The sequence below is a fragment of the Primulina tabacum genome, chromosome 6 (assembly GCF_025594145.1).
Source record: "Primulina tabacum isolate GXHZ01 chromosome 6, ASM2559414v2, whole genome shotgun sequence".
Taxonomy (NCBI): Eukaryota; Viridiplantae; Streptophyta; class Magnoliopsida; order Lamiales; family Gesneriaceae; genus Primulina; species Primulina tabacum.
Genome location: NC_134555.1, coordinates 43,523,479 through 43,798,754, shown reverse-complemented (window position 1 = coordinate 43,798,754; position 275,276 = coordinate 43,523,479). Strand labels below are relative to the sequence as shown.

General features: G+C 35.2%; 41 protein-coding genes, 5 long non-coding RNA genes and 2 pseudogenes across 71 annotated transcripts; 28 read left to right on the top strand and 20 right to left on the bottom strand.

Moving 5' to 3' along the window:
• The first annotated feature begins 346 nt into the window (after positions 1–346).
• LOC142549849 (ABC transporter B family member 26, chloroplastic-like) lies at positions 347–6,353 on the top strand. The gene is made up of 18 exons (XM_075659039.1): positions 347–992; positions 1,286–1,413; positions 1,498–1,540; positions 2,296–2,340; positions 2,457–2,579; positions 2,659–2,762; positions 3,188–3,242; positions 3,326–3,396; positions 3,513–3,615; positions 3,705–3,915; positions 4,355–4,428; positions 4,687–4,743; positions 4,818–4,892; positions 5,026–5,100; positions 5,168–5,449; positions 5,557–5,618; positions 5,679–5,739; positions 6,210–6,353. Exons 1-18 carry the CDS (start codon positions 537–539, stop codon positions 6,321–6,323), a joined length of 2,139 nt encoding a protein of 712 aa, XP_075515154.1. The 5' UTR covers positions 347–536; the 3' UTR covers positions 6,324–6,353.
• LOC142549850 (uncharacterized) lies at positions 3,929–4,827 on the bottom strand. Its single transcript, XR_012821263.1, has 3 exons — positions 4,691–4,827; positions 4,167–4,432; positions 3,929–4,105 (listed from the first exon to the last, which is right to left on the bottom strand). It is a non-coding gene; the product is annotated as an uncharacterized LOC142549850 (long non-coding RNA).
• Positions 6,354–10,618: 4,265 nt separating the features above from the next.
• LOC142549848 (protein kinase PVPK-1) lies at positions 10,619–13,380 on the top strand. Its single transcript, XM_075659038.1, is given in 3 exon segments — positions 10,619–10,855; positions 10,858–11,764; positions 12,385–13,380. Coding segments are annotated over 3 exon segments (1,992 nt in total). The 5' UTR covers positions 10,619–10,632; the 3' UTR covers positions 13,247–13,380.
• Positions 13,381–13,845: 465 nt separating this feature from the next.
• On the top strand, positions 13,846–17,390 carry LOC142549847 (altered inheritance of mitochondria protein 32-like). The gene is made up of 5 exons (XM_075659037.1): positions 13,846–14,196; positions 14,553–14,638; positions 15,023–15,328; positions 15,466–15,549; positions 16,712–17,390. The coding sequence occupies exons 1-5, from the start codon at positions 13,942–13,944 to the stop codon at positions 17,037–17,039; spliced, it is 1,059 nt and encodes a 352-aa protein (XP_075515152.1). The 5' UTR covers positions 13,846–13,941; the 3' UTR covers positions 17,040–17,390.
• Positions 17,391–17,802: 412 nt separating this feature from the next.
• Positions 17,803–19,768, top strand: LOC142549846 (uncharacterized). The gene is made up of 3 exons (XM_075659036.1): positions 17,803–18,667; positions 18,913–19,157; positions 19,278–19,768. The coding sequence occupies exons 1-3, from the start codon at positions 18,219–18,221 to the stop codon at positions 19,508–19,510; spliced, it is 927 nt and encodes a 308-aa protein (XP_075515151.1). The 5' UTR covers positions 17,803–18,218; the 3' UTR covers positions 19,511–19,768.
• A 465-nt stretch (positions 19,769–20,233) lies between these two features.
• Positions 20,234–22,646, top strand: LOC142549845 (phosphoenolpyruvate/phosphate translocator 2, chloroplastic-like; annotated as a pseudogene).
• Positions 22,647–23,040: 394 nt separating this feature from the next.
• On the bottom strand, positions 23,041–27,057 carry LOC142549844 (shaggy-related protein kinase epsilon-like). 3 transcript variants are annotated; one of them, XM_075659033.1, is made up of 13 exons: positions 26,847–27,057; positions 26,413–26,591; positions 26,227–26,319; positions 25,469–25,528; positions 24,981–25,253; positions 24,534–24,605; positions 24,403–24,459; positions 24,149–24,289; positions 23,996–24,046; positions 23,793–23,888; positions 23,626–23,709; positions 23,410–23,512; positions 23,041–23,326 (listed from the first exon to the last, which is right to left on the bottom strand). In XM_075659033.1, exons 2-13 carry the CDS (start codon positions 26,521–26,523, stop codon positions 23,241–23,243), a joined length of 1,227 nt encoding a protein of 408 aa, XP_075515148.1. In that variant the 5' UTR covers positions 26,524–26,591; positions 26,847–27,057; the 3' UTR covers positions 23,041–23,240. The 3 variants fall into 3 exon arrangements, with proteins under 3 accessions (XP_075515148.1, XP_075515147.1, XP_075515150.1); XM_075659032.1 differs by having other exon boundaries at positions 26,413–26,601; positions 26,848–27,057; XM_075659035.1 differs by having other exon boundaries at positions 26,422–26,601; positions 26,848–27,056.
• A 2,224-nt stretch (positions 27,058–29,281) lies between these two features.
• On the top strand, positions 29,282–32,106 carry LOC142548297 (polygalacturonase At1g48100-like). The gene is made up of 5 exons (XM_075656608.1): positions 29,282–29,407; positions 29,526–29,708; positions 30,035–30,242; positions 30,321–30,511; positions 31,258–32,106. Exons 1-5 carry the CDS (start codon positions 29,324–29,326, stop codon positions 31,612–31,614), a joined length of 1,023 nt encoding a protein of 340 aa, XP_075512723.1. The 5' UTR covers positions 29,282–29,323; the 3' UTR covers positions 31,615–32,106.
• Positions 32,107–40,318: 8,212 nt separating this feature from the next.
• LOC142549843 (ADP-ribosylation factor 1-like) lies at positions 40,319–43,706 on the top strand. The gene is made up of 7 exons (XM_075659031.1): positions 40,319–40,434; positions 41,206–41,379; positions 41,858–41,928; positions 42,268–42,387; positions 42,686–42,804; positions 43,081–43,162; positions 43,400–43,706. The coding sequence occupies exons 2-7, from the start codon at positions 41,232–41,234 to the stop codon at positions 43,403–43,405; spliced, it is 546 nt and encodes a 181-aa protein (XP_075515146.1). The 5' UTR covers positions 40,319–40,434; positions 41,206–41,231; the 3' UTR covers positions 43,406–43,706.
• Positions 43,707–48,375: 4,669 nt separating this feature from the next.
• Positions 48,376–52,208, top strand: LOC142549841 (MYB-like transcription factor EOBII). Its single transcript, XM_075659030.1, has 3 exons — positions 48,376–48,594; positions 48,901–49,030; positions 51,622–52,208. Exons 1-3 carry the CDS (start codon positions 48,456–48,458, stop codon positions 51,944–51,946), a joined length of 594 nt encoding a protein of 197 aa, XP_075515145.1. The 5' UTR covers positions 48,376–48,455; the 3' UTR covers positions 51,947–52,208.
• On the bottom strand, positions 48,906–51,417 carry LOC142549842 (uncharacterized). Its single transcript, XR_012821262.1, has 2 exons — positions 50,548–51,417; positions 48,906–50,433 (listed from the first exon to the last, which is right to left on the bottom strand). It is a non-coding gene; the product is annotated as an uncharacterized LOC142549842 (long non-coding RNA).
• A 7,677-nt stretch (positions 52,209–59,885) lies between the features above and the next one.
• On the top strand, positions 59,886–60,650 carry LOC142550311 (uncharacterized). Its single transcript, XM_075659538.1, has one exon. It carries the CDS (start codon positions 59,886–59,888, stop codon positions 60,648–60,650), a length of 765 nt encoding a protein of 254 aa, XP_075515653.1.
• Positions 60,651–67,674: 7,024 nt separating this feature from the next.
• LOC142549840 (phosphoglucan phosphatase LSF1, chloroplastic-like) lies at positions 67,675–73,170 on the top strand. 3 transcript variants are annotated; one of them, XM_075659027.1, is made up of 10 exons: positions 67,679–68,136; positions 68,549–68,655; positions 68,745–69,201; positions 69,548–69,619; positions 70,041–70,162; positions 70,401–70,616; positions 70,836–70,941; positions 71,176–71,288; positions 71,544–71,688; positions 71,870–73,170. In XM_075659027.1, exons 1-10 carry the CDS (start codon positions 67,726–67,728, stop codon positions 71,987–71,989), a joined length of 1,869 nt encoding a protein of 622 aa, XP_075515142.1. In that variant the 5' UTR covers positions 67,679–67,725; the 3' UTR covers positions 71,990–73,170. The 3 variants fall into 3 exon arrangements, with proteins under 3 accessions (XP_075515143.1, XP_075515142.1, XP_075515144.1); XM_075659029.1 differs by lacking the exon at positions 67,679–68,136 and adding an exon at positions 68,170–68,376; XM_075659028.1 differs by lacking the exons at positions 71,544–71,688; positions 71,870–73,170 and adding an exon at positions 71,362–71,537 and having other exon boundaries at positions 67,675–68,136.
• A 959-nt stretch (positions 73,171–74,129) lies between these two features.
• LOC142549838 (carbonic anhydrase 2-like) lies at positions 74,130–76,583 on the top strand. 2 transcript variants are annotated; one of them, XM_075659023.1, is made up of 10 exons: positions 74,130–74,358; positions 74,453–74,514; positions 74,618–74,764; positions 74,857–74,905; positions 74,994–75,110; positions 75,206–75,259; positions 75,336–75,421; positions 75,579–75,684; positions 75,999–76,157; positions 76,392–76,583. In XM_075659023.1, exons 1-10 carry the CDS (start codon positions 74,146–74,148, stop codon positions 76,431–76,433), a joined length of 1,035 nt encoding a protein of 344 aa, XP_075515138.1. In that variant the 5' UTR covers positions 74,130–74,145; the 3' UTR covers positions 76,434–76,583. The 2 variants fall into 2 exon arrangements, with proteins under 2 accessions (XP_075515138.1, XP_075515139.1); XM_075659024.1 differs by having other exon boundaries at positions 75,999–76,187.
• Positions 76,349–79,874, bottom strand: LOC142549839 (protease Do-like 1, chloroplastic). Of its 4 annotated transcripts, XM_075659025.1 has the most exons (7): positions 79,474–79,874; positions 79,105–79,217; positions 78,231–78,518; positions 77,543–77,580; positions 77,303–77,385; positions 77,187–77,245; positions 76,349–77,085 (listed from the first exon to the last, which is right to left on the bottom strand). In XM_075659025.1, the coding sequence occupies exons 3-7, from the start codon at positions 78,468–78,470 to the stop codon at positions 76,816–76,818; spliced, it is 690 nt and encodes a 229-aa protein (XP_075515140.1). In that variant the 5' UTR covers positions 78,471–78,518; positions 79,105–79,217; positions 79,474–79,874; the 3' UTR covers positions 76,349–76,815. The 4 variants fall into 4 exon arrangements, 1 of the variants encoding a protein (XP_075515140.1); XR_012821259.1 differs by lacking the exons at positions 76,349–77,085; positions 77,187–77,245 and adding an exon at positions 77,650–77,875 and having other exon boundaries at positions 77,342–77,471; positions 78,231–78,402; XR_012821260.1 differs by lacking the exons at positions 76,349–77,085; positions 77,187–77,245; positions 77,543–77,580 and having other exon boundaries at positions 77,246–77,471; positions 78,231–78,402.
• Positions 79,875–82,054: 2,180 nt separating this feature from the next.
• LOC142549837 (L-aspartate oxidase 2-a, chloroplastic) lies at positions 82,055–86,959 on the top strand. 2 transcript variants are annotated; one of them, XM_075659021.1, is made up of 8 exons: positions 82,055–82,360; positions 83,700–83,842; positions 84,169–84,523; positions 84,767–85,009; positions 85,125–85,181; positions 85,315–85,395; positions 85,479–85,540; positions 85,699–86,959. In XM_075659021.1, the coding sequence occupies exons 2-8, from the start codon at positions 83,709–83,711 to the stop codon at positions 86,762–86,764; spliced, it is 1,998 nt and encodes a 665-aa protein (XP_075515136.1). In that variant the 5' UTR covers positions 82,055–82,360; positions 83,700–83,708; the 3' UTR covers positions 86,765–86,959. The 2 variants fall into 2 exon arrangements, with proteins under 2 accessions (XP_075515136.1, XP_075515137.1); XM_075659022.1 differs by having other exon boundaries at positions 82,055–82,364.
• Positions 86,960–87,143: 184 nt separating this feature from the next.
• On the bottom strand, positions 87,144–90,375 carry LOC142549836 (protein KINESIN LIGHT CHAIN-RELATED 2-like). Its single transcript, XM_075659020.1, has 3 exons — positions 89,955–90,375; positions 87,645–89,625; positions 87,144–87,552 (listed from the first exon to the last, which is right to left on the bottom strand). Exons 2-3 carry the CDS (start codon positions 89,597–89,599, stop codon positions 87,378–87,380), a joined length of 2,130 nt encoding a protein of 709 aa, XP_075515135.1. The 5' UTR covers positions 89,600–89,625; positions 89,955–90,375; the 3' UTR covers positions 87,144–87,377.
• Positions 90,376–93,672: 3,297 nt separating this feature from the next.
• Positions 93,673–95,477, bottom strand: LOC142549834 (CASP-like protein 4A1). The gene is made up of 3 exons (XM_075659018.1): positions 94,964–95,477; positions 94,680–94,821; positions 93,673–94,051 (listed from the first exon to the last, which is right to left on the bottom strand). Exons 1-3 carry the CDS (start codon positions 95,425–95,427, stop codon positions 93,857–93,859), a joined length of 801 nt encoding a protein of 266 aa, XP_075515133.1. The 5' UTR covers positions 95,428–95,477; the 3' UTR covers positions 93,673–93,856.
• A 1,072-nt stretch (positions 95,478–96,549) lies between these two features.
• Positions 96,550–99,033, top strand: LOC142549833 (uncharacterized protein At4g28440-like). Of its 3 annotated transcripts, XR_012821258.1 has the most exons (4): positions 96,550–96,699; positions 97,673–97,906; positions 98,356–98,664; positions 98,945–99,033. XR_012821258.1 is itself a non-coding variant. In XM_075659016.1 (3 exons), exons 2-3 carry the CDS (start codon positions 97,684–97,686, stop codon positions 98,544–98,546), a joined length of 414 nt encoding a protein of 137 aa, XP_075515131.1. In that variant the 5' UTR covers positions 96,550–96,699; positions 97,673–97,683; the 3' UTR covers positions 98,547–98,861. The 3 variants fall into 3 exon arrangements, 2 of the variants coding, with proteins under 2 accessions (XP_075515131.1, XP_075515132.1); XM_075659016.1 differs by lacking the exon at positions 98,945–99,033 and having other exon boundaries at positions 98,356–98,861; XM_075659017.1 differs by lacking the exon at positions 98,945–99,033 and having other exon boundaries at positions 96,610–96,759; positions 98,356–98,861.
• A 1,994-nt stretch (positions 99,034–101,027) lies between these two features.
• LOC142549831 (uncharacterized) lies at positions 101,028–104,691 on the top strand. 2 transcript variants are annotated; one of them, XM_075659014.1, is made up of 6 exons: positions 101,028–101,300; positions 102,746–103,036; positions 103,188–103,294; positions 103,410–103,542; positions 103,657–103,851; positions 104,063–104,691. In XM_075659014.1, exons 2-6 carry the CDS (start codon positions 102,764–102,766, stop codon positions 104,348–104,350), a joined length of 996 nt encoding a protein of 331 aa, XP_075515129.1. In that variant the 5' UTR covers positions 101,028–101,300; positions 102,746–102,763; the 3' UTR covers positions 104,351–104,691. The 2 variants fall into 2 exon arrangements, with proteins under 2 accessions (XP_075515129.1, XP_075515130.1); XM_075659015.1 differs by lacking the exon at positions 101,028–101,300 and adding an exon at positions 101,350–101,792.
• Positions 104,692–111,227: 6,536 nt separating this feature from the next.
• On the bottom strand, positions 111,228–111,956 carry LOC142550310 (LOB domain-containing protein 23-like). Its single transcript, XM_075659536.1, has 2 exons — positions 111,804–111,956; positions 111,228–111,506 (listed from the first exon to the last, which is right to left on the bottom strand). The coding sequence occupies exons 1-2, from the start codon at positions 111,954–111,956 to the stop codon at positions 111,228–111,230; spliced, it is 432 nt and encodes a 143-aa protein (XP_075515651.1).
• Positions 111,957–113,163: 1,207 nt separating this feature from the next.
• On the bottom strand, positions 113,164–116,280 carry LOC142549830 (cyclic nucleotide-gated ion channel 18). The gene is made up of 6 exons (XM_075659013.1): positions 115,564–116,280; positions 115,262–115,474; positions 114,866–115,179; positions 114,581–114,692; positions 114,233–114,469; positions 113,164–114,146 (listed from the first exon to the last, which is right to left on the bottom strand). Exons 1-6 carry the CDS (start codon positions 116,038–116,040, stop codon positions 113,397–113,399), a joined length of 2,103 nt encoding a protein of 700 aa, XP_075515128.1. The 5' UTR covers positions 116,041–116,280; the 3' UTR covers positions 113,164–113,396.
• Positions 116,281–117,786: 1,506 nt separating this feature from the next.
• On the top strand, positions 117,787–122,957 carry LOC142549829 (potassium transporter 8-like). Of its 2 annotated transcripts, XM_075659011.1 has the most exons (10): positions 117,787–118,045; positions 118,192–118,247; positions 118,355–118,552; positions 118,645–119,131; positions 119,238–119,291; positions 120,611–120,871; positions 120,972–121,024; positions 121,206–121,329; positions 121,442–121,696; positions 121,776–122,957. In XM_075659011.1, exons 3-10 carry the CDS (start codon positions 118,484–118,486, stop codon positions 122,828–122,830), a joined length of 2,358 nt encoding a protein of 785 aa, XP_075515126.1. In that variant the 5' UTR covers positions 117,787–118,045; positions 118,192–118,247; positions 118,355–118,483; the 3' UTR covers positions 122,831–122,957. The 2 variants fall into 2 exon arrangements, with proteins under 2 accessions (XP_075515126.1, XP_075515127.1); XM_075659012.1 differs by lacking the exon at positions 118,192–118,247.
• An 884-nt stretch (positions 122,958–123,841) lies between these two features.
• On the bottom strand, positions 123,842–125,620 carry LOC142549828 (RING-H2 finger protein ATL46-like). 3 transcript variants are annotated; one of them, XM_075659008.1, is made up of 2 exons: positions 125,412–125,620; positions 123,842–125,083 (listed from the first exon to the last, which is right to left on the bottom strand). In XM_075659008.1, exons 1-2 carry the CDS (start codon positions 125,434–125,436, stop codon positions 123,954–123,956), a joined length of 1,155 nt encoding a protein of 384 aa, XP_075515123.1. In that variant the 5' UTR covers positions 125,437–125,620; the 3' UTR covers positions 123,842–123,953. The 3 variants fall into 3 exon arrangements, with proteins under 3 accessions (XP_075515123.1, XP_075515125.1, XP_075515124.1); XM_075659010.1 differs by having other exon boundaries at positions 123,842–125,102; positions 125,169–125,619; XM_075659009.1 differs by having other exon boundaries at positions 123,842–125,102; positions 125,412–125,619.
• A 1,769-nt stretch (positions 125,621–127,389) lies between these two features.
• LOC142548296 (putative inactive receptor kinase At2g26730) lies at positions 127,390–129,021 on the bottom strand. Its single transcript, XM_075656607.1, has 2 exons — positions 128,144–129,021; positions 127,390–128,048 (listed from the first exon to the last, which is right to left on the bottom strand). Exons 1-2 carry the CDS (start codon positions 128,853–128,855, stop codon positions 127,462–127,464), a joined length of 1,299 nt encoding a protein of 432 aa, XP_075512722.1. The 5' UTR covers positions 128,856–129,021; the 3' UTR covers positions 127,390–127,461.
• A 2,047-nt stretch (positions 129,022–131,068) lies between these two features.
• LOC142549827 (uncharacterized) lies at positions 131,069–132,139 on the top strand. Its single transcript, XM_075659007.1, has one exon. It carries the CDS (start codon positions 131,248–131,250, stop codon positions 131,821–131,823), a length of 576 nt encoding a protein of 191 aa, XP_075515122.1. The 5' UTR covers positions 131,069–131,247; the 3' UTR covers positions 131,824–132,139.
• A 481-nt stretch (positions 132,140–132,620) lies between these two features.
• On the bottom strand, positions 132,621–135,088 carry LOC142549826 (xyloglucan O-acetyltransferase 3-like). The gene is made up of 3 exons (XM_075659005.1): positions 134,744–135,088; positions 134,396–134,679; positions 132,621–133,495 (listed from the first exon to the last, which is right to left on the bottom strand). The coding sequence occupies exons 1-3, from the start codon at positions 134,961–134,963 to the stop codon at positions 132,710–132,712; spliced, it is 1,290 nt and encodes a 429-aa protein (XP_075515120.1). The 5' UTR covers positions 134,964–135,088; the 3' UTR covers positions 132,621–132,709.
• An 8,728-nt stretch (positions 135,089–143,816) lies between these two features.
• LOC142549824 (xyloglucan glycosyltransferase 4-like) lies at positions 143,817–146,763 on the top strand. Its single transcript, XM_075659004.1, has 4 exons — positions 143,817–144,895; positions 145,009–145,317; positions 145,407–145,811; positions 145,907–146,763. Exons 1-4 carry the CDS (start codon positions 144,251–144,253, stop codon positions 146,549–146,551), a joined length of 2,004 nt encoding a protein of 667 aa, XP_075515119.1. The 5' UTR covers positions 143,817–144,250; the 3' UTR covers positions 146,552–146,763.
• On the bottom strand, positions 146,441–149,258 carry LOC142549825 (uncharacterized). The gene is made up of 3 exons (XR_012821257.1): positions 148,327–149,258; positions 147,105–147,960; positions 146,441–146,578 (listed from the first exon to the last, which is right to left on the bottom strand). It is a non-coding gene; the product is annotated as an uncharacterized LOC142549825 (long non-coding RNA).
• A 6,400-nt stretch (positions 149,259–155,658) lies between these two features.
• LOC142549823 (uncharacterized) lies at positions 155,659–156,716 on the top strand. The gene is made up of 4 exons (XM_075659003.1): positions 155,659–155,796; positions 155,914–155,949; positions 156,169–156,355; positions 156,441–156,716. Exons 1-4 carry the CDS (start codon positions 155,740–155,742, stop codon positions 156,623–156,625), a joined length of 465 nt encoding a protein of 154 aa, XP_075515118.1. The 5' UTR covers positions 155,659–155,739; the 3' UTR covers positions 156,626–156,716.
• Positions 156,211–173,208, bottom strand: LOC142549822 (uncharacterized). 4 transcript variants are annotated; one of them, XM_075659002.1, is made up of 7 exons: positions 173,074–173,208; positions 172,797–172,990; positions 171,689–172,701; positions 171,090–171,170; positions 170,734–170,796; positions 170,391–170,438; positions 156,211–156,328 (listed from the first exon to the last, which is right to left on the bottom strand). In XM_075659002.1, the coding sequence occupies exons 3-7, from the start codon at positions 172,589–172,591 to the stop codon at positions 156,308–156,310; spliced, it is 1,116 nt and encodes a 371-aa protein (XP_075515117.1). In that variant the 5' UTR covers positions 172,592–172,701; positions 172,797–172,990; positions 173,074–173,208; the 3' UTR covers positions 156,211–156,307. The 4 variants fall into 4 exon arrangements, with proteins under 4 accessions (XP_075515117.1, XP_075515116.1, XP_075515114.1 ...); XM_075659001.1 differs by lacking the exon at positions 156,211–156,328 and adding an exon at positions 168,856–168,927; XM_075658999.1 differs by lacking the exon at positions 156,211–156,328 and having other exon boundaries at positions 169,950–170,438.
• On the top strand, positions 157,807–164,570 carry LOC142549821 (uncharacterized). Of its 2 annotated transcripts, XM_075658996.1 has the most exons (18): positions 157,807–158,223; positions 158,314–158,505; positions 158,617–158,772; positions 158,889–159,182; positions 159,282–159,499; positions 159,603–159,677; positions 159,877–159,943; positions 160,201–160,526; positions 160,603–160,836; positions 160,921–161,108; positions 161,614–161,752; positions 161,839–161,947; positions 162,531–162,633; positions 162,723–162,912; positions 163,475–163,573; positions 163,652–163,710; positions 164,044–164,149; positions 164,236–164,569. In XM_075658996.1, the coding sequence occupies exons 1-18, from the start codon at positions 157,974–157,976 to the stop codon at positions 164,395–164,397; spliced, it is 2,967 nt and encodes a 988-aa protein (XP_075515111.1). In that variant the 5' UTR covers positions 157,807–157,973; the 3' UTR covers positions 164,398–164,569. The 2 variants fall into 2 exon arrangements, with proteins under 2 accessions (XP_075515111.1, XP_075515112.1); XM_075658997.1 differs by lacking the exon at positions 157,807–158,223 and having other exon boundaries at positions 158,319–158,495; positions 158,660–158,772; positions 164,236–164,570.
• LOC142549820 (U-box domain-containing protein 40-like) lies at positions 165,006–166,944 on the bottom strand. Its single transcript, XM_075658995.1, has one exon. It carries the CDS (start codon positions 166,690–166,692, stop codon positions 165,187–165,189), a length of 1,506 nt encoding a protein of 501 aa, XP_075515110.1. The 5' UTR covers positions 166,693–166,944; the 3' UTR covers positions 165,006–165,186.
• Positions 173,209–175,083: 1,875 nt separating the features above from the next.
• LOC142548295 (uncharacterized) lies at positions 175,084–175,924 on the bottom strand. Of its 2 annotated transcripts, none has more exons than XR_012820956.1 (2): positions 175,490–175,924; positions 175,084–175,391 (listed from the first exon to the last, which is right to left on the bottom strand). It is a non-coding gene; the product is annotated as an uncharacterized LOC142548295 (long non-coding RNA). The 2 variants fall into 2 exon arrangements; XR_012820955.1 differs by having other exon boundaries at positions 175,514–175,924.
• Positions 175,925–177,483: 1,559 nt separating this feature from the next.
• Positions 177,484–178,362, top strand: LOC142550308 (uncharacterized; annotated as a pseudogene).
• Positions 178,363–179,063: 701 nt separating this feature from the next.
• On the top strand, positions 179,064–180,208 carry LOC142548294 (metalloendoproteinase 3-MMP-like). The gene has a single exon (XM_075656606.1). The coding sequence runs from the start codon at positions 179,121–179,123 to the stop codon at positions 180,048–180,050; it is 930 nt and encodes a 309-aa protein (XP_075512721.1). The 5' UTR covers positions 179,064–179,120; the 3' UTR covers positions 180,051–180,208.
• A 177-nt stretch (positions 180,209–180,385) lies between these two features.
• Positions 180,386–183,314, top strand: LOC142549819 (uncharacterized). Its single transcript, XM_075658994.1, has one exon. It carries the CDS (start codon positions 180,479–180,481, stop codon positions 183,110–183,112), a length of 2,634 nt encoding a protein of 877 aa, XP_075515109.1. The 5' UTR covers positions 180,386–180,478; the 3' UTR covers positions 183,113–183,314.
• Positions 183,315–183,725: 411 nt separating this feature from the next.
• LOC142549816 (uncharacterized) lies at positions 183,726–188,436 on the top strand. 2 transcript variants are annotated; one of them, XR_012821256.1, is made up of 16 exons: positions 183,726–184,039; positions 184,147–184,244; positions 184,510–184,610; positions 184,713–184,791; positions 184,886–184,946; positions 185,036–185,082; positions 185,255–185,347; positions 185,439–185,529; positions 185,658–185,703; positions 185,787–185,903; positions 185,993–186,140; positions 186,771–186,863; positions 186,939–187,007; positions 187,248–187,290; positions 187,380–187,833; positions 187,922–188,436. XR_012821256.1 is itself a non-coding variant. In XM_075658991.1 (15 exons), the coding sequence occupies exons 1-15, from the start codon at positions 183,982–183,984 to the stop codon at positions 187,478–187,480; spliced, it is 1,245 nt and encodes a 414-aa protein (XP_075515106.1). In that variant the 5' UTR covers positions 183,726–183,981; the 3' UTR covers positions 187,481–188,436. The 2 variants fall into 2 exon arrangements, 1 of the variants encoding a protein (XP_075515106.1); XM_075658991.1 differs by having other exon boundaries at positions 187,380–188,436.
• LOC142549818 (uncharacterized) lies at positions 188,081–189,868 on the bottom strand. Its single transcript, XM_075658993.1, has 3 exons — positions 189,678–189,868; positions 189,454–189,542; positions 188,081–188,434 (listed from the first exon to the last, which is right to left on the bottom strand). The coding sequence occupies exons 1-3, from the start codon at positions 189,717–189,719 to the stop codon at positions 188,284–188,286; spliced, it is 282 nt and encodes a 93-aa protein (XP_075515108.1). The 5' UTR covers positions 189,720–189,868; the 3' UTR covers positions 188,081–188,283.
• A 2,417-nt stretch (positions 189,869–192,285) lies between these two features.
• Positions 192,286–194,775, top strand: LOC142549817 (uncharacterized). The gene is made up of 5 exons (XM_075658992.1): positions 192,286–192,772; positions 193,011–193,290; positions 194,026–194,124; positions 194,225–194,442; positions 194,593–194,775. The coding sequence occupies exons 1-5, from the start codon at positions 192,345–192,347 to the stop codon at positions 194,666–194,668; spliced, it is 1,101 nt and encodes a 366-aa protein (XP_075515107.1). The 5' UTR covers positions 192,286–192,344; the 3' UTR covers positions 194,669–194,775.
• Positions 194,592–204,489, bottom strand: LOC142549815 (paired amphipathic helix protein Sin3-like 2). 3 transcript variants are annotated; one of them, XM_075658988.1, is made up of 25 exons: positions 204,180–204,489; positions 203,989–204,071; positions 203,131–203,355; positions 202,865–203,048; positions 202,672–202,770; positions 202,469–202,588; positions 202,081–202,381; positions 201,614–201,750; positions 201,214–201,289; positions 201,097–201,126; positions 200,794–200,987; positions 200,498–200,652; positions 200,032–200,159; positions 199,662–199,916; positions 198,671–199,216; positions 198,382–198,473; positions 197,813–198,230; positions 197,619–197,689; positions 197,350–197,447; positions 197,127–197,265; positions 196,890–197,042; positions 196,653–196,804; positions 196,451–196,564; positions 195,731–196,201; positions 194,592–195,442 (listed from the first exon to the last, which is right to left on the bottom strand). In XM_075658988.1, the coding sequence occupies exons 2-22, from the start codon at positions 204,063–204,065 to the stop codon at positions 196,676–196,678; spliced, it is 3,627 nt and encodes a 1,208-aa protein (XP_075515103.1). In that variant the 5' UTR covers positions 204,066–204,071; positions 204,180–204,489; the 3' UTR covers positions 194,592–195,442; positions 195,731–196,201; positions 196,451–196,564; positions 196,653–196,675. The 3 variants fall into 3 exon arrangements, with proteins under 3 accessions (XP_075515103.1, XP_075515102.1, XP_075515104.1); XM_075658987.1 differs by having other exon boundaries at positions 195,731–196,564; XM_075658989.1 differs by lacking the exon at positions 196,451–196,564 and having other exon boundaries at positions 195,731–195,877.
• A 779-nt stretch (positions 204,490–205,268) lies between these two features.
• On the bottom strand, positions 205,269–210,645 carry LOC142549813 (ABC transporter B family member 15-like). The gene is made up of 7 exons (XM_075658986.1): positions 210,260–210,645; positions 209,687–209,741; positions 209,399–209,577; positions 208,839–209,296; positions 208,172–208,712; positions 206,863–207,765; positions 205,269–206,777 (listed from the first exon to the last, which is right to left on the bottom strand). Exons 1-7 carry the CDS (start codon positions 210,512–210,514, stop codon positions 205,389–205,391), a joined length of 3,780 nt encoding a protein of 1,259 aa, XP_075515101.1. The 5' UTR covers positions 210,515–210,645; the 3' UTR covers positions 205,269–205,388.
• A 4,925-nt stretch (positions 210,646–215,570) lies between these two features.
• LOC142550307 (agamous-like MADS-box protein AGL62) lies at positions 215,571–216,143 on the bottom strand. Its single transcript, XM_075659535.1, has one exon. The coding sequence runs from the start codon at positions 216,141–216,143 to the stop codon at positions 215,571–215,573; it is 573 nt and encodes a 190-aa protein (XP_075515650.1).
• A 20,711-nt stretch (positions 216,144–236,854) lies between these two features.
• On the top strand, positions 236,855–238,985 carry LOC142549812 (putative inactive receptor kinase At1g27190). Its single transcript, XM_075658985.1, has one exon. It carries the CDS (start codon positions 236,954–236,956, stop codon positions 238,835–238,837), a length of 1,884 nt encoding a protein of 627 aa, XP_075515100.1. The 5' UTR covers positions 236,855–236,953; the 3' UTR covers positions 238,838–238,985.
• A 4,396-nt stretch (positions 238,986–243,381) lies between these two features.
• Positions 243,382–246,903, top strand: LOC142549811 (uncharacterized). Of its 2 annotated transcripts, none has more exons than XM_075658984.1 (9): positions 243,382–244,077; positions 244,464–244,532; positions 244,637–244,996; positions 245,199–245,334; positions 245,613–245,775; positions 245,922–246,050; positions 246,160–246,354; positions 246,449–246,571; positions 246,665–246,903. In XM_075658984.1, the coding sequence occupies exons 1-9, from the start codon at positions 243,891–243,893 to the stop codon at positions 246,755–246,757; spliced, it is 1,455 nt and encodes a 484-aa protein (XP_075515099.1). In that variant the 5' UTR covers positions 243,382–243,890; the 3' UTR covers positions 246,758–246,903. The 2 variants fall into 2 exon arrangements, with proteins under 2 accessions (XP_075515099.1, XP_075515098.1); XM_075658983.1 differs by having other exon boundaries at positions 243,384–244,077; positions 244,455–244,532.
• Positions 246,904–262,139: 15,236 nt separating this feature from the next.
• LOC142549810 (putative prolyl 4-hydroxylase 7) lies at positions 262,140–264,797 on the bottom strand. 2 transcript variants are annotated; one of them, XM_075658981.1, is made up of 8 exons: positions 264,567–264,797; positions 264,332–264,421; positions 264,179–264,236; positions 263,603–263,707; positions 263,281–263,338; positions 263,020–263,195; positions 262,873–262,933; positions 262,140–262,592 (listed from the first exon to the last, which is right to left on the bottom strand). In XM_075658981.1, exons 1-8 carry the CDS (start codon positions 264,629–264,631, stop codon positions 262,285–262,287), a joined length of 921 nt encoding a protein of 306 aa, XP_075515096.1. In that variant the 5' UTR covers positions 264,632–264,797; the 3' UTR covers positions 262,140–262,284. The 2 variants fall into 2 exon arrangements, with proteins under 2 accessions (XP_075515096.1, XP_075515097.1); XM_075658982.1 differs by having other exon boundaries at positions 264,332–264,418; positions 264,567–264,796.
• Positions 264,798–267,567: 2,770 nt separating this feature from the next.
• Positions 267,568–269,670, top strand: LOC142549809 (putative pectate lyase P59). The gene is made up of 4 exons (XM_075658979.1): positions 267,568–267,889; positions 268,009–268,693; positions 268,792–269,037; positions 269,293–269,670. The coding sequence occupies exons 1-4, from the start codon at positions 267,693–267,695 to the stop codon at positions 269,518–269,520; spliced, it is 1,356 nt and encodes a 451-aa protein (XP_075515094.1). The 5' UTR covers positions 267,568–267,692; the 3' UTR covers positions 269,521–269,670.
• A 1,725-nt stretch (positions 269,671–271,395) lies between these two features.
• LOC142548293 (uncharacterized) lies at positions 271,396–272,148 on the top strand. Its single transcript, XR_012820954.1, has 4 exons — positions 271,396–271,476; positions 271,562–271,612; positions 271,745–271,822; positions 271,909–272,148. It is a non-coding gene; the product is annotated as an uncharacterized LOC142548293 (long non-coding RNA).
• The last annotated feature ends 3,128 nt before the right edge of the window (positions 272,149–275,276 follow it).

Genomic DNA, 275,276 nt, shown 5'->3' with positions numbered 1-275,276 from the left:
ATAAAATTTGTAACAATTATTTATCAATAAACTTTATTAGCAAATTTTAATAATATTAATTTTTATATAAAAATTCAGTTAGTTCGATTAACTGAATATTAATATTAAAAACTCAAACAAAACTGGACTGATTGATATTTTTAAAAACTAAAACTCATTTTTCGAATAAACCGAGCCAAAATTTCAAATTAATTCAATTTGGTTGATTAAATTTTGGTTGAAAACCCATGTTTTGTTCATCCATATTTATCAATAAACTTTATTAGCAAATATTTGTTTTTTTTTTTCCATAGAAAGTTCGTAGAGATTTAGTAATCTATCATTGCTTGGGCTACAATGGACGTCGGAATCTACATTTTATTCCAATTACAATTGGGCTGGATTAGCGAGACAGATTACATTATCATCATTTTAACGAAAAGAGTGGATTGGCACGAACTTGACCTGAGCTCAAATCGGAGCCTTAGTCGCCGGCGGACGGCGGCGGACTCTAGGCTGGTTTCTTGACTATCTATGCGACGTTTGTTGCTTCTGCGATGGCCAATCTTTCGTCCACGCTCCATTTTCGAGTCCCCTTCAAATATCACAGAAACAAATCGTTTCCAGCTACTGTTCCCACAACCAAATTCCAACTCCCCGACTCTGTACGTATCCCAGAGCTAAGTCGCACAGTTATCACTCTATTTAATACCGATTCGGTGAAAATTCCTGGGAGATATTCAGTTTCAAATGCATTTAAGGGAGGTCGGGAGTATTGCCACGGAGATAGAGATGAAATTATTCACGTTTTGAAGAGATGGGTGGGGTTTACTCGGGGATTTTTTCCCGGTGGAAGTTGGTGGAGATTGCCTGATAACGAGCGCGAAGTTGGTAGCTCATCGATTGCGGAGAAGCCGATGACTGTCTTGAGTGCTCTGAATCAAATGTGGGCGTTGATAAATGATGAGAAAGGGCTCCTGTACACATCATTTGGCGCCCTAACCATTGCAGCGGTTCGTGTGATCAGTTCCATAGAGTTCTTTGCCTCTGTTTTTGTCATTATTTGACGCGACCGTACATATTTGAGCGGGCAATGATCTTGTGTTTATGTCCTCACAACTTATTAGCTCATTCATTACAGTTTTTTAGTATTTGTTTTGCGAACTCGTCTTCGTATAAACTATTTCACATAGCTAATGCGATCGTTTACATTTATTTATAGAGTATCTTTCTTGTCTGATTTAGAATTGTATAGGTGTATTATAAAAGTCCCTGATGTTATGTGTTGAACTATCATCTTCTGCAGCTTTCAGAGATTACAATTCCCGGGATAATCACCGACAGTGTTTTTTCTGCAGCAAATTGTGAAACCTTGATGTTCTACCGGAAGTCTCAGCTTCTGGTTTTGTTGTGTCTAACGTCAGGGATATGCAGGTCACTTTAGATGATTTTATTTAATAATTTTCATTGTATTCTTTTAACGAACATGATCAGTGTTCAGCTGTTTCTGGACTGCAGTGGCTTGCGAAGTGGATGTTTTGCTATTGCTAATATGATTTTGGTGCGTCTAACCTAGCTTTTGTTTTAAGTATTTACCTTTTGGTATTGCAACAATTAACATTTAGAGTATCGGAGACTTTCAGCTTGAGGATTCTATGCTTTTGAAATCATAGAATTCCATCTTTCTTGGATGAGAATACTTGAAACTAACTTTAACTCACATTTTGTTCGGGTGCTATGTATAAAAGACCTGTCTATCAACTGTATGCCCTCTTGAATAACTGTGATTCAATGCACTTAGAAAGTATATGTCATCAAAAGTAAATGCTTATGTGAACTAAGAGAAGCTTTCAATCCATTGATTTCATTGATCAACTTAGAATGCAACCTTAAGGACCCGCTAACTCATCTAATTTAAGAGGAGGGTTAGAGTATACCGTTCTCGATGTTTACTAAGAGAAAAGGTAAAATTGTTTGAAAATCTAGTTTATGGGCTGCATGCTTTGTGTTCCATCTCAGAACCATAATATAAACAATGCAATAATACCCGAGTATTTAGTTGCATGTGCTAATAATTTTAAGCAAGTAGAATTGCCATATCATATTACTATTCTCAATTCCGAAAGTCATTTTTATCTGTTCTCACAAACGTACTTGATTAAATGCCAGAATTGGGGTTCCGTAACAAACATAGGAGAGATGTTTTCTGATAATTGTTTTGCTGTTTTGGAGTTTTCATAAAGCTTGTATTGTGGCTTGTTCGTTTCATCAGATGTAGAACTGTGATATTAACTGGGGTTCTCTGAAGTCCTGCAGGTTAAGCGCATGAGGGAAACTTTATTTAGCTCTCTTCTTCTTCAGGTTTGTAATTTTATTTAGATTATGTACAATTGAGTTAGAAACTTGATTCGGCATGTGCTCTTTATTAGTTTCTACATATTGTGTAATTCATCAGAATTTCTTTACATTTGATGTAGGATGTGTCCTTTTTTGACTCGGAAGCAGTTGGAGATTTGACTAGCAGGATTAGTGCAGATTGTCAACGATTATCCCGTACACTTGGAAATGATATACATTTGATCCTGAGAAATATTCTTCAGGTCAACATTAATCTAGCTCATTCTAAATTACTGATCACTTCTCTAATTTTGATCTTCTCTATTGACTTATAATTTTCAGGGTTCAGGTGCTTTTGTCAACTTAATGATTTTGTCGTGGCCCCTAGCATTGTCATCACTGATCATATGCTTTACTTTATCTGCAATTTTTGTTATTTATGGCCAGTAAGTGTTGATATACTTCTTTGCGTTCTCAATTTCATACCTCATGATTCCCTGCTATTTCATTTGTATGATTTTGTAGTTAACAATATCTAAGAACATTTCATGTGACCCTTGACTGCCTAGATGATAAAAAGTCTTGGTAAAAACTTCGGTGTATTTCCATAAAAACTGGATCTTCTTAGTGGCTTTTCAGACAAATTTTCCTCATACAGTGCTTTGCTTTGACAATTTGTAAATAACTGACTGTATCTGTAGTAGTCTAAGATATTTTGAGGTTAAAGTTTGTTATTTGATTTTAATTATCGACACTGGACTGTATTATTCTCCTCATTCTAGCACATATTAAGTTGAACTAGCACCTCGTTTGTTTCCCACTTGTAGCATTTCGGAGAACAGAAAAATTCTCTTTTGTTTTTTTTTGACAGGTACCAGAAAAAAGCAGCAAAGCTTGCTCAAGATTTTACCTCTTCTGCCAATGAAGTACATCAGATAATAACTAATATTTCAATACATCTCTTATCTTCATTGTACTTTTTCAAAATTTCTTCTCCCATAAAAATCAGGTTGCGCAAGAATCGCTGTCTTCTATCAGAATAATCCGGGCGTATGGAACAGAATCAGAAGAGTGCCAAAGGTCTTAAATTGTTATTCAAATCGTGTGCTTCATTTGTATGGTTTTCCTGAATATTATAATAGCAATGTGCATGCTGTAAGTTGGCGTAGACTTATTTGCGTAATTTAGCTTTTTAGGTTCGCAGAATGGCTTGACCGGCTGGCGTCTTTGGATATGCGAGAAAGTGTTGCTTATGGACTCTGGAACATGAGCTTCATCATCTTGTGTAGAATGACTCAGGTTTGACTCTATCTGAGAATGACAACAAAAGTCTGCACATTGGAATAGAAAATCTGGTATATACATAACAATCTAAAACTACATTTTAGGTTTTTGCAGTCATTTTAGGAGGAATGTCTATTTTCTCCCGTCGTGTCTCTGCTGAGCAACTGACAAAGTATGTCTTATATTGCGAGTGGTTGATTTATGCGGCCTGGAGGATACAAGACAACATGTCATCATTGCTTCAGTCAGTTGGTGCCTGTGAAAAAGTTTTACAGTTGATGCATTGTTCCCCTGGTAGTCAATTCTTATCAAAAGGTTGGTGACTTTTTTTTGTCATGTAATGTTCTTATGATCGGTGCTTTTTCATGTCTGTGTATTCCTTAGTCTGGCATGCTTTCATAAACTAGGCTGATTATTAAAAGATTCCTTCAGATTGTTCTATTGACCCTCAACTCTTCAATCCTTCAAATTTTAATGATGCACAATCAGTTTCACAATGTCAGATCTTCAATTCTTCAAATTTTAAGGTAACACTATTCCAATATAAAGGAGAGCTATCTGTGTACGTTTGGGGGGGACATGTACACTTTAGGTTCCATCTTTTCTATTCATTGAACAGGTTCACGGGCCTCTGGGTTGAGACAGCAAGAATGATCATTTAGTTATAGCAGTTTGGTTGTGTCTACATTGAATTCCATTTAACTGATTACTTGTTGCTGCTTAATCCCTGATTTTGCTGTTTATTCTTTGGCAGGAGCAAAATTTCAAGAGTTGACAGGCTGCATTGAGTTTGCTAATGTGTCTTTTCACTATCCTTCTAGAAACACGGTACCTTCAATATGCAGAGACTTATATAACTCTCCTGCTTTAATATCCTTTTGCAATGCCAAAAAGTCTTCTTTGGATCGTTGCATCTTAGAGATTGTATATTTTAGAATGTTTCTGAACTGTTTTCTGGTGTTTGTATCTCACTAGTTTTATGCTACATTTACTTTATACTTCAATCTAATTTGTATGGTTTCAGTGTTCTTGATTGGTATCCATATTTAGCAGAACTAATGTCTTACCGGTCTTTGATATGGACAGGTACCTATTTTGAAAAGTGTGAATATCACTATACAATCTAATGAAGTAGTGGCAATTGTAAGAAAATGACATCTTGCTTATTTGGTTTTTCTGAGAATTCAAATACCAATTCAAGCTTTATTTTGGGAAAGGTTGGTGCCAGTGGTAGCGGGAAAAGCACATTGATCAAACTTATGCTTCGTCTCTATGAGCCAATCAGTGGTGAGGTAAGCGGAACGTGACATTTTACCTCTTAATTACCTCGTCCTTCATGCATAGCCCATGACTTGGATGGCATGATCCCTTTTATCAGAGCTGAACGTGAGATTTTTACCGCTACCTGTGTTCCCTGATATCCAGATTCACATAAACTGCATTCCTATTAAAGAGATGGACATCAGGTCGCTGAGAGAAAAGATTGGATTTGTTGGGCAGGTTAGACTTGCAAAATATTTGAATCCTTGCTGCACTAAGTTGATCGCTGAACGTTCTTTATGATCAGGAGCCCCACATTTTCCGTAGTGATGTCAAGTCAAACATAAGCTATGGCTGCTTTAGAAGCATAACAAGAGAAGAGATAGAGTCTGCTGCAAAGAAAGTACATGCACACGATTTCATCTCTGGTCTTCCCAATGGTTATGATACCATAATTGACGATAGTTTACTGAGTGGAGGGCAAAAGCAGCGCATCGCAATAGCACGGGCCATCCTCAGAGATCCGGAGCTATTGGTACTTGATGAAGCCACCAGTTCTCTCGATGCTGAGAGTGAAAGTTACATCAAGGTGTAAGATTTTTGCTTCGAATTTTATCTTAAAGGAACCCATCGTCGTCAAAGTTATAGTATGCTAACATTCTTGTACATCCATAATGTTATATGTGCACTCTACAGGAAGTTCTTTATACTTTGAAAAATGATTCGAAAAAAAGGACCATCCTTATAATCTCACACAGGTTAGTTTTTGTCACTATGTCCCTTTACGTTTATAAGCAATTCTGACCCCGCTTCCACAGGTTGTCTACTATCAAAGCAGCTGATAGAATCCTGGTTATGGAAAACGGACAAATTGTTGAGGTGAGACTAAGATGCTTAATATTCAATCATTTAATAAATATGAATCCTCAGCCAAACAGAAGATCCTTTATTTAGAAATTGTATGATTTTGAAAATTTATTTTTCTTGGCGGATAAATTTTCACTCTATTAATTGTCTTGAATATATAGAATCATGCTTCTTGATATACAGAATTCGTAAAATAAAATTGTGATGTACTTGTCCTCCAAGGCAGGTTTTCCATAATTGCGGAGACAGCCGCCTAGAATTTAAGTTTAAACAATATTTTGATGAACTAAATATGATACTTTTTTAAAAAAAATTTCTTTCAGTACAGAATAAAAGATATTATAGGAAATGTTGTATTTGTTTTTTTTAAAGTAAGATGCATATCCTCAACTATATGACTCCACAAAACGAATTAAAAAAAATCTTTGAGTCCTCTGATTCAAATCTTTAGAGCTGATGATATGAACTATTCATTCACGCAGGTTGGCAATCACAGAGAGCTCATGCATAGGAATGGAGAATATGCAAGATTATTCAAATCACATGCAGATTCCCTATCTTTTCTCCATCATCGAGAAAATGGCCTCGCCGACTGAATACGATCGCTGCTCCAGTGAACTTCTGCAAATTAAGGTAGGTCTAGAATTCTCTATACAATCAATCACTCTCAAGTTCATGCACATATAATGATCCCCAGTAGCTAGGAAATAGAAATCAAGTGAAAAGAACTCCATTAATCTATGTATTACAACTTTCCCGTTTCACTATGTTACTTACCATCCTTCCATTAATTTCACACGAATTTATATATTCATGCTACTATTATATAAATGGCAATAAAATATTTCATAACCGCTTAAAATATACAGGGTGAGACTGGTACCACTTACATCATGGAAAATAAAAGAATTCCCACATATTTAGTGGTTTTAAATTACTGTAGGCGAAAGGGTGAGAATGTTTTTCTTATAGTAACTCGAGCTGGGTGGTGTCGAAATGGCCCGGCTTTGGAACTTGTTGATGTGGAAGCCCTTTAACTTTAACATCATCCTTGGTATCATTCTTGCCATCATTACCCTGTCCACCATTCTTGCTGCTGCGCCTGTGCTCTTCAATTACATCTCTCACTTCTTGGCTGCCACATTTCTTTTGTCTCCACCTCTTTCCCATTCTTTTCTCGTTTTCCACATCCATTCTTTGTTAAGTCACGTTAAATTTGCAATTTTTTTACTTAATCTTGTGACTATGTGTCTTTATTTATAAAACAATCCTAGATTGTTGTCAAAGAACAGTTGCAGCATATTCAGATGTTTTGGTTGATTCCACGTGCCTTGTCCCTCCAGAAGTTTCTGTAATCTGTTCACACATATTTTCAATCTTCTTCGTACATACAACGTTCGGAAAGAAAAGGGTGTCTTTAGAACTTTATAACACGTGCATATTCTAAAGTATCTACTCAGTATATTCGAATCTGAATGCTAACTTTATGATTAAGATCAGACGAGGACGAAGTTTATTTGAAGTATAAAAATAGTTAATTTTGAATTTCCAGACGGACGGCCAGAATTCAGCCCTCGTATTAAATCTACTCTTCTAAGAAGAAGCCATCTCAACCGCAGAAAGTTTGTCGAAATCCAATTGATCTACTGGAAAGTATTTCTAAAGCCTGGTTTAGTTTAGGCTTTTAGCCTCTCTTCTATCATTCCCTATGTATTTTTATACCATGTAGGTCAGTGCCAGTGGTAATGCTTAGGGTCAAAAATTATATATAGAGCTACTTCCCCAGTGGTGATGGACATGGACCCAATTCAATAATGGAGGCTGAAGAGAGAGAATAATTAACTCCCACGGAGACTAGGAAAAGTGGTAGTATACTACAAACTTCGTAGGCATCTCTGTTTGAAATTTCTCTCTCCAGCTTGTCTGGCAATGATGTTACCAACAAATGTATTTTTTTGGATCCTCGCAAAACTTTAGTACCTTACTGGAGTTCTATGGTAAAAGTAGAGTTTTTTTATACAATGAAAGTGAGAGTGTGGACGGCGAGCGGGGTATTTCTTGTTTAAGTATAAACTACTTAAACTATTCATTTGAGCCCATAATCTCGTGGATTTTGGGTTGCCACGCCAATAGATCCTGGTAATAACGATAGATTAGAAAACACGCAATCTATAATTTCAACGTGACAAAAACTTGTGTGAGACGGTCTCACGGGTCGTATTTTGTGAGACAGATCTCTTACTTGGGCCATCCATGAAAAAATATTAATTTTTATACTAAGAATATTAATTTTTATTATGAATATCGATATGGTTGACCCGTCTCACAGATAAAGATTCGTGAGATCGTCTCACAAAAGACCTGCTATTTCTAACATTACCTAATATTTAACAGATTCCCCAAGAAATTAAAGAATTCATTATGGTACCACTAAAGGCCGATATGAAGCTGCAGTCTGTGTATCATAATTATTAAGCATGTTTAGTTGATTGATGACAGAATAGGTCCCATTTTTGGGAAAAAAATATTACAAGTTTTTTCTCCTCATTATTCCACATGGAGGATTTCTTTTGTCCATTTATGATAATCATTCGGGAATTGTTAAAAGTTGGAAAAATGGGTCAGGGTCAGGTTTTTCTGCTGTTCTATGTCTGTACATATTATTGTTTTCTCTTCTCCAGTCAGTTCACCTTTGTAGTTTCTCTGCTACTACTACTAATTTGGGTTAATTTTTAAATAATAATAACTAAAAAACTAGGTTAATTATATTTATCTTCTCTGAAGTTTGTCTTCGTATCAACAAAAAAATCCAAATATATTTAAATACATATATTTTAAAATAATGTATTTAAATATTATATATATCTCTCTTGAAATTTGTAAAAAATAACAAATTCATCTGATTATTTTTAACATTACATACACACCCTTAGGTTTGTATGTATTTATTTTACATTTAATACCTTGATAAATACAATTCTGTAAAATGTAACGTATATACAATTTTACTTAAATTTGTTTGTAAATGCTGAAGAGGTAGATACGATCATCCACTTAAATTTTTTGACAACAAAAGAGTGTTAAGAAGGAACATCGAAATTTTGTTAAACTTCTTTTTCTGTGAATTTTTAAAATTTAGTTTTTCCTGATATTCCTAAATTTAAATATATTCCTAATAAAAAAGTAGCAATTTTATAAATTACTGTACGATGCATAAATACTCGAAAAATAATTACGCATCGTAACGAGTCTCTCCCCGGTCCGGTTAACTGAGAGTAAGACGCATCGTGAATGCGGTTGTTGATGTCATCCAATACAATCGATAATTATATCTCAATTATTATATTGCATATTTGCATGTGTTCTTTTTTATATTTAAATAAATTTATTTGGTTGAAAATAATAATTTGAAATTTATAAAGAAAAAATATAAAACAATCCATAAATTTTACAAGCTTTTTTTTTTTTTTACCGGCACATCAGTTGTCCAAATTCAATATTTAATTAGTTTTGTGAATAAATATTGTTCGGAGTTTGTAAATAGTACCATTTTACTTATTGGCTTACGATTTCACGAATCTTTATATGTGAGATAGGTCAATCTTACCGATATTTACAATAAAAATAATACTCTTAACACAAAAAGTAATACTTTTTCATGGATGATCCAAATAAGATATTCGTCTCACAAAATACGATCCGTGAAACCGTTTCACACAAGTTTTTGTCGTTTTCTTTTACAAAACCATGACATCATATTCATGCTTAAAACTAACTTAAAAATGAAGGAATGAAAAAACTGATAAATATATACAGCAAAAAAATCAATTTTCAAAACAAGAATACTCCCTAAATATTCCGTTTCTTTGGACCGTACCAAAATTTGGGAAATTTTGGAGTAAATAAATTTAGTGTATTAATAATAATAGTTATTATTATTTTTATTTGAAAAAGCAAAACGTCCAGCCCAGGGTCTTCCGCCACCTACGTACAGAGATTCATTCATCACTTCAGCATTTTTACACACCACAACCCGCATACTGCGTGAAACGAAGTACTGAGGGAAATGTATTAACGAATACAAGAAAAAAGACGCGAGAGAGTGGAGATATCATCATTGGGTTTTCTCCGTTAAGCTTTCTCTCACAGTTTGTTGCTTTGCTCGTGGGCTGGGTTTCAACTTTCAGTGTTTCTTTTGTTGATTTCTCCGTAAAAGTTGACTATTTAAGCGACTGCAGAAGAGTATCTTCAAGGATTTTATTCTTGAACTGTTACTTTTTGCGGGACTTCTGTGAGGAATGTTGATCGGATCTCAAAAAGACTGCAAGAAGAACGGAGAAAAAGTAGCCGTTTCCTGATATTAAGTTCATTACATTCTTGGAGTTTTATCAAATTTTCTTTTTTGCTGAAGGATTGTTCAGTCACCTGCATTTTCTTGGAGGCAAGTATGGTATTTCATTTTTGTGTTTTTTTACTATTTTTTTCATGAGATTTGGTGTTTGGTGTCTGTGGTAATGTGAGTACAAAAGAGTGTTATATGGGTAATTCTCATTTTTTCCCTCTTTTTTGTGTCTGTAAATGGGTTGCTTTGAAGGTCATTTTTCTTGATTCTAGTGAAACTCTACGTTCATTCTTGAAAAGAAAGATACTGATCATTGTTTATATGCGTCGTCCCCATCACCCATGGTGGAATGTCAATGCTAAATAGTTGTTGGTGGTTTGAGTTAAGATGAACTAAATTCTAATCGAGCCATTTTAACAGTTTCCTGTTTTTTTTGTGCTTAATTTCGTGATTCGTGCATCTATATTTTCTTAAGAAAAGCTGAAAAAGCAATTTACTTACTTTCTGGGTGCATAATTTGGTTTCATTTTGTTCGTTTGACAACGAAACGTTTCTGTTTGACTATGCCATACAACAATGTAAGATCACTCGTTGAAGGAGTTGGTTCCTTACAGATGAGTTCCAGTTCAATGGGTTGTGTTGAATATGACTCTTCTGTGAACGCGATTAATCATCCACCCAATCCGTCGTCTAAGAAGCAATATAGATGGTCAGGAAGTTTGTCCGGGTCCAGTGCCATACCTACAGACCTTAAGTTGAAGACTACAAATTCTGCACCTGGCTCCGTTATCAGACAGAACTCTCTAGTAAAACGTCCCATTCCATGATTCAAAAGGATGGAGAAAGCAGAGTAATCAACAAAGGAAAAACGCAATTTCTTGGCACTGGTGAAGAAGAAGATGAAATGACAGACGCTGAGATTCAAAAGCAGACATTGGATGATCCTGAGAATCTTATCACCTGTGATCTTCAAGAATCTTCGGTTTTTGCTTCATCATCATCTGAGGGCGACATTGATCTTTTGAATGCAAACTTACCTTCTAAACCTGGAATTGGATATTGCGTGAGCCCTCAAAACAGTATTTTTTACTCTGCCACACAGAACACAGAAGCTAAACAAAACTTTACAAACACCGAAGTCAGTGAATGTGTGAGTGGTATCAAGAAGTCTGGTGAAAGTGGTGAAGTTAGCAACTCATGTGATTTGGTTGAGAGTAGGAAAATTAACATGTACCGAGGCAGTACTTGCAGTGATGTTAGTGACGAGAGCAGCTCTAGTAGTTTGAGCAGTGCTATATACAAGCCTCACAAAGCCAATGATACTAGGTGGGAAGCAATTCAAGCAGTCAGGTCTTGGAACAATGGGGCACTGGAGTTGAAAAATTTCAGGATTTTCAAGAGATTGGGGTGTGGGGATATAGGAAGTGTTCATCTGGCAGAGTTGATCGGAACAAGAACTTGTTTTGCCATGAAAGTGATGGATAAAGATGCTCTAGCAAGTCGGAAGAAACTTCTCAGAGCTCAGACAGAAAGAGAGATTCTGCAATCTCTGGATCATCCCTTCCTCCCCACTTTATACACTCACTTTGAGACAGGAAAATTTTCTTTTTTGCTGATGGAGTTTTGCCCTGGAGGAGATTTGCACTCGCTTCGGCAAAAACAACCTGGAAAATTTTTCCCCGAGGATGCCGCCAGGTAAAAATTTATTAGATGTTGGTTTGGATGTTTGATATTTGATTATGGGATCTTTTAGAACCGCCATTAATTTTCACATCTTTAATGTTGATTGAGTTTTCTCTTATCCTATTTACTCCCTAAATCTCAACTATTCAACAATGACAATTTAATTTTTTTAAACGATGTTTAGTTACTTGCAAAAACAATCTCAACTAAACAAAATGAAAAACAAGTAAACTTTCTTTTGAAATGTCAAGTTCCTCTGTTGCAAGACATTTCTATTTAATCTCAGTATGCGGTGAACGAAATTAAGATTTTGGAACCAGTCTAAGAAGATATTGCTATGTGGTATGAGTTCTGACGCCTTCTTTGCTAGATATTCTTCAATAATCTCTTTTACCTTTTTCATTGCATGGGAATTGATGCTTTCACTATTACTTCCAGTCTATCATCGTTCCTCCGATAATCAGATTGGAGTAATGGTTGCTCATAACAAAGAGTTCCTATTTCATTTTATCACCAACTTTAAAGTATATCGGATTTTTTCTTATGATTGTGGGAAATATAATCCAAAAAGACCTAAAAAGTTTTAGTTAGATATATTAGTCATACTCATTGTTTTGCGGGCCAACCTACAGGTTTTATGTGGCAGAAGTTCTTCTTGCATTAGAGTATTTGCACATGCTTGGCATCATTTACAGAGATCTTAAACCAGAAAACGTTTTAGTAAGGGAAGATGGTCATATAATGCTGTCAGATTTCGACCTCTCCTTAAGATGTGCCATGAGCCCAACCTTAGTCAAAGCCTCGGTTCCCAACGCAGAATCCAAAAATCAAGGCTACTGTGTCCAGCCTTCTTGCATTGAGCCATCGTGTGTGATCCAGCCAGCTTGTATACAACCGACATGTTTTGGACCACGTTTCCTTAAAAATCCAAAAAAAGAAAAGAAATCCAAGCCAAAAACAGAAATATGTAATCACGTCACCCCTCTTCCTGAACTTATAGCCGAACCCACAAATGCTCGATCCATGTCCTTTGTAGGCACACATGAATACTTGGCACCAGAAATAATCAAAGGCGAAGGCCATGGCAGTGCAGTGGATTGGTGGACGTTTGGGATCTTTCTTCACGAGCTATTGTTAGGGAGAACTCCTTTTAAGGGTGCCGGAAATAGAGCTAATTTGTTTAATGTTGTTGGACAGTCGTTGAGGTTTCCCGAAACACCTACCGTTAGATTTGCTGCAAGAGATTTGATCAGAGGCTTACTTGTGAAAGAGCCACAGCATCGCCTTGCGTATAGAAGGGGGGCAACCGGAATTAAACAGCATCCCTTTTTTCAGAGCGTGAATTGGGCTCTTATACGTTGTGCCGCGCCGCCAGACGTGCCACCACCATTCTTGGTGCCCGATGCAGGAACACCTGTACGACCCACAGCTGAGAAAGTCCAAGGTGTAGATGTGAAAGCTTCACGTAATTACTTTGAGATTGATTTCTTCTGATCCGTTTCTTTAATGCCTTGAGAGTAGTGTTCCATTGCATTGGATCAGTTACATGAAGGGAAGTTGTTTCATTACAAGGCAAAAATATGTATCCTCAAATGAATATATATGATGTTGATTGATTTAAAGTATTTTTTTTTGTTCCCTCTTTATTTATATATATATATATATATATATATATATATATTTGATCTCGAGATAAATTTGAGGTTATAATTCTCATGAGATGGTTTGTTGGACATCGTTACGACATAAATATAATAATAAGTAACATTTTCAAGAACATCGTATATTTCGAATTTGAATGAAACAAAAAAATATTATTAAAAGTCAAGTCAAGTAAACATAATATTATTTTATATAATATTAAACTATTATAAAAAAGAACTTATATACAAATAAATAATAAATAAATTTTTAAAAATCTAAAAAATATGACACGTAAAAGGGATATATCAATGAAACTCGTCGAATGAGATAAATCTGTCTGTGGTCATACATTTGGATTTTGTTTGTCAGATTTTATTTATTTTATGATTAACTTAAAAAAATCAAAGATTTAAATTATTATATTTTACACACCCACCTAGAAAATGCGCCTGCGCCCCAATCATCTCCACTCCCCCGATAAATTTCTTTGAGTCGACCAATTCTCGCACGTAACCACCGCATTTTCTTCCTGACTGTCAGCTCTTATGGCAGGAGAATCGGCCAGTTTTTCGACCACCGTCGCCTCCGCCGAGGAGGAGAACACCGATTACGGCTTCGAGCGCGCGGAGATGTACCAGGGTAACCTTGCCGGGACGGTTAACCCATACGAACGTCATTTGTTCCTCTGCTACAAGTCTCACGAGTCGTGGCCTTCTCACATAGAAAATTCTGAATCCGATCCGCTACCAACGCTGCTTGCTTCCGCTCTCAAAGCTAGGAAAAAGGACTTCCAAGTTCAGGTATGTTAAATAATATTGAATACGTCTGAGTATGTGTTTTCTGGTATCAGATGTTGGAAATTACTCAGTAGGTGTGTTAATATGAATATAATCATTTATGCGTCGTTTGATGTTGGATCTCGGATTAGCTTTTCAAGGAATGAGAGTGAAATCGAATGCGGAATCCATTTACACTGGATTCCACAGTTGGATCTCGGTTTTGCTATTCGATGGATGAGGGAAATGAAAAACAAAAGGTGTACTTCAGTTAACTGGCTTTCACAGTATCATCCATTTGGACACGATCGATTATTCTTTGTTCCTGATTTGTGTTTGTGATACGTTTGGATTTTACTGAATGTAACTTGGTTTTGTAGACTCGGTTGACTATATGTGAGGGAGGCGATGATGTGAAGTTATCGGAAGGAGATGTTGTGATTTTTCCTGACATGATCATATACAGGTAATTGTTTCCATGGTTTTCCTCCATTCTGTTATTGAAGTAGGTGAGGTACTGGTTGAAGCTGTTCTGTGGCAGTTAATGCAATGGGCTAGGAACATATTTATACATGCATTTGGTGTTCCATGTGTTTTGATTGCAATTCTTACAGTTATAATATATTTGGATTCTCCAATTTCTATGGTTTAATAAGTAAAGTCGGTGGTTGGAATTACGATTTTCCTTTTGCTTCATGTCATATATTGGGGCAATTTTTTCTTAGTATAATAATTATTTATTCCTTATTAGATCAGGATGTTATAACTTATTATTTTAAAAGTTGGCTTGCTCAACTGTCATAATGTTAATTTGTTATGGGCACTGATATAATCTTTTCGTTTACTGAAGGGGATTGAAAGACTCAGACGTGGATAGCTTTGTCGATGATGTGGTTGTTAATGGCAATCCTTGGGTATCTAGGATCCCGGATGAGTTAACTGGTTCTTATGTGTTCGTCTGTGCTCATAACAACCGAGACCGAAGATGTGGTGTTTGTGGTCCAGTTCTGATTGAGAAGTTCAAAGAGGAGATTGAATTCAGGAATTTGAGGAACCAGGTTTTTGTTACCGCTTGCTCACATGTAGGTGGTCACAAATATGCAGGCAATGTGATAATTTTTAGTGCAGATCCGGAAGGAAAAATTGTTGGTAACTGGTGAGATACATTTTACTCTTTGTTTTTATTGTCCTTGAGTATTTGCGCGGGACATGTTCTGGATGCATATTTGAAAATCTTGTATCTGTTGCACGTATCTTTACATCATATAAATTTTCTCACATTGTTTTATGAAGGTACGGCTATGTCACCCCTAATGATGTTGCTGAATTGCTTGATCGGCAAATTGTGAAGGGAGAAGTTATTGACCGCATATGGAGGTATCTTTATACCACCTAATTATGTCTCTGTCTACCAATTCACACGCACAGAGGCTTTTATATTTCCACTGTTTGTATTGATGCTTGGTCTGTCTAACTATCTGCGTTTACTTTAAATTTGTGTAATGTGTGTCACTTGTGTAGCATGTGGTGAAGTCATTCTTCAGTGACTACTGAAGCTATCTAATAAACTGCCTCTTTGTTCAAAGTAATCTTTTAATACATTGATTGGAAATTTTTGGCCTTTGATACGACATTTTTAATCTTGTTTTGGTAATTAAAACTAGAAAGATACCTTCATGTTTTTTATGTTGTCAGAAGGCTTTAATTTGGTTCACAACCACTCACTTGTACTGGCAAATGAATTTCGACAAACACATTTTGCTAATGCAGTTGCTTAGATCTGTGTTTGCTGACAATGTGTATGATACACACCTTTAAATGTGAATCCCAAACCTTGACGAGCTTTAAAGACTGAACGCGCTTCCTGGGTGCATCTTAAAGTAGAGATAGTAAATTAAATTAAAGGTGAAATTCAACATAATAATCACTCATTTCGGTTTATAGACGAATGAATATTTGTTTTATTGTCAGTCCATATTTTTCTGGAACATATTTGGTGTTATATGACAAAAATTTCTTCGTATACTTAGAATTCAATCATGTTATCCCTTAGGGTGCTTCATTTTAATTAGACTAGTGCGATACTTTGCGCTTAGGCATTAGTAAATGTTGTGCTTCCATTAATTATCACTTTAATCATGGTTAGGACTTAACTGTTATTGAAAAACTGGTAACTGAAGCAGGTCATTATTGATGTCCCCTTTTTGACCAGTTCAACTACACATTGTTTGCTTTCAGTCCATCATACTGATGATGAAACATCTGCTGAATTATGCTCGTGATTCATCTTATTGAAACCCAAATGAAATCCCCAAATAGCCTACAAATTGATAAACGCACTGTTTACATGCATTTAGATTTCTTAACTATCTTGGAAACTTTTACTGTTCCTGGACTGCGAGAGAGTATTTTGCTTTGATTCTTATAATTATATAAACCCATGCACAAGTAGCAGAAATTGTGTTGCAATTGCGAAGGGAACTGATAATTGTCTACACTGAATCATGCAATTAACAAATTTACCGTTGTCAAACTTTAGGGGCCAAATGGGCGGTAAGGTTAAAGAAACAGAAAAGGTTGATGAACCGAAGCTTGCTAATGGGACATCTGTGGCGAACAATGTATTCCAGCCTCAAGAGAATGCCATTGAAGAGAAGGCACAAAGATCTGCAAGTTGTTGCCAAGGTGCTAATGGATTCTCTTGCTGTAGAGATGAGAACACTGAACAGAAACAGGATAAGAACAAGGGAGGATTGTCTTGCTGGACAAGTAAATTGGAGCATCGCCATGTTCTCACAACAGTTGCTATAGCTGGTGCAATTGGTACTATCGCTTTGGCGTATGCTTTTTACAAAAGAGCTAGGTGAAGCATCGTTTCAAATCATAATGTACTGTTTACATCCTCGATTTTGTGGAGTGATGCCAAGTCCATCAATAAAGAATTTTTTGAATAAGCGAGTTAGGTGTTATACGCAGCGTGGTCACAGGTTTGTATCAATATAGTACTTCACCCGTTCATAGGCGGAACAGTTCCGACTACTAGTGTGAAAAACAGTTGAATATGTCGTGCCAATCCGTAAGTGAGTTAGGACATAATAATGTGTTTTAGTGGAAGACATGATTGTTCTGGTCTCCAAGCAATTGGTACTTCGTTAAGGTTTTTTATATGTTGTGTTGTGTTGTGTTCTATGCGGCTAATGTATCTTCTTTTGGATCTACTTTTTGGATCTACTTAAATATAGATGAATATTATAAATAAACATGATTCACATAATTTTTATAAAATATTTTAAACAACGATGCAAAATAGGAAGTGATATTTTAATTTGGATCAATTTTCTCTTTTGAACGAATACATCGGAATGGACCAAAGCCAATCAAACCCCTTTGTTATCGGTTACGTCTTAAAGCCGCCTTCGTCTCTTACTATTAACTAAATTCTCTTTAAAATATATGTACTTGTTCTAAATTGTTTTTAAAAATTTGTGAAGAGCAAATTTGGTATGATATATTTACTTCTTCATATTAGTTAAAACAATTATAGTATTTTTAATCTCTGCAACAATTTTAATAATTTTTATTAATAAATAGTGAAAAAAAATACAATTTTCCACGTAAATTTTGATTTGACAACCCAACCCTTACCTCACTGTGGCTTGTCTCCCCTCAGGAAATGAAAAGCTCTCGCCACCAGCAAGCTTCTGAACCCGAAAAAGAAACACACCCAGAGAAGATAACTATCTCCATGCCATAGAATTCGAGGTAAAACTCGATTTGTTCTTTAAGTTCGATCAGAAACGCGTGGAATTGCTTGGGAATTTGAAAGAGTTTGAACATTTACCGTTTGGATATCGTATTGCTAGTTTATTGTAACTTTTGTGAGGTTTCAACTGAAATTTCAGCTATAGAAATTGGTGGAACCTAGGTGTAATATAAAGGATCTAGTTTTGGTCATTTGTAAATCTTAGGAAAGATGGGATTTTTCGCGTAAGGTAATTTGCCCTACCTTTTGATTCCATATACTTTCCGGTTATCTACCTCGAAGAATGTTGGCACTCGATCCCACTGATAAGTTATCCAAGAATCGTTGCATAAGCTATGGAGATTTGGTTATAGTATACGAGAGACACGATAGCATGAAGGCCGTAAAGGTTTTGGAAAACGGCGTTTTCCAGAACCGATTTGGTATGTTTAAGCATTCAGATTGGATTGGAAAACACTTTGGATCTAAGGTGCTAAGCAACAAGGGTGGATTTGTGCACTTGTTATCTCCAACTCCGGAGTTATGGACCCTAGTTTTAAGCCATAGAACTCAGATTTTGTACATTGCTGATATCAGTTTCGTGGTGATGTACTTGGAGATTGTTCCGGGTTGTGTGTTGCTTGAGTCGGGAACTGGAAGTGGATCATTGACCACGTCGCTGGCTCGTGCAGTTGCGCCGAATGGACGTGTTTATACATTTGATTTTCATGAACAGAGAGCAGCCTCGGCTAGGTAAGGTGTCAAATCCAAGTTTTTTATGTTATGATGGGTAAATGGATCTTGTCTAGGAGGAAGAGTTGGTGAATTTATATATTTTTTCATTTGTTGATGAGTGTTAACTGAACCTAATGGTGATAGAGTTTGTTAATAACAAAGTAACCTTGCATATTGAACACACTTGATGGATAACTCTTGAATATTGGAGTGAAGGTGTGTGTATCTGTATTTTAACAAAATCTTCATGTTCCTCTCTGTAGGGAGGATTTTGAAAGTAACGGGTTGAGTAGTCTGGTAAGCGTAGGTGTGAGAGATATACAGGGTGAGGGTTTCCCCGATGAATATTCTGGGCAAGCAGACTCCATTTTTCTCGACCTGCCTCAACCATGGTTGGCCATACCTTCAGCTGCAAAAATGCTGAAGCAAGATGGGGTTTTGTGCTCCTTCTCTCCTTGCATCGAACAAGTACAAAGATCCTGTGAGACTCTCAGAGTGGACTTCACTGGTAAGCTTTTTGGGAGTTTGATTCTGATGGAGAATCCAGTGATTATTTTCATTTAATAGGTTATTTACCATGCTATGTTTATATGTTATATTAGCACCTATGCTTGGTTTTGTTTTTCAGATATAAGAACATTTGAAGTGCTTCTCCACACGTATGAAGTTCGAGAAGCTTCCTTGAGGAGCTGGGAGGATGACGAAGAAGGTTTATCAGCAATGAATAGTTGCAAGAAGAGGCAGCGCGGAGCGAATGGGGTGGAGAATTCTTTGCCTCGCTCTATCGTGGCAAAACGAAGTGGTGAGACAAGAGGTCATACGGGTTATTTGACATTTGCCAGACTCAAGTGCACGATGTGAAGTTTTCTTATATCCGATTTTTTTGCGTACTTGGGATTCTGTGTATTCTTCTTGTTTTTTTCCAAGTTTAGTTTTGTAGAAGATTATGGAGGGAAATGTGGACTGTCTGTAAGACACGCTTAGTAATTTGCATTTGCTTGAGATTTTAAGCCATTCAGTTTACTAATGGAGAATTTTTATCTTGAATTGCCGAAAAATTGTTAGCCTCCCACACTAATAGGCAAACTAATATATCCAGCCAGTTTCAAATGTATATTACATGCAGCTAGTTTTTTGAACTTCAGTTCTATAATTTCTCAAATTTGAAATGTTGAACAGGGAACCAAGTGAAGTGATCATGGTTTCCTGCCTGGGGCCCTGAATAATGGCTCAGAAATTATACTAACAGGTCACGATCTTGCAAGATTATTTGACCCGTACAATGGGAACATATTGTTTTGAATCCAAGTGAAAGCTGAAAATCGCACAATAGTGTTGTCTAGGTCCACATATTGGATGGGTGGTAACTTGAATTTCAGATGAGCTCTGCTGTGCTTCCTTTTGTGGTTAATATTAATTTTTCTCTGTTAATCCTTTTTCTTTTTCAAATAAATCTGAAACACAATATTTCCGGAGTTGAAGTCCCTTCGACCATACATTTTAAATATATAGTTGAACACTGCCATCAATCTATTATCTCATATTAAACAGTCGCTCTTTCAATTTTTTTAAATCTGTTTTTTTAGTTGAATCACGAGACCGTTTAACAGAAATTTTTTTGTATTTATTTTATATGTGTCATTTTTGCATACTTATGACAACCCTTCATGTCTAGATCATTTGACCAAAAGCTTTGCACGTTACGTAATGACAATGGATCATTGATTCCAAATCACACGTGACTTCACATTTTCTTAACAACAAAAACGATAATTATATTGATCCGCTCACTACACAGACATTTTCTTGGCTTTGGAGACAAGGTGCCAAAACCTTTACAAATTCAGCACCTTTGATTTGTCTAACGCAGAATTCAAGAAATGGGGAGCTATGCTTTGGCCCTCTCCCCTTCTAAACCATCCGTCAAATCTTTCAGCCAACCATTTCAAAGATTCAACTGCAGATTTGGAGCAATTATTCACCCAAGCTTTCTGAAATCAACGCACCATTTATCTCATGCCATTGATCTCTCTTTTTCTCAAGTTTCACTTCCGAACAATTGTAGTAATGCATGTAAATTGGCTAGCCAAAGGTTGTACGAGTTTAAAGTTAGATCAGCAGCAGAAGGCATGAATGAGGGAACAAGTACCGATGTAAAGTTACAAACATTACAGCTTGGATGCATGTTTGCAATCTGGTATCTATTAAACATATATTTCAACATCTACAACAAACAGGTCCCTTTTCTTTCTGTGTTTATTCTCTGTTTCTGGGTTATTAATTTCTCCTTCTGCTGTTTCTTGCAATGGAAGGGTTAGTTTTTGGCCAAATAAACATAAATGATTTTGGGATTTTGATTGTTAATCTACGTATGAAGTTAGGACTTCTACCCAACTATAATAATGATACTAGATTCTTGAATCATAGGTTTTGAAGGTTTATCCATTCCCTGTGACAGTAACAGCATTTCAGTTTGGTTGCGGAACAGTGCTCACATTTCTGATGTGGGCATTAAAACTCCATCCAACACCAAAACTAAGACGGTCTCAGGTACATATTCTGTAACTTGATTTTAAGTTTTAATTGCGTAACAGATGGCTGCTGTTTTTTCTTTTGTTTTCTAAACCTTCATGCTTATTATGAACATCATTTGTCTAGCTTGGACCAATATTTCTACTGGCTCTTGGACACACAGCAGGAAATCTTTTGACAAATTTAAGTATCGGGACAGTCGCTGTCTCCTTCACACACACGATCAAAGCAATGGAACCTTTCTTCACAGTGCTACTTGCTGCCCTGTTTCTTGGAGAGGTAAACGCACCAATTTTATGTCATCCGGACCATCGGATCTCCCTTGTGTGTGGATTGTAATCTGAAACGACGAGGGATACATTTGGCAAGTAACTTTTTGGTAGAAGGGCTTTTAGTGATGTGTCAAGAAGAGCAATTGCTTCCTGAAAATCACATTGTCGTGCCTCATAGATGATTTCTTAAGAACCAGCAGTTTATCATTTTATCATTTAAAGTTATTTGACTTTCATTTTGATCACACAGAGTCCCTCTATATGGGTTATTGCTTCTCTTGTTCCTGTTGTCGGTGGCGTGGCTTTAGCATCGTTCACTGAGGCCTCTTTCAACTGGTATGAATCTCATAAAAACTATGGATCAGGCTATTATTTTTCAACATTCATTTGTAGCCTGATGATGATGATCACATGTTAACAGGATAGGTTTTAACAGCGCAATGGCTTCTAATCTTACGAACCAAACACGGAATGTCTTCATTAAAAAACTAATGGTTAAAATGGAGGTAAGTTCCATTATATTTATCACAACTTTTGCTCCCATATTGGCCCGTAAATCTTAATTATCTTCTGCATGTTATTGGTGACAAAATTTATTTTGTGGCCAGGTTGTCTTACATGATATTACAAATGGTATCATCGGTATCTCATGCAGTCGGAAACTTTTTCCGAACGCCCGTTTCGCCAATAAATGCATTGGGGACTGGCCTAGCTCTGGCTGGAGTTTACTTGTATTCAAGAGCAAAGAGAATCAAACCAAAAGATAAATGACTTACGCTATTACATACATTGGTGTAGAAAGGCAAAATGAAGTGATTATTATTATGATTTGGAGTTCTTAGAGGATGAAGGGACTTCGAGCTTGAATTTTGGGGTCAAATTGAAACTCAACATTTGGATGATTCATGGATACTCCCAACAAGATAGGGAAAACAAGAAAAGAAGTATGCACGTTGTCAGGATCGACTGAGAGAAGCGGAGAATCGGTAGTTTTGGAATTTGCCGTATGTAATAACTATTTTGTTCAAGTTGTATCTCTGGATCGAAAAAAATGTTGTAGATTTCGGCTTTTAGAATCAAATAGGAAATACCCAAAATAATCATCCGGCAACTGATCGATTTTTTCAGATCTTTCAAAATATAAAGCCAAGTGTTGTCAACGATAGATCGATCATTTACACCAATCTTCGAAGTTTTCATCCTTTTTTGGAATCACAAGACTCGATAATTCCACACAAGTTGCAATTATAAGCCGCCGCCTCATGCTAGTGCATCTATATCGTTTTCTTATTACAATAATTTGGGCGTCGTTAGTAAATATACATATTAAATAGACAATATAATGCACATATTATAATAATAACGTTAAATGTAACGAACACAAATTTAAAAATCAGGTGAGAAAATGGTAGAGAAAACCCACTAGATATCGTCTCCACAAACATAAAATTTTCACTATTTTATGCAAAACGACTCCATGACACTCGTGCAATGGATACAAATTTTGCATAAAGCAAATTATGCAATTAATTTAATTCCATACTGGAGGCAAAGCTTTGACACAATAGGAACTATTAGCAAAAAAGATTGAAAAAAACAAGTCATTCATTCGATTGGCCAATCAATTAGCCTATAGAACAAGCGTTACAAGAGGGAAACAAAATGAGTTCAGCATTCAGCTGCAGTTACGCACTACAAGCCAACATAATCAAAGTTTCGGATTAGATTAGAATAACAACACGAAGCACAAATTAGCTCTAAGTATACACCAGCATCTTTAGGGAAGTTCAGGCACCGAGGAAGAACAGATACTGCTTCCGAGCATGCTCAGGTATCAGTTTGGAAAGTTGTTCTGGAGATGCTCCTTTCAACTCTGTCAATAAAGAGAACTAGGGTCAAAATATGAAGTGGGTAGAACGTTAAGAAACAAAGGTGGAAAGGTTTCAAAGAATTAACCTTGGGGTTTGAAGTTGAAGAGAGGAGGTAATGGACGACCATTGGGAAGACGCGTATTGGGTTCACGGAGTTCGTTGAAAAAAGGGTGGATACAAGCTTCCAACTTCAAAAACAAGTAATATATATCCAAGGGTTTAAAAAGCATTTCGTGTATCAAAAAGGAAAGATACGAAAAAGCAAAAAGAAATGATGCATCGGGAAGTCAGAGATACTTACGGCAGTGCACCTCAAGTTTGGAGAGTATTGAAGAAGTCTTGACACGAGATCAACAGCTTCAGGAGGCATCCGTTTGTGGAAAATCTGAAGGCAACAAAAACTAAATAAAAACTATAGACAGAAGTTACGATAAGAAATGGACATATTAGCCTGGGGACAGATTCAACCTTGTGCCATGGATGAGCTTTGATTTGGGGGAATTTGAACTCAGTGTAATTTGGATTCATGCATTTTATTTCCTCACGGGTTGGGGTTCCAAGCACCTTCATAAAAAATAATAAAATCAGCTATCCATTCAATTTACGATCTTCGGAGGATGAAGAGATACAATATCAATTTATTTATACCAAGATAACAGGCACTCTTTTACCTTGATAATTTCCACAAGCTGATCAACTCCACTCTCACCGGGAAAGATGGGCTGCATTATAGAACACTCGGTCAAAATACAGGAGCCTAAGCCAATATCTTCAAAATGGTATATCGTGCCATAGATAACAAAGATCTGAGACTTTATAAGAACCTGTCCAAGAAGTAGTTCAGCAAGAACACAACCCACAGACCAGATATCAATAGCACTAGAGTACTCAGTGGCACCAAATATCAGTTCAGGAGCACGATAGTACCGAGAACATATATAAGAAATATTTGGCTCGCCTTTCACCTGTCATATAAGCCATAAAAAGTTTTAGAGTATGGACTCAGTTTATTGCTGTAGACCAGTATTTGACCAGCCAGTTAGAGCAGCCTATCAAGAAGGAGATTATATAAACGTACCAAAACTTTTGCACTTCCGAAATCACAAAGTTTCAGCTGATGGGTATGGGGATTGACCTGCAGAAAACAGATTTAATAGATCATCACCGCTGCACCACAATGACACGCGATTTTTGTTTACAAGGGCATACCAAAAGGTTTTGAGGTTTGATGTCCCTGTGGCAGACCCCTATCCCATGTATATATGACAAAGCTCTAAAAATCTGTGCACCGAAAAAACAGAGTAGAATTAGTCACCTGCGATGCAGCAGCTAAATCATTCACAAGATCCATCATAATAGATTCAATTTACTAACTGCTCAACATGTGGATTTTTCTTTGAAGAATAAACCTCATTAATCCACATATACCTCTCAGAAGAATCTGAGGTGTTGGATGCAGTATTTGCATGATCAATAGCAACATAAAACAAAGACAATGCTAATATAAATTAAATAAAATATTCCAACATTGGGATCAAATAACAAAATGTGTGAAAAAATGTCCACACACGCCACCAAATTAAAATACCATCACAAAGTAACCACTTGAGAAGTTTGCCAAATTTTAAAAATCAAAGCCTGTCCAAGATTCCTGACCTGATATGTATAGAGTTTGACATAGATCATAGGCATTCGCTGGTTCGCTTTGTTGTAATGTCTAGCAACACGGTACAGTGTCTCAGGCACATATTCAAGAACTAAATTGAGGTAAAGATCATCCTTGTCGGTGGTTGAAAAGAAGCAGTGTTTAAGTGAAATAACATTGGGATGATCCAGAAGGCGCATTGTTTGCAATTCACGATTTTTGTATCTTTTATCCTGCAAAACTTTTTTGATAGCGACCATTTCACCAGTTTCTAAATGCTTTGCCTGCAATGACAAAAGCACATTTACAAAACTTTATTCTGTTTTGCGGATATGACAACTTTAATATGACAACTTTAAAAGAGAGATATTAAGTCTTACACAGCATGTATAATTACTTTCTTTTTTCCCCTACCTCAAAAAATTATAGAAAATTCAATCCCTTCACCACGCCGGTGACTATTATATATAATATGAATCCTGAAATTGATAAAAATCACCTGAAATACAATCCCAAATGATCCTTGTCCCACAACTCGCTCGGCCATGTAACTTACAGTCTGATCAAACAAAATAGATGCAGTGAACCATTTATTCGAAGATAGCTCGAAACAAGATAATAATGACTGGCAGGAAAATTAGATTCATTTTCAAAAGAAAAAAATATAAAAAATGATGAATTATAACTAGGCATTTCAACAATCGATTTTCTTTTTAAAAAAATCAAAGGAATTCTCATGGATAAGTTCGACGAAAGCCGAAAGATACAATGCATGGAACAGCAAAGCAATAGTTTTTCAGTGCCACAACTAGGTTCAACAACAATTTCACATTGAAGAACAATGGAATTAAAGAAATTTAGAAGTTGAACCAATGTAATTTTCAGAATCGTCTCAGTTTTCAATGTGCATGGAACAGCAAAGCAATAGTTTTTCAGTGCCACAACTAGGTTCAACAACAATTTCACGTTGAAGAACAGTGGAATTAAAGAAATTTAGAAGTTGAACCAGTGTAATTTTCAGAATCATCTCAGTTTCAATGTGTTACAAATACACTACATGAATGCATGTTAATAAAAGATAAATTCAGCGGCAATATTCCAAAAAGAAAAGTTGCCACCACACATACAAAATTTGACATAATTTTCTATCTATTTAATTATCTCGAAATTCATGATGGTATATCTAATTATCTCGAAATTTTGGTCCATGCAGAAGCTAATAAATCATGGAAGAAGCCATTGCTCAAAATATTCTACCTGCTTGGGCTGGCCATTTTTACCACCGATAGTTGTCACAATTATGTGTCCTGTTTCGGTCCCATTTCCATCCACCACCGTTGCTTCCATTTCCTGCAACCATAATCAAGAAAAAAATACAAAGTTTTATGCCATCAGATAAAAACATTTCCACAAAAAATTAGCATTAAAGTTCCCCTCAAAAACCTTTTCCACCTTTTCATCCTTGATTTTCATATCACTGATTTCCTCTGGAAGCTTATCCACAAGCATCGCATCACCCTTCGGATTTTCACAAACACCACCACCTGCCTCCATACTCCACAACGTGGTGATGAAAAATCTCAGCTTGAGCTAAACAATAAATAGCCTTCAGCTTCCAAAACCTTAACGACCCGAAAAAAAGGAAAGAAGAAAAGATCAAACAACTCAGAAACAACAATCACATATCAATACTTCAGCGCTGATCTACTAAAATTACCAAAAAAATAGTAAACTATGATGAAGAAAACAAACATAAAATCTCCCGAAGCGGATCCAAGAACGAAACACAGCTCAAATTCCTGTAGAAAAACCTAAAAATACTAGGGGAAACAAAACGACGCAGCATTACAAAACTTTTATACAAACAAATGACCCACCTGCATCAACAAAGCAGCCACATTAATCTCGCCAACTCCCAACCTTGAAAGTTGAATCCAACGCACAGCTGATGCTAAGAACAGACGAAACCCTATAAAATTTCAGAGGAGAAACTGGGTAAAGCGGAGCTTGAAAGAGCTTTCTCCCAAATGCTTTGACCGAGAAAGAATGTCTTTTTCTCTTTCCAAGTAAATCCATCTGTTTGGTAATAAGAAAAGTATTCTGGCGGAACCCAAATGGTTCTACCAAATCCGGTTGACAGGGAGTTTCCGAGTCTGGAAAGTTGAGCTGGGCCGATACGTGTTGGGTCATGCTGGAAGATGGGTGAGATCAAATATATATGGGCCTTTTGTGAGGCCCGTTTACTTGAGCCGTGTAACTAAAAGGCCCAATAAGAATTTGTGTTGCCGCCATTCAATCGAAAAATTTGCTATTGATTTTGGAGTAATGTTTTAATTTATTTGAAGGAGCTTTTATATTAATTGCATCAGCTTATTTTATAAAAATTAAAAGATGCTTAGTTTATAATTTTTAAAATAATATATATCTCAAAATAAATTTATAAGAGTTTCACAATTATTTTTTTTAAGATTTTATTTTAATAGATCAAAATACTCTTATTGAATTTATTATCTCCCAACTATAGTCTCACAAATTCAAAAGTATGTCAAGAAATGTTTACATACATCATTCTCATATAATATGAAAAATTGTAATTTTGATCTTATGAATTTGAATATTTGCCATTTCAGCCTCTAATTTGCACATTTTAGTATTAACCGGTTATTTATGCTTTTTTTTCATTTTCAATTTTTTTCCAACCAGACGCTGATGTGGTGTCGAGCTGACATCAACATTCAACATGATGCTTACGTATGTAGTGACACTACATATGAAAACAAACTAAAATTACCATAAAATTACAAGATACATCACAAAAAATTTGCGTTAATTTTTTTAATAATTTTAAGTTATGATTTATACGATTATTGAAAAATTCAAAGTTTGGATAAATGTACAAAATATATCCTTTGAAATTTCAAATTATGGGAAACGGATAATCTGGGAAAGAAATTTCGGTTTGACCAAGTATTTTTGTCAAAATCTTTATAATATATTATTGATTCAAAATAAGTTATGTGAATTAGCCCTTAATAGTATGCTCATATTTAGACTATAAATTATCGTAAATTTCATTAAAAATTAGTTCCTCGATTTTAATAAATATATATATATATATATTTAAATATATATATATATATATATATATATATAAATATATCAGAAAAAATCTCACTAATAAAATGTAAAGTTAAAAGGGAAAAAAGCCATAATAAACATGTCTCTAATATTTTTATTTTGATTGGTTTTACAAGAATATCTATTACTGATTATAAATTATCTGCATCTCCGACACATTAAATTACAAAATTATAGAAACTTACGAATAATTAATAAACCACGATTCAAATATCTATTACTGATTAGCAATATCCAATGCATAGATTTTATATAATAGTTTTCCTTTATCTTATTTCCCAAATATATATATATATATATATATATATATATAGAGCATAGCATAGGACGAGAAAAATTATAACATGGAGAAATATATCCACATATATCTAAGCCTCTCGCTTTGTGTCGTCTCGTATTTTATTTTAGTAGATCATGCACTTTGTTATGCTGGAGAAACCAATCGTTTTAGCCAAATAACACAATTTTTAACAGCGAACAGACGAAATGATACGTTTCGAAGGTATGACGACAACATTTTTAATGTACTGGACTACGGTGCTCGGGGCGATGGATCTTCGTATGACACTGAGGTACTGTTTTTAAGAAATATATTTCAAAATGAGTAGGTCTCTTGTGAGACGGTCTCACGAATCTTTATCTGTGAGACGAGTTAATCCTACCGATATTCAAAATAAAAGTAATATTTTTCATGAGTGACCCAAATAAGATGCATGTCTCATAAAATACAACTCGTGATACCGTCTAGCACAAATTTTTGCTTTTCAAAATTACATAAGGAATATATATATGTGTGTGTGGAATTTTTTTTAATCATATATGTTTTCACTTTGTGATTTTAGTCGTCTATGTTGTCAAATTTCAGTTTTAGTCAACGATCATTAATTTTTTGGCAATTGTAGTTATTTTCCGACATGGTCCTGATATGACATCATTGTAACCCTTATATGGCGTTGACACGTGCATTTACAAATTAGCATTTTTGATGAAAAAAATAATTAAATTGGTCAAAAATCGAAAAATATATAACTAAAATTAAAATTGAAGTTTATATGTAATCAAAATGCAATCTCCCACGTGTATATGGTCACTTTTACATTTTTTATATGTCATAAATGTTATTATTTTTCACTCTTACGAAATTTATGACAGTGTCATTATTTGATAGGCTTTTCGAGCTGCATGGGCGGCAACATGCAAAGCTAGAGGAGGGGTTATGGTTGCGCCATCGGGGTATACATTTCTACTTCAACCCATAATTTTTAAGGGGGATAAATGTCAACCTAACGTTGTGGTCCAGGTATTTTTTTTCTTATTACTCCAGAATATTATAATATTATTACATATAAATATACGTAACACGTTGGAAAGATGGGATGATAAAAGTTAAGAGAATAAATTGAATTTATGTGGTTTAGGTGGATGGGAAAATCGTCGCTTCTTTAAAAATATCGGATTGGAAGAAAAATGTGACTCAATGGATCTCATTTCGAGATTGTAAAAAAGGGTTAATTATAAGAGGAAACGGCGGCGTATTAGATGGACATGGCGAGATCTGGTGGGATCCCAAAGGAGATTATCGCCGGTTGTTTGCACCTCATGTAAGTATCATCTTTGAATTTATACTCAACAATGACAAGGGTCTGCTAAACGAAAAAAAATTTCATTGAAATGACATTTCATGTGACTGACTGATAACGTATTTATTTTATCCGAACTTTATATCAAATTCTACATATAAAGTTATAAAACGTTGTATAATTTTATCATCAATGTATCATTTCATCTTACGAATCGAACATTGTCTTATACGATGAAATGAACGGAGCCACCATCGTACATGGGAGTTGGGACTCATACCTTATTCTTAGCATATTATATGAATTGAATTCCACAGTATTGTGACAAATGTTTTTTTACATGGCAGGCAGTGAGTATTTCGAATTGTTTTGACGTGACAGTAACAGGAATCACAATACAAAACAGTCCTCGTATGCACATTTATTTTGAGGACTCCCAACAAGTTAAAGTGTTCAATTTCACCGTGTCCTCTCCTGGAAATAGCCCCAACACAGATGGGATTCACCTCTCACGCTGCCAACATGTTGACATTCACGACTCCACTCTCGCTTGTGGTACAATTCATCCTCCTCCTTCTTGGAATAATAATGTTATCAATGCCTAAGTTGACGAGCTGTATTTGATCATTGTAGGAGATGATTGTATTTCGATACAGACAGGGTGTTCCGATATAAAAGTATACCAGGTGAATTGTGGGCCTGGGCATGGATACAGCATCGGGGGTTTAGGACGTGATGAGACAGAAGCTCTGGTTTCAGGCATCACAATTTCTGATTCAAATGTACAGAACTCGATGACGGGAGTAAGGATAAAGACTTGGGAGGTATAAAAAAAAACATGCATTATATTATCATTTCCATGTTTCTCTAAATTTGAAAAGAAAGGCTAACTTTCGAATAACAAAGGCCACAAGCCATTATCGGGTGGGTCGACTCGATCTTTTTATTTTCGAAGTCCCCGCTCGGTTTTGATTTCGCTCCACTGGAAATCATGGTTCGCCGGAACGGTTGCGGTGCTTAGAACGGCAGCCACCGTTCAAGTTCCATTGTTATGTTGCAGAACGGTCACGAATTTATAAAAAAAATTAAAAATTACAAGAAATTAGTAAATACAACACAAATATTACTAGCATTAATAATATTCTATCATAAATACATATGAATAAATTAATTAAATAGTTTACTATTTTTAAGTAGATGCTGTCATAATTTTAATTTTATGTTTTGAACTTAGATGAAGAAATAATGAATAAATTAGGAAAGTTAAAAACGACACAAAAATATAAAAATGTAAATACTTAAAACAAGCCACGTAAAATATCAAAAAATCGGATAAAAACCGTTCCGTTCCACCGACCCGTTCCGTTCCACCGATATATCGCCGATATATCACCAATATACTGCGAAAAACGGCGTTACAAAGCATACAACGTTTTTGCCCGGAACTTTGACTCGGTGAATGCCGTTCCCGTTCCGGAACGGTCGTTCCAGCGAACCATGCTGGAAATGGAACGACTAGAGCCGAAGTAGATATCAAGAATCTATCTCACTGCCTTGTTTTTAAGTGTAGGGTGGCTCAGGGTCGGTGCGTAATGTTACATTCTCGAACATTACAATGTCAGATGTTAAAACTCCGATCGCCATAGACCAACACTACTGTGGAGGACACAAGGTTTGCAAGGATGACACCTCAGCAGTAGCGATAATAGGCATAACATATCAGAATATAACAGGGACATATACCCGCCAATCCGTTTCTCTTCTGTGCAGCGAGCACGAGCCATGCAAAAATTTAACGGTGGCAGGTGTGAACCTAAAGCATTCAGAAAAAAAGGGAAGCCGTGAAGGGCCATATTGTTCGAACGCATATGGAGAAGTACTTACCAAAACATTGCCTTCTTTACGTGATTGTTTGCTGTCTATTTGAAGTTGAGAGGTCCGCGAGGAAATTGATAAGGCCTCCATCTGTTTTAACACACACAAATTATCTGATAAAAAAAATGAGAAGACATAGCAATGTAGAATATTATTCGAATATAAATCAGTATTGATGAGCATGATTAATATGTCTTTGTTCTCCTCTACTTTTTTTACCAGATACAGTCAGAACTGGAACTTAAATTCAAACTGTGAAATTTAGTTTACAGAAACTGAACTTAAATTCACGGCAACATCCATCATTGATCGATCTAACATGGTTGGTATAGCCCTTTCTTCTCTTCTGAATTAATTGGTAGGCCCTTTGTACATAAGATCACATGTACAATATATCAAACATCTCATCTACAACTTTTTTCAAATTCATTTTGGATTGTTAAGATTGAGACTTGATCAAACTCAACCACAAAAAGCTAACTAAAATGAAGATGATTGTCCAAGTTCATATATGTAATTTTCAGTAACTATATCCAAACCGATGTGTATATCTTAACATACCTCATACCCACGAATAAACGATCGACAGTTCAATACATAACATTTGACCTGACATCTAATATCAAGTTAAGATCGAGAATGTTTAACATACTCATCTTGAAGTTCCTCGCATTGCTAGAATGAGACAAAACCAAGACTTTTAGCGAAAATGAGATTTTCGGAAGTATCTTTGGAGGAAAATGATAGAATTATACGGAGGTTATTTTATATAATAGAGTCGCCGGGCTGTGAAGGAAGGCAAAAGTATGCGCGAGAATAGCAGAGGAATGGAGATAAGTTGCACCAGCCATGAACATAGAAGAGCGGCATTTGCTATGACATTATCTATTTTTCGGGGTCTGAAAGGGGCATGTAAACACATAAGAATTTTTGAAACTGATCAATCTGGTATTTCACGATAAAGTGACGACGAAACTACTGAAACATGGAAGAATTGAATCTTAGATTAAAACATTTTGTATAGATGATATGGACTGCTACAAGAGTTAAGAAGTACGTGATAAACTATATAATATTGATATGGACCCCTTGGATGTACGGGAGTGAGAGCCAAGGCTCTGTCTCGGTCACTTCCCATTTTTTTCTTTATTCAAGGCATTTTCTCTACTTCTTCTTACTCTGAAAAGTTGGAGCACCCTACGGTATTATATATTTGTTGATATGGAAAACCGTAGCGTATATTGTGTAAACTTTGGTCTAAGACATTAGGTTATAAGTCGCATTTTTCACTTAAACCTCACCAAAAAGTCACATGCAACAACTTCGCCGAGAAAATGTTAGTATCCACACTTGACAAATAAAATGCACTAGATAAGCCCTCTACAACAAGCACACGCGAGAAAATTTTGGTAGTGAAATCGAACTCATCGCCATTTAACTCAATATTCTATCAACTTGAACATAACGTTTACTAACGGTCATATACACACGTTGCGTATTTATATGATCGATTTTTTTTTAACTTTTATATATTTTTTTTATGGGGTTATCTATTTCCTTTTATTTTTTTCTTACTTTTTTTCAAGTTATTCATATATCTATTTCAAACTATTTATTTGTTTAATTCGAAAAATATTTGGGCATAAAAGCATAGCATTCCTTCCTCCATTCTTTTATATTTCTTATTATTGGAAAATAATATTTAAAATATGTGTATTGAATATTTGAATGTTGAATATTTGAATGTTGAAAATAAGAGTTGTAAATATTGAAAATTAGTGTGTGATGCTGTAGGTAATGATGTATTTTATTTTTGGATTATTTGTAAAGATTTTCTATAAATAGATCTCTCATTTGTGAAGAAAATCACAATTGAGTAGAGAGAAAAATATTATAAAGTGTGTAGTTTGGTAAATTTTGAGAGTTTGAGATTTTTACTTTTTACCACAAATTTTTACTTTTTCACAACACGTTATCAGCACGAAGCTCTAAAAGTCCTCCATCCTTTTCCAAGCTCCAAACAGAAGAAAAAGGTAACAAAAATAATAATATTTATTTTAATGTTATTTATTTATTGTGTATATATTTAATATATAATATAATGTTATTATTAATAATAAAAATAAATTTTTCAAAAACTTCTTATAAATCCTGGGAGGATGTTAAGACGACATCCCACACTCCCGGTAAGGGATACGACAAGTATAAAAGCCTATAAGATTTTTAAATAAAATATCTTATGACACATCATTATAATAATATGATATGATATACATAATTATTTAAATATGTCTAATATTATATACACCATATTATTACCATAAAATTATACAAATACATACCTTTATTTTTTTATACACCAACGGTCATAAACGGTAATAAAACGGCTAGTTTTTGCCCTATAAATATGATCTCATAAACACATTCATCAATCACTCCAAATTTCTCTTCTTCTCTAAAAATTATTCTTCACTAAATTTTCGAAGAAAAAAGAAGATGGCTTTCTCAAGGTTATTTTTAATTATTTTGGTTATCATACGCACGAGTCTTTTATTTATCGGAGAATATCCTCCTCGTGTGTTTTCTTTATTTTTACAAATGCTTGTACTTGTTTTTTATCCATTACTTTGTATTGCAATATTCATTAACTAATAAAATGCATCGTAATTTTTTTTAGTACCACCATGTCAAATTTGACAAAGCTCGAATTTGTTGCGCTCGACATCACGGGAAAAAATTATATGCCATGGACTCTCGATGTAGAAATGCATCTTGAGTCATTGGGTCTAAGCGAGACCATTAAAGAAAATGGCATATGCACGTCACAAGAAAAGGCAAGAGCCATGATATTTTTGCGTCGACATCTCGACGATGGATTGAAATGTGAATATCTTACTGAAAAAAATCCCATGGCTTTGTGGAAGGGATTAAAAGAAAGATTCGAACATATAAGAGAAGTTATACTTCTGACCGCCCGGGATGAATGGAATACATTGAGATTCCAAGACTTTAAAAAAGTCAGTGATTACAATTCGGCGATGTATAGAATAATCTCGCAATTAAAATTTTGTGGACATGAGATCACATAATCTGAGATGCTTGAAAAAACATTTTCCACGTTTCATGCATCAAATATTACTCTACAGCAACAATATAGAGTACGTGGATTCGCGAGATATTCTGAACTCATCGCTTGTCTTCTTGTGGCGGAAAAAAACAACGAGCTATTAATGAGAAATCATCAGTCCCGACCCACTGGATCAACAGCATTTCCAGAAGTAAATGCTGTAAGTAAAAATGAATTTAAACCTGGAAACCAAAATCAAATTCAAAGACAAGGTTTTGGTCGAGATCGAGGTCGAGGTCGTGGACGTGGACGTGGACGTGGAATTGGCCGTGGTCGTGGTCGAGGCCGTGGTTTTGAAAACAATAGAGATAGTTATTTTTATAATTCATCTCAAATGAGCGTCCCAAACCATCCACAGAAAAGGCATCATGAGAATACAAGTGTTAATGAGAATCACTCAAAAAGATATGAAAGTTCTTGTTTCAGATGTGGTACTCCAGGACATTGGTCCAAAATTTGTCGAGCCCCTGAACACCTTTGTAAACTTTATAAAGAATCATTAAAGGGGAAAGAAAAGGAGACCAACTTCACTGAACGCAGTGACCATTTGAGTGATTCAACTCATTTTGATGCTGGTGATTTTATGAATGATTTCTCTGGAAATGATCAATATGTTGGTGAGATAGAAATGAACAATATTGATGCTGCAGATTTTCTCAATGATTTCTCTGAAAATGAACAATATAGTGGTAGAATATAAATGTACAATAATTTATTTTTCATGTATCCATATAATGTTTTATTGTATAATTATGATATGTGTATATTGCCAGTAATTTTATTTCATTGCATATTTTTTTGAAGTTCAAAAAATGGAAAATGCTATGAGCAAAGCTGAAGTTTGCATACCCGATAGTGGTACAACGCACACTATCCTCCGAGATAAAAGATATTTCTTGGAACTAAAACCAACAAAAACAACGGTGAATACAATATCAGGTCCTGTAGACTTGATTAAAGGATGTGGTAAAGCACAATTTTTGTTACCTAATGGTACAAAATTTTTGATCAATGATGCTTTATATTCACCACAATCGAAAAGAAATTTGTTGAGTTTTAATGATATATATTCCCATGGGTATGATACTCAAACAATGAATGAAGGAAATAAAAAATATATGTGTCTTATCACATATAAATCAGGAAAGAAATATGTGATTGAAAAACTAACAATGCTCCCTACTGGATTGCATTATACACATATAAGTCCGATTGAATCAAACATGGTAGTTGATAATTCTTCAATATTAACCAATTGGCATGATCGATTGGGACATCCTGGTTCAACAATGATGCGAAGAATTATAGAAAATACACATGGTCATCCGCTGAAAGACCAGAAGATCTTTCAGAATAATAAGTTTCAATGTAAAGCATGTTCTCTTGAAAAATCTATTATAAGACCATCACCAGCCAAAATCCAAACTGAATCACCAATGTTTCTTGAACGTATTCAGGGTGATATTTGTGGACCAATCCATCCACCATGTGGACCATTCAGATACTTTATGGTATTGATTGATGCCTCCAGCAGATGGTCACATGTATGTTTATTGTCAACTCGAAATGTTGCATTTGCAAGATTACTTGCTCAAATAATAAAATTGAGGAATCAATTTCCCGATTATACAATCAAGAAAATTAGACTTGATAATGCTGGTGAATTTACTTCCCAAACTTTCAATGATTATTGTATGTCTATGGGAATCATTGTTGAGCATCATGTTGCTCATGTACATACACAGAATGGATTGGCTGAATCATTGATTAAACGTCTGCAAATGATTGCTAGACCAATGATTATGAAAACAAAGCTCCCTATTTCTATATGGGGACATGCAATTTTACACGCTGCTTCATTAATTTGCATCAGACCAAGTGCATATCATAAATACTCCCAATTGCAGCTTGCATTTGGTAAAGAACCAGACATTTCTCATCTGAGAATTTTTGTATGTATGGTGTATGTGCCTATTGCACCACCGCAACGAAAGAAAATGGGACCTCAAAGAAAGGTTGGAATTTATATCGGTTATGATAGTCCATCAATCATTCGATATCTTGAACCTCAGACAGGCGACGTGTTCACAGCACGTTTTGCTGATTGTCATTTTAATGAGAAAATCTTCCCAATGTTAGGGGGAGAACAGAAACATACCGAAAAAGAAATTACATGGCATGTATCATCATTGTTACATCTGGATCCAAGAACAAAACAATGTGAAAAAGATGTACAACAAATTGTACACTTGCAAAGAATAGCCAATCAAATACCAGATGCATTTGCTGACACAAAAGGGGTAACTAAATCATATATACATGCTGCAAATGCCCCTGCTCGAATTGAAATTCCAAAGAAACAAATTGAAGATACTCATGATGTCATTAAACTCCTGAAGCGTGGAAGGCCAGTCGGTTCCAATGATAAAAATCCTCGAAAAAGAAAATTTAAAGAGAAACACGATGATCACAAAATAAAGAATGATGTTCCTGAAAAAACACATGATGATCACAAAATAGAGAATGGTGTTCCTGAAGAAACACATGATGATGAAAATATTCTGTCAGAACCACAAACTGACGAGAATCATGAAATCTCTATCAATTACATTAATACTGGAAAAATATGGAATCGAAAAGATATAGAAGAAATTGATGATATATTTTCTTATAATGTGGCAATCGACATCATAAATGATAATGAAGATCATGAACCAAAATCTTTTGGTGAATGTAAAAATCGGCAGGATTGGATAAAATGGAAAGAAGCCATCCAGGTTGAATTGGATTCGCTAAATAAACGTAATGTTTTTGGACCTATAGTCCTTACACCTGAAGGTATAAAACCTGTTGGATACAAATGGGTTTTTATTTGAAAGCGAAATGAGAAAAATGAAATAGTGAGATATAAAGCTCGACTTGTTGCACAAGGTTTTTCTCAAAGGCCTGGAATTGATTATGAAGAAACGTATTCTCCCGTGATGGATGCAATTACGTTTCGGTATTTGATTAGCTTGGCGGTATCTGAAAATTTAGAAATGCGTCTTATGGATGTTGTTACAGCTTACTTATATGGATCACTTGATAGTAATATATATATGAAAATCCCTGAAGGATTTAAGATGCCTGAAACACAAAGTTCAAAACCCAGAGAATGTTATTCTGTGAAATTACAAAGATCATTATATGGGTTAAAGCAATCTGGTCGAATGTGGTATAATCGACTAAGTGATCACTTGATGAAAAAGGGATATGTAAATAATTCAATATGCCCTTGTGTTTTCATTAAGAAAACAACATCCGGATGCGTAATTATTGCTGTATATGTTGATGATTTAAACATAATTGGAACGAATAAGGAAATTCAAGAAGTTGTGTCATACTTGAAGGAAGAATTTGAAATGAAGGATCTTGGAAAAACCAAGTATTGTCTGGGTTTACAAATTGAACAAAAAGAATGTGGAATGTTTGTTCACCAGACAAATTATATAGAAAAGATCCTTAAACGTTTTAATATGGATAAATCAAATCCTTTAAGTACTCCAATGGTTGTTAGATCATTAAACATAGAAAAGGATCCATTCCGACCATGTGAAGAAGATGAAGATATTCTTGGTCCAGAAGTACCATATCTAAGTGCTATCGGTGCCCTTATGTATCTTACAAATTGTACAAGGCCTGATATATCTTTTGCCGTAAATTTGTTGGCAAGATTTAGCACATATCCAACAAAGAGACACTGGAACGGAATTAAACATATATTCCGTTATCTACGAGGAACGACAGACTTGGGACTTTTGTATTCAAAAGATGCTAATCCAAGTATAATTGGTTATGCCGATGCTGGATACTTATCTGATCCACACAAGGCACGTTCCTAAACTGGATATATTTTTACTCGTGGAGGCACTGCAATTTCTTGGCGTTCACAGAAACAAACGCTCGTAACAACTTCATCAAATCATGCCGAGATTATTGCACTACATGAAGCAAGTCGTGAATGTGTGTGGTTAAAATCAATGACCCAACATATCCAAATCTCATGCGGATTATCATTCGACGAGAAGCCTGTGATACTATATGAAGATAATGCTGCATGTGTTGCTCAAATGAAAGAAGGATACATAAAAAGCGACAGAACTAAACATATTCCTCCTAAGTTCTTCGCATTCACCAAGGAGCTTGAGAAGAATAAATGTATTGATGTTCGTCACATTCAATCAAGTGAAAATTCATCAGATCTCTTCACAAAGGCGCTTCCTACGTCAATATTCAGAAAGCATATATATAATATTGGGATGCGCAATCTACGAAATTTGTGAAGAATTGTTCGTGTCAACATGAGGGGGAGTTTACGTGACTGCACTCTTTTTCCCTTGCTATGGTTTTTATCCCACTGGGTTTTTCCTAGTAAGGTTTTTAACGAGGCAGTATAAAAACACGTAATGAAGATAATCATTATGATCATCATCACAAGGGGGAGTATTGGAAAATAATATTTAAAATGTGTGTATTGAATATTTGAATGTTGAAAATAAGAGTTGTAAATATTGAAAATTAGTGTGTGATGATGTAGGTAATGATGTATTTTATTTTTGGATTATTTGTAAAGATTCCCTATAAATAGATCTCTCATTTGTGAAGAAAATCACAATTGAGTAGAGAGAAAAATATTATAAAGTGTGTAGTTTGGTAAATTTTGAGAGTTTGAGATTTTTACTTTTTACCACAAATTTTTACTTTTTCAGAACACTTATATTGTTTTATTTTTGTTGGATAAGTTGTCATATAAATAATTAATAAATTAATTAAAAATAATAATGATAATTGAAATTTAGAGTTATAATTACTTATTGATTAATATAAGATATTTTTACTTTCCTAAATAAAAAAGAAAAAAGTAATAGTCATTTGTTTATCCTTAAATCTTATATAATTCGATTCTATGATACCTTTGTATTTTAATATCATGCATGCTCTATTTAAATGTCATATTATGTTTTTAAAATGTATTTTGAGTTAATTATATTATAAATGTTGAATAAAATTTGTATTTGCCATGACAGCTAATTAACTTAAGAGCAAAACTTGCTTTCTAAAATAATTTTATTTTATAAACTTTGTATTGGAAATTCGAATCGACTTTAATTTATTTGGAAAATTTTAATTTTAATTTTGTATGCTAATTTGTTATGAAATTTTAGTCACATGTTTAGTTCAAATTTGATTTTCATACAATTATAAACCCATCTTATGTTGTTTTTTTGACTCTATGCTTTTTTTTAAGTGGTTCATGAGGTGAGAAAAAATTTATGTGATATTAATTAAAATTTACCCAAACGAATAAAATAATTAATAAAAAATTCACCAACGAATAAAAGAATTAATAAAAAATTCACCCAAATGAAATAAAGGAAAATCATACGAAATATTAAGTGTTATTTCATTTACTTTTCCTCTTAAATTTTAATAGTTGAAAATTTATTGGATAGTTTTTTCTTTATCATATTTATGTCTGAGTATCTTGTGAGACAGTTTTACGAATCTTTATGTATGAGACAAGTCAATTTTATCCGTCTGAAACAGAAATTTTTGTCAAAAAATATAATATTTGAGTGTATATGCCCGTCAATTTGGATTACCAGCCTGCCATTAACTAGCGACCAACTGTCTGCTATTTACGTTCCCTGTGCCTTCTCTTTCGCGTTCTCTCTCGTTTCGAGTCTTCAGCGAAGCTTTCGAGAGGTAAACTCGAGTCTTCTCCCCTCTTTTCTCTGCACAGCATTTTCTATTTTTTTCCTCTTTTGTTCAGTAAATAAACCCTAGATCCATATTAATTTCCATTGTTAAGTACCCTGAAAGGTGAAATTTTTTGCGGTGTGTGTATGAGTTCCTTCATTTGCGATCTATGTGTTGCGTCTCGCTGTGTATGGTCTGACTCGCATTGTTTTTTATGCGATCTGAGTGTCTGTTTGTATTTCAGCTAGATCTGTACAATTTAAGCCATTTATTTGAATTGTGGACGCCATACACGTCATTTTTTGGGTTGAATCATTTATCGGATGACCCATTTTTACTCTTTATTCGGAGTTTCGTGGATCAATTAATCTGTTGAATGATCTCGGAGTTCATGCTTTGATTCCATGTGAATTTGTGTAGACTTGTTTGGATTGCTGGTGTTGTATTTAGTTATTGCTGTTTTGGGACTCTTTTAAGCTTAATTTAGCTCCTCAAGATTTACCGATCAAATCGTCTGATTTGCAATGATAATGGTTCTACTTTAATTCTTATGCAAATTTAACAATTGTTTTATCGGAGACGAGTGTGAATCCCTTGTGTATAATAACTGTGATTGCTAAAAGACTCCATAGTTCTGGTTGTGTTCCAGATTGTCTTTTTTTTTGTTATTATCAAATTGTTTTAGTTTTCTGGTAGGAATAATTACCATGTTCAATGGGATAGGGTCGTTTGATGATCAGGCTTGACTGAATAACGTCTTATTTACCAACCATGCAGAGTGATCAGTTTCCAGCCCAACAAAGATGGGACTTACATTCACCAAGCTGTTCAACAGGCTTTTTGCTAAGAAAGAGATGCGAATTCTGATGGTAGGTCTTGATGCTGCTGGTAAGACCACCATATTGTACAAGCTCAAGCTTGGGGAAATAGTTACTACAATCCCAACCATTGGTGAGTCCTTTTGGCCAGTTTTGGCAGTAGTACTTTGACGTCATCTCTGTTTGCATCTCCATATTTTTATAGCTTTCTAAACTGTATATTTTACCCTTGTGGTTCCTTGTCTGCTGTCATGGGCTTTAATTTACCTTGTGGTGTTCGTAGTATGTATGATGTTAACTGACCTGTTTTGCTTTTCATGTTTCACTGTGGTAGCATAGTTGTCTCTCTGACTATTTCTTTATACAGTTTCAAATGCATCTTCTTTTTATACGGGACTAAATTGTCTTATGAGTAAATCTCTGTTTCATCATCGAAATAAAATTAATGTCGAAGTAAAGGTGGATCAGGGAATTTTATGGACTATAATATGAGTTAGATACATTGGGCACTACATATGAAAGATGGTGCACTGGTTTCCAAATGTTTTTGCTTTAATTCAATCATAATTGACTTCTGGGACTGTTACTGATTCTTAGTTTATTGCTTCAAGGATTTAATGTTGAGACAGTGGAATACAAAAACATTAGCTTCACTGTCTGGGATGTTGGTGGTCAGGACAAGGTTAGCTTCTTTTTCTGTTGTTGCAAATATGAAATTACTGTATCGGCAGTCGAGTAAATAGTGTGATTAAAATACTAGTGGCATGTGATACTTTGGTTGCTCAGTTTGAGGACTATTTTCTCGTTGACCTATATCCAAGTTGTTTTTCATCTAGTTTTTATATCCAAATTGATCAGTGTTCGTCTGTTTGTTCTTATCCTTTATTGTTCTCTTTTAATGTCAGCCTGATGCTATTTGTTGTATACACATTAATAATCTCCAGAAACTTATTTATTTTGATGTTCGCTTCTTGGTGTTTTTGTGTATGTCATAAAATATTAACTCTATCTTTTCTTTCAGATTCGTCCTTTGTGGAGGCACTACTTCCAAAATACTCAGGGGCTTATCTTTGTGGTTGATAGCAATGACCGGGATCGAGTCGTTGAAGCAAGAGATGAATTGCATAGGATGTTGAATGAGGTATGTCACCTCTCTTTATGCTAGTTTTTATTGTTGCTGTCAGTTAGCATGTGGAAGTCTTTCTAGTTTCTATAATTCCTTTCTAACAACGGTTGTTGTTTTCTTCATCATATGGCTAATGCTGCTTTACAAATTATATGATCATTGCTCATGTTCTGAAGATGCTGGTTGACTCTGCTCTTCTATTTAGTCTTCTGAAACTGCATTTATGATTTCTCCACCGATGTTCTATAGCTTTGATGCATTCATGTTCTTGTTTCTAATATATATTATTGGTTGCTTATTTTTGTTGTGTCAGGATGAGTTGAGAGATGCTGTCTTGCTGGTATTTGCAAATAAGCAAGATCTTCCTAATGCAATGAATGCTGCAGAGATCACTGATAAGCTGGGTTTGCATTCTCTCCGTCAACGCCATTGGTAGGCTTGTCTTGCAGTTTGATTTGGTGTCAGGTCTCAGTACTTCCGTTTCATGCATTAAAAATTTGCTCAAGTTCAAGTGAAATTACTAGCAGTGCATTAAATTTTTGCTCAAGTTCAAGTGAAACCACTAGCATGTGCGTAAGCAGCGTAACCAAAATGCAGAGTTTTGTCAACTTTATTTATTTGTACAGACTGAGCATTTTTCTTGTATTCCTTTTATATATTGTCACCAAAGTTGATGTTTTATACTAATTGAAATATATCTCCTGACAGGTATATTCAGAGCACTTGTGCAACCTCTGGGGAGGGTCTCTATGAAGGACTTGATTGGCTTTCTAGCAACATTGCTAGCAAGGTATTTCTCGCACATAAACTTTTGGCTCTAAAAGATTATTATGAGTTAGAGATTCTACCCTATCCGTGTGAAATTTATCTGTAAAAAGAGACGTGACCACGCCATCCGGCATTTTGTTCCAGGGTTATGGTGCTTCTGAACTTATCTACAAAATTAAATGATTTTCAAGTCTCATTGCTTCTATAACTAACCGCCGGCTTGGTTTTATTTTTGTCTACAATTGTCTATTTTTTGCAGGCATAAGGTGAAGGGTTTTATGTTGCTGGTTGATTTTTGATTGGATTCAAAAACTGGCTTCTAGGTGTTTTGTGGACGTGGCGGCATTAGAGTAAACATCTTATAATATCGTCTTCCGGTTTATTGTTGTCATATGATTCTGTTGATTTTCTTTTTTGAGAGATTCTGTTGATTTTCTATTTTTATGCTGTGACTGCTATATATTCCTCCAGTAGACTTTTGGTAAAAGCTTTTGAACCATTTAATGTGTTAAAATACTCTTTCTTGACTGAAGAATTTCAAACCAATTAGTATTTTATCCTTTTTATGATCGTGATTCGTCCATTCGTTCTGCTAAGAAATGGTTATTGGCTTTGTTCTCCATGTTTTTATCAAATTAAGCTTGCTAATTAAAAATTATTTCAAATTTATTTTAAGCTTCATTTATCTACACGTGGGTCAGGAGCTGAAATATTATTTTGGAATAAATTTACTCTTTACTATACCGGTTTTCTAACCGTGCCAGTACGGTGTACACTTTTTTTAAAACATGACATTGTCAATATCTATTTTTTTTCAAATTTCTTGATTTTCTTGCCAAGTGTGTTAATTGTCCCACATCGATAGGATAAATAACCTGAGAGTTGTATATATGGTCTTAGACAATCATCTCCCCTTGAGCTAGCTTTTGGGGTTGAGTTAAGTCCAAGTGCCAATCTTAACATGGTATCAGAGCCCGGGTTCTACAGTTATGTGTTGGACTGCCTATAATTAGGTCACCCGTTCTGCCCATAATTGGGTCATTTGTAAACTCCACGCTCCAGATGTTCATTCCTGGGCGTGAGAGGGGTGTGTTAATTGCCCCACATCGGTAGGATAAATAACCTGAGAGTTGTATATATGGTCTTAGACAATCCTCCCCCTTTGAGCTAGCTTTTGGGGTTGAGTTAGGTCCAAATGTCAATCTTAACAAAGTGAAAATATATATATTCCAACGTAGGCTTATAAATATATTTATATGGTTGCAATAGATCGTTGAATGTGGGACAAATCGATATTTGCATTTGCTTCGTCAAGATCAAGATATTTGTGCACAAATGGTTTACAGCTTTATATTTTATTCAAGATATTTCCCGATCCATTTATGGTAACAATGCTTAGGTTGACAAATTTGAAAAAACTATATTTCACCAGCGGATAATGATACAGCTCTTTCCTACCAAACTACTAAATTGTCTACAAAACCCTTTTGTCAATTTTGTAAAATTAATTATTACATATGAAATATCAGCCAAGTCCTTTGTGACTATACGTATGATCTTATGTCACATAATTTGGTAAAAGGAAATTACACTATAAAAATCGTTTTTCTTCGCGCAAAACTCTAAGGATTGAGCTGGGCTGTTTTTATCCAATTCTTTAGTTAGGTAATTAAATTGACTCTTACATCGATCTATTCAATTTAAATCTTAATTTTTTGGTGTGACTATCGCTCTTTTTTTTGTGTGGAAAAAATAACTTTGCGAATCATTAATTTTTATCAAAATTAAAAGGTTTTATTCTCAGAAGATATAAATTTTATGATTTTCTTGATTCTGTAAGTCTCGGGGCCATGGGTACCAAAGAAGACTGACCATTACAATGATAGAATACAAGTTAGGTTTTTGTTCATAAACAAAAACAAAAAAACGTCAAATGACCGGACACCAAGTACACTAATTAAAACCAAGGAATTAAAATGCTCCAAAAAAAGTGATGGAAAATACGAAAAACACACACTACACTCCCAGCAGATAGGAAATTTAATATCTTACAAAAAGAAACTAATATAAGAAAATAAACGATCGGATTTTTCAAAAAAAATATAGCAATGGAATATTGTGTTGGTGATACCGTTGTAAGAACATATAGGTGGATAAAAATATTTGGAGCTTCGTTACAACCGAGTTTTGAATCTGATATATGATTCCAAACTCGGTGTTATATATATATATATATATATATATATAGTAGGTCTCATCTTTATCTGTGAGACGGGTCAACCTTACCAATATTCACATTAAAAAGTAATACTCTTAACATAAAAAGTAATACTTTCATGAATAACCCAAGTAAGAGATCTGTCTCACAAAATACGACCCGTGAGACCTACATACATATATATATACATATATATATATATATATATATATATATATAATTTTTTTGGTTATATGAAACCCAATTAACTTGATCCATTTTTAAGCCACAAATAGAATTGTGATCAGGAATTTATGAAGAAACATCACAAGACAATGAACCCTCTAACTTTACAACAACACATTAATTAATCATTACTTTTCAAGTCCACAGTCTCATTCAAAGGCATTCCCTTTTTAGAAAGAGTGTGAATCAATTGGTCCGAAAAGTGATTTTCTTAATCGAAATTAAATTACCAAAAATGGTATCATAATTATGCTCATGATTCAGTGTAGTCTTACTTAGCTACATTACATGTGGCGAACATTTATAAAGGATAATATGTGGTTCTAGTTAATTACCCATTTTCAATTTTTAAACAAAAGTTTTCTCATGCAGAAAAGGAGGAAGATTTTCATTAATTTGATGCATGAATAGTCACCATGTTCATTAATATTAAATATTCTTAATTTATTTTTTTAATACATTAACTTATGATCAATTGCTTTGTGTTTTATGTATTAATACCCATATGCTATATATAGTATGATTATAAAATAGCTATATATATCATTTCCAACTTTGAAATTAGAAAATAATCATCAACACCATAAATTTTTAAAATTTTAAAAAAAACTTTCCTGATTATCTAAAATTTAAATTAATTATAAAAAAAATTATCTCTAAAATTCTTAATTTAAGATCTGAATCTTTTACACAAAACTACTTACCATAACTAAAATTTATACCACACTAGTGTTTTATCATGTACGGTGGTATTACATTCCTTGGCTACTAAGAGTAAATACTTATGATTTTATTTAAGATGTTGAAATTATGTCGCTTATTTATTTCGTATTACAACATACACAAAAACTTATGTGAGACGGTCTCACATATCAATTTTGTGAGACATATATTCTATTTAATTGATCCATTAATAAATATTATTTTAATGTCAAAAATATTACTTTTTATTGTAAATATAAGCAAAATTGACATGTTTCACGAATAAAGATCCGCGTGAGACCGTCTTACAAGAGACCTACTCTACAACATAAACAAATTTGCAATGCAAGAAATGTAAATACAAAAAGACCTAGCCAAACTACCTTGATTAAATGGCTCTCTCTCTCTCTCTCTCTATATATATATATATATATATTATAAGAAACATATTAAAATAATGTCCAAGCCGATTTTTTTTTAGATAAAACTTTATACCATAATTGCATAGAATAACTAATGTTTTTCGTCGCAAATTAAATGATTTCGAGGCAATAAACTCGACACGATCAAACCTCCATTTACTCACATTGTTTGGTTGTTACACGAGAGTATTGATCCCCCAGATAATGGCTTAGTCATGAAATTTGTTGAGAAAAGTGTAAATTACATTTTTTTTAAATCATTTAACTTGTATGTTTTTTTTTTATTTTTGATATTATGGGACAATTTACAATTTTAGTTCGCTGATTTGCATTATTTTTTCAGTTTTAGTTATTTGTTCATTGAAGTGCTCAATGTACGGAGCAACATGCATCGACAATTTTTGATGTCATGTCATTATTTTTCGATGTTATTACATTATCATTTTCCGTCTCTGCATCACCGTTCCAATGAAAATGAACTAAAAATGTAAAAAAGTACAAATCAGTAGACTAAAGTCATGAATTGTTTGACAACAAGGGAAAACATGGAAGCTATATGACCAAAAATTTAATAGAAAATATGACATAATGTATTAATATTTAGTTTTTTTTCCAATTCAAATTTAAAAGGACAATATCCTTGTTTTGAGCCACTTGATTTGGGGGACATATCAATAGTCAATAATTAAGTACAGTTAATTTAATATCAATTACTTAACTATAGACAAGTATCTTAATACAATAAAAATGATTTCCATGTAAACCTAATTTGACACGCCCTTTATCATTCATTTGTCTATTTAAATCTTCAAAATTTACTTTTTTTAAGTATACAACATTTTTCCAGTGAAAGAACGTAAAGAAAAAAAAAACACACACACACACACACAATATATATATATATATATAACACTAATTTCTAGCTGCGAAATGTTAAATTAGTGGCAATCGAGTTATATTTAATCGGAAAAAATTTGTATATATTTACAAAAGCGGATTCATTATTAATATTGTATATATGAATTATGAAAGATATATTTAGCTATAAATTGCTATCAAATTTTGGGTAAATCCACATATATGCATGCAATTGAAGCTGTATTACACCCTTCAAAAAGAAAAAAAGAGAAAAAAAAGCGAAGAAGCTATATTTCTAAAATATTTTAATTTTATATTTTGAAGAAATTAGCATAATATTAAAATCATAGATCTTCAATGATTCTTTTAAGTTCTACATGATACATTAAGTTTAAGCTATGCTCACTAATTTATATTTTCTCAATATATAACAATACATGAATTTTTGTACAAAAATCTAAGTTGTCCTTATCAAAATTATGAGTCCGATGTTGAATTTACATAAATATAATCAACAATTTTTTTTAAAAAAATTATACTTACAATTTTAAAGATTCGAGTTTCACCCCGTATAATTTCTTGAAGTTGATTAACTTTTTCTCATTTTTCATTTTTTTCCCCGAAAATCCTGGATCCGCCCCTTATCATGTACGTAATCTTTAACCTAGCAAAATTGATATTCTAATTATAGGTATAAAAACAAAGTTAGGTTAAAAGCTCTATTTTTGTCTTTCAATTAAAAAAGCTCATTCAATTTGCAAATTAAAAATTATCTTTAACTTCCCAATCTCTATAAATTGAGCTACACCATCTTTATTATCTTCGTCGGATATCTTCTCTTTCTTTTCAACTCTCTCTTTAATTTATTTATTTATTTTCTCTCTTCAAAGATGGATAAGAAGCCATGCAATTCTCAAGAAGAGGTGGAAGTGAGGAAAGGGCCATGGACTATGGAAGAAGATTTGATTCTCATAAATTATATCGCTAATCATGGCGAAGGTGTTTGGAATTCCCTCGCTCGATCTGCAGGTAATTAATCGATTTATGTTCATGTAACTGTGCTAGACTAAAAAAATTTAGATTAGTACCGAACGTAAGATATTTCAATGAAAAATAAATATAACCGGTTTATTCGGTAAAAAAAAAGTTATTATATTTGAAAATTTTCTAATGAAGGTGGAGATTGTTCACTAGGGCTGATTTAATAAAAATTGCGCATTTGTTTTATGTAGCATAGAGAAAACCACAATCATCAAGATAGTGGGTTTTTTTTAAAATGATTTTTATCCATTGAAAACCCTAATGGCCATTCTTTTTAACTGTTTTGGTTGAAAGGGCTTAAACGTACCGGAAAAAGCTGCCGCCTCAGGTGGCTTAATTATCTCCGGCCAGACGTTCGAAGGGGGAATATAACGGCGGAGGAGCAACTCTTGATCATGGAGCTACATGCTAAGTGGGGAAACAGGTATGTTCTTCAAGTTTTGTAGGGTTTTGCTAGTCGTCAGTGTATCTTTTTTGCCAAAATATGAATAAACAAACAAATAAAATACCAAAACATCTTATTCATTATTGAAAAAAATGGTTTTTATTTCCCTCCTCCAATAATTTGATCCATGGAATCATTCCCCAAGTTTGTGTGGACAAAGGTTCTCCGCAAGTTGTTCTCACTCAATTTAAGCTCGTGCGCATTTCTTGGTTCTGAAACAAATAGAGAACTAGATTTGGAGAGAGGTGGGAGATAATATTCTTTCTTTTTTATGTACTATGATTTTAATTCAAACGTGGGAAATAGAAATCATGGCTGCAATATATATCGAATCACCAAGAGAAATTTGATTGGATACCAAAAATATTTTCAATATGTTTAAAAAAAATTAAGTTATTACAAGGTACATTTTTTTTTCGGGATATTTTCTTATCTAAGACTGGTCAAATATTATTTTTTTTCAAATTAACCTTATACAGAGTATTTCAAATACACTAAGGAAGTTATTTTTCCAAAAAAATGCTTGACCAGGTCTATTTTCTCAAATATTCCCCCTTTTTTTTCACAAATCAATTATCTGAAAATTTGTTGAACTAGGGTATCTTTACTTAACTATATGTCAATTAAAGATATGCATTTTTTATATGAAAAAACAAGCTAATTTTTTTTTCCAAAATTAATAGATCTCAAATATTTAGTATATAACATATGATTTAGGTTTGCTTACACCATCCTTGAGTTTAAACAAAAATAAAAAATAAAAATAGAAGCCAAAAATTGTATAGTTAATTAAGGTTTCAATATATTTCAGTTCTTTTATGTATATAAAAGAGTTTAATGAAGATTTTGTCAGCATTGAGACACTATTAGTAAAATTAAAGTGGGAAATTAAAATAAAATAATAAAATCCAAAAAAGATGTTGCATTTACACGTAGTGGAGGAGGGGCCGAAATTCAAATACCCGATTTTATAATTTTAAAAAAATAAATTAAAAAAAAAAAAGAAGAAGAAGAAGAAGAAAACCCGATAAAGTAAGTCGCAATCGGAACAACTCCTGTGCTGATTTGAAAGAGTTGCTCCCAAATCCCAATTGCTGATAAAGACTTCTACCAATGTGTTTTGGCTCTTCGGGACCAATGGACCCCTCTCACTTTTGCTTTATTTTTCTAAAAAACTTTGGTGACATCGTAATCTTAAATTTAAAACGAGATCTCGAATTTGAGACCCGATTTAAACTAACCTCCATATAGCTCCATATGGCCATTTTCTTCTTTATTTCACCATATAGAACACATGCCTATGGATAAGACTGCCCTTGATTGGGGTACGTTCTACCTTTCTGCATGCATGCAACATTTGAAATTTTCGATCTTCGATGTCACTGTAAATGAGAAATATACAATATATACAACTATTACTTATTTTTCTTGACAAAAATAAACTTTCTTTGATTTTTTTTTTATTGTGCTTGGACCGTACATTCAAATTTCCAAACCTTGGTTGCAATATCTATCTTCATTGCGCGAAGGCTGCTCTTCGATTGGAGAATCGCGTTCCATCTCTAATAACCGTGTTTCTCTTCCGAAACTCAAAAAAATTAATAAAAACAAATGTTGCGCTATCATATTCAAATAGTTCTGAATGGTAACATATCAAAGCACTAGTTTATCGAGTGAGATTAACTGATTCCAGCTCAATTCTAAAATCGTGTTCCTTTAAATAATTTTGAGCAATATCTGTAACTTGGAATTCGAACCACAGAACATGTAAGTTTAGCTAGAAATTTATTCTTGTCCACAAAACGTGTCGAAATACAATAAAAAACGTGCTTTTTTTTTTGTGAGAGAAGTGAAGCTAAGGACCTTTCTTATATCTATATCTATGTGTGTGTGTGTGTGTGTGTGTGTGTGTAATTTATAGGTGAATTATCAATTTTGTAGGTGAAATTCATTTATAGATAAATTATAATTACTAGTAGATTATGCACACATGACACATGTTGTGTGTGCATTTATAATCATAATTTATATAATATTTTTTAAAATTTTATTAAATGCATTATGTTTAATTTAATAATAATAGATTGAAATTAGTGAGAGGTCATAGTGTAATTCGATAGGCATAATATTGAAAATAAGTTGCAATGACGATTTCGAGAAAAAAATTTGGTGTTAATTTGGGAAACAAAAGACGATTGCTCTAGATGACATATACTATATATAATAGTATGCATAATATAGATATGCAGGTTAATATTTTTCTTTAAAAACATATAATAATTGGCCTTTCTTTATTTCCATTAATTATATAATTTTGTCACACTTATTAAAATTCTTAACTTGAATCTAATACTAATCCATTTCGTATATAGTCTCTCGATGATCATCTCACAGTTCCTCATAGAATATCATATCGATCAAGTAAGTACTCCAACTCGAATTTTATGTACTCGCAAACCGATCCGTCCGCTGCGCAAAATAAGTCTAATGGATTTTGAAAAAAATATAGGGTATTTTTGACAGCGTATAATCGACGAAAATTGTGTTATTTAACATATACCAGCGTGCAGGTGGTCGAAAATTGCGAAGCATCTCCCTGGAAGAACAGATAACGAAATCAAGAACTACTGGAGGACTCGCATCCAGAAGCATATCAAGCAGGCTGAGGCATTCGCAGGGCCGAATCCGGATCACGGCCTTGATCAAGCTAGCACGAGCCAAATGTCCGGTTGCTACCCTACGGGTCATGCGGTCGAGTCGTACTCTCCTCCGATTCATCCAAATATGGACATACTATTCCATCAAGGCCCTTTTCCAACTGCACCTACTGTATCAAACGACAACATGTGGAGTATGGAGGATCTCTGGTCCATGCAGTTACTTAATGGAGAATAATTACCGAATCAATAGTAAAAATTGGTTCATATAATATTTTATTTAAAATTAAACCAACTCCACAAGCCTAGTATATTGTTTTAAATTATGATAAGTTGATATAATATATAGTATTATTCTCCTAAATTTCTAGTGCTTAATTAAGTCATGATGATTGTAATATAATATTGAATGATGATGGATGAATGTAAATTATATATGCTAAGCTATATATACGATTTTCTTGTGATAATTAATTAATTATGACATTTTTGTTGATGAATTTAATTACTACTGAAAACTCTAGTTTGTACATTAATAATTATCATTTTTTGGTATTATTAATATAATAATTAATCTTCTTGATAATTTGTTGATTGGGAAAATACTTTTTTAGTTCATTAACTTGCCCATTTTTTTTGTTTTGATCCACTGAATTTTCAAATTGTGGTTTTGTTACACTAACTTTAAATTTTTGGCTATTTTGCTCCAAATACTAACACGGCGTCAGATACATAATGAATTTCTGATATTTATCAATGTCAAATAAACGTTTTTAGGTGAAAATTATTTTTTTTAATTGTCACGTCAGCATTTAGATCGAAAATAAAAATTAGTATGCCAAAACAAAAAAAAATTAGACAAATTAATTGACAAAAAAAATATTTTCCATTATTGATTACTAGGTAAATGACTATTATAGCTAGGGTTTTGACAGTTGGATATATTCATGTGACATATATAGACAACATTAATTTAATCACAATACATAAGCCGACTTAAGTATCGTCGATATCAACTTTTGTTTCTACCGAATTAAAGAGTCGTTGTCCCATCTCTTACGTATAAAAAATAATCAAGGTTTTCTGTAAATTAAAGAAATTACGTATTTTATTAGAATATACAGGCGCTTGAGAATCTAAGAAGTGACGGATCTTATCTATATGAAAATTAAGCACATGCATCAAATAGGATATTTTAGGGTAAAAAAAAAATACAACAGACATGAAGCTCCACGTGTAACATAGAAATAACGTAAGGATAAAAGGCTGATTAAAAATATTTGTCTGGGTTAAAGGGTCGGGGTGGGGGGACGGACAAATACCGAACCGGACTATAGGAAAATAGGCACGTGTAAAGGTGTATCCAATTATGGTAAAATTCAATCTGGCTTTTTATATAGGACAGCTTGATCTCGTGAATATAAAAATTTGACTTCTGCCTAACTCTATATTTCTTAAACTGGAAATATTCACGTGACGCTTTGAGTTCAATATATAACTTTTTTCAGCTTTATTTAAGGACGAGATATGGAGGAGCATCAACATTACATTTTTTTTTTTTTGGTAAAAAAAATTAAATTAAATTTAGTTCAAAATATTTTATTCTATACAATCAAGATCGATCTATGTTTGAAATATCGTCCGGGAGCTAACACTAACTCGATCGATCGTCGAATTTGAACCAAAAAAGAAAAATTAGAACTAAAAATTGTAGCTTCGTTGCATACAAATTCTCACCCATATAAAACTAAAATTGATTAGTAATATTATATGTGAATGACAAAGCAATAAGAAATTTAGTTGTGGGCTTTCACAGTACAAAAATTACACGAAAGAAACCAGCACAAATTTGGACCATTCATTTCTTTTAACTCACGTTTTTCAAATGTTAAAGGATAGCTGCCACGTGTAAAATAAATACATGTCACATGGGCAACATAGCCATCTAAATTATCTTTTTTCTCATTTTAATATTATTCATACTTTATTTAAAATTCATGTTACATATTATTTCATAAAATATATTTTTTTAAATATATTAAATTATCCAATGGTTCGTAAATAAATAAACCAGATCCTAAAAAAAAAAACCAGTCAATCGGATCTTACTTGGGCCTATTGAGTATATGGGCTTGGTTTGGAGGCCACTGGACCGATAAATTATGAGTCTAGGCCCATTAAAGCTATTTTCACCTATTCAAGGTATCAACTATTTCGATCCGTCTCTCACTCAGTTTCTTTTTTACTTTTTGAAATTATAAAGTTACCCAACCGCACTTTTAAAAGATTTTTTTTCAATTAAAATATATTTTTGATAGTTTTGTAATTTCAAATTTAATGTTTAACTTAACGTGTAACCCTTGTTGTATACATATGATACAGCATAAATTTGAACCCCATGAATTTGAAATTCTTCCCGTTTCATTTTTTGCTAGCTTTTCTTATTAATGATTTTAAATTTATTAAAAAAATAATGATTAAAAATCCATCATTCAAATCCAGAAGTGTGGGTGTAAATAAAATTATTTTATTTTGTAAGGATAGATTAGTTGTTTCCTAGCTAGTTGCTTTGTAACCTACGCATATAAGCTTATTTCTCCATTTGTTGTAAGAGTAGCAGTGTGAGACGATCTCACGAATCTTTATCCGTGAAACGGGTCAATCCTACCGATATTCACAATAAAAAATAATATTCTTAGCATAAAAAGTAATATTTTTTCATGGATGATCCAAGTAAGAGATCCGTCTCACAAAATACGACCCGTGAGATCGGTTCACACAACTTTTTGTCTTGTTTGTAATTGACTTTCTCATCTCTCTTTTGCAATTGACTCAGCTTGTCGTACTTCCCTGCAAAAGGGTTTTTCTTTCATATTTTGATTATGGTTTTTATGTTTGTACCATGAAATCTAACCGGAGGAATACTGATCAATCATCTCCATTAAAGTTTTTAGCAATAGGTTAATGGCAAAAACCTGTGTGAGACGGTTTCACGGATCGTATTTTGTGAGATAGATATCTTATTTGGGTCATCCATGAAAAAATATTACTTTTTATGCTAAAGCACCGTTTGTCTCGAGTACTTCTCAGTACTAATATAAATAGTCTTATCTTACCACTTGTTCTGTGCAAGTATTATTTATCTCGATTAATCATAGTATTAATAATTTATCACACATCAATCAAATTCGTAATTATTTATCTCAAATCAATCAAATCAATAATATAAAAATACGATATTACCCTTAATAAATAATATTATTAATATTCTATTAATATTTTCAACAATGACAAAATGGTAATATCATATTATCTCAAATTTAATCAAACAAATCAATCAAATCAAACTCTATATTAACTATCATTTTCTATTTATTTTATTATTACAAAATATTACTTATCCATGTACTATATATCACATACCATGAACCAAACGGTACCTAAGAGTATTAATTTTTATTTGATTATCAGTATGGTTGAACTATCTCACAGATAAAGATTCGTGAGACCGTCTCACAAAATATCTACTCTAGATTAATTAGTTTTCGATCAGGGGGGAATATATTTACTTGCTAATCCAATTCTACTGCACTCGTTTTAGTGAAGGTTCTAATATTGTATTGAAATACATTACTTAGTTTCGGTAATCCATATTTCAACTTTGTAAAAATGTTTGGATCCTAACTAGGAGTGGTATGTCTCATACAATTTTTTGAGAGAAGCCTTAAATTTTTTTTTATATATTTGTGTTTTTTTTTTTTACGATTTTGATCATATATATTATAAAATTTCAGTTTTAGTAATGTATATTTTGATTTTTTGCAATTTTAGTTTTTTATCGTCACGAGTGTTGATGTGACACTATATGCTTCAATACCACATAAGTGTTGTATAAATTCTACATCAATTTTACATCGAAAAAATGACTCGCATTGTGAAAAAAATAGCGAGATAAGATTCGACAACATAAATGCAATTTTCTAATTAATATTTAACCAAAAATCATATTTTATTCATTGTGCTTCAAATCATTATCAATATCGTGCCAGAAGAAAGAAGTTTTCTCAATTTAAAGTCAAACAAAATTTTCTTCGATCAAATTGTTACTAAAAAAATTGAATGGATTTATATTATATATCTTCAGAAAAAGAATGCTTGAATTTCTTGATTATAAAAACATATAATACTTTTGTCAGTACCTAAAAGTGTAAGATGAATATTATCTAAGCGATCATTTATAACACTTTAGGTAATTATTCAAATATTATATATTATTATATTTTACAAGTTATTTTATTTTTAAAAAAATTGAATCAAACTTAGAACCCAACTTTTGATCAGGGGTGAGAAAAAATATTGAACAATTCGGCATATCGCACTTACTGTATTGCAAAATACCGTACATACCGAATTTAATAATAGATCGTAAATTTTGGTACAATATGATACCATGCCAAAGTTTTTGGTATAGGCATAACCTTCAAATTTCGGTATTTTGATACTGAAAAATTCATATTTTAAAAACTATAATATAATACAAATTTCGGTATCGATATGACATTCAAAAAAATTTGGTATTTCGATATAACATTAAAAAAATTCGGTATTTTGATGTAAATAACACTATTTTTTTTAAAATTTCGACACAGACAATATTTTATTGATATTGTACCGAAATTTCGATATATCGATTTTTTGGTAAAAAAAAGATATGAAATTTATGTCGTACCGAAATTCCATACATATTTTTGGGTATCGAAATTCTTCAAAACGCAATACGATATTATTTTAAAAAAATTCCAATATAACATAACGAATCAGGCCTACTTTTGATCTAAAAAAATCTTTGTGTGTGATCCTCATTTAGGCTATAATACATGAAAGAAGGAGGTGATTGGAATTTTGATAGGAGCCCGGTTAGGTCGATGCTACATGTGGGGGCAGTGCCCTCACATGGTTTAGATGGACAAGATTCACACACATACGTGATTTTAAAAAAATTAGTGGATCTCATGTATGTGTGGCTAAATTTGGAACCTTTATTCTATCATGGGATAGTACCCCTACACGTAGTATGAAATGAACCCAGTTATCCATACTGTTTCTATTTTGTTTTCTATTCCGCATGGGGCCCTCTCTCTCGTGTAATCTCACCCACTTAAATGCCAAAATATTTGTCTCTTATTATTATTATTATTATAAAATTTGAAATTTTAGTGTCAGTATGGATTAGAAGTCATTTAATTAAATTTTTAACAATTAAACGTTAGTTTAATAACAATACAATTTATTATATTTTAATATGCAAAGCATTATTGATACGAATTAGAAAGGGTGGGTTGATAGAATCATAATATAAGAAGAAAGATTAATTGATTATAAAATGAGATTAAGTTTTGAAGATTATATATTTTTTTTTTGCTTTTTTTTTTTAAAAAAAATCGGTGTATTTGGATCTTAGGCCATCTCCAACCCTGCACCAAAATAGCGTTTTCATCTCCAATGAAACTGGGCTATTTTGCAAAATAGTGCAGCTCCATCTGCTCTGCTCAAATTGGTGCCAACCATTTTTAAATAATAGTATAATATTTATTATATTATTTTAATAATTAGATAATATTTATTGTATTATTTTAATAATTAAGTATAAAATCATAAAATTTAAAATATTTAATTATATAAACTTATAAATATATTTTACAATAATTTTATAATTAAACATCTAACACACAAATTTATTGAATAATATTTAAATATTCAAGTACACAGTTAAAATAAAAATACGAATTCGAATTCAGATAATTTAAATACAAATATAATAAAAAATAAACAAACTAAATCATCAATAATATTTCTAGTTTTTTATTTTATTTTTGACATTTTTCTCTCGTAAATATATGATTGATAAAATATCAAAAAAACCAACAACAAATAAATAAATTTAACTATTTTATATCAATTTTAATAAAGAAGCATTTGTATTAATTCGTATTATAAATATTAGAGTTAATATATATAAAAATCAAATAAATAAATTTAAATATTAATAAAAATAAAATTATAATTATAATACTAATATTAACATTAATTATAATTATATTGTTAAATTTATAAATAAATAGTAAACAAAAAGAATATTCTATAAATATACTTTTTAATGTAAAATTTGAAGTAAATGAGTTAGAGATGAATATTATATTTTGATATAAAAACTGTATCAAAATAGATTTATGAGTTAGAAATGATATCAATCAATTTATTTTTGTCAAAAACCTTTGTTTTATTTTATTTTTTGTAAATATGTTTGTTTGATAATCAAAGCAATCATTTCTAACCCCATAAAGACAGGCGTACGGGGAGGAATAAAATAATAAATATCGGAGGTCCACGAAACGAGTGGAGTGGGAGATTTCATTTTATTATATATATATTTTTTTCTTTTGGAAGACCATGGTTCGCTGGAACGGTCTTGGGAACTGCATTCACCGAGTCAAAATTCCGGGCAAAAACGTTGGATGCTTCGTAACGCCATTTTTTCGCAGTATATCGGTGATATATCGGTGGAACAGAACTGGTCGGTGGAACGGAACGGTTTTTATCCGATTTTTTGATATTTTACGTAGCTTGTTTTAAGTATTTACATTTTTACATTTTTGTGTCGTTTTTAACTTTCCTAATTTATTCATTATTTCTTCATCTAAGTTCAAAACATAAAATTAAATTTACGACAGCATCTGCTTAAAAATAGTAAACTATTTAATTAATTTATTCATATGTATTCATGATAGAATATTATTAATGCTAGTAATATTTGTGTTGTTTTTACTAATTTCTTGTATTTTTTTATTTTTTATTTTTAAATAACATTGGAATTGGAACGGTGGTTGCCGTTCCAAGCACCGCAACCGTTCCGGCAAACCATGGAGAAGACATAAGTGAGTTGTATCATTAATTCGAACAAACGAAAAAGAAAACGTAACTTAAATATATGAGATTCATGAACTATATGTTATCAAACTTTTTTTTTAGAAGTAAGCAAATTTATAAACCCACGAGTTTGTCATGTCTTTTGTCACAAATGAAATACATCGTTCAACCAAAATCAGATGACGAAGAAATAGCTTAACGAGCCAATCTATGAATAACAGAATGATTGGTTCTAAGTCATCTTAATGATTAATGAACAATTCTAAGTGTTTTTCTTATGTGTTTTTGATAAATCAACGATAAATATGGATGTAAGATGATTTGTTTGGACAGTAAGAAACTCTTTTTTACGTCTCGTTATCTACAACAAAAATCGAACAAAAAAGAGTTACGATCGAAGAAAAGTTGAAGTCGAATATAAAACAAAAGCTTCCCCAACAAGGTTTTATTCACATGATAATTCACTGGTGAGCTGTAATCAGTATTGGCTGCTTTCTAGAGTGTAAAAAAAAGTGTACGCCTGTTTTTTCTGGTGCAGCAAAAAACAACAGTACTGCAATTCTATTAAGCTCGGTACAAGAACGATCAATCAATCAATGCTGTTAAGTATCTTTGTTTAACTACGATGTAATATGCTCCCGGCTTTTGTTTTACATTGATTGGTTCAGAAAGACCGATGAAATTTATATATATATTAACATTAAAAATTAATAAACATGTAATTGCTTAGATTAACTAATATTGTTCTATCGATCGATAAAACATTTGATAAATAAATTGAAAGATCTTTAATTTGAATCAAATATATAATGATAAAAATATCGAGTTCAATATCGTACATAAACATGATGTGACTTATCATGCTAAATTGCTAATAATAATAATAAAAGCCTATAAAATTTATTTAACTTAATTATAATATTTTTAAATCCTCACGTTTATCTCGAGTAGATATTTGATTTTCGCTCTAAAAAAAATTATTTTCGGATTTTCAACAAAGTTATTAGAATTAGTATATGTATACCTTTAATGTTGATAGGAACAGCCAGGAAATTGTTTGTAATCACTAATTATAATGCTTAAAATAATAATATAGAATAAAATAGTATTTAATTTATTCTTTCGTGATTCCTCTCCCCGAGTATATAATATAGGCTTCCCCTCATCTCCATCGCACTTTCATCCACTAATTTCTCTCCAAAATCTACTTAATTTTCTACTTAATTGATAGCTCATTCAAATCAATGATAATGAAGAACAATCAAGAAGATGCGTACATGTGCCCGAGCTTTAGCTGCTATTCGGCCGACAAATTAGCGGACATCGTTGCGAAAGTCGCCATGGATGATGAAGAAAACGAGCACGATGAAGACTTTGAGTTCAATTTGATACGTGAAGATGAGGAGGTCGTGGTCTACGATGGCCAAATCCTGTCGATGTTTCCCGTTTTCAACGGCGATCTTAAGGAGGGATTTGATTCGGAGAGTCTCGGGATTCCGGTGAACAACATTTTAATCGACGACCGCGAGGAGAAAGAAGAGAGATCAGATCGGAATCAACTTCCTTTGTCTTCTTCGTCTGAAGGGAATGAATTGGAAAGCGTGCCCCCGGGGACGTACTCCATCTGGCGGCCTAAGGCGGCTGCTGTATTGTGTAAAAAGAGCAAGTCGACTGGATCGACGTCGTGGAGCTGGAAGCTCTCCGACATTCTGCGCCGGAGCAACAGCGACGGGAAGGACAATTATGTGTTTCTAACTCCCAAGCACCGTGGTCATGATCATCAAAAGCCTCAGAAGATAATCGAATCTTCAAAAGTTCAAAAGGTAGCAGGAACAAAGCCCGTCTCCGGCGGCGGTGGCGCGCCGGGATCTCCGTCGCCGCACGAGGTGCTTTATACCTGGAACAGAGCGATGAATGCAGAGAAGAGGAAGAAATCGTATCTACCGTACAGGCAAGGCCTTGTAGGGTTCTTCACTAATGTCAACGGCTTTAGCAGGAGTTTCCCGCACTTCTAGAAGCTTTTTATTTTAAAATTTTATTTTCTATTTAAAACAACGTAAAAATCCCTCAGGTTGTAATGAAAAAATAAGAATATTAATTTAAGAAGGATAATATTTTTTTTTTTACATTTCATGGAGTTTTTTAATATTTTGGGTTTTTAAAATTGAAGATGATATAATCATTTTGCTAGCATAATAAGACATCATGAAAGTTTTTTTTTTTTTTTACATCGTTCATCTTTCATATTATATAAATATAGTCAAAATAATGAAAATAAACACATGCAAATATGTATTATTATATTAAATAATCGCACGATTATATTATGTCTCAATCGCATTTGACGTGATGTAGCATGTACCTAAATATTTTTTGATTTGAAAAATCAAAAAATTTCATAAATAGCCAGTGATGGATATATCACTTGTTAATAATTGCGAAATGACTATATTATTTCAATTATCGAATAGGTCAATATTATTAATTAAGCAGTAAATATATACAAAAATGGGAATCATCCATCTTGGTGAGTTGAGCAATAAATTCATTATATATTAAGAGAATCAAAATTATGTGATCTTTAGAATTTCAAATAAAATTCAAATAAATATTACCTTTGAGAGCTGTACATCCTGCTTAGTTTATAAGTTCAACGCTGGAGCCTGGAGTATACTAATAATTAAAGTATTCAATTGGAAAACTGTATTACATTACACAATTAACCAAAAAAACTATCGTATCGCGATGCTTAAATTTGAATTGGTGAAGTAGACAAGGGTATGAATAGTCACGCGTTCGACTCATCCTATTGACACTACTTTCTCGGTCAAGCATGGCGTCCATGAATAAGTCTAGTACGGTTTATCCTGTCAGTCTGATTTACAAGCTACTGCATTAAGTTTGAGGGTAGTTCTACTACTTGAAGCCTGGGAGTTTGTCCGATAAACACCCAAAAAGTACGGGCTACAATCCCCTTAAAAAAAAAAAAAGAACCATCAATATATGAATAAGAAACACTAAGCAACTTGTTCGAGTCTAATGAATAACAACACAACAATTGGAAAATAGTGAAGAATCGTGCTTTAATATAAACGTACTACAGTTGTATATTTATCTTGATTATTATTCAACGATTTGGGATTAAAAGTTATCTGGATTTTGATTGGATACGCTTTGGTGTCCTAGTCATCCTCTTAACATGCATGGCTGATAAAATACCCCAAAAGTTGACTAAAGGAATATTTGACATTTCATTTTTAAATATACTAGCTAATAAATTATAGTGAGTACCTGATGAGAACAAATAAAGACACATATCATTTTTATCAAAATATATGTATGTTATATTGTTATTTTAAAAAAATATTGTATTAATTTTTATAAATAATCAGCTTAATCTTCGAGATATATTCAGATTTTTTTTTCAACTTGATTTAAATTTTGTAAACTTGGTTAAAATTCAATCAAGTATTCAATTTCGAGTTCGAGCTCATGAAATATCAAATTACTTAAGTCTGTGCTAAAAAAACTCGAAAATATTTGTAGCACAATTTTTTTTATAGATTGTTTGTACATAGTTTTAAGGTTTAAAATTTGTATTTATATATTCACGAAATACTCGAATAGAAACAATTAAAACTCGAACTCGATTCTAGCTTATGATAACTTAATGCGCTACATCTCTAATCCTCATATTATATATCTTTGTCAACACATACTACAAGAAATTTCAGAATCAACAGCAGACATACGACAACGGCTTTAACTAAAACCGCTCTTAAAAACTTTTAACAGCGGTTTTAGTTAAAACCGTTGTCGTAGATCATTTTTTAAACAAAAGACAACGGTTTTTATAAAATCGTTGTCTTTTGGGGGTCAAAGACAACGGTTTTTAGGGTCAATGACAACGGTTCTGTAAAATCGTTGTCTTTGAACGTTTATGACAACGATTTCATGAACCGTTGTCTATTAGCGTGTTTTTTTGGACAATCCCGTTAGCAACAGAATCAAGTAAAACCGTCGTTAATTAGAAACTCGCGACGGTTTAGCTATAACTGTCGCTATATTAGCGACAGTTTAATTTCAACCGTCGCTAACGTTAGCAACATAATCAAGTAAAACCGTCGCTAATTTGAAATCAGCGACAATTTAGCTATAACCGTCGCTAATATTAGCGACAATTGTAGCAAAACCGTCATTAATTTCAAAAATTCATTCCCATCTAAAATTACCTCCATTTTCTTCCACCACTCTCTATAAATACCTGCAAATTCGCTCCATTTTCTTCCACTTCACTTCACAACACTTAAAATTTTTCTCACTTACACGATTTTACAACTTCACAACACTTAAAATTTTTATCTCTTACACGATTTTACCACTTCACATCTCTTACACGATTTCACCACTTCAACACAATTAAAATTTTTATCTCTTACACGATTTTATCACTTCACGACACAACACAGATTTATTAAATTAATAATTTTTTTATTTTACCTAAAATATTAGCTACGGAATTCATGTATAAACCGTTGCTAAGTAGCGACGGTTTTGCACGTGAATGTCGTCGCTACATTTAGCGACGGTTATTAATAAACTGTCGCTACGTTTAGCGACGTTGTAATAAACCGTCACTAATTACCGTCGCTAATTAGCGACGGTTAATATATGTATTCTGTCGCAAATTCAAAACCGTCGCCAATTGTAGCTACGACCGTGAAAAACCGTTGTCTTTGAGCGAGCCATTTAACAACAGTGGCTTTAACAACAGTTTTAAAAGAGCTATAACAACGGTTTTTAACCGTTGTCGTATGACATTTTTCTTGTAGTGACATCCCACAAAACAAACATAAATTAGATGTCTAATGTTACATGATTACATATGTATATGTATAAGGTATGGGATGTGGCGGCTTGGGGCATAGACGAGTTGGCAAAACTTTGAGTAACGTTAGTTGATACTCAACGGTGCATATAAACGATTTTCATGTAGAACATATTATTTACTAAAATATTATGAAAAATATGCTCTGAGGTCGGTATTTGTTATCAGCTATCTCATTTTCTTGCCTTCTTATGCACATTATCGATTTACCTAACCATATGCTGACTTTTTTATTCAGAGAATAACCAACAATTGTTTCCATATGGATGAAGGACATCTGACTCGCATAAAAGGATAAACTTCTTAAAATAAGGTACGGGATGTGGCTGATTCGAATGATTGACCCGGAAAGTAAAGCAATGGGATATATATTATAAAAAATGTAAAAAATAGAGAAAATAATATTTTCTTGTCTGTTCGATTCGCTGTCCTAATATCTGGCAACAAACATAAAAAAAAGACACGTTTACTATGAGACTGATGATTGCTTATGGCCGTATCCAAAATTTGGATTTAGGGGTTGAGACGAAAATATATATTTTTAATAAGGAATTCATCAGTGTGGAAATCGCATAATTTTTCGCTTCAGATATTTTGCAATTTTTTCAAATTTGAAATTATATTAAGAATAATAAACACATATTAATATGACACCAAAATCTCAAGTTAATGATAAAATCTCATGTTCGAGACTTAACTGTAACGATGTCCCAACTAAAAAAAATAAAATACACACATAAAAATATTCCATGCTACTGAAATCCAGGAATACCTGCTTGTGTGGCCCTTTAAATTAAAATTCCGAGTATTATATTGGTATTTATGGCTCTCATTTGAAAATGGTTTTAGTCCAATTGTAACAGCTACGCGGCCCATACTAATAGTTTTGGGCTTAAATAGACGTAGAGAATTGATAAAGCTTCACTCGTTTGGGGCCCATTGATTTAGTATTTATGAATTTTTTAAACATAATATATATATATATATATACACACACACTAGGTATGGGCACCTCAATTCTTGAGGTGTCCTACCCATATTTAAAGTATAACATATGAATATATATATATTTTAAGAATAATTAATCATGTGTTTATATTTGTGTAAGTCTTATTTAAGAATATAAATTTAAAAGCTATATTTATCATGAACATAGGTTTTTTTTTATGTTTTTTAATATTCGTACGTTCAAACGATTAGTATTTTAAGTTGATACTGTGTATAAAAAATTGAAAAATACGAAAAAAAGAATTTATAAAAGTGTAAATAGTTAGGAAAAAGATTCAATTGGGTTTAAATAGAAGAAGTTTAATAAGATGTTGTAAATTAAATATAATGTATTGCTTTATTTTAAAATATAATGAAAGATATACTCTATCAATATGTTATTATAAATTTGAAAATAGAAGATAAGATTTTGGTATTGGTTGTAAGAGTGTTACATTTAATGATGATGTTGTTGTTAATGAATATATGAATGTGGTAACTTTAATTTAAATATAAATTGTTATATGAACCATTAAATAATCGATAAGAGCGCAAAAAATTTCAGGGTCATTAAAAAAATTTGAAAAAAATTTAGTGTAGAAAGGATTTCAATATGTTTAGCTTTTTTTTTTTGAGAATTTAGTTGACGGATATATGAATTTTGGAACCTAGGGTTTTTTATGACATATAAACATGTGAGTTAATATTAATTCGTAAGACAAAAGAATTAAAAATAACAATGATGGCTTAATAAAAGAAATTAAATTATATAAATAAAAATTATTTGGAGTTCGTACTAATATAAAGTTTATAATACGTTTACGCACATGTATATGATTGTTTTGATGGAATTCGTTGGTTTTTAGTATTGTTTCTATGTCTATTGCATAGTTTAGTAGGAGTAATTGTTTTGATTCCATGTTAGATATGTTTCATAAGAAGATGCCCTATATTGAGGTGGAGTAAAATCTTTTATTAAGTTGGCTACATATTTCTGAAATATGTGTTAATGTAATAATTTGCAATCCATGTTAGCAAGATAAATCGTACTGTAAAACTTTATACGATATACTCGTCCTATAAACGGTGATAGAGATACCAAACACATTATCATTATAATTAAACATAAAAGACAAAACATGACCATTTAGCTAATTACTAAGAGTAGATTTCTTGTGAGACGAGCTCACGAATCTTTATCTATGAGACAAGTCAACACTACCGATATTCACAATAAAAAATAGTACTCTTAACATATAAAATAATATTTTTCATTGATGACCCAAATAAGAGATCCGTCTCACAAAATACTACATGTAAGACCGTTTCACATAAATTTTTGTCATTAATAATCTGTGGATTAAGTGTGGATTAAATATGTTTCCGGGAGATAAACTTATTTTAAAAAATACTGAAAATTAAATGAGAATAAATAACAATTTAATGTGTTTAGTGGAACTAATTAAAGTACCAACCCTCGAATAAAATATGAAATATTTTCAAAACTTTTTTTCAGTCAAACGCGGTTCATATAGATGACAATTTACATACTTGTGATTTAAAAAATAATAATGGACCCTATATGTGTGTTAAATTCAGATCCTTGATTTTATCATGGGGTAGTGCCCTACATGTAGGATGAAATCCTATATGTGTGTTAAATTTAGATCCTTGATTTTATCATGGGTAGTGCCCTACATGTAGGATGAAATCAACCATATTACATGGACCAATTGCTTCAACCCGCTTGAATGAGTTTTCGCGTTTCTTCTCTCTTAATTCTCCTTTCCAAGAAAGCTAGGCTCAAAGAAAGAACCCTACTACTGCATTTATTAATATATCTCTGTGCAACACACTCTTCTCCTCCTGCTTGTCTGTGGTTTTGGGGTACTCAAATGCGCGAGATGGCCGTCTGCAAAAGCAGCAAGAAGAAGCAGTAGAGTTACATTTCTGTCCCATCTCAAATAATCAGCTCAATCTTACATTCATCTCTCGAATCGTTGTTGGTATCTCCCAAGAAAAAAGCAGCCTCACCCCTCGAAGCTCAGGGCCCTGCTCCACTCCCCAAGGTTTCTCATTTTCTTGATTTTTCTGCTTGGTTTCATCTGGATGTTGAGGACGTATGGTTTTAATCCTTCGATGCTTTCTCGAGGAACCCATGTGCGGTTTCTAAAGAAAAAGGTGAAATCTTCAACTTTCTTGGTTCAATTTTTTTTTTTATGTTTATTCTTGAATTTTTTCCTTCTAACCGAGTTATATTGACGATGAGAAGAAGAAAGCACACTGCAACCGGTATTTCTACGAGGGCGTGGAGTGAAGCGCCAATCTCACGTGATATTGTCCCAAGCTGTACAGTGGCGGAAGAGACACGTGTTATGGGGTTTACTTGCAACCGGACCAAAAGAGGCCCATTGCAAATTATTCATGCTTTCATATAAGTAGATATTATATTAATAATAATAACAACAACAAAACTTCACATCCAATTAAAATCATAAAAAATAGCCCCTACCTTTTGCTATCTCTATTTTATATTTAACGAAAAATTTCATGAAACATTCTCATGAATTATTTTTGTGAGACGAATATTCTATTTGAGTCGTTAATGAAAAATATTATTTTTTATGTCAAAACATTAATTTTTTCTTGTAAATATTGGCATATTTGACATAGAGTAGGTCTCTTGTGAGACGGTCTCACGAATATTTATCTGTGAGACGGGTCAATCCTACAGATATTCACAAAAAAAATAATACTATTAGCATAAAAAATAATATTTTTTCATTGATTACTCAACTAAGAGATCTGTCTCACAAAATATGAAACGTGAGATCGTTTTACACAAGTTTTTGCCTTTGACATATCACACAGATAAAAATTCATGAGATCATCTCACAATAAATTTATTTTATAGATTTAGTGTGAGACCATCTAAGGACATTTTGATTTGTTGGTCGTATGACTTTTCATTAATTTTTATAATTCTAATATTTTTTTAATATATAAAGTTTTTTATTAAGTTCACAATTTTTTTTTAAAAAAATAAAAATTATACAAATATATAACACGAATTGAAATAATTTTTTTTTTAAAAAAAAAAACCGGAAAACTCAACTCGTTGGACTGGATTATTATTATTTAAAAGTAAAGGAATCGCAAAGAAAAGTCTTTTGTGTCACGTGGAAATAAATCCAAAGAAAAGTATACAAAAATCTATGCTGGAAGAAGCGAAGCTCTCTAGCTTCCTCGTGAATCCCATCTCTCGCCGCTCGAATTCATTCACCAGAAACTTCCCAATTCGATCTTACATGTATTCTCTGCAGTTCTTGAATTGCTGGGGTTCCCACCGCTCCGTGTTTTTGTGTTCCAATGGCAACTCCCAGAAGAGTGGCGCCGCCATTCAATCCTCATTCTGGGGCAGAAGTTTCAATTTCAAGAATGGAGTTTCGAAGTTTGCGGCGCGTCGATCGTGTAGAAGGGTTTCTACCGTTGTGGCGGTGTCCTCTAACGCCTCCTCGTTCAAGATGAATTTGAATGAGTATATGGTGACACTGGAGAAGCCGCTCGGAATTCGATTCGGGCTCTCTGTTGAAGGGAAAGTTTTCGTTCTCGCACTTCTAAAAGGGGTATTCTTCTTTTCTATTTATATGGCGGCTTTTGATTTCAGTAAAAATTTTGGTTTGTGCTGCCGCTGATAATATCGTAGGAGCTGCAATTCATTTGCTCAAAAGTAGACGTGCAAACGAATTGAGGTGGTATATTTTCATTAGCTCCATCAATTGACACTGCACCAGAGCTCGAGCTCATCAAACTCAAAATAAAGTAGCTAGCTTTGCTCGTGATCAGATTGTACGTGTCAGAATATTGTCTGTGATCATATCCACGAGTTCATGAGAGCGAGCATTATCCTAATAATAATGATTTTATTGTGACTGGTTTGATGTAATTTAGTAGGCTCTTGGAGCACGGATCGTGCCCAATGACTGGATTTTGCTGATGTTATTTTTGACCAATTAATCCATTAAAGTGATCATGCAGGGGAATGCTGAGAAATCAAGAATAGTTATGGTGGGTGACACTTTGAAGAAAGCGAGTGAATCATCTACTTCAAAGCTTGTTGAAATCAAGGACTACGGCGATATAGAGTGCGAATTGCTTTGTGTTTCCGAAAAAAGTTTAGTAGTGATTAGGCCACTCATTCTTTTTGCTTCATTTTCTACTATGGTATCTGCAGGATTCTTGTCAAGGAGAAAGCCGGTTCTTGTAGCCTTGTGCTCGAGAGACCCTTCTCCCCTTTCCCCATCCATCTCTATCTTCTGAACGATCTTGATACTTTATTTAACCAAGGTCTTGTTCCAATTGCCACTTGGAACGATAGTACACAATCTTCAAACTCGAATGCATCTGGAGAGGATGCTGGAAACTCTGGATCGGTGACATTTTGTCCAAAACTTTTGTCTTCCAAAGGATGGAAGTATATGAATGATCAGAACAAGAATGGTCAACCAAAGATAGCTAAGAACTCTCCTACTCTACCATTTGGTCCTCTTGTTGCCACTTTCACAGAGGAATTGCCCGAAAACGCTGAATGGGGGCATGGTAGTTTTCCACTTGAAGAGTATGTGAAGGCATTGGAACGTTCAAGTGAAGAGCTGTACTATAACCATTCTCTTGGTATGCGCTATAGTAAGGTGTGCATACGAGCTGGTTTATTCATCATATTAGTATTGGCAGATGTTTATAGTCTGAAAAGAAAATACATTTGATCATCAGGTTTCTTAGAGTTTTTAAAGTGGGAATTGGAAAACAGACAGAGAAATAAATAGAGTTTTTGACTAGAGAAAGTGGCATACCATTTTTAAACTGCCCGTGAATAATTTTTTTACACTTTTTTTTCGTACTTCTCAATCTCTCTCTCTCTCTCTCTCTCTCTCTCTGTGTTTATATCTTACTTTGATTCTTTTTCAGAATTAGTGCCACTAGATGACTTCGAGTAATAATTCAACTCCATCTTATGCCTTCGCTTTGTTTTGATAGATTACGGAGCAAATTTATGTCGGATCATGTATTCAAACAGAAAAAGATGTAGGGACACTGTTTGACATGGTGGTGAGAGCTAACATACCCTTATATTCTTTACTATTGTTTGATTTATAAAATTTTCCCCTTAGATTTTCATCTCACCCGTCTCTTACGCACCCAAAATGATATGTAAATTTTCTCCACCACCTATCTTGGCAGTCTTTTTCAGGAGTCACAAAATGATACTGTTCCATTATATTAGTAAAGCATCTGGTGCATTATTAGTATTATCCATTTCCTTAACATAATTGAAACAGATTGTTATTGTCTATGAAATCTTTGGAATAGTTTGGATATGTAGTCCTCTGAACACAATTTTTTTATTTAGTTATTTTAAATGAACCATATTACTAGGTACTTCTGTTCTGGTTTATTACCCTTATCTCGTGCAATGTATTGGTCGTCTCGGGTTCCTTTGCTAAACCGAAACATTTTGCGATGTCTGCAGGGAGTGACAGCAGTACTGAATTTCCAGAGTACAATTGAAGCTGCAAATTGGGGAATTGATTCAAATTCGATCAATGAGTCATGCCAAAAGTTTAATGTCCTTATGATTAACTATCCCATAAGGTTGTTGCATGGTGCTTTCTTGGGAAGAATAATATAATTCAGTGTCGTTATGCTTTCTATTTAAAATAATTTTCACCTACTTATCCTCGTCTAAATCTGTTGATGCGCGAAATACCTCAAAAAGTAAATAACAACACAGTTTCATATTGTTGTATTTTAAAGAGTTTATTATATGAAATCTTTTCTCCTATGTTTTCTGCACTTATGATTTTCTTTTTATTATCATTTTTTATTTTAGGGACTCAGATTCTTTTGACATGAGAAAAAAACTGCCATTCTGCGTGGGTCTTCTGCTACGCTTACTTAAGAAGAACCATTGTGTTTATATTACTTGCACCACTGGGTTTGACCGATCACCTGCTTGTGTGATTGCCTACCTACACTGGATAACAGATACCTCCCTTCATGCTGCTCACAATTTTGTTACTGGTTTGCATACATGCAAGCCTGATAGGTTTGACACTTCATCCGTTCTCAAACTTTGTAAAGAATGTGATGCCATAAACAGCCTTATCCTTGTTCTTAACTTTTGTCCTTGTGTGAATCCTATCAGTAAAATGTAATGTTAATTCTGGTTCTCTAAGAATATTGTACTAAATTAATATTGAATATCTACCAATCATTTGGCACGGCGCACTCTGATTTGAGCTTCTAACCAAGATTTTAAATGCAGGCCAGCAATTGCCTGGGCAACATGGGATCTTATTGCCATGGTTGAAAGTGGCATCCATGATGGACCTTCAACCCATGCTATAACTTTTGTGTGGAACGGTCACGAGGTGAGGAGATAATTCCCAACTCATTAAGTGCCGAGGTCTCTATTGGTTAAGGGCCATGTAGCCGATGAAACTGAAAGCATGTAGCCGGAGCAGACACAGATTCCCAAGCTGATAACAAAGATGAAACTGAAAGCATGTAGCCTTCGCTACATGCTTTCAGTTTCATCTTTGTTATCAGCTTGGGAATCTGTGTCTACTTTAGTTTTTTTAATCTGAGAAATCTTCTTCTTGCAGGGGGAAGATGTATACTTGGTAGGAGATTTTACGGGAAACTGGAAAGAGCCCATCAAGGCAGTGCACAAGGGTGGCCCCAGATATGAAGTTGATATTAGACTTCCACAGGGAAAGTAAGTTTCCTTATCCTCTCATTTAGAAGCCTAATAATCTGAGGGTCTGTCGTCAAGCTATAGTCTTCGGCAGGTATTGCTTTCTTACAAAATTTCGGTGAGTAGAAGGCTTACATTCCAGTCAATTAAACCATGAAAGGACCAGATACTTATGTGCTGTGAGGGAATCCCTCAATTGTTCGTTCCTGTCATGATAAGGACTAAGTTTTAGATTCATAACCACCAAGATGCTGAATCGTAAAATATATGTTACAGATATTACTACAAGTACATTATTAATGAAAACTGGAGGCATTCAACAGCTTCACCAACAGAAAGGGACGAAAGGGGGAATATTAACAATGTAATTGTAATTGGTGACACGGCCAGTGTGAAACCTTCTCTTTTACCGCCACAGAAGGTATGGCTAACCCCAACCTGGAGAGAGATATTTGTAACCACAAAACTCTAAATCACATTGCTATTACTATTTTGGCCAGCCCCTTTAATTGTTACCAAAGGAAATTGAGTTACAGAAAACAATAATGACCCTTGTAGTGTTCATTCAGTGCTGATGGTACTTGGAACCTTCTTTGTGTTAGGACGCAAATATTGTGAAGGTCATTGAGAGGCCATTGACGGAAAATGAGCGCTTTATGTTGGCAAAAGCTGCTCGATGTGTTGCCTTTTCTGTCTGTCCTATAAGGCTGGCTCCAAAGTGATAGACGTGCATCCGCTTTTCTACTACATCTGGAAATTGTAACAGGAAGTTCATTAACAACTCTTTCGTCGTTCTTCTGGTAACCCGTTACACAAATCATTATATACTACAAGGGCCAGCATGAGCACGATGAATAGATATTATTACGCTTCTTGGATAGAATCAGCAGGGCTTCGTATGCTTGCTTGGTGCACAAGTTGTTAAAGGTCATATATGCTTATGATTTCCAAGTTCAAGTTCAAGTTCGGAGGCGAAAGTGCCTACCTCTATTTGGTGAAGTCAAGCTTTATGTTTATTCTACTTAGAGCTCACAAATCACAGTCAATGTATTTGCTATGACATGCAAGGATCATAAATTATATTCCTTTTTTCAGTGGTTCTGGTTGCGCTTTGGACGTATAAATAATACTTGTAACGAATAAAACTTTTTGAAACTTATTTTTTTCCCCAAATTTTTGTGTTGCTCGTCATGATTTAAAAAAAGTTAATGGATTTTTGTGTTTTATCTTTTCATTTATATATAGGAGGATGTCAAGTATTTTTCAGTTAAGTTGTAAAAAGGTTCCTACGTATCATTTCAGATAGACACAGTAACTTTCTTTTCCTTTTTTTAAAAAAAATGTTAGGGATCAGTTTGTCAATTAGGTGTCGAACCCGAAATCTCGTTCCAAACGCCATCCGTAACTTTCTTTTCTTTGGTGAAGTAAAACTGGGAATTGGGGACAGATTGGTAATTTAACTGTTCTCAAGAGTGCTGCAAGGATGACAAAACAATGTTGACATCATGAAACTGGTGGAGACTTTGAAATACAAGGGCTATAGACTACAAGCATGGCCGAAAGGACAACGGGCAAGACCATCCTCACCAATGCATCCCCAACATTGAATCTCTCTCAATCTTCATGTTCTGCAAAACGAAAATGCAGATCAGTCTCCAATTAATATGCAAACCAATTCCAGTAATGTTGGGGAAGTGTGCGGAAACCCAAATGGTGTTGATGTATTCATTTGGTTAAGGACTAGACGCCTCCAAGATGCAATCCGAGGTAACATATGCAGGGTCAATCTATAAAAAAATGTAAAGAATTTTTTGTGTTTAACTATTATTTTTTCACAATTTCGTACATGTACTAGTCATCAGACCAAAAACTCAATGGAATTCACGACTTTGGTTTCATTTTAGATTATCTTTACATATCTATGAGTATTCAACTTGCACAAGCATCTGAATCCATATAATATGAATGCTTTTAGAGCGTTGATATCATACCATAAGTCCGGAAAAAGAGCACAAATCCAATGAAAGATCTCAATCTTGTTATTCATTCTATAATTCATTAAAGTCTTGGTCGAAATATGATTTTAAGGCTCCCTATCACTAACAAAACGCATGTTCCCCCTGCCGCAGAACAATCCACAGGTAGTAGATAAAGTAGTTGTGCACCACCAAGTTTTAGAGATAGGGCCTTATCTTATATTATCCTTCACCCACCATAGGTGTCTACCTTCTTGAAATGAATTATCCACAAAATTTTTATTTTAAATTCACCCCATCATAATACATAATCATACATTCTTGGTAAATATGAGCAGTAGTAAAATCAAAACTTTCATGTTTCTTTTTCCTTTTTTTTTTTGAGTTGGGAAAAAGATTTTTTTTTACAATCGAGGTCTCGAACTCAAATCTCGTCTCAAATTTAAAATTTTGGTGTCAGAAGAGCTATAAATATCTACAAAACTTCCATATTTCTATTATTACAAAAAAGTCAAATAATCTAGTGTTGCTTAAATGAAAACATGCATTTGAGTGCAATTTTCTTAATCTTTCATTTTTCCCCAACCCAAAACTGAATCCATCTCCAACATCCATACCTGATCCGCATGGGGAGAAGCTCAATTTTACATACATTATCCAATTATTTTCACATGCATGCACTCCATGACAATTTATATTAATTAGTCTGTAACATATTTTCCATATACATTCATTAAGGAAATATATAATTGAGTATTTTAATTTTTTCTGAAATTTAATTGAGAAGGAAAGATTTAATTTATTACAATGGGTGGGGTCTCTCTACCTGTTGAGATGATTTTGTTAGTACAAAACCAAAAATATTGACGATAATAATAATTAATTGGTAATATAAAGGGTACATGAGATTCATGGCTCAATGCACAATGTCGACCGTTAGTGGTTGCATAGCTACTCGCTTCACATTATCCACCCCGCAGCAAAACACATCTAGACCAGCAACGTACCGCCCCGTGGCCACCGCGAGCCTTAATTCCTCCCCAGCTTCTCCGCCGAGTCTCATCAGAAACGAACCAATCTTCGCCGCTCCAGCTCCCGTTATCCACCCTCTTCTGGTACTTTCATCTCTCTCTCTCCCCACATGTGCAAGATTAAATCAAATATTTATGCTTTTGTTACACGCTTAACTGTTAATATGGAGGACTGCAGAGAGAAGACATGGGGAAGCATTCATTCGAGGAAGCCATTGCTGAACTCCAAAAGCTTCTAAGGTTCGATTCATCGTCATCATCAAACAACTGGGAGTAATCCACGTTGCATTTGCTCGAAATATTATAAGAATATCAAGCTAGGAAATTGTTTGCATGCATGCAGTGAAAAGGGGGAACTTGGACCCGTCGCCGCCGCCAAAATTGATGAAATAAAAGCGGAGCTGCAAACAGTTGACAGCACCGCTGCCGCTTCAGCCACCGTGGAGACCTTGAAAGCCGGTTTCATCCATTTCAAGAAAGAGAAATATGAGTAAGCTTTCCATATCCAAAAGAAAATTAAAGAAGTTTGATTAAACAAACAAAGAAGTTGAATTCTGGTTTATATTTTATTTATGTTTTCAGGAAAAATCCTGCTTTATATGGTGAACTTGCTAAAGGCCAGAGTCCCAAAGTACATAGCTATATCGAAATATTTTCTGATATTTAATTTTTAGAAAAATAATTTAAGGGCCCTTTATTTATTTTCTATTTATGTACAGTTTATGGTGTTCGCTTGCTCGGACTCGCGGGTGTGTCCCTCACATGTGCTCGACTTCCAACCCGGAGAAGCATTTGTGGTTCGAAACGTTGCGAATATGGTCCCTGCTTACGACAAAGTATGCTATATTGTCAAATTTCTTGTGTACTCTTTTTTTTCAAACTTTCTTACGTTAAATCGTGTGATTTTAAACTGTTTCTTGATCTGTCATAGACTAAATATTCTGGAACCGGGGCTGCGGTTGAGTATGCTGTTCTACACCTTAAGGTATATTTTAGTACTTTGTTTTGGTGCCTGTTACAATGTGTCATCTACACATGTGTCAACTCGAAAAATTCTACAGGTTCAAGAAATTGTAGTGATCGGGCATAGTGCTTGTGGAGGAATCAAAGGGCTCATGTCATTTGCTTGTGATGGATCCGCCGGCACGTAAGTCGCGTACTCCTAGACTAGATGATTTTGGAACAGGAGACTCGTGGGATGTGCATGAAACTTACGTAAAAAAATTGTATAATTCCATGGTAAAAAAGAAATTGGTGAGTAGTGATTCTTTTCAATTTAATGGCTTTATGGCTGATTTGTTCAGTGACTTTATCGAGGACTGGGTGAAAGTCTGTTTACCTGCCAAGTCCAAGGTGATATCCCAAGCTAATGGTTCCCCTTTTGGTAGCCAGTGTGCGCTATGTGAAAAGGTAAAAAAATCAAACTTCTAATTAAACCTCTTCTAATCTTCCCCGATGGTGACCTCTATGTTATCAAACTTCAGTATATTCCGATTTTTGGTATTTATAGAGCCGTGTGATCAAAAATTGTAAAAGTCTAACATACAAGACATAAAAACAATTTTTTTTAAAAAATAACGGTTACTAGGTGTTCGACCCGAATCTCAACTTTGCGAGACAGATAATTATCAAATATATGTACGACGTATATGTAACACAAGATATGATGCTTCGAGATGATGTTGATCGTTTATTTTTCATTTTTATTTCTACGTGCAAAACAGGAGGCAGTGAATGTTTCACTTGGAAACTTGCTGTCATACCCATTTGTTAGAGACGGTCTGGTGAACAAGACTCTTGCATTGAAAGGTGGCTACTATGATTTCGTTAACGGAACGTTTGAGCTGTGGGGGCTCGATTTCGGGCTTTCGCCATCTCTCTCTGTATGAACCTGAAACCATTACCATTTCTCCGTACGTTATCTTTTCCCTTATTAAATATGAAAAACGATTGATGTCCTTTCCCTGATTTCAAATTATGCATGAAAAATGACCAACTATTAGGAATGGGAATAAATGTTAATTCCTTTTGTTGTATGATTTTATGTTTAGATATAAAAGTTTTCATTTCCAAGTTTATTCATATTGGAATTTCTCCAATTTTCTTGGCTTCGACAGCTAAAAGATGTGGCCAGCATACTGCACTGGAAGCTCATGTAGGAAGATCGTCAGAGGCCATTTTCCCATGATAGGGGCTCTTTGGAATTGCAAATTTATATTTATGTATATTTGTATCCCCACATACTTCCTGTGTAACAAAATTCCATCAAATTCAGCTAAAAGATGTTAATTCCAGTAAATTTTTCTTGAGTTAAGCGTTTTATATACTTGGATGAAATCACACACTGCAAACAGATTTAAAAAACTAAAACAAGTCATGAAATGTGGACGGAAACTCGGTTCGGAGAAGAAGATCAATTCTTGTATTTCAATCCTCCATGAATGCATGAATTACAATACATTTCAGATATAAGAAAGCCAACTTATAGAAATATGCACATGGAAAGTTTGTTATTATACAGCATTGCGGCACTATAATTATTTACAATAGTCCAGTATTATCGAACAAGAATAGAGAATGTGATAAGCGTTTTTGGACAAAATCTGAACCAGCTCTGCATGAAAACAAGGGGCAAGAAAGGATTGTATAGTAGGCATACTGCTTTTCCAGCTGTCCGTTTGATGGAGCATCCAAGACAAGAACCCCACTAACTCCCAGTGGCTCCACGGATTGATCAGGTGCAAACTTAATACCTAATATTGGTCTAGTGACTTTCCCAGACTTTACTAATTGATCAACAATGCCACCCACCTAGACATAAAACATAACCAGGCAAAGGAACTCCTTAGCAATTAAATAATTGTTACTCAGAAGAAATTTCACAAAACAAACGTATTCAAGAAGTTAATTACGGTGTCAATTGGAATTGAAAACCCAACTCCAGATGAAGCACCAGAAGGGGAGTATATAGCTTTATTTATCCCAATAAGATTCCCGGAACTATCAAGAAGTGGTCCTCTAATATTACCAGGATTATTCGCACCATCAATATGGATGACGTTCTGAATTGGAAGGCCAGTTGCAGCTGAACTGATTTCCCTCTGAAGCCCACTAATAGAACATTGAAATTGTGATGATAAAGAAGAGTTCATGCAGAAGTTACACAAGTTTGCCCGCTATGTCTAGCTCGTTATATCCTGAGAAATAAATAAGTTAATCAATTCAGGAAAAAGAGAGCATAGAATTAGTAAATATAATGTATTGACACCTTCTGACGCCAGCTATAAGTGTATGGTCCAGTCCAAACTGAGAAGCAATAAAACATCTCATATACATAATCAAAAAGGAAAACTCATGAATTAAATCACATTATACCATCATAATTCCATTTCCAAAGTCACAATAATCAACATCCAGCAAGAGTACGACATGCTTTTAAAATTTAAAACAGGGTGGAGAATTATCTTCCAACGCCTTCTGATATTAATACCTACTCGTACAGTTTCTTTATCACACTAAAAAAAGTAGTCAAGGCCATTGGCGGAAGGACAATGTTTTTAGCCGTGATGTCTTCTCCATGGTTCTAGGATTCAACAACATGCTGAAATTAATATTAAAAACATTCAGATTTGATATTTAAGGCACAATAGGAACTAGGGAAGATTTAATGATTAGGCAGGAGCAATGTACGTGTGGAAAAACTTTTAGAGGAGAAATAGAGCCCAAATATTGAAAAACGTCCATAAATTTCTACAGAACTCCCAAATTATCCAGAGGCCCGCATTTCTCCAGCATGTTGCTTAAAGAGACTTTCTATCAGTTGTCCCCCATGAAAAAGCAATTATTGGTGGCTTTCCAACATCATCATTGATACTAAGCCAAATTTTGAAAAATTAACGGATAAAAATGAAAGCCTGTAGAAAGGAAGAGAAAATTATTGAGAGGTATGTACTTACAGGATTTCCAATTTCGTATACTTTTTGACCAACAAGTAGGTCTGCAGAAACTCCAATTGGCATTGGTCTCAACTTGTCTTTTGGTGCATCAATATGCATGACAACAACATCCTTATCTGGATAAAACCCAAAAACTTTTACGTAATATACACTCTGGTCTGCAAGAGTAACCCTGAAAACAACAACTATAGAATTTACCAGAAAAACTAGAGCTCCAAAAGTTATATTCCAGAAAATCATGCCAATAGAAAAGAAAACCAAGCCAGCTCCAACTAATTTCACTGCATTCTGTAAGAGTAGATGTCAACTACAAACTCTAGAAGGTGTGCAGAAGCTCAAATAAGCATCAGATGTGCCTGCGTTGTCTGATGGTATAATTAGATGATGTCGAAAATTATGTTTGATGCACGAAGGTCTTCATTATAAGACGACACCCAATTCTGAAAATATGTTTATGATTTAATTACAAGGGTTTTTCCAGTCCTCAAACATAGTCTGATGCATCACTCTATATATAGTAGCTGAGAACCACCGGGAGTATAACTATGATACTAAAAGCTATGCTAATGTTATGAGGACCTTTCATGTAGGAAATAAGAAGTCTTGCACTATAACCTCTGTTTGCTCCTATGCACATCACAAATAAAAGGGGGGTATTATCCACCAACACTATCATTTCCATGAATTGAAAAGGTCTATTCTTCTAAGAACTGAAACCTTCTTTCCAATCATCTTGAGGTAACTATGAAAAACAACTCAAGAATCATGATTTTTCTAGCAAGATCATTGGAAAACCAAACCCATGAATACAACATTTTAAAAAATAGGCACACAGATGCACCATAACCAAACAAAGAAATAAGAAGAAGAATACTTGAGGATGCACCCCGAATCTAATGATAATTAGTCACAATGTGGCCCTGTGTATCCCACACAAATCCTGATCCCTGTGGCACCTCCAATATATCCAGTGTAAACGCATCCTGCCTAAAACATGAAGTAGCAAATCAAAGGTGGATTAATAAAACATACTAAGGGAATTTTAGTACGAACTTAAAACTAAAATCTTTAATGCAGCTAACATCAAACCAATACAAATTATTACAAGTACAATAAATACAAACTGGAAGAGTTAATTTAGAACAAAAGCCACAAAGGATTGAGAACTTTGCTCTCATTAAAAACAGAAGAAATAGTACAGTAGCTAAAGTTCATTAAAAATTAAGAAAAACAAAAACAATACCTGGAGGCAAGATTAGTAATGTAAACAAAGGAGGGAGTGCTGTCTTGAAAAAGACAAACCGTGGCAAGTTCATCTGACTGCTATTTCCTAGGCATGCTCGCCACCAAAGTCGACACTGAATCAACATCCGTCACGAGAACAGAAACGGACAAAGCAGCCGATGCACAGAGCACGAAGAATGAATCCACGACCTTTTTCAAGCTCCCCTGGGGAAACCAGCTCCAATTTCGGCGTAACCTTCCCGCGGAGGGCAGAAACAACCACCCGAGAGGCCCAGCTTGAGCGCCTAGGTTTCGAGATCAAGAAATCGTGGATTGAAAAGGCAGTTGAAGAGGAGAAAGCAGAAGCAAGAGCAGCCATTTTCGCGGAGGCAGTTGCTGCTCTCCACGTTATATACGAAAAGGAAACGCTTTGATGTATTTAATTTTATTAATTTATTTTACAATTTTGAGGATGTACATTTTTCTATTTTTTAAATTGGAAAAAATATAGATTTGTGACGTCGACACTTTGGAATGGTTTGGGCTCGGGTCACTTATTAACAGTACTGGTCCTAATATTGTTGGGGCTAATATTGGGCAGATCTGTTATTTTGGAACTTAGTGATGGGATGGGCTTCGAGTACTTTATACTGTGGGCTGGATAGAGAATTACTTGTTAAACTGAATTATTTGGGCTTGGTTGATTACTTCAAAATATTATATCCCAAATTCAACCCATGTAAAATAATATTTTCAATTTTTTACAATTTAAACTGAATAGGGAAAACATATAACTAAAACATAAAATTATAAATAATAGATTATTTGAATAATTTTAAAATTAATCTTTAATAATTTAAAATAAGAGAGGAATCTTAAAATTAATGAAGGTATTTTGAGGCAGACAAAAAACATTTCACCAACCACGCCAATCTCTAATAATCGATTTTTTTTTCTAAACATACCCCCTTACCCTTGATACCCTTTTTTAAAAAAATAAATAAAATAAAATATAACATGCAAAATTCAAATACACAATTTGATGTGGGAATATTAAAATTATTTTGAGATCATTATATTTTCGGAATTTAAAAAAAAAAAACATGCAGGCATGTGTTGTGGCCCCTAAATAGTAAAGCCACATCTCTACTTTTTGAAAAGTGTTCCATTTCATTTTCTAGAATGCCATTTCCAGCGAGCCCCCACTCGGCCACTCCCCGATGTGTGCAATTTGCAATAGGACTAAGACATTCTCACTTCTTTTTCTAATTTCTCTCGAAAGCCATAGAAATTCTAGTAAATTCCTTTGTCTTTCTTCTAGTGTGGCCATCAGTTGTCGTTGTTATGTGTAGGATAGAAGAGCAAATACTCGCATAGAAGAGCAAATACACGCCATTATTGGTGCGACTTAAACATGTAGTTATTGTTAAATGTCTAATATCGATTGTATTGAGTCATTGAGAATTGTATATATGAAGTTGGACAATATCTTTATGAACAAAGCTTTGAGGTTGAGTTAGAACTAAATGTCAATTTTAACATGAGATCAAAACAAAAATCTAGCGTTATGGGTTGAACAATCATATGGGTCACCCAATAAAAACGGGGTAAAAATAGATAAAATTGGATCAACAAGATATATCAGAGTCAATGTCATGAGTTATGTCCTAATTTATTGCGATGAGTATAATTATTAAGAAAGAAATTGTTATTATGCAATAATTAATCAAAAACAATCAAAATGTGATGTTTAGACACATCGATTTAAACTTACAATATCGCGGACAACTATTTTTAAATGCTTGCAATTGGCATTAAGACAATGAACATGAAAATTTAAATAAAAAAAATTATATTCAATCTTGAAATTTATCGCTCAAATTAGGCCGTTGATTTGTTGATCAAATCAATTTCCGCTTCATCATTTTCCAAATTTCAATGAAAATTCAAATCACCAATATTTATTAAATAATAATAAAAAGAAGACGGACAAGTATGTAGATTCTATAGACGGGCTGGGCTGGGCCGTCAAAGGAAAAGTTCGTTAACCATCCGTGTATGTATTTGGGTCCACCATTTACTTTTTGTCTGAAAGACGCCTTTTCATTCTCAAAATTATTTTTTAACAAATTAATTGATTGTTTTATTTTAATTTTTCATTACACCCCTTTACTATATAGTAGATATATTTTTTTAATTAATAATAATTTCGTCATAGAAAGTTGCTTGTTTGGCTAGAGGAAAAAACTTACATGAGACGGTTTTATGGGTCGTATTTTGTGAGACATATATCTTGTTTGGTTTATCAATGAAAAAGTACTACTTTTATGTTAAAAATATTATTTTTTATTGTGAATATCGGTAGGGTTGACTCGTTTCACAGATAAAGATTCGTGAGAATATCACACAAAAGATCTATTTTTGGTTAGAAGTAAGCTAGCCACCCTGTTTGAAAGTGTAAATTTCTAGCTTCGTTGGTTGTGGCAAAGTTCTCTTTCGCCACAAAAATATAACAAATATTCGATTTAATGCTCTTTGCCACAATAAATAAATAAATTAAAATCTATAACTATGTAATTAATAGGGGTGTAAATGAAAAAGAAATAACAATATATATCAAGACAAATACGAGCGGCGAAGGTTGCGGAGGATATGGCGCGAAGTTGAACGATGTCTCTGCAATCTCGACTCTGAATCAGCTCAACTTCCTCCTTTCGCTTCCCTTTTCTTTCGACGCGTATAATTTCTCTGCTTTTTCTGGGTAAATCTTTTAACGGCAGATAGCTTTTGGATCCGCTGGTTCTTGTCTTTCCCATTCTTCACCGATTACCAGGGGGAAGCCGAGTCTACGAACCATTTAGCTTGGTTTATTAAAGGGTTGTTCCAGGAGGCGAAGAAGGCCAATCGTATGTTCTTTCTCTTTACGGCTATGAGTGTTTTCTTGGGATTTCTTTTGTGGGTTGATTCTCATTTATCTTGTCTTTTTTTAGTCTTTGATGGTTTGATTCATTCAATAAGGTATGCGAGCATGCGCGATGCATTTGTTCTTCTTGATGAAAAATCTAATAAAATCGTGGTTTGCTATTTATTAGCTTATGAGATGTTTTGATACTCCTTTACGGTTTACCCCAATTAGCATGCAATAATTAATGAGTTGTTATATGTGGGGGTAAGGTATCCTAACTGTATGTTCGAATCATTCTACGAATCTAGCCTGCGTCGCAATGTATAAGGAAGGTGTGTTATATTCGATTAACCTTCTAGATATTTCCCATTGCTTGTGCTAACAGCCTTTTTGTTTGCTTGGTTATTTCAAATATCGATTATGATTCAGACCCAGAGCTTATGTTCCCGATGCATATTCGTATGAGGCCCAGAGCATCCATAACATTGCATTTCACGGCATTAAGCATTCATAATATTGCATATTAATGCAACATATGGTTCAGACGGAATAGCCTGGAATGCTTTCTTGTGTTGCATAGGGAGGAAGTCAAATCTGGAGTATGGGATGGGAAATCTCCCCGAAAAGAACTCTTTTTTCTGTGGTTTGCGCTAATCAACTGAGTTCTTTTAGATCCAGAGCATCCATAACATTGCATTTCACGGCATTAAGCATTGATAGTATTGCATATTAATGCTTCATATGTTACTAGTCGTTTTACCTTGTGTTTTTGCTCATCCTTCGAAGCTGTGGTATCTTTGCCACTTTGTTTCCGAATTTTGGCGAAAGCCAAATGGAGCGTAGAGCTTATATTTGGAAGAGAAAATTGATGTGGAATCTGTTTTCTTGGTATGGTTCTTGGGTTTGCACTGCATGCCATTTTTTAAAATACGCGTTATGTAAACTAATTAATAAAGGTTGACTGATAGCCCAGGAAGTTTACCCCTTCTGCATTTGGGTATGAATTATTGTTTTCTGTTGATAATTGTTTTATTTCTCTTCTTGTTTGATGGTCAGAATTATACAAATATGTTTATTGTTTTTCATATTGAAAGTGAGACCATTGCTTATATAGTGGTCCTATGTCAGTAGTCTGTGCTTTTATAATTAAAATGAATTAACTTGCATATTAACATTGGAATCGAACCCGGGTACCCATAGAATAATTTGTTGGAATGTGTACAGTTTCCAATGCTTTTTAATGCTTTAGTTATAAAAATGTTGAGAGTGGTTGCATCAGTTGGATTCTATTTTAGAGTGGCTGGTCGAAGATTAAATAAATATACGCTGTAATTAAGCAGAATACTGAAATGGCCACCAGTGTGGCTTTAGGAAGCGGCGGACTGCATTTTAAAGAGACTCTATTCAAGGGGAAAAGCTGCAGACAGGCTTCTTGGATTCACATTGTAGCAGTCTCAAAATGCATGCAGAATGAGCTTTCTTGGTATGTAACTTGAACAAATTCTTAAATTTACGATGTGCATTTGGAAAATGTATGAGAATTTCGAGTTGGTCTTCTCTCTTTTTGATGCTATCTATTGTTAGTTTGGTGACAAGGGTGGAGAATTTGTTTTTGGACATGGAAAATTTAAACTTGCTTGTCGTGTTAAGATTATGAAACAGTAACTGCAGATTTTTTTTTCCTGGAGATCTCTTCGACATATTTTTGTTCCACTCATGTAAAATCAATCAATTTATTTCTATGATCGTGGCACCAACTGTTTTTTGGAGATTACATCTTGCTCTGATGCTTAATTTCGCATCTCTCAGGTCTCTTGGGGTCCCAAAAGTCCTTCAGATCAATAAAAATAACCATGGTCATTCCAAATCCAAGGAGGATTGGAAGCGAAGCAGAGTAACCATCAATTCATGCCTGAGAGATGGATATACCAAGTATTTTGATTTTGCTGTGATTGGAAGTGGACTGGCTGGCCTTAGTTATGCTCTTGAAGTTGCAAAACATGGAACCGTTGCAGTGATAACCAAGGCTGAGCCCCACGAAAGCAACACCAACTATGCACAGGGAGGTGTGAGTGCTGTGCTCTGCCCATCAGATTCAGTAGAAAGTCACATGCAAGATACAATTGTTGCAGGCGCCTATCTATGTGACGAGGAGACCGTTCGAGTAAGTACCTGAAAAGATAATCTGCACTTTTTTCCTCCACTCATCTTGTGAAAGCATTCTTATTATATACATTGATTATATTTATCTGAAGAAAGCCACTTCCCCAATTGCTTTATGTTCCACAAAAAAAAAATTCTGATACTGCCTTCAAGTCCGAGAGGTTCTGGTTTAGTCCATATCGAACCCGCCTAGTCCAGTGTTAAAAACAAAATGAAATTTAGTTTTGTGTGTGAAATTTTCCAGGTGGTGTGTACTGAAGGACCTGAGAGAATCAGGGAGCTGATTGCTATGGGTGCTTCATTCGATCACGGGGAAGATGGAAATTTGCACCTGGCAAGGGAAGGGGGCCATTCTCATCGCAGAATCGTACATGCTGCTGATATGACTGGTCGGGAGATAGAGAGGGCGTTGTTGGAGGCAGTCCGAAAGGATCCTAATATTTATGTTTTCGAACACCATTTTGCAATAGATTTGCTGACTTCTCAGGTTTTGCTTTGGCCCATCTGTAATCTTTCTTTGAAAAGTTATGAAATATCAAATCGAAGTGCTTCTTGACTTTCCAGTGTCATTGTCTAATATAATCATGTCAGTTGGCTTTCAGGATGGCTCTGATGCAGTTTGTCATGGTGTTGATACTTTGAATACTGAGACAAATGAGGTAAGAATGTGGATATGATTCATATGTTATGTGGCCTGTGTTGTATTTTTGGTTGAAAGATACTCTAAAGACCAGCTTACTGAAATGGAAGAGCGTCTATGGTCTTGTTTTTGCGTCCTTTTGAATCTTTTAGGTGGTAAGATTCATTTCAAAGGTAACTCTACTTGCTTCAGGAGGGGCTGGGCATATCTATCCAAGCACTACCAATCCCCCGGTACAGTTGCTGTAAAAGAAAATAAACTGAATATTTCAGGATAGAAATACAATTTATTGAAGATATTGTCAATATCTCTCTAGGTTGCCACTGGCGATGGAATGGCAATGGCTCACCGAGCTGAGGCTGTAATTTCCAATATGGAGTAAGATTCTAAAAATACCCTCCGTATTATTGATGAATTGATTCCACAATTGTATACGCTTTGGGTTACTTGGAGCACTTGTTTTCCCTTAAGCACCATGGAGTCAGTCATTGATTGTTTATGCCATTGATCTTGTTTGATGCATTTTATACTTCCAGGTTTGTGCAATTTCACCCTACTGCTCTGGCTGATGAAGGCCTTCCTCTTAATCCAAAAACTCGAGAAAATGCCTTTTTGATAACTGAAGCCGTGAGGGGAGACGGAGGAATCCTCTGCAACTTAGACATGGAAAGATTCATGCCCTTGTATGACAAGAGGGCGGAACTCGCCCCTAGGGATGTTGTAGCAAGAAGTATAGACGATCAACTCAAGAAACGCAATGAAAAGTATGTGCTTCTCGATATAACTCACAAACCCAAACACCAAATTCTCTCCCATTTCCCGAACATTGCTGCTGAATGTCTCCGACACGGTTTAGACATGACACAACAACCGATTCCCGTGGTTCCAGCTGCTCACTACATGTGCGGTGGAGTTCGTGCCGGACTCGAAGGGGAAACAAATGTCAAAGGTCTATACGTGGCCGGTGAAGTTGCGTGCACTGGTTTGCATGGAGCAAATAGACTGGCTAGCAACTCATTGCTAGAAGCTCTCGTGTTTGCAAGAAGAGCTGTCCAACCGTCCATCAATCACATGAAGAGCTCCCGTATTGATCGTGGGGCTACGATTTCATGGGCTCGTCCCATAATGCCTAAATCACTCGGTAATGTTATTTTGAACAACATTGTACGCAGGACAAGGGAGGTAAGAAAAGAGCTCCAGTCAATCATGTGGAAGTATGTCGGGATAGTTCGTTCAACAACTAGGCTGCAGACTGCTGAAAAGAGTATAGGAGAATTGGAACTAGAATGGGAAACATACTTGTTTCAGAACGGTTGGGAGCCGACTATGGTAGGACTAGAGGCAGGTGAAATGAGAAACTTATTTTGTTGTGCGAAGCTTGTAGTGAGCAGTGCTCTGGCGAGGCATGAAAGCCGGGGGCTTCACTATACGATAGATTTTCCTCATTTGGAAGAGAGCAAGAGGTTGCCTACCATTATCTTCCCTAGTTCACCAGTAAATAGTACATGGAGTTCTAGACAATTACACAGGCAACACAGATATGTTGAAAATGAAGATTTTTTTGTTGACTCTTCTTGCCAAGACTTGTCCGTGGTGGGGTAAGTTTGGTTTCTTATATGAAATCATTTTGCAAGATTGGATCTATGTGCTGGAATCTGCAATTTTTGTAGAAACCTGATTTGTCTTTATTCTCTGTGTCCCTTTTTTGGGGTCTTATTTGTCCTTGAATATTGGATATTTCGATGCATATTCAAATGCATTGTAGTTTAGGTGTGAAGAAAAAAGTTGCTTTCTAAACATAGTTGCAGATAGTTAATCAAAACAAGTACTCTATTAAATCGATCGATGGCGCGAGGGTGTGCAAACTTCATCTTTTATGCCTAACAAGTGATCCATTGTTTCGGTTACTTTTGTTTAGTAATTTAATTTATATGAAGATTGCAATCCGATCCCATTACTTCAGGAATAAGTTCTGATCAAGTTGGTAGGCTAACCTATAATGCTCATCCCAACGTGTATATAAAATGGTGAAAACCGGAGCTGTTGTTTTTGTAAGAATGCAGTTACGTGGGCTTGAATCAATGTCTGTGGCAACTACAACCGAAAATGATGTACCATCCTTGAAACAATAATGAATGACAATGGACCTTTTAACTATATGAACAAGTCCTAACCTATGACAAACTAATTCGAGTTGAGTATATGCATACGAGAATTATTGACTGATCAACGCTTCTACAGATTTCGATCTTCTGCCTGAAACCATTCCCGATTCTTTTAGTAACACGCTTAGCTGACTTTTTTCGTCTTCGACGCTGGAATTTGTAGTTCCAAGCTTCTCCTCTCTCATCTCCACAACATAGTCTAGGATGTGGATTGCATCACTGGTCCTGTATAAAATCAGTTCAGCTAAATTCGGTAAATGATCCATTAATCTGAATATTCAAAAGACATATCGTTTCACGTTTCAAACCATGTTTACCTGCCCATTGCATCGTATATGCCCGCAAGATTGCTGTAGACTCCTAGGGTGTCAGCATGGCATGGTCCGCAGGCCGTCTCCAGAACAATCTTGGCTTCTTCGAACAAATCACAGGCTTCATTTATCAAAGAAAGTTGCATACAGGCAAGCCCAAATTGATTCAGAACAACACCAAAAATGGCAGATTTCTTCTCTCCCGTTTCCCGAAACTTCGTAATGGCACTCTTTAAAGATCTGTAAGACTCAAAATAGCTTCCCAAAATGTAATAAAGAGACCCCATCTGTGCTTCAATTCCTGCTATTGCACTCAGCTGCCCTGGTCCATCACCATACACTTTTATCGCTCTCTGTAGCAACTGCAGTGCCAGGTTTGGTTCGTGCATTGATTCGTAGATAGCGGAAATGTCCACCAGACCACTAGCAATCTCTTCCAGGAGAGATCCAGACGATGGCTTGTCGTAAATCTGAAGAGCATTTTCACAGTACCATTCACATTCAGTGAAGTTCCCTATTTTGTTGTATAAATCTGCCAAACGAATGTATACCATAGCAACTAACGAATGGTTCTCTCCCTTACTTGACTTGAACATATTGAGAGCCTTTTGATATGTGAAAACTGCCTCTTCAATCCGATCCAATGATAGATATGTATCCCCAATATTGCAGTCTATGTCGGCCGCTTCTGCAATCTGTCCATTACCAACCATGGCCATTCTTGCGAGAATATAATGCTCGAGGGAACCTTCATAATCTCCTTTGGAATCGCAAATAAGTCCCATTAATCTCCTATCCGCTATTTCTTGTGCAGAAGCTGATGTTTTATTTTCTTTATGGATATCAAGTGCCACCAAACAAAGCTTCTCAGCTTCATCAAATTGCATGGCTTGAACATGGGCTTCAGCTATGTATCTGCATGTTTCACCGAATTGAGGATGTTTTTCTCCGAGAACGTGACGCTGAACATCCAGACCTGCCGTGTAAAGCAGTATAGAATTCTCAAACTTGTCAAGAATTGCGTATGTATCGCCTAACTGCATACACCCAGCAAATTTGGCCACTGCATGATCATGGCCTAAATCCACCACTGGAATTTCGATTGATCGTTTAAGTAAGGGAATTGCCTCAGTATACTGGCCAAGCCTGCAGTATAATGCCGCTACAGTGTGTAGACACATGACAAGGTCTAAATTAGGCTTTGCGTTAGAGGCAAACTCAAATGATTTCATCGCCCGACGAGCCAGTTCCAAAGCCTTTTGAAAATTATTATCCCCTGAAGCTACCAAGTTTCTTGCCTGTTTGAGTAGATATGGTCCAAGGTATCCAGGTTCACGTTGATTTTCACTTCCATACGGCCATTTCTTCCCTGCAAAAGGAGGGCTTGTCTCATTTTTCGAGAAGACTGAATTCAGCTTTTTCAAACCCTTGGCGCTTTGTTTCCCGGTAGGAGGTCTGCCATGAAGAGTTTTGCTCCTCGAACTACTCTTCCTACATGCTTCCAAGTTAGTTCGTTTTGGCCGAGGTGGCAAATTCAACTTACCTGAATCTTCTTCAAGAACTTCATCATTAGAATCTTTTTCTCCACTAACTTTCTTCATCACAAACTCCTTTTCCTCCACCACAGCATAATCTACCCCAGCAAAAAACCTCAACTCGGAATCAATCCATGATTCGTCACCATATGAATAAAAACTACGCATTGACGGTGAATGATCCGAGCTTTGGATTTCACAGATGTTTCGATAAAGTTGATCGATTGAGGTGTCGACTGCTCCATTCAAGGCCAGATCAATAGAGTCAGTATCACAGCTGCTGATATTGCTCAGCGGCAGACTGTGAGTACTCAATGGGCTTCTTGGAGATTTCCCTGTAAAGATTTCTTTATGATGCACGTTATAACCCTCCAAATCTTTGCCAAAATTTTCGCCATTAGATCCATCCATCACATATCCAGGCATTGAAACTCTTCTTAAAAAGCTTTGTTCTGCACACAATAATCACACTGAATAATTCCATAACGTTTCATCCAAACAAAAACCTTAAATATCAGAAAGCCTAATCGTAATATAAAAAAATTAGTCTACAAAGTCATGAATAAGTGTGCTCAAGGCAAGCAGCGAATCCCCCAGTAGAAACAAGATTCAAATTCAATATATTTTTTGCAATTAAATCCCAAGTCTTGTGAAGAGGAATATCTCCCTCCAAAAGGCACCAAATACTTCGATACTCAACGGGAACTCGCAGATCACAAATATGAATCAAGAAAAGCTCAAAAATATAATAACAGGACACGTTACAGAGACATGGTGATACCTCGATTATTTTTCAAGAAACAATAGCTGAAACGCTCAGATGCAGCTATATATCTTTCCCCGCCCTCTACTTTTCTCGACCATTGACATCTATATATATATATATATACACACACACACAAATATATATTATGTATTTATGTATTGACGGGCAATGAAGATTACGGGGCACGTAGAATTTGTTTGTTGGAAAAAGGGATCGTAGGGTGGAATAGGATAATCAAGAACCAACCAAATTTATATATCAAGAAATATAATTAAATTCCGATGGTTGGGAGCCGAAAAATGATGGAAAAATTTGAGCTTTGGAAAAAGTAAAATGCATACAAGTGTGTGTGAATGTATTTATGTATGTATAGGTGGGCTGCAGCAGAGTTGGAATGGCGAAGCATGAAGACGACTTGTCAGCTTCCAGCAATCCATTGCCCGCCACCGCTACCGCTCCCTCTTACTGTCTTTTCTTCCGTTTTATTTAATATTAATATTAATACTTTACTGTCTTTTCTTCCGTTTTATTTAATATTAATACTTATATATATATATATATATATAAAGAGGATTTTTTTATGGGGGTGGCTACATTTATGGATAAAAATTTGGCAATACAGTTGAATTTTTTAAAGATTAATAAAAGCAATATCTAAACTAATTTTTTATTGGTTTTTTTTAAGTGAAAATGAGAAAAAGGTTGGTTTTTGAAAAAAATTATCCGACACATAATATTTCGAAATTATAAATATAATTGATTCCAAACCCGATACTTCCTCTCAAACTTGATATTGTTGTTATATAACACATCATTTTATTGTTAAATTAAGAAAAATAATCGAATAATTATACAAACATTTACTTTGGAAACAAAAAATAAATAAAAATTCTTCAATACCTTTAAACATTGGAAAAAAGTAAAAAGTTAATTACATCTACCTCTCACGAGGTTTATTATATTAATAAAAAAAACTAAAATATATTTACTTGTTACATGTATTTTCATTGATGTTTGTGGGGGAAAAAAAGAATAAATGCGACAACTTCTAATATTACATACACTCCTTCATATTTTTATTTTTCTTACATTAATGAACCCTGTAAAAATATAAGATAAAATATAAACTTAAAAATATAAAATGTAAAATAAATACAACACATGAAAGAGGTGTTTGTAATTTTAGAAATTGTAAATTAATGAGGTAAATATAACATCTAAATATAGTTATATTTTTTAAATTATGAAAAAACTTGTAAATATAGTTATCCCAAAAAAAATAAAGTACCCTAAAATCTTCCAAAAAAAGATAAAAATAAAATTCAGTAAACTCCAAAAACTTTTGCATAAAATTTAATTAAATACATCCTAAATGGTCGTTACACATGCCGTGTCATTAATAACTTTCCAACCATGGAATTCAACTATATGGATGCATTAACTTTACTCAATTATTACAGAGTAAGTCTATTGCGAGACGGTCTCATAAATCTTTATCTGTGAGACGGATCAACCCTACCGATATTCATAATAAAAGATAATATTTTTAGCATAAAAAATAATATTTTTTCAAAGAATTCTATAATGATTGGGGGAATTTGTTGACAAGCTGTAATGTACAGCTCTGTTTAATATGGGACCAGTTCAACCAAAAAATAGCTTGGGACCAATATATATAAAGTTAGGCCTTATTTCCAAGGGGAAAAAAATTATTTTTTGTCATTGTCAAACTTAAATTAATTGATGTTTCAACAATCGATTTTTATATTAATTCATTAATATATAACTAATAATATAGATGTCAATTTAATTCGAATTCAATTCTGAAAAATCAACCACACCGATGTTGATTTGATCAGTAGTTAGCCGAGTATTATCACCATTGCTATTATATATGTTTGCTTTGTGAACCTCGTTTAATTATTCAAATATTAAAAAATATGTATTAAATCTAAACAAAAAAGGCATTTTGTTCTGTTTTTATATATGTTTTTTTCCCAAAAGAAAAAAGAAAAAAACCATGTGTAAAGTTGATTGTCACATTCTTTAAAGTTTTTCTCTACTCTTTAAAGTTGAAATCATGGATAAAGTTTGGGAAATTATTGTCCCACTCTTCGGCTGATTCGTTTGGATGATATTGCCAACATCTGAGCTGGTACAGTTACATGAACATCTCCTAATTTGATTTCAAGTTAAAACAAAAACTCTTCCGTCCTCTTATATATATATATATATATATATATATAGTTGACGGCAAAAACTTGTATGACACGGTCTCACGGTCGTATTTTGTGATACTGATATATTATTTAGGTCATCCATGAAAAAATATTACTTTTTATGCTAAGAGTATTACTTTTTATTGTGAATATCGGTAGGGTTGATCCGTCTCACAAATAAAGATTCGTGAGACCATATCATAAGAGACCTACTCATAGTTGACATAATATGAACATGTTAAAATAAAATTGAGATTATTAAAAAAAATTTATAAAAAAATGAAACTTCAAATGAAAATTTTCCAAAAAAAAAAAAAACTCGAATAAAAAACTTTATTTGAAGTTAGACCAGCAATTATATTAAAATCCGAGGTTGAGACCTCATGTTGGGTCATGTAAACGAACCAAACCGTTCGTGAGTTATTCGAAGCTCGATTCGATAAAAGCTCGTTTGAGCTCGATTAATGAGGCTCGTTAAGATAAACAATTTGGGTGAATGCTTTAATCTATTATTATATATAGGCAGTCGTCTTTTTTTGTTGAATAATTTCTTGATGTTGCAGTTGGATTCGGAAGTTGAGATTTCGACAATTTTGGAGAAATCTGCTTGACAACGAATTTCAAATATCATATAGTTATTTGATATTATTCCAGTGACAATTACTTTTATACTATAGTACTATACGATCATTTTTCTACATTTAGATATGAGGTGTTTACAATTCAGAGTCTCAAATTCGAGATGTTGTCTTTTTTTAGTGTCACTGAGGCGAAACGCCGATGATACTATACCCAATTTTTTTTTTACCAAGAACCAAAAATTTGATTTAAAATCGGCACTCAGACCAAACACTCTGGGGTATGATATAACCATTTTAGTGCACACACACACACACATAGGAATCATATGCATTAGATAAGCTTAGCAAACTATATCCTACGCAATATTTAAATAAAACCACACGCTTGCATCTTGAAAATTTGCTTTTGGGCTTTGACGTGTTGATGTGTAAGGGCAAGCTCTGAAAATATGGGGCTCGGAGTAAGCCCTGGTTACTAGATACACAATCATTTGGGTCGAAATATTTTTGACATGAACCTAAATCTGGATCAAATTGGACTAATATAAAACTCAGACAAAAAAATAATCGACATCTTAAAATATTATTTTCTTACATAATAAATTAAAAACTTGTGTGAGATGGTCTCACGGATCATATTTTGTGAGACAGATCTCTTATTTAAGTCAACCATGAAAAAATATTACTTTTTATTGTGAATATCGGTAGGGTTGACCCAAGATTCGTGAGATCGTCTCACAAGAGACCTACTCACATAATAATCCACATATTTAAAGCCATATCAGCCTTATCTTATTTATAAATTAAAAATAAAGATTGAAGCAATATCATTCAAAATTAAATTTTTTTTTAATTGTGACTGGGTAAATATGAATACTCAGCGCTGCGCCTACGAAACACAAACACAGGCCAGCGAATATCAGAGGCAGCAACTATATGGTAATCCGTTCAGTATAAATTCTAAGCATCAGTATGTATATCATACAAATATGGACACAATACGTTGAATATGCATATACAGTTGGGAAAACTTGCATCAAAAGCTTATTTACTGCATATAAATTCATCACAATTTTACCTAAGAGGTAGCAACAGGGCTGATGAAGTAAAATTGTTGCTAGATAGATATGGATGTGCAGAGGGTATAACCAGATATGAGAGAACTCGAGGCAAGGGCAAGAAATGCAAGGAAAGACATTGATACGGACGCTGTTGCCATGTCTGGGAACTTGTCCTTTCCCCAATTCAATTGCCAGTCATCAATCCGAAGCGTGGCTGATGAAGATGCCGATATCAGAAGGTAAGCAATCACCTGCCACCACAAAATAATACCCATCACTAATCATGTAATTTAAGTGGAGTGCATTGCTTCAAACCTCAACAAGGCCAACCGATTGTGGCAGTGAGATGTTGTAAGAATTGAGGATTGAGTAGTTATATCGGCCTATCAAGACTTTGTACTAATTGATATAACAAGCATAATTTGAGGCCAATCAAACCAAGAAATTTAGCAGATTGTCCGAAAAAGAGATAAATCCATGATGAGATCAAAAAATGGATAAAAAAAACAGAGCCGATACTACTTTCAATGAGAATAAAGTTTGAAACTTAAATGTGAAAATGGACAAAATGTAGGGCATTGTAGGCATTTAAGTGGAAAAAGGCTAGCTGTGAATGAATTCTCTCCCTCTTTTTCATCCCACCCTCTCATGCAAAAAAATGCCCCTTTTTCCTCTTCGCTTTAAATACTACGCTGATGGAATGCATACCCGCGAAGTATAGTAAAAATAGGACGAAAACAATTTTTTGTCACCGTGATGATCGACAACAATCTGGATCTTAATAACCAGAAAATGAAATACATTTCTCCATCAAGGTGCAAATATTTGGCAAAATTATCATACACCAACACTTTCCAAGTAATAACTTTAACAACTTGCCTGATCAAAGGCGAAATCGAAGTAATATCTGAGTTGCTTTCTATGTTGCACAGCATACTTTCCGGTAGTCAAGTCGAAAGACAAATCCATTGCCTGAGCTCCAGAGTACACACAGCCTATAATATTCACTGATATACAATATCTACAACATCCCATTTCGATTTCCAAAAGAAAATATATCAAACACAGTATTCCACAAGACAACTAGTGAAGACAAGAGAAATCAAGGGTTCAGTTTATTATGCAAAATTGTACGAAGTTAAAAACGAGAGAACAATTCAGACCTGAACTCTTTGTAGAGATCAAATGAATCAAGAGCCCAGCCCTGGTTTCTATCAGCTGCCATCACTGAAAACGAAACCAAGCAAAACAAAAACCCAAAACTCCTGAATCCCAGAGCAGCCCTTTTCACCAACTTCCTCCTCTTCCCGCTTCTCAGTATCGACAGCGACGGTCTCACCCTCCAAACCCCACCTCCATCGCCGCCCTCTGGATCAGTTTTGGTTGCCACACCGGCGCGATTCACCACCACCACCGGCGGCTGATGTTTGTCTCTTTCCGGAGACAGCCCATGATCGATTGTCGTCCGATCAGATGAAATCGACGAACGCGGCAGCGAGGGCGATATGTGCTCCCCACTGTTGCGGCGGGAGAGAGGCGGAGATGATTTGGGAAGTGTGAACTCATGCAGAGAAGACAGTGGCGAGGAGCCTGAGTCGCAATCGGGTTGTCTACTTAGATTTTCCATAGCTTGAGCTGCGTGTATCGACTAATGCGATGAGAATCCATTCTCACGTCTTTTTTATTTTTTATATAATTATGAAATGAATGTCAAAAAAAAAATAATAATAATAAGACTACGTAGGATGTGTACATGTCTTGTAGGATGCGTGTATATAATACTATAGTATAAAAAATAATTTCATGTAATAATGCAAAAATTCAAATAATTAGAGTTGATTGTTTATTTTTTATCGTTCAAGTTAACCTTGGTATTATTAGATTACAAAAATACGATTTTTAATATTATTAATATGATAATATATTTTTTTAGTAAGTCTCTTCAAACACAATTCACGGACATTAAAAATGACCCTATGTGAAATTTTTTGCATGCCGTCTGCTGCGAAAACTAAATCTCCGGAGCAAGCGTTTAACGGAGCGGTGACAGCAGACTTATGGGGCATTTGGGACTCCTGGAATGAGAGCCTTTGGAATAGCATTTTTCTTACTGCAGACTGGACGATTAAGTACGCCAACGACAACCTTAAAAGAATAACTGCTTGTAAGAACGACCGCATCAAAGGCGGCAACATACATCACACCCAAATGTAATTTGGAAGAAACCGATGGAACACTCCGTGAAAGTACAATGTTGATGCGGGCTTTGCTACCGATAAAAGAGCTTTGTTATTGGTATGTTTATTCGAGACTCAAATATTTCTTTTATGATATGCAGAAACATATCGTCGTCAATGAGCAATAGTCGTAAAGAAAGTGGAAGCATTTGCAATCCACGAGGTTCTAAGTTGATAAAAAAATTGGGTTTTGACAAAATAATTGTTGAGACAGACTCAAATATCTCAGTTGAGCTATGTGCGGATGTACTAAATCTCATCGAGTTTGGTCTCACTATCACAGTTTGTCGTACATTTATCCGAAAACATAGCTCGCTCAAAATTGAACATATTATGTGACAAGTAAATAATACTTTATCAATAATACTTTTGGTATTTCAAATATAATTATTAATTTTATCCATAACATTGTAAATCTCCGGTTGAAAATTAATAAATTTCATGGAGTATGGCATTAAAAATAAAAATAAAATTATTGTCACATATAATTTATTCGTTACTAATCCATTTTACCAGTAAGATAATATGAGACAAAATCAACGGTTTATTAGCAAATGAATCGTCATTTAAGCGTATTCGAAGGTCGCCTTCATAGACTCGCGGAGGCTAATAAATTCTGCAAAACGAGAAATTCAATTTGTTGATTCCCATTCCTTCAACTGGTAATCTAATCTATCGATTATCAGAACACCTGTTCAATTTGTTTCTTCAATTTCGACCAAGTCGTAACCTGCTTTCATATCGTGTGTGGATCTTGTTTGTTTTCTTTGTTTTCACTGTAGTTTTTTTGGCGTGGTTTAGATTCGTAGCTTGAAAACACCTAGTTTTGAACTGATTCTCAGTCTGATGTTTTTCCTGGCGAGTGATGTGACTTTGTTTCTTCTTTGACGATTATGATTGTGAACCATCTCTCTGAAAGATGTTCCAGTAGAAATATTGTTGTTATTGCTTCGACTCATATTCCCCAAAAAGTGGATCCCGCTCTAATAGCTCTAATTTGTCGATAATACTCGAAAATGTGGGGACATGGTATTTAAGTTTTTTGATCGAGATGGTATTGGCTTCCTGTTTGAGCTTTAAATTGCTTATTCATGCGTTGTTTCTACGATTCGTTTGCAAAATCGTGGTTTCTCTGCGTTTTCATTGCACACAATTTGTTCATAGCACGAATATGTAGGTTGATCCGCGGGAATCTTCCAAAATTCATCATTTAATTATTTTTGTTCAGTATCGAGGAGGCTAGTGTTTCGTGCTGAATAGAGGTTGCATGTCTTGGGGGATTGTCTTTTTGTTGAGATACTATATGGGGTTGGCCCAAGTTCTCTTGCCCACCATTTCCCGTTCTGGTGCTTGTGGGTTGTAGCTTCCTAAAAGGCATGTGCATTTAATAATATAATATGAGAACTTTGCCCACAATCTCTTGTCTGATATCTAGTTTCAACTATTTCTCCACTGTTAGGCACAGTGAGAGTTTAAAAAATGTGGTGGAAGAGTCTCCTTAACTAACTAGTCACTCTATTTCTCCGCTGTTAGACCTACTGACATTAACATTTTTGAGTAAATGTTTGTACATTTGTTCTATTCAATTCTTCCTAAAAATTGACCTTTTTGTGATATTTTTACATGTTGTGGTAGGTTTGATTCAAATGGCTGAAACAAAATCAGCTTTGAGGAAGCCAGTTTTCTCCAAGGTGGATCAGCTTCGGCCTGGCACAAACGGACACAATCTTGTAGTAAAAGTTGTCAGTTCCAATACTGTCATGCAAAAGGGCAGGCCAGACAAGCCTCAAGTTGGTCCAGTGCGAATAGCTGAATGTCTGGTGGGAGATGAAACTGGAGTGATTATGTTTACGGCTAGAAATGATCAAGGTAGATTGCTATATTTTTGTTTCATTGATGTATTGACCATTTTATAATGAATTCCTTTTCTGGAGATATATCTACAATGATGCTGATTTGATACAAAAAAAATAGCTTGAACACTTGTTTTAGAGTTATTATAAAGTCTTGTCTCTTTTTTTCAATATATATTAATTCTTATACCTGAAAATTATGATTGCTGATGCACACAGACCAAATGAAATGATAAAATGTCAATAATCTGTAGCTTTCTTCACTGTTTATGTGATTGGGGATGGGGGTGAATATCATTACTAATCCCAGAGTAGGATGGGTTAGTTATTTCTAGTGTCGTGCATTTTAAAGCTCATTGTTGGAAAGTCCACTCTCAATAACTCTAGCGCCTCAAAGCCAAATGGTCGTTCCCTTTTATACAAGATTTAGATTTAGATTATCCTTCTGACACTTGTTATGTGCAGTGAAAATAATGAAGCCAGATGCTACGGTAATTCTACGAAATGCCAAAATTGACATGTTTAAAGGATCAATGAGGCTGGCTGTGGATAAATGGGGACGTTTAGAAATGGCTGAACCGGCAAGCTTCACTGTTAAGGAGGATAACAATCTCTCCCTAGTTGAATATGAATTGGTCAATGTTACCGAGGAGTGACTCCCGAGCTCTCACTTCTGCTTTCATGGAAATAAATCTCATGCAAGAGACAGAAAATGGGTTTTATCTTAGAAGATTCTCAATGTGATAATTTTGTTGTTTTGAAGTCCTACGCAATGTTGCGTAGGACAAGAATCGTCGTTTGCATTTTGGGGTACAGTGAGGATCATCACGGCTGGTATAAACAGGCAGGGTGAAGTGGTTCTAAAACATCCCATTGTCTTTGTTCAATACATTAGTTACACCTATCCTGGATATTTATGTTTAATGAAGTTAATATGCGATGCCCTTGCACAGTCTTCTTGAATGGATCAATTTGGAACTTGTCTTTATTTATCATCATCATTGTTAAGAAATTATTGGTCTCATTTTGTGATATTGTTTTCGCTGGAATCGAGTCGGTGATGAGTATAAATGTGGTGGCTTTAATATCTTATCTTAAATTATAAATGCGCACGATATGTTGATAATATTTTATCTCTTTGTTTTCTATAATGGCCAATTGGATTTTAATTTAACTAAAATATCCACACAACTGAGATTTGAACTAAAAACTAAATAGATCTTGATATCTCGTTTTTACCTCTAAGTCAAAAGATTTTTGGGTCTCTCTCTTTTCATTTCATCGAGTGCTGCTAGCTCTTATTAGAAAAAGATGACTGTCTTCCATTACATTTTCCTTGCATATAATGTTAGAAAATGTAAATTTATAGTCGATCTACTTGTTCAATAATCCAAAATTGAGACGTCATAAATAATATTGGAATATGGTATGTGGATAAAAAAATAGAGAATTTAGAAAATAAGTGTGGGTTGGCTTAATTAATAGGTAGATAGGTTGGGCATTGCATCACGAGGATCATGTCTAAGCCAACAAGAAATGATTGTGAAGGAGACATCACACAAGTATTTTTGTAGATTCAATTTACTTGCACCTGCCTGGCCTCGTTTGTGTCTCATCCATGTGGCATGCTCCAATATGCTTCGGTTCTTGGGATATGCGATAATAAACGATATGTAATATTAAAATAATAAATAGAAAAATACATACAATACAAAAACATAACTCTAAATATGGTAGGATTTGAGTCAAATATTAAATGTAAAAATATGTTGAAAAAATCAAACCTCTTAACCTTGACATTAATTGCCTTATTATTTTTATCGTTTGGTTGTGTTTTTTGACACAAATCTTTATCTGAGACATGTCAATCCTACCAATATTCACAATAAAAAGTAATACTTTTAGTATAAAAAGTAATATTTTTTCATAAATGACTCATATAAAATATTCGTCTGACACAAGTTTTTGTCAGAATGAAGTGAAAACGATCAATTTTAAGGTTTTGAAATTTGAAATCAAAAACTTTTTTCTTAGGTTGTAATTATTTGGCAATAGCAATATTAGTGCTCGACGATCTCTCCACTCTACCCGCCCCTATTGATGGAATAATTATTGGATAAATTTCAAATAGGCCCCCGACTTTCAAACTACCATTCAAAATTATCCCTCTTTTTTCTGATTTCTTCATTTTAATCCGATAATGACCTTTCAATTTAATTTAGTTTCATCCTACATGTTCACTAAAGAGCAATATAACCAAAATAACTAAATATAAATACCGATAAATCAAAAGCTAAAAAAATTAGTATTTACCTGAATCTACCAATAAAAACATATAAAATGGAGTGTCGCTAGAAAATTTGTAGTTTATCAAATGTTATAATTTATTTTATGCTTCCCGAATCATTATTATTCTTCATCAATTATTATTATTATTATTATTATTATTATTTAATATAAAATTTAAATATACCAAGCTATAGTAATTATTTAATATAAAATTTAAATATTCACAAATTTTTTTATTACATTTTTACCATGATGAATTTCAAGATTGCCTTCAAATAAACATCGAAAACAATTAGAAATTAGAGGAGTGTAATTGAATTAATCGAAAAGGTTGGGGATTCTTTTGAGTTCCCCCTAATTAATGCAGTCAGTAAACAGTCTAATAAAAAAGAAATAAAATCCAATCAATTTTATGCTTTGTTGAATTGTCTACTTCAAAATTTGAATGTCGAATCGTTATTCTAAGCTTTATATATGTTTAAATTTTAAAAAACTTGATGCTAATATATTATTTTGATTATAAATTGCAAACGTTCTGCTTAAATTTTTTTTAGAAATCTATATAATAAAAATCATGTGTTTAGATAAAAAAAAATTTATTCGACTGAGTTTCTTAAATATAACAAAAGTAAAAAAAACTTATAAATATATTCAATATTTTAAATTTAAGACAATGTTTTAGTTTCGAAATTAAATTAGAATAAATTCTTTCTAACTAAAAAACAATTTTTATAGATAATTTTAATAAAATATATTTTCCCATATACAGCTTGTAATCCCCAATCCAATTTTTTAAATAGCTAACAGATATGTTTGGTGTTTGGAGGAGCAAATGGCAGGGGCAATTTAGGAATTTAATTCCTTCCCGGGGTTCCCATGTAAATACCCGACACGAGGCTGCCGGCCTAGGTTCGGGCAGCAAAACACGCAGTCTATATTTACTGGCCCCCTCGCCGGTTACAGAAATTTCCCCTGATTGCTCCTGCATTCCCCATTTCTTATATATATAAAAAAAACCAATCCAATCCCCAGTCGCGCATTGTTATGTACTCTGTTCATCAATAATTTCATCAGTTTTGCAGGTGCTGCTTTCGCCAGTCATTCCTCCTCGTGTTCGCGTGGTGAGTATTCTTCTATTTTCTACACTTTGTATGAATTTTAGTTGAGTTTTAGGTCATCTTGCTTTGAATCTGATTGTAGGGAAGAATTTTACTTGATTTGAATCTTTGTCTGGTGAATGAGCGAGATCTTATGCATTTACACTCGAACTGAGTTGATATCTATGTTTATTTCTTTCATTATTTGTTTTGCATTCATTCTGCTTTGTTCGATTTTATTTTAGAGCCAGATCTCTCTACCGGTAGGGTGCAGCTGAAATATATTTGTCAATGCAAGCACTTTTTTTATTATCGAAGATGCTGTATTTTTTTTTTGGTTGGATTTTTTCCAGTTTACTCATGTAATGTGATCTCTTGTGATGTGATGGCTAATATTGAACAAGTTGACGAGTTTGGTGGCTTCTGGAGAGTACGGAGTGAGGATTTAGGTTTTGTTGGAGAGTTTCCTGCAAAACATCATTCGGTTATGTGTATGTTCCGCTTCTGCATTCTGAGGTAGTCTTACACGTATGAGATTGCTAATTCCTTATTTTCATTTTAGTGGAATAGAGGTGCACATTAGTTATTTGTTAAACTTGTCCGTTAGAAATTTCATTACTGAAATGTACTTCTCACAGTCAGAATGATAGTCTGAATACATGTTGTGTTATTTGGAAACATGTTTCATATCCCATATGCACTTGGGTCTGATTTGATTGTTACTATCATTTACAAAATGGTGAGTCCAGACATTTTATGCAACACTTTTTTACTGTGAGTACATCTAGGTTAAGGACTGGATGCTATATTTTATAATTGCTTGAAGTTGAGGTTTTTTCCCAGACGACAGATTCGGGTGTTGTGGGTTGTATAGTTACTAGATTAATAAATTAGATTATGCTGGTGCTGACTCGATCACGTAAATGATTAAAGAGATGGTCTTGGATTGTTGGCAATGCAGGTAAAATTTAAATTCCTTTAATTTGGAAAGATTTATTCAATTGTTTCGGCATGGTGTGTCCTACGTGGCCTCATCATCATTGGTTCCTTTGTTAGACTTTCAAAATTTGAAAATTTTGAAATATAGCAAGTGAGTTGTATTGATTTGTTGCCAGAAAATAAGTGCAAGTAGGAAAGTTCTCTACTGGTAAATTGATTGATTGATGTATTCATATCTGGTTTGCATATTGCTGATCAATTGCCTTTAAGTGTACTTCTCTTTTGTCCATTAATCAGTTGATATTTTTTTATGTTATCCATCCACTGGATCTCTAGAACAGTTAAAATATATATAATAAATGGCAGAAACAATTTCCTTTGAATTTTTGTATAATTATTTTTGTTCAACGCTAAATGGGTTTCATTTTGTTTTTAATTGGTTGCTCTTGGCATATCAGCATTGAGTTAATCTTTAGTGTTTTTTTAAGTTAGTTATCACTAATGTGCTATGCTTTAATTTTTGTTCATAGGTGTCAATAATATCCAAAATGTCCGGCATGGCTCTCAAAGATGTCAATAAAATACCTGAATCTGAGAGGATTAATGAAAGCTCCAGCAATGGAAACTTTATCAAACCTCACTTTGAACTTGCAGAAGAAAATGTTGAAAATAGGCAAAACAAGAAGACGGCTTCCTTGGTTGACACTCCCACTAAGAGAGATGGATCTGAAAATTCTGGAGAAGGGGTGGCAAATTCTGAAGTAGAGTACATTGAATCTGAGAATTTGGAGGATGTAGTAGATGTAGAAAACAGTCTAAAGGTATTTTTGATGTAATCCTATACATGTTTATCAACATTTCCCAAGATTCTTGATGTGAATGTGAGTGTGTAATCATGCGTTCATGCTTTTTCCCTTATAAATTGCTTCTAAAAATTTATATATTTATGCATTCTTACATTCTGGCGTTTAGACACTCTTAGCGGGACTAGGTTCCAAAGACTGGGTTTCGGTGTGTGATGCACTCAACAATGTTCGTAGATTGTCTATATTTCACAAGGAGGATATTGCTGGCATACTGTAAGTATCATCAATCAGTAAATACTGTTTTTATCGGAAAATAGAATTGATATTATACTTTTTGGATGCCTTTCCTGAATTTCCTGTCTCATGACTCATTGATTTAATTGATCAGGAATGATGTGATTTCCTTCATAGTGAAATCCCTAAAGAACCCTAGAAGCGCTGTTTGTAAAACTGCAATTATGACTTCAGCTGATATCTTTAAAGCATATAATGACAACATGATTGATTCACTGGATCCACTGGTAAATTGTTTTTATTCAAAACTCTGATGCTGCATACTTCCTTTTTATGGGCTTTTCCATTTTCCAAAGTAACTCACTTTCTTTCTGTAACTGCAATGCTATTACCCTTGTTAGCTAGTACAACTTCTCCTCAAATCTTCACAAGACAAGAGGTTCGTGTGCGAGGCAGCTGAAAGTGCTTTAATAACCATGACAAATTGGGTTTCCCCTCTTGTATTGTTGCCCAAGCTGCAACCTCATATTAAGAACAGGAATCCTCGAATTCGAGCAAAGGCTTCTTTGTGCATTTCTCGAAGTGTTCCACGTCTGGTAAGCACTCTTAGACGAGTTTAATGCTCTCCCACCTCCCATTTGTGCTTTGGTTTCACCTGATATTATGAAGCTGTGTACTTCCTAACACGTCTCTATCTGGAAGTTGAGATTACTTTAATGTCATTTGACAGAACTGGTTTTTCTGTTTATGACTTAAAGTTTCTTTTCCATCTAATAATATTAGTTCAATTTTCATTTTCCATCCCAGGGAGTTGATGGAATTGAAGCATTTGGCATCGACAAACTGATCCAAATAGGTGCATCCCAGCTCAGCGACCAGCTTCCCGAGTCCAGAGATGCTGCTCGTGCATTGCTGTTGGAGTTGCAATCTGCATATGAAAAATCTCATCTCCTGGAACCAACTGCTACTGTATCTGAGGAACCCGCTACAGTTTCTTGGGAACATTTCTGCCAGTCGAAGCTTTCTCCATTGAGTGCGCAGGCTGTCCTTCGTGTGACCAATATCCCTCGGGAGGGATTCATTTCAAGTTCATAGCACAAACATGGCTTTTACATACAACGAGTAATATTCTTCATTTGATATTCATATGTTGGAAATTTTCTTGTATATACGATGAAACTTTTGGATGTTTGGCATGGCGTTTGAAGCAGATTATAGATCCTACCTTAGATTGAGTAATCAATAGGTTCGGTAATCTGAAATTATCGTTCTTATAAACTGAAGAATCTGTTCTAGTATGTTACAAGACTTGGTCGTATACGGGTATGTAAGTCAAATGAAATCAGATCCAAGGATCCAGAATTTTTCCCCATTTGCAGGGCTATAATTTTCTTGAAACACTTGTGATGATTGATGTTGGAAATTTTATGCCACAAGTAGTTGCAACAGATTGTGATACTTGGCCTTATTTCTTATGTATTCAACTAAAAGTAAGTAAACAAGAAATTGGAATGACTGCTATTTTTGGACATCGGAGGTTTATTCCATCTTTAGCATGATTGTAGTATATGTGCATCTTATGTGAGTTGTATTCTTTGATTTATATATAGATATAGATATCATATCATTGGAAGCAATATCTCTATGTAATATAAAGGCACTAACAGAAAAATATCTCGATTACTTTAGAGCCAATGTTAGAATTTTTTTTATTTTTTAATACAACGAAGTACAAGATTTTATATCTGAAGTGTTTGTGAGAATGAGATTTGAACTCTCAAGACCTCATAGGTTTTGGGTCAGAAGGTCTTGGAGCCTCATCATTGTCACTAGAACAAGAAATCTACACAGTAATAGAAGTCCAATACGCGAATTTGGAGTTTACACAGTGTGTTTTCTTAAAATTGCATTTTATTTAATATAAAATCTATTTTTTTCTTTTTACTTGGTCCACCAGTTTGTTTAAACCTACACACCAAATTGATTTGTCACTAATACCATTATATCAATCACATCATTGATATAGTCTTATTCCTTTAAAATTTTCACATTCGGTCTGGAAGAAAAGGATAATATAAAAAGTTCGTATATAATTTATAATCTATAGTACCTTTTCTTTATTCTTTCCATTCCCACCCACTCCACGTACAATTGGCCTCAGCGTTTTAGCAGCTTCTACTAGCTTACTTTCTCTTCAAAATTTTCCTAAAAGATACCTTTTCCTACATCACCCCAAATTCCACCAAATGAAACCAACTCTTCTTTCACTCCCTCTAAATAGTATCCATCTCCCTCTTCTTGACCACGAAAAAATGACCAAATGCTAAGCTGGCAATGCCAAACCATGTCTTAGGCATCGCAACTCAAGTGATCGTGATGGCGATAATCATTTCGGTGATTTTTCTATTCGTGGGAATCGGGCTTTTGATTTTGATTCGTGTTTGTATAGTCGGGAGGATGCTTAGAAGAGGTGAGCCTAACATGGTGGAGAGGGGGGGATTCGGAAGCACGAGTATGTCACAAGAAGACATCGAAAAGTTGCCATGTTTCGATTTCAAGGAGAAGGAAAAGGGGAGCAGCCCTTTGGGAGATTGCGTAGTTTGCTTGGAGAACTTTCGGGTGGGAGAAAAGTGCAGGCTTTTGCCTTCGTGTAATCATAGTTTTCATGCAGAGTGTGTGGATTTGTGGCTTTTGAGAACTCCCATCTGTCCAATTTGCAGGGTTTGTGCTGATGTTGTTAATAGTACTGAATCGTTGTTTGGTGAAGAGACTAATAGTGAAGTTGACTCAAGAGATGTTCAAACAGCAGAAAATGGTCATGGAACTGAGGTTTCCATTCAGATTTCAGATCAAAGATTGGAGATTGTTGATTTTAGGGCAAATAGAGGAATTGGTAATGTAAGTGAGACAGTGATTGAGACAGTGGTTGAGACCATAGAGATTCAAGAAAATGTATAAAGATTGTATTTGGTTTGGATCAAAGCATGTCATTTGAAAAATGATCTTGAAATGACTTCAATATTAACAAGAATTAGAAATCTGTTCTTTCAAATAACTTAAATTTGAAGTACTATGAATTCAAGATGTTAACTTACATTCAGCGAAGGAGGTTTTTAACGAGTGTTCTAAAAAGCGTCGCTTAGGACCGTCTGGGCGACATCTAGCCCCGATTTTTAGATCCGTTCATATTTTCTAAAAAATAAAAAAATTATATATGCTACATTAGACGGCGGTTTTTAACGAGTGTTCTAAAAAGCGTCGCTTAGGACCGTCTGGGCGACATCTAGCCCCGATTTTTAGATCCGTTCATATATTTTAGAAAATATTATTTGACATATTTTTCCACTCATTTGTATAAGATAAAGATGATGATATGTCATTAATTTTTAGTTAGAATTTAATACAGATAAATTATTGGAGAAATATGGAGCTAATTAAGAAAAAGTAGATATTTAGGTGCTTTAATGTAAAATAATTTAAACTTTAAATTGCATTTTTCTTGTTCTGTTGTGGCACCACTGTAATGCCCGAGATTTGAGGTGTTGTTAATCTAAAATGATTCGTTAATTAATTGACGAGAGTATAGACGAAACGGATCAGATTAGGATATCCGAAAAGGAGATTGAATTATGGATTGAGAATGATATGACATGGAAGAGGACATGGGATAGCATGAACAAAGGTTGAAAACCAGTAGGCATCACGCACATGCGCGGAGAAAGGCGCGCATATGCGCAAAAGATCCTTCGCGAGGACAGAACACCTCGCGCATATGCGCGAGAAGGGGCGCGTATATGCGCGAGGCAAGTATTCGGGGTGATTGCCGAGACAGTAAGTCTCGCGCATATGCGCGAGACATGACGCGCATATGCGCGAGCAGGTGTATTCAGGAATGCCGAGTCCAGAGAATTGGGCGCATATGCGCGGAAACATTTCCGCGCATATGCGCCAGCAGTTGGGAAGACACGCGCCGAGACTTAAGGTCTCGCGCATATGCGCCGGTTGATGTCGCGCATATGCGCGAGACGTGTTGCTTAAAGGATGTGCCATTTGCCTTCTTGCATGTTAGAATCGAGAAAGGGCCGAGGAAGGAAAGAAAATCCTTACGCCTTTTGTGAGAAATCCGTCTATCCGATTTTGAATCCGACTTCGGTATTGAGTTCCTATCGACGTAGGCTACAACTGGACGTAAGTTTTGCTACGTTTTGATATGTTTTGAAATTATGGTATTGTCAGAATCTGATAGGATTCATATATGATGTTCTTGACATGTTAGACATCGTATAATCGAAACCAGACTGAAGAATAGATACCATATGGAATTGTTATGATTTTCAGAGTTGAGTTGATTGAGATTTGATATCAGAATTGAATTGTTACCGATTATGAGATGTTAGAATTGATATCTGACTGAGATGATATTGCTGGGTATATTGAGACTATGACGTTGTGCTGTTGAAACAGAATTTGATTGAATTCTGATTATATCCAGTGTTATTTGAGTGGTGTATTGATACCGTACCCTCGATATTGTTATTGTCAGATTGAGTATTGACAGGCTTTGAGTTCGAGACTTCGACAGAGTCAGAGTATCAGAAAGAAAGGTATAAATTAATGTTGAGTTGGGATTGCACAACTCGAGTGAGGTTTGACTCGAGTCTCCCTAAATCACATACTTAGTTTATTACATTGATAATTGTAATTGATGATATTGATGTTTATAGTCTATTGATTTATAGCCACTGCATGTATTGACTACTGATTCGTTTAGTCATTGGCTGATTCGCCTAGTCACCGGCTGATTCGTCTGGTTATTGGCTGATTCGTCTAAACTTTGGCTGATTCGCTTAATTACTGGCTGATTCGTCTAGTTATTGGCTGATTCGCTTAATTCTTGACTGATTCGTCAATTCTGCGGCTGTTTCGCCCAGACACTGGATATATGAATTATATCGATGCCGTTTAGGGTTGATTCATTCCTATCGACTGAGATTCGATATAATTATCAATATCCAGACATTGGGATCCCTAGGTTAGAGTTAAGTCGAGTCTGAGACGACGCGTTGTTTGAGTCGAGTCTATGATGACTAGTTGATTTACAGTTTTATATCATTCATGTTTGTTGATTGGCTGCATGTGAATGATATTTGTTATATGCTTTTGTATATGTTTTTATATGATTGTATGTTTACATTGTTTATACTGGGATTCATACTCACCGGAGTTATCCGACTGTTGTCTTGTTTTGTATGTGTGCATGACAACAGGTGGGACAGGTTCAGGGTTGAGAAGATGAAGAGAGATCGTGATTAGAGTGGAGGCTCCGGACTTGGTTAGAGATAGGGTTAGACACATGATATTAGCTGTTAAACCTTAGTTGAATAAATGTATGTGGTACATGACTTGTACTTTTATACTGAGATGTATATATGTTTTATTTCAGTACGTTCCGCATTTAAAAAAAAAAATTAGACCCTGTTTTATAATTGATTAATTAGTCCCAATGATGATTAAGAACATGATTAGCGTCCGGGTCCCCACAACCACCACGGCCACTTTTTCCACACATATTCTTTACAATATCAAGGGTCTTACTATATGGTCATCTCCAACCCAAAACTCTATTTTAAAGCAACTATACTTTAAAATAGTGTAATTTTTGCACCAAATACAATATTCATCTCCAACTCATCTACTTCAAATCTTATTCTAAAAAAGAATATTTTCGGAATATTCATTTAGACACCGGTTTGTGATACCCACACCTACGAGTTATAATAAATTTATTCATCAAAATTACGAATAAAATAATTCTTTTGAAAGTGTAAATTATATGAAATCTCTGTTATTGCACATTTTGTCATCCATGTTTTCATGTCTTATCCCAAAATAAGTGTCGGAAGAGTAATTGTTACTCTATCCGTCCTATATGTTTAGGCATATGTGTGTTTTCATAAGAAAATTATCTTTAAATTTATGTGTGTTTTCACAAGAAGATTATTGAAAAAAACTAGTTTTATATAGAAAATTTTCATTTTATCCTTATTTAATGAGTTCTTTAATATGATACAAAATTGTTCGAAGTAAATATTGTATTTAATAGAGAAAATAATACAAAATATAGATACTGAACTATTTTTGTTTTTATTCTAATTTGGAATAACAGAAGTCTAATTATTATTAAAATATATGATACTCAAATAATGCTTTATCTCAATGTAAAATAATCAAGTTTTTATAATAAAAAGGAAGTGATATTTCTGCAAGGTTTTTTAAAGAGTGAAAATTACAGAATTCGTCATATTGGCATTTTTTTTGTAAGTCATCACTTAGTTTTAGCCAAATAAATTGAATATTGGTAGGGTTGACCCGTCTCACAGATAAAAATTCGTGAGATCATCTCACAAGATACCAAGTCTATAAAAGTCTATAAATATTGCAATACTTAGCAATAAGGCGTTAGTTTCTTCGGTTCTTGAAAATTTTAGGGTCTGGTTTTATCTAGTCAAACATGAACCCCCAAAACACCATATTATGGACTATTTCAAGTTCGTGCCAGCTGATATTTCTAGGGTTCAAAAAAACTTTACCAGCCTAATGCAATGCAAGTTAATTAATTAAATTAATATAATTTATTATTGGTCTATTTCATTTGTTAAGATCAAACGTTTATCATATTATTAAAAACATAACACGTTACTTATGTTGGTGAAAAACTTTGAAATAACCGAGAATTCGATAAGATATCATAATGAAAACATAACAAATATTTTTGTTATCCACGTGTAATATTATTATATTGATTTTTATGTATTAAAATCAAGAAAATGCATGTGCAGCAAAGAAACAGAAGCAATGGTTCTTCTTTTTTCTCCAAGTTCCGAACTTCATCTGCTGCTCTTCCCATTCATGTCAAAAGGCCACACTATTCCATTCCTCCAGCTAGCCCGCCTCCTCCTCCGCCGTGGCGTGTATGTTACCTTCCTCACCACTCCGGCGAACCATCCCTTCATTGCTCCGGCGCCAATGTCTCAATTCTTGACCTTGATTTCCCCGAGAATATACCCGGGATTCCACCGGGAATCGAGAGCACCGACAAGCTCCCAGCTTCGATGTCGTTGTTCATTCCTTTTGTGAACGGCACGAAACTAAAAGGTATTAATATACTTTTCTCTATTTGGAAAGAGTATTAGTGCAATAAAGGGTATTAATATAATTTTCATTTGTGGTGAATTATCAAACATTAAAGTCTAAATTTGATAAACATGGATGTGCTTTATGAGTTAAAACGGACAATTAAAAAACAAGTAAACACATAATATTGATGTAATCCCATTCCTATACGGTACATGAACACAACCGAAGATGATGAATTTGTAACTTTTATATTTGAAAAACTACACAAATAAATTATTCGAGTCGATGATTTAAAATTTTGAATCCATGAAATCTAACATCCAGAAAGGTGCTGAAAACGATATCCAAACTCATTACATCATGTGAGTCTCTCGTTATTTAATGAAGGTCGATATCATGTTATGATGATTCAATGGGTGTAGGATAAAAAATTTGTAGATTACTTGCTTCACATTTTAAAGTTCTTCAATTTGAATAGAGTTATACAGTCTTGTTTGATTTTTAAGTATAGCAGTTAACATAAAGATAAAACATTGTACATATGTATTTAACATTAATTTTGTTAATTTATGTCAGTTTTTATAAAGTTGGCAAACAAATAAATAAAAATCCAACTTGTTATCTTACAACAAATTGAACCCATTAAATAACCTCGATCAACACTTTTTTTAAGAAAATGACCTCCTCAAGTGTTGAGGAGGTCATCTTCTTAAAAAAAGTGTTGACCGAGGTTAAAAGTTAATATACCCTCTCCTAAAATAGGCCAACAAATAATAGAGCTAATCAAAAAAATCAAGGAACTGAAAAAAAAAAAAAAAACTCCCACCAAATAAATCTACATTAGGTTGAAGTCGAACCAATTTGTGTTTGCAATATCATACTGCGCCGGCGAGGAAATGGGATTGAAATTTGTTGTAACTTCAACTTGATGATGATGAGCTGTGAGTGCAGCAATATGTGCTTGAATTCTTGCTAGTTGGAACTGTGCTTCGTGTATCTGTTGATGCAAAATTGTGATTATTCCCACACAACCATATACCGGATCCTGAAGTCTACATTGAGCTTCAAAGATCAAGTAGTCGGCTGCTTCCGCTCTTCGATTCGCCGGAAGTTCCTGGTTGTAAGAAATCCAAGAGCCAAGAAAATTTCAGAAGCAAAACTTGCTGTATAGGGTTTACAAAAACGTACACATGGAGCTCGTTGATCCCTTTCTTGCTTAGGGTTTTCTTTTCTTTTTCTATATTATGCATGCATGATCATCCTGATCCCTATTTTATTCTACTTTGAAGAAGTATAAAAAAATAGAGAATTAAAAATCGATCACTTTACTGAAATATTTTGAAAAAAAAGGGTCCAATTTAATAGATATTGTAATATTAAAATCCAGATACAATATATATATACAAGTAACCTGAAGCATCTTTCCAACGTTGCTAGCTCCATAGATTTTGTGGACGCAAATAAATCTTTTTGAATCATTGGCAGGAAAATAAGGAGCGAATATACAATCGGAAGGGCATCTTCTTCTCAAATAGCGGCATGCGGCGCAACGAGTCGAATTCATTATTTAAATCCTAAAAATCTTTTGAAAAATCTAATGCTAAATGTATAGATCTAAGGGGATTTCGCATTTATATGGAGAGGAAGGGAATGCAACGGCTAATTAACATTTGGATTAATTAGTTTGGATGTAAATTTTTGAATTCGAAGTGTGCGAACATATTGGAGAGCTCACATTTCGTAAATTGACTCAAATTTGCATTTAGACGACTTATTCTTAAGGAAAATATGTTATAATTGTTAGGAAAATGAGATTGATTGGAATCCAAATTTAGAATAAGGAAGTATGCACTTAAAAATTTTCCATTTCGTTGCAAGAAATGGCTTAGTTTCTGGAAATTACAGCAATATGCATGTATGATAATTGTTGTCCTAAAAATATAGTTAGAAGGAATATATCTCACTACTTATTAAAAAATCTGCACCCTTTGAAAACTTATCCTTCATTAAGTTTGTAGAAAATAAAATATGTCGCATATACACATAATTAAATAAATAATTTAATGTTCTTTTGGTTTTGTCTGCAATTCATGCATGTTTTTTTTGTGGAGTAGCGTGAATTCGAATTCATGTTGATGGTGATTGATATATGAATTGTCCAAGCGACCATGATACTTGGGTTGTTGATAATATTAATAATGACATAGAAGATACGTAATTGTTTTTCAATTTTACAAACTTTAATGATTTTCAAACTGATAAAAAAGAATTGCAAGAAAATCTGTTACAATTTTCTTAAATTTTAGTTCTGGCGAGTGTTGTCTATGGGAGATATATACAGCTTCAAAATATTGCTTCTGCAGATCGATATCGTATCAACCATACGATGAAACCACTGTCATTAGAAAAAATGGTAAAAATATGTCAACGATGCCAAGAAATCACTGTCATCCTTCAAGAAATGCCATTACAGGACATAAAAGAAAGACGAGAAAAATGTATTGTGATAACCAAGTCCGTCCAATGCACCCTAGCAGAGAAATCGACTTGTAAAGCCTGGAGCTTGGATGCAGCGAAGGCCGTTCTCGCCGCTCAGCTAACCATGATCATATCTTATTTGATCGAGCATGCGAAATCTTCCATTAAAAGGAATACAACTAGCTAGGCAGAATTTGCTGATAATGGCCTTGATGGATGAGAATATGAGTACATCCTGCGCATATATCGGTTAAGAAACAAAGACAATAATCCTGCAACATATCGGAACTTGGACTAAATATTGTGCTTGAAGAACATAATGTATAATGAAATTTCAAGAAAAGAGAAATGGATGACATGCTGATGTATATGCGAGTCAGGTGATTCTGTAATGAACAATTAAAACTAACATTTGCACCTATTCAATTTACAATACTAAGTTCATAGAGTAGTCCTACCAAGCATCTAATCAATCGTCTCTTTTCGCTCCACTTTTTGGTTCTATCTGTCAAAAAAATTTTTTTAGCTAAACATCCTCGAAGAAATCAGGCTCATCTGGTTTAAACAGTTTCGGCATCTTTAAGCTCGAGGACGCAGGATCAGCAATTTGAACCTTCTGAACACCAGCTCCTCTTTTCGTGTTGGCAGCAAATTTTGAAGCCAAAATTGTGGCTCCTAGATGCCGAGCACTGCTTGGAGTATCAACCGATGAATTGTCAGCACTTCCATTGTCCGAATCTCCGTCTTGGTCGCTGCTGTAATTAGACATATAGTAGAAACTCTCTTGTAGAGCCAACTCCTTCGCTAGCTTCTTTTTCTTGAATCTTCGCCATGCTGCTTGAATAAAACAGGCCCCCCATGTCCTCCACTGATGGGAATAGTACCTAAATGCATGCTGAAGCTTCTTGCTCTGAAGACGTTTAAATTGAAGGGCGACGAATTTAAGGTCTTCTGCTTTTAGTGCGAATGCTTCGACTTCTGTTAGAGTTTTGACGGTTCGGGTTGAAGAAGGAAGGTTTGAGGAATTTGGTACTAGAGCCCAGGTTAGTAATTCTTCCCCACAGAAGTCACCTGGTCGAAGGGTGATTGAATTGAAGAATCCGGAACGTCCACCATTTGTCGTGGAGCTCTCGAGTTGTCCCCTGATGATGAACAACATCACGTTTACCGGATCGTCTTCTCGAACAATGTAGCTGCTTTCTGTACTCAAGGATGAAACTAGACGTTCACATATGGCATCCAGGAGTTGGTCATCCATTTGTGCAAAGAATGGGACCTGCAAAATGGATAAATTAAAGGAGGTTGTTCAAATGATTTGTTAAAATATTTCCAAAAGTTGCAGCTATTTGAAGGATTGCATACTCGGCGAACGAGGTTAAGACATAGATGCCTTTGAATCTCACGCCTAAGATCCACAGGTAAGGACCGTAAGATGGATTCTTCGTGGACTCCTCGTGTCGCGAGCCATTTATACTGATCAAATCTACGAACACGTTCCTGCAAATCTGGAGGCAGTTGCCGATGCCTCATCCATTCTTCAGTGTCCCTTCTCTTAATTCTCCACTCTTCAAGTCTCACCGTCATTGATTGCAAATAAGTCTTCATTAAGGAGAACCAAAGAGACAAAATCGTGTAACTAAACATCAAAATAAGCTTCCAACATGTATGTAATAGTGATGGTGATCTGGTTCAGAGATAAGATATTATTACCTGCATATCTCCAATCAAACGGGCGAACAGAATCAGACCCCCAATGCACAAAACAATACAGAATGTCGTCTCTCCAAGATAAGTGCTAGTCGTCAAATTCTGTCCATATGAACTGCAAACAAGGTTACAAGCTATATCATCTTGAAACAATCTTGAATATAAACATCGAGGCCTTCAATGCATAGATCAGAAAAGATACGGCCTCTAAGTAAGATTCAAACAGATGAGTAAAAGAATATATGAGCTCAAAAGTAGAACCGAAAATTTGTTTCTAGACATTCACACCTCAAATTTCTTAAGCCCCACCAAAGGCAATAAATGTATTTCTCAATGAAAATTGATGAAGCAACTTCGCTAGTAAAAGCATCAGCAAACATCCCAAACTTGAAATCAGAATCATCATTGCTAGCGTCACAACGTGAAAGTACACTAGTCGAATTCAGCCAATACTGTCGCTCAATACCCCCCATTTCAGGACTTTCACAGTCAAGGAATTTCAGATTACACGGTGGGACACTGGTATATTCGTCTTTACACCCTTGATCCCAGCAAGAATGTTGCCGCCCTATCGATGCCAGATACCATGAAGCTCCTAATACCTGAAACCAATGTTGAATCATGAAAAAAGAGGTTTATACGTGAAGTGGAAGGTCGAGGCAATATATGCTTATATATTCTCACATGGCTAGCTAGCATGTACAGAAGCAAATTATAAGCAGCTCCAGCCCAAGCAGTCTTGGCTATAAAACCCGTGGTTTTAATTATCCTCTGATTCAGGGGGAAAATGACAAACAGCCGTGGAACATACTGGATTAGGACAATAAGAGCAAGAGTGTTGTCAGCCTGACCGGTTCCGTTCGTTTTCGTTGCTGGAATTACATACCAGATCACAATCTGAGAAAACCGAGTGTTTTTTTAGTTCGAATGACACTGTAAAAAAGACAATGTGCTCAATTAGCTTCACAAGCAAGTTTGTGAATTACCTGAGGCAGCGGCAGAGTGGCGGTGAGATCAATTATAAAATCAGATTTGAGATACTTCATGGCAATCTCATGGGGATCCATAACAAGCTCCCCACGCCCGAAAACCCGGGAGCTCGGAGCCACAAACGCCATGCGAAACTTCATCAACATGTGTAGAACGTAAAATAAATCGGAAAAGGTTCGAAAATAAGTGATCAAAACAGAAGCTTGGTTATCTGTGGACATACAGACTTGGCCGCCGACGTACGGGAGATAGAAATACAGGGGGTCGATGAAGAGGGAGATGAGACAGGTGATCAAGAATATGTGGTTCCAGAGATTGACAATGTCGCTGTTGGGATCGAGGATTTGGTAGTGCCATAAGATGCTGAGGGAGTTGGGCTCGCCCGAGGCGGCTACGGCGGCGGAATGGTGGTGGGTCAGCGTTCGCCGGAAGTGGCGGAGGTGGGATGCAGGCGTGGTGAATATTCTATTCATCTTCCATGGCGGAGTCCAGATTCTCCGCGAGATGAGTTCAAGAATCGTCGTTTAAACACTATTCTGAATCAGATTGAAATGAAATCGATCAAGAAAGTATGGAGAGAGATTAAGGTTGGGTTTGCAGAAGGAGGCCGGGAGCGTTAGTGACCATCGAGATTTTGGAGGTGCGAATACGAGGAAATCCGACAACTACGGGTTCTGCAATTTAACGTGGAAAACCCCGCATATTCATCTTCTACACCAAAACTCTTATTCGACATATACTAAATAAAAACCAATACTAAATCGTTTTATTTCATTAATTTTTTTTATTACAGTTTAAATGATTATGATTGTTATTATTATTAGCATTGACAATATTAGTATTTAGGTTTAAATTATTTAAACCTAAATATAAGAAAGTTTTTTGTAAAAAAATATAATTAGAATGAGAAGTAAGAATTCTAATTAACATGCTCATATAATGATAATCGATATCATTATTTTTCATAATTACGTAATTGAAGTTGGGTGAGTTTACTCGTCCAAGTTTCCGCGATAAGCTAGAAACATAACAATTTGTCATGATCTACCGCGAAGAGTTCAAATTATGGTGAGAAGGATACACCACAAAGGAATCTTCGATTTAGTTTTAAGTTAAAAATCTGTGTGAGACGATCTCACGGGTCATATTTTGTGAGACAGATTTCTTGTTTGGGTCATGCATGAAAAAATATTACTTTTTATGCTAAGAGCATTACTTTTTATTTGAATATCGGTAGGTTTGACCCGCCTCACAGATAAATATTCGTGAGACCGTCTCACAAGAGACCTACTCTAGTTTTAATTAATCGTAAATGACCGAATATTTGTCGTTTTATCAAAAATATAGTAACGATGCAATTCAAATATTTTAAAACATACACCAACACAAACGTTATGTGTTGATTTCTCTTCTTAATAGAAAAAAAATATTACACCCAACAAATATATTGACCCAACTATTTGGAGAACCGATAGCCGACCCGATCGGTTTCGGGTTACTTTTATCCACTAGTTTCAAGCATATAATGTTTGCATCATAGTTATTAGAGCCAACGTCAAAAATTGATTTGCATGCATTAAATATGTAATTAAGTAAGATTAATGCATATTGATTTATACATTTAAAGACTGATTGTTTGTTGAACAATAGCATAATCCGGATTCTTTGGAGATCCATGCAAACTCCTGGAGATTCATTTCATTATATGCCTGCAAATTTCAACGATTTAAAATATATATTTTCTCGATATTATATAAATGAATGACTCCAATATATAATTTTTGAATCGGTCTAAGATTATATATAAAGATGTATTACATATATAATATAAGATTAATATAATAATATAGCTAATTGGACAATTAACTGTCAATCGCTATGTTAATTATTGAGCGATAGATAATTGAAACTAACAATACTTATTATTTATATGAAAAATATTATTTTTTTATTGTAAATATAGAATGAATTTATTTGTCTGTCTAACATATATAGATCTGAAAGACCGTATCACACTATACTTATTAAATAATTTTTTAGAAAATAATTGATGTTCCAAACTAAACCAAATTCACAGCATAGTGATGTTTGGACCACAGTTCAATTCTCCACTGTGGATATGGTTTAACAACTTTAACCATTTTCTGTATGTATTTTTATGTTGAATTGATGTAACAGAATATTGTAAATGGGCCGGTGCAGGGCTGACTGAGGGAATAATATTCCATGGTTCTACTATTTTGATTTTCGTGTCACCAATATTAATCGATTTTTTTAGATATCGAACTGTTCGATTTCGAATATGTGATTTGGGACGTTGTGTGTCACCAATATTAACCATAATCTTCCATAAATACTTGCATTTCGAGTGCGAGTGATTTGAGCCGTCTGAAGTAGTAAGCATCTAATCATGGAAGAAAACAAAGGATTTGCCGACTGATAAAGACCCGTCGATCAAGCGCGCACACTCTTCACACAGTGGGTTCACTCAGTAGCTTAATATATTTTTTTAATGGGTGTAACCATTTAAATCCACTTTGTTTTTTTTTTCTGAATCTGAACATTTGTTTAATTGATCCAATGGAGTTGCGTTTCTTGATCTGCGGTGATTTTTTTGTGGGTAGGACCGATGTATGTGCAGCAAGATCAGCTATATAGAGTGGCCATTCAAACGACACATGTCACTATGAGTTTCTTCTTTCTTTTGCTTTCCACAAAACACGTCGTGTTAGGCACAAATGTTCAGCACAACTTCCTAACAGTCTTTTATTTGGTGTCATCTTGTAGATTTTCGTTTTGTACCCATGATAAGAACGGCGCCTTTACTTTTTTATTGGAGCATTCTTGGTATAAAGGCTGGCTTATAGTGCTTGCTCAAATGGGTAACCCATACCTGCTTTCGGATACCAGCCAAGAATGATTTCCCATGATTCGTATACGCCTGTGATGGATATTGAAGGCTGGAACCCTAACAATGTTATAAAGGTGAGAGCTTTGTGCCAAAGAAATATCGATATTTTTTTACTAGTATTTTGGTAGTTGGTGATTTGTCGCCTGCTGTTTAATTTTTGTTACAGAAAGAATCTTGGAGGGCTGTGCTGACCTTAGCTTATCAGAGTTTGGGTGTTGTTTATGGGGATTTAAGCACTTCACCTTTGTATGTATACAAAAGTACTTTTGCGGAGGACATCAAACATTCAGAGTCTAATGAGGAAATATATGGGGTTTTATCTTTCGTATTCTGGACTTTGACTCTGATTCCTCTTCTTAAGTATGTGTTCATAGTACTTAGAGCTGATGATAATGGTGAAGGTGGGACTTTTGCTTTGTATTCATTGCTGTGCCGCCATGCCCGGGTGAGCACTTTGCCAAATGGGCAGCTTGCTGATGAGGAATTATATGAGTATAGAAAAAATGGAATTGCATCAGGTAATAAAGGTTTTGGCTTAAGCTTGAAATCGACATTGGAAAAGCATAGATTGCTGCAAAGGATATTACTCACTTTGGCTTTGATTGGGACTTGTATGGTGATTGGGGATGGAGTTCTTACACCAGCTATTTCTGGTATGAAATGGCTTCTTTTTGGTTGTGGTCACTGTAAATTTGGAGAAATTGAAATGTTGGAACTTAGAACTAAGAATTAACTCATATTTCTGTTGTTTATGCTCAGTATTTTCTGCTGTGTCCGGATTAGAGCTTGTTGTGTCAAAGCATCATCACCAATGTAAGTTTCGTATGAATTTTGATTTGTCATTTTTACGTGTTAGAATTGTTTTTCTTAGTTTTGAAGAAGATGGGGTATTCTTTTTTCTGTCCACAAGCCAAAAAATTCAATTGTTTGCCCAATCTTGTCTTTCATCATTTTTTTGGTGATGACTGAATTATTAAAAATATGAAAACTCATGTCATCACGAATCTTGAATTTGTCAAAATGGCTTGTCTTCAGCTCATTATTGGTGCTTGGATTTCTGCATTGTTGCATTGTGAACAAAGTGCGGTGATTGGGATAGGCAAAGTGGAACTTTTTAAATCGAGGAAATAAATATATGCTTGGTTTTGAATTATTGATTGGATACAAATTCTAGGCCTCAAAGACATTGATGTTTGAATGCTCAAGATGTTCCAACCTCCAATTTTAATCTCCAAAAATAAATTTATTCTCATAGCTTAGTGTATTTCGTGGACAAAAAATTCCACCAAATTGTGCTGAAAAGTCATTATTGTGGGGGCATTTCGTGCATAAGGACTAACTTCTTGCTTTAATCAAATAAAGATTAACATGATTTATATTGAAGTAAAGTCAGGCCGCCTTCTTCTTGATTGTGGCGGACCATATCGCTGGATTCTGACGACGAGATGCAAGTTAAAGTAAAATAAGTTGTATTTAGTGTAAAGTAATCACTTACGAACAATAAAAGACAATGGAGTTTAATGATTTTCTACTGAAAATGTGATGTTGTAGAGAGAAGAGAACATATAGTGGTTGAAATTTAAGAAATTTAGTTGAAAAATTAAGTGTGATATGTTAAGATGCAGTATTTTTATGGTCATATGATCTTCTGTTCTCTCGACATCTCCATTAGTGATACGATTCCCGCTGGACCTGGGCTTATCTACAGTTGCATATATGACCTGTTACCAAAGTATTATCTACTTACGCTGAATTACTCCTCCACTCAATTCAGATTTGTCATGGCTTAATGCTTTATAGATTAACGACTCCTCGAAAAGTAATACTGTTGCTTCTGAAAGGAAGGGAATGAAAATGGGAGTTTTGCCTGTTTGTTTTTCTTGTGAGGGAAAAAAATCTAATCTCGATGCCGTCTATCATTGCTTTATCAGCAGTAGAGCGTAGTACCAAAAAGTTGGCATTCAGATTTACCATTTTTTGGAGAACCATTATTAGGTGCCCAGATATTATTAGTTGTCAGCTAATGTAGCTATGGGCCATGGTTTCTCTATTCATGTCCTGATTTTTTTGTCTATTAAGTTGTTAGGAAATGGCTAATGTATTTTTTTCCTTAAATTTTTCATGTTTCACAGATATCGAAGTCCCTGTTGCTTGTATAATACTGGTTTTCTTATTTTATCTGCAACACTATGGAACCCACCGAATAGGATTTCTGTTTGCTCCAATCGTGATTACTTGGCTATTCTGCATCAGTGCCATTGGAGTGTATAATATATTCCACTGGAATCCGAATGTTTACCAGGCACTCTCTCCTTACTACATGTATAAATTCTTGAAGAAGACTCGAAAAGGAGGCTGGATGTCCTTGGGTGGGATATTGTTGTGCATAACAGGTTATTAGAGCTTATAATGCTATTTATTTCTGCTTAAAAGTATCCTTATAGTTTCTTCCTTCTCATTTAAATCTCATTTAGATGTGATGTATATTTTCAGGTTCGGAGGCCATGTTTGCTGATCTTGGACATTTTTCGCAGCTGTCCATCAAGGTGAGTGAATTTTTACTTTTCTTTTTATTATTCGAGTTTCTGATTCTCTGTCAGATTATAGACTATATAAGAGATACGACCCGCCTTTCATGTAATATATCATCGAGTCTGATTAAATTTGACTCATTTGTTGCAAAGTCTTTACTGGTTCGACTTTGACTAAACAACTGCCTTATTGCAGATAGCTTTTAGCTTTGTGGTTTATCCATCCTTAATCCTTGCTTACATGGGACAAGCCGCTTATTTATCCAAACATCATGTAATCGAGAGTTACTACCGAATTGGTTTCTATGAATCTGTACCTGGTATGTAAAGTTTATATGTCAAATGTCATTTCATCTTTATGAGTAGTATCCAAGATAAGTGAACTTTTTTTGAATTTTGCGGCTAAAACCATACCCTCCTCTTGTCAAGCAGAAAATATTCGATGGCCTGTCCTCGCAATTGCAATACTTGCTGCTGTTGTGGGAAGCCAAGCCATCATCACTGGGACGTTTTCCATCATTAAGCAATGCTCTGCTTTGGGTTGTTTTCCAAGGGTCAGAATAATACACACGTCGTCTAAGATATATGGGCAGATTTACATTCCAGCTATCAACTGGACTTTAATGCTTCTCGGATTGGCTGTGACCATTGGCTTCAGAGACACAAAACACATTAGCAATGCATCAGGTAATATCTACGCTGAAATGACATAATTGTTTATGACAGCAAGAATAAATTTCTTATTGTTCCCTGTTGGTCTAACCAGGTTTGGCTGTTATAACTGTTATGTTGGTAACCACATCTCTTATGTCTCTCGTCATCGTCTTGTGCTGGAATAGAAATGCTGTTTTTGCCATTTCTTTCATATTCTTCTTTGGTTCCATCGAAGCCCTCTACTTCTCAGCTTCTCTCATCAAGTTTCGTGAAGGAGCTTGGGTTCCGATTGCACTCTCATTTATCTTTCTAGCAATAATGTACATTTGGCATTACGGCACGTTTAAAAAGTACGAGTTTGACCTTCACAACAAAGTTTCCATCGACTGGCTCCTCGGTTTGAGTCCCAATCTTGGGATTGTACGGGTCCGAGGCATTGGCCTCATACATACAGAACTTGTTTCTGGAGTTCCAGCTATCTTCTCCCATTTCGTGACTAATCTCCCAGCTTTTCACCAGATTCTAGTCCTGTTCTGTGTAAAATATGTCCCAGTTCCTCATGTGAGACCCGAGGAGAGATTTCTTGTTGGAAGAATCGGGCCCAAAGGGTACCGAGTTTATAGATGCATAGCCCGTTATGGATACCGTGATTCGCTCACAGATGATGTGGAGTTTGAAAGGGACCTTGTTTGTAGCATAGCAGAATTCATCCGTTCGGAGGGGAAAGAGTGGGACAGTCCGTCGGACAAAAATCTAGAAAACGAAGAGAAGATGACAGTCATTGGGACTACGTCAACACATACAAACGGCATCAAAATGTTGGAAAATGACGAAAAATTATCTGATATAGCCAGCGTTATGGAGCTAGGGGAAATTCATGCACCCGATATTCCAAGAAAAAGGGTAAGATTCCTCCTACCTGAAAGCCCACAAATCGATTCAGAAGCCCAAGCAGAGCTACGAGAACTGATGGAAGCAAGAGAGGCGGGGATGGCGTTTATATTAGGCCATTGTTACGTGAAGGCGAAGTCCGGTTCTAGTCTGATAAAGAGGGTGGCGATCAATGTGGGGTATGATTTCTTGAGAAGGAACAGTGCATCACCAACATATGCACTGAATTTGCCTCGTGCATCAACTTTAGAGGTGGGAATGATTTACCTTGTCTAGTTTTGAATAAGAAAATAGTTCTTGTAAATTAATATTGTAAAGCAAATGGGGACTGGACACAGGCCTGTATGTTTTTACTTGGTCCTCAATAATTTATGGTACTATTACATACACCAAAGTTTCTCTCTTTTTAAGAATAAGTAAAATTAGTATAACTAAAACAAAACAACACTACTGTGACACTATTTTACACAATGGTGACACTGTCATAATACTAGAAAAACACTTTATGTACGGTAATATCACAATCAAACACATTATAACATCATTATTATGAAGCTATTTCAACTACAAAAGTATATATAATAAAATAAATAATATTTAAGCTGGAAATATGTATGGTTGGAAATGCTTTCTCCCAGTTGAAACCGTACAAAAGTTTGAGCATTATTTATTGAAAAATAAAGATAACTTAATTATTTTTAAACTTCAAATATCGTGAAGTTAGAGTAAAAATGCTGCATAATATAAGAATATTGCATCTCATTTTTCGTCATTCCATTTGAGACTGAAGTAAGTGATGGATTGTGATGCAACGATGAGCGAAACTTTTTAGCTGTCCGTGATGGTGACGTGTTTGGTTCAAACCATTAGACCCATCGCGGTCAATCTCAAACTTGCTTTTGAAACAAAGTCGCCACCTTTATGAAAAGGGAAATATATTGTTCAAAAAAAGAAAGGGAAAAATATATATCATTAATTATAATGCTGATTTCAAAAATATCTTTATCAGATATCACCAAGTGAACAAAAAGACACAATTAAACCATCAAAACTCAGTTATTGTCAGACTTCAATTTTTAATTAATAATTCAAAAACTCGTAATGAAATTAGAGGTTTTGTTTTTACTACTTACGAAGAAATGCACATCATGAAATACGTAACCAAGAACCGGATGACTCGGATCCGTTACCTGGATTGTGGATTTGAAATTGTTCTAAAACAAAGAATTCGAGGCATCGAGACGAGCAAACGCCATGCCTCCAAATGGTCAAGAGTGAGGAAGGAAATTGTTTCCAAAGAAAAGTTGCATCCATCATATGAATTTATAATCTTCACAAATGATCATTTTAAGAACAAACAAAAACTAACACTACGTAAAAAAGAAAGGCAGAAAAGCATTCAGATGGCTTCTGTTCTATGCATCCATGATAAGTCCGAGTTCGGAGAAGATGGATTCTCAGTGTGGCTACCTGAAGAAATCCCAAACTTCCCCTTCTTTGACCACAGCCAAATCTTTGACACGGAATAGCTATCAGTCTTCGTACCGATACAAATACTCTTCTCCACTGCATTCCCATTAGCTGATGAATTAGAAACTTGCTCCATCTCTTTGACAAGCTTCAAATTGCGACCAGTTTGGTCACGACTCAAGGACACTCTAAGGTTAGCATCATCGACAATGTAATGATACGAACCCAGAGAATAGCATCTTCTAGCATCCAATTTACTACTGCTACTGTTACTGGTCTCTCCTCCTACCTCCCCCTCTTCAACGCCATTCAGTTTCCGGAATTTACCGAGTCTAACAGGAAAACGCCCTCTCACCGTAGCCACTTCGTCGATTTCCATTCTCTTTCGAGTAGATGAGTACCCATTCGCTCCATAAACCGGATATCCATCTTCTTCCCGAAAACCATCATACTCGAAAATGGGATTTTCAATGGAGAATCCAGGATTGAAAAGGGTCATCCTACAGAGGGGACATGTTGAGTTTGACAGGAGCCATGTATCAATACAGTTGATATGAAAGGCGTGGCTACAAGTAGGAAGCAATCTCAATTGGTCAGTCTCAGTAAATTCGCATAAACAAACAGCACAATCAAAGGGTTCTAGGGCACCCACAATCTCCTTATACGAAAACACGGGCAACCCATCAATATATGCTTGATCTAGACCGGAATCCTGTAAATGAAAGAGCTGTTGCAGCTGCCTTTGAAGGGCATCAGGAGTAGAAGCATCAAGATTTCTATTAGACAGAGAGGATGAATGGTTCTTGGTGAGAAATCTAACAAGCAAGTGGAGAAGACCAGATATGAAAAACAGAATAGCTAAAATAACTATAATAAAGAGAACAGCAGGACTAATTTTTGATGAAGATGGAGAAGGGCTGGATTCTTTATGGAAATTACTGCTGACACCATATGCAGCGGGAGGTGAGGGGAAAAGGGGGTCGTTCTGACTGATTTGATGCTGGATCCATGAAACTTTTACATGGGCATGCCCCAAAAACCACCTATTCCCTTGTATTTCTGTCATTGAACAAATCATCTGAAAACAAAATCATATACCAAGTCGGTTCATTTTAGGAACAAGACACCAGTAGGATTAACTCACTTATTTCTCTCTTCCACTTCCCAGCAGAAGGGAAACCGGTGCTTCAAAAACCCCAAAAGCAGAACAGAGAAAAACATATAAGCACAAAATCTCGGATTTACGCAGAAAAAAGACTGATACATAAGGTTGAAGCAAGCATGAGGTTCAAGTACTGCTCAAGAACGAACAAATTCAACTTGTTTGGTTCAACGATATTAAAGATGATAACACCAAAATCTTTACAAAGATCGAGTCTTTACCAACCTTGACACTGCAGAAGCCGACCCATCAATGTATATTAATCTAGTAACATGGACCCCTTCTTGCAGCTTCAGCAAAACCCTAAAAAGGACAACTTTTTTTGTTTGAAATTCGGAATCTTACGACCATCTTTTAGTATTATATGTTGTATAATATTACGGAGAATAGGGGAAATTTAATGGGAAAACTATAACGTTCTTCCCAACTCAATAACACACATTTATTTACGTCTGAACAAACGTATTTATATACAAAAAGTAATAAGAATAAATATAAACTTGGTCTCGGTATTCATGTATTTTATACATAGTAAATACAGTACACATCTTTCCTAGGAAAACACGTTATAAATACCACTATTATTTTATAATTATAAAGTCAAATAGAAAGCACGGGCATCAGAGGGGAGTGTATATGAATGTAAACGATCCAAACCAAACCAAACAGTATCAGGCTTGAGCTTGGTTAGTTTAAACTGTTTGAGGCTCGAGCTCGAGCTCGATTCGAGCTTCTATTATCAGGCTCGAGCTTGGTTTGTATTGAAATTACTGAGCTCGTTAAAAGCTCGAGCTCGGCTCGTTAAAAGCTCGTTTAACATGTTAATCAAGTCAGGCTCGAGCTCGGCTCGTTAAAAGCTCGTTTAGCATGTTAATCAAGCCAGGCTCGAGCTTGATTCATTAATAGCTCGTTTAACATGTTTAACAAGCCTGACTTGAACTCGTCTCGTTTTCGAGCTCGATAAGCATAGAATTGAGCTCGAGTTTGAGTTTGAATCGAGCTTGTTAAAAATTAAATATATCTATAAACTAATTTTAAATCAGACATAAAATTGTAAATTCATTCATAAATAACCAAAACGACACAAATAAGAGCAAAAAAACATAAATAAGTATATTATTGAACATTCCAAAATCATGTTTGCGAGCCACCTAAACGAGCCGAGCTCGAGCTCGAGCTCACGAGCCTATTATCAAACATGTTTGCGAGCTCACGAGCTGAATATCCTTAGGCTTGAGCTTGGTTTGATTAAATTTTCGAGCTCAAAATCGAGCTTGGGTTTGGTTTGATATGATTAACAAACAAACTCAAACGAGCTTTTTATCGAGCCGAGCTTCGAATAGCTCGCAAACTGTTTGGTTCATTTACATCCTAGGAGTGTAACCCGGTTGCTGTCTGTATCACTGCCTTAGTCTTGACTACATCCATCCACACAGGTTTAATCAATGTTTATTGGAAATCGAAACTACTTATCTTAAAAAAATAATTCAATCGATTCTTAAAAAATATTTCAACCGGTTGGATCGTTAACTAAACGGTAGGATGAATCGGTCCAATCAAAAAACGGTTATATTATATAAGATAATAATATAATATATTAAATAATATATTTAAAATTATAAAGATGTTATATGTGTATATAAATAAAAATAATAATAATAATAATATTTATCAAAATTTAAAATTTGAAAAACATAAATATAATCAAATATAATTATTATATTTATATTTTAAAAGTAAAAATAAATCAAAACATGCTCTAATACTACTACATATGTAGCGTAGATGACGGAACCCAAACCCAACCCATTAAAAAAATTATTAGTCATCCTTGAATATAATGCATGGATATGTTATAGATATAATAATACAGTTATTTTAATTTAAATAAAATCAAAACAATTCTTACAGTTAAACTAAGCTTAATTTTGTAACTAAAGAAAACTGAAACCATTTTTTTTAATGGTCATTTCAGCTAAATTAACTTCCTGACTTGAAGTGGCTCAGATATTTGGGTTATTTTATTCAAATGGCTATAAAATACACGTCCAAAGAGTGCAAACAAATGTTGAAAAAAGTAAAAATGAAACCTATATTCCAAATGCTTCATGGTATCAACTCTTTTTTCTGGTTGATATATATATATATATATATAAAAGAAAATGTGGTCGTGACACTGAAAAAGTAATTACTAAGTTGTTTTTTAAGAAATAAAATTTACAGTTATAAATATGGCTCTTAAATGTTTTTTAAAAAATTCTATATGATCTTGTGCTTAGACATCGATGAATGACTTAGTAATAGATAATTCAGAAACGTCCATTGATTTATCCTCGTCCTCTCTAATCATACTAATCATCAACGCCACTTGATTCATGCTAGGCCTCGCCTCAGGGGACTTGTTAACGCATTTAATCGCGACCTGCAACATGTTAACCATCCTTTCCTCGCTAGCCCCCTCGCGTACCAAGTTCCTGTCGAACACCTCCACCGTCCATTCCTCCCTAACGACTGCGAGAACCCAACTCGCGAGGTCTATTCCATCGTTCAAAACATGTCGTCCTGTCAGCAGTTCCAGAAGAATCACACCGAAAGCGTACGTGTCCGCCTTAAAGAGCATGTAGTTGCCTTCTTCGTGACCTCGAGTACTGGTGTTACTAGCCTGCAGGTTTACAAGCATTAGGCCATACTCGCTGATGCATGGCTCCATGTTATTGTTCAGCAAAATGTTTGATGATTTCAAATTTCCATGTGGGATTCTTTCATTCTTCAGTTCATCATGCACGAAGGCTAATGCATCAGCTATCGCGGCAGCAACGGCGAGCCTGCTGCTCCAATCTAATTGTTGCCTGTTATGATTTCCTGCATCAAAGCCACGAAATAAGAAAATCAATTGTTCAGATCAAGATTTGTCAGATTCATGCTTTGTACTTCAAAACTTTAGCAGAAATAATTACCATCATCGTGGAGTAGCCTGAAAAGGCTTCCATTCTGTTGATACTCGTAAACCAGAAGCTTCTCCTGTCTGGAGCTGTAGAATGCAATGACAGGCAAAACATGAGGATGCTTCACTTGATTCAGCCTTCTCATTCTCTGCTTGAAATCATTGCTAGAAATGGCCCAATCCTTGATCCTCTTCACAGCAAGGCTCGTCCCCTGTGGCCCACACGCGACCTTGTAGACACTACCGTGGCTTCCTCTCCCTAGCAGCTCAGCTGGGGCCTTGAGTAGGTCTTCGAATTTCAGCCCGTTCACCTCAGGGCTCGTGAGAACTATCAAGGACGAAGAAACCATGGCAGTTTCGGTTGAAGCGTGCGAGATATCAGTTTTGCTGACCCCTCCTGCCTTCAACTCTACAGTGGAGAAACTGGGCTTGGTGATGCTTTCATCAATAATGGCTACTACCTTGTTATCTGCATCGATTTTCTCTTTTTTTGTCTTGCCTCTTTTGTATAGCCAAAGAAGCACGATGAATAAGACCGCTAGACCTATGAGGAAATAGCCCGCGAACATGAGAATCTGATCAGTAGAAACACCATCTCTATCAGATTTTTGCTGATCATCAGATTTTGCCGATTTCAAGAGAAACGTTGAAACAGCGCAAGCCCAGATCAAGATTCGCTTCATGCTGTATGAAATATAATCGAACAAGAAAAAGGTTTCGAACATGAAAAACCGCAACAAGAATATCAGATGGATGTGTTCTTGCACAAGGAGGAAAATTCCTAAGTTGAAATGATCACCGCGCTTTTTATAATGCTCATGGACGGAGATTTCGATAAGTTCGTGTATCCTTGTGGAAACATCGACAAAGTCAAGTAATGAGCCACTTAGATTAATTTAGGACCAACCATCTGCGTGCCGGCCGGCCCCTGGATTCAATTTGTGATAATTTTAAACCCAAAGAATTCTAGAACTCTCTCGGCTGGAATTTGAAAAGACACCCTTTTTTGTTTTTGCCTCATTGCTGGCATGAGCAGAATGTATAGTGATGTATGCATGCAGAATGAAAACATACGAGCAAGACAAATTCATGACAGGAACTTGAAATTGACCATTCCAGTTTTGTATATACTCATGTTATCAAGGCCATAGAGCCGACAAGTTAGCTGATGTTGTGCGGTAGATTGGTTGAATTGGGTGGGCAACCTATCGAGAAGATAGGTGTACTTTTCCTGTAAATTTTTTTAACTTTATGGGATGAACCTGACCTGACTTGTGGGATGAGCCCGAGTGACATGACATGGCATGACCTGATGAGATGAACTTGTCGGGTCTGATGAGATGAGCGATAACCTGGCCTGCTCTGACTTGACCTGGTGGGATGAAAAGGCCTGACCTGGTCTGACCAATGAATACCTTTGACCGAATAGGATCAGTTTGAGTCAAACGAATCTTTACACACTCAACAAAAAAATAACAAAAATATTAGATAGTTCAATTTAGTCAAATTTAAAAAAATTTGATACATAGATCTCATTTATTTGTGGTTAAATCTGGACCATGAATTTACACATGGAGGCACTGTCCCCACACACAAGGTGAAATATTCCGTTTTGGAGACTAGCCAGCAATCTTAGTCATTTGCTCACATTTAACAATGCAAAATGTTTGGAATAATTCATAATGAAACGGCACAAATAATGTTTTCTCAAGTCCAACAACTTCTTAGTACTTTTAATAAATATTTCTTTATCTTTATAAATTAATTTAAATAAATTATAAATATTGATTTAAATTTTAATAATTAATTAATAAAAACAAATAACTAATTCAATCGATAATGTATGTACGAGAATATTTACGTGCTTGTAACTAGTTATTTATTATAGATGATGATGATGATTTATTTAATTTATTTTAGAAAAATGGATATCAAACGAGTGGACCCAAATTTTTAACTTTTTAAATTCAAAATTTTTTGAAAAACATTTTAACTCAATTTTACCCTCTATGATTAAGAAATTTTTTTTAATAATATTAAAAATACAACAAATATATTGTACATTAATATTTATAATTATTATATCGTGATATTTTTACTATTATTTTATGAAATTCTGTATTGAGTTTCAATCTGAGTCTTCACTAGATTTTGATAAATTAATTTTTTGTATCGAATTTTTTTGTTGTACAAATATTATTTTACGTATAGCATGACTCAGAAAAATCGTATGTATTTCAAATTTAACATTTTAATGTTATATAAATATTTCGAAAATTTTAAAATGAGCATCCATTATATTTCATTTAAATTCAATAGTTTTTAGATATTTTGATGTTAAATTATATTTCATCCTGACCTACTCAATCGGAAATCTCAATCGGAAATTGGCCTGTATTTTTTCCTTGTGAAGGGGCTTTTCTTGAACTCTTTATTCCTTGCGTCCCTTTCGGAATTGAAACTCTAACGTCTAACCGGAGTGTTTTTCACGTGCCCTTTCCTCCTCCATATCCTTATTTCCATTATGTTTTTGTTAGTATTTCGCTTTTGGCAACCTAGCAATGGAATGGCTTTCTTTAAGATTGAGCCACTTTCAGAGATTATGTTTAAATAATTGTTGTACTCTTTTTCTAAAAAAAAATTGGAATATGTTTGTGGATTTATTTTTCAAAGTGATGTGGATTTAGTTTTATTTTTTCTATTATATTATTTACTTACGTGGACTTTGAAAAGGCCATCAAAAATCAAAAACCCCAATTCAAATTACAGCTCAGCATTCCGGCCGCCAGCTATGCATTTTTCGGAGGAATATTTCAATTTTGGGAGAAAAGAACTGAAAATGAAAAATATTATAAATTACTGCACTAAGAACGTAAATTGTCTCATAACAAGACTAAAATTAGAAAAATTGCAAATTACAGTAGTACTGTGATTTGTCCGTTAGATCTTAGTTCTTGTTGTTGCGTGTGGATTTTATGCTTATTTCTCACCGTTTTAGTGCAGTATTTTTTCTTTTGGTTGGATTTGGGGGTTTCTTTATTCAACATGTTCTTGCTTGTTTCTTGATTTTTTGATATCGGATTCGTGATTTTCTTGATTCTTTACTTGTTTTTTTAAATGCCCAACTTAGAGACAATGTCACAAGGCTACTCGATTGAGCTGTACTTTGATCCTGCACTTGAGAATCAGGTTTTAAAGGCGTGGAATGTGTTGGCTCGACGGCAGATGAACACTCATCTGATCGAGATCGAATCAAGGCCTCACATTACCTTGTTTTCGAGCCCTTTTGTTGACATTGCTAAACTTGAGAATGTGCTGAGAAATTTTTGTCTGAAGCAAGAACCTCTGTCTCTGTCCTTCTCTTCAGTTGGAAGCCTCCCAATCGAAAACAACGTGCTTTTCCTTGGAGCAACTCCTACTTTGTCTCTTCTTCAATTTCACTCACAGTTGTGTGACTCCCTGAAGAAAGAAGGCATTGAACTTGGGGCGGAGTACTGTCCGGATACGTGGATTCCTTACTGTTCGGTGGCTGAAGAAGTGCCAAAGACGCGTGTCGCTGAGGCGTTTACGATTTTACGTGAGTTGAAATTGCCAGTTAGTGGGTACGGGATGGATATTTCGTTGGTCGAGCACCCACCCGTTCGTGAGCTCTTCTCCTTTTCGTTGGGTATGCTTCAGATAAGTGAGATCTAAGGCAAGCCCCTCTGGTAATGTTTGGCCGGGGCATGTTCTTTTGATATTTATACATGTATGCTTATAAAAACTGGTTTCTAGATTGTAAGGCTGGAGATTATAAGTGAGATCTAAGTTTATAAAATTGTTTATATTTGTTCTGTATGTGTTTGTGTCCTAAAGAAATGTGTAAATAATATATGATTCTACATTCTTTCTGAGTTGTCTTAATCCTGGAGATCGATGGCTTATTATACTGGATTGTGTGGAAGCAGATATTTTATGCCCTTTTTGGTTAGGTGGAGCAAGATATTTGTGTTCTTTATAGAATGTTTCTGCCGGAACATTTATCATCTGCATGGAAATGCTGACAAAAGTACATCGTGTAATTTGCCAAGGCATTTGGTACCAATTCAGACGTGTTTTGATTGTTTTCTATTTTGTAATCTTTTGTGCTGATTTTAGTTTCATGCCACTGTTTTCTTTGCTTCTTTTGCCTATGGATCCAAGTGAATTCTGTTTTGTTGAATCAAGAAACCATATGGGGTGCCTTAACTTTCACATTTCAAGTTCGATTCATCTCATCAACTGAAGCTCATTACAAAGTATATGTTACTGTAATTCTTGGAAAAAGAATGTAGTTTTACTTGTTTCAAAATTACCAACAGTGTCTTGTTTCTGGATTTTCTTTTGTATTCCTCATTATTTTGTATGCCCCTCGGACTCCTAGTGGAGTTCTCAGTGTTTGTAGCAGTTTTTCTCTCCTTATTGTTCAAATTTTGAGTTGTATTATTGTCATTAGCTATACCTTTTGCATGTAACAGAAAATACATGCTAGTTTCATTCAAATGGAATATTGTACCACAGAGGACTACTTGTTTATCTGGTGTGAAACAATCAATGGGTTTCACCTATAGAAATCAAAATTGTGATTCCATTTCTTGATCATAATTTCCAGCATAAGCTGATTCCAGGTATCAACAGGGCCTGGTAGACACCAATGGATACAATCACTGTAACCTTTCATCCACTTGTTTCCCCAGTGCACACCAGGGTGCCCGTCGGACCTCATCGACATCATCTCTGTCACATCGAGGACCTCGAAAACATTCCCATGTCCTTCCTCTGCTTCTCTCGCAAGTTCAACTTCCTCCACTTGAATTTTGCGATAATCGAAATCGGCTCGGCCCATGTCAATCTCTTCCTTCCCTACGGGCCTGGTCTTATTGCACCCACCTCCTTGGTTCCACGCTCCATTCTCGAAATGAGACGGAGAATACGTCCTCAACAGACTAAATATCTTCCTGCAATTTTTGCAGCTGTGCACTTTCTTAAACGCAGCCCGGAACACCTTCCTTATGGCTAGACCTGGTCCGAGGTCCGTTACATTCTGCGTCTGGCAGTAAACGCAGCCAATGAGATCGCCGCCCTCATACAGATAGTTCTGCCTGAAAAACCAGTGGGCGTCGGAGAAAACAGCGTAGTCGATTTCCGGTAGCTTTTCTGACCAGTTGGTATCGATTTTGTCAAGATGCAAATCGAAACCGCCCGTGGCAGAGCCGTTGACTACTCGCTCGGAGGCGGATACTAGGAATTGAGACCAGAGTGCCATTAGAGTGAAATTGTGTTCCTGGAATTCCCATATAGGGAATCGGTCATCTGGATCTTTGTGTTTAGGTTTCGGAGTCTCTGCCTGCATGATTTCAACGTCTTGATTAAGAAATTAGATGCATGCATGTTAAATTTAATGCAAAAATTCAAACTCTTCTTTTTCATAACTACAACTTGACCTATTAAAAAAATAATAATAATAACTACAACTTGACTTCTTATATTTTACATTTAATAAATAAATTAGCACTTGCAATTTTCAATTTTTGATTTTGAAAGTAGAGATGAATTCATGCTGAGCTGCACTCATATGTTTTAATATCAGATGAACATTATTACATTTTTAATTTAATTCAGATCTGTCGTAACGTTTATGAGACTAAAATATCATGTTTGTGGGCTCGAAAGTACATGTTCCATGTGTTTTAACTGTAAAATTTGACAACACGCAATTAGTTCATTGATTTTTCCTATGAGAATTTTAGGTACATATCTCACAACACGGGGAGGCGTCAACTTATTAATTTTCATAGTGAATTTCAGCTCCAAATTTGGAAAAACAAGTGGGCCGTTTTGATATTTACTCAAAATCTACGCGATAAAGTTGTATTAGTTCGATTTATAAATATGGAATATTTCAATAGAATTACGAATTGAGGGATGACAAATGGCGACACATAATTTTCTTTTTTAAAAAAATGACGATTCAGATCTGTACATGCACAGATTAGCATCCACCACAGAAGAATCTATTCTTTAAATAAATGCATAGTTTTTTTAGGTAAAGTTAAATGATGATTTATTCCATTAGGTTCCATAACGATGCAAAATCATTAATTTAATTTAGTGACAGCCCATTTATGCAAGCATCTTCTTGCATTTTTTAGTCATCAAAATCACTTTATGGCCACCCACTAATTCACTTTGGGAAACAATTTTTAATGCATTTTGACTACAGAATCCAAGAATCATCAGAACTAACCGTGGACAAGAGACATAGCAGCGACTCCATTTGGTTCCGGGCAACCGAATCCCCGATGAAAGCCATTGTCTTTCCTCGAACAATCCTTAGAAAACTTTCTGGTTCGAAACGAGGTAATTCGCATCTGTCTGGTTTCCATCTCCACCGCAGGAACTCCGCGTCCCTTCTTCCGTGCATGAAACAATTCCTCGCAAATGGGATCGTCTTGCAGCTGTAGTTCGTGTACAAAGAACCAGCCGCGTCCGGAACCCATTTCCCTTTGAACAAGTCGCAGGTTTCCACATCTGCAAACCATGAAAACAAGTCAAGTTTGCGAAGAAATAGAAGGGTTTTGTGGATTTCGTTTACCGTTTCGGATTTTAGTGGAGGGGTTTGCTCGACTGTTCACTCGAATGTTGGTTGCTTTTCCGATGATTTTGGGGTAAAAAATGAGGTAAAAACTGGACAGGGTGGCTAAACAAGCTGTGTAGAACAAGAAAGCAGCTGTATGATTCGATAAGCTTAGAAATTTCCCCTTCTTGAAGAGATTGTATCTGTGCTCTTTGTTATAATATGGTGTGGGCTTCATTACTTCAGCCCATGTGTATGTACGTTGGGGAATCGAGGAGAAGATAGAAAAGGAAGGTGGGGAAGTGGAAATGGGAAGCTTTTTCTTTGTTTAATGGCATTACATGGGCAAAGATTATTCAGCATACTAGTCTAAAATTAGATTTGTCCTTTTTTAAATTATTAAAGTTGGATCTGAGGATTTGGTGTGGAAATTTGTACCTTGAAGTTGGATCTGAGGATTTGGTGTGGAAATTTGTACCTTGAGAAAAAGGAAAGCGAGAGGTCAAGGACGTATGGCACACTACGACTTTATTCATTCGTCTCCAAATTAGAGATGTAGTCGAGTCGAGTCGAGTCGAGTCGAACTCTTGAATGTTTGAGCTTGGCTCGTTTATAATCGAGCCGAGCTCGAACTTTATTTAACGAATATATGCATGGCTCACGAGCTTATTCAAGCATTTATCGAACCTAAAAGAGCTTAATAAATATGAATTATACATTTAAATTTTCATTAAATTAATTAAAAATAAATTATATATTTAAAAAAAAATATATTATTCTTGTTAAAATTTGTAAATTTATTATAATAAATAAATTTAATAGATTTTTCTATATATTTCATTAATAATATGCAAAATCAATAAATCAAATATCAAAACTATTATTTTTTAATCTAAAAGATTACTCATGAACTTACCAACGAACATGTTCACGAGCTAACAAGTCGAATACTGAAAAGCTTGAGTTTGGTTTGTTTATCTTAACGAGCCTCATTAAACGAGCTCAAACGAGCTTTTATCGAATCGAAATTCGAATAGCTCATAAACGGTCTGGTTCATTTACATCTCTACTCCAAACGCAGAATTTATTTTGGTGTATATTTTTATATTAAAGTAATATGATTTTTGTATCAAATACAACATTTATCTCCAAACTATTTACTTCAAATCTTGTTTCCAAACGAATACTCTCGAAATATTCATTAATTATTAATAATTAACCTAAATAAATAAATATTAAAAAAATCAATAATTAAACATTTATTTGTAAAATTAATGAATTATTATAATTAATTTTTTATGTTAAATATATAAGTATTAAATTAATAAAATAAAATATTAAATTATTATTTATACATTATTAATAATTATTAAAAAAACAAATACTTTTATTTAAAAAAAAATGAAAATTATTGCCACCAAATTTGGCGAAGAGATCCTCCCTGTGCCAAATTTGGCCAAGGGAGGGTGAGGCACTATCTTGGTGCAAAAGATAGCATCCTCATTGGAATAATCAACTTTGCACCAAATGACTCCACGTGTTTTGATGTAAGGTTGGAGATGCGCTGAGCTATCAAAATTTGGGGTCTTTTATACAATTATATTTTCTTGATATAACTAATTTTTAAATAATATTTTTATAATAAAAAATTAATCGAAAAGGGTCTTGTATCTAATACGCGCACTCAATTCAAAACAATTCAAGCATACACGTAAATCGAGTACCCATTATCTTCCCTACAATCATTTATTTGTTATTTTCCCAATGGAACACTGTCGTGTTGCCGTGGCGTGTAAAAGCCTGATTACCGCAAAGCCCAAACAATTTCCTGTGTCAAGGCAATTCTGAAAATATCTGTTTATACGGCAACACATCGATTGGGTGGAGTTGATAAAATTCGAGTCAAGCCATTTTAATTGGCGTTTATGGATTAAAAAAATAATAAAAAAAAGACAGGCGTGACTTGTTATATTATATATTAAAAAACTCCATAATACTTACTTAAATAACAATAATAATAATAATAATAGTAATCTTTGGATATATTTCTTATATTAAATAATAATTAACATATTTTATTATTATATAATAATAATATATCAAAATTTAAATCATAAAGAATGATATATAAACGCTTCATATTTTTAAATTAAAGTTAACACTAATAACAATATTAATAACAGACAAGTATAATTAAAAATTAATTTGATAATACTAAACTTTTGGTGTAAATGTTTTTTTGGGTATTTATTAATATAATTTAATTTAGTATTAAATTTAGAAGGAGTACAAAAAATTCACGCTTCTAATTTTTGTATAAAATTGTGGTGCTAACTTTTTTTATAGGTATGGTGCGAGCCTTCGAATCGTAATATTATGATTAACTTATACTTACGGTAATGGAAACGTGTACAATCCATGATTTTATAAAACATAACAAAGATAAAAATTCAAGGAAAATCATGTTTGGCTGAACCAACATTTTCATTCTCGATGATTATCATATTTAAAGTATTGCAATCATGTATCTGAAATTTACAACAAATAGAATGAACATAAATGTTAAGTATTAAGAACTTTGTGAAATAATAAAATTGGGCTTATGTATTTATAACATTTCGGACGAACATTTAATAATGCATTAATTTAATATGAGATGATATGTATTATTAGTAATATATTGTTATGAAAACATTTTATCAAGTGAGATGCATTTATTGTTTCGGACTCTAAAGTGAATCGTGTGCTAAAGAGCTGGTTTTCACGAACATTCTGTGTAACACTTTTTTCCTACGTACTCAAGCAGATCCGTACAATCAATCATTTACATCAGGTTGGACCCGAAATCAAACCCGAAAAAATTTAATTGGATTGGGTTGGATCGGGCTCGGGTGAACTAGGGTTTTACTTGATTTTTGAAAAAAAAAATATATTTTATAGAATTAAGAAATCTGGCTACATTTTTTGTATTGTATGTTTTTATTTATTTATTGTATATCAATATCAAAAAATTTCATTATATAATATTTTATAAAATATTGATTTTTTAAACAAATGTTAATTTTTCGTATTAAATATATTTTAGATTTTTTATAAGTCGACTTTCAAAATTATGAATTTGTTCATAAATGAAAATGCTTGATCAAATATTTATTTGTAAATTATTGATTTTTGATACAATTTATTGAAATTTATTTCGACATGATTGGACATTTTTTTTATTGTTATTGATCTTATTAATTTTTATAATCCAATATTTATTTTGTGAAATTTTTACATTTCCTGAACAATTACTTATTTTATAAAATAATTAATAGTTTACACAACTTTTACTCTTAAATTTAAATATTTAAATTCACGAAACACAATTATCATATATTTAGGGAATATTTTATTATTATGGGTTTAAATTAAGATATTTATTATGTGTTTTGAATTTTTATTTAATTAATTTGTTAAATAATAAAATAAATGTTTGCATACTTCCATATTAAAAAAATCATATTTAAATTTTTTTTTAAAAAACATTTCAGTTTGGTCGGGTTAGTCGGGATGGTTTGGGTTCAGATTCGGATTGAGATTTTTTTTAAAAATTCTTGTTTCAACCCAACCGACTCACTGAAATTGACACTCCTTATTCCGAGTATCGTTCTCTATTATTTAAGTTTTGATATATTAAATTTGTTCGTTGTTGTTATTATTATTATTATTATTATTATAAAATATATTTATTATTATTTTTATATAACTATATATCAAAATATGATAATAATAATTATTTAAGTAAGTAAAAGAGCGGTTTTTCTATATATAACATAACAAGTCACGCCCACTTAAAGGCGTGAATTGTTTTTTAATACCACTAAACTGGGAATATTTGACGCATGGTTCCGTTATTAAATATAGAATATATGGTTGCAAAATCAATATCAACATCTTGCTGCTCCCAAAAAAAAAAAAAAAAGCAATATCAACATATCAATACTAAATAGTTACCTCAAGTTTTTAGTATAAATTATTTCGTGACATTTATATTTAAGACAAGATAATTATATCTACGTCTCTTTATTTATCGTAATTGATACCCCGTGATATCCCGGGTCGTGGATGGTTCCCGGGACGTCCTGGACCAGGGAGCCTGTCTATGGAAGGTGTTCGGGTCAGAGGGATGAAATGTTCCTGGGTCAATAAAGCGACAAAATGGGTTGACACCCGAGTCATAAGATTGCCCGGGATGAGGAAAGTGCGACTTGAAGAATTCATGGAAGGGCCGGTCAGTCAAGAGACCGGGCCATAGGAGCACCCGAAACATAATCTCCCCGGGACATTGCATGCTCGAGCCCTCATAAGAAATCCCGAGAAGTATTTTACCCAGGCCACCTTGATATGAGTGAAGCATTTAATGGCGCCGACTTGGTAAAGTATGCACAGCCTATCTATTTCTGACAATGACATAAATGGTTGACAAAATCGAGTGGACTGGATGTGACTAATATGAGATTTGACATGTCAAAACAATATGGTATAATCAGCTGTCCTACTACAATTAATGCTCAAACACAAAAAGCGAGGTCATCATTGCATCCTCTACTATAAATATCAGGTTCTTTACTTTCATTTACTCTCTATTCAGATATTAATTCACACATTGAATGCTCTCATTTATTGTTCATTTACTCCCACTCTCTACACCAATCTCACAGCCATCACTTGGCTACATTGGTTTTCTTGCTTGAGTTCCTCACTGACTTAAGCATCGGAGTGGTCACGCCAGACACCTCTCCGGCGCCCATTCACGTGGTTACTTTCTTGTTCGCAGATCTCCTAAATCGCTCAGGGGGAAGAAGTTCAGTCTAGATGTCCAACTCATATTTCCTTTAACATCTTGATAGCAAATCCGGCAGAGTACCTGACCCGACTCACGCCATTTCGCCCGGGTTGCATCAATAATTATATATATATTCCCAGTTCTTGATTCTTTCCACGGAAGTTACGACGCCGAAAAACTACTTTTGCTCGTTTTTTGCGGAGAAGCTATTTTGCTTTGGAGTAAGTCTCTTGTGAGACGGTCTCATAAATCTTTATATGTGAGACGGGTCAACTCTACCGATATTCACAATAAAAAGTAATACTCTTAGCATAAAAAACAATACTTTTTCATGGATGACCAAAATAAGAGATCCGTCTCACAAAATACGATCCGTGAGATCGTCTCACACAAGTTTTTGTCTTTGCTTTGAATGATGGAACAAAATGAAAAAAAATAAAAAATCCTTGCAAACATTTAATGAACTTTTGTCTGAACGAATACAAAATTATCATGCAAATTCTCATTTGTATGACCCGGTTGGCCTACGGCCCAACAATTTCATATATCGATCGATCTTTTCGCTGTTGAATCCAATCGAACCTATTTCATCGGTCGAAGAATCTGTACAAATCACTTGTTTTTCTTTTCAATTTGATCCATTTTTATAGTTCTTTTGTCCCATATTTTCTTTCTCCGCCGGCAAATCTTAAAGTTTTATGCTGTCCGTTTTGTTAGTTTTTATAATCCTAATATTCATACAATTCCTACTAATTAGCAGCCATGATTTGTTCCTAATGGCGCCAACTTACAAATTCTTATTTATGTCAAACCCTACCTAGAATTTGTCCCTCCAATTGCCAAAAGATTTTGACATCTCATCCACTACACATAATCACTCAAACTTTTTTGTTCTTCTCTCTGGACTTCCATCTTAATTTATTCTTGTCTAATATAAGTAATTAATTTTATTCATATTTAATTCTAATAATTGATTACGGTAATATCGGGTTTTGTTTTGGTCACAAAATTCGTAACTTGTATATGTTGGCCTATAGTAGGGCTAGCATATTGACATAAACTAGACTTGGTTGTCGGTAACTTAATCTCACCTAACAGTAGATTTTCATGCAACGCAAATCCCATCTTGCCGGGAAGGATATATATTTAGACGCAGCCGGACCTAACGATGGAGACCCTTTATCAATTCCAATTTATATATTTCCTATGTGATTTTTGAAGATTTCAAATCACACTTTTATACAAAACTAAGAGATGGAATATAGAAAAACTTATTAGAAATCAGGAGTGATTAATTAAACCACTATTCCACCGCGCTTCGCCGTGGATTCGAGCTTTATTCATATCAGCATAATTCTGTTCGAAATTAAAATTTCAATCATACTGATGATTTTATTCATGCCAACTTCGTATATAAAATGTGAGATACAGTTTTTATTACATTTAATATCTTCTCAAGTTTTCAGTTATATTTTCTTGGCTATATATGGCAATTCAAAATATTTTAATACCACGACAGTCGATTTTCATAAGATTTTATTATATTATTATTATTTAAAAAAAATTAAAATTATAGAAGCATAGCATGTGGAGCAGATGGTGTTGTAACGAGGCATTGCTCCCACAAATTAACATAGCAACGTGGTAATTAGTGCTGCTTACGTATCGGTATTCAAATAAATAATTAATCGATATAATATAATATATAAAAAAGGTGATTTAATATATTTTTCAAATAAAAAACACATTATTGTTTCTACAAAACATTTAATTTTAAATCGATTTTTGATCATATAATTAAGTTCCACCAAATATGTGCGTGTGTGCTAAAACGAAACAATAGAATGTGATTGTCGAAGTATCTATGAACATAAATAAATGCGAGTTTTTAATGTGTAATTTGATATATTTAATTAGTTATAAATATAATTTGTACTTCCAAGAACTGGGAATATCACCACGTGAGAAAGTTTAATTAGAGATGTAATTAATCTCTTACAACTAGGCAACTGAAAGGATTGTCATCCCGCTAGAATGGATGGTCCGATCCGTACCGAGAGGTTAGATTCTTCGAGAAATCCGATTATTTAGCCAGATTTTCGAGATCCCGACCATTGATGCTAGTACATGGGTAAAATCTAACTAGATGTTGTAGCATACTTGAATCTATCGAGAGATTGTTGTGTCTTTCGGACAGGAATCGAGCTTCTTTATCTGCCAAATTATAGTCAATTAGAGTTAATACCATACGGCTTTGTCTACAGTACACCAAAAGTATTATTTTCCGAGGACTAGAGCGATTATCCATACAAATTTCTGTTTATAATTGACGACGGGGACGTCCATCGGAGCTAATTGTGTACCTACATTGCTTTAACCATCTCTAGCTAGGTTGGTGGTGTATCAATTCTCAACACACACAAACAGATTTATATTTTTTGAAAATTGGAAATATTAATTATATACACGTGGTCTAACGTAAAAAATGCAAGGAAATTGCGATAATTAATTTCAAAAACTAAATGCCTTAATATTCGTAAAATAAGCTTAACTGACTTTTATCACCGGCCACGAATATATATATATATGTATGTATGTATATATATATATATATATATATTGCTGTGATTATATACAGACGTGTGTGTTTATGACTACGTTGATTTTCAAAGGTCAACGTCGGCATCTTAATAGAATCAGATTCCGTTGCTCTATAAATACTTATTACTTAGCTTTCATTAGACACGTTGCTCTTCATAATTGCATCTTTTTTGTTGTTCTTTCCTTTAAAAAATATATATATATATATATATTTGTAAATAGAGTATTTATTTTGACAAAACGACAAATTTTATATTCTAATGTCGATTTTAATAAATGATTAGAGATAAATAATCATGTGTTTGACTTGATTGATTAAAGGTCAAAAGATTATTATTAATTAGCAAATTACAAATTTACCCTTCAAGCATAAAAGTAATTTCATGTTTGATTTGAAACTGCTATTTTGATTGAAAGCGAACAACTTTTCACAGTTTCACTATTATAATTCAACTATTTTTAACTGAATAATTGATATTATGATAAAAATTACGATTATCCACCTTAAAACGACATTATCACACCCAAGGAAAACTTGTTAATTCATGTGTTGGAAAAAAATTAAAAAATTAATTATCTTTAGAAGTAAAGCGTATTAACGTAATTCTCTCCATTTATAAGGATCCTCAATCAAAAATGCTACTTGTCTCACCTTTCATTTGTGATCAATTGTTTAAGTCTAAATTAAATGTCAATAGATGAAATTTGTGAGCTATATAAATAAAAGAAATAAACAATTATTTTTATTTTATTTTTTTAATATTTTGTTAGTGTCCCAGGGATCGACTGTTTCTGTAATTTGATTAGCTAATTTTGTAGTGAAACATAATTTATTCACATTTGGTATCACATACAAATTGTACTGATCAAATTACATTTTGTATAGAGTAGGTTTCTTGTGAGACGGTCTCATGAATTTTTATCTGTGAGACGGATCAACCATACCAATATTCACAATAAAAAGTAATACTCTTAGCATAAAAAATAATACTTTTTCATGGATGACCCAAATAAGAGATACGTCTCACAAAATACGACATGTGAGACCGTCTCACACAAGTTTTTGCCTTTTGTATAATGTAACTAATCTGTTAGTTTTTAATTTTTGGTTTTGTTATCGGTCAATTTACGATTTAGTTAGTTAAATATCAATCTTCGACTTTTTTACTTGAGTGCTGACATGATATAGAACATATCATCGATATTCGATGTCAAGTCATCAGTTTCAATCTCATATCATCACTCTGATTTAAAATATTAAAGTAAAAAATATAAATTAGTAGACTAAAACCATAAATTAAAATATAACGTGACAAAAAATTTAAAAAACGTTCAAACCAGACAAGAAGCTTTTTATGAGGGGTGGGATGATTGATCACATGCAGACGATATTGGGTGTAATTTAGTTCCTCATTTACTGCATCTTCTCTCACACCGACACTTTGAATGGTCACTCTTGCCAGTTTTATATAACACGCAATTCTTTATATAAACCTTCTTTCCATTCACATTTTTTAATCCAACAACTGTCATTTTATTATACATTAAAATAATTTAAATTTTGAATATAAGAAGTTCAAAGCAATTAAAAAGTTAGAAAGAGAAGTTGGTGTGTTTTTTAATGTCTTAAAATTGTGTTACATATTAAAGATTGGTGGATTAAAATCTAATGAATAATTTAATTTGGCGTGAGCCTTCTTCCTTGGGACACAGGAACCTGTAATTTGCATTATTTGAGATTGCATATTTATTACATATGCAACAACTTATTCTCTATCTCTGTGTGTGTTTCTGGTTTGACTTGGGATTTGATTGCTAAGTTCGAACTGAATTTCTGGAATCTGTGCCATTTTTCTTTTCTGTTTTGAGATCCAGATTTCAGTGAAAAAAACAGTTTTATTTTACATAATAACTACAAATAGTACAGCTATGTATGTGTTTCAGTGTTTCCATATCAAGAAAATCATGACGCGACATTTTGTGAATCTCGCAGCTGAAAACTTTTAGGTGGATTCTTTGTTTCATTTCCCAAGATTTTCGTTTCTTGTTCCATTCTCTCGCATTCTTGCTATTGGGTTTCCAGTTCCACGTTTCCAATGTCGCCGGGTTCTGTGGTCGTTACACTGGAGAAGCCTGAGAACATTTCCTTGATAGAGCTGAATGACGCTGCTGCTGAATCTATATTCAAGGAGAAGCAGAAGAGTGCGAGCCCGAAGCAGTTCACTTGGGTTCTTTTCTTGAAAGCGAACAGAGCTTTGGCTTGCATTCCGTGGTTGGCAGTGGGCTTGTGTTCTGTTTTCGGGTCGATCAAGAAGCGCATTGCTTCATCGGATCCGAACGAAGAGGACCCGAGGTACAGGGGAAGGAGATTGTACAGGTTTATAAAAGTGTTTCTTGCGATTTCGGTGGCGGCCCTTTTGGTTGAAACCTTTGCTTATTTCAACAAATGGGATTTGAGTAAGCTGAATCCGTTGGAGGTACAGAATCTGGTGCAGTGGTGTTACGTGGCTTGGCTGAGATTCAGAGCAGATTATGTTGCGCCATTGGTTGTTACGATTTCCAAGTTTTGCATTGTTTTGTTCATCATTCAATCCTTGGATCGACTCGTTCAATGTTTAGGATGGTTCTGGATTAAGTTCAGGAATTTGAAACCCGTAATAGAAGGTGAGACTTTCGACATTGAAGACGGGGCAAGTTTCCCTATGGTTCTTGTTCAGATTCCTATGTGCAACGAAAAAGAGGTAATGGGCACTCTCCATTTTCTCTCGTCTCTGTTTTTTCTTCATTTTCTTCTGGCATGGTCCTTCAACTTTGCCATTGATGCTAATGCGGTTTCGGGTTTGTGAAATTTAAGGTATTTGATCAGTCTATTGCCGCTGCTTGCCAATTAGATTGGCCGAAGGATCGGTTTCTTGTTCAAGTGTTGGATGATTCAGATGATAAACTTTTACAGCATTTGATCAGGGAAGAAGTTTCGTCTTGGAAGGGGAAAGGAGTGAACATAGTTTACAGGCACCGATTTATTCGGACAGGCTATAAAGCCGGCAACCTTAAATCCGCCATGGCATGTGAATATGTTAAGAACTACGAATTTGTTACCATTTTTGATGCGGACTTTCAACCCAACCCTGATTTCCTCAAACTAACTATTCCTCATTTCAAGGTAATAATCTGAAACTTCTGATTTAATAACCTGCCTGTTGCTGTTGAGTTACCATTACTGTTTTTATGAATATTTTCTTCTTATTACAGGGAAAATCTGAGGTAGGCCTTGTCCAGGCTCGCTGGTCATTTGTGAACAAAGATGAAAACTTGCTCACGAGGCTGCAGAACATCAATTTATGCTTCCATTTCGAGGTCGAACAGCAGGCTAACAGCGTTTTTCTCAACTTCTTTGGTTTTAATGGGACTGCCGGTGTTTGGAGGATTAAGGCCCTGGAGGATTCAGGCGGATGGCTCGAAAGAACAACGGTGGAGGACATGGACATAGCCGTTCGAGCCCACTTACACGGATGGAAATTCATCTTCCTCAATGATGTTAGAGTGCTTTGCGAGTTACCCGAATCATACGAAGCCTACAAGAAGCAGCAGCACCGGTGGCATTCGGGCCCGATGCATCTCTTCAGATTATGCATTCCCGCAATCTTAACTTCAAAGGTTTCCATCCATCCATCCCTTCTCAAGAAACTGCACAAGTTCAAAACTTTCACTGAACACTTCATTTTTTTTAATGTTTTTTGTTGTTTCTGCAGATATCGGCATGGAAGAAAGCAAACTTGATATTCCTATTCTTTCTCCTACGAAAACTGATACTTCCCTTCTATTCATTCACACTATTCTGCATCATACTCCCACTAACAATGTTCATACCAGAAGCCCAGTTACCGGCCTGGGTTATCTGCTACGTTCCCATCGTCATGTCGATTCTCAACATCCTACCTGCCCCAAAATCTTTCCCCTTTATAATCCCATATCTGCTCTTCGAAAATACGATGTCAGTCACGAAATTCAACGCTATGGTATCCGGACTATTTCAACTCGGAAGCGCATACGAATGGGTCGTGACAAAGAAAACCGGGCGCGCATCAGAATCAGACTTGCTCTCCTTGGCCGAAATGGAGACGAAAACCTTACATGAAGAAAAGCTTCAGAGGAAGCTTTCTGAATCCGGGATCGAAATGCTCGAGAAATACAATGAGCAGAAGGATCAAAAGAGTGCCCCTGCTCCCAAAAAGAACAGAATTTACAGAAAAGAACTCGCACTCGCCTTTCTTCTGCTCACTGCTGCCACAAGAAGCCTGTTATCTGCTCACGGGGTTCATTTCTACTACTTGCTGTTCCAGGGGCTGTCTTTTCTTGTCATGGGCTTGGATTTAATTGGGGAGCAAGTGAGCTGAGATTCAAATTTCAGTGGCTTTAGAACGCTGTATTGCATAGAGTTAATGGGACATTATTAGACAGGAGTGAAGGAGATACAAGACTTGAGAGTTGGGGGATACCTAAAATAGAATCTATTCTTTGATTGTATAATTTAAATAAACCACCTCTTGTTTCAAATAAAAATATATACAATACCGAATATATATGAACTTTTCTACGTTGTTCATCATTCTATTCTTCTCTTTATTTTCGTGGCGTGATATGTTAATTAAATTACCCTTCTATGTAATTCGCAGCGTCGGATAAAATTCGAATTGTGATAAATTCAAGTATCTTAATTTTATCCTACTTTAAGTACAAAATAGCATGTTCTTGGAACAATGATTTTCTTTCCTCCATAAAAAACCTCTCTTCAGCATTCAATCTATGTTTCTTTCATTTTAATATAAACCTTAAGTTCGTGCAAAATCTTCTATTAGGCTTTTTTTGAAAAAAGTAGCATTGGTATTTCATTAAACAAAATCAGGAAGTACAACTTAAGAAACCAAAGTAGGAGGAGAGAGTTTCTACCTACTAGACCGGCCATAGAAGTCTCCCTATGCTCTTGAGCATGGACAACCTGATTCGCGAATTGATTGGCAAAAATATTTGAAGCATCCGATTCTGGCTTTTGCAATGCTTCCATAACAAGAAGAGCATCAGCTTCGACCATAACTTGCGAGATGTTCAGATTTATCAGCCAACTAAGAGCTTCTCGTATTGCCATGGCTTCTGCATCTGTCGGTGAAAAACTTCCAAGTAGAGTACCATGAGTTGAATTAATCACGATTCCATGGGAGTCTGAGAATACAACCGTAGTCTATAAGAGAAGAATTTGGGAACACAGCTGCATCTACATTACAATTACGGTTTTCCGCAGGTTTCTGCCAATTTCCCGTTGCAATCTGCCTTGTGGTATTACGATGTCACACATATGTGTTTTGGCCGCCTGCCACTGTGAAAGGAGATTCAAAGCATATAGGAAAACCAACAACATTGGTTTGCACTCTCCATTGCAAACCACATCATTTATATTTTGCCAAATGTTCCATAAAACCATTGCAATTAACTCCATCTCACGTAAATCGTTATTTGTGACAAGATTGTTCCACCATTCCATTATAGACCGCATAGGCAAAAAATGGCTGCCAAAAGATGTAAGACACCACACATTTCTTGCGAATGGACACAAAATCAGCACATGAAGATCATCTTCTGGTTCGTTATGGCAAATAGGGCAGCTTTCTAACACCACTTTGCGAATCCTTAAAGCTTTTATAGTTGGTAAACATGCCTCCAAATGAAATTACGGATTTTCGTTGGAACTCCCAAACTCCACACCATTTTCCCGTTTATGCTGCACGAATTTAACTCCTGTTCATTCCCTCTCATGAGCATCTTATACTAGGATTTTTCTCAAAATTCATGTTTCTAGCACATTTATAAACATGATAAACAATATGCGGAAGCGGATCGAGCGTTAACTCCAGCCATCAAATAATTTTGTAAGTTTTCTGTTTTTCTCGTATGGAAGCATTTTAAGCACTCCAACACTCTCTGTAATGATGTATTTTGTTCCTATGAGTTGTGTGTTTAAGGTCCTCAATCACCGGTATATATAGGCCTTTCATACCATCAATGAGTGATTGCGGTAGCCTTATTGTCAAAAGAACAAGCGCATGTGCGTCCCAATTTTCTAAATTTGAGGCGTCGTACGTATATTTTGTCAAAAGTTGTAGATAATATGGGTCACTTTTCTTACATCTTACACCCGCTTTTGACCGTGTAAATTCCTCTCTTTTCGTCAGCCCACGTCGATCTGTCTTCACTTTCAGTTTGGCTCAGCATAATAGATAGAATATCAGGCAGCCAAGGATCTTCCCAAATCCTCACTCGATTTCCTGAGCCAATTCTTTCTCTCACACCTTGTCGAATCATCCCCTGAATTACCATAATACAACTCCAAAAAAACTCGGATTAGGCCACCATCTGAGAGTCCAAAAAATTATTTTCGGGAAAGTAACGAGCTTTCATAATCCGAGAAACCAACGCATATGGATCCTTTAGTAGTTTCCAGCCTTGTTTGGCTAGGAGAGCCTTGTTTTATTCTTGAATCTTCTTAAAACTCATCCCTCCTTCATTTTTCCGCTTACAGAGTTTATGCCAATTTTTCCATATAATGCCACCTTCATTGTTATCCGATTTACCCCACCAGAATTCATCGTAAGTTCCAACTCTTCACACGATAGGTTAGGAAGAACAGAAAGACTCATGACATAAGTTGGAAGAGCTTACACCACAGATTTTAGGAGGACTTCTTTACCCGCTCTAGATAAAAGTTTGTCTCCACCCACTCAACTTACTCCAAGCTTTGTCCTTAATAAACGCAAAAACAACTGATTTTCTACGCCCAATAAGAGAAGGGAGCCCAAGGTACTTACCATGATTGGCCGTATAACCCACACCGAGCAATTCAAAGATGTCATTCTATCAGACTTGTTTTCAACAGTTAAATATTTATTTGTCAAATGACACATGTAGCAAACTTATCTGGTGCAAGGGCTACCCTCCCGGTCAATTACCAAGATTCTAAAAATCATGAAAGCGTTACGGACAAACTATGAAACTAAACATAAATGGATAAACTTTTATATACGAGGAAGGTAAATGAGGCCCGAGTTTTGTTGTCGGAAAAGTTTCGGATTGTTGAGAAGCAGATGTAAGATAAAGGATCTACAATAACAAAGCCCAAAACAATTGATGAGCCCATTAACTCAAAGATAGCAAGCTCATGCAATAGCTATAGATCCAATCCAATAAACTACACGGTCGAAAGATCATTCCAGAACAAAAGAATTGGTTAATTTGTTGTAACAAACTATAAGATTCATTTACAAGTGTCAAAATCTTAGTGACACTGTTGTATACATAAGTACTGTAAACGTGATTCGTGAAATTAATTAAGAATGAATTCTTTTCTCCTGAGAATCAATACTTTTCTCTTAATTGCTTTTTCTTAACTTGGTATCAAGAGCCTCTTCAATGGCAGACGCCACATCCCATATTACCTCCATGAATAATATCACAGCTGCTTCCGCGAATCAAAATCCCATTATCATCAACCCTGCCAATCAAATCAATTAGGTGAAACTAGGAGATGATAATTTCTTCCTATGGCAGCTTCAGATTCTCGCCGGTATTCGAGGATTGGGACTTGAGATATTCATTCTTGAAAATCCCCATGTTCCTACCAACATCATCACCGAAGATGGGTCAGATGATACCATCAATCCTCTTTTTATTTCTTGGTGTCGCCAGGACCAACTCCTATTCTTGTTTCTGCTAGCTTCCATGACCGAAGCCGTGCAAGCTCAAATGATTGGTTGCATCACCTCGTCCCAACTATGGACTCGAGTCTCGCGATTCTTTGCAACTAGATCAAAAGCTCGTGTTATGCAGTACAAATTACAACTTCAAACACTGAAAAAAGGCACACTAAGCATGAAAGATTATCTTAGTAAGATGAAAGGATACATGGATCTCTTAGCTGCGTGTGGCCATCCCGTTACATACGAGGATCAGATACATTACGTCCTTGGTGGTGTAGGCATGGAGTATGATTCAGTAGTAGTGCACGTCACCTCAAGAGTAGACACCTTATCTCTACCAGAAGTTGGCGCACTCTTGTTATCTCATGAAGGACGACTTGATGCTTACAATCTCAATGCTAACAACACATCAAATTTCACCAATGCAGCTACTTCATCAAAAGAAGATTGAAACCCAACAACCTTTTCAAAGCTCTCGAGGACGTGGCCGTGGCAGAAACTCCAGAGGGGGTCGACGAGGGTGGCATAACAACAATGGTCGTCCAATATGTCAAATTTGTGGAATACCAGGGCATGTTGCTAAAATATGCTACTATCGCTTTGAAAAAGTTTTGTTCCAAAATCTCGACAACCAACTCAAAACTTCAATAGGTCCTCTCTGTCAAATTCACCAGCCGCTGCTATTGCCACTGCCTCCTCTGAATCAGCAACTGAAGACTGGTGGTACCCTGATTCGGGTGCCTCGCATCATGTTACAAACGAGCTTGGAAATCTCACCCTTGGGACAGAGTATTCTGGTAATGGTAAAGTCCAAATGGAGAATGGTGCAGGTTTGTCGATCTTACATATTGGACACTCTAAATTTCGATCACCTTTTCCCTCACACCCATTTCTACTGAAAAATCTACTTCGTGTCCCTTATATTACTAAAAATCTTCTCAGGGAGTGTTTGGTAGGGGTGATAAGGTGGGTTTATTTTTTTTAACCCACATTATCCCTCGTTTGGTACGCGTGATTATTTAACCAAGTCAATACCCCCTATGAATGATTAGGTTATATTAGGTAGGTTAAAATAATAGTTCCTCACCCCCTAGGATTATTTATCCAACTCTTAATCCTTTCTATTTTTCCAATTTTACCCTTCTCCTATATCCAAACTCACCACCACTTCCCGCCACAACCACTGCCACCGACCACCGACCGCCGCCGCCGGCGCCTCAGGCCGACAACCGCCGCCGAATGCCGACCGATCGCCGTCGGCAGCCGCCGTGAACCAGCCGACGCCGGACCACCGACCGTCGCCGCCGGCCGATGCCGACCGATAACTTCCGGTCGGCCGGCAGCCGTCGACGCCCGTCGCCGCCGGCCGATGCCGACCGATAACTTCCGGTCGGCCGGCAGCCGTCGACGCCGTTGATTGCTGGCTGCACCGACGTTGCCGGAACGTCGCCGTCGCCGTCGCCGTCGCCGCCGCCGCTGGAGTGGAAGAAGAAAAAAAAAGAAGAAAGGGAAATTCTGTCCTTTCATAAAAAAATTCAAAATTATCCTACACTTAAAAATCATACCAAACATAACACCATATATTACATTACTACAACAATCATTTTCTTTATCATTTACTTACTAATCATTAGTTTATTTTATCCTCCAAACCAAACGCAGCCTCAGTGTTAGCAAATTTGCCCATGATAATTGTGTCTTCTTTGAATTTCATCCACGTTTTTGTCTTGTGAAGGACCTAGCAACGCAGACGGTTCTTCTTCGAGGAACTTTACATGATGGACTATATAGGTTCGACCTTGGCATGCCTCTTCCTGCCCTGTCCTCTCCAACAGCCTGCCTCAGTACAAATCTCTCATCTGCAGAATCCCCTACTCTTTTACAGCATTCAATCAAAGTGTCTAATAGCATGTTAAGCCAATGGCATTCTAGACTAGGCCATCCTTCTTTACCTGCTATGAAACAAGTTTTATTACGTTGTACTGTTTCTATTCCCAGAAATGAAGTACTTACATTTTGTTCAGCGTGTGCTCTTGGTAAAAGCCATCATCTCCCTTTTCCCAGATCACACACCAAATTTTCAACACCTCTTGAACTTGTTTATTCTGATGTTTGGGGGCATGCACACACTGTCTCTAGGAATGGCTTCAAGTTCTATGTTAGTTTTGTTGATGCTTTTAGTAGATTTACATGGATATACTTTCTAATATATAAATCCGAAGTCACCAAAGCCTTTTTGCACTTCAAAACATATGTTGAAACTCAACTTGATAGAAAAATCAAAGCCATTCAAGCCGATTGAGGAGGGGAGTTTCAAGCTTTAACATCTTTTCTTCAAACCCATGGTATTAATCATCGGTTTTCTTGTCCTCACACGTCACAGCAAAACGGTGTTGTTGAACGTAAACACAGACACATTGCTGAAGTAGGGTTATCTCTTCTTGCACATGCATCCATGCCTTTGACATTTTGGGATGATGCTTTTCTCACTGCGGTTTACCTCATTAATCGCCTTCCAACTTCTGTTCTTGATAACGATATCCCTCTTCATAAGCTCTATAATAAACTTCCAGATTTATCCTTTCTCAAAACTTTGGATGCTTGTGCATCCCATGTCTTAGAGATTACAACAAACATAAACTTGCTCTTCGATCCACCCCCTGCACATTCCTTGGATATAGTGCCAAACATAAGGGATATAAATGTTTGAGCTTTGATGGCATATTATACATTTCTCGCCATGTAAAATTTGACGAACATAACTTCCCCCTCTCTCAGCACAATAACTCTTCAATCTTTACACTACAATCTCAATCTACTTCTAGTTTATTTCTTCCCCAAATCTCGGCTCCTCTATCCTCAGATCTATCTCCTTCTTTCTCCAATTCCCTACCATCCACTACTGTTTCTATGAGTCCACAATCTTCTCCATCCTCTACCACCATTGTCCCCGACTTATCACCCACTGCCCCTATACCCATCAACTTGACAAGCTCTGGCCACTCTTATAGGAATTTCCATTCCATGACTACTCGTTCCAAGGCTGGTATTTCCAAACCAAAGATCTATTTAACAGACAGCTCTCTACCTTGGGAACCCTCTACATTTCATGAAGCTTGCTCTCATCCTGAATGGCGCAAAGCTATGGAGTCTGAATATTAGGCTCTCCTACAAAACCACACATGGTCTCTTGTTAAAACCCCCCCTAATACTCCCATAATAGGCTGCAAATGGGTGTTTAAAACAAAAACAAATCCAGATGGCTCGGTTTCTCGCCACAAAGCAAGACTTGTCGCCAAAGGTTATTCTCAAACTCCTGGCCTTGATTACACTGAAACCTTTAGTCCTGTGGTCAAACCAACAACTATCAGATTGCTTCTCACCCTTGCAGTCTTTCATGGCTGGCATATCACTCAAATCGATGTAAACAATGCTTTTTCTTCATGGCAATCTCAATGAAGTAGTATATATGTGCCAACCGCCGGGGTTTGAAGTTCTCACCACTTCTTCACCACTTGTTTGCAAGCTTCACAAATCTCTCTATGGGCTGAAACAAGCCCCAAGAGCTTGGTTTGACAGATTACATGAAACACTCAATCTTATGGGGTTCACCAACTCTCGTGCTGATTCTTCCTTATTCATCAAAAAGGATGCTCACTCAGTTGTTTATATCCTTATCTATGTTGATGACATTCTCATTACAGGCAGTGACAGTGCTCAAATTCAGAGTATTATTCAACAGCTCAGAAATAAATTTGCACTTAAAGAGCTTGGTGAACTCTCTTATTTTTTGGGAATTGAAGTACACAAATCTGCCAGTGGTTCTCTGTTGCTTACACAGACCAAGTATGCTCGGGACTTGCTTTCAAAAACCAAGATGCTTTGAGCCAAATCTTTTCCTACACCAATGATTACCAGTCTCAAATTATCTTCACAAGATGGTGATGTATTTGAGGATCCAACATTATATCGTAGCACAGTTGGTGCTCTTCAATATTTGACAATTACCAGACCTGACATTGCTTTTAGTGTCAATAAAGTATGCCAATTTATGCAGCATCCCCTTACTTCTCATTGGAAAGCTGTTAAGAGAATATTACGCTACATTGCTGCCACACTCGACTGTGGTGTTTGTCTCACTGCTACCTCTAATTTCACTCTTCATGGATATTGTGACGCAGACTGGGGAAGTGATCCTGATGATCGTCGCTCTACATCCGGTTACTGTTGGTTCTTTGGTGCTTCTCCAATTTCTTGGAGTTCTAAGAAGCAATCTGTTGTTTCTCGTTCAAGTACAGAAGCAGAATATCGAAGTCTTGCAAATGCTACTTCTGAATTATTATGGCTCAAAACCTTGTTATCCGACTTACATGTCTCTCTCTCCACTACACCTGTGCTCTGGTGTGATAACCTCAGTACAATCGCGCTAAGTGCAAACTCGATACTTCATGCTCGCACAAAACATCTTGAACTTGATCTTCATTTTGTCCGAGAAAAGATTATATCGAAGTCTCTGTCAGTCCGACATGTTCCCTCAATTGATCAAACGGCAGACATATTAACCAAGCCACTCTCTGCTGCTTCTTTTCAACGCCTATGATCCAAACTCAGCATGGACTTTTCCTCCCCGATGAGTTTGAGGGAGCAAGATAAAGGATCTACAATAACAAAGCCCAAAACAATTGATGAGCCCATTAACTCAAAGATAGCAAGCTCATGCAATAGCTATAGATCCGATCCAATAAACTACACGGTCGAAGGATCATTCCAGAACAAAGGAATTGGTTAATCTGTTGTAACAAACTATAAGATTCAATTACAAGTGTCAAAATCTTAGTGACACTGTTGTATACATAAGTACTGTAAACGTGATTCGTGAAATTAATTAAGCAATGAATTCTTTTCTCCTGAAAATCAATACTTTTCTCTTAATTGCTTTTTCTTTAACTGTAAAAATGTCAACTTTTTTTATCATTTAATAACATATTATATTATTGTAATTTCAATAACTAAAAAGCAAGTTGTTCAATATCATTCATAAATCTGCTGAGGAATGAAACAACCGTGAGTCTGGATTGTATAAAGCATGGCGGAGAGCAGTCGTCAAGTCATCAAATTTACGGGTTCTTGACTTTAATTTGGTTGAAATAACCCTATGCTCTAAGGGATGAACAACTTCACTGCCAAGTGAAATTTTAAAATCGTCGCTCACCGCCTCATGTGCTGTAATGATGATCCTCTTTAAAATATAACTGATCAAATGAATCTTACAGCAAGCTACTTCTTTGACTTATGTCATTAACATGTGATGTCACATGAATGGAGTCTTTAAGGATAGAATATCTCAGCTATCTTAGTATTTTATGTCAGAAAAGTGTACTGCTACATATTGGTGCCCATTAATCTGAAACCTAGTTAACGATGCATGTACCTTGACACAGCATTTTCTGGACCACCAGAGATGCCATTGTACCTATCTCTAAAACCTGTCGTACTTTGAACTTAACTCGCGAGACCAATAAGCTTTAGATCATGGATAAGTAGATAAAGTCTACATGCTGGTTTTACCACCAAATTGGTGAAAATTTACTCTACTTTAGGCCTGGAAACTTATCAGAAAGTAGAGAGCTAGATATTATAGACTGGCATACACAAGGCTCGTTGCATGTGGTAAGGACAGTGACCAAGATTCAGCACAGAATCCAATAAATAATGTCTCCTTGATCCTGGAGCTGGCTTACCTACTCCATAAATACATTTGGATCTACTCTTGACAATTTAATTAGTACTAGCTAACCATGGATATTTCTTAAACTTTCAAAACTATTGCTGAGGAAATGGCTTCAAAAGTTGTGCTGCTTGTGCTGGCATGTTTTCTTCTAATCCACACCAGTGTATGCTCTCACTCTATATTGGGTGTATGTGTATGTGGATACATATAGGACGTAGACGTTGCATTTTCTTTCGTCAACATGAGCATGATATTCTCTAAGAATCCTTATGTTTTGCAGGATTCATCAAAATGGGAAGAAGATGTTCTTATTGAGGTAAATAATGCTGAGACTACGTCATTGTTCATCTTCGACTCTTTGTAAGGCGTTGCTGCCAAAACTCATCCGCATCTTAGTTGAATCTTTAGTAATTCTTGCCCCAAGTGCATCCCTTGCACTGAATTCTGCCAGGCTAGAACACAAATCATTTTCCATTTAGTGAGACTAAAATGTCTACTCTTAACAATGGCTTGAAATTTGTTACTTGGTATTCAGAGCGGCGCCCATGCCCCCGTACCGAGTCCAGTCGATACGGTCTCATCACCACCTAAATGTCCACCTCTTCCTCCATTAGTGACGGCCCCTCCACCTCCTCCTTCAGTGGTCAGTGCACCGCCAACTCGGCCTCCACCAGTCATGGCACCAGCTCCTCTTCCTGTTAAACCACCAAGAACCATATTAGGTAATTTCTTAGAATCTTCGACGAAGATTCATTTAATTCGACTGAACCCGTAAAAAAATTATGTCTTTGCCCTACATATGTGCAGAATGCATTCCACAATGCATGGTGAGGTGCAAGAATCATTCTCGGAAGAATATATGCATGAGAACTTGCTTGACATGCTGCAACAGATGCAAATGTGTTCCTCCGGGACAATATGGCAACAAAGAAAAATGTGGCAAATGTTATACAGACATGACTACCAGTGGCGGAAAACTCAAGTGTCCGTGAAGTAAAACATAGGATGAAATCCAAACTCGTTTTGTATGAATTAGTTGTTTCTTGGGAATCAATTCTAATAAATTAATAACTTTTTTCGGAATCCAGATCTTGATTCTTGGACTTTGTCCCACAAAATCATCATCAAAGTAGAACAAATAAAAAAATTTCACTGGCAAAAGTTACAAACGAGATTCTAGCTGTCTGATATAATTGATTAATCGACATATTAAATTGTAAGCATCCAGCCAATATGATTTGATGTACCTCAGTAAGAAACAAAAAACATGCACTAGTATAATCGATATCACCATCAATCCAGCTGATGACATTGGGGGAGACTGCTCACCTCCTAGATTACACACATCTACCATCCTTATATCAGCTGTATTCATCATCAAATTCATGGAATATATGGAAATAAAGAAGAAAATTAACATAGAATTTGTCAAATAGTATCAAGAACCGCATTTATACATAACTCATGAACACTGGCAACATGCAATAACCAAGTACTGCATCTGCTGCCAAGAAATCAAGCAAGAGTACATTCATTCACATACTTTGATCAGGAAAAAAATGGTTGCCGGAAGATTGCTCTTATAGCCGGAATTTGTATGGCCATGATATGTATGACAGTCAGCGCCGACACGTGGGTTCCAATATTGAGCCCTGTTCCGGGCGACACCCCTACCGGTGGCGCGACTAGTGGGATTGCTTCATTTCAAGCAGTGTTTCTTGGATTGTTGCTGCAGCCGTGTCACTCTTCACCATTAAAGAGATTATTTGAGCTTCATAACACTTGTTGGATTCACATACTATTTTTCAGTTTGTATGGAACTCAATAGAGTTCATTATATTTTTGTTCTTAATAATGAAATAATTTATTTAATTAAAAACACTTTATAAAAATAAAAAAATAAAATTAAAAAAATATGGTATTGCTTATGGATATCATCTCACAAAAACATTCTTTATATTTGTCATTAGTTTACCGAAAAAAAAAATTGATTCGCAAAATTAAAATACAAATTAATATTTAAATTAATTATTTTGATAAAATTAAAACTTTCTCACATAGTCCCGATAAAAATTTTAAAATAATTTTGTTTAATCGTTTGTAAAATAATTTAATATATATATTAACAATTTTATATTCATAAAACAAATTTTATTTTCTCAAAAACTACGCATTGTTTCCATCCGCAGCTCGACTCTTTTTCGACTTGAGAACAAAACTCGTTTCCAATGAGCTCTGACCCGAAGATTTGCCTCCGTTGAAGCGCTTATAGGAATTGATCATCAAGATCCAGAAGACATTTTGGGTTGCTTTCACCCCAAAATCCAATCTTGTAAAGAAATGAGAGGAGGCGGAGGGATCCTAGGTGTGAGGGGGCACAACATCGGATCATCGGTGGCACGCACGGTCAAAACTCGAACCCAGTTCTTGAAAAGGCGAGAAAAATGGCTTGTATTTCTGGGAGTAATACTCCACGCAGTTTACATGCTCAGCATTTTCGATATCTACTTCAAGACTCCAATTGTCCACGGCATGGAACCCGTCAAGCCCCGGTTCTCCGCCCCCGCCAAACGCCTTGTACTCCTCATTGGTAAAATACTAGTTTTTCTTCTTTTTCAAATGAATTGTACGCCACCCGTTTGATTAAATGACTCGAGAAGTTGTTTTCCGCTGATTTCAGCGGATGGTTTAAGGGCAGACAAGTTTTTTGAGCCCGACTCGGATGGGAATTACAGGGCGCCGTTTTTGAGGAGCGTGATTACAGAGCGTGGTCGTTGGGGAGTGTCTCATGCGCGTCCTCCGACAGAATCTAGGCCTGGACATGTTGCTATTATTGCTGGATTTTACGAAGATCCTAGTGCAGTTACAAAAGGTTGTTAAATAGTAAGCATTTAAGTCCTGGAACTTTGTTTAGTTGTTAAATAATATTTTCTTCTTTGTATATTGACTTTCTTTGTTTTTTTGGGGTACTGGTTTGTAATAGGGTGGAAAGCGAATCCAGTTGAGTTTGATTCAGTGTTCAATAGGAGCAGACATACGTTTGCATTTGGCAGCCCAGATATTGTTCCCATATTTTGTGGTGCATTGAAGCATAGCACTTGGAATTCATATCCGCATGATTATGAAGATTTTGCCACTGGTTTGTTGCAATTCCTATTAGCTCAATTCCTTAGAGGCTATTTCGGTAGGATGAAATTTATTGATCTTGTGGAGGTTGACAGATTGTAACTGAAAATCTGTTTTGTGCTTATGCAGATGCATCGTTTTTGGATGAATGGTCATTTGATCAATTCCAGAACCTGTTCAATAGGTCTAATCAAGATGTACATTTGAAACGGCTTCTTCAACAAGATAATCTTGTGATATTCATGCACTTACTTGGTTGTGATTCAAATGGTCATGCTCATCGGCCCTATTCATCGATCTATCTCAATAATGTTAAGGTTGTTGACCATATTGCTGAAAGAGTTTATAATCTTGTTCAGAATTACTTCAAAGATGATCTGACATCATATGTTTTTACTGCTGACCATGGAATGAGTGACAAAGGTTCATATGCCCAAATTCCCCATGTTTTGACGGTTGACACTGGAAGTTTTATGCATACTGACTGCACTAACATGCTGACTAGTTACTATTTTCTGATAGGAAGCCATGGTGATGGGCATCCCTCGAACACTGATACTCCTCTGGTTGTATGGGGAGCTGGCGTTGGCCGACCTGTGCCGATTTCTGAAGAACATCATCCCGATGATGCTGTTCGCTTTGTTGATGAGCATGTGCACGATATGCCTACACCACCCGAGTGGGGTCTTGGTGGCCTTGAGAGAATGGATGTGAATCAAGCTGACATTGCACCGTTGATGGTTGTACTATTTACTAACTAATGATTTTTTCAGTTTTCTTTCCTAAGCCTCTCCTTTGAGTGCCTTAGCCTATATGCTCATAATTATCTTTAAATTTTGACAGTCAACTCTTCTAGGTTTGCCATGCCCGGTAAACTCAGTAGGAAATTTGCCGCTAGGATACATTAATTTAAGTGAGGTAAGCTTTGAAGGATAAAATTCCTCTGTGGATTGCATTAATGCCTGGGCCATGTGATTTGGCTTTTTCAATCAAATTTCAATTCATGAAACTGTTTTTTTTTTGTTTCCTGGTTAGAACTCTTCGTCTTTCAAGTTTTTTCCCTAAGTAATGTATGAGATATCTGAGTTGAGTGAATGGGTAAAATGATTTGTGCTAGGTTGAAGAAGTTGAGGCTGTTTTGGCTAACACAAAGCAGATTCTCCATCAGTTTCTGCGGAAGTCACGTATCCATCATGTGAAGCACCATTTTAAACTGTGAAATGTGGTTATTTCTAAACTTTTGCTTCTTGCAGTCTTTCTAAAAGCATTTAGTTGAGAAAAACATATTTTCAATCAGCTGCCATGTGGGAAGAGTCAGGGCCAATGACCTTGGTGCCAATTAACTCACTTTTAGAGTTCAATCTTTTATTGCTTTTACATAGATAGCTGTGGAGGATGGATTGGTTTTTTATCAACAATTTCCTTGACTTTTCTCAATAAGAATTAAAGCAGGAAAACTCACTACTCTTCAAGCCCTTTAAACCCTTGGCCAGTTATATTTTGGTATTGAATCAAATTGAGCATCTGATATCTACCAGGGACTACAAGTCCGCAAAGAAACTGTCTGAAGATCTTCGAAACTTGGCAATGGAAGGGCTTCATTATTTTCAAACTTATGACTGGTTAACGCTGATGGCGGTAATTTCACTTGGCTATATTGGATGGATGTTCTATCTGATTCTCCATGTGTTGAAATCTTATACTGCATTATTTGAAAGTGTTTTTGGAAAGGAGCAATCAGTTTACTTCAGGAAGAACACCTGGAAGGTGGTAAAACACACTGAGCTAGTAGCAACCTTACCTCTGCTTCTGTACAATAAGTTACTTTGTTTTCCCATGACAGGTTTATTTCTCTGGATGTTTGCTGATGGGATCAGTGTGTATGCTACTTTTTATGGAACACTCTCCTCCTCTCTATCATGCATATTTTGCGATGACAATATTTTTATGGATCCAAATCAGCTGTGAATATCAGTTTATAAAAGCACTATGGATATACGTGCATCGAAGGGAAAATGCTCACCTTGTAAAACTTGTGGCTTCTTTTGTCGTATCGGTGTTCGTCCTTGAAATCCTGGTATCTGATATTATTCTGAGGCGCTGGTTCAAGATGATTGTATTTGAATCTTATTTGAGATATTTCATCTAATTCTTTATGCAGGTGAAAAGCTTCATGAACAGGCAGCTCTATTCTTGGATTTTCGTGCTTGTTGGGGTTATTGCTTCTGTTTATCTATTTTACTCAATACCGTGGAGATCTGGAATACCCTTTTTTGTTTGGCTTGCTTGTTGGTTTTTGTCCATTTTTACTTTGATGCCTGCTGAAATTCCCGATAATACTAAACTAGTGTAAGTTTCTTGTTTTCTTGTACAACTCTTCCCTTGTTCTTCCTATACTGTGAATTTCTGATAAAATCTTATCAGGAATGCATTTATTTAATCTTTTAAAATTTCATTGGGCTTAGTGGGAATAACATTGTTACAAGCTCGTTGAGCTGCCTCAGAGAGCAAATTATATTATGCCCGAGAGCCTTTATGGATTATAGAGCAACTATAGTTCAAACTCAATCGCATATGCTTTCTTGGTCATGAATACAGTGAGAAAATTAGCTTACTTGATCGATTCAAAAAAAGTCCTTAGTTATGACTATGTCTCTTTCCCTTGATCTTCTTAGCCTGGAAATTTTGATTGACATAATGTGTTTTCCTACCAAAAATGTCTCACTACCAAGTTAAGCTATTTGTTATTTTGAGAACTTATTTTGACTCAATCCCTTTGTATAATACAGTAAGAATAGCATAAAATTACTCAGAACTGACTTTATGTTTCATGTTTGCTATATGTATTTTGAAGTGTTCTAAGTGGATTAATGATTGTAATAATCGGTGGAGTTACAAGATATCTGCATATGTATGCTGGAGATGGTAAATATTGGCTCAGTCTGACTCATGGCATGAAGAAATCCAAATTCCCTTTGCTTTTCCTCTTACAGGTATTGATATTTTACTTCCCTTCAGTTGGTATCCTGCAAATGTATCCTGAATATCTAACTGACACTTCTTTGCTGCAATGGAATAGACTGTTCTGGTAGTCTTTTCATCAATTATGGTGCATTTGTCAACTTCTCGTAGAACAGAAAAACAGGAACTGCTTGCACTGCACCAATTGATAAATTGGTCCATTGCTGGTATTATTTTTGCTCTTTATCTGATACTGAATTTCCACTTAATTTTCTCTCTCTCTGTGTTTTTTGGTTGTTCGTATACATTCAACTGGAAAGACCTCGACACAGACTGAGATTTGATAATGTGATCACTTACTTTTTTTGCTCATATTTCAATGATTATTTAATATATTCCATGCCGATAAAAGCTATGCCAAACAATCATACTCAGATTCGGTACTAAATCAGTGTACTTTCTACTTCCAAGTAATACAATTTGCATGTTCAAGTGCTTCACCAGACATCAAATGATAAATAATGCTATTTATTTGATGCCTACACCACCTAACCCTGTCTATGTTGTATCCATCACTCTTATTGAGTTTTGTTTGTGCACTTTGTGTTATCCAGCCATATAAATGTATCTTTAGTGCATAATAAAGCAGTCTTATTGTTCATAGGATACATTATTTTATTCAAATCCCATAATAATATGGAAATTTTTGAAGACATTTGGATTGAAATTACATTATTATTTTCTTATTCATTGTCTAAATTGCAGCTTCGATTTGAATTCACGTTTGTTAATTTATTCATTCTTCCGCAGGTGTATCGATGGTTCTTCCACTTTTTTCGGGATCCGGTATCTTGTCTAGGCTTGCTTCTATATTTCTCGGTTTCGCCCCTGCATTCCTCCTTCTGTCTATAGGGTATTTCTCATACTTAATCAAATTGAGACATTAGAAATTTATTTTTTCTTTTGGAGTTCATGATCTTACTTTGTGTGAAACTTGTGCAGATATGAAGCTGTATTCTATTGTGCTCTTTCTCTTGCCCTTATGGCATGGTTGCTCTTTGAAAATGCTTATTTATATTTAAGCAAGATCAACAAATCTTCAGCTTCTTTCAAGGGCATGGAAGATAACATGGTTTTGACATCTGATGATAGATCGTTGCAGTGGTCTGATATGAGAATTTCGTTGGCATTTGTAAGTGATAGCCGGTCTTATTAATATAGCTTTAACTGAAAGGAAATTTCAGTAGCCCCTCTTAACATCCAATTTGTGTTGTTTGCATGCTTGCTTCCATGTTGGTAAGAAAGGGACGCAGGATAGAGTGGTGATTATCTTTGTGCAATCGAACGACATGATTTCTTCAAGCTTGTCCTCAGTTTCTTGAATCACAAGTCATTGTATCTTGTTTCACTTCTGAACTTTTCCAAATGCTTTCAAAAATCAAGTTCTGTTTAGCTTTGCACAGTTCAATTGACTTGTTTGTGGATTTGTACACGGTTATTTGATGAAAGGCTTATTAATGAAAATATGCACTAGATAACGTTCTCTTTTGATAGAGATTTGTGACAAACTTTATAAAATCCTTCCTCTTTCATGTTGCAACTGTAAAACTTGATTGTTGAATTGCAGCAAGTTTACCAAATTAAAAGAATTTATGCAGTAGATTGTTTGGATTGATTGAAAATCCTGTGAAAGCATTAAAACATATTTACTTTGTTGACTGTATTCAATGCTTGAGTATTTGTACTGTTTACAGATGGTCTTTTTCAATATTGCATTCTTTGGAACTGGCAATTTTGCAAGCGTTGCGAGTTTTGAAATATCATCTGTGTACCGATTCGTCACAATCTTCAGTGTAAGCAAAAATAAAAAACCTTCGGTATATGCGTTTTGTCTCAAGTAATAACCTCACATTGTTTATCTTTTGGTACAGCCATTTCTTATGGCAGCACTTCTCGTTTTCAAGTTATTGATACCGTTTGTGCTTGTCATGTAAGTATATTTGCTTATTTAATTTATTGATTCATTTAGAAAATTTCTTTTTTGAAGGTATCTTCCTTCAAGTTGCTTTATTCTTCATGCTACTACCAACTTTGGGATTTTTCAGTAGCCCTAAAACCATTACTTCTAACATTATAATGATATCCGCGCAATTGTTGTGGCTTTCGTTTTTTTGACATCATTTCTCCATACATGGACCGCTTTCCGTTCCAACATTGGGAATTTCTTTCCTTTGTTAATTTTCCCGGATAGATTAATGAAGTTACATAACTTGCTTTTAATTCGGACCTGAACAACTCTTGGAATGTATAAAATCAATTGCAGATGCACGTTCACTGCAATTACCAAACTGATAAGAGTTCCATTGTTGGGATGCTATTTTCTTGTCATAATTTGCTCAGATGTGATGACAATTCACTTCTTCTTCCTGGTATCACGACGTTTTGTCTCAGACTTTGCTTCCTATATCAGTTTGTTTCCCTATAAATATTTACTGAGTTCAACTAATGTTCTTAGGTCCGAAACACTGGAAGCTGGATGGAGATAGGCAACAGCATTAGCCATTTTGGCATCATGAGTGCCCAAGTTGTTTTTGTTTTGTTGCTTTTCGCTCTAACGAGTATATACACAAAAGACATCCAAACTACATCTAAGCAGCTTTCTCGGAAAGAGATGTAATGTGCTTTGTTTCGAACTCTAATTTTCTTTTATTAAGAGGCCTTGCCCCATTTTTCTGTTGGGGACAATGGCGACCGAATCTTGTAGGTTTTGAGTTCCACGTTTTTACGGCAGACTAATCTGTAATACCAGAAATTTTTTTAATAGGAGATTTTGCTATTGAGTGTGGTACGATACCCGTTTTACTCCGTAGGAGATTGTTATTATTGCGTTTTGAACCAAAAACTTCGTCTCACAATTAAGATATGGTGTCATATCAGCTACAAGTAATTGGTTGAGGTAAGCTACTTGATTGTTGTGAATTGTGAATATACTTGGCTGATCTTTAGTATTCCGCGGGTGTGGTACAAAATTCATTAGTTATTAATAGCATGTTAACTTGAGTATTTTACTATTACACGGAATGCCACATGAAAATGGGGATCAAATCTTTGAAAGAAACCTGCCAAATTAAAGTTAGGGGCATGTCAAATTTTGATATCATATATTCATAAAATTATCTTAAAAAACTAAAGTTGGTTCCTTCCAAATCAGTTGTTCCTCCCACTTTCTTATTGAATTTCTTTATCATGGTATTCAGTGAGGCAACATTCAATCGCAACACAGTGTTTACACAACATTAGAATCTAATCACTCATTGAAAATCTTCCTCACTACACGTCTACACCAATCTTCACCAAAACCAGGAACATTGCCATCAGCCAAGTGTAATATACATCTAATGACAATCATGAACCAGAATACCCATAAAAGTAGTCCAAATTAGCTTGCATACAAAATCTTGAAAATTTAATTCGACTCCTTGATTTGCCTCTGTGTCCGACTCGCATCCTCGTCCGAGTTAAGCAACTCTTCCCAATCGATCTCCTCATTTTCCTCCTCATCTTTCTTCCTCAACGTCTCCAATATCCTCCTCACTTTCTCGTTAACATGATCACTACCCCTTCCCTCCAACTTTTCTAGCACTTTCTCCGCCCCCGCCTCTTTCGCTAACCCCTTGAACCTTAATCCACCATTGCTCAGACCGTAAAACGCAGCCAAACACCTATCCCGAGTCGCTACCGAGTCAAATTCGTCACGACTCAGCAGACTAACAAAGCAATCCACTGCACCGCCATCCAGCATTGAAGCCCTCCCTTCCATGCTGGCAGCTAAGTTGCATAAAACCAACATAACCCGAGCCGGCATATGATCCGATTTCACCATCCCTAACAGTGTCTGAACCGACCCGAGTTTGATCATTTTGACCCGATTGCTTTGTACCAGAGAGAGATGATACAGAGCCATAGCCGAGTAATGCCGAATCCGCTCCGAGGCAGAACGAAGGGCGTGGAGCAGCGGCGGCAGCGCTCCCAAGACTCCAATGGCGGTCTTGTTCTGATCATCGAGGGATAAACTAAAGAGCGCGCAAGCTGCATGCTCCTGCGATTCAGGAAATCGTCCACGAAGAACGTTGATCAATGGTGGAACGATTCCTGAACGTACGATCTTTACTTTGTTTTGCTTCTCCAACGACAGGTTCACCAGCGCCGCGATAGCGTTCACTTGCAGAGCTACGTATTTCGAGGGGATTAATGATTTTATAGTGGATAGCAATCTCGGAGTGCAGAGATGAAGACGGGTATCTTCCCGGGTCCGAGTCAGTTTCCGGAGGAAAGCCAAACCCTCTTCTTGATCGGAAATTTGAGAGCTTTTAAGCTTCAGCATGAGTTCTGCCTCTTCCGAGAAACTGGGATTCGTTAAGATTTCATTATCGCATGAAGAAGATGAGGAATAACACGAGGGACGGATTGCAAATGGAAGAGTGCTCGGCAGGCCGTCGGAGCTCGCCGCGGACACCACGCTCGGCGTCCGGCTCAACTTATCCGAACCGCCAATCGACCCAACGCTGCGGTTTCCATTTTCACCATCTTCTAAGTTCATTAACGTGCGTAGGAGTTTCTGAGCTGAGTGAAAGTCGATTGTTTTTGGCGGGTCAATGCGGTGGAGGTGGCACCAGCTAAGAATGGCGGACTTGAGGGCGAGGTTGGGAATGACTATGGAGAAGTCAGCCGCGCCGGCGAGAGAGGGTGTAAAAGAAAGGGACACGCAGGCGTGTATGCAGTTCCTTTCGAAGGTGTGACCGGATGATACTATTACAGGGTCCGCCATTAATGAGTTTGAGATGGGGCACAAAAACTCTATAGGAACTGAAAAGGGTTGTTGAATCTGAGATTCAGCTAGCTTCTTCTGAAGCTGTAAGGTTGACCGTGACTTGTAAAACGAAATCTTCCATCTTTGCTTGCCACTCCCCATTTTTGTTTCAGATTAAGAGGGATAGCATCGGTTATTTCTGATGGGACTAAGAGTGGAAGATGGATGAACACAGAAAAGCATAGGTGGAAACAGACTGTAAGCAGAAATCCATTGATGAATAATGGGTGGAGAAAGTATTAAAAGGAGGGCTTGAATTATTGACAGACGGGGTTTGATTAATTTTGATTACTTTTTTGCTGTCTCTTTATGTTTGCGAGCGATTTTACGGAATTCTTGGATGTTGACTGTCATTTTTCTTTTATTTTTTTATTAGGATTGAATTTCAAATACGAAAATATCGTTTTAAATTTGAAATTTTGATGTCTCATGACTACGACTTGTATTTTCTTGAGCATTGTTTGGATGTATAAATTGTGTCAAAAAAATTAATTCTAAAGAGGAAAGCAGAAAATTAGGAGTAAACCATAACTATTTGTTTTGACCAACGATGATGAATCTTTTGTTTGCAATGTTTCTATTGAATTAGGGAGATGTGATCTTTTACCCAAGAAAATATCACAACTTTACAATAATTTGCAGTGTAGGTGTTATCCACTTGCAATAAAAGTGGTATTAGGTTTTGATTTTATGAATGTAGAGAAATCTTTGGCATACAAGTCCATCCAAGGAATGATGCCTCACTTTTCCAACAAAAACAAAACAATATATTCCTAATTAATTAAATATATAGTTTTAAATAACTATCTTGAATAACTTGAAAAATAAAAATAAAAAAAAAGCCGAGAGTTTCTGTTTTAAAAAAAAAGGAAGAAGAAGATTGTGAGACTTGATGCCAAAAGGTAAATTGGAAAAAGAGATGGAAGACTTGCATGCATGAAATTATGGAAAAGGGTGCTGCCACTCTTGCATGTCCCCCATGTTCTACTTAATTGCTAAGCTAACTTCTTCACTGTGTGTTTCTAGGGAATGCTACTTTTTATATTCTTTATTATTATTATTATTATTATTATTATTATTATTACTATTATTAATAAAAATGTTTGATAATTGGCGATATATGTGTAAGATTTGACAATCGGAGTAGCTGAACACGGTGGGGCTTGAAAAAAGAATAAAAGAAGCAAGCACATAACAAGAATTAATATGCTTTTACAAAAGAAGAGGGTATTGATAATATATTGCTCTTTACAATTTGGCGCGTACCGTTTTTGTTCCTGTTTGTCAATATGATTGTGACTCGACAATTTGGTGTCATATATGCTTCTTTTTTCTATTTTTTTTTAAATTTTTTTTAAGACGATGAAACTCAAGATCGTCTAGTTGTCACCTGTGCCTTGTTGCATGTGATGGTAGATTTTATAATAGTGCAATCATACTTTAAATAATTTCGGTAAAATTTAAGATTTTAATGGGATGTATCGATATATTAACGTTAAAAATATATGAAATTTTGAAAATATTTCATCCAAATAATATCCATATTTTCGAGTTGGCCTATGAAATTTCTTCATATTACATTTAGATTTCAAATGTATTTAATTGTATTTTTGTTGTTTAAGTTAAACAAGATCATGAAATTCAAATTTACCTCTATAAGTTTATATAGTATTTCATGTTAGTTACAATGTATTTAAAATGTATCCAATGATGGTGTCATTTGAAATTTATTATACTTTGTGTAACTAATGTGTAAATAAGTAAGATATGTATTTAAGATTTGATCTACTATTTCATTGTTAACAATAAAACTATAATCAAAATTATGTATTCAAATTCGTTTCCTCAAATGCACGCTAATTTATTTTAGTCTTAGAGGTTGCATAGATGTGTGGGCTTTGGAAAACTATTTTTCTCATGCTCGGATAAGGTTCTTAACTTAAATTAAAGTAACGGCTGATCTCTTGTTCACTACACGTACTTAAAAGAAAAGAACAAAAAAAAGTCGTAGCCAAATAGATCTTTCTTGAATAAAGCAGCGTAGTAAGAAAGGCAGAAAGACTCCTTTCATCACTGTCTTGACCTTTCTCTGAGCCGCGTAAGATCTCTCTTACTTAATTAGTCTTTTGCTGTAATTGTAATAACAACGATCCTCCCCTCCCCCGTTTGTTTTAGCAACTTATCCTAGGGTATCCTAACCAAGAGATCGCCGACGACGATAGAGGAAGCAACCCTCCTGCTGCGGCGGGACGACTTATTTCTTTCACAATAAGACCTAGCCTATTTTAGAAAGGAGCTGCATAGCCCCAAATCAATGGCTGTTTGGAGCCAGGTAGTCTGCCCATTTGAAGGAAAGCATAAAAACTCGTGTTAGATTATTTTACAAGTTAACTTCAGGAGACGAATTTTCACCCGATCTGATTTATAAAAAATACTATTTTTTATATTCAAGTACAATTTTTCCTTACAAAAATATCATTTTTCGTTAATTTATGATATAATATATACCGATTTGAGTAAAAAAATATATCAATTTTTATCTATTATTTTTCATTACAAATATATCGATATGTTTCACGAATATAAATTCGTCGAACCATCAATAAGATATCTAACTTGGAAAAGTGGAAGCCAACTAGGCCCAGATTATAACCCTTGATTTATGTACTCTTCTATTGTGCCAACCATCAGTGTTGTTTGTTCATACGTTGATTATTTCTGGTTATAAATTATAATTTGGTCGATTTAAGCTTCTTTATATTTATATTTTTTCATATTCATAGTAATATATAACATTACATATTTCTCTTTTTGAAATTGATCTATTTATTTATAATAAAATCATATGTCCAAACGTGAGAACGTAATTTTTTTTCAAAAACAGTGTAGATCAAAACCGAACAAAAACTCGTAGTCAACACATTTCTTTCGATTCTTCGTCATTTTTACCTGTAAGGTGGGAAGGAGGAAAGGTCACAGAGTTCCGCCAAAAACAATGTTGCAAAATAATATTAGATTGCATTTGAATCGAACACATATTTGAATGTTCGCTGAGGTTCGGGGGGTCTACTAGACAGACATTATCGAATAGCACCTTTTGATGATAGATATGAACAAGAAACTTCGAGAAAACTAGTGTTTTCTGAATTATATGAAGCCAGTAAACAAACAGCAAATCCATGGGTATTTGAACCTGAGTATCCAGAAAAAAGTAGAATATATTTCGATTTGAGAAAATGATTTGGAGAAACTGTTTCTCCATTTGGTAGAAAAACTTGAAATCAATTATTAAATTACATGGGGGATTCGAAAAGTGTCCAGGCAAGTGAGATGAATTTAAATCTATGATTTGAAATCTATTAACTTGAAATCCTTTTCCATCCAATTACACTCTTATGTTTTTCTTTTTCCTCGATAAATATATCGGCCAAATGACCAACAGTCAAAGAACCAACATTCGTTATTTTTGCTTATCCAGTAGAAGTCTTGATTTTCAACTGAACAATGCGTCCAAGATTCTATATGACTACTACTAACACAGAAAAGTTCGTGATTTTTTTAAGTGTCTTCCAAAACATGGTTCACACGAAGCAAACAAATGGTGGCAGTATGCTTACAGTATTGGACATATGGTTTTTTTCTAATCTACATCTGAAGTGTTTCTGTCCGCCGTTGTGGTGAAATTTAAGCTCTTGGATTATTAATATAAGATGTCAAATTCGATTAAAATACGAGGAATCCATATGATCTAATGAAGTTGAGATATGAGGAGAATTACTCCATGTGGAAGATAAACTTACTCTCGGGCGCATGGAATGCAACGCAGAAAGTATCTTCTTTCTTGGTCCCTGCAAATAATAAAAAAAAGTGTCACCAGTTTTCAATTTATAGATTTCTTTTTGGTACCAAGAAATCAGCACCGCTGGAATGAATGACTAAATATGCCCAATGGGCATAATACAAATTATTGGAGCTGTAAGCTATTGTTTCATTCGATCAAATTAGCGTGGAAATTTCATACCAAGCAATCAATTAAAATGAGTGGGAAAAAAATGGGAATTTCGCATGGTCGGGGAAATAAAAAGTTCAGTTCATGATATCCAAATAGATAGATAATTTACTGTCAATGAACACTATTCATACGATTGGTATCCCCAATTCCTTCAGGTCTAATTCTCCCATTTGCTTCAGTCCAACCATGTCAATCTGCAATAAAACATACATATTTAAAGAACTGCAAGTCTCTTGATTTACACGTTGAATCTTGGTTTTTATATTCTGAGGGTTTGCTTAAAAATGAATGCAGCGTCTATGTTTCTGTTAAAGCTAAGCCTCTTCATGAGAAGTCATATCTAACAATCATAGAGACAAAATGACTCGAAAGGAGTATCATTGAATGTTTGGGGTTAATTTAAAGTCTCAAAATATAATTATCTCACTGGAAAAATGAAGCATTAATGGCGAAAAACTCTAAACAGGCTGCAGAGGAGTGTATATACCTCTTCAGCTTCAAAATTGATAGCATATTTTCCCAAACCTAGCGAATGCAACAAACTACTCACGGTGGGAGGTAGGAAGTCCTAGACAACATCAGAGAGACATACATAAGTATTCAGAGAAAAAAAATTGTAAAATAGATGAGGCGCAGGCAAAAACAATCATAGCATTCATAAAAGTGAATAGCTCACTTGTCGGATCAATAAGAAAGTGTTTAACCACATCATATTCGAAAATCATTTTTGTAAGTGGAAAACGGTCACCGCTTCAAGTTCATTTACTATGGAATTCTGACACAAACAGAATTCAAAATTGTTGCCACATTTCACAAGACATCATCTTGTTATGTCATCAATTTTTCAATAAACTCCCGTTCTCAAACATGTTCCGACAGTGTGGACAAAGGACCTTTCTTTACATATGGAGTGAAACCGAAGAAACTAGTGTTGCCAGAAAGCATGTAATATGCATTTGAAATTCATTATAGCATCAAGAATACAGAAAGTACAGCATCACTGTTCTAAATTGAGGTATCACCTATACCGTCACATAAACACTCTTCAAGAAAAAAGTTGCTTTGTAACAGAAGTTCAATGCATACCATGAAAGGGGTCTCAAACATGCTACCAGTTACTGGAGGAAGTTCCTTAACCAGCTTGGAAGAATCCACATGGGCCGTTGACATTGCAGGTAAAGGGAACTTTGGCAATTCCAAGGGATCGCTAATCAAGAATTGGGCAGTTCTTAATGGATCGGTAGGCCTAATTGATGGCACATGAGGAAGCTGATCAACTACAGGAGTGGAAAACCCATTAAAATATCTTGCCACTCTGTTAGAGGATTGGGGTCTCTCTCCAGTTGTAGCCCGAGAAGTATAACTGCTGACAGGATCCATTTGATGAGGTTCAGCAGCTGCCCTTGATAATGGAATATTTGCCAGGAAGCTCCCTTCGGCTGAATATTCCATGGGGTCGCTAATCAAGAACTGGGAAGTTCTCGAGGCATTAATAGGCCTAATTGATGGCACATGTGGAAGATGATCAACGACAGTTCTTGGAGTGGAAAACCCATTAAAATACTTTGCCACTCGGTCAGAGGATTGGGGTCTCTCTTCACTTGTAGCCCATGAAGTATAACTGCTGACTGTATTCATATGAGGTGGTTCATCAGCTCCCCTTGATAATGGAATATTTGCCAAGAAGCTCCCTTCGGCTGAATATTCCAAGGGATCGCTAATCAAGAACTGGGTAGTTCTTGACGCATCCATATGACTGATTGACGGCACATGTGAAAGCTTATCAGCTGCAGTCCTAGGAATAGAAAACCCACTAGAATGTTTTGCAACTCTTTCAGGGGATTTGGATCTAGCTCCATTTGTAGCCTGAGAAGTATAAAAACTGCTGATTGAATCCAACTTAGATGGTTCGGCAGCTCCACTTGATGATGGAATTTTTGTCAAGAGGCTCCTTTCCGGTGATTCCAGAACCCGAATAGCTCTGGCCATCTTCTCATGAAGCTCTGCCTTTTTCCTCTCCTCGATTTCAAATTCTATACGCCTAGAAATTCTCTTGCATGTCAATTTCAATCTAAGGTCCTTTGGGTCTAAGATATTATCTGCAGCCATCAAGTTCATTTCAAAATCAGTGAGCAAACAGATGCAAGTCCTATTCGCAAAAGATAACAAGAGAATGTTTCAATGTATGCTTTACCATCGAGATTAATGTTGTATATATCGCTCCCTCCACTCGTGTCACCTCTAGTCCTGTAAAGATATCCATCCAAAACATTCAAATTAGTTACCTAAAAAATTCTGACACTCTATCTTAGCACAAAACATGTCATCTGCTAGCATTTTAAAGCTCGACACGCCATCAGAGACCCCCGTTGTCTCCTTCACCATTTTCTACAGCAAAATTGGAAACACAAACAAACTAATCAACGACCCATTTCCTTCCAGTTCATATGAACGTGAATAGAAAAACTTACTTGCCCAGAACGGCCGAGGGTGATCGTGACTTGGGGATCCACCATTATCCGATTACTTGCCGCCGATTCTCCAACATCCATCGCTCCTCCAACTTAATACCACAGCGTGGACAAAATAAAAAAAAATTATAGTACCCTTGAAAAAGTTTAATTAAATAAGGACTCTCCTTTAGATTTTTTCTTTCTTTCTAAACTTCTTAAATTATATTTTTAATGAGAATTCTTGTTTTTTTATATTATTATTTTAACTAATTTAAATAACAAAATTTATTTCCACGAACTAGAAACAAACATTGTAATATAAGCTATTTGAAATTTATAAATAATTTGGAGATATTGATGATAATCTTATTTAAAAGTTTCACAAATCCAAAGCCATTTTATTGACTAGTTTTTTTAAAAAAAGAAAGGGTAAAATAAATGATGAAGTCATTAATTTTATTTATTTGCACGTAACGATATATATCATATAATATGAGTAACATCATTGTATTGTACAGTGATATTTACACTAATTATATCATAAGATTTTGTTATTATCTCGTTATATTCTGTATTTAATTTATTATGAAATTTTGATAAATTGAATTTTTTTGTTTATAATAATATTCGAAGATAAAATAAATTTTCAAATTTTTATGTTCAATAATTTATCAAAAATAGAACACCAAGACATACAAGATGTTTGAAGAAAGTTTTGGGATTTGAATAAGACACTCTTGAATTGTCCATGGCTGTTAATATTTCAGAACATATTTATGACATGTGTTGAATAAAAAAAGTTTCATACTATAATTATGTATTATTAGTTGATATTATTTTTCTAAAAAGCCAGTTTAAGCGACGCTTAGTAAAACTTAAATTTTAATTAGTACACTTTAACTCGATTAAACAATTGTTTTTAGAATATAAAATTTTATTTATTTTTTAAATAATATGTTTTTATAAATACTATGTAAATATCAAATATAAAAATAATTATACATAGGCACGACATTGATAACGAGCTTATTTTATTATATTATTTTGTAAAACACAAAAATTTGTGTGAGACGGTCTTACGAGTCATATTTTGTGAGATATATATCTTATTTGGTTTATCTACGAAAAATATTATTTTTTATGCTAAAAATATTACTTTTTATCGTGAATATCGTTAGAGTTGACCCGTCTCAAAAATAAAAGATTCGTGAGACCGTTTCACAATAGACCTACTCTTTGTACAATTATAGAAATTCTTACGTTTCAGCTGGTGATACTGATAGAAATTATATTTGTTATTTTATTGGCTGGTGAGATAGAATGAATATCCACTCGAAGCTAACCAGCTAATAATGATAAAGCCGAAGAAAGATCACCGTGGAGTACTCGAGGAATGGTGCATAAAGATCTCTAAACTAATGGCAGTGCTGGACTTGAGATCAAATGTCGGATGCTATGATATAAAAGATGTTCCATTGTCCGTTTCACGGAAAAGTATGGCTCCAACATCAACGGTGCATAAAGATCTCTAACATAATGGTAGCGTTGGACATCAGATCAAACATCGGATAATAAATCAAATCAGACATATAAAAGTATGGCTCCAACTTCTAATTAATACGTGATCAAATCATACAAAAACAAGTATGATTCCAAATCCAACGGTGCTTAGAGACCATTGTAGCTTTGGACATGGGGTCAAACTTCGGATGATCAAATCAAACACAGAAAAGTATGGCTCCAACTTCAAGTCCAGTTAAAAAAAAATCATAAAGCCGAAGATAGCTGAAATCAAATTAAAGATATTGATCAGATTCTTCGTTTCAAATGGTACTGTCTAATATGTGATCAAATCAGACAAAGTGTGGCACCAACTCCAGTCTAGCCAGTTCATAATTATGAAGCGGAGGATAGATCAACGTGGAGTACTTAAGGAATGGTGCGTATATAAAGATCTCTTAACTAATTAATGGGCGTTTTTGGAAAGAAACCCTAATCAACATCAAACAGAAGAACGAGTAAAGATCGTTGAAGCACGCAAATAAAGCTGAATATATAATATCAAACAAGATCGGACAGTGGAAGATCATGAAAAAATCAAGCACAAGCCAGAGAAATGACACCCACACAGACACAGACACGTACGTACACACGAACCTGCGGCAGTCCAAATCTTACAATATCTACGAGTAATCAATGGACCCTAGCTAGCAAAAGCAGATTCACACACCCTTTGCTTATTTTCACATCAAAACCTGTGAACACCAATGTGAAAAGAAAAGTCTCAATCTTGATCTAGCCATCATATATGGATCGGACCGTGATGCTTGATTCCCCTGTGAGATTAAAAAAAAGGAAAAAAAAGGGCAGTTCAATCTTTCGGGAATAGGAGATCCGAAAGAAATCGGAGATGGGAATAGATTTAAAAAGAAACCCTTTTCCATTTCGCGATCAAAACCTCCAAATCTTGAACTTTGTTCATCAATCAGCTTGTACATGTAGTGGTTGATGATGTTGGTGACGCCTCATCTTCTTACCTGTCATCATTAATTGGCAACAGTTTTTTGAAGCCTTTTGCGAAATTTCTGCTGGGTAATGATGCCTGAGCAGCGTATTTGTGGGTGTCATGGTAAGATGGGGGTGTGGTGGTGGCAGGAGCATGGTAATGATGACTGCATTCAGCTTTCTGAAGCTAGCGTTGAAGTAGGCAGAGAGGAGAGATCGAGGATTGTATAGATTATATCACAATGTTTTTTGTGCCATAATATTTTTTCTTTTATATTTATACATATATATGTATATTTTTTTTTCCCTGTGATCAGAACCCACCGTCTTATCCCAGGTGGGTATCTGGTAAATCTCAGATATATGCAAAAACTCACAACTAGATAAACATAAAAAATTACAGACAGATCTAGAGAACTTTCGACCTCAAACTTCACGTAAACCTTTAGGATGAGGTCTGGTTTGAAAAAATTCTTAAACTAAAAAAAAGGTGAAATAAGAAATATATTTCATTATACTTTTTATATATGTAAGCATTCTGTTTATTTTTATAATGATATTTTTTTTATTTATAGATTATAGTTGTTGTGTTACATCATGTAAGAATTTATTGAAACAGACATATATATCAGATTTGGTAAACTTATTTTAATGATATATAAGATGTTTTAATATTTTAGAATATAATGTAATCAATTCAAATGCAAATAGGTTTAGATATTTTCAAGCATTAAATATATTTTTTTTAAAAAAACTCAAAATATTTTGCAGTCTATGGATTTCGAGATTAGTAGTTTTTTTTAACAAATTAAGAGTCGATATAATTAACAAGACATTAAGTCATGAATCACAAAAAGTGCTTCTAATTTGTAAGCTTCTTCTTGCAAGTTCGTGAGCCACTTAATTAGCTAATCTCAAGATTTGTAATTGCATTGAAGGAGTTTATTTATTCTATGTTTTTAAAGATTTTTATAGAATTTTAAAATTTAGAGGTATTCAATTTAAATTTTTATATATTATATAAATATTTAGTGATATTCAACGTTGAATCAATTGATATTGTAGATGATAATTGTTGGGATGTTATTAAGAAAGTCTCAAACTTGGAGAATCGTACTCGGTACAAGGTGCTTGACTTGCTTAATACTAGATCAAAGAAGATGGCTTTCTTGAAAATGACAATCAAAGAACGTTTGAAATGGATAGACTATAAGTTTAGTGAATGACTGATTTTTGGGGTGCATAAATTAGTGATAAACATTGTGTTAAAATGTTTACTAATATTTGTCTGAATTGCTTTTTAATTATTGAACTGGTAGCGAATTTTAACTTTTGGATTATTTTTATTCTATAATTACTCAATTTTTTTATTGAACACATCTTGTTTTGATTATACATATGATGTTTTTTCAAAGATTCATAGCTTTTTTCATTTTCATTACTTGTTTTATGTCAGGTGGTTAATTTAAATGTCAAATGGAAGAAGAAGAACTGGGAGAAGAATTACATTAAACTTTTGAGTATTTGTTGATCCAAATTTTGAAGATCATATATGTGCTAAATGAGCACATAATTGACATTCATAGAAAACGTGTTCATCGTCCCTTAACTAGACGATCAATAACTACGAGTGGATACGATTATATTTATAAAATATTAAAAGAGGATCCAACAAACTTTCGAGAAATTTACAGAATGTACCTCGATATTTTTTTAAAATTATGCAACATTCTTATAGAAAGAACACCCTTACAAGACACAAGATACATTTGTGTTAAAGAAATGTTTGTCATGCTTTTACTTATTGTTGGTCGAAATACTCGATATTGCTTGATTCGTAAAACATTTGGTCGATCACAATATAATACTAGCCAAAACTTCAACAAGATGTTGATAGCATTAAACAGCATTGCAGTAGGTCTGATGGCCAAACCTGGATCTGCGTTACCAAAAAAAATAAGAGGGAGTACAAGATTCTACCCTTACTTTAAAGTAAGTAATGAAATTATTATATTATTATTTTTGTTGTTGTAATTATTGTTATTGCTATTCATGTTGTTGCAGGATTGTATTGGAGCTATTGATGGAACTCATATTCCAGCGACAGTGTTTGGGCGTGATAATAACAGTTACCGTAATCGTCATGGAGTAATTTCTAAAAATGTTTTGGCATCTTGAAACTTTGATTTAGAATTCATTTACGTACTCAGTGGATGGGAGGGATCTGCTCATGATTCACACGTGTTGACTGATGCTTTATTAAGAAATAATGGGCTTAAAATGCCACAAAATATATATTTATTTCCTATATATTACATGTATATTTATATTTTTGTAGTTTTCAAAGATATTCAAATCGACGTCAACTATTGGCTCCTTTTCAAGGTGTACGTTATAATCTTTTTAAAATTCACAAGTCAAAGTCGTCACCCTGAAGATGCTAAAGAGTTATTCAATCTTCGTCATGCTTCTTTGAGAAATGATATTGAGTGGACATTTGGTATATATAAATCACGATTCAAAATATTCACGATGACTCCCCCATTTCCATATACGACCCAAACAGAGCTTGTATTGGCTTGTGCTAGATTACACAATTTTCTTCGAAAGGAGCGTCGATGTAATGAATTTCAAATTGAACTAGATAATGAAGCTCAATTGTATTCATCGACACAAGTTTATGAAGATGACAACTTTGATCAGTTATTTGATACCCAAGAACAACAACGAGCAAATGCTAATGTATGGAGGGATATCATAGTCAATGGAATGTGGAGTGATCAAATTATCAATAATGATTAGATTTTTTTATAAAAGACTATTCATTATTTTGATTGTTTTTTAATAAAATTTTATTATGAACTTATAAAAATATTGTTCATTAATATATATGTTAAATTGACATAAAGAGTTGAAATTTTGAGTTCAATAAACTGGACAGTTCATTTGTTGTTTTATATAAATTAAATTGATTTAACTTTTAAGTAAGTAAATTCATTTATATTCATAAAAAAAATTAAAATTGAAGATGTTATCTATGTCCAATAATTATTTAAAATAAATTAATAAAAATTAAGTCACAATTATAAATTATAAAATCTAAATAATTCTATGAAAAAATCAACAAAAATCTTGAAAAAAGTCTATAAAAATCCATGAAATTTGTTTTCTAACTATATGATATTCTATAAAAGTCAATAAAAATCCATCAAATCTACAAAAGTCAATCATTTAAAAAAAATCATTAATAAATCTGATATTCCAGATAATATAGTACTAAATAATAAATACTATATATTAAAGTTTACGTAAAATGTGATCATTCAAAAAGCATGCAACACAACTACTTAACAAATTCAAAATTCCTCTTTCTAACAAATTCAAAATTCCTCTTTCCAAGAGGAACTCAAATTGAATGAGTAACTCGACTATGCCGTTAATTAAACAATTAATTTTATTTTCTTCCATTAAGAAAGCCTATAAACACAAGCATACATTATAACATGAATTTCAACATGTAAACATCGTCTTCCTTTTTCTTATAATATTAAAAAGAATTCATGGCACTTAAATATTTTCAGCTCTTATTTTCTGTCATTATAGTTTTCCTAGTTTTTTCTAACATTGGCATTGCCACGAGACATGCGCCAGATGACAAAAATGTGCACTCCCCATTTGAGTTCATCAAACACTTAGAAGGGTGTCACAAGGGAAACAAATCGAAAGAAATCCAACTACTCAAGAACTACCTTCAAAGATTTGGTTATCTTGACCTAGACCGAGCGCGTGCCGACGACGACATTTTTGACGACGCCCTTGAGGCCGCCGTCAAAACCTATCAAAGTAATTTCCATATTAATCCGACCGGGATATTGGATGTTAGCACGGTTTCCAAAATGGTCGTATCTCGATGCGGCGTGCCTGATATATTCAAAGGGATGAACTCAATGCGAGCTGATAGGGAAAAACACGACTATGGTTCTGCAGTTCACGTCGTGTCACACTATAGTTTTTTTCCAAATAGTCCAAGATGGCCACCTACTAAGACACACTTGACCTATAACATTTTACCCGATACACCAAACAATGCAGTCGGCCCCGTGAGACGAGCCTTTAACAAATGGGCGTCCGCCACTCATTTCACATTTTCACAGGTCCAAGGCAATCAAGGTGCTGATTTGGTTATTGGGTTTTTCCGGCGTGACCATGGAGACGGACACGAGTTCGATGGTCCAGGTGGTACCCTAGCCCATGCTTTCGCGCCAACAATCGGGAGGTTCCATTATGATGCAGATGAACCCTGGGTCGATGGGATGGTCCCAGGAGCATTCGACCTCGAAACGGTGGCGATCCACGAAATCGGGCACCTTCTTGGCCTTGGACATAGCTCGGTTGAAGGAGCAATTATGTACCCATCCATCCCCGATGGAGTGACAAAAAATTTGCATGAAGATGACATTCGGGGAATCAGAGCTTTATATAATGTTTAAAACTAATTCGATCGTTTTATTTACAAATATATGTGTGAGCGTTGCAACAAGTTTTTACATGCTTCATGTATTTCGATTTAAACTTCTTGTTCAGAGATCGATATATAAAATGTAATATTAAAATTACAAAATTTTAATAGTTTTTATTTTAAAATTTATATACGAGGTGTAATTTAATAATATCAGAGTGAGAAAACCGATCATCCAAAATTAAAACCTGCGAGATTTATTAAATACATTAAAAATATTTATATAATAAAATTAAGATTTACTATATTATATCCATATTCCGTGCCCTTAAAAATAATAAATTCATTTTTATTAATAAATTCAGTCCAACAAATTAATATTTAACTTGAGGCGGAGACTCGAGTGGCCGGAGCAACCACCAATCATAAGCTCACCCCTTTGCGAATCTGAATCGGGCTATGGCAGACCGCCGCCATCACCACCACCAACACCGACCACATAGCATATCACTTCCCCCACGCGCCACCATCCCCACCATCACTGGTAGCACCCCACGCCCATCCTACCCCTTCGTCCGTTACCCTCCTTCAACCCCGACGCCTACCCCCTCCAAACACCGTCTTCCAATCTCCAGACCCTCCGTCGGCGCCACCTCCTACTCTTTCCTCTTTCTGCTCCTCTTCTCTCTCCGCTCCCTCTACTCTCTGCTCCCATTCCTCCGCTCATCTCCTCCCTCTTTCTCCATCTTCCCTTTCTCTTTTCTCGTCTCCCTCCTCTCTTTTCTGCTCACCCTCTCGTTCTCTCTTTTTACCTCGAGCTTTGCCAAGAATTCTGCTTACCTTAAATCTCGGAGGCTCATTTTTTCCATCACTTCAATAAGCCGATCCCAGCTCAAACTCCTAGTCGCCAAATCAATCCTTCTTGCGGTTGTTTTTTTACTTAGATTTCAGGCGTTACGATATTGTGGCACGGCAGCGATGATTTTAGCTGAGTTATCTGGTAATATAGTGTCGCGCTTTATGACAGATGGTAAAGATCGGAGCTTTGTTAATGCGAGTTCGATTGGATCATCGAAGCTGCGTGGATTCATTGCTTTGTGTTTTGGGTTGCTTTTGTTATCTATTGGTTGGGATCGAATCGAATGCTTTCCTTTATCACACGTGAATGTTAGCAGTAGAGGTCTTTTGGTGTTTGCCAGTGGAAATTGTTTGAGGATTTGGCCAATGTTACTTCCTTTTTTATCTGGATTTTTGGGATATTATGAGCGGGTTTTATCAAACTGGGGGGATGTTCGAGAGCTTGGTGCGAAACGGGTTCGTATAATCACTTTGTTTTTTACAACTGTTACTCTTTTTATACCTGCTGTCATCAGTATGTTTGTGTTTGAAACTGAGGGTGATAGCATTTCCTTGCCGAGTCTCGGCTGGCCACTAGCAAACACCGTGGTTTTTGGTGTGCTGTTGAGTGAGAATTGTACTGACGAGAAAGCAGCTGGTTCAAAAGATTTTCGAAGGGAGTACTTCTTAACTTTTGTGTACACTCTTGTTTTGGAGTTGTTATATTTTCCGGAGCTTTCACTGTGGGGATTACTGATTTGCGGGTTGTTGCTTTGGATTTCAGTGAGAGAGTTGGATCTTGTTAATTTTAGCTATCCTGAATTGGGTTCTGAATCCTCAGAGTCCTTTAGTACAACAGTGATGAAGCCTATTAGGCATGTCTTGAGCGAACGGAAGTCGCGCAAGATTGCTCTGTTTTTATTGATCAATGCTGCTTACATGGTTGTTGAATTTGTGGCGGGTTTCATGAGTAACAGTCTGGGGTTGATATCCGATGCCTGTCACATGTTGTTTGACTGTGCTGCTCTGGCTATTGGTTTGTATGCATCTTACATTTCACGATTGCCAGCAAATGGTCAATTCAACTATGGTCGTGGGAGGTTTGAGGTTCTCTCAGGTTATGTCAATGCTGTTTTTCTTGTTCTAGTTGGAATATTAATTACGCTCGAGTCGCTTGAGCGAATTTTAGACCCTCAAGAGATTTCTACTGGCAGTCTGCTGGCAGTTTCGATTGGAGGGCTGGTTGTGAACGTTGTTGGTCTGATATTCTTTCATGAGGAGCATCATCATGCCCATGGTGGATCTGGAACATGTTCTCATTCACATTCCCACTCTCATAGCCAGTTGGAAACTCATTCCCACTCTCGTAGCCTTTCAGAAACTCATTCTCACTCCCATACCGAGTTGAAAGCCCATTCCCATTGCCATCACCGTAACGATGATCATCATTCACATGAAAGTGATGAATTTGAAGACAAACGTAGGGAGTTCATTACTGTGGTGAACGATTCCAATGAGAAATTGGGTGTGAATCATGATAGCAAGTGTAGTTTTGATCATGAACACAACAAATGTCATCATGATGCTGATCATGATCACCACCATGATGGCCATCACCACCTTGCTGAGAAACCCAACCTCAATCACCACCACAATGGCCAACACGACCAACACCACCATCATCATCATTCTCATGTTGATCAATATTATCATAATCATGGTCCTACTGACCCACTATTGGAAAGAAAGGAAAAGGAGAAGGATCACCATCATCACCACCACCACCACCACCACATCGACCACAACATGCGAGGCATCTTCTTGCACGTCTTGGCAGACACATTGGGAAGTGTTGGAGTCGTCATTTCTACCTTATTAATCAAGTACAAGGGATGGCTCATCGCTGACCCTGCCTGCTCAATATTTATATCTGCCCTTATCGTGTTATCTGTGATACCTTTGCTTAGAAATTCTGCTGAAATCTTGATGCAAAGAGTTCCAAGGTTTTGCGAGCATGAGTTGAAGGAAGCTCTTAATAAAGTGATGAAGCTCAAGGGCATGGTTGGCATTCAAAATCTACATGTCTGGAGTTTCACCAACACAGATGTCGTGGGAACTATCCATCTTCATGTCTCGGCAGATTCTAACAAGTCTTTCGCAAAAAACCAAGTATTACACATTTTACATGATGCTGGGGTTAAGGATTTGACCATGCAGATTGAAGCTGTCGGCTCTGATGAAAGAAATCAAGGCTGACTTTTCTCCCACTGTGATTTTTCTGTCCGGAAGACGGCACGTTGAGAAAAGTAAAAACACACTGATCCATCGAACTTAAATTTATGTATAGATTTCTTTATTTCTGTGGACTAGTTATTTTCAGCTGTTGATAAGATTTTGATAGTTCAAATTCATCAAACACAGAGAAATTTGAGTATTCATCTCCTCGGTTTTTTTACTTGAGACTGGCAGCAGATTGTAATCACATGTATTGTATTCACTCAGTTGAAGCTTATCGATCGGGATAATAAAGTTCATATCGATATTCCAAAAAAGATTGCATCACCAAAATTGTATTTTATAAATTACAAAATAATTTTACAGGATATCTCACTAATGAAAAAATATTATTTTTATGTCAAGATCAACTCATTCCACGACACTTATTTTTTAGAAGTATTACTTTCTTTCTTTCTTGTAAGTTGCAATTTAAGATACAATCTGAGTTTAAAGGTGAACTATTCATCAAAACAAAAACACCAAAAGAGATTTCTAGCAAAATCCATAAATGCATATTTTTGAAAACCTATAAACCCACGTTCCCTTCTCATGAGGTTGGACATAAAATTACTGAATGCTTGTCCCAACTTGTCTATGAATGATCCAATCGTGTATGAGATATTTCGATTCTTGAGAATGTCGTGTAGTTGTCTAAATTTAGGATTTGATTTGAAAAAAATGAATTTAATTCGAGAAAAGATTTCAAATTGCTGATGGTGATGTCCGTCAGTATTTATTTTATTTTATATTTGTAAATTCTTTAAAATAAGATTCTTGGAAAAACCAGCAGTAAATTTGTAACTGCGTATCATAACCCCAATCATTTTTTCATATTCAAGTTGGAAAACATGGAGAACACGGAGGACAAGGCGGTCGCTGTAATATTGGTCGGTGGCCCTACTAAAGGTGCGAACTTCTCAATTTTACTCTTCAATTTCTTTCTACTCCGACAAAATCTGTTCTTTAATCCAATATATTTTCCCATAATTTTCTCTTGTTTTTGCTAAATTCAGGGACTCGGTTTAGGATTCTTTCGTTTAACACTCCAGAACCTCTGTTTCCTCTCGCTGGTCACCCCATGGTTGACCATCTCATCAACTCTTGCAAAAAGGTATTCTTTACTTCTTGGAATGTGATTTTCTCATCTGATCGGTTCGAAAATTGGACAACCTTTACTGTATGGTAGACAAGGTGGGATCTTGGCTTGATTTTATTAATGGGACACATTGTGCTATATAATTGGGATTTTGTTGGAAGATTGAGTTTGAATTAACATATTTTCCTCAAAAAATATAGTGGGAAATGTAGCGAGGATAAATCTGAACTTGGATGTCTAAATTAGGATTGATTGAGCACTTGTGGTTGTTGATGTTTAGATACCAAACTTGGCCCAAGTGTTTCTTGTCGGGTTCTACGAGGAGCGGGAGTTTGCGATATATGTCTCTTCAATCTCTAATGAGCTCAAAGTTCCTGTGAGGTGAAGTCAGACTGTGGTGTACTTTGATTGGTGCGTTCTTGTGAGTAGAGTATTACTGATTTTTGGTTAATTGGTTATTTTGGATGGATGCTTCATTTATAGATATTTGAAAGAAGATAAACCACATGGTTCAGGAGGCAGCCTTTATTACTTCAGAGATCAAATCATGGAGGAGTCTCCTGTATGATATTTAATTCCCTAGTATATTTATATACTCGCATTATTGCAAGAATTCTTTCTCTAAAACTATACGTTTTTTATTCATGCAATTGCAGTCCCATATTTTTATGCTGAACCATGATGTCTGCTGCAGTTTTCCTCTGCCTAACATGCTGGGTACTTCTTGATTACCTGCTTTAGAACTATTTCGTTATTCTCCGAAACATTTATTTTTACGAGTAACTTGTTTCCTTATCTTATGGCAGAGGCCCATCTGAGTTATGGTGGAATGGGAACAATTCTAGTTATAAAGGTAAGTAACCTTTCACTTTTTTTTTGTTTTTTGAACTTGCACAACTATTAGGGAACAGGTGTCATCTTGTACAAGTCTATCTTGATTTTTTTGGCCCTCCCCTTATTTTTCTCCTCTTTTCCCAATATTATATTGTCTAAGTCAAATGCTATCTTGTTGAATGTTCCTTCAGGTTTCTGCAGAATCTGCCAACCAGTTCGGTGAGTTAGTCGCAGATCCAATTACCAAAGAACTGTTGCATTACACAGAAAAACCTGAGACTTTTGTATGTAACTTCTGAAAAAATATCAATGGATCACCTTCAGAACTTTTGCTTCCTTCTTAGCTGTATTTCTTATATTAATCTTTTTCACTAGGTGAGTGATCTCATAAACTGTGGTGTTTACGTGTTCACTCCACAAATCTTTAGTGCCATCCAAGATGTATATCTGCATATGGAGGACAAAGGTTAGTGATTTTGGCAATATGATGTATTTTTATCTGTTCAATTTGGGAAGATCATTTTCAAGGATTGATTTTCTATGAATATGATGGGATAGCATATTAATGTTTTGTCTATGTATGGTTGATTGTAGTTGATATAAACCGTGCATCGAGCTTTGAACTCCAATTGGCAACAAGGTGCTAGCTCTATTTGCTACTCCTTTTTTGGTATGATGATGAAAGTTTGAATAATGCCCCGTGTTGAGTAATCAGTCATATAGGTCTCTTCCGACAGATTTTGTAAGGTTGGATCAAGATATATTGTCACCTCTAGCTGGAAAGAAGCAACTATATACATATGAAACTATGGACTTTTGGGAACAGATCAAGACCCCAGGGTAAATCAACCCTTATTCGATATCTATCTTTTTCCTTCTTGAGTCGAGAACCATGAGCCATCTTAAGTAACTCACTTTTAACTTGTTAGAATGTCAATCAAGTGTTCTGCTCTTTATCTTACTCAATTTCGAAGTAACTCTCCACATCTGCTGGCAAATGGAGATGGTGAAAAAAGTGCTATGGTTGTTGGAGATGTCTATATTCATCCATCAGCAAAAGTACATCCAACTGCAAAGGTGATAAAGTGAATTTTACATGCACACACATGGGTTTATAAGTAGCTATTATCTGTTGATGAAACCGCCAGGATAATCAAGTAAGCAGGACAGACATTTTTTAGATTCAAAATTTTTTTCCTCTGATATTGTGACGGACTTATGGTATTGGGCCAAAATAAAATGGGCCCAATCTAGACGTAAGGAGACGGAAGAACTTGGGGAAGGGGAAAAAGAGAGTATAAGAGTAGGGAGTTGTTTTGAGTTAGGATTCGGTTATTTTCCTCGAGTGTTTTTACTGGCCTGTGCTAAGGTGGGTTTACTAGCATAGAGGGATTTCTCTGGGTTTGTCAAATCTTCATATCACTTCATATAATTTGTCTCAATTTCTTGTTCTTGTTTGGCTCTTGTGTATCTTTTTCTGTGATAATATTTCTGGATCCTAACAGATATTAAGTGTAGCAAACATGTTAACATGCTTTGAGAACATAAAGCCTCTTCAGCCGCCTTTTCACGACGGTAGTGTCAAAAGAACAGGAAAAAAATTGCATTTTTTCAATGAAATATCATTGTTATTCTTATTTCTTAATGCATTGGAAAACTAATATATTTTGGGTGTAGAGTTTTATAAATTCTTGAATTAATGAACAGATTGGACCCAATGTCTCAATATCAGCAAATGTTCGGATAGCTGCTGGTGCAAGACTTATCAGCTGCATAGTGTTAGATGATGTAGAAATCAAGGTATATTAGTGCATAGAAAGTTTGCATGATAGGTTAATTACAGATTGGAGGCCAACATAATTTTGTCTTTCACAGGAAAATGCTGTTATTATGCATGCTATTGTGGGGTGGAAATCATCTCTTGGACGATGGTCTCGAGTCCAGGTACAATTCTAGTTTGGTAACAGTGCTGAATCTTTTGTGGTATATCTAAATGCAACAATTCTTTAGGAAATTTCACTTTCTATAATTGACTTTGAGGCTCGATTTTGAAATTCATGCATCCATTTCATCCGATATATGCACCTTCTCTCTTTTTTGGCTTGGTAGAACCATAGCCAAAATATGCATTATGATACCTGTATTTTCACACTCCTTTGCTAAAGAACGGCATCAATGATTCAGGCTGATGGCGACTACAATTCAAAGTTTGGAATTACTATCTTAGGTATGAGACTTTCATTTCTACAGATCCTATCAGTAGGTGGAAGTTTTTGTAATGCCAAGAATGACATGAAAGTTTTTCATATGATGCAGGGGAAGCTGTGACAGTTGAAGACGAAGTGGTGGTTATTAACAGTATAGTTCTTCCAAATAAGATGCTTAATGTAAGCGTACAGGAAGAAATCATCTTATAAAATTATGCATACATTCATCCCAGGAGCATGTTAATACATTTGCATATTCAAAAGTAACATTATACTTTTAAAAAGAAATTAACATTATACAGAAAACTGAGGTTCATTTTATTTGGCCACGGATCTTTGTAATTCTTAGTGCAGAATAGTTTTGGCACGGTTCATCATTGGTACTTTTGATCAAACAATTGTGTAATCTGCTTTTTTTATGGAATGTCTCTCAATCCCATGTCTGGTTTTGTTTTTTCCTCATCTTTTCTTTTCAAAAAAAGGAGCAGATTTCCAAGAGCTATGCAATTTTGGGTTCGGTTTTACACTTTTACTGTCCTCCGGATTCATTTTATGGACGAATGGTAACGATCTTACATACACTTGAAAGTGTTGAAACTAAAATAAAATTATTTGAAAAACTTAACATGTTAAATTAAAATTCTAATGCAGTTTGAGCAGTGTTTGTTGGAAGGTCCATCTGAGCAGCAATGGCGGACATTAGTTCATTCTTCCTATTGTGAGGATTTGAAGTATAAGTTAACACCCACAATTCATTGAAAAACTTTCAGATGCACATAACTATAACAAATAAAAAAACAGAAACTGAAATATCATAACGCCAGATTTCTATGGGAGATGAGGCCAAGAATGCGTATCTCGCAAAAATAATGATTTGATTGGTTGATACAATTATCAAAACTTATTATCCAATCCAGGAATGTAAACCCATGAATTCATGGGGACTCAATTCATGTATTAAAGGGGCATTTTCAGTTATTGGATCCGCCTCAAAATAATACTAGTCTGATAAATCAATACTTAGGATCTGTGAAGAAACTGTTGATGGAAGGCATGATTTCGGGAGCCCTGTTGCGAACGAACTTCCTGAGAGCATGTTCAGCATATTTCTCCCCCTCGGCAAAGTTATCCAACACACCAGCAGCCCGGTTCTCTTTTGTCACCCTACATTATTGCGAATACAGCAACAAGTTCATTACTTGGTTGGAATTTAATTACAATGGGAACTTGATCATCACTCAAATTCAAGATTAACTGAAACAAAACCGATGTGATAATCTTAACAGCTAAAGGCATCTGGAATAAAAAATTGATTAGAATTTCTCAAGTTTGCAAATGTGATCCCGTGCCATATGAACATCCTAGTTAAGGGACAAAAACATACACCAAAATTTAGGATTCGTAGTTGACTTTCGACAGGAGCACCAAACTAGTAAACAATTCGAGGAGCCTACAAACTTCAAAAAAATAGAGAAGAAAACAAGATGAATATAGACTTGAATGGAGAAAATTCACCATTATCTATTATTCTTCTATCAATCACACATGGAGAAATCACCATAATTTGTTGTCCCCTCTAAAATCACGACTCAGTCTTTTCCAAAAGTCAAAATTTACAACGGGCCCCATAATTGATACAATACGATTCTAACAAACAAGTCCGGCCCATTCAAAAAGGGACAACCCATACTTTTTTTTTTTAAGAATAAAATCCAAACTCAAATGATCTATAGTCCAAGGGTGACCTGTGTATCCAAGTTATATATACAATGTACTGGTGGAGACCCTTTATGATGAATCAAAAATGGTCTAAACAAAATGTGTAAAAGGGATCTGTGTATGAAATATGAGCTTTTTTTATTAGCACGCAGGACCAAAAAATTCCAAAAATCTAGTCTTGATTATGAGTATTCCCTCCATTTCTTGTATCTTAGAACACGTTAATATAGAATCGTATATTGTGCAAACATACGCCAACTGCAAATAAAACACGAGGATTTTACACAGAATAACAATGAATTATCACGTACTCATACAAATCCGAATTTCCCACGTTAAATCCCCGCAGATCTAATCTTTAATCTAAAATTTCCCAATAAAATCCATCGACTAAAACGAATTTTTAAAAAATACGGGCAAAGATGCAATCCTTAACGGCTGACGATTAGAATGTTGAATAATACCTGACTTCAGGGTTAGTGGTAATGTTACGGACCAATTGCATTCCGCAAATCCCGACGGCAACTCCAACCGCAGCAAACAAAGGGTACACCTAAACATAAATGCAAAAAAAATAAAAAAATCAGATCTAGGCGAGTTGTGGATCAACCACACGAGAATTAATCGGAAAATTTGTTGCATCCAACATTTTGGCGATAACAACGAGGAGATCTAGAGGAGTACGTACCTCGGGCCTAAGCCATCTCTTCAGGGCTGCGGAAGAAGCCATTCGTTGAAGACGGAATCCCTAACGACGCGCAGGCGAATTTGTGAATGATTTCTTCAAAACTTGGACGCCTTCTTCGGGGAAAGTAATATATATTTATAGATACACAAAGTCAAACGCAAACCATTGGTCTTCCGAATCAATATTCTCCATTGGCTGCTTTGACTACCACGAAACACCACGAACCGGACTCACATCGGTTTTTTAAAAAATTTAAAAATTCTTCAATCTTAATTTACTAATTTATAATTTTTTCAATTTTATTTATTTTTCTACACCATCCATTTTAAATAACATGTCAACACTTGGAAAAAAAAAAATTAAAAAATGTAAATTAGTTGTTTGAATTGACTAATAACCGGACAAATAAAGAAAAATACGTGAATTACAAAATTTAAAAAAAAAACACAATTTTTGTATAACCATTTGATATTATGTTAGCTAATATATTTAAGATTTTAGTTTTTAAGGATTCGAAATTTTAAAATTTAAAAGTTATTCTCGTATCAAAATGGAATGTTACATATTATATGGTACACAAAATCACTAATTGATCACTATAAATCGGACAAGAAAATATCATTTTCTCCTGAATAATTTATGATGGAAAAATTACGCAGACATTCGAAGCAATTGAAGTTTGGGAATTGGCTGTGGCCACTAGACCTCTGACCAAGATCCCACGGGCCCACATTTTAGTCGGCCCCTAGATAACAAAATCTTGGATTTGATGGGCAGACGATCTTTTGTATTTTGTGAGACGAATATTTTATTTGGATTATCCATGAAAAAATATTATTATTTATGCTAAAAGTATTACTTTTTATTGTGAATATCGGTTTGGTTGGTACGTCTCATAGATAAAGATTCGTGAGACCGTCTCACAAGAAACCTACTCTATAACAGCGAATTTTTCCATCCCAATTCGAATCAAAATTATATTATTTGATAATTTGTGAGTTATTCGAATTCGAGTTAAAAAATTAAAATTTTCGAGCTTAACTCGAACTCGGATATATTTAATTTGAGCCAAATTCAACCCTTAAATTTTTACTAATATTCGGCTCGATTCGATTCGTTCACACCCCTAATAGTGCCATTAATCTATTCAACACATGACACATATGATTAGTTAATTAATCACGACAATACATCAAACCATGATTCATCAAATCATCACATATTTCATGTAGTAAGGTACTGTTTGGTTCAAGTACTTGTAAATACTAATATAAATAGTCCTATCATATCACTTGTTTTGTACAAGTATTATTTTTCTCGATCAATCAAATTATTAATTATTTATTTCACATCAATCAAATTCGTAATAATTTATATCACATCAATCAAATCAATAATATAAAATTACGATATTATCCTCAATAAATAATATTATTAATATTCTATTAATATTTTCAACAATAACAAAATGGTAATATCATATTATTTCAAAATTTAATTAATTAAATCAAACAGTATATTAACTATCATTTTTTATTTATTTTATTCTTACAAAATATTACTTATCTCCATACAATATATCTCATGTCATGAATCAAACAGTACCTAAATGAATTAAGAGCTCTACCTTTAATTGTAGATCTACTTAACCGATGGATCAGCCGCCTTTTGAAGTTGACAAATATAAATTCAAAATATTTAATTTAATGAAGGTTTTATGTTTTATTAAATTGATAATTTAACTGCCGAAAAGACTATTATTATCATATTATTAAGATAATTAATTTTATGAAGTCGTTTTGGCTTTTGATTATTTTATTTATAATATTGCCGCACGATAATGCAAAATGATACGCGATTAAGACCAATTTTGGGCGTATTTTTCTTCCTTTTTCTAAAATTAAACGTAAGACACACATTCTTTTAGGATATATGCTAATTGGCACTATATTTTATTTAGTTTTCATCGTGCAAGCAACAATATATATTTCTATTATTTTTAAAATATGGAATTTCAAAACTATTTAATTGTAAATTTATACTATTATAGACCATTTAATTATTTTTGTAATTTAAACTAGAATTTCATTTTTAAAAATTAATATTTTTTTTAATCATAAATATCCAAACATTAGTGTGGCGGATCCGACCAAATATCCAGATTTGATAAGCTCGTCCAATTTCCATATTTTACAATAAATGTAACTCAATAATAATAGATTGTTAATTCTTAAAAATACAAAATTGTTGAAAATAAGAGTTGAAATTATTAAATGTTGTAAACAAGATATATAAATATCGAAAATTAGTGTGTGATGATGTACGTAATGATGTATTTATTTTTGGATTATTTTCAAAAAAATTCTATAAATAAGTCTACAAAATTTTATAAAGTGTGTTGTATAATATATTTTATAAGTTTGATATTTTTACTTTTTATCGTAAATTTGTACTTTTAACGAAAATATAAAAGATAGTTAATTAATTAAAAAATAAAAATGAAATTGACACGTCACACCAAGTATCTTCTCCTATAATGACGTCAACGTCGGGGTGGTGAGTCCGTAATTAAAGCAGAATGCAAGGCCATTTAAATGAATGTGGCAATGGCAAAATAAGTGGTTGGGCTGAGACAGATTGCTGTGAGATAACCAATCAAATCGATCTATGGCAGCCTCAGCAGCGTCGAGGGCGATCTTTACCTCACGCGCCGCCGATGTATCGCCTAAAACAAACTTCCCGCCGCTCTCCCGCCACCTCCTTATCCGCCCCTTTCTCCGTAACTCGGGTCCCAAACGCGCGACCATGTGCTGTCTGATTTCCGGCGTCGACGGGGGAGGAGTCTCGGATGAGTTCATTTCCACCAGAAAATTAAGCTTTGGGCGTGAATTCTCCGTTATCGCGAATATGTTGAAGAGAATTGAGCCTCTCGACACTTCGATGATATCTAGAGGGGTTTCGGATTCTGCCAAGGATTCTATGAAGCAGACGATTTCTACCATGCTTGGCCTTTTACCTTCCGATCAGTTTTCCATCACCGTCCAGGTTTCGAAGCAACCACTTGATCGCCTCATAGTCTCATCAATTGTCACGGGGTAAAGAAGATTTCGTAGTATAACCATTTTTCGAAGTTCTATGGGGAATTATTCTGTATAATGCTTATATGCTATCGCTTACAGTACAGTTGATATGTTATCTCAGGGAGTTAGTGTTGGAATGATGTTAATCGATAAAATACTAGCCTTTCGTCATAACATGATCTGCTTTGTCTGGAATTTGTATTAGGTTGCTGAAATTCACTGAATTGGTTTATATTGATCTTTGTCTTTGTAGCTATACATTGTGGAACACAGAGTATAGGACATCGTTGATGAGGATTTTTGACAGATCCCCAGATAGTTTGAAAAGATCAGATTTTACGGCCGATAATAGCCGTTCAGAGGTCAGGTGGGAGGAGTTTGAAGGTGAGGAAAGTGAAAAGGGTGTTGTTGGTGAACTTGAAGGGTGTGGAGAAGTATTCGAGAAGAGAAATCTTCAAAATATTGGGAAGTTATCCCCAGAAGCATTGACTTATATCCAGAAATTAGAATCAGAGTTATCAGTTGTAAAGAAGGTGAGAGATTATTGTTTGCAGTTTCGATTTTTCCCTTGCGATATTTTTTGTCGATTCAATTTTTGTTGCCGATTATTATTATTATTATTATTATTATTACTATTATTTAACCTTGCTGAAATTGAACCAGAATTCCAAATCATCTTTTATTAAATCTCTGCTTTTGATAGACTGTAGCTTTCACTACTAATTTGGTCTGCATATCCTTGGTTAAAGTTATAACTGTACAGAGACTAGGTTGTTTAAGCCACTTGTTAGTTACTCAGTTTAGTTAAGGTTTCCAAAATTGCAACCTTTGAGATATTCTCAGTAAAATAGATTTAGCTGGTTCTTGTTGAGTAACCTTTGGTTTTGTCGAAAGGGAATGATAGCAAGTTGTTATAGATAACACTGGCCTCGTATTTTTTATTTATGCATGCTGATTTGCTTTGTTCTTCAAGCCCATGTCCTCGTACAAGATCTTTATAATGTACAGTGGATTCTTTCATATTGTCTGTGTTGGATAAATGTTTTGTTCGCCCAAAGAAATAGAATGTACCTCATCATTTTTCATTTTTCACTTTGCCTGTCCCATTTATCATGTAAATTACTTTTGCCGGTTCATTCCTAGTAAAAAAATCTGCACAGTTTGATCGATTGATGAGTTGTAGCTATATGTCGCTATTACTTTATGCATGGTAGATGATAGGGCTCTTTAATATCTATGTTTGTGGTCATCTCGCTATTTGCTTTTAGGAGCTTTATGCACGGAGACGACAAAATCTGCAGCTGGAGCAAACAAAAAGGAGTGACAATGATCTGCTCGAGTATTTAAGGTCATTGGAATCAGATACGGTAATAGCAAGAACTCGTGCATTTCTGTATGCATCACTTTATATTTGGTTCAGATATCTTGAGTTTCAACAAAAGTAATTGTGTCATCATTTTATTTCAGGTAGCAGAATTATCTAGACCCTCATCAACTGAGGTGGAGGAAATTATCCACCAACTTGCTCAAAATACAATGCATGTTTTTTTCAAAGAGGAAACTGCTTCAGATTACTTGGTGGACTCGGCAGCAACCAGTATACAGAACTATCAAAAGCCCGCGAATACCAAATTTTGTGATACCATCTGCACTTCAAGGGATTACTTAGCCAAGCTGCTTTTCTGGTTCGTACGATGTTTTATTTATCTTCTATAGTGCTCCCCTGGTCTCACCTCATTTTCATACTATATTAGTTGAATAAATAATTTGAACTATATTACCCTTGGTCCTTTCGTGATTTTAATGGAAGTGGCATTGTCTCTACTCTCTAACAGGTGCATGTTACTAGGCCATCATTTGAGAGGCTTGGAGAACAGGTTACATTTAAGCTGCGCTGTTGGTTTGTTGTAAGAATTAGAAAGAGGGATGTATATTCTTCTTTTACCTATTTATATATTTTTGCACTCGTATTATACTTTTCGTTATACCTATATTCCAAGTACTTTGGGTTTTCGGATGAGCTAAATTCATAATTGGTATTCTAATTAATGTGGGAACGCTCAAGGGCGTCATAAATCAGCATTCTGTACTGAAATAACATAGTTTCTTCCTTTGGAAAGAATCAGGTCAACTTCAAAACTGCTGCCTTTGACAAGAACAAAGAGGGATTTAGGTCTCAATCGGTAACAGCTTAATATATGCAAGCTTCTTGTCGAAAATACACACATACTTGAACGAATAACTCTGTACATATTCAAAGTCTCTATGCTATATACCCTATGGCCAAATTATCCGGCAACTCTACTGCCAGAACAGAAGTTTGGGAACAAAAAGAGCCATCACATGAAGACATAAACAAAGATTTCGCCTGCAAAAGCAGATGAAAGTACAATAACAAAAAACTTCATAATTCATGGATCAATATTTCTACATACAGAGCAATTTGCATCCAGGCTCCAAGAAACTGCCTGCTTTCCTTCTTGTTGTTTGCTTGTTGAGAGGTATGAAAAAAAATCTTGGAAGTATCATCTTCAGAGGCCAGTTCAAGTGCCACCAAACTGATGTCGAGGAAGAAAGCATAGACAAGTATGTCTGTCATGGCATCACAAGAGGTCACTTTGTAGTATAGACAATTCACGATCTAAATACTTGTGAAACTGTAATGATCTTTTCTTCGTAAGAAACCTGAAATAACATTTCCTGATCACTAGGCAGGATTGCAATGTAATAAAAGGACTGATACTTCAACGAATTAAAATTTTTATCCAACATTTGTGTGTGTGTCTGAGTGAGTCACTTGCTCTAGGACCAGAAAGGTAATACTTTTGTGGGATAAGATTTAAACGCTGTAGAATCTCATACGGCAAGAGATTCCGTTGACAAATACCATAGGTTACAATTATCAGAATGCAGAAGAAATGACAAGTAAAAACCAACCTCCCAATAAAGTTAAGTGCAACAAAGTATTCACACCTTGGACGAGGAGGCTGCCATCTCATTCCAACCCATTCCTGATTGAAACTTTTTTGTGGCCATAACTAGAGAAGAACATGCATCAAGATTAACGTACTTGCGCATATTCCAGCAGCACGGGTGGATTCATTGGTAAAATGCATCCATCTAGATTGTGGTTAGTAAATTAATATCATTCTCTGAATTTCAAACATATGAAAAGTACAATAAAAAAACATTACTATGAAAAAAGGAAACACGTCGTTCACGTCTACCTTATTTCTTGCTAAACACGAATTAATAACCATATGCTGGGTAAGTAAAATTATCCAAGCTTTGTTGCTTATTTAACGGAGTCAAAACTATCGTTACACCTACACTCAATATATTCAACTAGTAACAAACCAAATTTTTATTGTCTCACCATACCAATCGTATTTCAAATTGAGCTGGTCACCAACCTCACCATATCAATCATGCTCGCCATAGCACCTTATTGCACAAGCAAGAAAAATATTGGCATAATATGCACACACAAAAATTTAAAGCATAAAGTTGGGACATTGTCTAATTCAATCTAAACGATACAATTCCTTTAATCGAGGAATGTATGTTGGATGACTCATTACGGTAAAAAAATCCAGAGAATGTTTACTTCTAATTAAACAAAACTCAAACAAGGAATAGAAGTCCAAGACTAGTTAGGACAAAATTTGGCCACTCCTTGCTGGCGATATTTACCCTGAAATCCAGGTCCACGACGTCATTAAATCATGCCCAGAGGATTGAAGGGTACTCTGTTGTCTAGTGTGTTGTGCCACAACCCCCGGATGAATTTATTTCCTTTTGAAGATTCTGTCAAGAGTGTCAATCCATACATTTGTACCTTTTTAATTAAACAATGAAGGCCATTATATGAGTTGATTAAAGCAAATGGCTGTACCTCTTCAGCATCATGGTTGATGACTACTTTTCTCCAAAAACCGAATTGTGAAGGTAGGCAGTAAAATTAGGATCCTCTGAAACTTGAATAACTCCAGATTTATCACTTCCGTCATCCACCAATTGTATGGACAAACGGGTAGGGAAAGATGTCTACAAGTATGGAAAAAATTCGCCATCCCGACTTAATGGAATAATAAACAGATAGAAAAACCTGATTAGATAAGAGGAAACCTACACATTCAAACCGATATATGTTTTCCTTATGCAGAAGAACATGAACATTTTCGTAATAAACTGAATCATCACACTTCTCTTGTTTCCTAGACTTTTCATATTCATACAAAAAAAGGAGCTTACAATCCACCTCTTCACTTAAAACTGTTTGTAGCTGCAGAAGAAACACAAAACTCAGAAATCTAGTGAAACTGAAGCCAGCTGCAGGGAAGGAACAAAATTAGCAGGACAAATATACCTGTTTGACCAACTTATATATCAACTTATCCAAAGTAAAGAGAACATAAGACTGGTTCCCAATCAGCGATCGACAATCATCTTCAAATTTTGTGTTATCAGAAGATCCACCGAGTAAACTAAATAGAGCATCCATGAAACTACATCATATATGCTTAAGCAAGATCAGTAGAAAATTCTATAACTGCAAAAATGTTAAGAAATTAATTACACCTCTAACAAACCTCGCATATGGGTCCAAATTCATGTCATTAGTAGTTCTCGAATTGGATTCACTACTTAGAGAGTTAACCTTGGCTGAAAATATTCTCTCATATAATGTCTGCAAGCACAAAAAACATCAGTATCATTAAAATAAAGAAATTAAAAACCTATCCTTTGAACCTACAACTTTACCTCATGAAAGTAGATATTGATACGTGGGAAGTTGATTTACGAAACAATCGGAAGCATAGCCAGATTAATGGAATATAAAAAACAAGAATAACTTTACCTGATGTAGCCTAAAAAGCACATAATAGGTGTCATTTCCATAAAAAACTCGTTGATCCTTTGTTTCATCACCTACAAAATGAGCAGCAATATGCTTTGAGAGGGGTTTAAGAGTCAGTAGAAAACGTTCTGACAGGTGCAGAGACGAGCCATCTCCTGCAATATCGTGAGCATCTATTGTATCCTCAGCCTCACCTTGACTAGAGGGTTTACCATCAAGGTTGTGTTTCTCTCCATCTTCCTCTTCCTTGTGCTCTTCCTGTGGACACTCAACTGCTGCAGACTCACCCCCGAACACATTGTCAGCAGCCTCAAAAGAATTTTCATCGTCCTTGTCCTCAAGATCTGCATCATTCTTACCAGTAGCATCCGAAGAGATATCATCATGACACCTTGTTCGACATTGCATCTCATCAATGCTAAAATTATTCTTAGCTTGTGAACCGACATTCTGATAGGATCCAAAATTGTCTTCAAAATCGCCATTAGGCGACAGCTCACCTTCTTTCTCAATCTTACGATGATCAACAGAATCCTCAGTTTGTCCACCAAATCTGGATCCTCCTGAAAACTTTCCATTGATAGATTGATTCGACCTCAATGTGCTTACGCCCTGTGCACACAAGGAAACATGAAGATTCTAATTTAGGCAAAAATAGACTAGATAAATTAACTGCTACAGAGAGTAACAGCCCCTCCAACCTTCTTGCCACACTACAGTCATACTGTCACTGAGAGAGAGCAATGAAAACATAAACGCATACCTCAGGGGAGAGTATATCTTTTGTCCTAGTCTTGGATCCACGGCTTTCTTTGATGGCATCATTGTTTTCTAGCAAAGAATTTACCCCATGCCCTTCAATTTCAAGAAAAAATGTCATAACTATGAAAAAGAAACAATGACAAATGTAAAGAAAAGTTTTCACTGAAAAAGTGCTATCATCAGTCATCCAGAGTAAATAACGTCAAAATGCATGCTAAACCTCACAGATCAGCAACAGAACATAAGTCGTTGGTTAACATAGAACCATCATAATTCTGGTACATACATACCATAATTAGGGTCCAGTTCTGTATTAAACAGTACATCAGTGTTTGGTAAGCTGCCATTGGAGGCCACAGTTAGTCCATCTTTAGCCACAACATCCGCATCCGCGAACCCTTTCCATCTGTGATTAATCTGTTGGGTTGAAGCATTAGAATCACCAATAAAATAAGGTTTTGATTGCTTCAAGTTTGTGGAAGTGGCATTGGCGCTGGGGCTTTCTTCACTTTCTAACATGTTTGTCACTGTTCGATGATTAGAGGTACTATCATCTTCAACAGCCTCTGAACCATCGGGCCGAGAGGTGACACCCAGCATCGGCTCAATGAAAGTTGTCCAGAAAGTCAAAACTCTGTTAAATTGCTCTTTTGTTGAGCAGACTTCTTTAGAAGAATACTTAATGATCTTATAGATGTCTTCGTGAATTTCAGTCTCAGTATTTTCAAATTCAAGATTTGGAAAGATCGCGTGTTTGCTTTCAGCAGAAATACCAAAAGACATATCATTCTCTTTCTGCTTCTTATTTTTGATTTCCTTGATTTCAGACACTAACGCTGTGTGTGAAAAGATGACAAGATAAAGTGAGAACCAGATGATAACCATAATTCAACAATAATATCTTATATTCAGTTTCAATGGCAAATAGCGCTGATCAGCCATCTAAAACCTGATGCCAATCATTGGAATGCTATATTTTCAGAATAATGTAGATATATAATTAACATGTATACACATATCATGATAAACACGATCCAAAAGAGAGAAGCAGACAAACAATTACTTGGGTGACAAAGCTGGCAGAACCAACTGTCAATGAGGCAGTGGATGATTATCAGATGATGACAGACATCATGCTGCAGAAAATGGTAACTCCCTCGATACTGTTACTATAACAAACGGTAACTTCCAGGATACTACAAAGTTATTCAAAAACCAGCACATTCCAGACACATTCATAGTTAAATCTGTGATATAATGTGGTATTGGTGCTCAGCTTACATTTTGCACTCAAGGTCTTGGAATCTAGTTGCTTGAAATAGAAGCCTTGATGATCAAGAGACTTGTAATGGTTCTTAGAACAAATTTCAGCCCAAACTTTGTTAAAATCCAATTGACACCTGGTCCATTCCTCTTGCTTCTGCTTAAGACGGGTCAGGATAACAGGCAATGCAAGAATTGCATTTTTACGCAAAATATCCATCACGTCAAGGCCATGCTCACCATATAGCCGTTCAATGCATCTTAGATTCAAAACTGTATGAGATAAAAGAAAGAACTCGCTTATCAATAAATATCTCTATATCAAATAAAAGAAGAGAGAAATAGCTTCCAACAAATTTATAAAAATAAAGCATCTGAAGTGATGAACCTGTGAGATGGTCCTCAACAATTATGCGACTATCTGGACCAATTGAATTATTGTTAATACTGTTCAGGAGTTCTTCCACTCGCTTGGCAGTTGAACTGACCGATTCCAGCAACATGTCAAGCTCAAATCTAAAATATTAATAAAAAACAGGTTTCCAATTAAGAAAATCTCGATATAAGCACTTGAAAAAAGCCTGAGAAATTCAGGAATTGAGAAAGCAGCAAATCTTATAACGATAAATAAATAGCAGTTAAAAATATGATAGACACTATGACAAAATAGCTTGCTTTCATCACTCCCAAAGAGATCAGAATGGCAAGCAGGTATTATCCAGAAACCTACATTAGTCATGTGACTTTCAATACCATTATGACAACACCAAGGTCTGTCCTTTTTAAACACTAAACATGAATTGCCATGCAAACACACTTGAGTGGGAAGAGCAGAAATTGAGACGGATACGTACCTGTCATCTTCACATCTAAACAGGGTTTCTTCATACAGGTTCCTTCGCATGTGTTTAAATGAGTAATCCTCACTACCAGATGTCACAGACACCCATCGATTATTTAAAACTCGAGTATCAAGCTCTGATCTCTGACTAGCTGAAGGTAACAGACACTGGATAGAGAAATGAAAAAACATACATCATTCATGTTTGGTGACCACAAATTTTAAGAAAAAGCGCAAACATAAAGCCACTCATCAACTAAAAGTCATCAGACCAATGCATAGATATGACGGACAATATAAGGTTCTTACATCCTTTGGAAGAAGTCGATAGCTAGGAGTGCAACTTTTACAGTTAGATAGGTCAAGCTCCTGAATGGACTTTCTGAAGTATTTTACATTGTCCCTGTCCTTCTCTTTCCTTCCTTCCAATTCATGCTTTTGTCCATTGCTTTTCTCCTCTATTCTCAAGGCTTTCAAAGAATGTCCTTCAGTCCATAATGCTTCTGCTCTTAGTAAAAAGATCGGTCAAATTAAAATACCCAAAGAGCCGGGAACGAAACTTATGGTCATACAAACTGCAGGATTGAACTAAAATGAAAGGGAATAGCATACTTTTGCCCATCACACCAGCCAGAAATCCATCTGCAAAATATGGCAAACAGTAAGATTTAAGGACTGTAAACAGTTTCATAAAATACATAACTTTATCGAAGGAAGATTATAAACTACCAATTCGCTCACAGCGCTCCAAAAATTCGCAGAAACCCTCCATAAGATCGGGATAATTCCCAATTAAATCGGCAACCTACAAAATCTCGTATAAGAGCCAAATAAAGGTACACATATTCATGTTCTTATCAAATTTTATACAAACTCAAACTGAACCATTTATCAGAATAATCTGGTTATAAAGGCAAATGAAGAAGGCCAACTTAGAGATGGAACTTCTGTCAATCGATTAGGAAACAATAAGTCTCAACTTAAATGAAAGAAAATCAAATATGAAACAACCCAGAAATGCACAACAGTAGAGCAATGTGGTTCTCAAAGAAAATACCAATTTGAAAGTTGGGACCATGGTTTCAAAGAAATTGGTAAACAACACTAACATATAGCATAACGTTCATACCAAACCCTGAAGTTCCTTTCTTGTAATAATTTCAGTACTGTAAATGTGAAGGCATTTCAAAAATGCCTGGTAATCTTTTGCACTGTGTAACCTTTCTTTAACCTTTTCACAAAACGTAAACTCGTGACAGTATATACCTGGCAACATCAAACATAAACAAATGTTAACAACCATGCTGCCTAGTGGAACATGCAAAGAAGGAATATAGACAGGTCTACAAAGACAGTTAGAGATGTAGAGGGATCCGGCTCATTATATCTACTTTCTCCATTGGGTGCGGGTGACAAGTTTATATTTTGATCTAACATATAGAAGCCTGCAATTACTTGCTGTAAATAAAAAAAAAAGGTCCAACACCCAAGACTTAATGTGAAATGATGGACATTCACATGAAAGTGAACATGACATAGTTTTCCCTATTACGACAAAAAAAAAAAACAAAACAAAACCAACAGCTGTTTGCTCACTTTTCAAAGCATCCTTATCATCATTGGCGGGTAAATTTGAGTTGCCCCCAGAGTCTTCCCCTTTCTGTGTACATTTACTCTCATCACAAAGCCGATGCATGCTAATGTCTCCATTGTTTTCATTGCCAGGATCTCTACCATCTTGACCATGGCTTCTCTCGTCCCTGCTTTCACTTTCAGAATGCTGCTTATTCTCAGCGTGCAACTTCAAAACTGTTTTATCATCATCAACATCTGGACGATCAAAACTTGGATCGTGTTCTCCATGGGAACCATTAATCCTATTCTGACGTGGAAGTTGCTGAAAATTTGGAGAACAGACAACTTTCAGCGGGAAATGATTATTATGATAATGATGTATGGTAAACATAAACATGGAGAATTAAACCTTATCAATGCGAGATTGTGTCATTGTAGTATGTGGAGCTGATGCTGAGGCAGAAGTATCTGGCAAAAATCTAGTAAACTCGTCAAGAAGATCTGGTTGGTCTTGAAAAAGTGCTGCAACCTGCACTTAAATTTAATATAAAATAAATGATCAGAATGAACAAAAATGTGAATGTCGATAATAATTCCAGGAAGCATCCATACCTCTTGGTGGACCTCGGCTATACCCTTATGTTCCTTCCTATACATATTCAAGATGGCTAGGAATGATTTATAGACATGATCGTCGTTTTGAAAACGTTTCTGCAGGTAACAGAACCCAAGACTTATTATAATAGTAAGTTTACTTGGAAAATAAATTACCTGTTAGTACTAAAAAATTAACCAGAAACTCCACCTTAATCTTATTTACAAAACTGATGGCATCTTCAAATTCCACTATCCTTTTCGATGGAGCTTCTTTCTCATCAGTTAGAGTAATTTCATAGCCCTTAGGTAAGAATGCGTTAAATCCCAGTATTAGATTAGGATAACCTTTAAATAATTCTTTTACCCTTGTTATGACACCAGCAGTATCAATTCTGCCAAAAACAAACAGCAAAGAATTACAGTGAAATATTCATCCCATTTCCTAGGCAAAACCAATCGCACGAAACAGTTTACCTTTCAGCCTTGAAATCTTTCATGGCACCAAGAAACTGATCATACTTTTCTCTTTGATCTAGAAACATGTCCTTGACTATCTTCAAATAAGTCAATGCATCGTTAGCTGTGAGTTTTTGTGTACTAGCAGCAGCAGCACTTGTACCAGTTCCACTACCTCCAGTACCACCGACACTATTCTCTCCTCCACCTCCAACTGCAACTGGTCCATGTGGTAGCCCATTCCTTTTTTTTCAAAGTGGAAATATGAATTCAAGTGATGAATAATGATCAAACTCGTTTCAGAACAACTTAAGTTCAGTAAGACAACAAAGTGTGCATCTTGCATGAAGAACATCAATAAGAGCTACATGATCTCCTCACATTCTTCAAGACTATTTTATGCAAATTTAACATTTAGACCCCTGCCAAAAAAATTAGTAATGGCTGTTTATCCCTCTTCAACATACCCAAAAAAACACGAGGAAAGAGATGAAAGCAATTCAAAAGCGCGCCGGCACAAAGATCCAAAAGTTCTAGCCATCGCAACCCTGAAGGCACGGGAAAACAAAACTCAAGAGACCCTATTCACAGTAACCGTGTATCAATTCCTCTTTCTTCTCCAATTCACCTTTCCCAGATGCTTACAAGGAGGGCCCTATAAAACTATCCAATTCACCTTATTCTAATGAAACACGTCACTAGTAGAAATCAAGATTAGATTAAAAAGAGTCCATTTTCTCAACGCCAACGGCAACTTTTTTACGCGAGAAATATAGAACCACGGCCTCAAGACAACAACGTTAATGTTGAAAAGCCCAAAAATAAAACAAAATAAACAAAACACTCCTCGATGCGCAGGAACTGCAAAAAACTTACGATTCTCCGCGATCAGAAGAGCCACATGGCCGCTTAACTTGCGGGTTCACGCACACGTCATCCCGCAATCGCTTCATATCTTTCTACAAAACACCAGATTCCCATTAGCAACTAGCAAACTAATCAACGACTAATATATACAACACGCCATTTCAAAACCCAGAAATTCACCAACCAGCGAAGCCGCCTACCTTGGGAAAAAGGGGGAACTGGGAAGCCCTGAACAGATCTAATCTAAACCAACCAACCAACCAACCAAGAAATCGAAAATCGGTGAATCACTTCAAGTATCTGGATTAAACTGAAACTCGAAATCTTCCCACTCTTCTGCCAACCTTGTATCTTTCAAACGTTAAGGAACAAGAAGCGTGAAGTTTGAGAAAACGAACGTAGAGGTACCGGAGAAAGGAAGAGAGGAGCGAAAAGTTTCTGTTGCCAAGTTTTGAGAGATGTAATCTTGATTGCCGTTGTAAAGTGTGGGAAGGAGGCAGGCTAAGCCAAATAGGCGAAAATAGTTGGGCATTTGGGCTAACCAAATCTGAATTACAATAGAAACCAAATCTGAATAATAATTCAATTATTTAGATATTGTATGCATTTTCAAATTCTAATTAAAAAAAAAAGTATTGAACAAATCAAATATCTTTGGCAATGTAGTTATTTCTAATTTTTAAATAATTTATTTTTTGTTTTTAAGATTTTCTTTGTATAAACTAAGATTATCTTTTTAAATTATTATTATTTTGTAAGTAATATTATGTTTTAATAATTAATTATTTTGAAAAACTCAGTTTTATTCACCCCGAGAATTTCTGGTTTCATCCCTATTTTGGTGGTTATAAGATGAAAATGGTAAAACTATTATCTGTTTTTATTTTTATTAATTATAACTTAAAAGAGTTTACAGATTTGGATCTTCCGCAGTGTCTGAAAACACAATACTATAGTGTTGTGCACTTTTTACACGAGATGATCAATTGATCATCTGATGGACCTCGCATAGTGTCAGATAAATTTGAAAAATTTTCGAACGTAACAAGATGATCAACTAATCATCTCATGCAAAAAAAAGCACAATACAGGTTCAGCCACAGCAGAATATCCGAATCACATTATAAGGAGCAATAGAAATGTAAAAGAAGTTCAAAATAACCAATTTAACTATTTGGTCTTGAATATTGATACATATACACTGAAGTTATACATATAGACATTTTTTAGAAAATATATTTTGATAGTTTTGTAATCTAAAAAGAAATGATAACTCGATATATATTAGGTATTAAGCAGTAACAAAGATTGAATTTTTTTTTTAATGAACATTTACATAGGGCGGTAAACTAGTACAAATTAGTTTAAGATAGTAAAATATGGCAACTGGATTGAATAAACACACACAATTAGCTCCCTATCTGAGTACTATTGGAGGGTGTTCTCTGTAGATTAACAAGAGCATAGTAAGCTCCATTTGGCCCTCTACTAAGCAAAGAAGAATGTGTCCCCTTTTCCACCACTTTCCCCTTGTCCAAAACAGCAATGCTGTCGCAATTATGTATGGTGCTTAGCCTGTGTGCCACCACAACACTAGTCCTCCCCACCATGACTCTCTCTAGTGCATCTTGCACCACCTTCTCCGACTGTGTGTCCAGCGCGCTAGTAGCCTCGTCCAGCAGCAAGATCGCTGGATTTTTCAAGATGGCGCGTGCTATGGCGATCCGTTGCTTCTGGCCTCCGGATAGTTGCAGCCCTCTGTCGCCGCAGAAGGTGTCGTACCCATCTTTCAGCCCCGAGATGAAGTCGTGGGCATTTGCGACCTTCGCTGCCTCGATGACCTCGACCTCATCGATGTCTTCCGATGCTCCGTATGTGATGTTTTGTCGTATGGTGCCTGCGAATAGTGTTGGTTCTTGGCTGACGAGGGCAATGTGGTTTCTTAGTGATCTTAGGTGGTATGACTTGATGTCTCGTCCATCGATTTTCACGGTACCTTTTGAAGGGTCGTAGAATCTTTCGATCAGGCCTATGATGGTTGATTTTCCAGAGCCACTTTGCCCGACCAACGCTGTTGATTTCCCTGGCTCGATATCGATCGAGAAACTTTTGAAAATGATCGTGTTAGGCCGGGCAGGGTAGGCGAAATCGACATCTTCTAGCTCAACATGCCCTGTTAGCTTATCAGCCTTGTAACCATCCGGATCTTCAGGTTCAATCAATGAATATCGGTCCAACACAGCGAAAACTGATCCAACAGCATCTGCGCCTTTCGCGAGATCATTGGTCATCGTTCCAGCATCAGCTATAACACGGCCTGTGCTCACCAAGATCATGAAAGTCTGGAACAATGCTTCTGCTCCAAGGGATCCTTCTGCTATGAGTTTTCCGCCGTACCAAAAATCCAACGCCCAAGTGCAAGTCATGAGGCTTTGGGACATCCCGAGCCCAAGTCCAGCAAACCATGACTGACGTAGGCTCTCCTTTTGCGGCCCTTCTTGTGCTTTCTCGAGCATTTGAAGAATCCGAGACTGGGAGGAGAAAGCTGTCACGGTTCGGAGATTGGAGACCGCTTCTGCCGCGAGCTTGCTACTTTCTTCCTGGGATTTCATGGCCTTTACAGACATGTTTCTGAGCAAGACTCTCTTTAAATAGAAGCAAATTATAATCAAGGGTTGCACGGCAATCATTACTAATGCAAGCTTCCATGCGATGGCAAGTCCCATCGTGCAAGCGATGATCACTGCTGAACAGGTTTGGATCAAAAGAGCCATTCTGTCACCCACTAGAGACCTCACCTACAGATCAAATGCGAATACAAAATGTTTAAAATTCGGAATAAGTAAAATCAACATAAAAAATTACAGTTATTTATCAACTAACCACATTGGCATCTTTGGCTAGTCGAGAGCAAACAGCACCGGTAGCATTCTCGTCTTTATCGAACCACCCGATTTCGAATGTGAGCATCTTTGACAGCATTCTTTCTCTAATCCTCTTAGTCAGATTCTCCCCCATTGCTGCAAAATTATAATGCTGGCAAATGTTGATCAAAAGAGAGAAAACAGCGAGCCCCATAAAACTCAAAGCGTATATCTTCGTCTTCTCCTTGATTACACTATGATCCGGCAGAAAATATACGGATATCATTGATCCCATTGCGAATGCATATAATGGCTGAATGGCACCAAACAAGATGGCCCCTGTGCACCCTAATGTCGCTTGCTTCCACTCTGGCAAATTCATTGCTAGCAATCTTCTAAATGAGGGCTTAGAGAAAACTTGTTCAGTGGTAACCAAGCCCAAGTCTTCCCCGTGGTTAGGTGCTCCAGAATTGGCTGAACTAGACCGGCTTACCATAGCCAGCCTTCGGCTACTCATGCTATAAACATCGGTGTTGGTGATTGATGCTGTCCCGACATGACTTTGGTTAGCTTTTGCAAAATCTTCGGCCTTATTGGTTTGTTGGAGACGAATGAGTGTAGTGTATAAGCCACTGGGATCCTGGATGAGCTCATTGTGTGAACCGATTTCCTGGACATGTCCATCCTGCACGACAGCGATGAGATCAACGTTTCGAATGGTGGAGAGGCGGTGCGCGATGATGATGGTGGTGCGGCCAACTGCAGCCTTGTCGAGTGCCTCTTGGACCACCCTTTCGGATTCGGAATCTAGAGCGCTCGTGGCCTCGTCGAGGAGGAGGATTTTAGGTGCCTTGATGATGGCTCTGGCTATGGCGATTCTCTGTTTCTGCCCTCCGGACATTTGTACTCCTCTTTCGCCAACCTACAATTCCATGTCACAAGTTTCAGCTCTATTTAAACAAGTAGTGGGTACCAGATTTTGCTACCAAAAAATACTACCAATTAGTACATTGTTTCGTCCTTTTTGATTCATAGACAAATTGTTTAAAATTATCGTCATCAAAATATATTTACAAAAACATGTAAACCATGTGTAGAACTGTAGCTTCGAAATAAACTATGTCGATAAATTATCAGCTCAATCCACATATTTTATGTGCGCCGACTTATCCACTTTTGTATCAGATTAGGTGGAGTGGGCCGAACCATAATTTTAGTAGGCTAATAAATTATCAACTCTATTCATCTGTTTTATTTTTATGTAGTCAGACGGGCTCAACCTATTTTAACAGCTCTAGCCACATGATATTGTAAAATCCAGTCCAAACCTGGGTATCATAACCCTGAGGCAGCTGAGTAATGAAGTTATGAGCATTTGAAGCTTTGGCTGCCTCCACAACCTCCTCCATCGATGCATTCTCCTTCCCAAAAAGTATGTTTTCTTTAATGGTTGTGGCGAAGAGTGCTGGCTCTTGACTAACCAACCCCATTTGCGACCTTAACCACTTGAGTTGCAACTTGTCGATGGCCACTCCATCGACTAGAATTTCGCCACTGAGTGGGTCGTAAAATCTTTGTAAAAGCGCGATCACTGTTGACTTCCCTGACCCGCTCCCTCCAACCAATGCCATCGCCTTCCCTGCCGGGAATTTCAAGTTGAAGTCTTTGAAAATTATACTATCCGGCCTCGAGGGGTAAGCGAACACGATATGCTTGAATTCGACCTCTCCAAACACGTTTTGTAGCACTTGACCTTCCATACTGTCCGAGTCTATCTTAGGCACTCGCTTGATGACTGCCCTTACTCGCTCCCCTGCAGCACTTGCCTCAGAAAAATACTTGACGTTGGATAAACCTGAACCTAATGATCTGTCCATTGAAATGAAAGAAAATAGTTTCCGTTTACTGCAAAAATGAGTTGAAATACGAAGAACAAGAACATTCAACTAGTGAAGAGTGGATCCGATTATATATATTTGTGATGATAATACTCACAGGCCACCGATAGCGATTGCTGCTCCGACTGCGAAAACGGTGCCACCTTCTGCACCATGGTACATAACCAATCTGCTGCCATAATAAGCCATGAAAGACCAAATAGCAAACACCACACCATTACTCCCGATAGCCAAACCTTTAGCCAACCCTTGCCTGAGTCCTAATCTCACAGTCCCTTGTAGAGCAGCCGAATACGCGGCGATTGTCTTGCTCTCCCCCACGAAGGAATAAACCGTTCGCACCGAAGAAACAGCCTGCTCCACTATCACACCCGCTTTGTTGTACTCGTCCCTGATTTTCCTCGCAATGCTCATGAGAGCCCTTCCATACATCAAGCCTGGTATGACGAGCAATATGATGAACGGGAACCCGACGATTGCTAGCCTCCACAACAGCGCGAAAGCCACCACGTAGGAACCGAGGAATGTGGATAGGTTCATCAAGAAAACCGGAACCTGTTGGTGAAATCGATCAAAATCATTAAAATGCCTAAAACAACTACGACGAATCGAGCTTCTAGCGACAAAAACTAATTCCATATATGTGTATAAATCAACCTTTTCGCTAATAGCATCTTGAATTACTAAACTGTCACTGGAGACACTTTGGATAACCTCCGCCGTGCTGGTGACGTGCAAATCAAAGTATCCAACATCTTGCCTCATTACAGCCTTCAAATACCTCGTTCTCAATCTTGAAGCTTGTCTCTCCGCTGTTCTTGTCCAACAATACCCCTCTGAAAAAAAAGGGAATTAATCATTCAACTCAGATAATTAATCGAGTTTAGTGGAAATCTTACACGCTGATTAAGATTTCTCCTGTTCTGAAATTGGAAACACGCTTACCGAGAAAACAAGCAACACATTGCGCGCAAGCCATGTAGCAAAGAACCAATGAATTCTGAAATATACATAAAATCCAGGAAAGAGTCAAGAAATTGTCAGCTTAGCCACATACATAAACACTTGGAAATAGTGAAACTAATGTCACTGTGAAGATAAATTTTTTTGACGTATATATTTTCCATCTCTCGCTCCCAGCATACAGTGGAGAATCTGTATATGTACTTGTATCAATTAACTAAATAACAAGGAGAAGATGAAAAACACAGGCGACACAAAAATCTTCGTCCACCCCTCGGTAAAAACTATACATGCACATAATATACACTAAAAACCGAACAGAAAACAGGAGGTAAAATCCCCCTTCCCACCAAGATCAAGAACTCCAGCCAAGAACCCAAAACAAAAAGAGGAAATACTTTTCTCCGCAACAAACCGGCGGGGACAGCAGCACAAGTCAGTCAGGTTAATTATCAATTACGGAAGTTACAAAATTTTCGGGCAGCAAAACACTTTCTTATTATCACAGTACGAAAGATTTTTTCGGCACTCGACGGGCCGAGGGTGGCAACCAACCTTGTTGACGGAGTGAGTAAAATCGCCATTGGAGAGCGAATCCGCAGAGTTTCCGAAACTGTTCATAAGTTTACCGGTGACTAAAAGCATGACAGGCATGGAAACTCCATCGCCGAAAGAACCCAACAACCCGAAACTCATCAGAACCATATCCCAAGCATCGGCATGCATGAAAATCGAACGAAAAGAAATGTTATCGTTTCTCTTCTTCATGTTCTTCTGAGACATCGATTTATCGATATTAGACTCGCCCATTTCTCTCTTTTTTCCTTCTATATACTACAAAAGAATTGCAGCAGAAATCTATATTGCGGCTGTTACTTTTTTCTTTCTATTTTTGTCGTTTGGGGAACTACCGATTCTTCTTCCTTTGGAATGGAGCTGATCAGTTTGCATTATATATAGGGATAGTGTTCGGGAATGAGATTAAATACAACAACATACTTTAATAAAAAAAAATTAATTAGTAGTAAATAATATTAATAACTAATAATAAATCTGAAATAGCGGACTCACCACTCACAGCTAAAATTTAATTTTTTACTGAAGGCGAAATTACGTTTTTCATAAGGAACTTTTTCATTTGTTGTTAACTTATCAGTAGATTGACAATTTTAGTTTAATAATATAATTTTTTTCGATTTTATTTATTTTTTTTACCACATCAGATACATCATTAATGTCCGATACCACAACATCAATGTGCTGATCATGTCATCGTTTTTCCGATGTCAATGAATTATTTGGATGTAGCTTCAGATGATAAACAGACTAAAATGAAAAAAAAATACAATTTAGGAGACTAAAATAACAGCATGAATTATTAATTTTATCTTTCTCAATTTTAAGCAATGAGACAAGTTTAAATTCCACCTATTGTCTCTATATCATTTAATCACTATAACAATATAAATTATTTTTTTCTCAAACGAGTACTTATTTTTATCTTAACTTTCAAAATCTTAAACACATAATTATTTTAATTTTCAGACATAATAAAATCTCATCTCTAATAAATTAAATATAAGATTTTTTGTGAGACGATCTCACGGATCATATTTTGTTAGATGAATCTCTTATTTGGGTTATCCATGAAAAGTATTAATTATACTAAGAGTATTACTTTTATTGTGAATATCGTTAGGGTTAACTCGTTGTGAGACCGTCTCACAAGAAACCTACTCTTTCTGAAAATAATAAGATGCATGGTGAACAATCAATATTAGATAGTCAAATGATTATTATACTGATATATATATATATATATATATATATATATAATATTATAATTGATAAGTAATATATTTAAATTCAAAGATTATAAAGTTCAATGTATGTGATCAAGTGAGATGTACAATACCAAGGCTGAATTTACAATTTCTGTCGTCATCAATGACGTTTAGTGAATACCCAGCCAGGTCATGGATGATTGGTATTGAATAAATACAACATTTTATCCCCAATTAAAAGTCCACGTTTTCTCGTAATATTATATATAGTTTGGTTTCATAAGTCAATTATTTTTTTTATTATTTTAGTAATTATGGTTATATAAAATTGAAAATCTAATTATCGAAAGTCATAATAATCAAAATTGTTTTGACTTGCCAGCGCCATAAATTTTACATTTATATCGCAACGTATTCTTGCTTTTTGTCTCTTATAATAATTTTCTCAATCAAGTTTTAGAAGCCAAGGTACAAAATTACACAACTAAAAACATGCATAAAAAATCCACAATACCCTTGTTCAAAACAAATTTACCCATAGTGTGTTTAACACATGTCTTATATTTGTGTAACGAACGTGGTCGTAGACTGGCTCAACAAGAGACTTAGTTCATGCTCATTCATCGTTACTTGTCATGAGTCGTAACTTTATCCAATATGACACTTTAAGAATTTAGGTACTTAAGTCTGGAGCTCCTGAGTTCAAGTATTGGGAGAGGCGAGAGAAACCACTTTCCAAATTTGAGATATTCTATGAGTGACGGTGCATGGCATGAGCTACTGCTCATAACCAGTAGTGGTACATGGGCATGAGCTGAATCTGATATTTTAAAAACAATCAACTATCAAAATGCACGACATAGTTGGACTTTAAGCATGTGAAGTCTCCAAATTACATAGAATCTGAGAGAGGAGATGCCCCTAAGGCAAGAGTTTTGGCCTAATGGCCAATGCTGATGTAATCTCTTGCGTCATGTTGTGAAAGTGGACTTCTGTTGACATATTTTATTACATATCCTAAAACGTTAAGAATAAACAAATTCTTAACCCAAAACATAGTCGGGTATCAAGCTTTAGTCACCATCGTTTGAACGTCATGCAGCCGCTATACCGTCGCGGTTCTTGCTATTTTGTGGGTCATTGTTTTAGTTTTTTTATACGGAATCAACTATGAACTTCATATACTTAGATCAATAATGGTCATTACATTCGTAGTATAAGAATAATATCTTCGCTAAAGCTTAATCACGAGGCCAAAAAATTATAATGATATATATAGATATCAGAACAGGTTAATAGATTGTTTCGAGAAATTATCAACCCAATCGGCTTATTTTAGTGACGGGCGAGTCGGTCCGATAAGCTAGCCAGTTTTGTGTCAGATTAATTCAAAGATGTGGATCGAAAAATTATCAACACGATCTACTTATTTTATGTGAGAGACATGTGTAAAAGATATTGTCCTTTTCGGTGCAAGCACCACAATTTCTCGAGGTAATATTAAATATAAACTTCATTTAAATCAAATCGTCGTTCAAATTTATAAAATTTTCGTAAATATTCAATCAAAAATCTTCAAAAAAGTTGTGTTTGATCAATTAAGTTTTGGTGATTTAATGAACTGAACACGAGCTGAACTGAAAGTATTACAAGACGAAATTTGTTTGAAGCTTAACTGATATCTAAATCTACCGAACTATAACTGAAGACCAACTAGACTAAAAGATAGTTGAGTAAACAAAAAAACATTCTTCGAAAAATCAATTAGATTACACAGATTTATAAAGTTGAATTATTGGATAAAGTCTTTGTACCAATAGTACAGTGTATGAATTGTCAGAAGGAACAATGACATGAAAAAGGCGGGTGATTTTACTGACCGTTGGATCCAAAATCTATAAATAGAGGAACCTGTAAATCAATTAAGCTCTCTGGAATCATCGCATAAGTTCAAATATTCAAGTTTTCAATAGCTCATCTACTTTCAAGATTTATTAGCACACACTTAAGTATTATATCAGATCATCGATCAATTTGTGTTTTATATTTTCATTTCGAAATACTTGTAAACTGACAGTTAATATAATGATCACTGTTGGTTAAGTAAGTAAGTTAAACTAGGAGTTGCAGTTAAGCAGTGATAAATTCTTACTTAATCGAGTTGTTACAAAAATTGTAATCTCCAAAGTCTTCTAGTGAACATCCTTCCCACAAGGAGTTATTCGAAACTCTTGATAAGACAATTGTTTTTCTTACTTGGACATTTTTGAGTGTTGAATCTATCCGTTTAACTTCATTTCACATAGAACTTATCTGATTAGCCAACTAACATTGATTTAGCGAAAATTACTAAATTCATATTTGTTAACCTAACCGAATTTTGGACAAACTAATATGATTGTTTATTCAACTTCTTTCTAATCAATGAGCTGATCTAACAAGTTGTGATATTGATAATGAACTACTAATTAAGATATACGTAATACGATCTTTAAGAAGAAAAAAGAAAAGAACACCTACTTATCTTTTCAGATAATATAAAATTTAATCCAAATAATTACTCAATATGTATCTTTAATAGGCCGGTATCATTAAAAAAAATATTGTGGGATCGGGCGTATTCTGCAGAAATATTAAAACATAAAGCATTTTTTTAAAATTTTTAAATAGTTATTAATTTTTAAATAAAAATGGTAGAAGAGAAAAAAACATATAAAAAAATGTGGTATATGTAGTTAGATGGTTAAAGTGTGTTTTGAGAATTATAAAAAAGTTTCACCACTATAATAAAGTTAGACTAAGTGAAATTTAATTTTAATAATTACTAATTAGTATGAGTATAAATTATAGATTATTCCCAAATTTTCTTTTTTCCTTATTGTTTATTCTCTTCCAAATTTATAACCGCTTAATATAATTGGATTTTATTTGTTGTCATATATCGATTGAATAAAATATCTGAAAATTGCATATATGAACTTGACAACCATCCTTTCTTGAGCTAATTTTTGAGGTTGAGTTAAATTCAAATTCTAATATTAACAGATTTCAATTGCAGTTTGATCCTATGGAGTTAAGTCAGTTGCTGAAATCATCAAAGAGGAAATTATTATGAAACAATCAAAATATATTGCTAAATCTTTAAGCGTTTTTTGAAGAAACTGATGTAAAACAAAGTAACACTCAGGTAATTTTCGCATTCGTAAATACACAATTTCTTTGTCGGACATATTTTATATATTATTAGGTACAATAATTATTTATATTAGAAGAATAATAATCAAAATGTGGCGCGTAAACTATCATACGATTTAAAAGATTGCATTTGTATGATTTCTCTCAATTATGACTTTTTAATAAATCGTGACAAACCGCCCAATCCTATGTATGCCCGTTAAACTAATTTTTTGTTAGCCAAAACTATTTAAATTGAATATTGTAACAAATTTCAAGATATTAATAAAAGATACCCACAATTAATCTACGTACTTGAAGTATTTTAGTGCATATATAGTATATCCATGACGTGAAAATTTACTAAGTTTTCCAGTTCTTGGAATATAATACAACAATTATTTTGTTTTTAATCAATCCAGTTTATTCTTGAAGTCATGCATTATATCTTAATCCACTAAATTACATTTTTTCTTTCAAATTTAATCATTCTTTTATGAAAGTATTGACTTAACAACGAAAAATGATAACATGTTATTGAATATTGCTGATATGACATCATATATTATTAAAGTATTCGATGTTATATCAACACTAAATTTAAAAAAACTAAAAAAAAATACAATCAATAAATTAACTAATAATAAAAACGTATAAATTAATTTTCCCTGTTACTTTATCCAATATTTTTGTTGGGTAGTAAAAAAAATATCCAAAACCAAAATCATTCATTCCTTAAAAAATGAATGGCAACGGATTTTATTGGAATTTGATATTCACTGAATTAAGAAGAATTAACAATAAATGTAGTCAGAAAAGGATAGAAAAATACACATATTATAGTTTAAATTTAATAGCTTCGTTTCCGAACTTTGGTTTGAATTTTTTTGCTACGAACTCATTCTAATTCAATCATATATATTTTTTATTGAACCCTGACTCGGGACGGCCAATATAGATGACGGAGAAGAATAAGTTGGCCGTTTCTCTATCTCTTCAATTCTGCACGAAAAATTCTTACTCAAAGTTTCTAAACTTTCCAAATATCCCTCAAGTTCTTGCAGATCCATCCCTTCAATTTGCTGATCCCACCAAAATTCACGCTCCTTGATTTCACGATTCATTGCAGTACCAATCACTTCCTTCTTCTTTTCTTCCAACATTCTAATAGCCTCCTCGTACTCAGTTCTGGCATCATCTATATGGCTGATATAATTAGTAATAAAGCCATCTCCCATATCGAATCTATGGCGCATGGATTCCGCAGATGGGCTGTGGAATGCGTAAAACTTTTTTGCCGGAGATTGTACGATAATGGAGAGTTCCGAACCGCACAGAATGCATAATTCACTGGCCTTTTTGAATAGCCCTGTTCGTCTTTTGGTGAATGTGACTTGCAAGCTTGCTTTTTTCTGTATTTTTTTCATTTCAATCTTGCGACGACCCATTGTAAGTTTCTTCCTCCCATGCAGGTTCTCCATATGCGACGACATATGAAATTAGGAGAAGTGGCTTTGTGTAGAGGGTTTATATTTATATGATGTCCGAAACATGCACATGAATCTAACAAATCTTTTCAGGTAATAAATAGATTTGTATATAATATAATGTAATTAATGCTGCTTAAACCGACTTGTACGCAAACAGACTCTTAACAAATCTATTTATTACCTCAAGAATCTTTCGGTGGATGATTCGAACACATAATTAATAAATCTTATATATATTGAGTTCACATCTAACTAATCTATGATATTATATATATATATATAATTTGGTAAATTAATATGGTAATTAGCAGAGTAATAAAATATTTTGTTAGAGTCTGTTTGCCTACAACACTTAGAGTCTGTTTGCCTACAAGACATATATTTTATTACTCTGCTAATTAACATATTAATTTTCAAAATTTTATATATATATATATATATATATATATCATGAAATTCACTGCAATCTCATAAGATCGTAGCGAAAGAGAAACAACCTTTGAGATTTTCGATATTTTTTTAGCTACGAAAATGGTGATTATTTGGTCTCAGATTCGAAATCTTGTACAACTCAAGTTTAATAATATATAAAAATCAAAATTTTCTATCCAAAAACATGCCGTTGTCTAAAACAATTATCTGACTAATTTTCATATCAATAAATAATAATAATATTTTCTTTTCCTCAATACCAGTGCTCATTAATGTGGCAATTTTCATTCCAATACAAAATAATAATAAATTATATTTAATCGTTGCAGGCAGGTTTTGATTACATATAATTAATTTTTTATGTAATTATATTAAAATTTTGCTTCATGTTTTAAGTTATAATATAATTAATTTTTAGTTGAAAAATAAATTTCAGTAAAATTAAATTATTTTTAGTCAAAGGTATAAATTTTCAAGTATATCCATCGATAATAATTATGAAAAAATCTATTAGATTTCGATGAAATGAGACTAATTTTGGAATAAAATTTTGATGGATTGAGTTCTTAAGAGGAAACAAAATCTTTTAACTCGATTTTTAGAGACAAAAAAAATCTGAAAATTAATTGTAGATAACTTTTCCTTAAAAAAATTAAATATCTCAATATCAAACTAGAACCCTTAGGCTGCGTTTGATTGCCTTGATTAGATGTGTTTATTTTTTTAACCCACCTAATCTCATGTTTTGTAAGTTTTTATTTAACCTAGTCAATCCCTCCTATGAATGATTAGGTTATATTAGGTGGGTTAAAATAATCACTCCTCACCTCCTAGGATTATTTATCTTACTCTTAATCCATCTTATTTTTCCAATTTTACCCTTCTCCTAAATCCAAACTCACCACAAATTCCCTCCACCGACCGCCGGACAGCAACCCTCGCCGCCGGTCGATCATCGCCTCCCGCCGGCCGCCGCCGACCTCCTTCCTGCCACCGCCTGTCGCCGCCGACCGCCACTGCCGACCACCCCCTCCGCCTGTCGGCCGACCGCCGCCACCAACCACACCGCCGGCCGACCACCACTGCCGTCGACCGCCGCAAAAGTGGAAGGACAATTTTGTTAATTCATCAAAAGATTATTAATTATCTCATTTTTAACCATCATACTAAACGTAATATTATTTTATCATTATATATTATATTTCTATTTCAATCATTCTTTTTATTTTTCTCTCTTAATCATTTCATTATTTTATCCATCAAACCAAACGTAGCCTTAGAGTTTAAATTTAATAGCTTCGTTTCGAACTTTGGTTGATTTTTTTAGCTACGAACTAATTCTAATTCAGTCATATATTTTTTATTGATTAATTAATGATTAAATTCAATCATATATACGAGCACAAAAAAATAATCATATATATATACTATTTTTTATTATAATTAATTTAATTTGATGTCATTATGTACTTGATCAGTTGATCTAATCGATTTTTAGCATTGAAACTAAGGCATCCATCCCTTCACGTATTAATTTGTCCCCCACCACATATATTTCCATTCACTTTACTCAAATCCCACTTTCAAATGTCATTTACATCACATCAAAAGGTACCTAAAGTCGCCATTAGATATCGTTAAGAGCGTGCTCCAATTTGTTTACCAAACAAACACTACAAAAATAAATAAATAAATTGCGACGGAATTAGCGACGATTTCTTGTAAGGTTGCTAAAGTCATCGTCGCTAAATTTTGCGACGGTTTTTCGTAATCTGCGACGAAACCGTCGCTAAATTAGCGACGGTTTAAAACCACAAAAAAAATAAGAGAATGTATGAAAAACTTAATTTATAACGTGGAAATTTAATTCAACTCCGGATTTTTTTCCCATCTAAATCAGACAATTTTTGTGGAATCCTAATGAACCATATATAAGAAAGTTGAAGATTTGGGAGTGGTGAGGATACTGTTATTTGAGATTAGAGAACTATTCTTTACTCCCCACCACTCCTACCCTTTAAATTTGATAAGTCGGGGAAATACGAAAGTTTCAAGGGTTAAAAAAAATTGTTTCCCTTTGATTTCACAGAGTTTTCACATTGTTGTTGTTGGAAGCAATAGCTCTCTTCAATCTTCATTATGAAATCGACTGAAATACGATGTTTGGCTTGTTGCATGATTTGAAAATATGAGTTTTTATGATATCGTGAACTATAATTTTTTTCGACCGACAAAATTTCAATCCCGCGATATACAAGCTGTGAAAGAGTTGAGTTGTATTATTCCATTAATATGAACTTTTGGTAGAATGCAAGGGCTCGATTTTTATACTTTCTAATCAATGAGTTTGTGACGAAATCATATGGAAGGACTGATTGAATGTTTGATATGTGCCCTTAATTCAAAGTGTTTATTACACAATGAATAACATTAAGAAAGGAAGAAAATTACAAACCCAATCAAATAAATAGGAAAAAGGTTTCTATGAATTCCAATAGGCTAAGCTAGCCATTGATAGTTGTTTGTGCAAATGGGATGCATGGAAAGCACTCTAACCGGATCACAAAAGCCTGAGGACAAATTTCTCATCACCATCGGTACTTTACTTTGGTCACATATAGAGACTCATTTATTCCAATCATAGCATATACACACGTGTATGGAAGTGTGTGCATGTCTTTTTTTTTTTTTTTTTTTTTTTTTATCTTCTATGTATGTGACATTGCGATTTTCATCTTTTATGTTATCAAAATTAAGTCTTAAATTGATATATATCTTTGTGGTTTTTTTTTTTTTTTGACAATTTTAGTCCTTTTCCGATTTTCGAAGTTGCGTTGATGCGGCACAATTATAGCATGATGTGCAGTACCACTTCAACACTCCTGGTGCAAAAGAATAAAATTATTATAAGATCAAGCGCATGCCGTTTTACTAAAAACTATAGTTGTAGTAACTGTGCAACTCAAATATTTTAAATCATAAACAGCTCAAGTACCGTGTTTTGATTTTTTTACCCAATAGAGACAATTATTGTACCCAACTATTACAAAAAGTTACAAACATATAAAATCAAAAACATAATTTTCTCGTATATATAGCTTACTAGCTTGATTATATACTCATGCATTATGTATCTAATTAAAATATAGGTAACCTATATTAGTACTATCCTACCCTTTTCTTGTGACAAATGGCGATATACTATTTTTGGATGTAAATCTTTTTAAAAAAAATCATTTTTTTAGAGTTGTATTAGGCCATGGTAATATATTTTTGAGTCAGATTAAATTCATTAATTAAATTTTGTTTCTATTGTTTATTTCTTAATTTACAAAACACGAATCGAAGAATTCATTTGAGAGGAATTAATATATATCATATATTATGCCACAACTCATATGGTCAAATTATTACTATTATACCCCACTAATATATGTGAAAAACTTAGGCAAAATTATTTTCGAATATGTAGAAAAAAGAAAAAATTAAAAAGAATATAATTTAAAATATTGGTAAAATAAATATTATTTAAAAAAAATCTCTAGAAATATATGTGGACAAGTGCCGGTATGGACGGGAATTGAATGTCACTATCCCATCATTCCCATCTACGAAAACTCTGATAAGCTAGCTTTAATGTGGATTCGACACATTAATAAAGTTGGTTTAGTGCCATTGTAGGCGTTTTCACGGAAAAAATTAATTCACACCCATTTTCGTGAGACGGTCTTGTGTGTCATATTTTGTGAGACAGATCTCTTATTTGAGTAATCCATAAAAAAATATTACTTTTATGCTGAGAATATTAATTTTTATTGTGAATATCGGTAGGGTTGATCCGTCTCACAGATAAAGATTCGTGAGACCGTTTCACAAGAGACCTACTCAAAATTGAATATAATTTGTAATCATACACTCGATGGACTTGCAATAGCAGATTAATACAAGAGTAGAAGAAGACGAATTTGAATTTTTTTGTAATGCACATTCAACTTTTAAATTTTAAAGATCGAACAAAAATAACGATGCAACATAAATCTTTTAAATAACATAACAACTCGAACGTGGTATATCAGCTCTTCTGGTACAGACAATTAATGTATGTTCAACTTCTAAATTTTAAAGATCAAACAAAAATGATGTTATAACTCAAATCTTTTAAATCATATAACAACTCAAACGCCATGTGTCAGCTCTTCTAGATAGAAAATTGTTGCACCTCAGTCATTGAAAATGAAAATAATATGAATTGTATATATAAGTTTGGAAAAAAAAATGAAGCACATATCGTTTAAATCCTTCTCCCAACTAAATCATTAGCTGTGTTGATCGTAGTGACTATTTGGTGTACAAAGGTCAATGATACAGTAGTGAGCCTCATAAAAGGTGAGACATAAGTTTCAGAATAGTGTTTTAATTTTTATTGAGTGGATACTGAATATTTTTAATTGGTCCCAAAAACTTATATATACATATTTTAAAATAGTAATAAATAAAATTTATATGTTTAATTTTCTGTTAAAAATAAATATCTGCTCGCTTTTCACTGAATTTAGAAAATGAAAAAAACTTTTTTTGGTCTACAGATTTTTATGTTTTGGGTTTTTGATGTATTAACTTTTCAAATTTTAGTTTTGATACACTAAATTTGATTTTAATTTTTTTGGTTTCAGTCTTATTTTTTCGGAATACTGAAGTGACACCGAAAAATGCTGATATGATATCGAAAATACTAACGTGACAAAAATTACTTACTTTTCTTAATTTACTTCAGTAATTGGACTAAATAACTGAAAAGTAGAAGTTAGTATACGAAAATCAAACTTTTAAAATTGAATCGACCAAATACCAAAATTAGATATGTAGAACAAAAACTTTTATTTTCCCTTTGCAAAATTAATTATTCTGAATCGAAAATGGGTAAAGATTCTGAGGAGACAAAAAGTGGAGGCGTGTGGCAAAAAAATTAAATTCGAAATGTTACTGATTTCTTATGCAACCTAACATTATTAGCAGTCGTGTGTGCTATAATTCTTTCAACGTTGAATTTAATGACTTTTTTTTTTCTAATTTTGTATAATGATTTAAGGTTAATGTTGTTTAGTCAAAATAATTTCCAATGTTGGTTAGACACCGAATAAATTTCAGTTATTGCATATTTCACAATTTGTTCTTTAATTTCATAGAAGCATTAATTGTGTTTATCTAATCACATATGCATTACCATGAAACTTCACAAAATTCAAGTTATTTGAAAATAATTAATAATATAATATAAAAAAATAAGAATATGTCTCTTGTGAGACAGATCAACCCTACCGATATTCACAATAAAAAGTAATACTCTTAGCATAAAAAGTAATATTTTTTCATGAATGACCCAAATAAGAGATTCGTCTCACAAAATACGACCTGTGAGACCGTCTCACACAAGTTTTTATCAAAAAATAAATACGGAGAAGTCGATTCTCGATGGAAAGGTTTGGGATGATAGATATTTTGATATCTCTGTTAACAATAATTTTTTTTTTGAAAATAATAATAAATAAGCATCAAGGTTAATAAGTTAGTACATATATGATATTTAGGAACTATCGTAGGACACTCGAAGATTAAGATGGGTTTTTTTAATATATAAACATATTTCGACGTTGCGTCAGCATTTTCCTGTGTTACATAATTATTTTTCGGCGCACTTAAGCATTCAGGTAAAAAGAACTAAAAATGAGAGAAAAAAATACATGTTAGTGGAATAAACTCTTGAATTGACCAATAACATGATTGAAAATGAAAATTGTGCAAAAAAAAAAAATTTATTCTCCCTATATAAATTTTGCTTAATGATATAATTTGATATGTTTTATTATGCTAGAGTTAAGGATGATAACAAAAAATTTATTAATTGCTCCTCTAATTTATTATTTATAATCTATGGATTAAAAAGATTTCTTCCTGTCAGAAGATTTTTTAGAGCTGAAGCGAGAGTTTGTTGCAATTAAGCCTCGAATACAAAAGTTAGATTACAAAATTTATAATTGATAAACTATTTTTTTTTTATATATATCCAAATACCCTGGATCATTCTCTTCCACATTTTAAATAAAATGTATTACAGTATCAGATATCCCTACCAACAATGTAATAATTCTCGGTGTTCATCATTTTCCTTCAAAGTGCTCACTCTCCTTTTGTTTTAAAGCCACTTGCATATTAATCGCGCGTTTTGGAAGACTGCTAGAGTGATTGCGCTTCATTTTCTATGATCGATAATACATTAATACATTACAAATCATAATTAATGCATATAACTTTTAGTTGTTCATACTAAATCACCGCCGAAAAAACTGAGATTTTTTTCTTTTTCCTTACAAATACACCATGAGAGTACATATTACATCACAATTAGCTCACATGAAAACAAAAATATTCGTCCTCGTTTGATAAAAAAAGATTAACTCAAATTATTATAGGAGTCAATTATAACTTTTGGACTTTGTACTTTGGTCTATTGAACATTTTCATTTTGTATGAAAATTGGACAAGTACCTTATGAATTTTTTTATTAGATGGTAAGTGTAGAACGAAGAATGTCCTACATTGGGGAAAAAAATCTTAACGTGATTGACCTTATATTGAGTTACATTTTATGAACGTGTATAAATGATTGGTAAACAGGCTCTCTCTCACACGTGTCTGCGCAGGGGGTGCAAATCAAGGGCTCGATATGCACTGAAAAAGGCTTGACTTAAATGCAAGTTTACGAAGGCGAACTAGGTCCGTTGAATCTCAGATCAATCAAGACAAAATTTCCCACCAAGGTTCAACTGACATTTGCTATTTTCCTGAATTTTTATTTTCGAAAAATTCTCTCGAGATCTTTCTGGATGTGTGCTTCCATCTACCTAAATGTTGGTGCTCTATATGGCTGACTGTTGGTGCTCCAGCTGAGCAAAATTTGCCTTTCGGATGACTAGTCTGTGACAGTTCGTATGGACCCAAATGCTACATATAGAGGCAGTCTCAAGTCCTTCAAACATATCTCACACTTTACTCCAACTCGTGATAAAGTTCAGATATTTGTTCAGTTCGCAGTCGCAGTACCTTCGTGCTATGTTACTGCTAGTTGTTCTATTGTCTCATAGGAAACGGTCGTCCAACTTAATCCTCGAAGCACAGACCGGACGAGACAAATTTGTTTTAAAAACAATGTACTTTGGATAGACATCTGTTTACATTACTGTTTTAGTTTTACATATTGTATTTTCTCACCATATTATTCATCGATTTTTATATATTTTTTAATATTTTACCGTACTTAATTTCTCTTTCGAGAACTCCGATTATTGTTTAAAAATAACCACCTAAAATTCATTTTAAACTATATTTTTAACTAATATGGGATATGGCACTACAATAGGAGGGGGTTTTTAGATACCAAACGTCTATATCGAGTTCACTATATATGTTTTTTATGATATGAAATGAATTATAACCTTTTACTTTCTTCCTAATTACAATGTGACAGCATTACTAGTTGTAAGTTGAATTATTTTAAAACACAAGTTGGTCACCAAATATAAAATATATTACTCTATTTATAGTAAAATAATAAATTAATAGCAAATATATAAAGTGTGCACGATACTGTATCCTGTTGAGCACAAAAGAAGCAAGTAGTTGAAAACTACGTTTCATTCATATTGGATTGTATCCAGTTTCGGTGGCATTGGAAAGGACTCGACTTCCTATCGCCCGCAATCTACATTGTTTATTTCCCTTTTCAAATAGTCACCATTTTATTTGATTGATTCTTGTCGGTTTTTTAATAATGCCAGATATGTAAAAAAGTAAAATAAACTGTTTTTAATTGATGGTTATAGCTGAAACGGATCTCTTATTTGGATATTGGGCTCCGTCGGAGGTATCAAGTCTATTTGAACTATGTACTTATGCAAGGAGGTCATGGGTCGAGACTTGGGGAGATATCACTTCACCAACCTGTTGTAGAGAGTCCTGTGAGTAATGGCGCATGTAGAAAGCCCGTAATGGAAAAGGCCCCAGTGAGAACCCAAGATGAGACAATGATGAGAGAATGTCTCCGAGGGAGCCCAAGATCGAGATAGCTCATGATCGTTACATTTAATATATTGAAATTAAAGATTTTGGTCATGCATCTATCTTTTTCAGCAACGTTAAATTTTAGTATAAAACCGATAATGGTTTATATGTATGTATTAACATTTGTCATTTATATGAATTGAATACTTCAATTTGGTTATATGAAGTCTTGTTTCACAGCGCTTCGCCGGAGTAATTTGAGAGGGTTTAAAAATTAAATCTATTTTAATAATTTAATTCAATCATTTTTGCAGATTCTAGGATTTAAGTGATTGTCAATTTAATAAAAGTTATAATCGACAATAACGATACAATTCAAATATTTTAAGCGTACAACATATCACGTGTCATATTAATTATTACACTCACCAACATCTTTTCAATAATTGAACTATTTGCAATTATATGATAATTGAATATGCGTGTTTGGCTCAAACAGCAATAGTAACAGCAATAGTAACAACAATAATAAGATTAACAGTTTTTCGTTTTAACAAAAATTATAATTAAATATAATTCAAATCTTTTATGTTACACATTAGCTCAAAACATCACATATGGTACGCTCTCATAATTATTGCTAAAAAATATTTATTCATAAATACAAATTAATTGTTAATTAAAAGTTATTACATAATTTTGGTCGGTTGGCTGCGAGGGTTGACGAAAGTCAAAATTTGAAGGAGATCAAAATTATATATATATATATATATGTGTGTGTGTGTGTGTGTGTGTGTGTGTGTGAAATGAATCTAATGTTAGTCATTTTTATCGGAAGTACTGACCTGACATTATACACGTCAATGCTACATCATTGTTGTATCTATGTCACATCAGAAAAATGACTAAAAATGTCCAAAAGTACAAAAATTCTGGACTAAAACTGAAATCAAATAACACAGCGGACCAAAATCACATAGGTTATGGTACAAGGAATCAAAATGAATAAACAACTATAATGGTAATGCATTATAAAAACAAAACGTCGATTCCATCGTGTTCGCACGTTAACAAGCTCGTTACTTAGAGGTATGCGTAGAACATGAGCTGAACTAATTCAATCGGTCTGATGTCGTTTTGGATGGACACATGAACTCTTAGAATCAGAAACCAAATGCTGCCTGAACATGGCGATAAAATTCTCAACTCTCTCGTTCAGTTCCTCCTTGGTCAACTCGAACTGAGCTTCTTCTTGCAATTTTCCATCTTCTTCACAATTGATCCTTGTCGCGTTTTCTACAAATTGAACGCGAGCAATTACATTAGTCGAAACCTGAGGCTGCCATAGTTGCGTTTTCTTCTTCTTATCAAGTTCCGGATCAGCATCGCCATCTTGTGAATCAGAACTGTGGTTAGGATATGAAGTCTGGGATTTGGAAGTGAAGAGAATGGCCAAGAGCAAGAGGTTCAACACGAGGAACGCCCACACTCGCCAATGTGCGAAAAGGGACACAAAGGTGGCACGTTCAATGCAGGCCATCAGCGCAGCTGTTCCAGCTGCGAACCAGACCGCTTTCATTTGATCGTCTCGTTTAGCCTCCCCTGCCATTATAAAGCTCGTACAAATCTTCTTAATCAGTTGGAAGATAAAAAAAATGGGCTTTCAATAAGTTCAGTTACCATGCTTGGAGTGCAGCAAAATTTTCGCCTTTTATAGTCGAGTTCTTCCCTTTTTGGGCTATTTTCTCGGCGCTTGATTTGTGGGGGGCAAAATGAAAACGGGTTTGCAGGCTTCATAATGATAAGTTGACATGTCCTTGGCGAGGGACAAGAAAACATTCTCGCCATGATGCAGTGCAGCAGAAATCAGTAGAATAGGCTAATCATCAAATACTCCAGCTTAGAGAACTCAAATCCAGTAATTCTAACATACATTGGGAAAGGAACTCGGGCGTCATTTCCTGATACATGCTCTGTTACAATTGATTTCTTTGTTTCGGGTTTTTACTGGTGTCACAATTTTTTAAGGATGTTGAATCTAAAAAAACAGTTATAATTTGATATAACAATGATTAGTGTAACATATAATGTTGTATGAGCTATTTTATTATTCACTTCTCTATCTCATATATTAAAGATGATGACAAATTTATAGAGTGGGAGAAGGCCAAAAAAGGGACCAGAGAGTGGGGTTGGGTAGTATTATAGCGCATGCTTTTATTTGAGAAATTGAAAGCTGACTCAACAGAAAAAATGTTTGGGAGGTGATTTGAATTGGTCGACACCTGACTGCACGCCTATGCTATGCTAGTGTTTAATATTACATTCTGAGCCCACATGGAAGAAAGCATAACATTTTTATTTCTTTGACAAGCATTATTCTTCTAAAAACAATAAATTTTAGTTCTCCAAATTCTTACCTATGTGGCTGCATATTTCATGAGAAAGATTTCATTCAGTGGGAAAGAATACCCTTCCTCACATAAACAACAAATACCTCTCACTTAGCAACAACTATTTTTTAAAATATATTAATATTAATAATTTAAATGGTTTGATTTTATTTTGCTCAAAGTTTGGAACTTCTTTTTCTTTCTTTCTTTTTTTTTTTAAAAAAAATCTCAGCACTTAATAGCTAATGCTTAGTGGCATTGTCAATATTTCTTTGTGTACCTATCTCTTTGATCATGGGGTTAAATGAAACGCATAGGAGAATAAAAACTGCCCAAATTTCTGAAAGTCGATGATTGCATCTTCACAGGATTTGGTCTCAAATTTTCTGATACTTTAAGAGTTAAGACAGATCGAAAATTTTAATCAAACATGGCAACTCAGCACATTTTGGAGGACGATATTTACTCTGAAAAGAAGTTCTAAATATATATATTTTATTGTGGCAAAATACCATCACCTTTTCTAACTATGAACTTGAAAGTCACCACAAAAACAAAAAAAGGTGGTTTCATTGGTTGCTAGATACAACTTCAAAAGGTCTCATTGCCCCTTTTTCCACCACCAGCAATCTCAAACAAGCTTTAAGATTACAGGTTATGCTACCACAAATAAGAGCAAACATTTTACAACAAAAGAAAAACATGAAACTTTAAGGCAAAATTGATGATGGCATATTAATAATAATAAAAAACGTCGCCCAGAAAGATACAAGAATGACCAACTATGAGAAATCATGAATAGGAATATTGGGCACTTTCTTACAGTTCTTCAGGGAATATATAAAACATCGGGCTTGTTCTTCAAGTGGATCAACCATTGCAAATCTCGACTGAGCAAGTTAATTGCTACCAACTTTTCCAGACAAAGAAATAAGCTGTAGAGAAACAAGTTTACACTAGGTCTTGATTACCAAGTAAATGGGCTTTGTGTGCACCAAATTGTTGATCTTATGTCAATTTCCAACACAAACATAAATAGATCATTCATCTAATCAGAAAACACTTGCGGTGCACCAGAGCAGCCACTAAGTGTGTTTTTGGTTGAGACTAAACATTTTTTGAACAAATAATTGTATATTAAATGCACGTGAGTTCAAATTCTAATAACATACATCACTTTTATTATCATAAGGGCTCGAGATTTAGTTTCAAAATACAACTCCCTCATTATATATCGTTAATCACAGTGAAACGTTCCACCAAACAAGTAACGTGATTCAATATAGAGTAAAGGATTACAACCTGATGAGCAATTTGCGCCAGTCCTCTGCAGTCCACGGCTGATTTAGTCAACAGCGTTGAGCATTGAAAGTCTGAAATACCATTTTGTTTCACTCCGGAACTCTTTCTCAAAGGGCTATCTGCTGGATAAGATTTGTTATCAGGGTAAATCATAGAGTCCTTCCTTTTCCTGCTGAATGTATATTTGAAGACCCTTTCGCGGTCATCACAGCTAAGATTAGATGCTTCAGTTGCAATGACACAATTCACATCACAATCAATCTTTGATGCATTATCCAACACAAACATGGCATCATGCTCATCATGTTTTACCAGAACATCTATCAATTCTATGTCTGTATCTGGTGGATTTTCATTATGCCCGAGTTCATCATTTGGGTTGTCTTCTAACAATCAAGACTTTTTCCAATTTGAGTTTTGTCATCTGTGTTCAACTTATCACCAGATTCAACACGGTGTCTGACTTTCTTACTCTTGCAGCACGAGAGAGATGAAATGGCCAGACGAGATTTCTTGAACTGATAAGAGCAATCACTTGTAACTTCATCCCAATGCTTGAGTTTTCTTTTTCTTATGCTTCTACAGACAACGGAAACATCTTCACTTTTCCCATGTGGGACGATATTTTCAACAGACACAGAAGCACTCCCAACAATATGCATACATTCAACATTGGTTGAATCCTCAAAAGGATCTAACTTCTCTCCAAGAGGTAAATCCTCACTGACTATGTTCATCCCAGTCATGCGAACTGCCAGAGTACATCCATTCCTTAACATATCTGGCTCTTTTATGGGGGTCAAATTCTGTTGGCTGTCGACTGAATAAACATGATATTCAGAATTCACATCTTGGCTTCGCTTATCTAAACGGAAGTGCTTGCCATCACCAGTGAGAAGTTCTGGCCCAGACAATAGCGGTTCTGTTAACTGCTCATAACCACTTATGTTATACTTGGCAGCCGTATAACTCACTTTCCCATTTTCACTTTGTCTCAATGAAAGCACAGGCCTGTGCTTGTGCTTTGCCAGATCCAGTTGCTCCCGAGCTTCGTTCAGTTCGACCCTAAGCTCTAATATGATCCCTTCTGCTTCATCTAGCTGACATTCAAGCTCATCAACTTTTCTTTGTTGATTGATGAACGAAACCTCTTCTTCTTTTCTCTGTAATCAGTCATTTGATAATTATTTCAATACCAAATACTTGTTCATAATCTTCAACTAAACTATCAAAGCCAAACACGAAAGTTTCAGATCATATCCAACAATAGCATTCCATTCTTGATCCTCATCATATAATCTCATATCAGAACTCAATGATAACATTGGACGCAAAGAAAAAACAAACAAGAAGAAAGAAAACCATTATTCAATCAAACTAATTCCAGAAAATAAACAAGAAAAAGTTAATCTATGAAAACAATAAGCCATTGCTCATTCTCAACAAACAAATCCAGTTCAAGTAGCGAAAAGTCGATAACTAAAGCAATCACAGGAAAGTTTCATCTTTTCCAACAGACCTTTCTATCGATCATCTGTTTTAAACGAAGCAGCATTCGAGCAGCTTCCTCTTTCGTGACTTAGAAAAGTAGATAAAGAGGAATAACAACGCAGGTGTGAGACATTTCTTCTTGTATATCATTTACGTTTGATAACTTATTTATACAGAGGATTCAAAGCTACTAGCTATTGACACGTAAAATCTTATCCCTTATTCTGTTACAACAATAATTCCTTCTAGATTGATCCTAGTGTTTACTGGACCCATAATATATGGGCTTGTCATTTCACACATGGGCCTTGAGTGTCTTCAAGATCATGGGCTTTGACTGGCCCCCTCAAGCTTTGCAGGGGATGAGGAACCACGCAAAGCTTGATCCTAAGACGATGAAACCTGATCGCTGGCAATGGTTTAGTAAGCATGTCCGCCAGTTGGTCAACGGAAGGAACATGGCGTACTGAAAGTTCTTTGGCCAATACTTTTTCTCGAACGAAATGGAGATCAAGCTCTAAGTGCTTGGTTCTTGCGTGTAATACGGGATTGGCAGTTAGTGCAATTGTGCTGAGATTGTCACACCAAAGAATAGGTGGACTTGAGACAGTAACATGTAGCTCAGAAAGAAGAGATCGAAGCCAGAGAAGCTCAGATGTGGCATTAGCAACGCTTCTATATTCTGCTTCAGTGCTAGATCTGGACACAATTGGTTGCTTCTTGGAGCTCCACGAGATTGGCGAAGACCCAAAAAACCAGCAGAAACCAGAGGTAGATCGACGATCATCAGGGTCACTACCCCAATCCGCATCACAAAATCCTTGTAGAATAAAAGCTGAGGAAGGAGTGATACGAATACCATATCCCAGTGTACCATTTAAGTATCGTAAAATGCGTTTTACCGCCTTCCAGTGCAAGTGTGAAGGAGCTTGCATAAATTGACACACTTTGTTGACACTAAAGGCAATGTCTAGGCGAGTAATAGTTAGATATTGGAGTGCTCCTACTGTGCTGCGATAAAGTGTACATCATCAAAAGGGTCACCTTCTTTAGAAGTCATTGGTGTTGGCAAAGCTTTAGCATTACTCATCTTAGTACGGAGAAGTAGATCTTGTGCATACTTAGTCTGAGTGAGAGTCATGGATTTATCCAGTGATCTGCAAACTTCAATGCCCAAGAAATAAGTCACATCTCCTAAGTCTTTAAGAGAAAATTGATTGTGCAAAGCTGAAATGAGTGATCGAACTTGAGTAGCGTCACTTCCTGTAATTAGAAGATCATCAACATAGACTAACACATAAATTACAGAAGTGGCGTGAGCTTTAACAAATAAGGAAGCATCAGCTTTAGATTCAATAAAACCCATAAGCTTTAGAGTATGGCAAAGACGTTCGAACCAAGCTCGAGGGACTTGCTTGAGCCCATATATAGCTTTATTTAGTTTGCACACTAGAGTAGAGCTATGACTTGAGACTTCGAACCCTGGTGGTTGACGCATATACACAAGCTCAGTAAGTTGACCGTGTAGAAAGGCATTATTGACATCAACTTGTTGAATTCGCCAGCCTTGAGAGACAGCCACAGACAGGACAAGTCTAATGGTGGTAGGTTTCACAACCGGACTGAATGTTTCTTTGTAATCAAGCCCTGGAGTTTGAGAGTAGCCCTTTGCGACAAGCCGTGCTTTATATCGAGCAACAGAGCCATCTGGATTTGTTTTGAGTTTAAAGACCCATTTACAACCAATGATAGGTAAATGAGATGGTGGTGGTACAAGAGTCCATGTATGATTCTGCAATAGTGCTTGATATTCAACTTCCATAGCCTTACGCCATTCAGGATGTGAGCTGGCCTCTTGAAAAGATGATGGCTCCCAGGTGCTGGAAGGTATAGATAAGTGAACTTTTGGTTTGAAAATCCCATGCTTGGAACGAGTCACCATCGGGTGAAGATTCACTGGAGTAAGTGCAGGTGTGGTGACTGGAGGGGAAGGTGAAAAGGGTTGAGGTATGGAAGTGGTACTAGGGTCATCAAGATGCCTCTGGAAAGGAAAGCTTTGCTCATGAAATTTGACATGCCTTGAAATGAAGACACGGCCAGTGGTACTAATGAATTTATACCCTTTGTGTTTGTCACTATAGCCAAGAAACGTACACGAGGTGGAGCGAAAGTTAAGTTTATGAGGATTATAGTCACGAAGGCATGGAAAACAAAGGCAACCAAATGTTCTAAGATAAGAGTAATCTGGTGACTTTTTGAACAGGGACTGAAAAGGAGTAAGCCCCTGGAGAGCAACTGTAGGCAATCGATTGATTAGGTAAACAGCCGTAGAAAAAGCATCATCCCAAAATTGTAACGGCATGGAAGCATGAGCTAAAAGAGACAAACCAGTGTCGACTATGTGACGATGTTTTCGTTCAACGACACCATTTTGTTTTGATGTATAAGGACAGGAAACTCTATGTGTTATCCCATATGTTTGAAGTAACGTACTTAAGGATTGAAATTCCCCACCCCCATCGGATTGAACAGCTTTGATTTTATGGTTGAGTTGTAGTTCAACATGTTTTTTGAAATGAGAAAAAACTTGAACTACTTCTGATTTGAATTTAAGAAAATATATCCATGTGAATCGACTAAAGGCGTCTACAAAGCTGACATAGTACTTGAAACCATTGCGTGAAGGAGTGTGTGCAGGACCCCAAACATCGGAGAAAACAAGTTCAAGAGGTTCTGAAAAAACTGTTTGCGAATTAGGAAAGGGGAGTCTGTGACTTTTGCCAAGTTCACAAGATTCACATAATTTCATAACAGCTGTTCTTAGAATCAACAAATTACATTTGTATAAAATTTGCTTAATAATAGGAAGGGGTGGATGTCCTAATCTATAGTGCCACTGGTCCAAAATGGATGGAGAATCCTTGATTGAATGCTGGGAAGGATTAGTAGACGAGGCTGAAAATGTGGAGTGAAGGCATGTAGGTTGTGGAGAGGTGGCTGGAAGAGGAGTTCCAAGAGTGAACTTGTATAAACCTTCATGCAAAATTCCGAGGAGAAGAACAGCTTGCGTGGCTAGATCCTTCACAAGACAAACGGAAGGATGAAACTCAAAAAAGACATTATTATCATGAGCAAACTTGCTAACACTTAGAAGATTTTTGGTAATACGAGGGACACAGAGCAAGTTATTTAATATAAAGGGACGAGAGGAGGAAGAACGAAATTTAGAATCACCAACATGAGATATAGACAGACCTGCACCATTTCCAATATGAACCTTACCACCTCCAGTGTACTCGGAGCCAATAATGAGGTTTCCAAGATTGTTTGTAACATGATGGGAAGCACCTGAATCTGGAAACCACCAATCATCCTCGGCAGATTCAGAAGTAGCAGTGGCTAAGGCTGCGGATGGATAGATTGGTGAAGGAGGTCGTGAATGACCTTGGTGTGGTGAAGGCAAAAGTCCCTGCGATGGTGACCGAGAAGAATTTGCAGGTTTAGGAACAAATTCAGCATCAAATCTGTAATAGCAAATTTCTGCTACATGGCCAGCAATCCCACATGTTTGACAAATAGAACGGCCATTATGATTGTTCCAGAAACGTCGTCCCCCCCGAGTATTCCTTCCGCGACCTCGACCATGACCACGGGAATAGAATCCTCGAGGTGAAGAGAACTACTCAGGCTTTTTCTGTGGAGGGAGTGTAGCTGTGTTTACTGAATGAGGTAGAGTGTCATTGCTGGTGTTATGCAATTCCAAACGTCCTTCATGAGTGAGAAGGAGAGCAGCAACTTCTGAAAATGCTAAAGTATCAACTCTTGAGGTTACATGAACTACAACAGAATCATATTCAAGGCCTACTCCGCTGAGGATATAAAGGATTTGATCATCCTCGCTGATGGAATGACCACATGCTGCTAAAATATCCATGAGATGTTTCATTTTGCTCAGATAATCTTTCATACTCTGATTTCCTTTCTTCAGGGTCTGCAATTGTAGTTTATATTGCATTACTTTTGCCTTTGATCTTGAGGCGAATAAGCGTGAAACACAAAGCCAAAGTTGAGAGGACGTGGTACACCCAATCATCTGGCTCTGAACAGCCTCTGTCATAGACGATAAGAGGAAAGAAAATAGGAGCTGATCTTGTCTATTCCAGTTAATGATTTTAAGATCGCTCGTAACACTGGTGCCATTTTCAGAAATCTGGATTGGGGGATCTGTAAGAATGAAATCTTCCAATCCCAAGCCACGAATACCAGCAAGAACTTGAAGATGCCATAGAAGGAAGTTATCGTCACTTAGCTTAACGGAATTAATCTGATTGGCTGGGTTAATAGACAAAAGGCTTGGAACAGTTGCTGTCACCTCCGTGAGGATGGGCGAAGCACTGCTGGTGCTGGCGTTAGCCATGGTATCTGGCTCTGATACCAACTTAGAAAAGTAAATAAAGAGGAATAACAACGCAGGTGTGAGACATTTCTTCTTGTATATCATTTGCGTTTGATAACTTATTTATACAGAGGATTCAAAGCTACTAGCTATTGACACGTAAAATCTTATCCGTTACAACAATAGTTCCTTCTAGATTGATCCTACTGTTTACTGGACCCATAATATATGGGCTTGTCATTTCACACATGGGCCTTGAGTGTCTTCAAGATCATGGGCTTTGACTTCGTGGAAATCAAGTCCTGTTCCAATCTCCAAGCCTTCAGCTCCGAAACCATCACGCGCGACGCCGCCTCTTTCGCTGTGTTCAGAATCATCTCCGCGTATGCCCTCTTCAATGCGTCCATTTTCTGCACCAAACAATAAAATATCAAAACTAATGACAACCTCAACAAAGTGCATCAGCTCTGAAACCCATCGATGAGAGATTACCTCCGCATCCGCCACCGCCATGCCTCGAATCGGCGATTTCCGACGGGAAGAGGAGCTGGAATTTTTTTGATACTGAGAGAAATATTTCATTTGACGCCTAAATTGTGTCAAAATCAAATACGCCGTCGCATTGGGGAATGCGGCGTCGTTGCAAGGTTGATTAGGCGCGAAGAATTTAGTTGGAACTGGGATGGCGGGGTCCACTGTAATTTAGATTTTGAATTCTTTTTCGATTTTTAGCTGGGCTTCACTGGTCCTGGTCCTGGTCCATCTACCAAACAGGCCCAGGTTAATTGGTGTATGCAGCTTCATCAGCTTGGCCCACGCGTCTAAAAACTGACGTTTGACTTTATTATGATTCGACTCGCACCTATTTTTGGCATTTCAATAATCAACACCATTGTTTGGTACGTTGTAGTATGAACAATAAAATATGGATAAATAAATATAATTACATTATGTTCGATATATAATTTGAGAATGAATAAAGATCATCAACAGCTTCTCTAGGAGATAAGAGAGGTGTCGTCGACTGGGTTCAGGACACAATCATCATCCGAATCGTCTACTATCAAGTTTTTCAAACACATCTAACATTGCGTTAAAATCATCCGAAATCATCCATTAACCTCGTATGCCTTATGATAGTAGTAATTGAAGTTTTTCTCAAAGCAGTCGTCTCTCCTGAATGGAGGGAGGAGTGGAGGACTACACGTTGATCAATACAAAATGTCTCCCATATTGGTTTAACCACAAGTACTCATTGATGGGAAACTCTCGTGAATGACAAGTGGAGCAGGCAGAAATACCAATAAAGAGTGTTGAACTTAAAGCATAAAAATAAATTCAAATGAAAAATTGATTTATATTTGTTTTGGAACCAAAAAAAAAAATAGAAAGTCTTAATATTCAATGCTCTAAATTAAAAAATTGCATCTCGTATCCTAAAATTTAATTGAGAGACATAGTAAAATTATGTTTTTTAGGTTGGAGCCGACGGAATTATTTTTATACACTAATTTATGACTAGTTTTTTTTTACCTAAGCTGAATGATGACACTTGTCGGCCAACTGCTAAATAGGGTAACCCATTCGTGAATGCGTGCGATATTTCGTGATTTTAAAAAACAAATATTACTGATATTAATAATAAATAAATAAATAAATATAAAGGAGGAACACCAACAAATTCAACACAAAAACTCACTGTTTCACTTATCAATATTATGAGACTGATATTTTATTTTAGTCACTCATAAAAATATTACTTTTTATTATAAATATAAACATTGTTGATCTGTTTGACAAATAAAAATTCGTAAAACTGTCTTATAATCCAATTTTAATGAGCGGAGCCAACGATCGATATATATATATATATATATATACTGTGTTCAATTATTTATATTTTGGTTTAAACCGTGTATTGACCAACCCCAGAAAAGGGTTTTTGAAGTCATATCCGACTTAAATTTCCTCCATTTTATAATAATAATAATAATTATTATTATTCATTTTATAATATAATCATCATCGGATTATACAACTATATTATTTCATTTGACGTAAATTACATAAAAAAAATTTTATTATTCATTGATAATTAATAGATAAAATCCGCTTAATCACAATATACCTCCCTCAGTTATTTGCTCAATTACCACTTCATCAAAGCATCACTTGCGATCGAATTTCAGCACAAAAATCATAGCGAGCCCATTTCATTTTCCACAGTGTAGTAATTAATAAAATGAACACGTATACATTGATATGATGATATATGCTATGATTATTATCATGTTTTTACAGGTCACGATTATACTTATAAGTGTACATTCTTTGTCACATATTTTAAATTCTCATAAAATTATCATAATAAATACAGAGAGTGAAATATATAATGTTGTTTAAATAGATGTTATGATCAAAATTATCGAAAATCTACAAATGTTCGACATTAATGTCTCGTATTGAGAAGAAATATCGATTCGAGACTTGATTATGACAAACTTCCCCAAAGTAATTAAATAAAAACAAAACAAAACGTTTTTCCCTTTTTAAATACTACGTCATTTAGAATAAAATTTAAAGGTTAATTTTTAATTTAGAATAAAATTTACCAAAATTGAATATTCTCAAGCTTGAAAGTTGAAATAGATACCTCCCCGAAGTTCATGCAGAGAGAAAAACTGAGAAGATTGTCTTGTCTCTTCGTTAACATCACTTCCTTTTCTTGAATGCTATTTATCTTCAATTTGATCACCAACTATTCTGTTTCATCGCTATCAATCATGATTCCTTTATATTTTTTCATTAGATTCATACCCATTTCTCTGCTGTTACTTTTCCTGCTCTGCTCGAGTTCGTTCTCCGCCTCTGTTGATGATGTGAGGTGCCTGCAGGGACTGAAGAACTCCTTCGACGACCGGGAAGGGAAGCTCGATTCATGGGTTTTCTCGAACGGTTCAGTCGCGTTCGCATGCAATTTCGCGGGCGTTTCGTGCTGGAACGACCTTGAGAACCGCGTTTTTGGATTACAGCTCCGCGATTTTGGTCTCGTAGGGAGAATTCCGGATTCTTTTCAGTTATGCCACGACATCCAAACGTTAGATCTCTCTTATAACTCTCTCTCAGGTACGATTCCTTCGCAAATATGCAGTTGGTTGCCTTATTTGGTGACTCTTGATTTGTCGCGCAATTACTTGATCGGCCCCATACCGGAGGATCTTGCCAAATGCTTGTATCTGAACACTTTGATTCTGAATGATAATAAGCTTAACGGTACTATTCCTCACCAGTTATCGAATTTAAGGAGGTTGAAAAAGCTATCTGTTGCGAATAATGATTTATCTGGACGGGTTCCGTCCTTCAAGGGTGCAATTTTGGAGCTTGATTTTGGTGGGAATAGCGGCCTTTGCGGCACGCCGCTGAGGAAATGTGGTGGATTGACCAAGAAGGATTTTGCCATTATTATTGCTGCGGGAGTTTTCGGTGCCGCTGCTTCATTGTTGCTGGGATTTGGTTTGTGGTGGTGGTATTTTGTGAAGTTGGGCAAGCGGAGAAGGGGAAGATATGGAATTGGTGGAAGAGATCATGGCGACAGTAGTTGGGCTGAGAGGCTGAGCGCTCACAAGCTTAATCAAGTCAGGTTGTTTCAGAAGCCACTTGTAAAGATCAAGTTGGCGGATTTGTTGGCTGCCACGAAAAATTTTAGTGAGGAAAATGTGCTAACATCGGGTAGGACTGGGACAACTTATAGTGCGTTTTTGCCGGACGGGTCTGTACTCGCCGTTAAGCGGCTTAGTCCCTGTAGGATGGAGGAGAAGCGGTTTGTGATGGAGGTGAATGGGTTAGGACAGTTGAGGCATCCGAATTTGGTGCCATTGTTGGGGTTCTGCCTGGTGGAGGAGGAGAAGCTCTTGGTTTATAAACACTTGTCGAATGGGACTTTGGATTCGAAGTTGGGTGGCAACGCTAGTCATGTCTTGGATTGGCCGACTAGGTTTAGGATTGCGTTAGGGGCGGCTAGGGGGCTTGCTTGGCTACACCATGGGTGTCATCCTCCGATCATGCACCAGATAATTAGTTCGAGCGTCATTCTTCTTGACGAGGATTTTGATGCTCGAATAATGGACTTTGGTTTGGCAAGACTTTTGGAAACTTCAGGATCTAATGAGAGTAATTATGCGTGTGGAGTTTTAGGTGAAGTTGGATATATTGCTCCAGAGTACTCAAGCACGATGGTTGCTTCTCTTAAAGGGGATGCCTATGGTTTTGGGGTCGTACTTCTTGAGTTGGCAACTGGACAAAAGCCACTTGAAGTTCTAGTGGGTGATGAAGTGTTTAATGACAATCTTGTGGACTGGGTGAATCAGCTTTCGGGTTCTGGTCGAATCAGAGATGCTATTGATGATAGGTTATCTGGCAAAGGTAACGATGAAGACATTGCGCGTTTCTTGAATCTCGCATGTAATTGTGTGGCTTCTACTCCTAGGGATAGGTGGTCTATGTACCAAGTTTACGAATCATTGAAGAGCATGGCTGAGGAACAGGGTGCATCTCAACGGTACGATGAATTTCCTTTGGTGTCTGGAGAACAAGAGTCCACTAGTCCCGTTTGATATGATCAGCAAAAGTGTGAGAAGATGCATATGGCTAAATGATGGAAGAAATTATTGCATATGTATCCTGGATCGATGTGGTTAAGTAAATTGGTGTAAAATGCTTCTGGATTTGCCTTTCAAAATAAACTTATGGGAAGTTATTGTATTTATTATTGTTTTCTCCAGCTTTTACATCTGCTTCTTTTATGGAGTATGTCATTTTGTCACTGATAGGCAAAATCAAGATTCAAGTTAAACAAAGTCTATTATTCGAATTCTTTCACACCTCATGTGGATAAAGTGGCACAAGGAAGAGGTAATGGACAAATAAACTCTTATCATTCTTTACAAGAATCTCTGGAATTGTACTATTTAATGTATTTTTCTTGATTTTTTTTTTAATTACAAAAGACAAGTTTCTTGTATATTATGGCTGTATTCAAAGATTAGATACTCGATTTGTGTTGTAAACCTATTTCTAGAAAGATTGATCAGAATGATGGCTTATCTTTTCTACCACATTCAATATAATGTCCGAAATGTCTTCTATGTTAGAATTTTTCAAAATATCCGAACACCATATGCAGGTGTGTGCCAATGTGCAAATGAGGAAATAACAAATTTGTGATTTGGGAATTCCAAAGGGTTTTATTTAGGAATGGAGGACGTTGGTTTTGTGCCTCCCATGCAACACAAAAGAGTTTGAATCTCAGTCACTTTAGACTTCTCGAAACTATCAAAATCAAAACTCAAAAAAAAAGAAAAGAAAAAGGAAGCATAACAAAATGAAAGTAACCATAAAAAAGCGGACATGCACGCACTTGCTTTTTTATTTTTTCACTTGGGTTTATAAATTGATCAAAGACCGCTTCTTTCAATCTTTCCTAGCGTTTATCTTGTCGGATTTTTTGTGTTCATCTTTCTTGTATTTAATGTTATAGGAAGAACAAAATTTTGTGAACAATTCTTCATTATTTGAGAAAATGTACATGAGAAAGAAAATTATGAAAGTAATAAATATTTCTCTTTTCATTATGATGAAAATTATCAACAATTTTGGAAAGAAGAGCCCCTTTAATCCGTGCAAGGTGCTTTATTAGGGGAAAGAGGGTACATTTTGAGAAAAGAGCCTCAATCAACCGAACAAAAGGTGAAGGCAATATCCTTTAATCCATGGATATACTCTCCAATGAATACTAAAAATAAGTGAAGAATCTGTTTTTTTTTTTCTCGGTTCTTGAAATGTGCACCTATTTTAAAGAGTGAATTCATGAAAGAATATCGTTATATTATTTTTAAGAAAGAGAAAGAACCTCAATTTAAAGTCAAAAAAATAAAAATAAAAATAAAATTGTACATCATAGAAATATTCATAAACAAATACAATTTTTTGTTGGAATGTACATATATATTTTGTGTATATTTGGATATCACAATGCTAATTTCTTTAAAAATATTTTTAAAATTCAAAATATAAATAAAACCTATTTGCTTGGAAGAAGAAATTGCAGATACATCAAAAGTCTGATACATTAGATGGAAAATCCTCAAAAATTTTCTCAAGGAAAACAAGTATTTCCTGTAATATTTTTGTAAGTAGACACAATGAAATCAATCACCTAAAACATGGCTTCCATGTGAACCATATTGCATACTCACAAGTTTGCTATAAACAATGCCTCTTTAAGATTTCAAATTTGGACAATAAGAATTAACAAATGAACAAAGGATGTTCATCAGCATGCAGTTTCAAGAAATCACCTATGTATAATAATCCCATCAAAATCCCTACACTCTCGTGGGTGGGGTAGCCTTGAATTCCCAGCTCTCCTGCAAAATTGAACAAACCATTTTCAACATAAAGCAAGAAAAAAACCGCAATACCATGACAAGCCACTCTACGTGACCAGTTTCGTTGATAAGTCGCAACCGTGGCAGAGCCAGGGGTGACCAGCAGAGCAGTCACCCTTTCTGACGTTCAAAATTTTTATATATACAACGTCTAGTTACACAAACTTATGTCACTGCCACCGATCACAACATTTCTTTCAACAACCGAAATCGAAAACTTCTTGTAGCAGGGGATTTACCTGTTGTGAATGGGATCTGGTCCATTGGGCACTCTTCTCCTGCTGACACAATTGAGCTTAAAATTCTGATGCAGTGAACTCCACTTGGTTCTCGCTAGTTTCACAAGGCTGGAACCTCTTGTTGAATATGGGATACTAATAATAGCAGACTCCCTTGTATTTTTGCGGTATGATAAAGTCAGCAGAAGCAAAAAACAAAGAAAACTAATGGATAGAGCAGCAACCAGAACTCTTCTGTCACTACCCATTAACTTATTCTGCTAAATGAAAATTTTCAAATGCCGACAGGAGTGAAGAACATAAGAGACAAAAGAATAATCGAGAGTAATGAAGTTTATATATATGGCTTGCCCTTTAGGCATACTGTCAAAGAAAAGTATGCTCTTCCTTTAAAAAAAACCACTAAATACTAATAACATGCACACGCAACATGTATGCGTTTCTTTCTGTAAATGTTTTGATGCAAATTTTTTTTTACTAATTCTCGAGTACTTATTAGAATACAAAACAAATTGGTTAACACCTGAGCAACAACATATATTGTTCGTAGATCAAAATTCTTCGCTGAAAAATAATTCATTTCGATATTTAATGCGAATACTTTATAAACAATGGATAGTTAACGAGTGTTGCTATCTACACTACACCCCATTTTTTGTTAGTCACTATAAATATGAATCTCCTAATTAATTTGTTTTCAAATATGAATATTTAAAATTATGCTCAACCCCTCGAGTATTTTTTAGTTTTAATTAAAGTTTGGGTCCATTTCGTGTGAGTAAGATAGCATAGACTGCATAGTACTTACTGATAAAGTACTTGAGAGTCTCCCTTGCATTAAAGAAAGAACCATTCATGTTGGCATCAATTTCTCGAAGGGTGTAGTTTTATTATGTTATGATTCCACACTAACCCTTTTAGAAATTATGTTATTGTTCTTCGTGGAAACATTGATACATGCGAAAATCTTGAGTTTTGATTTTCTAAGTTTATACGCTTAAATTCGAACTTTGGAATTAAATTCAAGAGTTGTCTTCTAGTTTTGAGTTTTTTAAACATTTACGCTTAAATCCAAGTTTTGCAAGATATAAACTCTTGGAATTGGATTTTTGAGTTTAACGCTTAAAATTCGAAATTAGAAAGTTTGCATACCATAGTGATAGCGTTCTAAACATTTCAAGTTCGTGTGGCTTTGAAATTTGTAGTGCTACTATTTTAAAGTCGTAGTCATTGTATCTTGGGAAACGAATTGCCAACAACCGTGAGCATCGGAGCGGAATAATATCATTTTAAGGAAAAAGAATCAAACTCTTGTCTCGATTATTTTCTCGTAGCCATTTGTTTCACCCATTTCTATCCCGAGATTTCCCAAGACAAAACAAAAGAATACCATACCAACACAATATACGTAAGACTATTTGAAGCTAAACCTATAGAAAATTTCTTAATTACAAATCCATTATCAAATTTCTATATCCAAATAATCCCAGTTAACTTTTTTTTTTTCCCTTGTAACCATTCTAACTATAACTTCATAACAAATCTTCGATACTGATGTGAAAATGAGACGTGTGAACAAGGACAGAGTCGTAATTGAAATAGAAAAATAAAGACAGAAGATCATAAAAGATAGTCTCAGAAGGAAAAATATGTATCGTCCAATAAAATTAAGATTTTAGTCTAAAAATTATAATTGTTATGAAGTAAATTGACATGTATTATTTTGATTTTTTTTTAATAAAAAAAATAGTTCATTTAGTGTTGGATTTTTGGTTCCACCAACGTGTGAATACATGTCAATTTACTTCATAATTTTTTTGAAGGAGTCCACGTGGATTTTGTATAGTACTACTGCTTGAATTAAACTATTATACTATTTATTTTCATGACTATCTATAATTTGTTACGTCGGTTCACATGTCGTCTTCAAGTTTGAAGAATAAGGTAATTAAGATTGACACCCAAATTTAAGTCAGATATATATTATATATAATATAGAAAAATAAAAAAATAATGGAATTTTTAATTTATAATGAATGGACAAGCACAATTAGTCTAACTCAACACCATAGAAGAGAACAACCATGCAATTATTATTGAGTTATTTGACATATTTTCTTAGAAAATTATATTTTTATAATTTAATTTACATATATCGATATCAACATAATTTTTTTTGGAGTGATATAAACGTATTTATATTCATGAATAAAAGATATATTACTCTTTATTAAAAAAGAATAATAATTTTCATGATTTTGGTCGGATCGGATATCTGTCGAATATAATTGACTTGTGAGATAATTCCAGAATATTTTTCTTTTGAAAAAAATATATAATTGTTTTTATTTTTTGAGTTAATGAAAAATTTGTTAAAATTTAAGTCTGACCCCCGAAACTTCGAACTTAACTTGATACATTATTAATAAATTTTGGGTGGCACATGCATGAATATCGTATCTACACGTGCACCAACAAATCCACATACTGGACGCGCATTACCTGACAAAACGACGTCGTAGAGGCCACTCCTCCTCGAAACGACGCCGTACACCGCCCGCCTTCCGCCGCCTCGGTCTCACCACGCGTTTTAACTCCTGTATGTGGCTAAGCTCAGCTTCCCCGGTGACCCTATCCCCTCTTGACACGTGGCGATCACCTTCCGACCAGAGAAGATCGTCAGCAAAGTGCGCAATTCAAACAACGTTTTCGTTGACCAATCCGAAGTTCTTTAATCGCGATTCAATTTTTTTAATACAGATAAGCAATAATTAAGTCGATAGGGTTCTTGAATTCAATGAATTTAAGCCGCGGCATCTTTTCTTGGGCACCTCATTTTTATATTGATATTTGAACTGATAATCCTTACCCGCTTCACCTAAATACGTGTATGTGAATATAAATGCGCAAAGACTCCATTTTTTGCTTGATCAAGACTTCTGCAAAAATCTTCATCCTAATCTGCTTGTAAAGCTGGAAGAATGGGAATATGTGGATCGAAGCCCAAAGGGTGTGTGGGAGTGAAAAGCAGACTGGATTTGCAGAGGAAGCGGAGGATGCAAAGAGCAAGAAGGAAGAAGACGACCCACTGTCCTTCTAACAAGCAGAATAATCGGGTCGAGCCGTCTAATCGAACGGATCTTTCTTACAGTAATCCTGTATTCCAAGGTTCTACTTTGACTCCCTTTTGCTGTTTTGTGTTTTTTGAGGCTGAGATTTTGTCATTTTTGTGGGTTAATGATCGATTGGTTGGAGCTGAAAAGATGTAGTTTAGTGGCATTTATGTGAAGCGTTGGAATTCATTTCCGCGGTTCAAGTCATTCTGGTTGAGCAGAAAATGTTCTCTTCTGCTGAAAGAAGAATTCCTAAATGACATCCATTTTGTTCCCATGAATGAATTAACGTGGGTTCAAAGTAATCTTAGCTTATATTTGGGGATATGATTGGATTGCTGGGTTAATCTCCTTTTTCTGTTTACACCTGCTATAATGTTTAAGAAATGGTTTGTCAATGCACTAAAAGTTTTGTTTGATGGTCTTAAAAAGGAAATGCAGATTCATGGTATGATCCTGATTCAGCGATTGATTCCGATTGCGAAGACGAATTTTACAGTATTCAAGATGGTTAGTCTCGAGTTTCCATTAATTCGGAGTCAAAATTTCCATATATTTATGAAGCCACTACTTGCAAATTATATCTACCATAAAACTTGATTAATCTTGTGCAGATGTATCTCAAGCCGGATCTATCTCTACTGGTGTTACTCCAAGATTCTCAAACTATGTGACGCAAAATTCTGGTTCTGATTCTCAGCTGAATTACGATGATTCTCAAAATGAGGCGAAGGATCCATCTGGTTTGGAGAAATCGTCTGTCCCATGCGTTGACAAAACTGCTGACATTGATCAGAACTCAACTTTACATAGCTGTGGATTTCTGTCAAACACATTACTTCCTTGTCTTGCTTGTGATGAGTCGTTTGATGGAAAGAGAAAATTGCCTAATCCGGGAGGTCCAAGTACCAGGAAAAAACTGTCCCTTATTCCGTCTTTCAAACGGAAAGAAGGACAAGAAAATACTCTATTATGTAAGTGTTTTGGCTTTTCGTTTCCTATGCAATGTCATGAATCATGATGACTAGATGTCTCCTCAGTTGGGAAAGTATAGAAAGAAAATAACAATGAATCGGGAGATCTGATTTGTTGCCGTGTTTCTTCTTGAGATGGTATATTTCAGCATTTGAATTTTTTCCCCTCAAATTTGTTGATTTCGTCTGTTTTCTATCTCAGCATCCACAAAGCCCATCATACAAAGACCGATTGCTGGTTCACAAATAATGTGTTCCTCTTTAGAGAAGAAAATGCCAGGGTCTTGGTCGCAGATTGATACGAATACCTTTAAAGTCCGGGGAAGGAACTATAATAAGTAAGAGCATACTGTGTTTTAGTTCCTTTTTTTAATGAATTTCTCAATGACAACTACAAGGTTTTGAGTTTAACTAAAAGCTGTGATCAGTGATAAAACTACAGCTTAAATCTTTTAAACTAAGCAGTATCCCCGAACACTACATCTTGGTTGCTGTAGTACAAAGACAAGCCAAACTAGATAGCAATGGCAATTACTGTTGTCCAATACCAGCGTACACAATTTCTGACATACATTCTAGTATGAAGAAATTAATTCCGCCGAATGGCTTTTGACAGGGATAAAAGGAAAGAGATCGCTTCGAGTTTTGATGCATATGTTCCTTTTGGAGCAGACTTATTCTTATCTCCTCGCAAAATTAATCACGTGGCACAATTTGTGGAGCTTCCTGCCATTGATTCACGTGGAGAAGTCCCTCCTATTCTTGTTGTAAACCTTCAGGTATGCTTTGTATACATTAGACTTATTGTGAAAAAGAGAAAAGGTTGAAAATGGACATAGCTGTATGACAGAATCTATCTGCTCAAGAACTGAACAACAAGACATATTTCATTACTGCTAATATTTTTCCCTTCACGTCGTGTCAGATTCCACTTTACACTGCTACAATCTTCCAAAACGAGAACGATGGCCCGGGGATGAATGTTGTTTTTTACTTCAAGCTTTCAGAAAATTATTCCAAATGCCTTCCTGTTCCATTTCAAGAAAATTTCAGGGTAAGAAGGTGCCCTTCTCTATATTCTATATGCATTTCATTCTATTCTACTCATCGATTTTCTTAGAGTCCTCTCAAGTATTCATTGCACTTTTTTTTTTGTAAATCAGAGGATAATCGATAATGAAACAGAGAAGATAAAAGGTTTTCCTATGGATACAATTGCCCCCGTGAGGGAAAGATTAAAAATCTTGGCCGGGGTTGTGAATATCGAGGATCTTGAGTTGAATGGAGCTGAGAGGAAGCTTATGCATGCTTACAACGAGAAGCCTATTCTTTCACGTCCTCAGCATGAATTTTTCTCGGTAAAGTTTCTCGGATGGTATTTAGAGTTCTGAACATCGAATACATCTGTAGGAACTCAAATTTTAATGTAACTTTATGATAAAACCTCTGCAGGAAGAAAACTACTTTGAGATCGATTTAGATATCCACCGATTCAATTACATTGCTCGAAAAGGTTTCGAAACATTTCGAGACAGAATCAAACATTGTATCTTTGATTTTGGTCTCACAATACAGGTAGATGTTCTATATATTTGTCCTAATCAGGGAAACATAAAGAAAAGAAAAATATTCGGGTTTTTAATGTATTCTCGGTGTAATTTTGTGCAGGGAAACAAGGCTGAAGATTTACCAGAGTGTATATTATGCTGTATAAGGTTAAAAGAAATCGATTACTCTAACTACAGCCAACTTAGCTTATGAATCAAGAAAGCAGAAAAATGTTCTTTAATTTTAAGAATGCTGAGTATTCTTATGTATCAGATTTTTTTTACTCGTTGAATTGTACTGTGTTCCAATCCGAGTGTACAGATGTACTGAAATCTCGATAAAGTTCCACTTTTTGCTGAGCTAACGAACTATTTCCTTTTATAAATTCCCAATATCGGGAGCGTTCCCGTATAATCATAGCCCGGAAGTAAGTACGAGTGTATTGGTTCTAGATTTTCAGTGATATTTATGAAATTTAAAAGTTTAGAGCTATTCCTCTACGATATAAATTTTTGTAAAGTTTTAAAAAGTTAAGTGAGTTTCAAACTTGATTTTTAAAAATTCTACGAAAGTATATATATATTCAAAACGTTGATATATTTTTAACGATTTCATGAAATTCTATAAAGTACAAAAATTAAAGGTTAAGATATCACTATAAAATGTCAAAAAACGTGTTTGATTTAATCTAAAGATTTGGATATATACTGAATCGAGAAATTTCTTAACTCGTGTAATCACTTTCATTTTTATTAAAATGAAATGAAAAAGGAATCTCATAATATAATACAAACTCAAAATTTTCATTATTTTCTTTTCTATATATTTTTCTTTTTATTTGGACCTTTTAAAATCATATTTTTATTATTATTAACAATAATTTAAAATCAAAATTATTGAAATCGTTTATTTTATATTTTGATATCCAGTCACAAAACTTCATGAAATTTAAATTTATATTCATTAAGTTTTTAATAAAATTGTATTATATTACATAATAAAAAGATATTATTTTATTGACATATAAATTAAAAATAATAATTATTATTAAAAGGTAAAATTTAATTTTTTATTAATTATTATATAATATTTTATGTTTAATTTTATTTAATCTATATCTTAATTTTGATTATAACTCAAAATTTTTGCACATGATTATGAATAAATTTTTTATTAAATTGAATAAATATATATACATAGATATTTATATATATGTGTGTGATTGATTCGTGATTTTATAAATTTATCAATACATATTGAGAATAACTATAAATTAAATATATTAAAATTTTATAAAGTTAAATTAATTGCAAATATTCTAACATATTTATTCTCAGATAGAAATAATTCTCTTGTTTATTTTTTTATTTGACATATTGTCAAAAAACAAAATTGATATATTTTTTAATAAAAAAATTTATTTAAAATGAATAAAATTATTTTAAAATTGATTATTGATTAATATTGAAAATTATTGTTACGTATTTTTTAAAATATTAATTAATTAAATATATTGAATTGAATTGGATAATTTGATATTTAATTTGAATAAATTCAGTGCCGAGTTATTTATTTATTTTGTAAATTAAATAAATAAGTAAAATATATTATATTGAGAGAGAAAAATATTTGAAATAAATAAAAATTATTCACGTTTAACTGTTAGTTCAAAAAAATTAAAAAAAATCACAATCATTGTGGGGACCCGGACGCTAATCATCTTCTTAATCATCTTTGAGATTTAATTATCAATTAAGATAAACAGGGTCTAAAAATTTTTCTTTTTAAAATATAAGTGCGGAACGTAATGGAATTTAACTAATATACATCTCAGTATAAAAGTACAATAATGTACAACAATTATTCAAACTAGTCTAAGGTTCACTACTAAATTTCAAGTATTAAACCAAGTCTACAATAAGTCCGGAATCACCACTCTAAACTCGTCTTCTCTCATCATCTTCTTGACCCCGATCATGTCCCACCTTTCGTCATGCACACATACAAAACAAGACAACAGCCGGATACTCCGGAGAGAATAAATCTCAGTATAAATAATGTATACATGCAGTTAACTGAATTAACATAAAAACATGAATTATATCTTATTACATGTAGCATAATCAAACAACATGTATCAATACCAGTCTGTAAATAAAACATGAATCGTAATCTACGAAACATAAATTAATACAAATCTGTAAATCAAGTTCTAGTCTCGATATCTAAGACTCGACTCATCTCTTATTCTAATCTAGGGATCCCGATCTAATTTAGACTTTGGTATGCTGTATCGAATATCTACAATAGACGTCGATCTACATCCAAGCTCATCGATACAGCGTAAGTCTAGAGTCTACGCGGTTCTGACAAAGACTCGGCGATTCTGCCCTAGCTAGGCTGATCTGCCCTAGACTCAAACTCTGGCTCTGCTATAATTCAATAGACTAAACATATCAATCTGATAATCTGCAAATATCAATGTAATAAAGTAAAGTATGTGATTTTGGGAAACTCAAGTCAAACCTAACTCGAGTTGTGCAATCCCGATCAACATTTATTTATACATTTATCTTCTCCCTCTGACGAAGACGAAGTCTCGAAGTCAAGTCTGCCCATATCAATCTGATAATGACAATTGCATAATTACAATATCAGTATATAACTCAATTCAAAATCTGTTCTGATCAATACTCAAATCAGTACATAATCTGATCCATATCTGAACAAGGTACAATCTAATTCATATCAATGATATCACGATACAATCGAAATCATTACTGAATCTGATCAATCTCAATCAATACTGAATCTGATCAATATCAATCTACTGATGTTTTGACGGCATAACAATACAGTCACGATAACCTCGTCTATCTCAACATCACAGATATAATACCAGAATTCATAACCAGTATCAGTACAACTCATAATCTGAATAATAACACAACTCTGATATAGAATCTCAACTAATTCAACTCTGAAATTCATAACAATTCCATAAACAGTCTATTCTTTAATCTGATTTCGATTCTATGATGTCTAACATGTCAAGAACATCATATATGAATTCCATTTAATTCTGACAACATCTTAATTTCAGAATATGTCTAAACGTAACAAAACTTACGTCCAGTTGTAGCCTGCGTTGATAAGAACTCGGTACTGAAGTCGGATTCAAAATCAGACGGGCGGATTAAAGTAAAAAGGCGTAAGGATTTGGAGCTTCCCTTCCTCGGTTCTCTCTTTTTTCGTGCTTCTTATGATGAAATGAATTCATATAATACATATATATATATATATACCATGCATGCTCAAGGAAACGTGGCTCGTTCCTTCAAGAAACACGTCTCGCGCATATGCGCGACATCAACCGGCGCATATGCGCGAGACCTACTGGTCATCGCACATCATTTCTCGGCAGCTCGCGCATATGCGCGACGCCTTCCGCGCATATGCGCGAGGCTCTCTGGACGTTGGTAACATATGCTCGCGCATATGCGCGCACTCACTTCGCGCATATGCGCGGGGCCTTCTGTCCATCTTGCGCATGTGCGCGCATCATGACGCGCATGTGCGCGAGAGCTACGGTCCTCGCACAACAAATCTCACACGCGATCTCATTTCGTGTCTCGGTTAGCCCTTTCATAATTGTCTCGATTAAAATCAATAATCGTAATTTAACACGATATAAAATCTCGGGCATTACATTTCTCCCCCTCTAAGATATGATTTCGTCCTCGAAATCACAGACAATCAAATCAGATAAGGAAGGAATGTATAATAGAGGTTACTTCAGAAAATTCATTCTATCAAACCGTTCTGATCAAATTACTTGCAATTACTGGCTATACAATATCCGTATATACCAATCAACAGCTCATACCAAATCAATATCATCAGCTGTTATCAAATTCAATCTCAAATGTCACCGTAATATCATTCCCATTCAGCGGAAATCTGCAGTACTCACTGTACAATGTCTTATCTGTGGCTATCTCAATACTCGTTTGATAGCTATCATTATACAGTAATTCATAAAGTGACAAGACATCAGGTCACTAGTGCCAAAATCCAGCACTACAGTTCCTGGATATCCTTCAGTATCTAGATAGTTTACTCCAACTATCCGTCAATCTATAAACCATAGATAAGATCATGCTATACCTTCTGCCAAAAGCACAAAATCAAGCAAAATCACAATCCGATATACTCTACTTCGGCATTCTAGTTATTCTGACCACTTTTCTGACATCGATCTGTGTCATTTGGTCATGTTTGTACGTTATCTGGTACAAACTAATAGATATAGATTGAACAATCTGTCAATCACAATCATATTACATCACAATCTGGAAATTATTACAGTAATTTCATTACGAATTTCATCGAAATATACTCCCCATGTCTAGTCAGAAATATACCAATTCTGTAATAACTCTTCTGATTTCTATCTTTCTATCTTCATTTATTGGCGATTCAGACATTTCAGTATAATTCTGCCAACATTTCAGCATAAATTCTGCCATAACTGATTTAATCTGTCTATATCAAAACTATCTGTTCGAATATCATACATTTACAGTCACCAACTGAAAACTGAATCTACTACTGTGGGTTTTTGACACCATCTGTCATTTCAGATTCGAACTATTTGATAAAAACCAATCGGTTAATAATATAAATGAAAGAAAAATACCTACCTGGTATTCGGTTCTGACTATCGATATCAAATTCTGCTGTACAATTCTGAAACATTTGAAATTATAAGATAATCATTCTCATACAGTAAAAAAATCACACATCTGCCACTCTGATCGATGTTCTGCTCTGATTATCAAATTTAAGTTCTGAACATTCTGGTTAAATCTTTGAACTGCCGTAATTCTTGAATTCAGTTCTAATTTGGTTTGAATAATCTGTATCAAACACTGACTCAGAATAACCGTACTATCAAATCAGATTCGGAATATCAATAATCTATACTGATCTAGAAGCTAACAATTCTCAAGCAGTTCAAAACATACTCGGATATATAATCTGCCCACTCTGACAAAATAAATTCTCTGATATTTCTGATATCGGTATCGTTCTCAGTCACTGCTCACAATTTTAACTGTGTCAAGAACAATCGGTATACTAACTTCAGATATCGCATACTCTGAATACAATCTGTTTCAAGCAGAATTCATATCTGAAAATTTTCTGTATACAATAATCACATTTCTCCGAATATCCCATTCAATCTTCAGTTATTCGATTCAATCAATCAGATGCTGCGAATATATCAAAATATCATACATACAACGAGCATAAAATCATCAGAATATCTCTGAACATACTGAAATATGCCAAAGAGAAACATTAAATCAGATGTAACTCCTGGTCGATACTCTTCCACTGCTCTTTCAATTCTTTCAACTTACTATGTGTCATTCTGTACATTCAATATCATTCTGTACTGAATTCTAAAACAATAAACAGTACCTGGTCTCAATTCAATTCTGAAATCTATCTTTCTGATATAAAGCAAATCTGAAATCTTATCTGGGCAAACATCAGCCAACTCGTATATCATTGGCAAATCTGCCAATGCTAGACTAGATTTCAGTATGGCTACTGAATACATAAGGATGCCATCTGCTCCTTTCTGTAACAATCGAGTCCCTAGACAACACAAATATCAAAGAAATTCTGAGTCTAGAATCCTTACCGTGAAATCTCTACTTATCAGTCATATCTGGTCTGAATCTTATATTCTCCTAAAAAGAATCTATAATAGTTCTGTACTTGTTCAGCATATTAATGTCAATAATGCAATCAAATCAGAAAACACAAGTACATCATAATTTAACTCGATCTCATTCTCATCTTACTGTAGTATACAATATATCACAGAAATCTCTGATATCAATTTTTCTTTCCCAGAAGGTACAAAAATTAATACTACAGCAATACAGGCCCAACACGTACCGTATATATCAATGCAACTCAGTCAAAGACAATCGTAAGAAATGCATTAATATATATCAATACATATGCAATATAATCATAAAAGAACAGTACCTGCCACTATATCATCAAGTGCCTCTTGGGTCTGTTCCTCGGTCACTACCACCAGATGGTCCAGCTCCCTGAAATCTGCGGGAATCTCTCTGGGGACAAACTCTAGCAAAGTGTCCCGGCTGTCGGCAGATACGACAACTACCAGTCACTCCCTGGCATTGCTATGTGGAATGTCTCCCTCCGCAAATCCTGCAATACACTCCAGTATAACTTGGGCTGGAACCACTGGAGCTAGTTGAACAGCTCAGTCCGCTCCTTAACTTCTTGAATGGTTTCTTTCGAGCTTTCAGCAAATCTTGCTTTCCACTCGTACTGCCGCGATCAAATCGGAGAGGGGATTGCTGTGTCTGGGGTTGCATTGCACACACCCTTTTTAGTTGTCTAGTCAGACTCGCCTCCGCTCTCTTCGCTTTACTCAAGACATCAGCAAAATGATAAGGTCGCTGCATATTCATCAATGCAACTATCTCCGAGTTCAATCCTCTGATGAACTGATCCGCTACAGCTTCATCATTTCCAATTATATGAGGAGCAAAACGCAGTAGAGTAGAGAATTTAGCAACATATTCTTCTATATTCAGTTGGCCTTGTCTCAAATCCTCAAACTCTACTCTTTTATCTTCCCGGTACGAAACTGAGAAAAATCTTCGATAAAATTCAGTTCTGAATATTTCCCACGAAATCACTGTACCTCTCTGTTCTAGCATTCTTTTACTTGTAATCCACCAACTCCTGGCAGTCTCTCGTAACTGGTGGAATATCAGTTTAATTCTCTGCTCATCTGAATAATCAAGTAAATCAAACAGTATTTCTATGTCATCAAACCAGTTCTCACAATCTTCAGACGTCTCGGTACCACTCAGGATCGGCGGCTGAAATACCTGAAATTCTTTCAACTGTATCTCCATCTGAGTTTCTGATACATCTATCTGTTCAGTCGAAGTACTACTCCTTTCTGGAATTCTCCGTGGAGGTATATCTGCTTATCAAAACATTAGTACTCAAATGCTACAAATCTGTTCCAATCTTTCTCTGATCATCTTACTGCTGATCATGAATCAGATCTGATTCATACTCAATAATACATAATACCAACTCAAATCAGATAATCAGGTAACCATGTATTTCAAAGCAGTAAAACATAATCTCATGCTAGCATACACAATGTCAATCAACATTAAAATAATTCTCATGCTAGCAATTACATGCAAGGAAAGAAAACTCAATCTACCCCGCTCATTCTCTTCTATCTCAGTCTAAAGGATCTATCGCTCTGATACCACCTGTTGTTGGGACCCGGACGCTAATCATCTTCTTAATCATCTTTGAGATTTAATTATCAATTAAGATAAACAGGGTCTAAAAATTTTTCTTTTTAAAATATAAGTGCGGAACGTAATGTAATTTAACTAATATACATCTCAGTATAAAAGTACAATAATGTACAACAATTATTCAAACTAGTCTAAGGTTCACTACTAAATTTCAAGTATTAAACCAAGTATACAATAAGTCCGGAATCACCACTCTAAACTCGTCTTCTCTCATCATCTTCTTGACCCCGATCATGTCCCACCTGTCGTTATGCACACATACAAAACAAGACAACAGCCGGATACTCCGGTGAGAATAAATCCCAGTATAAATAATGTATACATGCAGTTAACTGAATTAACATAAAAGCATGAATTATATCTTATTACATGTAGCATAATCAAACAACATGTATCAATACCAGTCTGTAAATAAAACATGAATCGTAATCTACGAAACATAAATTAATACAAATCTGTAAATCAAGTTCTAGTCTCGATATCTAAGACTCGACTCATCTCTTATTCTAATCTAGGGATCCCGATCTAATTTAGACTTTGGTATGCTGTATCGAATATCTACAATAGACGTCGATCTACATCCAAGCTCATCGATACACCGTAAGTCTAGAGTCTACGCGGTTCTGACAAAGACTCGGCGATTCTGCCCTAGCTAGGCTGATCTGCCCTAGACTCAAACTCTGGCTCTGCTATAATTCAATAGACTAAACATATCAATCTGATAATCTGCAAATATCAATGTAATAAAGTAAAGTATGTGATTTTGGGAAACTCAAGTCAAACCTAACTCGAGTTGTGCAATCCCGAATCAACATTTATTTATACATTTATCTTCTCCCTCTGACGAAGACGAAGTCTCGAAGTCAAGTCTGCCCATATCAATCTGATAATGACAATTGCATAATTATAATATCAGTATATAACTCAATTCAAAATCTGTTCTGATCAATACTCAAATCAGTACATAATCTGATCCATATCTGAACAAGGTACAATCTAATTCATATCAATGATATCACGATACAATCGAAATCATTACTGAATCTGATCAATCTCAATCAATACTGAATCTGATCAATATCAATCTACTGATGTTTCGACGGCATAACAATACAGTCACGATAACCTCGTCTATCTCAACATCACAGATATAATACCAGAATTCATAACCAGTATCAGTACAACTCATAATCTGAATAATAACACAACTCTGATATAGAATCTCAACTAATTCAACTCTGAAATTCATAACAATTTCATAAACAGTCTATTCTTTAATCTGATTTCGATTCTATGATGTCTAACATGTCAAGAACATCATATATGAATTCCATTTAGTTCTGACAACATCATAATTTCAGAACATGTCTAAACGTAACAAAACTTACGTCCAGTTGTAGCCTGCGTTGATAAGAACTCGGTACTGAAGTCGGATTCAAAATCAGACGGGCGGATTAAAGTAAAAAGGCGTAAGGATTTGGAGCTTCCCTTCCTCGGTTCTCTCTTTTTTCGTGCTTCTTATGATGAAATGAATTCATATAATACATATATATATATATATACCATGCATGCTCAAGGAAACGTGGCTCGTTCCTTCAAGAAACACGTCTCGCGCATATGCGCGACATCAACCGGCGCATATGCGCGAGACCTACTGGTCATCGCACATCATTTCTCGGCAGCTCGCGCATATGCGCGACGCCTTCCGCGCATATGCGCGAGGCTCTCTGGACGTTGGTAACATATGCTCGCGCATATGCGCGCACTCACTTCGCGCATATGCGCGGGGCCTTCTGTCCATCTTGCGCATGTGCGCGCATCATGACGCGCATGTGCGCGAGAGCTACGGTCCTCGCACAACAAATCTCACACGCGATCTCATTTCGTGTCTCGGTTAGCCCTTTCATAATTGTCTCGATTAAAATCAATAATCGTAATTTAACACGATATAAAATCTCGGGCATTACATTTCTCCCCCTCTAAGATATGATTTCGTCCTCGAAATCACAGACAATCAAATCAGATAAGGAAGGAATGTATAATAGAGGTTACTTCAGAAAATTCATTCTATCAAACCGTTCTGATCAAATTACTTGCAATTACTGGCTATACAATATCCGTATATACCAATCAACAGCTCATACCAAATCAATATCATCAGCTGTTATCAAATTCAATCTCAAATGTCACCGTAATATCATTCCCATTCAGCGGAAATCTGCAGTACTCACTGTACAATGTCTTATCTGTGGCTATCTCAATACTCGTTTGATAGCTATCATTATACAGTAATTCATAAAGTGACAAGACATCAGGTCACTAGTGCCAAAATCCAGCACTACAGTTCCTGGATATCCTTCAGTATCTAGATAGTTTACTCCAACTATCCGTCAATCTATAAACCATAGATAAGATCATGCTATACCTTCTGCCAAAAGCACAAAATCAAGCAAAATCACAATCCGATATACTCTACTTCGGCATTCTAGTTATTCTGACCACTTTTCTGACATCGATCTGTGTCATTTGGTCATGTTTGTACGTTATCTGGTACAAACTAATAGATATAGATTGAACAATCTGTCAATCACAATCATATTACATCACAATCTGGAAATTATTACAGTAATTTCATTACGAATTTCATCGAAATATACTCCCCATGTCTAGTCAGAAATATACCAATTCTGTAATAACTCTTCTGATTTCTATCTTTCTATCTTCATTTATTGGCGATTCAGACATTTCAGTATAATTCTGCCAACATTTCAGCATAAATTCTGCCATAACTGATTTAATCTGTCTATATCAAAACTATCTGTTCGAATATCATACATTTACAGTCACCAACTGAAAACTGAATCTACTACTGTGGGTTTTTGACACCATCTGTCATTTCAGATTCGAACTATTTGATAAAAACCAATCGGTTAATAATATAAATGAAAGAAAAATACCTACCTGGTATTCGGTTCTGACTATCGATATCAAATTCTGCTGTACAATTCTGAAACATTTGAAATTATAAGATAATCATTCTCATACAGTAAAAAAATCACACATCTGCCACTCTGATCGATGTTCTGCTCTGATTATCAAATTTAAGTTCTGAACATTCTGGTTAAATCTTTGAACTGCCGTAATTCTTGAATTCAGTTCTAATTTGGTTTGAATAATCTGTATCAAACACTGACTCAGAATAACCGTACTATCAAATCAGATTCGGAATATCAATAATCTATACTGATCTAGAAGCTAACAATTCTCAAGCAGTTCAAAACATACTCGGATATATAATCTGCCCACTCTGACAAAATAAATTCTCTGATATTTCTGATATCGGTATCGTTCTCAGTCACTGCTCACAATTTTAACTGTGTCAAGAACAATCGGTATACTAACTTCAGATATCGCATACTCTGAATACAATCTGTTTCAAGCAGAATTCATATCTGAAAATTTTCTGTATACAATAATCACATTTCTCCGAATATCCCATTCAATCTTCAGTTATTCGATTCAATCAATCAGATGCTGCGAATATATCAAAATATCATACATACAACGAGCATAAAATCATCAGAATATCTCTGAACATACTGAAATATGCCAAAGAGAAACATTAAATCAGATGTAACTCCTGGTCGATACTCTTCCACTGCTCTTTCAATTCTTTCAACTTACTATGTGTCATTCTGTACATTCAATATCATTCTGTACTGAATTCTAAAACAATAAACAGTACCTGGTCTCAATTCAATTCTGAAATCTATCTTTCTGATATAAAGCAAATCTGAAATCTTATCTGGGCAAACATCAGCCAACTCGTATATCATTGGCAAATCTGCCAATGCTAGACTAGATTTCAGTATGGCTACTGAATACATAAGGATGCCATCTGCTCCTTTCTGTAACAATCGAGTCCCTAGACAACACAAATATCAAAGAAATTCTGAGTCTAGAATCCTTACCGTGAAATCTCTACTTATCAGTCATATCTGGTCTGAATCTTATATTCTCCTAAAAAGAATCTATAATAGTTCTGTACTTGTTCAGCATATTAATGTCAATAATGCAATCAAATCAGAAAACACAAGTACATCATAATTTAACTCGATCTCATTCTCATCTTACTGTAGTATACAATATATCACAGAAATCTCTGATATCAATTTTTCTTTCCCAGAAGGTACAAAAATTAATACTACAGCAATACAGGCCCAACACGTACCGTATATATCAATGCAACTCAGTCAAAGACAATCGTAAGAAATGCATTAATATATATCAATACATATGCAATATAATCATAAAAGAACAGTACCTGCCACTATATCATCAAGTGCCTCTTGGGTCTGTTCCTCGGTCACTACCACCAGATGGTCCAGCTCCCTGAAATCTGCGGGAATCTCTCTGGGGACAAACTCTAGCAAAGTGTCCCGGCTGTCGGCAGATACGACAACTACCAGTCACTCCCTGGCATTGCTATGTGGAATGTCTCCCTCCGCAAATCCTGCAATACACTCCAGTATAACTTGGGCTGGAACCACTGGAGCTAGTTGAACAGCTCAGTCCGCTCCTTAACTTCTTGAATGGTTTCTTTCGAGCTTTCAGCAAATCTTGCTTTCCACTCGTACTGCCGCGATCAAATCGGAGAGGGGATTGCTGTGTCTGGGGTTGCATTGCACACACCCTTTTTAGTTGTCTAGTCAGACTCGCCTCCGCTCTCTTCGCTTTACTCAAGACATCAGCAAAATGATAAGGTCGCTGCATATTCATCAATGCAACTATCTCCGAGTTCAATCCTCTGATGAACTGATCCGCTACAGCTTCATCATTTCCAATTATATGAGGAGCAAAACGCAGTAGAGTAGAGAATTTAGCAACATATTCTTCTATATTCAGTTGGCCTTGTCTCAAATCCTCAAACTCTACTCTTTTATCTTCCCGGTACGAAACTGAGAAAAATCTTCGATAAAATTCAGTTCTGAATATTTCCCACGAAATCACTGTACCTCTCTGTTCTAGCATTCTTTTACTTGTAATCCACCAACTCCTGGCAGTCTCTCGTAACTGGTGGAATATCAGTTTAATTCTCTGCTCATCTGAATAATCAAGTAAATCAAACAGTATTTCTATGTCATCAAACCAGTTCTCACAATCTTCAGACGTCTCGGTACCACTCAGGATCGGCGGCTGAAATACCTGAAATTCTTTCAACTGTATCTCCATCTGAGTTTCTGATACATCTATCTGTTCAGTCGAAGTACTACTCCTTTCTGGAATTCTCCGTGGAGGTATATCTGCTTATCAAAACATTAGTACTCAAATGCTACAAATCTGTTCCAATCTTTCTCTGATCATCTTACTGCTGATCATGAATCAGATCTGATTCATACTCAATAATACATAATACCAACTCAAATCAGATAATCAGGTAACCATGTATTTCAAAGCAGTAAAACATAATCTCATGCTAGCATACACAATGTCAATCAACATTAAAATAATTCTCATGCTAGCAATTACATGCAAGGAAAGAAAACTCAATCTACCCCGCTCATTCTCTTCTATCTCAGTCTAAAGGATCTATCGCTCTGATACCACCTGTTGTTGGGACCCGGACGCTAATCATCTTCTTAATCATCTTTGAGATTTAATTATCAATTAAGATAAACAGGGTCTAAAAATTTTTCTTTTTAAAATATAAGTGCGGAACGTAATGTAATTTAACTAATATACATCTCAGTATAAAAGTACAATAATGTACAACAATTATTCAAACTAGTCTAAGGTTCACTACTAAATTTCAAGTATTAAACCAAGTATACAATAAGTCCGGAATCACCACTCTAAACTCGTCTTCTCTCATCATCTTCTTGACCCCGATCATGTCCCACCTGTCGTTATGCACACATACAAAACAAGACAACAGCCGGATACTCCGGTGAGAATAAATCCCAGTATAAATAATGTATACATGCAGTTAACTGAATTAACATAAAAGCATGAATTATATCTTATTACATGTAGCATAATCAAACAACATGTATCAATACCAGTCTGTAAATAAAACATGAATCGTAATCTACGAAACATAAATTAATACAAATCTGTAAATCAAGTTCTAGTCTCGATATCTAAGACTCGACTCATCTCTTATTCTAATCTAGGGATCCCGATCTAATTTAGACTTTGGTATGCTGTATCGAATATCTACAATAGACGTCGATCTACATCCAAGCTCATCGATACACCGTAAGTCTAGAGTCTACGCGGTTCTGACAAAGACTCGGCGATTCTGCCCTAGCTAGGCTGATCTGCCCTAGACTCAAACTCTGGCTCTGCTATAATTCAATAGACTAAACATATCAATCTGATAATCTGCAAATATCAATGTAATAAAGTAAAGTATGTGATTTTGGGAAACTCAAGTCAAACCTAACTCGAGTTGTGCAATCCCGAATCAACATTTATTTATACATTTATCTTCTCCCTCTGACGAAGACGAAGTCTCGAAGTCAAGTCTGCCCATATCAATCTGATAATGACAATTGCATAATTATAATATCAGTATATAACTCAATTCAAAATCTGTTCTGATCAATACTCAAATCAGTACATAATCTGATCCATATCTGAACAAGGTACAATCTAATTCATATCAATGATATCACGATACAATCGAAATCATTACTGAATCTGATCAATCTCAATCAATACTGAATCTGATCAATATCAATCTACTGATGTTTCGACGGCATAACAATACAGTCACGATAACCTCGTCTATCTCAACATCACAGATATAATACCAGAATTCATAACCAGTATCAGTACAACTCATAATCTGAATAATAACACAACTCTGATATAGAATCTCAACTAATTCAACTCTGAAATTCATAACAATTTCATAAACAGTCTATTCTTTAATCTGATTTCGATTCTATGATGTCTAACATGTCAAGAACATCATATATGAATTCCATTTAGTTCTGACAACATCATAATTTCAGAACATGTCTAAACGTAACAAAACTTACGTCCAGTTGTAGCCTGCGTTGATAAGAACTCGGTACTGAAGTCGGATTCAAAATCAGACGGGCGGATTAAAGTAAAAAGGCGTAAGGATTTGGAGCTTCCCTTCCTCGGTTCTCTCTTTTTTCGTGCTTCTTATGATGAAATGAATTCATATAATACATATATATATATATATACCATGCATGCTCAAGGAAACGTGGCTCGTTCCTTCAAGAAACACGTCTCGCGCATATGCGCGACATCAACCGGCGCATATGCGCGAGACCTACTGGTCATCGCACATCATTTCTCGGCAGCTCGCGCATATGCGCGACGCCTTCCGCGCATATGCGCGAGGCTCTCTGGACGTTGGTAACATATGCTCGCGCATATGCGCGCACTCACTTCGCGCATATGCGCGGGGCCTTCTGTCCATCTTGCGCATGTGCGCGCATCATGACGCGCATGTGCGCGAGAGCTACGGTCCTCGCACAACAAATCTCACACGCGATCTCATTTCGTGTCTCGGTTAGCCCTTTCATAATTGTCTCGATTAAAATCAATAATCGTAATTTAACACGATATAAAATCTCGGGCATTACAATCATAAATTACAAAATTCATAGGTTTCTAATAAAAAGTTTACAAAATCAACAAAAGTCATTCAAAATAAATATACAAAATTATGTAAAAATTTATGAGATTATGAAAAAGTCAAAATAAATCTATCAACTCTACAAAAAAAGTATGTTATCTAAAAAAAATCAATAAATCTCTACAACGAATACACCGCTAAAACCCGTGTAATACAAGACGATAATTATAGATGACCCAAAGCTCGGTTTAATCAAATTAATTCGTGCGAACCGAGTTAGTCACTCGGGTTCCACTTCGTATATTTTGGTTCATATCAAATTTGGTTAGACTTATACTTTATTTATGTTATTCCGATTAAGTTAGTTCGGATTCAAGAAGTTGGACTTTTTTTTTCTCAGACATCTAATTTCGACGAAAAATCATTTCGGTTAATCGGATTTTAGTGAAATGGATTTCATTAATTAAAAAATAATAATTTTTGGTAATTTGACCTTCAAAAAAGCGATTTAATAGATAATCAAATCGATAAAATGCACTCTTAACGGTTATCTGTCTTCCCGAAATCAAAGTCAAAGTAAAGACAGCAACGGCAATTTGCTTGAATGCACTTCTTCCCCTTTATATATGTTCGATTTTGGTATTATGACAACATCATTCGATTATACACTATGATCACAGGTAACTTTTGCTCTCAACTTAAATGAAAAGGACTAGGATAAGTTACTTGGATGAACACACTTTGCAGCTCTTCCTGCAATAACCCGCACCCTCTTTAGAGCCTATCATATAGTTAGGATTTTTTTCGCATTCTCCTTTAAGAGCCCACGACGTGCAATTTGGATTCTCATCAACACAATCACCACTTGTTGAACGGGCTGGGGAATCGAAAGACCTCACATGAATCCACTTCGTAGCCGACCACTTCTCACCTTCGATGACAGGACAGCTACCGTGCAAGCTAGAAGGATCTGTATTTGCATCAGGGTGAAGGCTGAAAAATAACAGGGCATCACCCTTTCTTGGTTTCACTATTAAAAGAACAACAGGAAAACGGTATAAGAAAGTCATTTTAAAGAAACATAAAAAATGAAAACCACACTCCCATCTCCACAAGTAAACTAGAGAGGAATCAAAGTTATCAAAGTCCATTCCACTTTGGTCTTTTTATTTCAGTCGAAAAGAGCATAAATATGAAGTAGTTGCTCACAGAGCCCACTATGTGGAGTCGTGTTTGCATGGACATGTTGACCTAGGGTTGTGGCACTTATGCGATCAATTTTGCATAGTAAATTGTGAAGTTGTGCATACCTGCATAGCCTTCTTTAGCACAGTCAGACCAATCATCACCCTTAATTTGCCTATCTTTTGCCTGCACAATCAATAATGTTATCAAAGAATTGAGCTTTTTTATGTTAGCCTCTATAGATACATGCAAGTATACACAACATTACTTACCTCTGAATTAGGAAAAACCGTTTCCCCACCCTTCTCAACATTCGACAAATACATAAGTACAGTTGCCACTCGATGACCGCCCAATTCTTGATTGGCCTTGTCGTGAAAATAATCAAAATGTGGCTCATACTTTTGTCCGTGCTCATAATGCAATATCTGGATAGCCTCCCCATTTTCTACATCACATGTAAATACAAATAGTAAGAAGAATAGACTGAAATAATAACACAACCAGTCCTCGACATGGTTGTTTCGGAGTACCTGGAGGGAGAAAAGTCCATGCGGCAAGTTTTGCCTCGATGCCAGCAACTATGTCATCCTTCAAAGTAGAAAATTGAATAAATGATTATGTTTACACGTAAGATGATAATATTTTTATTTAGCACAAATCATAATGTCAACATTTCAGTATGCTTATTTGTTACAGAAAATCAAGACCACATATGCCGAAACTATGTTCCTAGCAGTATCTAACCCTAATCAAAAGACAAATTAAACACTACTGATGGTCTAAAGATTCAAATTTCGAAACAATGCTAATAAAATTGCTTGAATCAGGCTAAGAGAATCAAGATTTCACTACCTGTTTTTTGCTGATAAACATGCCAGAACTCGTCCGGACTTCACTCTCTACACTCTTGCCAGAATCGTTGTCAGCTACCATAGACTTCTCTAGCTTATCTTTAGCCTGTTCACAAAAATTTTATAAACTATTTAAAACACATTTATTACACAATCATGAATTTTCTCATTTTTTTATAAAATGAGTGCACAATACTAATTTCTTACAAGTCCCATCAATTTTCAAAATCTAGGTTCAAACACCATTACCATTTCATAATAAATTCAAAAAAAGAAGCCATCAAACTATTCTTAAAATTCTCGGATTGAAAGCATTTAAAAGCCGGAGCAACCACCATCTTCGTCTATCTTCTACTCCTCGAAGAATCACAGACATAAAATATATGGAAAATGATCAACTCCACAGTATAATAGATGGAGAACACGCAAGGAAAAACAACATCAGTACAAGCACTAGCCACGTTCTTCAATACACGTACATCATCATCTCACAAAGCTTACAATTTCCATGGATTTCATCAAACCACGTACCCATTACACAAGCATAAAAGGTTCGAGAACGAAGTAATAGGCTAACCAGGAGAATGAGATGATCACACTCTTTATCAGTCAAAAATCCTCGGTATACGAAAGCCCTGTAGAAAACCAAAACAACCATCATCATAGATCACATAAAGTGATTGACAAAAAATAAAAATATATCTATAAAAACGCGTCTTTGGCGAAAAACCTGGGACTCCAAGAGATTTGGGTGACCCGGGTCGGATCCAACGGAGATGATGAAGCACCAGTAACCAATTTCAGCACCGACTCTTTGCTGCTGCAATCCAATCAAAAACAGTTCTTAGTATACCAAAAAAAGCACAGCCACGATCTACATTCTACAATGACGAAGAGACCCATGAGACAAAAATTCTCTTTTCGAATCAAAACATACTTTTTTTTTCCAATAAAAGAGGTCATACCCATGAGACGAATGAACCAAAAAACACAGAGAAAATAATAGAAACATCCGCACGCCCATGACCATCAATCAAAATCTGTCCCTTTTCTCCGCGGCGAGCAACGAAATCTTGATGGGATTATCTGTCGAATGACTGAATTCAACGCAATGGACTGCACTGCGTCCGAAGACCGATTCTGCTGTTCTTAATGAATCGTTTGCTGAACGGTCTGGGAAATTCTGTGCTAAAGCAAATTGGGATGGAAATTGGGCTTAATCGATTCCGACAAAGACAAAGGCCCATTCTATTTTGGCCCAATTATTATATCGAATTATATTATTAATCTTTTTTATTAAAAAAGTCGTGTTTTTAAATTATCAAGATTAAATTACACCCACTATTTGTTCTTCAATAAATAATAGTACGACCTTCTTTTGTAAAAAAAAAAATATATATTAATGTAAGGTGATCTTATTTAGTTATCATTAAATTAATTGTATAATAGTTAGGTAATAAATTTAAAATATATTAATTTGTTATAGTGATGGTTAGCTTACTTATATTTAATGACATATTTAAATAATATAGGATAGAAAATTAGTTATTTAACAACAATTAAGATGTGTGTTTCACAGAAAAGTGATTTTTACTAATTACACATGTATATGTTACGACATTATAGATGATACGGAAATGAATAATCCAAAGAATCTCTAATCCGAATAAGATAGATATATGTCTGTAGGGAAAAGAGCTTCTCATACACATGAACAAGTTAAGATATTTTTTCCTAACAACGGGTGAGTCGCAAAAAGCTTGTTCAATGTGGTTTGTTTGACTAAGACTATTACTTTTATCAGAGATTTCCTCAGTAAGCGACGAACGATTGCAAGTAGGGTTTTGATGTTATAAAAAGGCGAGAGATATTTCTAAAAATACACACCATTATTAGATGGATAATAGAGTTTTGATAATATTGATTAAAGATTTTATCAAGGTGAAATACAGATTTTTGTAGCCACCTAAACAGTTGAGGTTAGTAAAAATATTGATTGTAATATGCCCGAACATGCTAGTTAAGTTCAAGGCATTGGATTTATGATTGTAGAACTAAGGGAAAATTGCAATGTCATGCATCCGTTAAGTTGCTATATTTCCACGTTCTCACAGGTTATTATTATTTGAGCAGAGATGTTTATATCAGGAGATGACCGAGCTTATTATAGCCAAGATGGATCCTGAGCGGATGAACATGTCTTCGACACCAATCAGCAATACGGTAAATTTATGAATCAATCACACAAAGTCTTCACACGAGAATCTCCAACACCGAACATGTACAAGTTCAGAAAAACTTCAACTGTAGACCTCGGAGACATTTAGAGAACAAAAGAAAATTTTGATGTATACAAACAAAACGCTGCACCTAATGCATGAGCTGGTGATTACGAACATCGTAAAAACCAATAAAAATGTCTATCAACAGAAAGATCATCTTTAAAACTCACAGGAAATAAAACAACGAAGAGTGAACAGTTATCATGCACCTCTCCACACCACAAAAGAAAAACTACAAACGCACTAAAAAAATGTAAAATGATATCGATCAATATTTCGAAATCCAAATACATAGCTGAAACAACATGCACGTAAATACATTACTGCACTAACTATATACTTCCCAAAATAGAATCACGAGACCCGTAAAAACGAATCCAAATCCGTGAAACAACACTACAAATGTTCACAAAATACTTACAACTCCAGTAGGAGAATAGGAGCTGATCGTAAACTTCTGGTCGCTCGAGTAATCCTTGTTCAGAAGATCTAATTCCAGGAAAAAAAATCACAGCTAATTCACACAACAAAAATAACAAGAAACACTTAACAATAATCGAAACAAAGAACCTCGAGCTCTTTTGCCGATAACAGAGTACATCCCCGGTTCCTTGCCCACGATTCTTCGACCTAATATGTACATCTGGTGTTTATTTTTCCTTGGGCAAGTCTTTCTGGCCGTTGATGGGCAGCGGTTGTCGTTGGTTTTAGAGGGCTTAAGGACACGTGGCGCTCGTGGGTGTGTGCTACATGTAATTTATTCGGCAATAAGATAATGCAAGTGAGGTGTATGTTCCTCAAGAAATGTCATTTTTAGTGCTCACAAATAATTCATTCGCTATAATTAATGATATATTATTCTCCTCAAATAAAAAAAAAAGAAGAAGAAGAAAAAAGAGAGTTTCACCTTTACTCGTTACACATCACTATAAATATATAATTATTATTACTAATGTAATTTTGAAATTAATTTGCATATAATATATTTGAGTAGGTCTCTTCTGAAATGGTCTCACGAATTTTTATCTGTGAGACGGGTCAATCCTACCGATATTCACAACAAAAATTAATATTTTTAGCATAAAAGTAATACTTTTTCATGGATGATCAAAATAAGAGATCTGTCTCACAAAATACGACCCGTGAGACTATCTCACACAAGTTTTTGCCAATATATTATATGTGTTTTTAAAGTTATTAAAAAAGATTTTTTAAATAAGTTGGGGAGTACCCAAACGTTTTTTAAAACAGTTTCCAAGCGGCCAAACATGTTATGTTGACTACTTATAAGATCTTTTCAACACATCTATCATCTTAAATAAATTTAATGCCGCTAGTGAAATTTTTTTTATAATATAAATAAGACTTCATAGGCTAAAGTGTAAATAAGAATTAATATCTATTCTTCGATGAAACAAAATTTGAACGAAAATGATCATAGTTTTCAGCTAGGACACATTATATAACATCTAATATTAGCAGTGTTAATAATATTGTTGACTAGTAGAATATTATTTTACCACAAAAAAGGCCATAAAATTGGATATAGTTGGCGATACGACGTGAGAACCAACGGAACCAATTGGTTCCCCTAAATATTCGCCGAGGTTGCTTCCATTGCCATTGAATCCTGTATTTAAACAAATACGTAAACAATATTTTAAATATATATTCATTTCTTGACACAATTTTTTATCGTTCTGGTCGACTAAAATAAAGGGTTTGAACCCGAAGAGCTAGAGGGTTCGATCCTAGACCGTTATCATTTAAAAAATTCAAGAAAAAATAAAGAAAGTAGGACATACCAATATGCATGGAACTAAATGCAACCCTTTGATCGTCTTGTTTATTGCTTTTGCTTCGATTCTTCCGAGCCTCAGAGCTCATTATGCAGAATTTGACGAAGTGTGGAGGAGACGAGCTGATGAGGCATGGAACCGGACCCTCGAATCCTACGAGGAACGACCCGAGAAAATTGTTAATCACTTGAACATGCATGTCCACAGGTAATAAATAACAAGGATTTTTTTTCTTTCTTGGCAGTTCAAATCTTCTTGATTATTATGTGTGAAATATTTGTGATATATATGCGTGTGTGTATATATATATATGTAATGTTTACCAGGACCTTAAAGGAAATAGGGGATGACCATTTGAGCTTGAATAGCACAAGAAGGCAGCTAACAGGAAGGAGGAGGCGGTACAATGGTCCATGCAAGGCCACCAATCCTATTGACAGGTGCTGGAGATGCCAGCCCAACTGGGCCAGCAACCGGTTCAGGCTAGCGGATTGTGCGCTGGGCTTCGGCTACAAGGCCAAGGGTGGAAAGAATGGCAAGATCTATGTGGTGACCGACCCCTCAGACAACAACATTTTGGACCCGAAAAAAGGAACCCTGCGCCACGCAGTGATCCAAAAGGAACCATTATGGATCATATTCGAGCGCGACATGGTCATTAGGCTCACACAAGAATTGATCATGCAGAGCGACAAGACCATTGATGCACGTGGCGCGAGGGTCCATGTTGCCAATGGCGCGGGGATCACAATTCAGTATGTGAAAAATGTGATCATACATGGGCTGAGGATCTCAAACATTGTACGTGGGACTGGTGGCCTGATCAGGGACTCTGTCGACCATTTTGGATTGAGAACTATGAGCGATGGGGACGGTATTTCGATATTCGGATCGCAGGATATCTGGATTGATCATGTATCCATGACAAACTGCTACGACGGACTCATCGATGCCATACAGGGCTCGACCGGTGTCACCATCTCCAACAGCCACTTCACTGATCACAACGAGGTACAGATCAACAAATATTGGATCAAAACTTTGGTTGTGTATATCAAGTCATATCAATTTATAGCACAAGTGTTAAAAATATAGAACTACGCGTACAGGCAATGCTTTTTGGGGCGAGTGATAGCTATTCTCAAGACCAGAAAATGCAAATAACTGTTGCTTTCAACCATTTTGGGAAGAGAATGGTGCAAAGAATGCCTCGGTGCCGATGGGGTTACATCCACGTTGTGAACAACGACTACACTCATTGGAATATGTATGCCATCGGTGGCAGCCAACACCCCACCATCATTAGCCAGGGAAACCGATACATCGCGCCCCCGGAAAACCCTTTCGCCAAGGAGGTACGTAACAGAACCTATTTTTTCGTTAATTGATCATGTAAATTCAACTCATTGTTATTTACGCCATCTGTTTAGTTACAGTTCGGTTTGAGCTCAATAACTTTGATGTTTTTGTGATTTTAGTCTGTTTTTCATTGATATGAAGTCTAATTGCGAAACGAGCAAAACTAATGCTAAAAGTTAAACGGGAATAATTAAAAGACTAAAATGACAATGATACCAACTTACACGATCAATTTTGGGGAAAAAATGCAGGTGACGAAGAGGGAATACTCACCAGAATCAGTGTGGAAACAGTGGACATGGAGATCTGAAGGCGACATGTTCTTGCGAGGTGCATTCTTTGTTCAGTCTGGAGATCCAATCTGGACGAGCAAGCACCCGGAGGTATACGATAAGATATCAGCTGCTCCGGCAACTCACGTGGCAGAGATGACAAGATTTGCCGGTTGGATGAATTGCAAGCTCGGGATACCTTGTTAAAATTGTAAGAATATGGCAGGCGAGGCCGAGACAAGAACGAAAGAAGAATATATAAATCATGTACATGCATTTGGTTTAATGTTCATATTTTTGGGACTGGGTGGATTTAATAACATTTATAAAAGGAATAAATATTGAAAAAACAATTCCAATAAAATTATCATAATATGAAAATTGATCGGTCTAAAAATTATAAACCCAACCATCTATTTATGTGGCTTTACTTTAGTGGCACTCTTTTCATTGAGTATTAAAAATATTTTCTTACAACCAAAACATTCATTTTTCATGTATATTAACAATTTTAAAAGTTAAACCATGATAATTAAGTAGACCATCCTGACTTTGGATTAATTTTGGCCTAAAATTTATTTAATAAAACATATGAATTTCTTTTTGCCCATTTTTAAAATCGTTATTTATTCATAAAAGTAGGTCTCTTATGAGATGATCTCACGAATATTTATCCGTGAGACGATGTCAACACTACCGATATTCACAATAAAAAATAATACACTTAGCATAAAAAGTAATATTTTTTCATGAATGATCCAAATAAGATACGCGTCTCACAAAATACGACTCGTGAGACCGTCTCGCACAAGTTTTTGTTTATTCATAAATAAAAGTAGTTTTGTGTTTTAATTTGATTGTTAAAACTGCATCCAAGTTTAAATTACAACTTTGTGTGGAATCAATATATTGTGTTAATCTGATATAAGTGGCTTGCTTGATCTCCAAATTTCAAATACGTCTAAATTTTCCCATGGATTTTAGTGTTTTTTTTTTCAAGTATACATAAATTTAATATTAAATGTGTATAATTTAGAAGAGACTTATAAGATTTACCACAATTAATTTGTAACCATATATACTCAGGTAAGAAAAATTCCTTTAAAAATAACAAATAAGAAATTGAATATTCCGTTGCTTCAGACGTTAATTTCGATGTTGGAAACGTAAGATGCCAAGCAAATTGAAGATACCCCAAGTAATTAATATAAACAATATAAAATGTAGTATGCTAGAAAAACAATATAAAACCAAAACCAGAACAAAGGATCATATAATAAACGCCTGAAAAACATCCACGATCCTCAAGTTTTCCGAAAAAAAAATTTGCTGAAAACCCTTGAAATGGCAATGGCAAAAATTGAAGATCAGTTTCCAGGGGAAGCACAAATTACAGTACTGGATCATTCCAATGGCGGCGAGACTCTTGAAGCAACGCCTGGAAAGCGGAGAAAAAGATCAGAAACACAGACGCAGCAGCACGATTCGGTTTCCGCGCCAAGTACGAAGAGAAGTTCAAGATTTCGAGGGGTCAGCAGGCACAGATGGACAGGAAGATACGAAGTGGGATAACCTCTCCTGGAACGTCACGCAAAAGAAGAAGGGGAAACAAGGTGATTGAACTCGGCTCTTTTGCTATCAATTTCTCTCTTATTTTCTTGCGAAAATCCTGAGTTTTTGTCAATATATTTGAATTTTGTGGTTTTGTTTCATGGCCTGGTGGCTGAATTTCGCAACGGATGGAGAGTTTATCTAGTGAGTGATCTTGCTTTATTTTTTCGCAGAAATCTAGTTAGAATTTTAATTATAAGTAATTATTTTCAGAACATTCTAATATTTTTTAGAAAAATTGTCTGGAGCTTATGATGATTAGGAAGCTGCGGCAAGGGCCTACGATTTAGCTTCATTAAAATATCGTGGGACTTCAACTTTTACCAATTTCCCAGTGAATTCTTTTTACTATCAAGTAAATATGTAAATGCTCAAATTACCACCGTTTCGTGGTGTGAAGAATGAGACGTAGTTGATTCAATCTACATATACCAAACGGTAGTATTAGTTTCCTCGATATAAATTTTCTGCAGAGAACTGATTATGAGAACGAAATCGGAATCATGCAGTGTCACAACTCACGAGAGAAGAATACCTAGCTTCACTGAGAAGGTATAGTTTTTTAATCATTTCATTCACCTTTGTGATGTAAAATAGTTCATTAATGCTGAACTAATATATCTTTATCACACGGCAGAAAGAGCAGTGATTTCTCAAGAGGGGTGTCCAAGTACAGATGAGTTGCTAGGTTTGTCTATATATATATACTGTATATATATATATATATATATATATATATAATATGATAAATCTTTAACCATATAGTGATTTTTTAAGCAATATATGATTATTTTCTACGGTATTAATTTCATACATGTAGGCACCATCCAATGGAAGATGGGAAGCTAGAGAATTGGCAGAAATTTTGGGAATAAGTACCTCTACCTTGGCACCCACAGTAAGTACATGTGTAAAACAAACTTGTCACATTTCATGAATAAAATAGAGATTAAACAAGCTAATGAATCACAATTCTACGTGCAGGTACCCAAGAAGAAGCAGCTCGTGGCCGACGCAGTCACGAATTTTGACTTGAGGGCATACATCCGATGGTTGAAGCCCGGATCGGGTACTTCTTCAACTCTCACTCAAGAAACAAGACCAAAAGCAGAATCACATGAAGTTTTGATTGTCAGAATTTTTCTCAAAATCATGTTTTCACGTATATATAAACATGATAATTAATATGCGGAAGCGGATCGAGCGTTACCTCCTGCCATCGAGAAATTTGTAAGTTTTCTGATTTCCTTTCGGTTGAAGTCTGTTGAAGCCTTCTAAGCACTGCACGCTCTCTTTAGATGGTGTATTTTTCTTATGAGGTGTGTGTGCTTAGGACCTCAATCGCTCTATTTATAGGCGTTTGTCATACCATCGATAAGTATATCGGGAGCCGAGATTCAGAAGAAGAAACGTGTACGTATCTCAAGTTTCTAAAGTTGAGCACGTTTGTCAAAAGTTGTAGGTAATGGCCGTCGTCATTTCCTACACGTCTTTCCTTCTTCTGATTAATATGGGTCATTTTTTTTCTTACATTCTCCCACTTGACTCATATATCTCATTTACCATAGGAGAAAACAAAACACATGAATCATGGCGATAGTTCCTCTAGAAGCGAGTATTATCTTCCATGTATCACAATGCATTATGTATCTCAAACTGTATAACTTAATGAATAAATCTTATATTTATTCGAGATCCAACTTTATTGATATTTCTCAAATCAATGAATGTGTACACAATAAATATGAGAAAATATCACATAGTTTCATTAACTTTGTTCTTACAACAAAATTATATAAAAGAACCAAGTCTCATTCTTTCTGTATGATCCTTAAATTTCAATGGTGGCATGCCCTTAGTCAAAGGATCCGCAATCATCAATTCAGTGCTAATGTGCTCAAAAAGTAACTTCTTATCTTTAACACGTTCTCGTATGGCTAAATACTTAATGTCGATGTGCTTGCTTCGACTACCACTTTTGTTATTTTTAGCCATAAAAACAGCAGCTGAATTGTCACAATATATTCTTAATGGCCTAGATATAGAATTCATAATTCTAAGCCCTGAAATGAAACTTTTCAACCATACACCATGTGAGGTTGCCTCAAAACAAGATACAAACTCAGCTTCCATAGTGGAAGTAGCAGTCAATGTCTGCTTTGCACTTCTCCAAGATACAGCTCCACCAGCTAGCATGAAAATATATCCTGAAGTGGATTTTCTTGAATCAATGCAGCCAGCGTAGTCTGAATCAGAGTAGCCAATCACTTCCAAATTCTCAGTTCGTCTGAACATAAGCATATAATCTTTTGTCCCTTGAAGGTATCTCATGACTTTCTTTGCAGCTTTCCAATGGTCTAAACCTGGATTACTCTGATATCTTCCCAACATCCCAACAACAAATGCAATGTCAGGTCTAGTGCAAACCTGAGCATACATCAAGCTTCCAATAGCAGAAGCATAAGGAATGTTTTTCATTTGTTCCCGCTCTAGATCATTCTTTGGGCATTGGCTCAAATTGAATTTATCGCCTTTCACAACGGGAGCTATACTTGGTGAACAATCTTTCATCCGATATCTCTCTAAAACTTTGTTTATATAGGTTTCTTGAGACAGACCTATAATACCTCGAATTCTGTCTCTATGTATCTTAATGTCAATGACATAAGATGCATCGCCCATATCTTTCATATCAAAGTTTTTAGAGAGGAATTGTTTCACCTCATATAACATACCCTTATCATTTATTACAAGTAATATATCATCCACATATAGAATAAGGAAACAAATCTTACTCCCACTGACCTTCTGGTATATACACTGATCCATGAGGTTCTCAACGAATCCGAATGAAGAGATAACATCATGAAATTTTAAATACCATTGACGGGAAGCTTGTTTCAATCCATATATAGATTTCTTAAGCTTACAAACCAATTGCTCACCATTACTAGAGAAGAATCCTTCAGGTTGTTTCATATAAACATCTTCCTCTAGTTCTCCATTGAGAAAAGTTGTTTTCACATCCATTTGTTGTAAATCGAAGTCAAAATGTGCAACTAATGCTAGAATGATACGGAGAGAATCTTTCTTAGATACAGGAGAAAAAGTCTCCTTATAATCGATTCCTTCCTGCTGAGTGAATCATTTAGCAACGAGTCTTGCTTTATACCTTTCAATGTTGCCTAATGAGTCTTTCTTTGTTTTGAAGGATCATTTACATCCAATGGCTTTTACACCATCAGGCAACTGAACAAGATCCCTAGACTCCATTAAATGTCATAGAATTCATTTCTTCTTTCATAGCATTAAACCATAGTTTTGACTCATTACAACTCATGGCTTGTGAAAACGTTTCAGGATCATTTTCGGCTCCGATGTTAAAGTCTGATTCTTGTAAATACACAACATAATCACTAGATATTGCTGATCTTCTTATTCTAGTAGATCTCCTAAGGTTGTTTGGTTGATCAACAATTTCTTGTTGTTCTTCATTAACAACTTGATCTACTGGATTTTCATCAGCGATTTGTGGAACTTCAGTAATCGGTTGCCTAACATCCAGTTGGTCTTGAGTGGTGTGAATAACAACCAATCTATCATTTGAATAAGAGGGTTGTGCATTAATGTGATCATTCTCAAAAACTATGTCATGATCACTCCCACTAATCAAGTCATTTTCAAGAAATTTTGCATTTCTTGATTCCACAATTCTAGTGTTGTGAGATGGACAATAGAATCTGTACCCTTTGGATTTTTCGGCATACCCAATGAAATATCCACTTATAGTTCTTGGGTCCAGTTTCTTTTCATGTGGGTTGTAAACTATTATTTCAGAAGGACAACCCCAAACGCGTATATGTTGCAAACTCGGTTTTCAACCTTTAAATAACTCAAATGGCGTCTTTGGGACAGCCTTAGTTGGAACTCGGTTTAATATATACACAGCTGTCTTAAGAGCTTCAGTCCACAAGGATTTAGGAAGTTTAGAGATACTAAACATGCTCCTCACCATGTCCAATAATGTTCGGTTTCTCCTCTCAGCTACGCCATTTTGGTCCGGATAACCAGGCATAGTATATTGGGCAACAATCTCATGTTCTTGGAGAAACTTCGCAAACGGACCAGGTGCTTGTCCATTCTCAGTGTATCTACCCTAATATTCTCCACCTCTATCAGTTATCACGATCTTAATATGTTTTCCACATTGCTTCTACACTTCAGCCTTAAAAACCTTAAAGGCTTCAAGTGCTTCGTTTTTGTTATGAAGCATGTAGATATACATGTATCGTGAGTAATCATCAATGAAAGAGATGAAGTATTTCGGACTTTGCATGTCCATATCTGGACAA

What these genes read in the sequence shown, in the direction of transcription:
- LOC142549820 (XM_075658995.1), bottom strand. Translation starts at nt 166,692, where the DNA reads ATGGGGAGTGGCAAGCAAAGATGGAAGATTTCGTTTTACAAGTCACGG.
- LOC142549817 (XM_075658992.1), top strand. Translation starts at nt 192,345, where the DNA reads ATGGCAGCCTCAGCAGCGTCGAGGGCGATCTTTACCTCACGCGCCGCC. An exon ending in GGTCATTGGAATCAGATACG is followed by an intron (nt 194,125 to 194,224) that starts GTAATAGCAAGA and finishes ATTTTATTTCAG; the next exon opens with GTAGCAGAATTATCTAGACC. An exon ending in TTAGCCAAGCTGCTTTTCTG is followed by an intron (nt 194,443 to 194,592) that starts GTTCGTACGATG and finishes ACTCTCTAACAG; the next exon opens with GTGCATGTTACTAGGCCATC.
- LOC142549822 (XM_075658999.1), bottom strand. Translation starts at nt 172,591, where the DNA reads ATGGCCAGAGCTATTCGGGTTCTGGAATCACCGGAAAGGAGCCTCTTG. An exon ending in TGTTTGAGACCCCTTTCATG is followed by an intron (nt 171,171 to 171,688) that starts GTATGCATTGAA and finishes GATGTTGTCTAG; the next exon opens with GACTTCCTACCTCCCACCGT. An exon ending in AGGAATTGGGGATACCAATC is followed by an intron (nt 170,439 to 170,733) that starts GTATGAATAGTG and finishes TATTATTTGCAG; the next exon opens with GGACCAAGAAAGAAGATACT.
- LOC142549838 (XM_075659023.1), top strand. Translation starts at nt 74,146, where the DNA reads ATGAGATTCATGGCTCAATGCACAATGTCGACCGTTAGTGGTTGCATA. An exon ending in GAACTCCAAAAGCTTCTAAG is followed by an intron (nt 74,515 to 74,617) that starts GTTCGATTCATC and finishes GCATGCATGCAG; the next exon opens with TGAAAAGGGGGAACTTGGAC. An exon ending in TGTGATGGATCCGCCGGCAC is followed by an intron (nt 75,422 to 75,578) that starts GTAAGTCGCGTA and finishes TGATTTGTTCAG; the next exon opens with TGACTTTATCGAGGACTGGG.
- LOC142549840 (XM_075659027.1), top strand. Translation starts at nt 67,726, where the DNA reads ATGCTGGAAGAAGCGAAGCTCTCTAGCTTCCTCGTGAATCCCATCTCT. An exon ending in TTCTCGCACTTCTAAAAGGG is followed by an intron (nt 68,137 to 68,548) that starts GTATTCTTCTTT and finishes GTGATCATGCAG; the next exon opens with GGGAATGCTGAGAAATCAAG. An exon ending in ATGATTAACTATCCCATAAG is followed by an intron (nt 70,163 to 70,400) that starts GTTGTTGCATGG and finishes TTTTTATTTTAG; the next exon opens with GGACTCAGATTCTTTTGACA.
- LOC142549843 (XM_075659031.1), top strand. Translation starts at nt 41,232, where the DNA reads ATGGGACTTACATTCACCAAGCTGTTCAACAGGCTTTTTGCTAAGAAA. An exon ending in ATGTTGGTGGTCAGGACAAG is followed by an intron (nt 41,929 to 42,267) that starts GTTAGCTTCTTT and finishes CTTTTCTTTCAG; the next exon opens with ATTCGTCCTTTGTGGAGGCA. An exon ending in TCTCTCCGTCAACGCCATTG is followed by an intron (nt 42,805 to 43,080) that starts GTAGGCTTGTCT and finishes ATCTCCTGACAG; the next exon opens with GTATATTCAGAGCACTTGTG.
- LOC142550307 (XM_075659535.1), bottom strand. Translation starts at nt 216,143, where the DNA reads ATGGAGAACCTGCATGGGAGGAAGAAACTTACAATGGGTCGTCGCAAG.
- LOC142549831 (XM_075659014.1), top strand. Translation starts at nt 102,764, where the DNA reads ATGTCCGGCATGGCTCTCAAAGATGTCAATAAAATACCTGAATCTGAG. An exon ending in TTGATTCACTGGATCCACTG is followed by an intron (nt 103,543 to 103,656) that starts GTAAATTGTTTT and finishes TACCCTTGTTAG; the next exon opens with CTAGTACAACTTCTCCTCAA. An exon ending in CTCGAAGTGTTCCACGTCTG is followed by an intron (nt 103,852 to 104,062) that starts GTAAGCACTCTT and finishes TTTCCATCCCAG; the next exon opens with GGAGTTGATGGAATTGAAGC.
- LOC142549824 (XM_075659004.1), top strand. Translation starts at nt 144,251, where the DNA reads ATGTCGCCGGGTTCTGTGGTCGTTACACTGGAGAAGCCTGAGAACATT. An exon ending in TAACTATTCCTCATTTCAAG is followed by an intron (nt 145,318 to 145,406) that starts GTAATAATCTGA and finishes TTCTTATTACAG; the next exon opens with GGAAAATCTGAGGTAGGCCT. An exon ending in CCGCAATCTTAACTTCAAAG is followed by an intron (nt 145,812 to 145,906) that starts GTTTCCATCCAT and finishes TTGTTTCTGCAG; the next exon opens with ATATCGGCATGGAAGAAAGC.
- LOC142548297 (XM_075656608.1), top strand. Translation starts at nt 29,324, where the DNA reads ATGGTTGCGCCATCGGGGTATACATTTCTACTTCAACCCATAATTTTT. An exon ending in AACCTAACGTTGTGGTCCAG is followed by an intron (nt 29,408 to 29,525) that starts GTATTTTTTTTC and finishes TATGTGGTTTAG; the next exon opens with GTGGATGGGAAAATCGTCGC. An exon ending in CGACTCCACTCTCGCTTGTG is followed by an intron (nt 30,243 to 30,320) that starts GTACAATTCATC and finishes TGATCATTGTAG; the next exon opens with GAGATGATTGTATTTCGATA.
- LOC142549818 (XM_075658993.1), bottom strand. Translation starts at nt 189,719, where the DNA reads ATGGCTTCTTCCGCAGCCCTGAAGAGATGGCTTAGGCCCGAG. An exon ending in AGAGATGGCTTAGGCCCGAG is followed by an intron (nt 189,543 to 189,677) that starts GTACGTACTCCT and finishes ATTTATGTTTAG; the next exon opens with GTGTACCCTTTGTTTGCTGC. An exon ending in ACCACTAACCCTGAAGTCAG is followed by an intron (nt 188,435 to 189,453) that starts GTATTATTCAAC and finishes GCAATAATGTAG; the next exon opens with GGTGACAAAAGAGAACCGGG.
- LOC142549839 (XM_075659025.1), bottom strand. Translation starts at nt 78,470, where the DNA reads ATGATTTTCTGGAATATAACTTTTGGAGCTCTAGTTTTTCTGGTAAAT. An exon ending in CTTATAGCTGGCGTCAGAAG is followed by an intron (nt 77,386 to 77,542) that starts GTGTCAATACAT and finishes ATGTTCTATTAG; the next exon opens with TGGGCTTCAGAGGGAAATCA. An exon ending in TTTCAATTCCAATTGACACC is followed by an intron (nt 77,086 to 77,186) that starts GTAATTAACTTC and finishes TTTTATGTCTAG; the next exon opens with GTGGGTGGCATTGTTGATCA.
- LOC142549830 (XM_075659013.1), bottom strand. Translation starts at nt 116,040, where the DNA reads ATGAATAGAATATTCACCACGCCTGCATCCCACCTCCGCCACTTCCGG. An exon ending in TGGGGCTTAAGAAATTTGAG is followed by an intron (nt 114,693 to 114,865) that starts GTGTGAATGTCT and finishes CCTTGTTTGCAG; the next exon opens with TTCATATGGACAGAATTTGA. An exon ending in GTTTGATTGGAGATATGCAG is followed by an intron (nt 114,470 to 114,580) that starts GTAATAATATCT and finishes TCCTTAATGAAG; the next exon opens with ACTTATTTGCAATCAATGAC.
- LOC142549827 (XM_075659007.1), top strand. Translation starts at nt 131,248, where the DNA reads ATGCCCAACTTAGAGACAATGTCACAAGGCTACTCGATTGAGCTGTAC.
- LOC142549819 (XM_075658994.1), top strand. Translation starts at nt 180,479, where the DNA reads ATGGCAGACCGCCGCCATCACCACCACCAACACCGACCACATAGCATA.
- LOC142549821 (XM_075658996.1), top strand. Translation starts at nt 157,974, where the DNA reads ATGAGAGGAGGCGGAGGGATCCTAGGTGTGAGGGGGCACAACATCGGA. An exon ending in CCATGGAATGAGTGACAAAG is followed by an intron (nt 159,183 to 159,281) that starts GTTCATATGCCC and finishes ATTTTCTGATAG; the next exon opens with GAAGCCATGGTGATGGGCAT. An exon ending in TGAGAATTTCGTTGGCATTT is followed by an intron (nt 162,913 to 163,474) that starts GTAAGTGATAGC and finishes TACTGTTTACAG; the next exon opens with ATGGTCTTTTTCAATATTGC.
- LOC142549837 (XM_075659021.1), top strand. Translation starts at nt 83,709, where the DNA reads ATGGCCACCAGTGTGGCTTTAGGAAGCGGCGGACTGCATTTTAAAGAG. An exon ending in ATGCAGAATGAGCTTTCTTG is followed by an intron (nt 83,843 to 84,168) that starts GTATGTAACTTG and finishes CGCATCTCTCAG; the next exon opens with GTCTCTTGGGGTCCCAAAAG. An exon ending in GTGACGAGGAGACCGTTCGA is followed by an intron (nt 84,524 to 84,766) that starts GTAAGTACCTGA and finishes GAAATTTTCCAG; the next exon opens with GTGGTGTGTACTGAAGGACC.
- LOC142549826 (XM_075659005.1), bottom strand. Translation starts at nt 134,963, where the DNA reads ATGAAGCCCACACCATATTATAACAAAGAGCACAGATACAATCTCTTC. An exon ending in CTCCACTAAAATCCGAAACG is followed by an intron (nt 134,680 to 134,743) that starts GTAAACGAAATC and finishes CATGGTTTGCAG; the next exon opens with ATGTGGAAACCTGCGACTTG. An exon ending in TGCTATGTCTCTTGTCCACG is followed by an intron (nt 133,496 to 134,395) that starts GTTAGTTCTGAT and finishes GAAATCATGCAG; the next exon opens with GCAGAGACTCCGAAACCTAA.
- LOC142549823 (XM_075659003.1), top strand. Translation starts at nt 155,740, where the DNA reads ATGGCTTCAAAAGTTGTGCTGCTTGTGCTGGCATGTTTTCTTCTAATC. An exon ending in AAGAAGATGTTCTTATTGAG is followed by an intron (nt 155,950 to 156,168) that starts GTAAATAATGCT and finishes CTTGGTATTCAG; the next exon opens with AGCGGCGCCCATGCCCCCGT. An exon ending in ACCACCAAGAACCATATTAG is followed by an intron (nt 156,356 to 156,440) that starts GTAATTTCTTAG and finishes ACATATGTGCAG; the next exon opens with AATGCATTCCACAATGCATG.
- LOC142549812 (XM_075658985.1), top strand. Translation starts at nt 236,954, where the DNA reads ATGCTATTTATCTTCAATTTGATCACCAACTATTCTGTTTCATCGCTA.
- LOC142549828 (XM_075659008.1), bottom strand. Translation starts at nt 125,436, where the DNA reads ATGGGTCGGCTTCTGCAGTGTCAAG. An exon ending in TCGGCTTCTGCAGTGTCAAG is followed by an intron (nt 125,084 to 125,411) that starts GTTGGTAAAGAC and finishes GTTCAATGACAG; the next exon opens with AAATACAAGGGAATAGGTGG.
- LOC142549810 (XM_075658981.1), bottom strand. Translation starts at nt 264,631, where the DNA reads ATGGTCATGGGCGTGCGGATGTTTCTATTATTTTCTCTGTGTTTTTTG. An exon ending in TTGGTTCATTCGTCTCATGG is followed by an intron (nt 264,422 to 264,566) that starts GTATGACCTCTT and finishes ATTGGATTGCAG; the next exon opens with CAGCAAAGAGTCGGTGCTGA. An exon ending in ATGGACTTTTCTCCCTCCAG is followed by an intron (nt 263,196 to 263,280) that starts GTACTCCGAAAC and finishes CATGTGATGTAG; the next exon opens with AAAATGGGGAGGCTATCCAG.
- LOC142549816 (XM_075658991.1), top strand. Translation starts at nt 183,982, where the DNA reads ATGGAGAACACGGAGGACAAGGCGGTCGCTGTAATATTGGTCGGTGGC. An exon ending in TCCTCTGCCTAACATGCTGG is followed by an intron (nt 184,947 to 185,035) that starts GTACTTCTTGAT and finishes ATCTTATGGCAG; the next exon opens with AGGCCCATCTGAGTTATGGT. An exon ending in GAACAGATCAAGACCCCAGG is followed by an intron (nt 185,904 to 185,992) that starts GTAAATCAACCC and finishes TTAACTTGTTAG; the next exon opens with AATGTCAATCAAGTGTTCTG.
- LOC142548294 (XM_075656606.1), top strand. Translation starts at nt 179,121, where the DNA reads ATGGCACTTAAATATTTTCAGCTCTTATTTTCTGTCATTATAGTTTTC.
- LOC142549829 (XM_075659012.1), top strand. Translation starts at nt 118,484, where the DNA reads ATGATTTCCCATGATTCGTATACGCCTGTGATGGATATTGAAGGCTGG. An exon ending in ACCCTAACAATGTTATAAAG is followed by an intron (nt 118,553 to 118,644) that starts GTGAGAGCTTTG and finishes TTTTTGTTACAG; the next exon opens with AAAGAATCTTGGAGGGCTGT. An exon ending in ACACATTAGCAATGCATCAG is followed by an intron (nt 121,697 to 121,775) that starts GTAATATCTACG and finishes TGGTCTAACCAG; the next exon opens with GTTTGGCTGTTATAACTGTT.
- LOC142549809 (XM_075658979.1), top strand. Translation starts at nt 267,693, where the DNA reads ATGCATGGAACTAAATGCAACCCTTTGATCGTCTTGTTTATTGCTTTT. An exon ending in ACTTCACTGATCACAACGAG is followed by an intron (nt 268,694 to 268,791) that starts GTACAGATCAAC and finishes CTACGCGTACAG; the next exon opens with GCAATGCTTTTTGGGGCGAG. An exon ending in AAAACCCTTTCGCCAAGGAG is followed by an intron (nt 269,038 to 269,292) that starts GTACGTAACAGA and finishes GAAAAAATGCAG; the next exon opens with GTGACGAAGAGGGAATACTC.
- LOC142548296 (XM_075656607.1), bottom strand. Translation starts at nt 128,855, where the DNA reads ATGTTCGAAACCTTTTTCTTGTTCGATTATATTTCATACAGCATGAAG. An exon ending in CAGGCTACTCCACGATGATG is followed by an intron (nt 128,049 to 128,143) that starts GTAATTATTTCT and finishes GCTTTGATGCAG; the next exon opens with GAAATCATAACAGGCAACAA.
- LOC142549847 (XM_075659037.1), top strand. Translation starts at nt 13,942, where the DNA reads ATGGCAGGAGAATCGGCCAGTTTTTCGACCACCGTCGCCTCCGCCGAG. An exon ending in CCTGACATGATCATATACAG is followed by an intron (nt 14,639 to 15,022) that starts GTAATTGTTTCC and finishes CGTTTACTGAAG; the next exon opens with GGGATTGAAAGACTCAGACG. An exon ending in GTTATTGACCGCATATGGAG is followed by an intron (nt 15,550 to 16,711) that starts GTATCTTTATAC and finishes GTCAAACTTTAG; the next exon opens with GGGCCAAATGGGCGGTAAGG.
- LOC142549844 (XM_075659033.1), bottom strand. Translation starts at nt 26,523, where the DNA reads ATGGAGGCAGGTGGTGGTGTTTGTGAAAATCCGAAGGGTGATGCGATG. An exon ending in AGCTTGTGGAAATTATCAAG is followed by an intron (nt 23,889 to 23,995) that starts GTAAAAGAGTGC and finishes TTTTTTATGAAG; the next exon opens with GTGCTTGGAACCCCAACCCG. An exon ending in CAAACTTGAGGTGCACTGCC is followed by an intron (nt 23,513 to 23,625) that starts GTAAGTATCTCT and finishes TTGTTTTTGAAG; the next exon opens with TTGGAAGCTTGTATCCACCC.
- LOC142550310 (XM_075659536.1), bottom strand. Translation starts at nt 111,956, where the DNA reads ATGAATTCGACTCGTTGCGCCGCATGCCGCTATTTGAGAAGAAGATGC. An exon ending in ACGTTGGAAAGATGCTTCAG is followed by an intron (nt 111,507 to 111,803) that starts GTTACTTGTATA and finishes TCTTACAACCAG; the next exon opens with GAACTTCCGGCGAATCGAAG.
- LOC142549836 (XM_075659020.1), bottom strand. Translation starts at nt 89,599, where the DNA reads ATGCCTGGATATGTGATGGATGGATCTAATGGCGAAAATTTTGGCAAA. An exon ending in ATATACGATGCAATGGGCAG is followed by an intron (nt 87,553 to 87,644) that starts GTAAACATGGTT and finishes GATTTTATACAG; the next exon opens with GACCAGTGATGCAATCCACA.
- LOC142549846 (XM_075659036.1), top strand. Translation starts at nt 18,219, where the DNA reads ATGTTGGCACTCGATCCCACTGATAAGTTATCCAAGAATCGTTGCATA. An exon ending in CAGAGAGCAGCCTCGGCTAG is followed by an intron (nt 18,668 to 18,912) that starts GTAAGGTGTCAA and finishes TCCTCTCTGTAG; the next exon opens with GGAGGATTTTGAAAGTAACG. An exon ending in TCTCAGAGTGGACTTCACTG is followed by an intron (nt 19,158 to 19,277) that starts GTAAGCTTTTTG and finishes TTTGTTTTTCAG; the next exon opens with ATATAAGAACATTTGAAGTG.
- LOC142550311 (XM_075659538.1), top strand. Translation starts at nt 59,886, where the DNA reads ATGAAGAACAATCAAGAAGATGCGTACATGTGCCCGAGCTTTAGCTGC.
- LOC142549849 (XM_075659039.1), top strand. Translation starts at nt 537, where the DNA reads ATGGCCAATCTTTCGTCCACGCTCCATTTTCGAGTCCCCTTCAAATAT. An exon ending in GCGCCCTAACCATTGCAGCG is followed by an intron (nt 993 to 1,285) that starts GTTCGTGTGATC and finishes CATCTTCTGCAG; the next exon opens with CTTTCAGAGATTACAATTCC. An exon ending in ATTTTTGTTATTTATGGCCA is followed by an intron (nt 2,763 to 3,187) that starts GTAAGTGTTGAT and finishes TTTTTTTGACAG; the next exon opens with GTACCAGAAAAAAGCAGCAA.
- LOC142549813 (XM_075658986.1), bottom strand. Translation starts at nt 210,514, where the DNA reads ATGGGCGAGTCTAATATCGATAAATCGATGTCTCAGAAGAACATGAAG. An exon ending in GCAATCGCTATCGGTGGCCT is followed by an intron (nt 208,713 to 208,838) that starts GTGAGTATTATC and finishes TTCAATGGACAG; the next exon opens with ATCATTAGGTTCAGGTTTAT. An exon ending in CTCAGGGTTATGATACCCAG is followed by an intron (nt 207,766 to 208,171) that starts GTTTGGACTGGA and finishes ATGGAATTGTAG; the next exon opens with GTTGGCGAAAGAGGAGTACA.
- LOC142549815 (XM_075658987.1), bottom strand. Translation starts at nt 204,065, where the DNA reads ATGAAGCGATTGCGGGATGACGTGTGCGTGAACCCGCAAGTTAAGCGG. An exon ending in CAAGACCTTGAGTGCAAAAT is followed by an intron (nt 199,217 to 199,661) that starts GTAAGCTGAGCA and finishes TTTCACACACAG; the next exon opens with CGTTAGTGTCTGAAATCAAG. An exon ending in AATTTGGACCCATATGCGAG is followed by an intron (nt 197,266 to 197,349) that starts GTTTGTTAGAGG and finishes TATATGATGTAG; the next exon opens with TTTCATGGATGCTCTATTTA.
- LOC142549841 (XM_075659030.1), top strand. Translation starts at nt 48,456, where the DNA reads ATGGATAAGAAGCCATGCAATTCTCAAGAAGAGGTGGAAGTGAGGAAA. An exon ending in TTCCCTCGCTCGATCTGCAG is followed by an intron (nt 48,595 to 48,900) that starts GTAATTAATCGA and finishes TTTGGTTGAAAG; the next exon opens with GGCTTAAACGTACCGGAAAA. An exon ending in CATGCTAAGTGGGGAAACAG is followed by an intron (nt 49,031 to 51,621) that starts GTATGTTCTTCA and finishes ACCAGCGTGCAG; the next exon opens with GTGGTCGAAAATTGCGAAGC.
- LOC142549811 (XM_075658983.1), top strand. Translation starts at nt 243,891, where the DNA reads ATGGGAATATGTGGATCGAAGCCCAAAGGGTGTGTGGGAGTGAAAAGC. An exon ending in CATTTCAAGAAAATTTCAGG is followed by an intron (nt 246,051 to 246,159) that starts GTAAGAAGGTGC and finishes TTTGTAAATCAG; the next exon opens with AGGATAATCGATAATGAAAC. An exon ending in CTCAGCATGAATTTTTCTCG is followed by an intron (nt 246,355 to 246,448) that starts GTAAAGTTTCTC and finishes AAACCTCTGCAG; the next exon opens with GAAGAAAACTACTTTGAGAT.
- LOC142549834 (XM_075659018.1), bottom strand. Translation starts at nt 95,427, where the DNA reads ATGGAAAATCTAAGTAGACAACCCGATTGCGACTCAGGCTCCTCGCCA. An exon ending in GATCTCTACAAAGAGTTCAG is followed by an intron (nt 94,822 to 94,963) that starts GTCTGAATTGTT and finishes GGGATGTTGTAG; the next exon opens with ATATTGTATATCAGTGAATA. An exon ending in TCGATTTCGCCTTTGATCAG is followed by an intron (nt 94,052 to 94,679) that starts GCAAGTTGTTAA and finishes TTGTGGTGGCAG; the next exon opens with GTGATTGCTTACCTTCTGAT.
- LOC142549833 (XM_075659016.1), top strand. Translation starts at nt 97,684, where the DNA reads ATGGCTGAAACAAAATCAGCTTTGAGGAAGCCAGTTTTCTCCAAGGTG. An exon ending in TACGGCTAGAAATGATCAAG is followed by an intron (nt 97,907 to 98,355) that starts GTAGATTGCTAT and finishes TGTTATGTGCAG; the next exon opens with TGAAAATAATGAAGCCAGAT.